The 211256-nt window shown below is 46.2% G+C and overlaps 2 protein-coding genes across 8 annotated transcripts; both read right to left on the bottom strand.

Annotated features, from left to right (window-relative positions):
- Positions 1 to 6321: 6321 nt before the first annotated feature.
- On the bottom strand, positions 6322 to 129189 carry LOC133353548 (kelch-like protein 9). 7 transcript variants are annotated; one of them, XM_061569888.1, is made up of 14 exons: positions 129013 to 129189; positions 113901 to 114020; positions 102533 to 102627; positions 96373 to 96593; positions 31289 to 31463; positions 27913 to 28045; positions 26440 to 26636; positions 24836 to 25330; positions 23509 to 23634; positions 21526 to 21840; positions 20676 to 20832; positions 19737 to 19850; positions 18009 to 18286; positions 6322 to 13071 (listed from the first exon to the last, which is right to left on the bottom strand). In XM_061569888.1, the coding sequence occupies exons 5-14, from the start codon at positions 31421 to 31423 to the stop codon at positions 12697 to 12699; spliced, it is 2325 nt and encodes a 774-aa protein (XP_061425872.1). In that variant the 5' UTR covers positions 31424 to 31463; positions 96373 to 96593; positions 102533 to 102627; positions 113901 to 114020; positions 129013 to 129189; the 3' UTR covers positions 6322 to 12696. The 7 variants fall into 7 exon arrangements, with proteins under 7 accessions (XP_061425872.1, XP_061425907.1, XP_061425881.1 ...); XM_061569923.1 differs by lacking the exon at positions 102533 to 102627; XM_061569897.1 differs by lacking the exon at positions 113901 to 114020.
- A 7362-nt stretch (positions 129190 to 136551) lies between these two features.
- On the bottom strand, positions 136552 to 200597 carry LOC133353541 (radixin-like). Its single transcript, XM_061569861.1, has 13 exons — positions 200411 to 200597; positions 178397 to 178480; positions 172444 to 172539; positions 164791 to 165065; positions 160838 to 160921; positions 153508 to 153654; positions 150846 to 150942; positions 148808 to 148971; positions 145617 to 145747; positions 144733 to 144893; positions 142355 to 142447; positions 140627 to 141055; positions 136552 to 139677 (listed from the first exon to the last, which is right to left on the bottom strand). The coding sequence occupies exons 1-13, from the start codon at positions 200420 to 200422 to the stop codon at positions 139513 to 139515; spliced, it is 1938 nt and encodes a 645-aa protein (XP_061425845.1). The 5' UTR covers positions 200423 to 200597; the 3' UTR covers positions 136552 to 139512.
- Between the last annotated feature and the right edge of the window lie 10659 nt (positions 200598 to 211256).

Below are 211256 nucleotides of genomic sequence, written 5' to 3'. Positions count from 1 at the left end.
TTTTTTTATATTTAATTACCAATTGCTTAATGGTGGCAGGCAATCATCTGACCCATAGGTGGCAGCCATCTCAAGCCAGAGGACGAGAGGATTTATAGTGAAAAACTTTGTTTTTACGGGTTCATTTTTTCGTCCTTCCCTCGCACCTCCGATTATCACGGCTGGCTACGTGCGGTGCGAAAGAAGTTCAACATACATATATACAATCCACATGACTTGAGCAGCCATATCCAACGGTATGTGAAGCAGTCCTGCCCCCCTCCTTTGTTAACCCTCACTGACCATCGTGGTGAAGTATGGTCGAAATAACTAACGCAAACTGACGTTCAGGCCGCTATGAATTTGACAGCGGGCTGCAACTGACTTCTGTTCTATGTTAGCCTTGGGTGCCAACAGATAATGCAAGAACACATGATACCCTTTGGCAAAGTTGTTCATAACCTCATTTTCTTTACTTCATCCTGTTGGAAATCCAAGAGGGAACACTCAAATCGTGATTCATTTACAGCTCGTGCCCTCAATCAGCTGCTGGAAAAGGCTTCACAGTGTTACGTTGCTCACAGGGTGGGGGGTTGTTTGACCATACTTCACCACGCTGGTCCGTGCAGATGGGTGAAGATGGCTGCTCAGGATTCGTTTTTGCCACTATGAATGTTCGCCTGTGGCTGGGGGTACTCTAAGGTCCAAGGCTCAATTCCTGAGGTGGTCGCGCTTTTGCCAGTGCAGCTCTCGGACTATGGAGCAACGCTTTGTGCCTTTGCTAACAAGACAATCGGGGTCGTGAGAGCCGTTTCAATCTGTCTTGTATACGCTCGTTGTGACCGTTTACCCTGCAGGTTCTATTTATTGCCTGGCTTTCCTCACAAAGCGCATTGGTATCTGCGGATGAAATGCGCCTTCCAAATGTGAATACATTTTATTATTGCACTTCAAATTAAACCTTTGAAACTCGAACGCAGGCCGCTCTGTTGATTGTGTGGCGCGCAGACCACTGCGACAGCTCCCACCCGAGGTGCTCCAGTCGTCCCGCGTAAATTAAAATTACTCATTCCAGGAGGACACTAATTAAAATGTTTGGAGGTTTTGTCTTTTTTTAGAGGACGTCTTACCAAAGGCGCATTCTGCATCCTAATTGAAATACTCCGCGACACTCCAGCAATGAATAATGAAACAGGAGCGCTCACATAATCGCAGTCACAGCCAGGGCGAATGAATGACACACACGGAGATAAATGGCCGCGATAATTAATAGCAGCGTAATTGATGGTCCTCTGCAGGACAAAGATCAATTGTCCAAAACATCGCCTCACCATTTGTCTTCCATCGTCACCGTAACGCACACCCAGCCGAGTGCAGGACCTGCAATCACTGAAAGTGTCGAGGATGCATTTCTAAAAGATAATCAAGGCAACGTGCAGGCACCCACAATGGAAGTTTAACGATGATCTTTTTTTAAAAAAAATGTTAGCGGCCAATCTACATACATTGTCTACTTAGCACAAAATAAATGAATAATTTCCTAAAGCCTGTGATCCCTCGGCTCAGAGGCCAATACACTCAACCCGACACACATCCCAGGGGCCCTCCGTTGCCACGATCCAATTATAAGCTGTCAGGCCCCCAATCTTCAACCCTTGATAACGCAATCAATATCTTGATCAATATTGTAAAGTAACAAAAAAGGTTGCTTAAAATAGCAATTTTTTTTTCTCTCCCGCCCCTGACTTTATTAAAGAGATTTATTATGGATTTGGGAATTGGTGGTTATGTGTGGAAATACTGGAGATGCGAGGTGCGGAGAAAATTGCTTAAGGAACATTAAAATGGTTCTGGCCAGAGCCGCTTGCCTCTGCCAATATCATTCTCGTCATCGTCGTCACCGCCTTGACTATTATATTAATCATCACCATCATTCCCACCGTCATTGCTCCCATCAGTCATGTGCACGCTCTAATACTAAAGGTCAGCATATTGACTCTCCTCCTTTTGCATTCTCTACATTAGCCTCGCGTACGGTAACGTGATACCCGTGTGAGTGTACGCTTGGCGTACAGAACCGAAGCTCTCAAGCCATGCGTGTTGCCTCTTGGTCGCGGGCTTGCCCTCAATGGAAGCTGTCGATAATTCGGGACAATGGGGAGGAGGAGTGGTCAAGAGAAGCAACGCCACATGAGGGCCATATGGAGCTCGCGAACATCTGCTGTTAAAAAATGTCACATCATCATAATCAGCCATGGTCAATCGACTGCTTGGATGAAGGCCACCCTAATCTTCTGAAACCTTTCATCGTCCTGTGATTAGTGAACGTGCCCATAACCAGATATTTTATTTGGGCGGCGTAACTTTAGCGGTTTCCAATTTCTTCATGTGGTCAACAACAGTGATGTATGTGATACGAGTTTGAAATGAGTGGGGATTATCAAATAGCCATAGGAACACATCGGTACTATGACAGATTTGCTCCAGTTGAACACGTGGGCTTTCGCGACCAATATTATTCATAATAGGTTTTTGGGTTAGATCGCGTAAACATAAGTCTGTCGTTAAACCCGCCCGCCACCCGACACAGCCAATTAGTAAATTCTCCAACACACAACCGGTGTGCTGGAACTAGTAACGAGTTGGCACGTTGTGTGTGCGTGACAAACCTTACAATGTGGCTGTCGAGTGGTGGTGACGGGTCGAACGACACATGCACGCGATCTCACCCACAAACACCTCGATTGTGGAGATTCTCTTATTGGCCCACGGGGCTGTATGTCGTGAATCCACGTGGCACCTGCACACAGATGAATTCATTTCATCGCTCCATCTCGTCTCTCTGGTGACGCGCGCTGCTGGCAATTGAAGTCGTCAACAAAGGACACGAACGTGAAATGCGACTTGCCCAAACCCTTCACGTTGCTCACGAAGAGAGCCATCAACGCACAAGACAACAATCACAGCGGCAGCAGCAAGCCGCAGCTGGCGTATTGAACTAAAGCAGCAGTCGGGAACCTATGGCTCGCGAGCCATATATGGCTACTTCCAGTGACGGCATATGGCTCCCAGACAATTTTGAGTTGAAAAAAAAATTGGTTTGGAACTGATTTTAAAATACTTGTGATATTGCTGAATAATACTGTGTCATTTTAAAGTAAACAGAAATTAGTTTTGAAGATAAATTTCACGGATCACGCCTGCATGAAGCTCAACCTCACCACGTATGAACCTGACTACAAGGCCATCAGCAAAACCATGCAGCACCAGAAGTCGCATTGAAAGTAAGACCTATTTAATTTATTATACGTTAAAAATACTATAAGGCTCTCAATGCAATATATTTAGAAATATTTGGCTTTTATGGCTCTCCCAGTCAAAAAGGTTCCCGACCCCTGAACGAAAGAGTTCATTCCACCACCCCAACCAGTACAACTATTATTTGCGAACCTAATTAGAACGGCGATTGTTTCAGCCGTTAAAACAACACGACACACTGGCGCTGCGTCAATCATCGCGGCCCTCGGCTCAACAAATTCGAAGTTCTTTTAATTGGTACTAAATTAATATGATTACATGCAGCGGAATACATTTTGCCACGGTTATTAATGGTTATATTTGTTCTCGATTTGAAGCTTTCGTGACTGCAATGATTCATATTCTTCGGTTTTTTCGGTAAAGTCACGTAGGTAAAAAATTAAATTAATAAAAGTAAAATCAAATAAAAATAAAATAAAAATCACGACGTTTCGGAGGCAACACAAGCTTCCGTCTTCAGATGGAACCGTCACAGCGCGCTTGCTGTATCAATTTTAATTGTTTTACCTACGTTATATTTGTTGTTCCTATACAAGCCTCTCTAGGTCTACAACGCCCGAGTTAAGGGTAAATATGCTCAATTAATGAGTGGTGCTGCTCCAATGAGCCGCTGTTACCACCCCGTCGCAATTGGAACTCTGCCCACCCGTGCTAAATGAATTGCCCCGTAATCATCGAGTCCGCGCCTCTGTCGAGAGCCACGGCAATCTTGAAGAGGGCGGCTATTGTTATTGTTGTTATTATTATTTATCGACTTCCTTACCTGCGTGTGGGAGACGCTCCGCGGTGCAGTAACAGCAGCAGAGCAAGGCGAATGTCAAGAGTGGAGCTTTTTAAAGGATCCTGTGGATTATTGGGGTTTTTTTTACCCCGGGCTAATTTTGCTAATGTCTAACGCTGCGCCTAAAATAATTACTTCATTTGGCATTAGCACCATTCATTCGCACCTTTGTGATAGCCAGAAGGGGGGGGGGGGGGGGAGGAGCGATGTTGCTCAGGTGTTGAACAATTACTGCACGCAACTTAAATGTATAATAATTTACGGTTAAATTTCGATTTAAAGCTTTCGTGGCTGCCGGGATTCATCTTCTTGGTTCATTCGGTAAAGTCACGTAGAAGGGAAATAATAAAATAATAAAAATAAAACATAATAAAATACAATTCTCACGACGTTTCGGCCACAAGAGGACGGCTGTTTGCGTTATGGCCGAAACGTCGTGAGAATTGTATTTTATAATGTTTTATTTTATTTATTTTATTATTTCCCTTCTACGTGACTTTACCGAAAGAACCAAGAAGAGTTTACGGTTACTCTTTCAAAAATTGTATCGTGATGCCGGTCGCCCCACGAGGCTCAGCATTTTAGAGAATAACGTCGCATCTTTAATATCCGCTACGAAGCGGCGGTAGGCACGGATGTACGGCGAAGACGCCTGCCAGTCTTCACCCAGGGCCAAGCTAGGAACCGTTTGGTTCTCGAATCCCCGCGAACCTCAGCAAGCAAAGGGGGCGAACGCGGAGACAGCACGGACACCTCGACCCAAGGCCGTAATCATAATATATATTCAAATATGCTAAAAATTCCCCCCCCCCCCCCCCCCACAATATATCGCTATAAAATAGATTTCTGTTGATATGATTGTGGTTATGGTTGTACTTTATTAATCCCTAATCTCTGCCATTACATACAACGAAACAAGAAAAGGTAAAAATAAAAAAACAGAGCAATGTAATACACTATTATACATTATTGTAAAAATAAATAAAAAGTCCATCCCATGTGTTCGTGAATTTTTTTCATATTTTAGGCAGGAAATGAGTTTACAAATTTAGATTTTTTTTTCTGGGGGGGGGGGGGGGGGGGGAGACCCCCAGACCCCCTGGAACATTTGGTCCCCCCCAATGTTGACTCCATGGCTCCGGCCTTGCCTCAACCCAACAACAACCTCTGCTGCGACCTCAACCCGCGGCCTCACCGGAGCGGACCGGTGGGCGCGGTGGGAGCGCGAGGAAATCGGACGGCGAAGTTGTTGATGCTCAAAGGACGCAAAGAATGTCCCCGCAGCCAATGAGCTGCCACGAAGGGCAGAGCAACCGGAGGTAGACGAGAGAAGTCCATCAATACTGCCGTTGGGACTGGTGGGAGGCAGTCGCTGCCAATTGCAAAAAAACAATCCGTTTATTCAACCCGGAGAAACCTCGCGGAGCCTTTAAGACCCCGTTTTGGGAGAGTACGTCTCGTCGAAATTCTCTCACTGAATGTGTTTAAAGTAAAATGTGTGGACAGACATCTCTGCAGATCCTTGAGGTCGGGGACTGACTTCGTGTACTGCGTCCGACAGACACCACTCTCTCTCTCTCCGTCCTGTATATTGGCGTCTCTCATGCACACGATGGCTCCATCCGTGTGTGATCCACCAAATTCACCCACACATCAGCAGCAGGGTGAGTGGCTAACCATATCCTAAAATGCCTCGTGTCTCGGAAAATATCACAAGTGTAACGAAGCAACGTTTCCTCTACTAATATCGATGTCACGATACGCACACTGAATCATGTAAGGATCGATGTTTTTTTGTAATTCATCAACACTGCAATGTGTTTATATAAACCCTGCATCCACTAGAGGTGCAATCATCTATGCTTGAATCGCATTTACATTTCATTGAATCGTGAAGGCAAATTGTTGCATCAAGAATACACCGAAATTTCACATACATACTCAGCATGACAATTCCCCAATATTAAAGCCCACAGTTATAGAAAATGGGTTCGAGTACTGTGCTTACGAATCCAGAGACCCGAGTTCGATTCCCAGCCATGGTTAACATCAGTGGCGAGCGATGTCTGAACCGGCTCTTTACCAACCCGCACAGTTCGGTGAAGTATGGTCAAACACCAACCATAGCGGACACAAGCGTGGGGGAGGTCTTCATCCAGCAGTGGGATTGACAATGGCTGTAAAATCATGGGAAGTTTATTCAAGCAAAATAGAAAAAAGACAATAACACATTGGTATATTTCATTAATTCTTATCGTCATTTTTTTTATTATAATTCAACTCAAGCAACACTTCCAGAGCATTACAGGGTTCCAGAGGACAGACGCGAAGGATGATTGGGCCGACTCTACGCGTGCCCAGTCTCTAACGTGACGACTACGATTGCACTGTCTGGAGCCACAATGGTATAAGCGCAACCTGTTCACCTGCATTCACTTCTACCCCGGGAGATATAGAATCAATAACCAACCCACAAGCCTGTGCAACATATACCCATCCCATGAACTGATCGCACAGCAAACACACACACATTGCCCCGAATCAACATACAACATACACAGTGCTGTCATTGATCAAGCTACACAGTGCATGTCAACACGACCCAATATGGTCGCTCGACTGTTATTATATCCCCCAACTGCAATCGATAAAGCTTAGAACGAATCTATGTACAGACGCCGGGCAATGACACAACTTTTTACCAGAGCAAAGCAGAGATCCACAACTCGCAAATGTTCACGAGAAATGGTGCAGGCAGCCGCGATGTGCTGCAGGGTTACGTCATTTACAAGGGCTACGTTGTTACGATAAGGCATCTGTGAAATTCCCCCTTGAGAGACCTACTCACAACCTGCACTAAACACAGTAGACCACGCAGCAACTTTGATACAATCTCTTTTCTGCTCTCCTTAGTTTTAATTCAAAATTCCCAGTCTCGCAAACTTTCCATAAAAAGATATATCTTAAACAGATTTGGCAACAATCCCCTCTTGCGCAACCCAGCTCTATATACACGGCCTTAAGCACACTACCCTATATATTATACGTTTATGCAAAACTGCAAGTATTTCCTTTTAATCCATACACAGTATAACTTAGCACTTGACTGGTGGCAACAATTGTACAATGCATGTCACGAGCACACTATACATAGGTTTGCACACAATGCAGTCTGGTACTTAAATATATTAGAGCCACGCCGACACTTTGCATGTCAATTATTGGTGGATGTTAAAAATACACTTCTACCATTATAACTTTGCCTTTGAGCCATGACATAAGCTCTCTTTCGGTTTTTTTTTTAACCAGTGTTTCCAAAAGTCTAGAAATAAACGACAAAACAGATCGGGTGCAACAAACGCCGCATGAAAATGTGGCCACGGCACAATCCGAGCATGAACGATGCGGGCATCCCCCCCCCACCAAGCCCTGAACTTTTCAGCTGTAGGTTTAAGTAACGGGGTTAAACAGAAGGCACCCACTGTGCCAGCTCCTCGCGACCACCTTATTAAGAGCCACACACTCCAGTCGACAAGCCCGGAGCTCTCCGGGGGGAGCGGGTGAATAATGCAGTCTCGGATGTGACTGAAAGGCAAAGTTAAGAGTCTGATGTGCGCACATCTGCCAGCAAGATCCCCCATGCCTTCACGAGCTTTTGAAAACTCATGTTGAGACGTGGCTCTCCATATGTGTCCACACGCGGTTGTTTCACCGCCACCTGCAAGCATGTGGAAGCAAGTTACAAGTGGTAATCCTCCACCACGATACAACGAATTGAACGTACATGTGCCGGTGTAGCTGGATGGAGACAAAATGCCGCTTTGAGATTCTCTGCCCAACATTTGATTTGCGCGATGGGTGAATTTTACTGTTGGCAATCACTGTTGGTAAAAACGTCCCAACTGCGAAATGCACGTACTTCTTCGCACTTAATATACATTTGGTGGCAACTCACGGTTGCAACCAAAAATCCTGACGATGCCTCGTTTATAGTATCAGCAGCGAATGGGGCAGGGACAAGTAACCATCTTGGTATCTATATCGCAGAAGCCACATTGGCACCGCATCATGCACCATTACGATATGACCTCGAAACCATCTGCGGAAGAGTAACGGTCATCACGGTGGCCGATCTGCCCATCGCACTGCCGCATTGTCTCGTCTTATCCGGCTCCCGTTTCAAACGTCCTCATTAAGCATTCGCAAAAAAAAACACACGCAGGCATCCGTCGTCTGTAAATAAACGATGTTAGGACATGCAGAAACGCTGCGTCGCAAAGATGCGCGCGATGCAACTCTCTTCGCGTCAATCTCTCGGACACGTCGCGTTTTGTACAACCCGCCACTTATTTCTGAAGATCATTTTGGCAATAAAAATTGAAGAGAGCGTCAGCAAAAGGCCAACGAAAATAAGAAACCGAAATAAAAATGGCACTGGCACTTTTTAGCAGCGTTCAGAGAATCTTTTTTTTTACGGCAAACCATGCAAGGGAGGTCCTCCCCGCCCCCGTCCTCGCACGAGAGCGGATTTGACGATCGTTTGTCTTCCTCCTGCGGAAGTCTTGTCGAACGCAGAAGACACGGCTTTGTACTTGCATCCCGCGAAGCTTTAAATGTACACCTAGCCTTCGTCGAGCTTCCCGGGTCCTGTGATGTTTGTTACATGAGTTCTCACGAAAGAATGCGTTCCGTTTCTAGTTTTTCTTTTGCTCATCACCATTTCGGAGTGCACGCTTGTTCTTATTTTCAGACGAGGGAGGAGGAGGAAAAAGAGACTAAATTGATGGAGGGGTTGTGGGGAAGGGGGCCGCTCTCATCCATGCCGCCCACAGTGTCTGACCTTCAAGTAAACCGCGAGGCGTTTAAAAATAACGCCCCGTGCTTTCGTACTTCACGCTGCCGTGCGCACACGCCCGTGAGGGTTTATCGCTTGGGGAAGGGGCAACGCAAAATCCACGATTCCCCTCCATCCGGCGGCAGTGAGCGCTTTAAAAAAAAACTAAGAATAAAGAGTTCTTGTGAAAGTCAAAGCAGTCCTTCAAACTCCGTACAGCTGCGGTCCTTTTTTTTGCGGTGCCATGTGAACGCGCGTTCAAGTTAAACTACCGTATAGGGTTTTTGTTGTTGTACTATTATTAATTGTTTAGAAACTTTCAACAAATTGTTTCCACCTGCTCTTGTAACCGGTAAACGAAAAACTTTTTTTTTTCATATAAAAACATTTTCCGGGCAAAAGCGGTTAAACTCTGCCAAGCGCAAAACAACAGCAGCAAAATAAAGCGATAACGTAGAAAGAAGGCATGTAAGGTCAAAGGAGAGACACTTCCCTTTTTGCGTAACAATTACAGCATCTCTTTTACGACAAGGGGAACGGAATTGTACCGGGGTCTTTGTTCTCATCGCAGGCTAACATCGATTCTCCTTGAAAAATGCCAAACTAAAGTTTACACCAACAAAGCGTGGACATCCCATTACACACACGCAGCCTGTACACTCTTCAAAGGGGACGTGGTAAAATAAGACATTACGAAACCATGAGGGACAACACTTAAAAATAAAAACGTGCGCTATTTTTAACACGTGACCACCGCCTTCAAACGTGTCAATGCTCTATTCCGAGACAAGTCCTTTTTAAGGGCCTGCGGTAAAGAAAGCAGAAAATTGAAATAACAAAAATGGGCATCCGCACACAAGTTGAGTTCGTGCACAATGTGGAACGAGGACAGACACCGTCGTTGACGAGATAACACAAATACGTGCCCCGTCACAACAGAAAACCACGGCACGAATTCGTTACACACACGGTGCAGCACTGGAACCAGTGTTGGGCTCTGCAGGCATCTTGGAGCATTTAGTTACGTACTTCAAACTTTGAAACAAATTAAATTCGTGATAAAAGTTCAGCCACTGGGCACTTCTCACGTAATTTCTTGCTCACACCACTGCAGGCGGAAGGGCCTCCAAGAGGGCTGTGGCTCTGGAGGGCATTTGGGCCGGCCGACTCTTTGGCACTCACTCACCAGACATCCTGGGAGAGGTGCGAGTAGCCACGCTGGATCCCACCGCACTCGAGTTGCTCAGTGGGTGGCCAAGGCCGTGTCCAAGGTTCCCCCCTCGCGTAGCTTTATTTAACTCAATCACGCACTCTTGTTCGGCCAATCCTTTAATTAACACACCGAAGCAACCAAAAAGGAATATGTCTCAAGAGATAATGTTCTGTCTTTAAAATATGTTACATTTCCAATGGTTGCAGCCTGTCAATTGGCCAAAGAGCAATGCAGTGAGAAGTATGAATTGTATTTATCGTGATTATATTATCAGAGAGTCTATTGAGATCATTTTTATCGCAAGGTAGACCAGGATAACAGCGACTATCATCATCACCAACCACGATGGATGCCTGCCCAAGATGTTCCAATCTCTCTGCCCTGCGTCTGCCTGTCACAGTCCATCTATTACCTGCAAGGGAGCTGATATCAATTGGCTCCATCCCGTCCATTGAGGCCCTCTCGTGCACGTTCACCCCATTGGTCGCCATTCCATCATTGGTCTCAACCACCGGGACGTGGTCCCCTCCAGCGATCCCGTAAACCTGTTATGATTGTGATATTTCAGACGCAATCGACTCTCGCGTCCGCGCCTCGCTGCTGTAATAGACTCCTGAGAGGGCTGCCTCTATGGCAAGCGGTGTGGTAATCACGAAGCTAACCAATTCCATCTCGCCCGAGCGATGGACAATAGATGGACCACAACAACACTCCAACCGGCAAACAACCATCCCAGGGAAGAGGTGACACCTCTTGGCCCTGGGCTCCTCACACACGGAACAGGTGATAGCAACATCGGCAAGATAACAACATTGAATTGCAACTCACATACTGTCCCCGCTGCTCTACGTGAAACGTGTACGTTGCTTTTAGACACCGTGAACACAAACAATAGCCACGCGCTGCAACTCGGATGACCGTCTTTCACGCTTTTTGTGGCGGTAAGGGCTCGGAACTTGATGCATCGAGACTTCCTGGCGAATGGATGACCCCAAGCACTTCTGCGATGATTTTATCCCCAAAATTGTGATTACAGTATTTTAAGAGTGGCCAGGAATTTAACTGCAATGCAACGGTCAGTGCAGCCTCGAGCACTCAATGCACACCACCCCCCCCCCCTCCTCCACCGTGCCCCCGTACAATTATTTTGGAAATGCAGAATTTATCAGTCACTGGTAGTTGATCGCAAAGTTTTCTGCAGTGCAGCTGTTGGTGAAGGTCACCAATTCTACGAGCACCATGCGACCTGCTGCAAATTAGCAGCTCGTATCAAAAGGAGATGAAAAATATGAAAAAAAATTGTTAAAAAAATACCAACAGCAAATCTGTACGTCAAAATCTTTAAGTCACATGGCTTTGACAGAGCTTTAAACATGAACCGAGATTTAAGTATTATTTTATTATCCATTTGTCCAAGTAAACCATCTTATGTACTAACCATCATAGCATTTTTAACACTGCAATTTGCCAACAATGAACCGATGAAGGCAGTGGTCGAGCAAAATTAACTTTTCCAAAAGAGATGATAAAGGGTCCCCCCCGCCCTAAGTGGAGAGTTGGATTTAGTTTTGCAATGAATTGTCGCATTAATTCTCGAAAGGCCAAAAGGCATTCCATGCGTGCACAGCTTCACTCGGGCTTCAGCCGTAGCAGTGACCCTACATGTCCAGCAGTGCTCACAAGGTGGAAGCCAACTGCTTCCTCAGAGACCACCACACTCATCTGGCGGCTTTCCATGTCCCTCCAGCAATGCGCCGAGGTATGCGTCTTGCACATGCAGGGGGACACCGATATTATAAATGAATGAAAGATAGGTGCCAGCATGGAAAGCTGAAATGTTAATGGTGGTGTCGCCCCCGCGGGATGGAAATCGAGAACAACCAAAGCATTTTACATGACCATTGGTTGGGGCTAAAATTGGACATTTTATTTTTATAGGGCACCAGCGCAGAACCAATTCCTCTCCGTAAGTGCGCGACGACCAAGTGCATCACACGCTCGGTGAAGCGTTCACGGGGCCATGGGATCAATTTCTCTTTGTCCTGCTTTTGAAAAAAAAAAATAACCTGGAATCTGAAATGCATTGGGGCGACCCACCCCATTGTCAGGTAATATAAAAGTAAGTGCAGTTTCACGCCGACAGCGAGAGGTGTGGTGTGAGAAGAGACGGGGGGAGGGGGGCGGGGGACGGCACCGCTTGCCAGTGTCCGCAAATTCAATCAGGACGCTCGTCACGCGAGACGGCGAGTGCAGCGGGGGGGGGGGGGTCGGGGGGAGGCGTTTGCGTGACCCCCACGCGATTCAGCGAACGCTAAAAGGGCGGCCGGCTTCCTCCGTAGCGTCGACGGCCGCTCGAGAGACGGGGTGTGGTCACTAAGGATGCTGCTTTGACTCGGGCGCAGCCATCGGACAGGGGGGGGGGGCGGGGGGAGGGGGACACCCTCGCCGAGATGGCAGCGCAACGCCTCGGATGCCCAAAACCTCTCGGGGGAAGAGGCCCTGCCGGTGCCGAGCCGGCGCCGCGCGCTCAGCTCGCCGCATCGTCCCGTCGATGAGCGGGCGCCCCCCGCGTTAGGGCGTGTTGAGCGGGTCTCCCATCCCGGCGCCCGTTCCCCCAGCTCCCGCGCTGCTGTTACCGCCGCTGATGCTACCGCCGCCGATGCTACCGCCGCTGCCGCCACTGCCGCTGCCGCCACCACCACCTCCGCCACCGCCACCACTGCCACCACCACCGCCACCACCGCCTCCGCGGTCGTCGTCGTCCGGGTGCTGAGCGTCGTCGTCCGGAGGGGGGTGCACGGTGAGGGTGCACGCGCGGATGCCGCCCAGAGACTCGGGGAGGTCGAACACCTTCTGCCACTCATCTCGCTCGGGGTCGTAGCGCTGCACCATCTCCACCATGCAGCGGCTATTCCAAGAGTAGCCGCCCACCACGTAGATGCGGCCCTGGCGATGGCATCGGAGTAAACGAACACCAAAATGTTACAAAAACGGCTCTCAAATAACACCAAATAGAAGGTGCTTTTACACGACTCGTTTTTTTTTTTTACAAGAACGTTTAAAATAAATTTACTGACCTCCTTGCAACGTTTGGCTAAATTATTTTTCCCTATTCATTACCTATTCATGAATTTAATAGGTTCTTTCTCTCACGATACATACATCAAATTAACTGGCAATATTGCTTTAAAATATATGCTGGCCATATTACATTTGAATGTTACCTTCAGGGTAACATGAATAATTTTTACGTCAAAAACAATTACAAACTGAACGGGACAAACGAAACCAATACGAATATATTCTTGGAATAAATCCCTTTCTGCCGAATCGTGACAATTTATCGAATCACGTGGTTAGGCAAATAATCATTACCGGCCTCATATTTACTTTGTCATTGCCGACTTCCGTGACACCCCTCGCTTCTTAGGGTGCAAAAATCAGGAAAACGGACGCGGTGCGGAGGGTCGCTCAACGTCCGTGCTGCGGCCAAGCACCGACGGCTCTGAGAAGAGCGGTGGCGGCTTGGGCCTCAGGCCTGCCAGGTGGCCCTCTCAGGCCTGGCAGGTGACCCCCTCAAACCTGGCAGGTGACCCCCTCAGACCTGGCAGGTGACCCCCTCAGACCTGGCAGGTGACCCCCTCAGACCTGGCAGGTGACCCCCTCAGACCTGGCAGGTGACCCCCTCAGACCTGGCAGGTGACCCCCTCAGACCTGGCAGGTGACCCCCTCAGACCTGGCAGGTGACCCCCTCAGACCTGGCAGGTGCCCCCCTCAGACCTGGCAGGTGCCCCCCTCAGACCTGGCAGGTGACCCCCTCAAACCTGGCAGGTGACCCCCTCAGACCTGGCAGGTGACCCCCTCAGACCTGGCAGGTGACCCCCTCAGACCTGGCAGGTGACCCCCTCAGACCTGGCAGGTGACCCCCTCAAACCTGGCAGGTGACCCCCTCAGACCTGGCAGGTGACCCCCTCAGACCTGGCAGGTGACCCCCTCAGACCTGGCAGGTGCCCCCCTCAGACCTGGCAGGTGCCCCCCTCAGACCTGGCAGGTGACCCCCTCAGACCTGCCAGGTGACCCCCTCAAACCTGGCAGGTGACCCCCTCAAACCTGCCAGGTGACCCCCTCAGGCCTGCCAGGTGGCCCCCTCAAACCTGGCAGGTGACCCCCTCAGACCTGGCAGGTGGCCCCCTCAGACCTGGCAGGTGACCCCCTCAAACCTGCCAGGTGACCCCCTCAGACCTGGCAGGTGACCCCCTCAGACCTGGCAGGTGACCCCCTCAGACCTGGCCGGTGGCCCCCTCAGACCTGGCAGGTGACCCCCTCAGACCTGGCAGGTGACCCCCTCAGACCTGGCAGGTGCCCCCCTCAGACCTGGCAGGTGACCCCCTCAGACCTGCCAGGTGACCCCCTCAGACCTGGCAGGTGACCCCCTCAGACCTGGCAGGTGACCCCCTCAAACCTGCCAGGTGACCCCCTCAGGCCTGCCAGGTGGCCCCCTCAAACCTGGCAGGTGACCCCCTCAGACCTGGCAGGTGGCCCCCTCAGACCTGGCAGGTGACCCCCTCAAACCTGCCAGGTGACCCCCTCAGACCTGGCAGGTGACCCCCTCAGACCTGGCAGGTGACCCCCTCAGACCTGGCAGGTGACCCCCTCAGACCTGGCAGGTGACCCCCTCAGACCTGGCCGGTGGCCCCCTCAGGCCTGGCAGGTGCCGACGGCCGCCAAAGGGTAAATTGCCTCGTGGCCCAGTATTTATAACCGACTCGGCTGCAACCGGCATTGAGGGTGCACAAATGTGAAAGTGGTTATTTGCGCCCAAGGTTATATAATATGATAATAGGGTTTTCACCCTTTTTTCTGCCAACAAAACAGGTGTTAAAATGTTAAAACACCAAACTGACACCTTTTACAAGGAATCATGTCTGCATTAACCACAATGCTTGTGGTCAGAATGCAAACAAAAAACACTCTGATAATTATATACTCTGTTACTGGAGCATAATTTGGCAACTGATGAACAGAAATCTGTAAATCAGGAGTAGAATTTACGACACGAACTTGTAAACAGAAAGGAATGATATATGATCGGGCTGTTAAGTCAGCATAGCCTACAGCAAGCCTGATAGAAGATAAACAATAGAGAAGATATAATGTAGTCTTTTTTGTAAACAGAAACCCAACAAAATATGCAGAAGATTAACTTCCTATTTATAGATGCGAAACCCTACACTTCAACTTGTTTTTGACAATTTTATTAAACAATTACTTGGCTTCCAGGCACCAATGGTGAAATTATTCTCGCAAGAAATGTCTCCCCGGTCCCACGAAAGACAATTTCGTATTATTATTCATAATATTTCACCTTCTCAGCTTTAAAAAGCAAGTGATACTTAAATTTGATGGACGAAAATAAGCCAAATGCAAATGTAACTAATTAAAATGAAAATAAAATTCACCTCCTAGATCTAAATTATAACTTTTTATCTTGCACCACAAATATGCATAATTCATCACTTTATTTCAAGCGTGTGTTGTTCTCTGCGGCAACACATCATCCAATGTTTCTCGAGTCGCAATGTCAGCTAATTCAGTGCGACGAGTGACGATTTTTAACGTTCAAATAAAAAAATAAATCTTCGTTGGGTGGGGAAAGCGGGATTTGAAAAACACACCGATGCAGTTAGAAGTCAACATTAAACCTCGGTGGCCGGAGGGCCATCGCGAATGAGAGCCCCGCCAGAGCGCTGAACCAGCTCCGTTGAGTGTGTGCTCTCAAGGACAAGTGCGGGCTTTAATCTGTCCCCTCCGTGTGATTGTACTCGGCTCAGAAGGGGGCGGGTGGGCCGGCCGGCCGGGGGGGGGGGGGGATCAACAGACAGGACCAAATTGTGCACTGGAAATGGACGCAGTAGAGCAGGGAAGGGGGCAATCTCCCGACTGAGCAAATAGAGGTGCGCTGGCAGGGCAATGGTGTTAGAAGTCAAGGTGCTGACGATGCTGTGGGCTGGACAAGCCTCGCCTGACGCGAAGATAATTGTCCTATCCAGAAAGATTGTATTACAAGGCAGCTGCCGGGGGGAGTTTGGGATGTTGCTCCCGCTACTCTCGTAGGATCGTCGATAAGTCACTGTAAAGTTTCTTGCACGTGACATTCTTTTCAGGGAGCCAAATGGCAACGTCGAGGTTTGCTCGCAACGAGAGGATTTCTGTCGGGAGTTCGTGTAGCTTTGCTACTCCCTTGTTGAAGGAGCGCAGACTACAGTGGTTTACTTCCTATACGTTCCATAGTTTGGATATGCATGGTCAAAGACGCACTGCGGCTTGCCTTTAATTTTCCATCAATCAATGACGGAGAGGTCCGCATCAGTCCGTTGATGTTCTTGTGCGGTTGATGGTTACACCTATAGTGTCTTCGAGGAATTTCAATGTTCGAGTCTTGTGCTACCTTAAACACAACTAATACCGCCATCGAGGCTAAATCGACGTCGTTAATTCAAATCCCATACATGGTCAGTTTTATGAACCGAGCAAGTAAAACATGAAAGTTTTACGAACTGTGTAAGTAAAACATGGAAGTCATAACTTTAGATACAAGCACATTTTCACGTGCTAAAATGACTCCACGGCTAAGAGCGCTGGCTTGTAATTAACGTGACATGCATTTTAACAGAAAGATAAATTGTAATCTAAATGTAGGTAAAACGTAGCGTTCGTGACCCTGCGGGGCGATGCTAACGTAACAATAATAGAGAGCTCCGTGGACGCTTGCAACGACAACCCAAAAAAAAAACACGAAAGTTTTAGTCCACACGCGTGTGTGCGTATCAAGCGCGGACCATAATTCGAACGAGCTCACCGCTTTCACGTATTTACGTGAAATATACACAAAGTGCAAACAACAAACAAATAAGACCAATGCTATTCTCAGACTTGAATCTTTACGAACACTCCAAGTCGCAGCTTGTCCCACAGCTCAAGCAAGCAATGGGGCTCACATTTGTCTGTTGTCGGTCCAGAGTGTTTGCAAGCATCCCCCCTTAACCAGATATATTTTATTTAAGAGAAAAACCGCAAGCAGGGGAAGATAGAGCGTACAGGGGGACGCCATGTGGGGGAACGGTTGCACTTTTGATGAAAATAAAAAAGAACAGGCTTTAGCCTTTCTGGCAATATAACAGGAGTTGTGTTAAAGACGTTTAAACACCAAAGACTGAGCGCTATTGCAACGCTTCAAGTCTGCATTAAGCACACATACTTGGGGCAAAAACATACAAACATGCTATGGTGATATATGCATTGTCTTTTAAACCGATTGACCTACACCAGAGTCAAGACCATGAAAAAGGCTGTCTCTGGTGTAAGCCAATCAGTTTTAAAGGTTGCGCGTTATTTTGCGCACGGTTGCAATTTGCTCTGCTCGGTTGGCGTTAGCCGCCGAGGTCGTGACGGGTTTTATTTTTCATTCCCGTTGCTCCATGCTCCCTGTAACCATTCCCGTTCCACTGTAATGTGCACTGATGCCTACTTTACTGAGGGCGATATTGGCATGTAAAGTAAGGATTGACTGATTGATTAATTTCACAACAGGGTGAACCGATGAAAAAGCTAGCAACGGGTCAGCAATAGCAGAGCACACCCTTCCTAGACAGACCGTCAGCGAGCCGTGACAGAGACACACAAGATGTCGGGGGCACGGACGACTCGTGCATCCGGTATTGGCACGTAAAAATAAACGATTGGTTGATCAAGCGCGAAGGATGCGCGTAAACACGCACACGCGTTCGACTCCTGCCGCACACTGTACGTAGCAAAACCGCGCCAATCGGGAGGCGCGAAACGTCGCACCCCGCTACGGGTTTCCCCGCCCCCCGCCGAGTCACCTGGAAGACGGCCACTCCCACGTCGCTCTGTCCGCGCAGCATGGGGGCGGCCGACGTCCAGTTGTCGGCCGCTGGCGAGTAGAACTCGCAAGAGAGCACGTCGGCGTAGTCGCTGGCGCCGCGGAAGTGGTTGCCCCCGATGACGTAGAGGCGGTCGCGCACGGTGCACATGCAGTGCAGGCCGCGCACCGTCGACATGGGCGCGCGCTGCGTCCAGCGGTCCGACTCCGGGTCGTAGCACAGCAGCTCCTTCTGGAAGGTGTCGTGCGTGATGCCGCCTGCGGGACACGGGGCGGCGCGTGCGGATGCGGGGGGGGGGGGGGGAAGTTGAGTACGCGGGTGGTGGGCGCGTGAACAAAGGGAGGACGCAAACACACGGACGTCCGGTCCAGCCGCACGGGACCCTATGGGCAACATAGCTATCCCCCCCCCATTGTTCCAATTATATTTTAGGAACTTTTTTTTTTTACACAACGATACAGCAAAACAAGGAACCGAGGTACACATCTTCCAAGTGACCAATGCAAATGCGCCTAGTCGTAGAGATCCCCGGCTATGATCTCAGGAGTAGGCAAGAGTGAGAGCAAGAGGGAAAGGAATAGGACGAAAGCAGAAATAAGGGAAACTAAATAAATAAACAGAAACGGATGAAAGAGATTACATTAGTGGGGGAGGGTCACATCAGGAACGAATCAAACGAAGGGTCCCACCGATGACCCTCTCATTTCTACTCTCCTTTTGCTTGGTGGGAATTTGACCGGCAGCATTTCTACACGTTCACGTCGAGGCTGGTGAGGGAGCCATTGGGACGGCTGCAGAAGTCGCCTCGTGAATGTCCCAAACACAGCTGCTGGTGAATGATCAAAGGAGGGCAGAGTGCGTACTCCATGGGCCACAGTTTCGCGATTGGTAACTGCACCTCGGCTAAGGTGTCATTAAATGTAGTGAGGACATCACAACGGCTCTGTTGGGCAAAGCACATCAGGAGAGTCTTAAAGTATTGAATGAGTTGCATTGACATTGGCGGGAGAGGTTTTAGGGAGCGCTACTCATTCTGGCACGCGAAGAGATGGTGGAGAGTTCAAGGAGCTGCGTTACGAGCCCGGAGACCCCAGTTTGAGTCCCGGTCACGGCTAACATCGGTGGGGCGAGTGATGTCTCAACCAGTCCCTGGTCCCCCCGCCGCTTTTAGAAACTCGCACCGACCAGAGTGGTGAAGCATGGTCAAGTAACTCCCACAACTCACAACGCACTGGCGCTCCTTCACCCACAGGTTACATTTATTGAGGCTTGTGTGGCATGCAAGGTGGAGGTGTGGCCAGTACCACACTAAGTCCACCTTCAATTGCCAGATTCAAGCCCTAAAAATCAAGTTCCCTTCCAAGGAGACCCCTCCCAGCCACAAGTCCCCAAGTGAGCCCCCTTCCTAGGGGTCCCTTCTGCCCCCAAGCCCCCACAAGCGATTCCCCATTCTCGGGGTCCTCGCCTGGTAAAGCCCCCAAAGTGAACTCCCTTCATAGGGATCTCTCCCTTGTGGCTGGCCCCTCGGTTTCCTCCACCCACAAGGTACTCCCCGAGGAGCCAGCCCACTCGACAGGCCTGTGGTGTGTTCACGCTCTGGCTTTGGGCTATCGCCAGTGGGCAGTAGAAAATATCCTCTCTCTCCGTCTCCCATCTCTCCCGGTGCGACCGGCGGTGGCTGGCCCCCGCACGCGTGGCGTCGCTTACCGGAGATGTACATGAGGTTGCCGTAGACGGTGCCGGCGTGGCCGTAGTGGGGCTCGGCCATGCGTGCCACGTACGTCCACTCGTTGCTGCTCGGGTCGTAGCACTCCACCGTCGCTGCATGCCAAAACGCGCACGCGGACGAGCGTGATGCGCGTGCACACGGAGGAGGGGGGGAAGCCGCAAACTCGGCGGCAGATGCGTGCTCGGGATGCGCGTTGCAACGAGACGCTGCGCGAGTCTACGCTGCGTTGCATTGCAACGACGCGAGATGCGGTCGCAATTAGGCGTCCCGTAAATTTATACTGCTATTTAAGACCGGGAGCAAGAGCAGAGCCTCACCATTCTGGCGAATTGCCCGATGATGCTGGATGCAATTAACTATTTGTCTTTTGTCAACGTGACACTTTTTTGCTGATTGGCCGTGTCGGGTGGTGGAGGGTTACGACACATTTATAAATAACGCGATCTAACCCAAAAACGTTGATTATGAATAACCCAAAAACGTTGATTATGCAAGTTGTATGTTGCTGCTAAACAAACAATTCTGAACTATCTCATGTTCCTGACCATGTTTTGGAGCTCCACATTTATAAAGATCCTTTATGTAGTTGGGCTCTGTGCACCGTCGAGGCCAGTGCTGTTAGCGAGCACCGATGAAGGCCGGCACACGAGTGGTGGTGTGCTCAGCATCATGCGTGACCGTGTTTGTTTCCCGAGTGCGGACATTTACATTCCGCACCAGAAACTCAGAATCAGATTATTTATTCATACTCGAGGAATCCGATGAGCTATAAAGCTCTTTTTCATCCAAGACCACACCACGGCCTCGTATGCAGTGTCGCCCTTCAAAGTGCTCGCCTAGAGCACTTGCCCCAACAGTCTATCCAAGGGCTATACGGGGGAATCACTGTCTTTGTGTGCCGGCACGCGGCTCCGTACCCAGTTCACCGGCGGCGTTGCGGCCGCCCACGGCGTACAGGCGGCCGTTGAGCGCGCTCAGGTGGAAGAAGGTACGCTTCTCGTTGAGCGGTGCCACCTGCGCCCAGCGGTTGTAGCGTGGGTCGTACCGGAAGACCGTGTCCACCGCCGTCTTGCCCTGGCCACCCAAGCGCGCAGCGGGCGAAACGTAAAGACATTCACGACAGCTGCTACCAATGACTGCAACCAGCAAAATAAAATCACGGTGCATTATTGCTAGGTATGCGCGAGATGAATTATGGCTCCAATGAAGGCATCTAAAAACTGTGTTATCCACGGTGCTTTTGTCGATTGTTGCTACCAATACCGACGTCCCATTCCGTAACAACAAAGCCATCAAGGTAAACTCGGAATATTTAGATGGCGTTACAGGCTCAAGAGCAGACCAACTCGACCGCTGTACAGACATTGGCACTGCTGATCAGCTTGAGTCAATGCCGTAGAAGAAAACAATTATCTTGGCATTCAGAGGAATCGCCAAAGGCTCGGAGATAATCAGAAGCCAAAACAAATCACTGTAATGAGACGCTAATGGACATGTTACACTGAGCAAGATGCACGACACAACTTTGTAAGCACAAGCTGTTATTTTTTTTGCAACTGGGCAGCATGAGTGAGCCTTCTCTTTGCCCACGGGGGGAGGGAGAGAACAACAACAAAAAAGGTTAAAAAGTAGAAAATCAAAGACAAAATAGATTAAGGGAAAAGAGTAGAAAGTAGACGCGCAACAGCAAAGGAGCTTGTTGATAAAAGGCCCCCTTTGTCCTTTGCAGCCGTCACACTGCTAGCAGGCAGGCGGGCAGGCACTCACCTTCGTGTCGTAGTTACTCTGCCCGCCGACGACAAAGAGGAAGTTGCCGACCACGGCGATGCCGTGCTGGTACCGCGGCGCCTCCATGGGCGCCAGGCAGCGCCAGAGCCGCGTGCGCTCGTCGTACAAACGCAGCTCCTTGGACACGAGCAGCTGCTGGCGCAGCACGCCGCCCAGCGCCAGCAGGTGCGTCGCGTCCGAGCGGATGCGCGTTCGCTCCGACTGCAGCACCGGCTGCATGGGGGGCAGCATCTGGTAGTTGCTGGCCTCCAGGAGCAAGTTGACGCAGGCGGCGTCTGAGCGCATGAACTCCACCTGCGCGCGGAGCAGTTGGGTTCGGTGGGGGGGGGCGGGGGGAAGGTCGAAAGGTCAGCACGGCCAAAAATGTATTCCCGCCATGGCCACACCATCGACTGTTGAAGAGTTGACACCCGTCCTCCCAAAGTCTGATCTTGCAGAATCACATCATCTGGCTTCAGGGCTTCCCTTTGGCCACCAGGCCTCTGGATGCAACTCTCAAGCCTGTCTTGGAAAGCTGCCCTCCTCCACCCTGCGCATGTAATCCACCATGGCAACAACCTCCTCTCCCAGGTTACACTGACAATATTTCCATTGCTTGTTTCTTACTCTACCCTGCAATAACATCCCTACCATTCTCGGCGTGTACCTATATTGAAGACTCTGGTTCAGTGTCCAGATGTCCGAGCTGTCCACGAACAAAGACGACCGTGGCCGAGAATGTGTTAATGATGAGGATGAATGGGATTAGCCAAAGTTGTCAGTGTAAATTCACCAGTTGTCATCGGTGTGCTTTGTAATAGCTTTTACAGAAGCAGGTGCCTCAAGAGAGCTTTGCACAACGATCAAGCATACCCCCCCAGGCTGTATAGCCACATTTTTGGTGATATGGAATAAAAATTAATGAAACACGCTCCACTTTCCAGTATAATTAAGCTTGGTGTATACATGCATTACAATATTCCAAGTTAGTTAATTGCTCTCAACAGACATTGACACCCGGGGGAGAAACATGGAAGGTTTTTTCTTAAAAAAAACCATCGCGGCCACTTTAGCAAAGACTGATCCGTCAAAACTTCAGTGCTGACTCTGCAACAAGAAAAATGCTGTGTGGCAAAAGAATAAAAAAAATGACATTTCCTCAGCTCAGCATGTACTTTTTTAATCATTTCAAGGTGGCTTTTTTATTTTAATCTCTGCAATTTCACTGCAATAACCAGCACACGGGCAACGAGAAATGCATTAATTAACGAGGACGTGTCACTGATCAGGTTGCTCCGAGCCCCGCGCGTCAGCACCGCTTACATCTGGCGGTTGCATCCGAGCCAGGCACCGCTGATTAAACCAAGTTGCCAAGTATAGTGGGAGCCGATGGTCTCAGTTAAGTCAAAAATTACTTTACAAAAGCCATTAAATCACATTTTTTTCCTCTTCATCTTCACGGAATTAAGCTTATTCCAGTTCCAAGAAGGAAAATTGTCGCGCTGATTGCTAGGCGGCACGTGCTCTTTGCAGGGCCTACGTAAAAGATGTCCGCTCGTGGGGAGTGAAGAAGCCGGTGTCCAGGGGCAAGCTACGAAGTCGCAATGCTGCAGCGTCTTCCAGGGACAGCCACTTTCTGCTCAAACGTCATGTGCTGGGCTTCGTGAAATGTCACTAAAAATAAACATGTTCGCCTCGGCCACAACTTGGGACACCGCGAGCGAGCATTTAAATACTGGACATCCGTGAAAAAGAGCTTCACAGCGTATCGGATTCCTCCAGTCTAAATAATACAGATTCTGATAAAAGATTATAAAAGGGATATGAAAAGGGGCAATAAAAGCAGACGGATACATAAACAGACAGGATATAGCGCGTACGTTACGCCTGACATTGCAAATGTGGTCAAGAGTCGGCTCTCCGCCAACAGATCTGTGACGGTAAAAGGGGCACGGCAGGGGAGCGACGCGTCGTGGCACTGACCGTTTGGACTTCGTGCAGCAGCTCCTGCGGGGACATGAGCGGGAAGCGGATGCGGGACATGAGACGGGAGGCTTGTCGCATGCGGCTTCCATGCGGCTCTCCATCCCCCTTGCAGCGCGACATCGTCTGCACGAAACCAAACCAGACGAGCAGGGGCACGCGGATAGCCGCACGCGGACACCACACACACAGACGCACGAACGGATTAGCGGCATGCAAGGGGACGAACGAGCAAAAGGGGAAATGCACTCGTATGTATCAAGAAAAATGTGTTGAACGTCAACCGTGCTAATCAGAGGTGCCAGGTGAAGGACAACAAATAAAACACAAAAAGCAGTTCTAAAGAAATTAGTTTTCAATCTAGATGATTGAAAAATTCGTAACTTCAGTGGCTTCCTGACATCGGAAGGAAGATCGCTCCAGACGGCGGCAGTAGTGCACCTGAAAGCGCGCGATAATTTTGCAGCATTACAAAATTGGCCCACTGTTATGTGCCTCCACTATCAGCATTCCGACAATTACAGGGAACACATTGACCCACAAAGCTAACGAACCAAGTGCGACCGGTTTGGTGACACTATTGCACTCACTTCCGCTGATGGACAGTCAGCCGAGTGAGCTCTCAAGTTTATATGATTTATATGGCAATGTGTGGATATGTACACGCTGAAATGGTGCGTCATTCCTCACGTGCAAACGTGAGCAATTGAAAGTACCAACTTTATGCACGTCAAGAGTTAAAAAAATGTTTTACCAGCAAGCTTATATAAACTTGAATTGTGTTCATCCCCATTGCTAGGGATCAACACACATGAGTCTCTCTATAGGATGACAATTGATTTCCTACAAAGGTCCTGCAATGAATTCCTCATTTGATTGATCACAGATTTTACCGACCAATTTCTGTGCATGCAATACCCATTATAGGTGCCATCCTGTTTTACAGTGGATATTAAAGATCCTCAGATGTCACTCGGAATGAGCAGTTCAACTGTGTGCCGGTGCCAGGATGCAAATTCACCAAATTCGGAAATGACACCGTGAATAACTCTATTGGGATTAAGCACAGCAGCAATCATCTATCTATCCCTAACTGGCGGACTAAATTCCCCGGGTAATTCCTGTAAATGAGACTTAACGTGGGAATGAAGAATTGAGTCCACCCCCAACCAAGATTTGATTGAGTCAAGTGCTCTCACACAGGGGATGAGTGAGAGTCAAACAAAACCAACATTAGGCAAGCGAGTAAATTTACACAGCGTTAACAAAAGCAACAAATTACCAATTCAAAACATAAATCAACGAAAAAGTAATACAAATAACCCACGGATGATGAGTCTACATCAGTCTTCTGCCTGGGTAGGGTGTCGCTGCTCGATGCCCTGTGCCGGGCCAGGCTGCCCGTGCCACTGCCCACCCCGAACGCGCCGCTGCCGCTGCAGCCGCCGCTGCTGCCGCCGCCGCTGCTGCCGCCGCCGCTGCTGCCGTTGCCGCCACTGCCACCTGCGCCACCTCCGGCACCGCCGGCAGCGCCGGTGCCGCTGCTTCCCGCTGGCACCACCGTCGCGTCGCCAGTGTCGGCCGCTTCGCTGTGCCGCAGCCAGCGGCAGGTGGCGCGGAAGAGCTGCAGCTCGGTGCAGCGCTTGAGCGAGTCGCTGGCGAGGGCGCGCTCCAGCCGCTCGGCCGGCAGCCGCAGGAAGCCGGCGGTCTGCGACAGCGCGCCGAAGTTGCGCAGGATGAAGCCGTCGACGAAGCGGTCGACGGCCGCCAGGTGGTACGTGTTGGCGATGCGGCCCACCTCCACGCAGTTCTCCAGCGTCGTCTGGGCGAGCGCCGCGTGGAACGTGGATAAAGGGGAAAAAGGTGGAACGTGGATAAAGGGGAAAAGGGGGGCGCGGGTAAAGGTGTGGCCCTGCAATCGCTTGCGTTCATCTCTTGTTTTCCTACCGAGTCTTCATTTTTTCATTATTTTGCTGCTATGTATTTCCAGGTGATAAGCCACTTCGTTGAGCTATCATTTGCGGCCAGGTTACTTAAAAAAACCTAATAGCTAATTGGGCTTTACCTGGTAAGATAAACATATTTAGTTTTATTTGTATCTTATTTTTTTTACTTTCCTATAACCTTGCACTCCTATTGTTTGTTGTTGTAACGTTCGGACCCGTCCCTACTGGTCATCTGTGAAAAAGAGCTTTATAGCCCATCAGATTCCTCCAGGGTAAATAAATATTCTGATTCTGATTCATTACAGGACACTTTGACCACAACTCTTCCACGCTGGCTAGATATCTAGGAAGAGGTGCAAGTATTCACCAAGCAACATTCGACCTACGGATGAATGGTCGTGTATCCTTCACCCACTGACCCCAGATAATAGAGGGTTGGTAACATGCAATTTCTGGCTTGACGGTCAGCTAGCGTGCAATTGCACGTGTGTCCCCAAGGGGAGCTGTACTGTAGTAGTTAGTGCCCTGCACCACAATGCCGGCAATCCGAGTTCAATTCCCGCTCACGAGCAATAACAGTGGCGAAAATATGAACCGGTCCCTGGGCATCCCCTAGATTGACGAAGCCTTAAATCAGTGCCTGGTACGCTGTGTAAGGCAGCCAGGCGTGGTTCTACATCTACACCACCCTCTCATGAGAAGTGCCGGTCTTTCTAGGGATCTTTGTATTTGTGTCCGCCAGACAACTCGGTCAGTTAACCCATAACACCTGGGCCTGTTCCATGACCTCCTGGAAGCAAGCCATCTACACGTCACGCGGCCTCAAGGCACACTTTGCCCGGCACAAGCACCGTGGTGACGTCACCGCCACTTAGTAGCAAATGACCGGGTTCCCGTGATGGTGGTTCATGCCCCTTGACGAGATCGGCGAGGTATTGAGATGGTTGTTGTTGTTGTTGTCGTTTCCGTGTGCGGCTTTGCTCACCTCCGAGATGAGGAACTCCGTGCAGAAGTCGAGCACGGGCAGCACCTGCAGGAAACTTGCTGCCTCGAGCGTCTCGTGCAGGCTTTCCATGCTCAGCGACAGCTTGGCCGTGTACACAAAGTCGATGATCTGACGAAGCCCCATGCCGCTCACCCCGTGCAGCTTAATCTGAGTCAGGTCCTGCTCTTTCATGCCGCCTGCGTGGGGGGGGGGGGGGGGCGACGCGATGGCCGACGGGGGTTGTGTCGGAGGGGGGCGAAGGAACGTGACACGGTGGTGGTGGAGGGCAAAAGGGAGGGCAAGGCAATACGGTTTTACAGAGGTGGTAAGCGAGGTATGGTCAAAGATGAACGTGGGTAATTAAACAAGGGACGATGGCAAGGCGAGAGGTGTCACCCTCGGGGTGACAGTTTTGACGGTGGTTCAAAGGCAGAGGAAAGGGGAAGTGCTTAATTAATTATACGGGATGCATTGGGACAACGTTTCTTCTCCGGTATGAATGGAAACGGCCTTTCACTCAAGAGTGCATAATGCATGCGGAGGTCATTTCTATACTGCAAGCTGCTATTGCTGTTTCATACGAATTTATTTCAGTCATACGTTTTGATTAGTGGAAGGGTTGGTATGTTACTCAGAGGCTATTAAGTAACTATCCACATGCCAATTAAAAAACTGGCCATTGATCTTCTTTCATCAGGCCCCAGTGTTAAGTGCAATCTCCAACCCTCATTAACCATCACTGGCCCCTCCTCTATGCATGTGCTCGGGGAAGCGGGGCCATTACCTAAAACTTGTTGTAAAAACGTGAATTTTTTAAGGCGGCGTTATTTTTGCTAATTCTGTCCTATGTTGTTGCAAGACCGTTACATAAGGGTGTAACATGATATGAAACATTTGCACTCTATAACTTTTTCATAACCAAAACATTATTTGAGCATTAATTAATAACTTGATGAAGCAAACCAAGATCTTATTCGATGTCGTTAGAATCGCAACCAACTTTTATTTTCAAAAGCGGACTGATAAGGCAATAGCTGTAAATTGCGAGACTCCGTAATTTTTTTTTTTAAAACAACACAGCACCCTCAGCTTTAATCCCACACACACTGGGTGGTGGCCTCGATTCACTTACCGTAGTAAAAATTAATCACGCAAAAAAGAATGTCACGAGGATCCACGACTGTGTGTTTGCAATCTAGCGCTACGACAGTCGGCTTCCGTGGACAACGATTGCAACGTATTGCATTTCGTGATCCTCAACCATACAAATAAACACTCCACCACGGAATAAGCTAAATACAACTCCTTAAAAAAGAGTCTCCAAATGCGCAAATCATTTTTTTTACCCAACTTTTCGGCGTGGTTAGTTTCACACGTTACGCAACAACAAAAAACCACACCGTAAAAAAATCCAACGCAATTGTGTTTTTGCGTGTCCTGCTGCGCGGATCGGAAGATGAAAGGTTGTTTTACCGGTGAACATGGCTTTGAAGTAATCGCTGGACGAGGCCATCATGGCACGGTGCACGGGGAAACTTTCCTCCCCGTCGCCCGGCAGAAGGGACACGTCACACAGCAGACCGTCCTGCCTCAAACGCTCAAACCCCTATTGCAGAACAAAGGAGAGTAACAGTCGGTAAATATTAACAATTTATGCTCCGAAATGCACTTGACTGCCGTGTGAAAGCACACACGCCTCAAACAAAACACAGACGTCAACACGCGACAAGTCACAATGCTCCAAGCTCAGGTTTGCCTTACTTTATTTTTACACTGGGGGGGGGGGGGGGGGAAACTATTCACAAGAATTTTAAGAAGTGTGCAGGTCGAATGTTAATTATTCTCACGGTGCCTCTGGGCCCCTTAATTAATGTTAAACATTAGCAAACGATAAGTTGGACAGAGAATTCACCCAAAGCACAAAGAAACATCGTCAAATGGGAACACTTTGCCAGCTGTGATATTGTTGGACATTGCACCACCGATTAGCACGGTTGGCAATGTACGGCGGAAAAAGTTCAACGTATGTACGTACGTACGTAGCGAGCAGTCACAAAGGCAGCTCCACAAATTGTAGAGCTGCATGAATAGCTGATTTATGCACAGAGGTCGTCTATGAATAGTCAAGTGCAAAGCCATTGCCAGAAATATGCGCATCTGTATTGAGATCACCGAAACAATGCTGCTCGTGCCGTGAATTGCGCTGTTGGGTTTGCGGCACACTGCACGTAAATGCGCTGTGCTACATTGCTTTTCACTGCAATGCTTCGGGTTAAACACTGCCACTTTAAGTGCAATTTACATTGCGTTGAGGATAATTGCACCAATTAACATGTGTATTAACCTCCAGTTGCAACATTTAAGCAGAAAATGTGCCACTACTTCAGTTAAGCTGTATTTAAAAGTCGACTGCAGCCAACGACTCTTTTTCCAAGTGGCCAAAGCAATGTGGGAGCCAAGTGTTCTGCCCTCTATCACCAAGGTTCAACAGCCCAAGAAGTTATCTTGACATTGTGATAATGCAACACGAAGAATCTTGCTGACCCTGCCACAGATTGTCTTAGCTCTAACGCGTGTCTCTATTAACAATGCAGCAGCGTCAGACCGACGGCACAATTGCAGAGCGGGCAAATTTTCGGTGGTTGCACCGAAGCTATGGAATGGACTCCCATCCAGTGTAAGCAAAACAAGAAATGTTTCAAGGAAAGTGTGCAACCTATCATTTTCAGCGAGTGTTGAGTTTCGTCTCTAGAAATGCTCGCCAAATAATATCGCAGCTTTCCTGACTGCAGGGATTCATCTTCTTGGTTCTTTCGGTAAAGTCACGTAGAAGGGAAGTAATAAAATAATAAAAATAAAACATAATAAAATAAATCTCACGAGACGTTGTCTCCCCGACAGACCTGGTCTTCACCTGAGGACGGCTGCTTGCGTTGTGGTCGAAACGTCGTGAGAATTATTCTATTATGTTTTATTTGTATTATTTTATTACTTCCCTTCTACGTGACTTTACCGAAAGAACCAAGAAGAGAAATATCACAGCTTTTGGAGTGCACGGTGTATTCCTCCTGGTCACGGACATTCGGTCACATCCGTCACCATAAGTAAAGAATCAACTTCAACTATGATGTCATTTAATGCATTCATCATTAAAAAGAACAGGCATATTCCAACTATACAAGCATCAGATTCAGGATCAAATCCACGACCTCCTGCATAGCCGGCGAGTGAGATAGCGTCTCACCAACATGGCTCCCATAAGCAACATTGAACCGTGTATTTGAAACTGCTACCTAATTACTACTCTTCAATGCTCGTCGATACCATTATGGATACCCTGCAAAATAGAATGTGCAATGTGTAAATGGAAGAGTCAAGTGTATTTTTTTTACAAGGCGAGACTTCTAAAGACCAGGATCATTACATTTGTTGTTGCAAATCGCTGGACTGGGGGACATCACGTGGACTTGCGATGAAGGGTCAAGTATCACCGACCTCCTCCTCCTCCTCCGCTGCACCCTAAGCCTCATTTTTCAAGCTGCACTGCGTATTTCGTCCCTTTTAAACAAAGTTAAAATCCGTTAAACCGGGAAGCCTGCTGGCTAACCTAACCCCCCCCCCCCCCCCCCCCGTGTGATACCGTGTGACAAACAGACTGAATGCAGGTTGCGACATGCAACATCCTCCAGTGCGTGTACGCAGAGCGATCACTGATTACGTGATATTACCGATTAACTTAGCTCCGTGCAACGTCCGCGTGGCAATCAGCCGGCCGAATGCACGTTGCGGCATGCACAAGCACAGGTGTGGCTACGCCAGTTAAGCAGCGTTTCAACGACTCTTTAGTGCGCGTGTCCCCAAATTGACGTGGAATAGTCACAAGGGTTTACAGGAACGGCAGCACTACTCCAATGTTGTGATTGATCCAAAGGGAGGTGGAGGGGTTTCTCCATTCCACAAAAAAATCTCTACAGCTCTAGCAGAACGATTACAAGGCAAAATCTATGCTTAGGTTAACAATTCAAGGGTACTGCAATTGACAATTGTTGTATTTTGAACGTAATATCTATTTTTCTGATACACGCTTCATTTATCTATAGCGCCTTTTAATTAGATGTGATCCACAACAATATGGCATTGCATGGCAGGCTTTCTCCCTTTTAATTTTGGATATTGTGTAATCTATGACAGGGTGATTACTCTGTGTTTTGGATATTGTTAATTACACGCCTGATAATCCGATGGGAAGGAGTAAGGCATGGATGTTGCATGTTTGGACACGGTTAAGGCACATGTATTTTTTTTTTGTTGGCTGTACTGTGTTACTGTGTTTTACTTTGTCAACCATGCTGACTCTGTTTAGTGTTGTTGCTGAGACACGCGAGAATAAAATGTAAATGTCAAATTGTGGGGTGGGTTGTCAGTTAATTTAAGGTGTCAAGAGCAATCGGTAACACTGCAGAATTATTTGTTTAAATCTAGAATTCATCCACCCGTGACTAAAGCAAATTTAAACCTAGTCACAAATGACTGGACACAAAACACCATCGAATTTAGTTTTTTTACGCAGCAAGGTTTTTAATTTTTATTTTGGGAGGGAGGGGGGGCATTCATACTTTAGGGTGAGCGTAGTTTAATCAGGGTCATTTACTTAACTTCATTTCAAAATTAAATATCACGAGTAAAATATAAATTAACGGCCAAAGCAAAAGGTGTAAGCATTGTCATTATTGTCGGCATCAAGCTGCGTTTGCATCACAGCCCTGCGGACCACCTGGAGGAGCATCACGAACCCCGACGGTGGTCCGGGGACCGCACTCCGAGAACCACCACCGCTCTCCGGCTTTACCTCCAGCACGGCAGTGCAGTGGACGGTGCTGGTGAAGAGCTTGGTGCCGCTGGGAGGGCACGACGGTATGGGACCCCCGGGGGGCTTGCCGGTCTGGCCTCGGCTCACGACGCCAGGCTCGCTAGCCAGCGACATGGTGAGAAGTGACTCGCCCTCCCCAGAATCTATCAGTGACCTGAGACACACGGGGGCGGGAGGGGAGAAGACACGAGAGCGTCGCAGTTAGGAAATCTGTTCGACAACACCATGCGTTTAAAAACCATCATCATCAACGGTCGACATGATATATCCACTGCCTGATGGCTTCCTCCTCATGTCGTCGACATCACTAACCGCCCTGCAAATCCACAATCCATGTCGCCCCTGCACATGACCTGATCTCATCGCTCCATCTCCACGATGGTCATCATCCAAAACCACTAACGTTTCTTAAAAGTCAATGTGACGTTTCGATTTTCTGATCTGCGGTCATCTCTCTCCGTGTGAGCATGCAAGTCTATTTGCGTACTTTTCAGCTCTGTCCCATTACCTCTGTCAGCATCCCGTGTTTTCGATCCCTGCCCTTAGCAGTGTAACAGTCAACGATCTAAAACTTTCCTCTTCAGGCACATTGGCTTGTTGCTTTTCATGATCAAACTAAATTATTCAGTAGCAATCCAACCTCCATTGCCTCACCCCTTCATTTCATCATTTTGATCCGCATCCAGCCTTTAAAAAATAAAATGTGTTTTCCAACTGTGTCTGTCCAACAATTATTTTTTTAAATCGATGCTTTGAAAGCCACGAGGCAAAATCAATTTCTGCCATTATCAAAGGAATGACAATGAGGGGGTAACGGTGCGACGGTAGTTTCTAACACGGCACTGACTATTAAGCAACATTCACGAGTTGAAAAATTATCATCATCATCATCGTTCACAACCAGAAAATAATTCACAACTAAACAGCGCACCGCGTAGGGCTCAGTTCGATCGGGAACAACTGGTGCAACAACTGCAACAGGTCGAAAACAACGCACACAATTCAAAGAAACGATGGGACCAATGCTCCTTGCAACCCAAGCACAATCAACCGAACCACCAGCAAGGCCAACGGAGAAAAACAGACCACCACCTTAACCAGTTCCTCCCCTCATCCCACCAAAGTGGTACAAACCGATGGGGTTCATCACATGGGGGGGGGGGGGGGGGGTGAATGTTACGCAACGTGAATATTTTTTCTATTGTTATTTGCCGACTGCAATTTACTTTACTAGAAAATGAAAAACAAGGAACGAGAGCAAACTAGAACTGTTGCCATGCCACAAAAAGAACCGGGATTAAACTAATTTCTAACAACTCTACGAAATAAATAAGTATTTAACAACTTGTGTGTAAAGGCAAAGAAGTGTGAAATGACAAACACTGCTTAGTAACCGCAGGTTAAACAACATAAAATGCTTATTACATGTTCAGAAATACATAGAAAAATGTTATGTCTGCTGATGTATATTACAATAGCCTTGAACAATTAAATTAGAATGAACAAATCAATGTCGTACATGGAAAATCCCGAGCAGCCAGTTACCCCCAGCTAGTTTGCAAGGGAGATCCCGTGGTGCATGTGCACAGAACAAGAACATCATCATCATCAGCGATCTGCACGGAGGACCGGGTTAACATCAGAACACGGAGGTACTGGAAAAAATAACACGTAAATAACAACACAAATAACAATATCAACAATAATGCATTAATACTATTAATTAACATTATTAATACAAAGCGTCATTTGAATGCACCTTGCTGCATTGGTCATTATTATTTGCGTTGGCTGGCGATGCCTCTTTAAAAATCGCTCCAATTGCACGCATATTTGTGGACGTATAATTTTGTTGCCTTGCGATTCGAATCGCCACGATGACGCATGCATCTGCAGTGGCGGCGGCGAGGGCAGCAGCAGCGACGACGACAGGATGTCCTTCACATCTCTCTGCTAAGCCAGCTCGCAATCACGAAGGAACAAGGAATAAATAAATAAAACCTGGCAAACAAAAAACGGTCTGACTCATAGCACGAGTGACTGCCTCACTGCCCACCACTCCACGCTCCCTCCACCTCTGGCCACCGTATCATCTCTCCCAATGACCGACGTTAATAATTATTTAGATTACCGATAGTATTTGGCTGTAATAAATTTCCACGTGATAAGCAATTTTGTTGTGCTATCATTTGTGGCCAGGTCGTTTCTGGAAAAGCTAATGGCTCAGTGGGCCTTATCTGGTAAGAAAACTAAAGTTTTGTTACATTTTTATATTTTTTTTGAGTTGTTTACCGGTCCTATACTGTGCACCACAATCGCGTTTTTGGATTGTTGTTTTATTGTTCTGACCTGCAGCTCATGGGATTCCTCCAGTATAAAGAAATATTCTGATACCTTAAATAAGAAATAAAAAGACATGGCAGGGGTTCAAGGAACAGCAGCACAATGAGGCGTGCGTTCGTGAGTATGGGGGGTCTTTGCGTACCGCCAGACATCCCATTCACACCGTCTCACGCTGGCATGCAGCAGAGAGGACGCCGTGAAAGCTCAGAACATGATGGTCCCGAGCTCACAGACGGGCGAGGGGACAAGAGAGAGGACTCTGTGTGATCCTGGCAGTGGCGGTAGCAGCGTCTGCAAGATCATGTAGTTCAAGGAACGGGTCGATGAGCACTGGGGGCCATCCAAGCATCGGTCCCTGCAGGGACATGGAGGCCTTGCTAACAGGGGTGACGGGGCAGGCTTTGCTTCAATTATATCTTTGGAAATCGTTGCTGTGTTGTCAATTGCCGAACCGTACGCGACGTGCAAGTCAATTTGCGTACTTGAACTGCGTGGTAATTTAATTAACAAAGTTGCCAATATGGAATCAGAAAATGTACGAATATCTTATAATTACATTCTGAATGCTTTCGTTTGATTGTAACTTTGTTTGTTTATCTCAAAATATTTAAGTCACAGCTCAAAGGGGTTTCGTCCGCACCTTGAAAAATTTTGGACATTACCAGGTAGACGGCTGCGAATAAAAAATTGTTAACCAAAGTATTGGATTCAAGTCAACGTTCAGTGTGCAGCCGCACCCATGCATAGGGATTTTAGAATAGTGTTTAATTAATAAATCAACTCCACCAACGCTTACAGATACTGAACACTTTTAAAGGCTGAATTTTACCGATTTTGCTACAAGGTTTGGAAATGTGCGGGCATGCCACCAACTAGCATTCTTATAAGGTACACTGTAATGAATATCCCTTGCAGTCTGCTGCTGTTCAATAACCTGCACAAACCCATCTCCTCCACTGTGGTCAGCTTAAAAGTGTTGATTTTTCCACGTGTTAAAGCAACTAAAACTCAACAACTTTCTTTTACTAGGTAAATCCCACTCGGCATTCAACTTTTTTTCAAAGGTGACATTAGCCACACACGGCAGCTCATCGAGGTGACCTATATCACATACGTGTGGGAATTGATAGTCGCGGCCAAATAATCTAAAAGCATGTCTGTAAATGTGGAGGGGACCAAAACCAGAGGGCCTGAAGAAAAATTCATGGAGAGTGAGAACGCGCGAACTCCAAATATCCAACAGGCATCGTCAGGGTCCGGGATCGAACCCACGACCTCCTGTTATCCCGGGTGAGGGAGATAGCATCACGCCACTGTGGCGCCCTACAAATATACACAAACTAGCTGTACTACCCGGCTTCGCCCGGGACTTGTATCTACCACGGCCGGCCGCCTTTGTCTCCCCAGTGGCGATGTTAATACGCTACAGTAGTTAAGTTACTCGTTTGAGGCAGAGTCGACCTAGGGGAGGTTCAAATAATCGTCACCGGTGGTGGCCGTGAGCGGGAATCGAACTGGGTTTGCCGGGTTGGTAGCGCAGCGTAGCGTTAAGCACTACACCCACCGCTCCTCACACACCACACACGCACAGACACACATACAGACACACGCAGACACACACAGACAGACACAGACAGACACACACACACACAGACACAGACAGCACGCTAAGCACTACACTACCGTTCCCCCTACACAACACACGCGCGCGCGTCCATAGGTACACATACACGCGCTTGCTGCAGACACACACGACTTTCAGGGTGCATACGGCAGTAAACGACTGAAATAATAAAGCGGCAATGCTGTGTAAGGAACGCCTTAGACCCGCATTATACATTTGTGTAATGCGAGCGTAAACACACAAACACACACAAACACATACACAATACACACACACATACATGCAGACACACAGACAGACACATAACACACATACATACACACACATACAAACACAGAAACACATACACACACATACATAGACACACACATACATACACACAAACACATCCACAGACGTACATACACACATACATACAGGCACGCAGACATACACATAAACACATACAAAAAAACCCACATACATACACACACACAGACATACACACAAACACACACACACATACATACACACATGCATACAGACACACAGACATACACATAAACACATACACATGACCCGGCTTCGCCCGGGACTTGGATCCACCACGGCAGCAAAACCGACATACATACACACACAGACATACACACAAACACATACACACACATACATACACACATACACACATGCATACAGACACACAGACATACACATAAACACATACACATGACCCGGCTTCGCCCGGGACTTGGATCTACCACGCCCAGCCGCCTTTGTCTCCCAAGTGCCGATGTTAATACGCCACACCAGTTACTCGTTTGAGGCTGAGTGGACCTAGGGGAGGTTCAAATAATCGTCACCGGTGGTGGCCGTGAGCGGGAATGGAACTGGGTTCGCCGGGTTGGTAGCGCAGCGTAGCGTTAAGCACTACACCCACCGCTCCTCACACACCACACACGCACAGACACACATACAGACACACGCAGACACACACAGACAGACACAGACAGACACACACACACACAGACACACAGACAGCACGCTAAGCACTACACTACCGCTCCCCACACACCACACACGCACACACACAGACACACACACAGACACACGCAGACACACACAGACAGACACAGACAGACACACACACACACAGACACAGACAGCACGCTAAGCACTACACTACCGTTCCCCCTACACAACACACGCGCGCGCGTCCATAGGCACACATACACGCGCTTGCTGCAGACACACACGACTTTCAGGGTGCGTAAGGCAGTAAACGACTGAAATAATAAAGCGGCAATGCTGTGCGAGGAACGCCTTAGACCAGCAACACATTTGTGTAATGCGAGCGTAAACACACAAACACATACAAACACATACACACACATACATACACACACATACACACAAACACATACACACAGACACACATACACACAAACACACACATACATGCACACAAACACAAACACAATACACACACACATACATGCAGACACAGACAGACACATAACACACATACATACACACACATACACACACATACATAGACACACACATACATAGACACACACATACATACACACAAACACATGCACACACGTACATACACACATACATAGAGACACGCAGACATACACATAAAGACATAAAAAAACCCACATACATACACACACACATACACACAAACACATACATACACATACATACACACATACATAGAGACACACAGACATACACATAAACACAAACACACATACACATGACCCGGCTTCGCCCGGGACTTGGATCCACGATGCCCCGCCGCCTTTGTCTCCCCAGTGACGATGTTCACACACGACAGCAGTTACGCTTTTGAGGCTGAGTGGACCTAGGGGAGGGCCAGGTCCGTTTCAAATAATCGTCAGCGGTGGTGGGCGTGAGTTGGAATCGAACTGGGGTCGCTCAAGCAGCTTAATGACTATTTGTACAAAGAACATATAAAGAATCGATTATAATAACCAGGCAAGAGTCCACATTATAGACTGCCAGTACACGCACTCAGCTTCATAAGCAGGCTAGAGTGTACATGATAGAGTGGCAGTACGCTCACCGAGCTTAATAAGCAGGCTACAGTGTACATGATAGACTGGCAGTACGCTCACCCAGCTTAATGAGTATTTGTACAGTGAACATTAAAGTAATCGATTGTTGGCGCGTTGGGTTTAAAAGTAATATTAATAGCACACATTGTGGTGGGGGTGTAGTGAATAGTAGGAAAAACTTTGATGAATTTACCTCAGAGTGGCGTGGTGGGTGTCGAGGCCTAGTAGCGTGCAAAGCCTGCGGCCTCGCCTAAAATTGTCGGCTTGGAAGAGGCAGGGTACGGGTGGCGTTCCTTCCCCCCCCCTAGCGCTCCAACAATACTGTGTAATGGCTATTATTTAATTAAATACGGAGCTTATGAAAGTGGCGAAGGCGTGGCTAGCCGTTGGCAGGGGCAACCGCCGTCCAATGAAACTGCAGCCCTTGGCGAAGGCGTGGCTAGCCGTTGCCAGGTCCAATGAAAGCGGCGAAGGCGTGGCTAGCCGTTGCCAGGGGCAACCGCCGTCCAATGAAAGTGCGTATGGGCCAAAGTCCACACACACACACACAGACAGACAGACATGAACGATTTTATATATATAGATTCAAATAGCGATGGTTACCCACCCTTGCAAAAACATGATATATGGCTGCTATTAATATTTGCGACTCATTTATTTCAAACATATCCAACAACGCACACTCCAAAAATAATTTATGGATTTTTTTTTTTACGCACAGTATCATCACTCAGCAGTCTGACAAACTTGGGCGGAACCGTTTCGAGAATGGCTATTCACACTTTCATTCCTGAAAAAGAATGTAATTATGCCCCAATCTACAAGACACTGAATATGGAAGGTGCAGTGGAAAAGCCCGAGAGTAAACGCTTCAATTAATTCTAGATTTGAAGTTTTCGTGACTGCAAGGGTCCATACTCTTTGGTTTTTTCAGTAAAGTCACGTAGGTTATTTTTTTTAATCACGACGTTTCGGAGGCAACACAAGCTTCCATCTTCAGGTGGCACCGTCACAGCAAAATTACTGTATCAAGTGGGGCAGCTTCAATTCATACACAAATGAATTAATTTCGCTCTACAATCCCTACAAAAATGCATGAATTTCCCTCTATCTATACTCTCTCTGTTATAAACAAATATCTATATTTTTCCTTGCCTGGGTCTCTCTGCGATTGGAAGTCACTCATTTTCCACTGCTATTGTCAGCCACCAGAATGGAACAATTGTATGAATAAACCACCATTTTTGTTTTTCAGACGAGTTCACAAGTTACGAAGTGAAGCCTCAGGACTTTCCATCGTGAGTCGTAAGTCTGGATCCAGCAGGGATTTCTCACTTGTGTAGCGTCTGTATAGCATGGTTACAAACAAATGCAGCATGTGTTTTCTTTGCTGCGTGCAGTGCATTATGTTTAACATTATTAAATTTAGCACCACATTTAGTATGTGTGCCATTCTCACAGCACGGAGGCGACCATGCCGGTACTGTTACACTGACATGTACAGTCTAAACGTAGGGGACCATGTGGTTTTACCCAATTGAGTAATTCGAGGGTAATTTGTCAAATTTGGACGGAGACAGACATTGGCCTATTCTTTTTTAAAATAACAGCACGAGCTTTTTAACGTCCATTTTGCCGCTGCCGCTCCAGCCACGTCACCGTCACCGCTGAAAGCTCATTGTGCGTCACCCCTTGCCTTGCCATGACGGCTCACAGCCTTTGTTGCTCACCAAGGATTTTAACATCGTCCACTCTGATGTTTGTGTACCAATAAGAACATTATTCAAACACGTTACTCCTTAGCAAAAGGCAATTATACTCAACCTTTTTCGTTTGACACTTAATAAAGCATGATAAACAACATGTATTTTTTTGCAATATTACAGACAGGTAGCAAAAACAATTTACTTTGGAAGAAAATCCCATAGAATTCAGGCGTAACTAAACGATAACATTACTGTAAGTCTGAAATGGGATTTTTACAGCTGCAAAGAAATAGGGGATTATGGAAATCGAATCTGCCTTGGATGCAATACGTTGGAAACAGACGTCAATGCAGGCTTTGTGTTCAAATGCGGCAAAACTAAGTGGAAATACCACCCTTGGCTTATCTCCTTCCTGTAATATTCTACTTTTCACCACTGGAACCCGGGGAGACCCTATTTACTGGCCGTCAAGGCAATGCAAAATCAAACACCCACACTCTCACGCGAGCTCCAGCAATCTGAGTTAACCACTTCCTACGACGCCCCTCTCAACCGCTTTTCCATACCCCAAGATGTGACTGCACCATCCCCCCCAACACTAGCACTGTCAACAATGAATAACAAGATATACTTTGTCGAGGGGCTCTCTAGAGCTCCCTCCGGTGGAAGGCCGTTCTGCGAGCAGTGGTGTGAGCAAGCAGTTGCAAGGCCCGCACCTTTATCTTAACCTCAACAGATAATCATACGACCTGCGTAATATTTCAGGCGAAGACATGTATATCGCGTGGCAACAAAAAGGGCCGTTGTCCGCTATATATTTGTTTTCTGTAACAAGGTGGCATTGATGGTGGCAGTCGGGGTTTTTCCAAAATCACATTTGCATGCTTGAATTCCATGCAATTTGCATATCAACGTTTCCAATATGGAGGCAGAAATTGATACAAATTTTACATTCATTGCTTGAGTCCAGAGGGTTAGAGTACAACGACAAAGGTTTTGATCATTACTGAGAAACCAATAATAAACGAAGCACTGCGTTTACAAATCAACATCGAGTATGCAGGTGCTCAAATGCATACGAATAAAAACAACCAATTACTTTTTTAATAAAGCAAAAATGCCAGACACATGGAAGAGAAATACACAGCCCAACCCTGCCGAAACCAATGTCTGAAAAACCACAAGAAACACAGGAGTAAAACAACCCCAAAATTGCTTAATTGTGGTAATTAATTTGTACACCAGCTGTGCCGAGCGAGTTTTGAGTTATGGGGTAATGCTCTATCACTCTGTCGGGTGCCTGGATGGCTTTGCCATTTGCAAGTGTGGAATGGCTGAGGGCTAAGGACGATGGGCTGCTGGTTGTTTATTCCTTTGATCACCATTCAGCTCTTCTCATTTTCATCATCTTCGCAGCATCGGCTTTTGGCTGGCCATCGAACAAAGATGGTCCACTGCATCGCGCGCTTTCAAATGCGCTTCTGCGGCCATCTGGAATGCCCTTCCTTCCGATATTAGGACGTCACTAGAGCTAGTCACTTTAAAATAATCTAGATTGAAAACTCATTTCTTTAGAACTGCTTTTTGTGTTTAGTTTGTTGTCCTTCCCACACACCTCCGATAAGCACGCCTGGCTACGTACGGTGCGAAATAAGTTTAACATACATACAATCGAGGCCTTAATTTTTGTGTGGTGGAAATCAGAGAAAGTGTGAATTTAACCGGCAAGGCCTGAGAAGCTGCACGCCATGCTTGCTATTCACACGGAACTGGTCTGCTGCCCTATTCATATTTTGTTTAAAGATAGCAATTTTATTTATTAATAATTTCAAGCAATTATTTCTCTAATATGAAAATACATTCAGGTCTTGAATGAACGTAATTAAATGCATATCTTTGCAACACAGACATGGGGAACACGAGGGAAACAAAGACCGCATGGAAAATGTGAGTTAAACATATAAATGGACAGCTGAAATTCATAAACCAACCATCCGTCAAATAAAATAACCAGTGAACACTCTTTTTAATGAAGCCACCATTAGGCTACCGCTTTTAGTACACATCTTCATTTAGAACTTTTGCCCATTTTTGCAAATGCACGATTATCACTGGAATGCCACTTTGGATGAACGATGGGGTTTTATTGAGTAAAGTGCCGTACTTCATTTGAGCCACAAATAAGACGGCGCGGCCACTCGGCACAGCACGGCTCCCGCTACTCTTCGGACCTTCAATCCGTTTGCGGCTCTTTGGCAGTCGGGGCCTTTTGGTTGGAGCCAAAGCATCCCAAGCGTGGTCCTGGTGTGCACCGTGGCAACTTACACCGGTTGTGATGGTATTCCTCTTTCTTTGTAATCTGAAATTATCATTTGCTTTTGCTCTGCAGTCACCTGCGTAGTCACTTTGAGATGTTTCGTGTTCATGTTTTTGTTTGTTGCGGTTGCACCCGATTCAAGAGCCGCATGGCTCACAGGGCTATACCTAATAAATGAACTGAAACTGAACTGAAACCTGCGAAAAACCTGGCGTGCATAGTTGTCGTCACCCGTCCAAGCACTATACAGGCTACAAAATCCTGCTTAGCTTCCGAGATCTGAAAGATTACGAGAATTCTGGGCAATTTGGTCATTGGCCATCGGATGGTATTAAAATTAACCACTTGTGTTCCATGTATAATGCGGAAATCAAAGTTATTGATAATAAACAAAGTAGTGAATATACGAACCGTAAACATTTACTGCAATGCTTACCATCGATTATTATCACGGTGGGTGCAATAGCCGTAACCATACGACGAGCCGTCTGCTTCAGAGTGGAAAATCCCCTAAGTGGCTCGTGACGTTGCCGGTGTCAGGGGGTTACCAATTTGCCAAATTCGAAAATTATACCACCATATTACTTACTCAGTTGGGATTGTACACACAGCAGCAAACCACCGCCCTCCTACTGACAGACTAATGCACCAGGTAACTCTGGTAAAATAAACTTGAAAACTTGCATCAAGTATTTGCATAAGACACCGACATAAACTGCGAATATTGCAGAGTATTATCCAACTATTAAAATGAATACTCTTTGGTTCTTTCGGGAAAGTCACGTAGGTGAACATAAAAAAAAAGTTTAAATACAAATGAAAATAACTAAATTAAATCACGACGTTTCGGGCGCAACACAAGCGTCCGTCAGCGAGAAAACAATCGCTGGAATACGGCATACTGTTGCGCCCGAAACGTCGTGATTTCATTTAGTTATTTTCATTTTTATCTAAAAACTTTCATTATTCTTTTTTTCACCTACGTGACTTTACCGAAAGAACCAAAGAGTATGAATCCTTGCAGTCATTAAAACGTCAAATCTAGTATTAAAATGAATCTGTAGAATATAATATATGGTCATTAAACAAACAACCATGCAATGTTAAACCATTAGCTCTCTTCTGATGGGAGAATTGGAAGGTGTAACAAAGTAGCCGGCACTGAAAAAAAAAATTTAACAGAAGCATAAAACATTTTCCTCACATTTGTATTCAAACAGGTGTCCACATTTATCTTCTTAATTTTCACATACGGCAAGTTCCAGAGCTGGAGTGGCTTGAGGCAGACAGACGGTCAAGTCACGGCTGCTGATAGTGCCCACCATGCAGCATTCCGCGTCGTGAGACGCGAGTGTGAATCCAGGAAGTAACAACGTACTTCAAGTGTGTGCAAAGTGCCGCGTCCCTGCTTTCAATAAAGCCTTCTAAAGACACCCCCCCCCCCCCGCCGGCGATGTCACACAATCCCTTATGGCGAGTGAGCCTGAACCACTCAAAAAGGGTCATCTTGGCACACCAAGCTAGTAACAAACCAGTGCACTGCCCCTGCAGAAATTAGGCCAATTTCACCTTCGAGGCTCTTTAAGGACGCATATTTTTGCTCGAGAGCAGTGGTTCTCAGCCACGTGTCTGCAAAATTGCTGTAGACACTGCGATTCTGAGCCGCTTGCGCGTTTGCGAGATTCAGAGGTGAACGAGACACCTGACCTGCAACTTACAGACATCTGGGATCGGCAAAGGGTGAAGAAGATAGCGCTATCGTGCACACGCGGGAGGTTGAGGACCCACTTGGGTAGTCCCACGTGGACTTTATAAAATGGACGTAGCTCTGACGAGGAGCTCATCGAGGTATGTATGGGTAGAGGTTGAATTATTTAAATCTCAAATATCCTACTTTGTACGATTAGAATTATCATGACTACCCTTGGGGTTGAAGCCGCCCCCCCCCCCAATAGGAAAGACCACAACCGTGATCAAATGTTTGCCCTGGGACTGTGCCTCGACAGACGGGCTGCCAGTCACACGGCTGGTTGAAGTGTCTTTCTGATGGGGAGGATTCCATTTTAAACGTAAGAATCCCCCCAAACGTACAAATAAATGATGCAAAATAAATTAAGAGTCTCTCCCCAAGCCTCCCACTTTCTTTGCTGGCATTCCGTGTTTTCTCGCTTCATGGCATTTTTTTGTTCCTCTTCCTTTATTTTTGTTTGTAAAAAATTGGTCTTGCTTTGCATTTTTTAACGGTTCCTTATTCCTGTAACAAACGATACGCATGCCAATACTACTGGCCATTTGTATCGCGAGATATGTAAGTCATGATTGCGTCACTAATCTGTACCGTGCAACAACTGTACCCTCGCAGGATGATCATGAAACAGGGACGATCAGTTCATTGGGCCCTTCCTGCTGACATAAATAAAAGGCCACCCCCTATACCTAATGTTCATGCATATACAAAAATGCATTACCTGGGTTTTCCCCAAGTACTGGATACCAGAATGGTGTTCCGATGTCTACATTTGCAGTGTGTCGGCGGCTACCGTATGAATAATCTATACATCTAGAATATGTTTTCTCTTTATGTTGGAGGAATCCAATGCGCGATGAAGCTCTAATCTAGCGATAAGTAGAAGCCCTTCCCTGCACTGGTCTCTGGGACATCTTGAGTCTGTTAAGAGAACGGTGGAGGAACGGCGCAAAAGGGGTGCGGGAAATCCAGCGACGTCCAGATGCGCAGAAGCCAGGAGGTGAAAGCGATGGGGAGTCTCCCCACACAGTGCGGCGGGGTGGGCTGCCCATTTCATCTGTGTGCGGACGACAGCACCTGTGGCGCCAGAGGATTTGCTATCGTTGAGGACGATGAAGATGGATACACGAGCGGCCACACTGTTGTGAAAAAATAAAATGTATCGAGTGTAATGTGATTTAATGATCACGCCTTTGCTTGCTCTCTCCCCCCCCCCTCTCTCTCTCTCTCTTACAACTTGCACTTAGCGCTCTGGCGATGAAAATGCATATGGACAGCTGCTACGAACGGCCAAAAGCATTCCGACAGAGCATCTTTGTAGTGCACATTTCAACGATTTCTATTCGTGTCAGATGACCGAAAATTTACACTAGCCCTTTCGATGGAGGCCTCGCTTCAACACGCGGAATAGAGATGAAGAAATTAGGTGGCGGTTTTTTTGCGACGTGTATTCATTTTCGATCACTCCACCGGAGCGAAAAAATTTACATCTTAGGGTTTTTTTATTCAATGTTCCTTGAAAACCTGCACCCGGCTCCTTCCGAATGTGCTCAAGTTGTTAATATTCAACTCTGAAGCAGTTTCAGGCATGACGCTGTGTGTTTAGACTGAGATCCGGTGGTACAGGAGACTCGTACAACCTCCCAAATGCAGCTTGCCTAAACTGGTTTAAATAACACTTCAGTTCATCACTCATAAACATTGATAACTCAAGAATTCAAAATTAACTATCATTGTTGTGTCACAACATATTAAGGCACGTAAATATTTGTACAACACAGAGTTACAGTAGCAGGTAGCAATCTTCTGTATGAGGAATTCATTGTTTGGGGGTCCCCTCTAAGCAGGAACTCTTAAATAGGTATACCTAATCACGTGACCACCTCAACAGGTGAATACAAAGATGCAAACATATGCATGCGAAACATAATCATTCAACTTGTACATTAGCACCCTTACACACACCACACAACACACACTATCCATCGGTTGTACAAAGCGTTGCTGCCTTAGGTTGGGTAAAAATAAAGCGTGCTCAAATCTGCCGTGGTCACGAAAGCACCCGTTGGATGAAAGCATTCAATATTTACGAGCCAGAAGGACCAGCCAGTGCTGAGAATGGGGCAAGCCCCTCCTTACAGAGATGGTCTTCTGCTGACCGGCAAAACACAGCAGCAGGAGCTGGGGTAGGGGGAAGCTCACAGCAGCATTGCCTTTGTATAAAAAAAATCCACAGCGCACTCAAAAGGAAAAACACAAAACAAAAGGGCACCTTGAAAAATTCTAATTTAAAGGAAAAAAACCACGGCACAAAAAAATCATTACAAACGTGGTCAACAACTTGGTTCATATGTATGAATAGCAATGATCTGCATGGAGGGCATTTTTTTTCTTATACCAAGTCAGTTTACCCTTGTGCACATGTATGTACACAAAGACAAAGATCCCCTGTATAGCCTTATAAGACTATTGTGGCAAGTGCCATGAGCAAGCACCTATGAAAGCCCCACGCAAAACGAGGCGGTCGGTGGCAAGCACCCTCGTGGCGACGCTTACATATCGCACCAACTTCTCATTTGAGGTCGAGTCGACCTGGGGGAGGCTCATTATGGCCACATGGATTGAATCAATTCATAGTTGAAAAACCTACTCTAATCATACATTGTGCCGGTCATAAGACAACAATATTTCATACCTCCCCCACTAGGCCCCAAAACTGAAAAAGCAGAAACGACTGCAGGTAGACTTTTCTATTACAGAGGTTCAGCGGAAGTGATGGTCTACTTAAGAGACGAAAAATAACCGAGGTGGCTACAATGAAATATTATCTTATCATACACTTATATAGCGCCTTAACCAAGGCGCTGTACAGTGAACTAACTACGGTACAAGACGGTTGGCAAGATGAAGTGAGACGAGTGGATGGGACATGCGTGGAAAGTGAGGCGGTGGTGATGATGCGTGGAGTAAACGAAGATGTGAATCACGTGGGTGGGTTGATGATGGGTGAGACCACGGGGAGTTGGGGACAGGGAAGGCGTTAGTACGAATGGGGAGGACAACGAGGGGCGAAGGATGGGTGGGCAAGAATAGCGGAAAGTAGTGAGAGGGGGGTGATTGTTTGACGTGCAAGGGCAGTTGATACCAGTGAAGAGGGGCGAGGAGAGAGATTCAGTGAAACCGAGACTGTGCGCACGGAGGAACAGCAAGAGACAGCAAAGATTTAGAACGCAGAGTGGGCAGGAACATCAAGTGAGATGAGAGAAATGGGTTAATGTTTCAGTGTTGTTCAGCAGGCTTTATGTCGGAATCCAAGGGGTACCATCAATAGCCAGTCCGAGCGATTTGCAGTCACCCATTGACAAGTCCCAAAGGCGACCGACTAGAAAAGTTCGGCCACAGCATGTTATGCAAGTTAACCCTCACAGGGTAAGTACTGATCACGGAAAAAATTATTTGAAAAGCCAGGGTCCAAGTGGATCTCGTTGGATATTTGGAGGGATCCGAAAATGTGAAGCTGACAATGGTTTAAAGGTCCCACAGGAACGGCTCTAGGTATTTATTAGAGCGAAAGGGATATCGCGTGTGCATTATAACCATAGTTACAGCCGTTCACATCCACTTCACTGCTTCTCAAAAGTGTCAGTAAATAAAAACACCACCACCTCACCGCAATAATCTATTCGGTGGCAAAATATTATTTCCACACCGTCATTAATTTATGTTCGCTTTTCAATTACCGTACTCATTTTGCTGATTTTAATTTTTAGGAGTCGTGGTTGTAGGTGGGTGGAGAGGGGTGTGATTAGCACTGTTGGCTATGTACGATGCGAAAGAAGTTCAACATACATCCATGAAAAGAACTGCAAACACTGTGGTGGGCACGTCTGAATCTTCGTCAACTTATCGGTGGAAGAAATGGGGATGTGATGCTGAATAACCAAATTCTGAAGACAATCACAATGGTGCAAAATCCCCAAAGTTCCATTTGTGCGACGCATGTCATAAATGCCAAACGCATCGAAAATCCTGCCAGACCCCAACCTCATTCTGCACTGAGATAATGGCCTTAAAATTTGGCCACAGACGCTGTGCGTGCGATCATTTGCAATGCACCATCCGGCAAAATAAATATAATAATCAGCTACTGTAAAAGGGACAATTCCACTGAAAATATTGGAATACAGCCCCACCACAGCCTTACCGTGGGGAGCATTTCCCATGCCACGCAAATAAATTCTCATCAAATATTTTACGCGCTGGCTTGTCAAGCGGAGGAGCACAACTCCATGCCAAAATAAGAAAATCCAGTTAAATTTCCCCTACCAACCAGCCACCCACATTTGTATTTAAATAAGATAACGAAATTGTAATTAATTTATTTACAACTTGTTGCTGAAAGTGAGAATGTGTTGGCCCTGAGCACTAGAGATAGGAACTCTTGCTCCGTAGCTTCAGCTAAATATTGCATCGTTACCCCCCCGGGTTAAACTGTCGCACCAACACATTCAGGTGCAATGAAATTAATTGACAATGCGCGAGATTTTAATTACTCTCTATATAAACACCGATGACCAAAAGTGAACGTTCTTAAACACCACATTCAGTCTACATGATATTACCATCACAGTATCTTATTCTTGGAGGAAGGCATATGTCCACAATTAAAAGTCACATTATTGCCATTTCCAAAGACCCTCTGCAGCCCAAACTCAAACCCAAGCATGACAACAGCATAAGGCACATTGCTATGGTTGTCTCATTAGAGCATGTGACCTGTGCTTTTACAACTCATTTTCCAAACTTCACGTGCAAAGTCTTAGTCCCCCCCCCTTCCTGCCTTGAGACCGAGGGGGTCAAGTCGTTGAGAAGCCTCAAAGCACAAAATTAAATTCATCCGAGCATCACATCAAGCAGTGCGCGCCGCAACTCGTCAGCAAAACTATTGGTGGCAAAACTTCTGTGTCATCACGTTTTAGTTTTAATGAGCTCGGTTTTTCGTGACACGTTCAGCCCCGACATTGCTAATGAATTCGTGATCGGCTACGACTTAAGAATGCGCAAAATTGGTCTTGCGTTCAAAGTTCAATTCAATATGGAGTTACAATTCACTACCCAATGTGACATTCTTGCACAGACAAAATGCTAAAATACAAATGTTTTACAGCACATACAACAACAACAACTATTTTAACACTGAACTCTTCACAGCTGAGGTTATCCTGACCCCCTATTTGAAAATGTGTTCAACTTGCCCATTAGCCAAACAGGATGCAAGGAAACTTCAATACAGCGGCTGCATCCGGACTGATGTATAGAAATGTTTCATTATTTATTAATCTATAAACATCGCATATCCCAGACGTACACATGTGTGCGTGCGGGGCTTTCCATATTTTTTTTGGGAAACAACACTTACTCGGTTGAAAAGCAACTGCATTTAAGGTACGGCTCTGGGTTCAGAATCTAGAGAGCTCTAAATAAATATGTTTTATGCCTTGCTCAAGAAGACTGTTGGGAGAATGACTGAGCACAATGCCAATGTCATTGCATGCAATGTTCAATGAAGTGAAGGGGGTCAAGATGGGGGGGGGGGGGTGGGCAGGGCAGTGAGAGGTGGAGACAAAGGAAAGCAATACTAATATAAGAACTCCTTCATATTTGATAGAGGCAGGGGCCACACTCAATCATGTACATAGTGGATGCATAATGAAATTACAAATTCAGGGCGGTATCAAAGCAACATTGCATTTTTATTACATCTCTTGCGCACCATGCACCTATAATCACCCACTACGCTACGAATCATGACACTGTGTTCCTGGAAATTAGGTAAAACGAGCCTGTGTTATATTTTCACGGCAACTTATTGATAACCGAGATGTATTTTTTCACGTTTTGTATCCAGTATGATTTTAATGTGCAATACAGAGCATTGGTCTTTAGCAGGTAAAATCTTCGCCTTCATAGAATCAAATTTATACGCATAAAACCGCCATGAGACACATTGGCCTCTGGCTTGATGCGATTACCTCCGAGACCTGCGGAGCCAAATGCTGAAAAAGAAGGCCCATTCACAGAGCGCTGCGACGACGCTGCAGGACAGCCACCCTAACACATCATGGCCAACAGTCCGCAAAGGCTATGTTTAATTTTAAATTGTAATCCCGCAAGCTTAAAATGTTCCTCAAATTTAATTAAGGTGTTTCAGACATGATGAATAGTGCCCAGTTGACTGCCTGGAAACATTTTGAGATGCAAAAGAACGTTGTTATTTTCCTCTCAATCACACCCCCCCCCGCTCCCCATCACATATCTCAGAATCTATGGAGCTTTGCACACATATAGGTTTATTAGGATATTATTATAACGACAGCCGGGACAACTTAACCCCCTGGCTAGGCGATCATGGATTTAGATATTTTTGTTTCTAAATGACAGTGAATTGCAGTGAACTGTTTTACGATATTATGTATTGTTGATAATACGAGTACGCAAGAACACAATAGGAAACTAAACGAATATCCCCCGAATTTCGTTGCAACCAGACAAACACACTGAACACATTGGCCTCGGGCGTTTCCTACCGTATACTTACAGCCGTTTTGTCCGGATTGATAGATGCCCTACAGCTGTAATGTGTGCCTACTGTTGCTGCGAGGTCTCCTTCGTACCTTCTTGAATTATATATTTCGTCTAGTCCGTAATATTTTTCGACCGTCCGTGTTGTACCGTCTGTCTTATCAAAACGTCTTTCGTGCACCGTCACGCATTTTGTACCGTCTACTTCTTGTCTTTTGTACTTGGTATTTTTTTTTTGATTGCGTTCATCCCTGCAGGACTTTGTCCCATTTGATCTCTTCCCCCGTCACACGCTGCGAGGCTCCCAATGCCACGTTGGTGCGTACACTAAAATAGCATTAGCATATTTCCATATACATTACATTTGCAGAGATGGACAGGAGAGGGATGTTGGCAAAGGGATTTGATGGATGCATCATTTGGGTCAAGAATCGTTTTCCATTGATGCATTGTTCCAGCCCTAATTATATTATACATGTGTATTAGGAAATACATAGTCGAAAATGCTCCAAACTGCACACCGATATATCAATCGCTATAAACTGGAATATTGAAACCCCGGAAAACAAAGTGGTTCCTGTTACATGGGAAGTAATCAAAAATGTTTGGGTTCGATATAGCTTCGTATTTCATTGACCATTTTTATTTCAAAACCTTGCTATATGGACAGCTTACATGCACGCTGCATGCACTGCATGTGAACGCAGTGATACAGTGAAGTGTCAATGCATTCAAATGCAAACAATTACTAATGTGTAGTATATTAGCCACTGGGGTGGGATGTCAAGGGTATGGGTGGACACACATAGGATTAATAAATCCATTCATAAACCTGGTGACCTGGTGAGGTGGGAAGACCCAGCTCATGTCTGTTTACGTTTGCATTGCTGCATCGGCCGTGCGTGTAATTTACACCTTCATTAACCTCTGCACCCTTGAGGTCCAACACTGCACGTCAAACTCGTGACCCCCATACACTGCAGTGGTTCTTAAGCTGGGGTGCACACACGCTCTGGGGGTGCGAGATATGGCCAGATTCTTTGAGAAGGTAAATTAAGCCCGGGCATGTAAGTACAACTACTTTGTTTCATCCAACCTCTGTATTTATTAACATTGTACTTGTATTAACGATTGAGAAACCAAGGGGTGCAAGGCTGCAGTAAAGGCTAAGAACTGCTGCCATAGTGGGAGGATCCTTCTTTCACTCAACGAGGCCGAATCCAAAAAATACCAAAGCCTGCCAATATTAGTAACATTGCTTAGCCGTGACTGGGATTTAAAAATACTGCACCATCGAAATTGATTTTAAGTAATGGCTTAAGAAGGCGTTAATGCTCCGGCTCCAAAAAATTAGCAGAATTGCCCGTGACTTGATAGCGCAGTTTAGCGAGCCAGAGTATGCACGCGATACGGTGGGACGAAGAAAAATACTTCCGTGACATTCAAATAAGTACCTTGGTTCAGCGCCGTTTAGTGACAACTCAATCTATCATCGCACGTTCGTGAGATCCAGGTGGGATGGGATTAAGGTGGGCCAGCTGTGCGTTTCAAAAAATTATGAATTCAAATGCATTAATTTCTGACTTGTAGTGTTCATGTTGAATGTCAAAAATGGTGAAAACTACACCCAATAATGCACTTGCAGGCACATCATTGATATTTGTTGCAAATATAGTTTCATTAAATACCTCAAGGCTCACATTTTGTATTGATGTGCTGATATCAAACAAAACTAAAATGTTGAAAATAGGATACGTGTATTGCAAAATAATCCTCAAAATGAACCGTTGACAATATATATGTCATCTACCCATATTGCAACCCACCCGCATAACTCGAAGAGCAATAGTAAAATAAACAACTATATTTGGTCTTCAATGTCTTCAATTAACGATACTTGGCATGAACAAATAAACAAAATATCTGAACTGTACGGTACTGCCAATGATGAGTAATTACAAAGTCTGAACCACACTGCTAGCCCGGACTTGCTTCGTTTTGCCAGCCAAATTAAGGGTGAGACCCAACAACAGCAAGCTTTTCTCTACGGATAATTACCGAAATTATGGAATTAGCTCAGTGGATGAAACTCATAAATGAGCTTCAACAAGGTTACGAGACGACACACTTGCATAAATTATACGTGACGATAATAACAATGACATCCGATTTAATCGACCTGCGGAAGGCCCTGCTCTACACGTTCAGGCGAAGAACATGAACTACCAAGTAATAGAAAATAACGTTAAAAAACTAGCCAGAAAGTGTCATGGGAAATAACCCCAAATGCCATGCAAGCCCCTATCAGATCACATGCAGCTTGTTCAAGACACCTCCCATAAATAACCCTTAAACAAATGTGGCATTTTAATTTTAACAGCAGTAAATCGACACAGCACGAGTATAAAGTACCAGGTTCATCTTTCACTGGAGACCACCACTGCGGTATATCTTTGCCAACCCTTCCATCCAATGCTGTTGAGTAGAGTTGATAAGCAGAACCCACCCAGACCATAAATTGCCAGGGCTTCAAATAAAAAAAAGTAGTAGAGGAACAGCGCAGAGCTTGTCGAACAAGCCACCATTTTCTCAAGCTGATGAGAGAGTGACGATAAATAGAAACCCATGAAGATACGGTGAAGCGGGTTCTCGCTGGCAGCGAGGACATCCATTTGAAGGAAGTGAAAGCGGGCGAGAGGGGATGGGCGCTCGGTGCATTTGTCACCGCGCAGACACCGAGCGAGCGAGGCGGCAAGTCGTGAGCTCTTGAGATTTCATCGCCTCCTCACCCGAACCCGGCGGTCCTTCTCTGCACCCTACCCACCGTAAACCACCCTGCCTCAACTCTCCTCTTGCTCAAACACCTCCCCCTCCATGCCCTGAAGGCAAAGCAGGAAGCACATCTCTCTCTCTCTCCTTGCCCTTGGCGTGAGTTACAGCACTGCTGCCGCCAAACATGAACATGAGCAATTTCATATCTTGGCAGCTGCAGTTGTACATTTGTGCGTTATCTTGAAAATCCACGGGATATGTTATTAAAATTAAAATGCGTAGTTTGTTTTCGTTTAAAGGAGTTTAGCTATGGATAGACTGGTCTCCTTCACGGAATTAGGATTTTTTTGCCACCTGCTCAGAACCATAAATTCAAATGTGCACTGCCCCAACAGTGTTGTGAGTATAGGGCACACTTTAACTTAAGCATTGTGTAAACGTCAGAGTTCTATATTTTATCTTGATTGGTGACTTGACATAGCATGCAGGCCTGTTGTTGAAGCTATCCAGAGTGATGCCACGCTGGGCAGTAGAAATTTTCGAACTTTTCCTCCACGATAGACAATTTTCGAGTGCACATTGGAGACAAGTGCAGCTCTTGGAGAAGACAAACAAAAGGTTCAGTACCATCTCCAAGCTTCTTCAATGTCTACATCAACGATCTTCCAGTGACTGTCACGCAAATTCATCTATGCCGATGTAGAGAGAGATGTGGAGATGATGGCGCAGGTACCTCAGTAGATGGCGACGACGACCAAGCGCAATCAAAACAGTCTCCAGTGTTTTTCATTTGCACAACGCGAAAGCAAAGCAGGAACTCAACATCTACCCTCAAAGGTCAGCGTATCAAGCGTGACCCGAATCTGGTTCACCTAGGCGTGACCTTGCACAGATCGCTGACGGACACCTGAAGAAAACAGCAGAAAGAGTCAGCACTCGGAACAATCTACTCCGGAAACTGGCTGGTACAATTTGGGGTGCCCAGACTCCAGACAACAGCTGTGTTATTGAACAGCGGAGTACTGTGCTCCATAATAAATAACGACATCTAACCCAAAAACCTTTATTATGAATAGTACTGGTCGCGAAAGCCTACGTGTTAAACTGCTGTGCTCCAGTCTGGTCCAGATCGTCCCACTCCAATACATCTATGAGTACCATAACTGGGACGCTGCGCCCAACTCCACTACCATGGCTGCCAGTACTCTGCAACATCCCACCGCCACATCTCCGTCGACAGGAAGCAACAGGCCAAGCTGTTGGCAAAGGTTCATGCCAATGACAGGTTACCACTCCATGCAGATATCTTGTTACACCCAACAGCATGCCAGTCTTCGAGACGTCCAGTCTGGTTGGATCCGCCGTCAGACAACACGAAATCTAATTCGGCATGGAGCGCAGAATGGTCGACAACTGATGTTGTGAACCGCTTCCTTGCAACAGAGCCGTCTCTGTACTCCTGGCTTCGACCTTTCACGCCGAAAATGGACAACGCTGAACCGTTTCCGGACGGGACAAGGTCGCTGCAAGGTCAACCTCGTCCGATGGGGTCAGGCTACTGACCCAACCTGCAGCTGTGAGCACCGCGGACGATGTCACGTTGTGAACGACGCTTCAGCGTGCTGAAGATGATGCTGTTCGTTGGCTTGGCACACAGTGCAAACGCTTATAATAATAACTACGCAGTAAACGAGTTGTATTAGTAAACAGCTGTTTGTTTCTACGCGTGCATTAAATATTAACAAAATGTGTTTATTTCATTTATTTTACAGTTGAAATGTGTGGGTTTAACATGAGTGATAAACTGAACTCTTCAAATGCTGCTTGGACACATGGTACTGCTTGTCATGAGCAAACATAAGTCAACTCGTGCAGACTAATTGGAAATTTGTACAGCATCAAGATAATGTTGTACAAAAAACTACATAGAAAATACTAAGATGCCAAATTATAAGAACAGTTACGAAAGAACAGAAGATGACATATTCTTCCATAACGACTTATTTTACATGGTAATGCTAAATATTTCAGCCATGTGTCAAAAAAATAGTTATTTACATAACAGGTACAATCAGTGTCTCACAATAATTAACAGTTACAAATGTGTTCCATCCGTTTAATTCATTTCAATAAAGCGGTGACATGATTTAACTTAAATAAATATTTTCTAATGTGTTAAAAATAAGCAATAGGAAGTTACTATTGCATTTGTGAACTGTTAAGTCATGCACTGGGTCAATTCACAACTCCACGCAAAACTTAGATGAATACGTAATTAATGCCACCTTTAATAATATTCTTGGTTCTTTCGGTAAAATCACAAAGATAAAAAATAATAAAAAAGTTAAAATATTAATAAATTGAAAATAATAAAAGCAAACAACCCACAATAAAAATAAGAAAATAAAATGAAAAATTATAATAAATTTAAAATGTTTTGCTTTATTATTTTCTATTATTTAGAATTTAATTTTACTATTTTTATTGTGGGGTTTTTGCTTTGATTATTTTCCAAAAATGTTTTATTATATTTTTTTTGTACGTGACTTTACCGAAAGAACCAAGAAAATGAATTCCTGCAGTCACAAAAGTTTTAAGTCAAAATCCACCTTTTATAACTCATCGTTTCAGAGGGCACCATCTCAATGCATTTTGTCCAATAACGCCGCACACGGCTTCGCTCGCCACTCGTTTCTGGCTCATTCTCAAAATAAGAGACATTGGGCGCCAGCATTAATAACGGACATGAGACCACAAAACTGCCATCACCCAATAACATTTTCAGCAGGGATGAAGGCAAATGGGAATGTTTTGCCCTTGCAACTTGCCATCACAGACAGGAATTCAGACCGACGATGAGAGCCTGCTGGCTTCGGTAACCCATTCGCGCGTTGCACAAGCAAGCGGCCACGCGACCGGCGAATGTTGTCATGTAAATAAAGATGCCCTCTCGCAAAAACAATCAATATTTGCGGTGGGGCCAACACGGTCGCATTACAGGCACGGCCGTCTGGAGGGACGACGAGACACCCGACTGGAAACCCACAAGGCGCTCCGCATAAATTATGCAAGCCGCTTTAGAATCCCAAATGAATAATTTACGGCACAAGCCGGGAACATGGTCAGAGGCACGCAAAACGATAACATTTAGCGCGTCGTTTTTCCCCCCCCGCCACACGCTCTACGAGAATGAAAGGCATTGAATAGGGGTAAAAATTAATATTTGTTTCCAAGTGGGGAGGGGAAGAGATGATGACAGCACAGCAGCTTGGGCATTGGAAAGACAAAAGGAAATGCTGTCTGAGGTGGAATCAACACATCTCCCATATTCAAAGCCATGTCTTTAGTGTGGCATTCACTGATCAAAGGAACGTTATTTTTTTTACAGCCTTTGTTACTATAATTTTGAAAAATTATTAGCTTTTTTTACATTCCATTTACCTTTTCAATCGCATGGAAAAACGCGCGTTTTAAATTTTGCTCCGCAATTTTCTTTCTCTAAATTAGTAAACAAGCGTGTACGCTCTCGCGCTTTTGCTTTGAAATATCGGGGGGGGGGGGGGGGGGGAAGCGAGGAGGGGCTTTTTGAATCTCTCCAACGTGACGGCTCACGCAGCCGACGCGTGCAACATTTGGCACCCAAGACAGTGGCGGGCTATTGGCAGACCCATGCGTGAAATCTCAAGGACTTGAAAACCATTTTCCCGAAGAGGCCAGGATGAGGGTGGTATTGTGGTATATGGCATGGCGCGGTGCGGTGTGGGGAAGTGGGGCCGGCAGCAAGCCTAAGCTGGCCATGATCACATTCGAAAGGAGCGTCAATCACTCGCCGGGCCAGGCTGTAGCCCGTCACACAAGCCCAGTCCATCCAGCATGCCAATGAGCCGGGCAATAGCCGGAACAAACAGCTGCGCTTGCAGTTTAACAATAAAACAAACGCCTTCTTGAATTGATCGCCGCTTAAACAATTAATGTAAGACAAGACAATGTCGACTGCTAAAATAAATCGGTCTTTTCACCGTTTGGTGCTTTTCGGTTTAAGAAAAAAAAATGTTTTTATTTATTTGTACACTTTGGAGAATATTGATGCGAGGTTCTGCAGAATTCAGCTGATGAGGAAGTGTTCGTGCGAAATGTTTCCACACACCACCTTGTTGCGAGTTGGCACATATGCTGACCACTACGCACTTATGGAAAGATCTAGAAGCGAAGTCAGACGTCTGTAAACAAGCGATTGGTAAGACTATCCATTGGATTTGGAGCAGTGTCCATAAAAGTATCATACACCTAATAGCATGCTTTTTCTGACGCTCCATTATGTGATTATAGCGTATTATCGGGAGCAATATCAGATGTGTATGCAAAAAAAACCCATCATAATATTAATCCCAGACCAGGCAATGAATATATAATTTAAAGTCTTTTGAAGAATATTCTTTTCATCCACAGTAAATATAAAAATACAGATACGATATGTAAGTCTTGAGCTTGAATCAATGATTCAGTGCAGACTTCTTGAGTATGCTGTAGAAAAAAAGTGAAATTACTTGAACACTCACTCCCTAATTTCTTCCAGAACAAGAACCATTAATACAAACTTGTCATGTCCACTGGAAGCTGGTCTTCATTTATAAAATTTGCAAGCCACGTACTGAAAGCGAAAAATGCTTGTGCGTATGCATAAAAAACGGGATCGACCTAACATATTTTTAGCAAAGTCCTCACTATGTGCGAAATAATTCAAGAGATATAGCTCCGTGCCAAATTTTTTTTATCATAGACTATAAGAATCGATTCAGACTAATCAATACGTGCGGTTATATTTAACAGTCACAACCTATTAAGTGAATACAAAACAAGATGACGCAAGGATAATTTTTCAAATCAAATCCCATTGTGATTCACAGTCTGGATGCTAAATTACAGCACAATTTGTCCACATCTATTTAACGGAAATTTTACCGTGCATACAGGGTGGACCAACAGTCAGGACCCAGTTATTTCATTTATTTCACCACAGGTATTAAAACGTTTGAATTGATTATTATTCAGGTTAATATTTAATCTTTTATAATTTTCACATCTGATTTTTCTTCTACCTGTGGGGGTCACCTCAAATCTGTTGTTTACTAAACTCGACCAAGATCCCTGAATGACTTGAGACAAAATATCATCTACGTTCAAATATTATACTTATCTTTTAAAAAAAAGTCCTACATTTCTTTCCAAACAAAATTAACGCGTGCATTCATGTTAATGGAAGTCAGATTTAACATGTTCAAATAAATAGAAAATACCCCGTTAAAATAAATAAAATAACCAAATGTAGACGCACACAGTCCGGCACATTCTTATTTACAAGGTGTCCCCTCCAAAGCCCTTGAGGATATTGGCAAAAAAATGTATGTGCAGTTTAACTGAAGACATCACACATATGCAGTCTGCAGCTGCATAAAAATAACCTCAAACGTATTTCCTGCTCAAAGTGTCGGCCTGTCCTTGTCCACGCAGGGACAAAGCCACAGAGGACCTTTTTTAGTGAAGGACTTTACAATTCCCTGTGATTTCAGTCTCTCCTGGCAGCCCTACGATAGTCTCTTCACACCGCAATCTAACAGCAGTTTACAACAGCCATTACATTTTGAGATGTATGGACAACAACATCATGCAATCTGACTTCACTGCAGCACCCGGTTCAGGGGTCGTGAGTTCAACTCCCAGTCTGGGTTGAAGAGTACCACTTTGTGCTTGGCAACTCCCTCTCCTCCCCACCGCGGCCTTACCAAATCTCCCCATCGCCAAACTCCAGATCATCTCAAATGCTGTAAACGGGGCCATGTCAAGACGATGCTCAGATCCCTCCGCCGGCTCCCACTCCAATCCCGGATCAATTTTAAGGTTGTGCTCTCACCATCTTCAAAATCTTTACACAAACTCACCCCTGCCTACCTCTCACCTTACTCTGCTACCCTTCGTGGACTCTCAGCTCCAGTAACTTTCTGTTGAAGCCCCCACATAACGTTCGATCTGTGGGAGGTTGCTCATGCTCTGCTCTGATGACCGCAGAGTCTGGAGCCCAATTTCCACAGCTATCAGAACTGTCAACCTCCTCTCCATTTTGAAGTCCGGCCTCATGACCTTAACTTGTTTTACTCTACCTATAACTGCCTCCGTATAAAATGATTAGACCCACTGTTTCTGTACAGAATCTTGAGTTGTGGTCCCACCAAATGCTTACACATTGTGTTGTACTGTAGAATTTATTCCACAATCTCAGGACTGCCAACAGCGATGAGTGTAACAATGCTCATTTAAGTAAGAGGTGAACACTAACAACAGGGCAAGAAATGCGTTGCATTTTTAAGAATATAATTTCCCTAACCGTAACAATCGGAGCCAGCGCGTCTGTATTTAGCGGAAAGGCACATCAATTGATCTCAGAGAAAATGGGCACATGGGACTCGGTGATATTTGTCTCCAATGTATTACTGTGCATGTGCATTCCCATTAGCTCATTTGGTCACACATGCCACCAGAAATAGCACGTACCCTCACATACCCTCCTTAGTAAAATATCAACCTATTGTTATGCTTCTGAGATAAACCAACGAGCTATTTTACAAACGCTGCAGATACGTGCTTTATAAGATCTATCGAGGGGGGCTGCGTGTGTGTGTGTGCGCGCGTGCGTATGTATTTTTAAATTCGGCATCATAGCTGAATGGAATATTTATGTTTGGAGAGGCCAAAGCAACATTTGGACTGGGCACATGACCCGGGTCTAAAATGCTCCAAAGCACGCGCCATGCGTATCCGTTTGTACTCTGGAGCAGCTGCCAACGCAACACCGGGGAAAACAACGAACATACGATGATAACGAGGAGCGACGTCTTTCCAATCTGTCTGGGATAGCTCCATCACGGGAGAGCGACACAGGTCTTGAAAGGCGCACGAGACTTATAGTTTGCTTGCTCTGCTGCATAGCAATTGCACGATATATCACAGAAGCTCTCCGTGAAAGTTATAAATGTTCAAGGGGATAATAAACGGCATTTTCTGACACAGCCATTCATGAATTGCGATCAGAAAGGCAGAAACAGGCCAACCCACAAACATCTCACCAATCTATTCGGCACACACGAGTGCCACAAAGAACACGCGCAAAATGTAAATATCTATGCAAAGCACCACCGATGTTTCGTGAAAGTATCATATCATTAAATATATATCGTGAGCTATTTCATAAAAAAAGCAACCCAGATAATTCATAGTGACGACAGCACACGCAACCAGATGAAACGAGAAATGGATTAAACACAACAAAAATAAGAAACAGGATCGGCTGTACATTTTTTTCCTTCAGGTGGTGACACAACGGGAGTTGAAACCTAACAAGGGAGAGTTTTGGGCGGTGATGAGTGTGAGATTGCTGTTGGCAGCAGATGCGCCTCATCAGATGTGCTCAATGTTAAGGCATCGCAACATACAAAACAACAGATGCATGGGAGACTGGGAGTGTGGGGGCGATGAGGGGAGGGCCACGCGATGGCAGCCAGCCACAAAAACCAATGCCCTGACCGTAAGCAAGACGAATCCACGAGTAGTTAACCATTTTTATTTGATATCTTACCATCATCTTCATTATTTTTCGAGACTCATTATCCCCCCACCGTGCATGCAACTAAGCAAAGCAGGCGCTTCGTGTATGTTTTCAACCCCCCCCCCGTAATTTATTTGGCAGAGGCAAGCGCTCGCCTAAGTTTGACGAGGGAACAAAGCAAGGTGGCAATCATGTTGAGCGGACGCGAGCGGACGCAAGGGCACGTGTTCGCGCAATGGGAACTGCTACGCACGCACACGTACTGGAGAAACACACGCACACCCAGCCAGTTGTGTATAAGCTGAACTCATTCAAAAGCCACACGCACGCGCGCACACACACACACAGTAAAGTGCTACTTTATGCACACAGCTGTGCTACACAAACATCCTTTACACAGGGATATAGACTGTTGGAGCAAGTGCTGTTAGCGAACGCCTATAAAGACCGGCATTGCATGCCAAGGGATGATGTTGCCAGCAGCAGACCTGGCCACCTTGGTCTCCCAAGTGTCGATGTTTAAGAACCACACCAGGTACTGCTCTCGTTTAAGGTTGAGTCAAACGAAGAGACCACTTCTCCAGACATTGATCCCTGATAGTGACCACGAACGGGAATCGAACGCAGGTCGCCCCGGTTCGTAGCGCAGCGCACTCAGCCCTGCATTACCGCTTCCCACTATTTTACAGAGACAAAGGTCCCCCCCTGTATAGCCAAACAGACTGTTGGGGACAAGTGCTGCGAGCGAGCACTCACCAACACACACACAAACGCGCACACAAGTTCTCGCGCAATCCCTCACTACGAACACCGGCGCTGGTACCGTGCCAGCAGTACCTGCTAGAGACGTACATGTAGTCTTGTGCGCCGAACTCGCGAGTGCCGCCGATACAGCAGGTCAGGCACGGTACGATTTTCTTCATATTTACCCGCCGACGGAACCGGACACCGCCACCCGGCAGCCCCCTCCCCGTGCCGGCCACATCAAGAGTTGCACCGTCTGCCCTTCGGAGGTGGGTGGGTGGGGGGGTGGGGGGGGGCCCGATTTCGCGAGACGCTTCACGACACGACGACCGCGCCGGGAACGCCGCTGCCGGCGCTGGCTAATCCCTCTCGGCACTCCGCGTGTCGGGAGTGAGCGAGCGAACGAGCGAGAGCCCTTGGCGCAGCGAGCGAGCGAGAGCCCTCGGCGCAGCGAGCGGTTTTAACCGACCGTAGGTTTTTTCATTCTGTTGCCACCGAGACTGCCGCAACCGCGCTCTACCCCTTCCCTGGTTCCCCTCCCGTAGAAGTAGCCCAACCCCCTCGTCTCTCTCCCCCCCCACTCCACGATACGCGGCCATGCCGCCTTCAACAGAACCCAACGACGCGGGGTTTTTTTTCAGGGAGGTTCTTTTTTTTTTAAAGGCATTGCCGGCGTCTTGCTAATGAGATTCCGCCTCACGGCTGTACTGCTCCACCGCCAAGCCGTCGGCACGGAGGGGTAAGGCTTATCTCCTTGGTGTAATAGCCATCAATATTTCGTAATCTCTCACCGACACACAGGGGCGGAGACAACTGGAACAAGAGACGCGTTCCAGTCGACATCTTTCTCCAAAGCGTTAATAAATGCGCTTCGTAATAACGCGGTCGTACGTCTATAATTGCTTTACAACTGCGATAAGACAATTGAAAAGATTAGAAAAATAGAAGTGGCGACGCTTTGGTGGGTAAGGAAAGTGGAGCGGGAGATGGGGCACATTTGAAGAAGTAGAAAAAATGGCTGATTATGGGTAAATAAGAAGTAAAAAAAAACTATCTTCCAGACTAAAATAAAATCACAAATACCATCAAATAATCAAAAGCAACAGAAAAAATATAGAGGTGCTTTTAAGGGCAAATTATAACTGGCAGTTTTCATTGTGCCCAAACGTGGCTGATAAAAAAAAATAATAAAACCAGGAAAAATGAATTCATTGCATTAATATTGCAAGTCACAGGGGCTGGTGAAAAATATGACTATAGAGAATGTGGATTAGTTGTGCCGGTGCCCAGAAGCATGTCCTGTGGGAATTACACTTGCACTCTCTCAACACGATACATCATATTTTACGGCCTTGTGGTATGACCCGCTATAACTCACTCACGTACACAAATAGCATCAGCAGCACCCGCCGCGGCACGGGGCGGAGGCACATGCAGATGCAGCGAAAGCAGTCGGTCACAGAGGTGGACAAGAGCATCGGTGCGAACGCTGGGGGACACGGGCAAGGACAGTGGGGAAAAAAACAGAGCGTTGGGCGGGGGGGGTTTGCAGAAGGAGAGGCTCAGGTGGCGTGGGCGGCAGCGAGCAATGAGACGAACTCGCCAACCCGGCCAATATCTAACAAGCGAGCTTGCCCGCAGGTTGCCTGTCTAGCACCTCATTACACCCGCACACACATTCGTCTCCCGCTTCCCTACCCTAGCAGCGCACGATGCGTGCGTGCGAACGAGTGAGCCGGTGACCCACTTGCGCGCTGGCTCGACGTCCAGAAACGTGACCGCTCGCTGCGAGCGTCCGAGTCGCCAACAACCCCGCGCGCGGTCTGCCCGCCAGCGCAAGCGATGGCTCCTGCCACCTGGCCGCAAGTACCGGGCCTGGCCACCTGCCCCAGACCCAAGCACCCGCAAGCGCCGGCCCGGCCGCGCGCATGCGCCGGAGTGAACTCCACTGCCATCGCTCCACAAGCGCGCGCGCCTGTATGCACGTCCACAGTTGTGACTTCCATTTAAAACATCCAAGATTCATATCGAACATGCATCACCATCACCACCATTGCCAGCAATAATCAATGCACTGCTGGATGAAGGCCTCCCCAAGCCGACGCCACCTCTGACTGGGTCTTGTGATGTAACAATCCGCCTAAGCGCCTGCAAATGAGACGATTTCATCGTTTCATCTGTGCGGCGGATGCACCTCCGCACAGGTTCCCTCCTTCGGCTGCCACTCTGTCGCTATCATCGCCCGCGGGGCGTCATCCCTTCCAGCGACGCGTCGTACACCGGCCCCGCTTTTAAAGATCAACATTACATCATGAATCGATCTATGTTCTCGAATCCACGTGTTGCTCTTTTTGCCCCTGCGTAATCCCAAACGTGCACCGATATGAATTGGAAAAACTCAAGATTGTGACGCAATTTTGAAGAAATATGAAACAATATAATGTAACACATGCTTAAATACGCCGTTATTTTTAACACTTGCCATCCTCCCAATCACTCCATATCGCCGTCATGTGATGCATCGCCTACCCTGAAGCACAACTGAACTAAGCACACACACACACTTGCCTTCCTCATAGGGCCCGGTGCTTTTGGTCTTCCAGCTCCATCTGTTATTTATTTATTTGATCGCCAATAGAAAAGTTATTCTCAATTAATGTGTCCTCAAAGAGCACAGACAGGCGGAAACACTCGTCCACGATTTATTGGCGCAGTTAGTTTCTTAATGGCACGAGCAATTGTGTTTCTCATGCGGGGAAAATGAAAACAGGAAGCAACGGCACCGCAACCGACTACCGTTGCGCTGCTAAGAATTCGCTGGAAAATGCGTCAGGTGAAAAAAGCAGAAAATGTCAGGTGCACATCTGGAAAATGTGTGAACGGTCTGGCGATTTAAGAAATATATTTTATGTTAACATTAGTGTATTAATAATGTATCCGACTGATAAAAGTGCCCGAAGGAAATAAGGTTGTTTTCATGGTGACCCACTTATTAATGAGCTTGTAAACGCTGAAATAAAATATCGTGTACAGTTTCAAAGATGAATAACGCCCACAGTGCATGCCTCAGTAATTACTAAACAGGAAATATCGCTTTGTAGGGCACGCTGTTTTAATGAACCAATATTCCTTCATCTATAAGCAGTATAGGGCTAAATAATAGCGGTTTCTACAGCACTCACAAACACAAAATGTAATAAGTTTTGTGTGATAATGGGCTTGCTAAGAATATACCCATGTAACTGGGTATATATAAAACACAGGTAAAGAGGTTGCTCTGAAGAAACAGTAGTTACACTTAATCATACTGGTTTAAAGCAATCAATTTAAATTTAGCACACAAAGGTTATTTTGTTTATTAGAACTCGCTGTAACACGCTACGGTTTAATGAACCAAACTAAGGCACCGTAATGGGACATATCGACAAGGTTATTGTGCAATGTTAAAGACGAGGTAGACCACATTAAAACCATCAATACACCCTCGATTTGGGTTCGACTCTTTCAAAGGTGAACAAATGCAGCCGGCAAAGTGGACAAACCCGAAAACCAAATAACATGACGACACACCGCGCCGCTGAAGTAAAATATACTTCCTAACCCCCATTCAACCGGCAGAGTTTGGTATGGCACAACAAAAACAGTCGCATGTGCCATTACAAAGCGGCGGTCTCTCAGGGACAGGGCCCTCTGACAGGCAATTAGTCTTGACCGTATTGACCGCCATCGATCGGCCAAAAAAAAAAAACCCGGGACAAAACCCCGGCAGAGTGTTAAGCAGGGAAGCGGGTGCGCGTGGGGCAGCGGGGTTCTCGTTTGTTACCGCCTGAGGACATCATCACAGATGCCGTGCGGGAGGACGGGGCTAAAGAGGGAGGTCGCGCACCCCCCCCCCTTCACCGCCATGCCCCCCCCTCGCCCATCACCTCCACCACCGTGGCCACCCAGGCTCCCATGCAGCGGATTTCGGAGGATGCGGGGGGTATGTAGCCAATAGCACGCAAGTGGCTGTCGTCTCTGAAGACAAGTCTGAAGTGCTGGGTTTGGAGTAAAATTGAAAGTGATTTCCAGCTCAAATGAGCATTCTGGTGATGCTCATCTCCTTTTAACAGCCCTCGGGCATGAGAGGACATTCCACAATCCTATGCCAGGGGCGAGTCTCTCCATAGGACGACCACTTCTGACTTACCCACAAAATAGCACCCATTTTATTGACCCCAGAGGGATGATGGGCCGAGTCATAACATCAAACAGGATTTGAGCCCGCAAACCTTCCGTCTGCGACCCGCTTGCTCCACCGCCGAGCCATCGGGCCAGCTAAACAGCAAATAATTGCAGTGGTAAACAATGCCATATGAATGCACAAAACACACGTGGCTGACTGCGGCCACGCACTTGGAAGGCAAGTTCCTTATGTGGGCGCACGATGTCCGCCGTCTGAATTGGCACGCGTGCGACCGGCTTGCTACTTGCGGCAGAATGAGCAATGCACATCCCCGGCTTCCAACTTGGGCGATGCCCAGAGGTCGCAATTGGGTACCCGATACCCGTACCCTACCCGATACCCGGCTACCCGTACCCGGACGGGTACGGGTACGGGTAGCCGTTTGCGACCCTGGTGCGGCCGGGTACGGGTAAGGAATCAAAACCCGTTTGCGACCTCTGGCGATGCCCCCCCTTGCGTAACATTATACAGGGTGCAGCAGAGCGCAGCAGGGTGCAGCAGGGTGCAGCAGGGTGCAGCAGGGGCCGTTGCTTTGGAAAATGGCACTCAGCCCTGGGAGGACGACTGCGAGTCTCACTTGTCTCTCTAACACATCCGTAACGTGCGAAGATTGCACTAAATTATGAGCAAGGTCAGGATGACTGGCGTTCGAGGCAAAGAGAGACCTCGCAACCTCCAGCCAGGACTCCGCAGATTTACATTTACCCTTGACATTGAAGTGGTCGTTGACAAACGTCGGCGCGGTATCCCTTACACAAATTATCTACGTATCCGTTTGCATTCATCAGGCTTAAGTAAATGTTAAACTGATAAGAACAAATAATGCGGATTGGAGGACAGGCCTTGCATATATATCATAATATATTACAAATTGTACATATTTGCATCATTTTCTAATTTTCCACTGAAATAATGTTATTACAATTTTAACTAGAACAGATACTTTAGAATTGATTAATATTAATCTGGGCACTTAGATATACATTAAGTACTTATAGATGCGATGTGTAATTGATTATACATCACATCGGCATTAGCATGAGCCCCACAGCTGCTGTGGATGATCAGTTTTAAGCTACCACAGCCTCTAATTGTTATTGGAGACATTCACAATGATGGACAAATATAGCTCACTCATCAGCATAATTTGTAATTAAAGCAGCCAATGTGCAATTATTATAATAAACAAATAGCCCTACGTTGTGCCGACACATACACCCAACAACATGGCTCACGTGAATCTGTATGTGTGTAATGTCCATGCACTATTTAAAATATAAATATATTGGCGGCGATTACAGCGAGAGTACAGTCTGCAATTTTCTCTCTGCGGTCTAATCACAACTCCCTAAGCAGCGTGATCACAGACGATTCTCCCCGACAATCGCAAACACGAACGCCGCCCCGAAGGGCCACAACCCCTTTCAAAAGAGCAAAACAAAACAAGAAAGGCGCCTCACGGCGGAGGCGCTCGCAGTAGGGTTAACAAAACACTGGCTTCTAAAAGTGTCTTCGAGGTAAGGGGCATGCATCAACGGTTTTAAGGACGGAAACACATTGGGGGGGGGGGGGGGGGGCAGTGGCGTAAAAACACGTAAACTCAATTTCCCGGCTCCTGCTTCCCCGGTGTGGCAAGGAAACGCAGGGAATTCTTTTTAAGTCACTCCTCATAAATTTCAATCAAAATCATGAGAGAAACAGAGCGGCGCAGGAATGGCCAGACGCAATATTACGGGGGCCCGCTAACGCGTAGCAATTTCATGCATTTGCATTTAAATTATTCAGGAGCCCTCCCAAGATCGCACCTTTTTTAGCGATGAAACCACGATACCAGAAGCCAGGGAAATGGATTAAAAAAATAAATCGGCAAGTGCTTGTTTCCAACGTTGAGCAACTACACTCGCACGCTTGTCTTATTTTCTTTGCTGTCCTCGTGAAAGATATGATAGCGAGACAGTAAAGCAAGCACGACCTTTAGAATTTATATTGCTGACATAGTGGCATGATTTTACCCTCAAGTAAATTACCAAGCAGCGATGTGGCACAGTGGCTCACGACACTGAGAAAAGTTCACGCCAGTGGCGCAGCTTCCATTCCGGTGTCCTGTTGTGGGCTTCCCTCCAGGTCTACTCAGCCAGAAATGAATAGACACCACTGCAAAAAAACACTGGTGGAAATGGAAACTAAAATAGCTGGAGGTGAGGCCACGCCAACAAACAAGTGTTCCCTGGCAGCGTGTGGCCCAAAGATACTTTGAACTGCACGGGCCACAATGTTAAAATCTTCAGGACAATTGACATTCATTTATCGTTTGTATTTGCAGAGGGCAGAAGGGCAATGCCAGTGCTTGTACTTTGCCAACAGGAAGCATGGCATGCTGGGCACTTTCCTTTACGTGCTGCAGACAGCTTATTTATAAAGTGGAGCCACTAGGAAGTATGAACACTCCCTAAGGACTCAGCCTAGTGGGTGGAGCTGAGTTCGTCTGGCTACAGCAAGGGTTTGGAATATTAGTGATGTCTTTATAATTTGGTTGGACACACAATTATTACTTTATTTTATACTATTAAAGTAGAAGAGCCTATCAACTAAATAACCCTCAATGTGCCTGATCTCATCGGACCTCAAAAGCCAAGCAGCAGGGTGGAGCTCGGAGAGTGTTTGGATAGGTGACCACCATGTACACCGGGTTGTTATAGGCTACAGGGCCATGTTTGTGGACAACGTACGGCTGTGGTGCAAGATCTAATTCTGTACAGTACTGTAAGTCCCTACGCTTCCCACGTCTATGCTACACGCCCTCACCAAGACGCACAGACCAGCAAGGTGAATTATGGTCCAATAACCCCCATGATCCACAGTGTGGGGAGGCCTTCATCCTGCAATAAATTGATAAATGGCTGAACGTGTACATATAAACTAACAGATAATCTCAAAATAGACACAATTTATACTTTGCTTGAAAGTGTGTTGATGTCAATCAATTGAGCTAAACCTCGTTGTAAATTGTGAAGAGAATAAAGGCAGTCAATTTCCTGTGCAGCCCTTTATTAATCCACTGCTGGATGACAGCCTTAAAGACCGTGCAGTTTGTAGAGGTTATTTTCACCCATACTTCACCACCCTCGTCAATGCGGCTTGGTCAAGGCGGCAGGGAAACATTAAGTTTGTGGATTCAAAGTGCAGCACAACACTGAATATTTCCGCACACAGTAGAGACATTACTGACTCAAGAGTGAAATCAATGGAATTGAAAATACAGCCATGCTTATTGCATGATTAGAAACCCTCGATTTGTAAAAACACCCTAAAGCAGTTGTGCGGATCTTACGAAGGTTTCAGAACAATCGATCATCTATTACATTTATGCTATTCCAGTTTATACGGCAATGGACACGATGTGCTTTTGCCCACCTTCATTTCAAGGCGCCTACATATGAGCCATTATAAATAGGCGGTTACAAATTTAGCGGGAGAGCCTATCTGCTGGATACGTCAATGAGACGAACACTCTCTTCAAAAGCTCCTCATCCCAAGGGCAGGCAAGCACGATGCCAACAGGCCCGAATGTACATAAAACAGACGAAAACCCATAAGCGCCGTAGATTTAAACAACACATTTAGTGAGGGGGAGGCAGAACATAACCGCATGTCTTTAATCCCATTAATATGTGAACGCACTGTATTATTATTATATTTTTCACAAAGTTCTCAGTTTCCGTGCGAAGGGAGGGAAACAAAACGCGAGCATCCATTTTACGCCAATTCCTAGAATTCCTCGCCCGATTTAAACCACAGCATGTTAATACTCTGACAAGTATTAATGCTGTCAGCAAAGTACGGCCCACATTGTATCGTTTTACCTGAGCAGGTGGCCTCCACACCTGTGAGAGCCAGTGCTCGTGTTTTAAATGTTGCTTAAAATATTTGTTTTTGTACCAACGGCGAATGCCATCTGGAACTAAACTATCAAAATAAAAAAACAACACTTGCACAATAGCCACGTAGCCATGTGCAACAAAATTAAGGCGGAGAGCTGCAACTGCTATGCTCTCTTGAACTCATAAACCATAAAATACTCAAACGACTGTAATTTCGTGCAGCACATTATCAGTGCCAGGCTTAAAACTTTATTTTTTTTAACACTTGCGCTATGAACTTTCCCAGTCCCCCACTGCTCCTTCTCTCTTCCGTGCAACAATGCATCATCGGTTATTTAATTTATACCTTTCCGATTAGCCCAAAAATGTAATCTTGTGGCGGGCTTGTAAAAGCCAGCACTGCACTCTCTCCCTCGAATATATATCAAGTCACAAACTACCGGAAAACACTTGAGGTTCCAGACAAATATAGTGCACTGGAATATAACACTTGTAAACATTGGGTTGACCAGACACTTGGTTAGCATGGACACTGGCCTCACCAAAGACAAAGATCTCCCGCATAGCCTTAACAGGCTGTCAGGGCAAGTGCTGTTAGCAAGTACCTATGAAGGCTAGCACACGAGGGGGTGGGTGGCCAGCACCACACACCTTTGTGTCCCCAGTGGCGATGTTTACACACCGCACCAGGTACTCATTTGAGGCAGAGTCTACCGATGGGGAAGCCCAGGACCGGTTCAGATAATCGTAACTGGTGTCGGCCATGAGCGGAAATCAAACTCGGGTCTCCAGCTTCATTGCGCAGCACGCTAATCCGCTACACTACCACTCCCCACACTGGCCTCACCACACACACGACGATGCCCAGGAAAGCGCGAGAACAAAGCCAGGCGTCAGCGAACGGCCACAGTTCTAATGACAACGTGTAAGTGCTAATGGGGCCCACTGTATCCATTTTTTTCTTCCCCTTTCTCTTGATTATACAGGCGGCTTGGCGCACACGTTTGCCGGTGCCTGCGGACGAGCGCGTAAATCGCGAACGCCGCGGCACGGCCACGCAGGCGCCAGCCACGACGCTCGCTCTTATGCGACGGCAACAGCCTGCTGCGCTCGCATTGAGAAAGAAAGAAAAAGCATTCAGTCTCCGAACACAGGTATAAAAGGGACCCTCGGATCTGAGGGGACAGGTGTGCTAAATCATACGAGTGAAGTCACAAGGCAAAAACCTGACATTCAAAAGAGGTTTTTTTTTTAACACCAGGCAAGGCTGCAAGGGGCATTAGTCTCCTCTCTGCCAGACTTGGAAATAATTACTCACCGGACAATTCTTTGCCTCTGGGCACTCCCGTCTTCTACATCAAGCGAATCAACAAACGTGGCAAGCGCGAGGATTCATTCCGCCGCCACTACCATCACACTGCCTGCCACAACACTGCACAGCGAACCATTTGTAAACGTTACAGAGCCTGGAAAATCAGGCTCAAACGGCACTTTTTCAGGCACGTTTTGGCACAGTAATACAATATTTAGCAATACTAAAACACAGGATACACCTTTTAATCATTTGTTTAAATAAATTAAAAAAGAGTTAGTTTGGACGTCTGGCCAGCATAGAAGAGTCGGACAAATACCCTCCACAACAGGGGCTGTTCCACCACGAGCAGTGGCATGGCAAAGCAATTGCAGGGCTGAACCTTTACCTTTTAACACAATGCATGCTCCATTTGCGTACAGATATAAGTTTGCATACGTTTTCTTTGATAAGTAACGTAGTTAAAAAAATGTAGCCTATGGTGCCAACCAAGCATGATCATATCACCATCGTAAAAGCACGGTTATGAAATTGCAGCTTTACTTTTGCCGAAACTCTGCTCCTCAATTATTCACTTAATTTTTATACCTTCGATTTTTCGAGGAACTATGTAGCGACCGTTCAATAACCCAAATCAAACAATGATTACAATCTCCCTGGAGATCGCTGCATCTTAACTCGAGGCACCACCACCGTTTACGATTGCCCCATGTCATCGCCGCATTTGCATGGCTTAAACGGAGCTGCACGCGCCCAGGCTACCATTCATCATTAGAGTAAGAAAAAAATATATGGGGCGGGAAGAAGCCATTTAATTAGTCGCCCAGTTTCTTCAGGGCTAGTGGCCTTGGCAAAATTTATCGTGGAGCAGGAAATAGGAGGGGAGCCATTAAATTACCCACGTGGGTTTATCCAGCCTGGCTTCGTGTGTGCCGCCACCCTGGCTGCTGGCAAATGAGGCAGTAGAAATTGTCTTTGCGTTCTTGTCCAGGCCACAAATATCACGCCCGCCCCGTAACTTATTTACATCGTGGCACAATGTGATTTACGAAATTGCTGGGCCGAAACACCAAGGTGCCTTGTGTCTAATGAACAAAAGAAGCCTTTTCGCGCTTCCGATGCAATTCTCAATTATACTCTAACGTGGGGACAAGATTGGTGGCCTGAACGTGCAGTGGTTGCAAGCTCTCTCCACTCATTCTGTGGTTAGAAAAATTTGTCTTGGTTTCACAAAGTTGTGCTACGACAACAACACAAGTTCCATCAGCGATCGCGATGCTGAGACTGCTGCCAAATGTATTTCACTGTCAAAAGGAATAAAGGTCGCACTACATTCTTCACAAGCATAGGAAAAATCGTGTGCCGGCAGTCAATTTTTTCTCGATTAAATGTTGCCTGCAGTGTCAAAGTTCTCCACTAGAGGGAGGAACGGGGCTTCCTTAATACTGGGCTGTTTGTCTTCATGCAGTGGTCTTAATTGCAAGGCCCGCGGGTCACTAGTGGCCCCTAGTGACCTTTCGTGCGGCAAACGACAATACATACGTGAAAACACCCCCCCCCCCCACCCCCCCATCATAGTGCTGTCAACCCCAACGGTTTCAAATGTCTTTGAAACCGTCGGTCATGTCTTATCAGTGAAAGTGCCCCCCCCCCTCTTAAAATGAGTGACGACCACTGCCTTAATGGGTCAAAAGGAACGTCAATTAACAAATGCAATAAAACAAAGAAGCAAACCTCACTTTGTATTTTCTTCCAATGGTTTCAAACAGCGGGAGCCAACGGCGCGTCTTCTAACACCGCCTGCTAAACTGATGATAGGGCATGACACAGATTAAGGAACTTCCTTCAAGATGTAGCTCTCATTTAAGTGAGTCACAACCCAAGCGGTGATTACGTGGGTTCGTCTGTGGGCGGTTCAATGGTCTGTAACCCTAATCCAGAGATTGGCATTCAGAAAAAGAAGCTCTTCAGCAGCAAGGAATTGGCCAGCCCCCTGTTAATGTGTCTGCTTGCACTCCAGTCGACGCCAATTTGTATCAGGACAGAAAGTGCCGGAGCAATTTTCGCAATTTGTGTATTCGTTTAATATTTGTTTTATTTACGTTATCAAACAGCAATTTAAATAAGCCTATTTTATAACATCCTCTGTATTTTTTCCGCAGCTTAGACACAAAAGCAATTTGTTTTTGCTGCAGGCAGACAATAGAATATGTATGCTCCATTGATCTTAAGCCACCCAGTGCTCCACCGAGATAAACTACAATGAGATGGAACGCAGCCTCTGCCTCACCTGCTATTGCCTCTTTCACATGAATCACTTCGGTCTTTAGAAGACCATCTTAGGGCAGCACAGCTTATCTTTTAAAATGCGCTCTCATTGGTAGGATAGCACAATGTCCCCATTAAGGCTAATATTCAAACAATAGCTCTCGAGTGTACAGATCAAGATCGTGGAATTCTCCTAAGCACTTTTTACGACCTCCGAGCGGCTATATTCGACAGATTTCATTATGCCACGCCACATCGGACACACAGCAATCTCGCGTTTGAATGACTTCCAAAAGCCACGGATCAAAATTGAGCGGTCTCAACGGGCCCCGGTGCAAGTGGCCCAACGTCAGGCAGCGTCTCGCGAGCGCAGACTCTCAAACGTGTACCACTCGCTGCCTAACGTCAACGTATCGGCCACGGCTTGAAAAGGTACAATTGCCAATGAAATTTCAGTCAATCAAAATTTCTGATGTTAGCACGATTACACCCAGGACACAAATACACTCACAACAGGACCTACTTAATGATGGTGAATACACAAACATTTTAAGAGATCCCACCAACAGCCTCGTTACAAAAACGAACAGTATCATCACCGATTCAGCTTCATTAATTGAACAGAACAAACGGTTTTCCTTAAAACCCTCTGCTGCTAGACCACCCAGATTATATGGCTTACCAAAAATCCATAAACAAGGTACACCCCTTCGCCCCATCATCTCCACCACTGGCTCACCCACCTACAAACTGGTCCAATATCTGTCTGAGACCTTACAGCCATTCACTGGTAAGACCACCTCTTTTGCACCTAACTCACCTGGTATCGTCAATTAAGGACCTCTCACTGTCCGCAGGTGATTTGCTCGTTAGTTTCGATGTAGTTTCTTTGTTCACTAAAATTCCTGTATCCGACACCATTGCAATCATTGAAGATTTGGTCCAACAAGGATTGAATGCTGATGTACCGGGCCCTGGTGAGACACTGCCTCAGCAATACATACTTCACCTAGAATGGAACATTCTACAAACTGAAGGCACCCCAATGGGTTCTCCCTTATCTCCGGTTGTAGCCAATGTTTTAATGGAAAAATATGAGACTGACGCCATCCAGGCATCCACTCTACGCTCGTGGTTGTGGAAGAGGTACGTGGATGACACGTTCGTCATCTGGCCACATAGCCGACCGGCTCCGAACCAATTCCTCAACCACATCAATTCCATATACCCAGCCATCAAATTCACCATGGAGGTAGAAAAAGATGGCAAGCTACCATTCTTGGATGTCCTAATCAAAAAGAGACCAGGTGGCTCAATGAGCCATTCTACAGGAAAGCAACCCATACTGATGCCTACCTAAAACCTGACTCCCACCACCATCCATCCCAGAAGAATTCCCTCATCAAAAATCTACACCATAGAGCTCTATCCCATCTGTGAAGGATGTGATCCCTGACATGCAATACCCCGGCGTCTACAAACTAAGCTGTGTCTGTGGCAGCAGTTACATTGGGGAAACTAAGCAACATGTCTCGGACCGTATTCGTGAGCATAAGGCAGATTTGAAACACGGTACGACTAATACTTCTGCCGTGGATGATCATTAATTTAATGCGGCTGGCTCACACAAAATTGATTTCTTTAAGACCAAGGTACTTTGCAAACCCACTAGCTATCAACACAGATTCGTTCATGAAGCCATCCATACAGATGGACACAATTTCAACTGAGAAGATGGGTACAAACTCAGCAATCACTGTAAGGATGGTATCAACCAGTCCAAGTCATAACTGGCTGTTATGTTATCCATTTTAGACCTGGAAGCCCACCACCAGGACCATCACTGCACACGACTACCATCACCACTAGCAGTAGTCCTTTATTGGTGGAAGCCCACCACATGTACAATAATTACCCACTACTACCATCACCTCAAGCAGCAACCTCCACCGTCACCAGTGTGAGTGTGTAAAGCGAGGTGCAATGATTACCTGGCAGCCCTTTAATTGGTGGAAACCCACCACCGGCGCCGTCGCTGCCCACCACTTACATTAACATGAGCTGCCCCGCCAATGCTGCTGACACTTGGGCTAGGCCCATCTTAAACCTTTATAAACAGTTTGCCTTTAGAGGCGAACCCCCTTTTCCTAATGACGACTGCTTGTGTTGCGATCGAAACGTCGTGGTCTTTTTTTTTATTATAAGTTTTCTATCTACGTGACTTTACCGAAAGAACCAAAGAATAGGGTATTTGCAAAGGCTTCCTTTCCATAAAATGCATAACATTAAATAAAAGCAATAAAAAATCAGCTGTCAATCCACTGCTGGCTGAAGGCTGTAAACCTAGTGAGAGTGACATCATATAACATGACGTTACCAGCAGGTACTTCATATATTTAACTCTCCTTTTGCCCCCTATGTGTGAACACTTTTAATGGATTGTTACGCAAAGCATTATTATCAGACATGATCAATCCACTGCAGGATTTAGGCCTCCACAAGGTGTCACCATCTCTCACGGTTCTGCAAACTTAACAATCCACTTGGCATTCTCACACGAGACCGATAACATCACTTCATCTGTATGCATGTATGTTGAACTTCTTTCACACCGTACGTAGTCAACCACAACAAAGTCAACCACAACAAAGCAGAGGTGTTCCATTCCTTGGCTGCCACTCCTTAACAGTTTACCATAAAGTTCACCCAATTTACTCATGGGCAACAATGTAAAATAGTAGATGCAATCAATGTTCTGTGGTTAACCTGCGATCTTCCAGAGGTGGTTTGGCTAAAGCCGTGTTTGAGAATGTGCAATCGGCCTGGTAGGAGCCTATAACATTCAGAGGCTGTCAAGCGCCAAATGAGCACTTCCAGACCGGGCCCCTCTCCATTGCTGTATTGAGTTAATCCACTCAGAAGGTGGTTTTAGAATGAGGGCAAGGATCACTTATAGCAGCCACGCAGAAATGATTAATATCTCTCTTGATATATATTTCAGTCGTCCCGCACATGCTGCTTGGCATCGCATTAAGTTTAGCTCCACTTACGAAAAACTAAGAACAGATTTGACCCTTTCTGGCAATAAAAAAGGTGTTAAGATGTTCAAACACCAAACAGAAACCTCAAGTCTGCATTAACCGCACGTACTTGTGGTGAACATGCAAACTAACACGCTCTGATAATACAGGTAGTCCGAGTTACGATGGTGCGACTTACGATATTTCGATCTTACGATGGCGATAGCGATATGACAAAATTGTAAAATATTTGACATTTCGCGCGACAGGCAAACGCAGCAGCGTACGAGGTACGATACTGTACCTTGTCATCGCCATCCTCCTCTTCCGACAACTAAGTTAATGTAGCCATCAACAACCTAACGTCGTTCAAGTGTGCAGACGGACAGAATCTTGGTGAGTACAGCACAATATGATACGTTACGATACGTTCAATGCATGTATGATACGTGGCTTTAGCGATTTCATTTTAAGGTTACCACGATATGATACGTTCAATGCATGTTAAAAGTTTTTATAGCAGATAGGATTGTTTCCTGAAAAAACTTTCTATTAAATTGCAGTCCATATAGGTAGGATAAGAATATATCTTGTTTTTACTGTGCAATACAGTATTGTAATTAATAAATACATACAGTATATAGTTTATACCGTACGGTACTGTAAATTGCTCTGTTTTGCTAAATTATCACCATTCTTTAAGACTCCTGGGCAGGCTAGGCCATCTTCGACTTACGATATTTTCGACTTACGATGGGGTCGTCGTAACGCATCTCCATCGTAAGTAGAGGACTACCTTTTTTCGATTTAAAGCTTTCGTGACTGCAGGGATTCATCTTCTTGTTTCTTTCGGTAAAGTCACGTAGAAGGGAAGTAATAAAATAATAAAAATAAAACATAATAAAACAATTCTCACGACGTTTCGGCTACAACGCAAGCAGCCGTCTTCAGGTGAAGAATGAGACACTACCAAACTAGGAGCTTATATATAAGCTGCATTGGGGGTTGAAGAGCGCCTTAACAAAAAGAATGTGCATGTGAAGAGGAATTTAGCATATTCATGGAAAATGCGTAGGCGTTGGGCGGGGGGGTGTCAAAGTCATATTATGCCCATGCATTATGCAGGATCAGCAGCAACCAAGGGGGGTGCAGGGATTAGCAGTAACAAAGGAAAGGAATGTTAATGATATGTAGCTGCAGTTACTCAACAACCACGTAGAAAACTAAAGTATAAACTACATAAAAAACTAAAGTATAAACTGCATCGCACCATCAGTATACTTACTATACTCTATAATAAGCTGAGTTGCTAACAGCAAGTAATACATTACAATTCTACCTCGTAAAAATTCTATAATATGCTTCCATCTAAACCTTATTCTCTTATATCACACGAGCATATACCGTACTATATACTGCCATAGATAAACCCAACATTAAATTATATACTGTATTGCTGTAAACCAACCTATATCTTATACATTTAATATAACACTATGTATTATTCTACACACCCTAATGTGTATCGAAATGGTTTATTACGTCCTTCCAATGATTGCTGAGCCAGAATCCATCTTCTCGGTTAAAATTGTCTCTGTGTTTGTATATGTGGATCGCCTCATGAACGAATCTCTCATGATAGCCAGATGGCTTGCAGAGAACCTCTGTCTTGGAGAAGTCGATATCATGTGAGCCCACTGAGTTGTAACAGTGATCTGCCACGGCTGAGGTGTTTGTCCTACCGTGTTTCAGGTCAGCTTTATGTTCACGGATGCGGTCCGAGACATGTCGTTTGGTTTCCCCAATGTAACTGCTACCACAGAGGCAACTTAGTTTGTAGACGCCAGGGTACTGTATGTCTGGAACCACATCTTTTACAGACGGTACCAGATCACGGATTTTATGTACTGTGTTGAATCGGACCTGGATCTTGTGTTTAATCAGGATTTTGGAGATCTTTTTTGTGACCCCAGCAATGTAGGGTAAGGTGATGGTCTTGAAAGGCTCCTCAACAGGATCCTTCTTGATGGTTGGAGTGATGGCTTTGCGGATTGTATAGTCGGAGTAACCATTTGCCTTAAGAGCTTGGCGTACGTGTTTGAGTTCACTGGAAATGTGTTCATGGTCGGAGATGCATTGGGCTCTATGATATAGAGTCTTGATGAGGGAATTCTTCTGGGATGGATGGTGGTGGGAATCCGGTTTTAGATAAGCATCCGTGTGGGTGGCTTTCCTGTAGACAGAGTGGCTCATTGAACCATCAGGTCTCCTTTTGATTAGGACATCCAAAAAGGGTAGCTTGCCATCATTTTCGACTTCCATGGTGAATCTGATGGCTGGGTGTATGGAATTGATGTGGTCGAGAAATTGGTCTAGAGCAGGCCGGCCATGTGGCCAGATGACAAAAGTGTCGTCTACGTACCTCTTCCATAAGGTCGGGCGTAGAGTGGCAGTCTGGATAGCGTCCGTCTCAAATTTCTCCATGAAGATGTTGGCTACAACCGGAGATAGGGGGGAGCCCATTGGGGTGCCCTCAATTTGCTTGTAGAAGGTTCCATTCCAGGTGAAGTATGTATTGGTTAAGCAGTGTTTCACCAGGGGGGGTACCCCAGCATTCAGTCCTTGATGAACCAAGTCTTCAATGATTGCGATGGTGTCAGGCACAGGTACGGTATATGCTCGTGTGATATAAGAGAATAAGGTTTAGATGGAAGCATATTATAGAATTTTTACGAGGTAGAATTGTAATGTATTACTTGCTGTTAGCAACTCAGCTTATTATAGAGTATAGTAAGTATACTGATGGTGCGATGCAGTTTATACTTTAGTTTTTTATGTAGTTTATACTTTAGTTTTCTACGTGGTTGTTGAGTAACTGCAGCTACATATCATTAACATTCCTTTCCTTTGTTACTGCTAATCCCTGCACCCCCCTTGGTTGCTGCTGATCCTGCATAATGCATGGGCATAATATGACTTTGACACCCCCCCGCCCAACGCCTACGCATTTTCCATGAATATGCTAAATTCCTCTTCACATGCACATTCTTTTTGTTAAGGCGCTCTTCAACCCCCAATGCAGCTTATATATAAGCTCCTAGTTTGGTAGTGTCTCATTCTTCACCTGAAGACGGCTGCTTGCGTTGTAGCCGAAACGTCGTGAGAATTGTTTTATTATGTTTTATTTTTATTATTTTATTACTTCCCTTCTACGTGACTTTACCGAAAGAAACAAGAAGATGAATCCCTGCAGTCACGAAAGCTTTAAATCGAAATTTAACCGCCTCTACGGGGAGGGTTTCCACATAACTTTGAGATCCTTCAACAAGCTCCGGGATAAGAAGGCTCAGCTAATCGAGTCTCTCACCTTTCTGAAGAGATGCCGCGACTCTAAGGTAATACCAAACGCATTTACACTAACATCTGCTGCTGTAACTTCTTCTAATGCGAAACGAATTCTGTCTAGAACTAGCTTAGCTCTTATCTCAGAGAAAATCAGACTTACGCGCACCGAACTAGATCAGTTAGACAAGACACTCTACAAATCACACTTATCTTTGAGTGTAACAATGTCCACATCGGATTGGGAACATGTGGAAAAAATGACTGCCTCTTCAGCTGCCGCTATGTCGACTAAATGTAAGGACAACTTGATTTCCAAATTCAATCGCCTCTCAAACAAGAAACCGGACCCACACATTGAAAAGCTAGATATTAACAAAGTCGTAATTAATCGCAGTAACAGTCCTATTTCTGAAGGTTTGAAATCCGTTTTAGCTAAAGGACTAAACTTTGCAGTCACACCTAGACACATACCAGTTAATGATATAATTGCTCGAGTAGATGTAGCTCTCAAGGGCTTGAGTCACATCGCTGCAGACGTAGCAAGATCTGAAATCTCTGTAACCCTCAAAAACGCTAAGATGCCAGCTAGCAACATCAGCAAAGAGGAGCGTTTTGAATTAGCTCAATTAAAAAAGAGGGATGACATTGTCATCCTCTCAGCCGACAAAGGCAATGCCACTGTCATCATGGACAAAATAGAATACAACAACAAAATTCAAGAACTATTAAACGATGGCAGCTATACAAAAATAAAAAGAGACCCCACCAACAGCCTCGTCTCCAAAACCAACAACATCATTTCTGCTTCAACCGCATTAATTGATCAGACCAAACAGTTCTCGTTGAAACCTTCTGCAGCCAGACCACCAAGATTGTACGGCTTGCCAAAGATACATAAAGAAGATACACCTCTTCGTCCCATTGTCTCTACTATCAACTCCCCCACTTACAAACTGGCTCGTTTTTTGTCCGAAATCCTACGGCCTTTCACTGGAAAAACCACCTCTGCAGTACTAAACTCTACTGACCTGGTATCGACAATCAAGGGGATTGCCCTGTCCCCAGACGACCTGCTTGTCAGTTTTGATGTGGTTTCCTTGTTCACCAAGGTACCTGTGCCTGACACCATCGCAATCATTGAAGACTTGGTTCATCAAGGACTGAATGCTGGGGTACCCCCCCTGGTGAAACACTGCTTAACCAATACATACTTCACCTGGAATGGAACCTTCTACAAGCAAATTGAGGGCACCCCAATGGGCTCCCCCCTATCTCCGGTTGTAGCCAACATCTTCATGGAGAAATTTGAGACGGACGCTATCCAGACTGCCACTCTACGCCCGACCTTATGGAAGAGGTACGTAGACGACACTTTTGTCATCTGGCCACATGGCCGGCCTGCTCTAGACCAATTTCTCGACCACATCAATTCCATACACCCAGCCATCAGATTCACCATGGAAGTCGAAAATGATGGCAAGCTACCCTTTTTGGATGTCCTAATCAAAAGGAGACCTGATGGTTCAATGAGCCACTCTGTCTACAGGAAAGCCACCCACACGGATGCTTATCTAAAACCGGATTCCCACCACCATCCATCCCAGAAGAATTCCCTCATCAAGACTCTATATCATAGAGCCCAATGCATCTCCGACCATGAACACATTTCCAGTGAACTCAAACACGTACGCCAAGCTCTTAAGGCAAATGGTTACTCCGACTATACAATCCGCAAAGCCATCACTCCAACCATCAAGAAGGATCCTGTTGAGGAGCCTTTCAAGACCATCACCTTACCCTACATTGCTGGGGTCACAAAAAAGATCTCCAAAATCCTGATTAAACACAAGATCCAGGTCCGATTCAACACAGTACATAAAATCCGTGATCTGGTACCGTCTGTAAAAGATGTGGTTCCAGACATACAGTACCCTGGCGTCTACAAACTAAGTTGCCTCTGTGGTAGCAGTTACATTGGGGAAACCAAACGACATGTCTCGGACCGCATCCGTGAACATAAAGCTGACCTGAAACACGGTAGGACAAACACCTCAGCCGTGGCAGATCACTGTTACAACTCAGTGGGCTCACATGATATCGACTTCTCCAAGACAGAGGTTCTCTGCAAGCCATCTGGCTATCATGAGAGATTCGTTCATGAGGCGATCCACATATACAAACACAGAGACAATTTTAACCGAGAAGATGGATTCTGGCTCAGCAATCATTGGAAGGACGTAATAAACCATTTCGATACACATTAGGGTGTGTAGAATAATACATAGTGTTATATTAAATGTATAAGATATAGGTTGGTTTACAGCAATACAGTATATAATTTAATGTTGGGTTTATCTATGGCAGTATATAGTACGGTATATGCTCGTGTGATATAAGAGAATAAGGTTTAGATGGAAGCATATTATAGAATTTTTACGAGGTAGAATTGTAATGTATTACTTGCTGTTAGCAACTCAGCTTATTATAGAGTATAGTAAGTATACTGATGGTGCGATGCAGTTTATACTTTAGTTTTTTATGTAGTTTATACTTTAGTTTTCTACGTGGTTGTTGAGTAACTGCAGCTACATATCATTAACATTCCTTTCCTTTGTTACTGCTAATCCCTGCACCCCCCTTGGTTGCTGCTGATCCTGCATAATGCATGGGCATAATATGACTTTGACACCCCCCCGCCCAACGCCTACGCATTTTCCATGAATATGCTAAATTCCTCTTCACATGCACATTCTTTTTGTTAAGGCGCTCTTCAACCCCCAATGCAGCTTATATATAAGCTCCTAGTTTGGTAGTGTCTCATTCTTCACCTGAAGACGGCTGCTTGCGTTGTAGCCGAAACGTCGTGAGAATTGTTTTATTATGTTTTATTTTTATTATTTTATTACTTCCCTTCTACGTGACTTTACCGAAAGAAACAAGAAGAAGAGGACTACCTGTATAAGCATTGTCTTTGAAACTGATTGGCCTACACCAAAGACGGCCTCACCAGTGTCAAGACCAGAGGACGCCAAAAGGCGAACAAGCACAAAGAGCACCTACAAAATTGGACCTTTTTTCCAGCATCAAAATTAGCTCCACTTGTTGGATGCTTCTTCAGTTAAAATCCTGAAGCGCCAAGCAGTTGGAGCAAAATGTCGGACATCGTGGAGAACAACACACGGCACAACATGAACACACAACAGAGAGCGGTACAGGGTACGGAACAACGGAGTAAACACATGCAATAATAAGTATGAATTTTAATATTCATGAACATGCCTTGGTCAAAAAAGTGCGGCACACGCATGTTCTCGGGGATATTTTCTGACTTGTCTCTTGGGCATTTTCACTTAATTAAGGAATACAAAATTAGGCATGGGACACCCAATGTGCTTGGCAATCTGCAGTGATTGGAAGCACGGCTGATACACTGGTGAAATGTATTTATTTTTAAATAATGTCAAGCAAACGGCAAAAATTAAGAAACCAATTGCTGCTTGCCGACTTTGGTAGGTAAAAATGGTTCAAAACATTTCAAAATTACAAGACTAAGGGCGTTTGCAGGAGGACATTACGAACAAATGTATAAGCAAATTGAGCAGATCAAACGGCAAAATAGGAATTCAGAATACATACACACTGATGCAGATTCGTTATAATGTTAAATTATCATCATAGATTACAGCCGACTTTAAAGTGAAATGTATAGAGTGAGTAAGCCAAATCATAAATGCCAAAACACATGCAATTCACATTACGTGGTCGCAATGCAAATTGCAGATTTACACTGAATAAGATAACTGCGGTATTAAATATATAAGAATGCAAGCGCAACAGGCTGTTAAAAAACAGAGATGTATCAAACAGGAAAAAAGTGGACAAGACCAAAGGGGTCATCCATTTAGCTTGATTTCCTTTCCCCGCACCCCAGATTAGCAGGGCTGGCTATGTACGGTGAAAAAGAAGTTCAACGTACACACACACACATCCAAGAAAGCGATGGGATTGAAATGTTGAAGTAGACGATGGAAATTAAGACTGGGGAAGGGGACATGTGGAAAGATACATTGATCTGGAGACGCTGTGTACGTCCACCAACCCGGCAAGAGGCTGGTGCGCGGATGATGACGATGACGAGTATGAATTGTAATTAAACAAGCGGACCATTCGCTGTACGATTTGCAATTCTGTGCTCTGCTGGCAGTTGCTGTGATGCCACGGCAGGGCCTCGAGACTTGTTTTACGAGCGGAAGGCACGATAAAAATAATGGCAATGGTGATCTAGCCGCATGTCGGCTCAATGCGAAAGCCAAGCTGGGTTCAACACATCCAACATGACGAACAATATTTCCTTACGCGCACACCTATGCACATTGGCACAAATGCTTTAAAGTTGGTGGGAATGTTGGCAGCATTGTAGTTTAAATTACTTAACATACAATACTGGGCGCAGAGAGCTCTGAAGCTTCCCTGCAATGTTGTTCTCAGTGTAGTGCTAAGCAACACCATGAAGACCACATTAACCATTTCGTTTACAATTCTCTGGGCGCCAAAAACAAATGAAGTCGGGATATTGGTCACCATGCACGTGTGTTTTTTCATACACCAGATCTACAGCCGCGACACAAAGCACACTGCACCTAGGGGGGAAAATGTATTTTTTTTAAACCACAACTACACAATTTTCTATTAATATGCAATTAAATGACAATTTGGATTTGCAGCCAAATCAATTAAAATAAATGGCACAGCTGCTGTAAAGGGTTAAGGTTAACACACCATGAGGAAACGTAAAAGTAGTAATGTGTATGGTGTTTAATATTTGTTTTCCTTCCTTGTTGAAATATAAAGCTATCCCCCTCCCCCCCATATTAATGGGACAAGAGAGTTGTTAGCAAGGTCAATGTGCGAGGCACATGCGCACACAACGGGACGGTGAGCGAGCAGCAGCCAGAGCAGCCCACGTTTTTATCCTCGGGCGCTGCAGAACACTGCACCATCTGTTCTCTTTAGATAGGCCACGCAATGCTGGGTGCTGCTGCGCAAAATACCTTGGCACAAGAGCAATGCATCTGGGCAGCTGGCTGGGTCGCGACACTCCGTACCAGCGCGGACGAGGTGAATTTGAAAGAAGCAACTGAGTCGTGCATTTTTTTCTTTTGAAACCAGCGCTAAAAACAGTGTGAAAACAGTTCTATCACACTGGGAACATTTTCTCAGGGACAGCAAACTAATTTAAACACGGGTGGAAAAAGTTAAAGTGCGGCCCACACGACACACCACGTGACAAAGTAAAAAAAAAATGGTAATTATACGGATGTGACAGCCCTCAGATGATTAATAATGAGAATTTAGTAAAGACATTATGAGTAGCCACAGGGAGTATATGTTCGGTATAATTCCATCGGCTAGGCACACACAAAGAAACCTCAATTAGTATTGCAGATTGTAGGGGCAAGTGCTCTTGTGGCGAGTTTCTGAGTCCGGCACACACGCACACGCGTACAGGCTGGTATATCATGGAACACAATGTGCCACAATGTTCAAAGCTCTATATAGGCAAGGCTTTCTGGACGGGGGAAGAGGAGAGGAAAGAAAAGAAGCCATCCACTGCACATAAAAGTATGACAGGAGGCTCAAACAGAGTTATAAATGTGCCCGACTTATCCTTATGCTGACAGCGAACATTAATAAACAATGCTGTGCTGTAAAATGCATGTTAGTGAAATATCTTTGCTTAACAACTTTACACGAAAGTTTATTTTTGGGTTTGAGTTATAGGTTTGTCCTGTAACTCGTTAAGTTCACTTTACACCACCCCCATGAGACCCGTTATTGCAATGATCTTTCTTTTACACCAAAGACACACCTACAACAACAATAACCGCCGTTCACAACTAAGTGGCGGTGACGGAACCATGGCGCGTCACACTAGGTGCACTTTGGGGCCACGTGAAGTGTGGAAGGCCCACTGGCAGGTCACAGAACAGTCCCTTGTGCTATGGGTTGACCGACTTGAGATGAATGGTAGATGCACCAACACACACAAAATAAAAGACAAATATTTCCCCGTATAGCCTTAGCAGACTTTTTGGGACAAGTGCTGCGAGTGAGCACGTCCAAAGGCCAGCACAGCACACGAGGGGGTGGGTGATCAGCACCACACCCGGCCTTTGTCTCCCGAGTGGCGATGTTTACACACCGCACCAGCTACTCATTTGTGGCAAGGGGGGGCCCAGAACCAGTTCAGAAAATCGTCACTGATGTTGGCCGCGAGCGGGAATCGAACTCGGGTTGCCGGGTTTGTCACGCAGTGCGCAAACCACTTCACGACCGCTCCCCTCCACACAAAGACGACAAGTACACACACACACATTTACAAAAGCTTGAAACAAGCTGTGAACTTTGCATTTTTACCATTTATGGGTTATCCTTAAACACAGCTTCTTAAAGCAAAAAAAAAGGAAACTGTTGTTAATATTTAGGGATTCGTCAATATCGGCGGTGTATGGCTAACGAGCCAAACATGTGATGGTGTTACAGTTTAATAGAGAGCGATGAAAAACATCACCAGTGCACTTAGTTGGAGAAACATTGGCCCAAGGGAAGTGTGCATCATTCGTTATTTAATTATACACAGAGTACCCATTCACCAAAGACCAAATGTGCCCTAATTATAACTTAGAAAAAATACACAGGGATAAGTTTTGGCCTAATTAAAAATTCCCTGCTACCACTCTGCTACGCTACCACTCTAAATGTCCCTCCCCCCCCCCTCAAAGCAGGGAAACGTCAACAATTCAAGTAACCTCTGGCTGAACAAAAGAAAGCCTTGACCAATGTCATTGTAATACGTGCTGCGTCATAAAATAACATTCATTGCAAGCTAATGATTCCAGAAATAATGATCGAGGCATCATCGGCATAATTCCATTATTGAGGTATTTATTTCTCTGGATTCCTTGAAATCAGCCAACAGGCAGACTAATTTTGTTCCAAGCAGCGGTGGTGCATCTTTAATGATGTCCCGTTATTCGGGAGTATTTAGTGTTTTCATACGCTGAAGACCATTGGTTACACATTCAAGTGCGACATCTTGAACACACTCTTCTTCATCTGAAACGCAGATTATTATTGGTTCCTGGGAATTGCCAATCATTATCCTACTTTTTTTGCTGCTTTCACGCTTCCAATTTCTTGCAACGACATCTGCAATTGTTTGTTGAGTTCGACTACTGTCCTCATTCTTTCCCGAGCAAATTTTTCTCCAGCTCCAAGTTCCATATTTTGTAAGGCATCTCCATCTTTTTTTTTATATATATAATCTTTCCTCTTCCTCACAACAAGTGTTTTGTGGTTTCAGAAAAAATGTCAGGTTTGTTCTTTTGAACTTCTTCCATCACTTGCGAGACACTGTAACTACAATAGTTATACAATCTGTTACGATGATAGTTATTGCATTGAAATCGTGACATTCCATTAAATGATTTTGCTTCTAGGCATTTGAATCTGTTGCTTGAGAGTTACAAAATTTCCAACGCCTAACCTCGATATTTGATATTCACGAATTTTTTTTGCCTGCAATTAGCATTGCTCTCCCTATGGCTATGTCGTAATTCAACTTGCGACACAAAAGACCAAGATCCCCCAGATAGCCTGAACAGACTTTTGAAGCAAGTGCTGTTAGCGAGCACCTATGAAGGCCGGCACGGTACACGAGGGGGTGGGTGGCCAACACCACGCCCAGCCGCCTTTGTCTCCCTAGTGGCGATGTTTACACACCGCACCAGGTACTCATTTGAGCCTAAGTCGACCTAGGGGAGGCCCATGACCGTTTCAGATAATTGTCACTGGTGTTGTCCGTGAGCGGGGAATCAAACTTGGGTCACCGGGTTTGTAGCGCAGCACGCTAACCGCTAACACTATCGCTCCCTAAACTTGCGACACACACAAGGTCATGTTCACTTGCTGCGAGTAGAGAGACATCTCTTGACGATGTGGGGTTTGCCTGTTAGAATCACGTCAACCGTGTTTCTAATGTCCCCATTTGGACTACTCCACATTAATTTTCTCGTGCATATGTCTATGCAAAAAAAGGTAGATAAAAAATTACCTCAAGATTTACGGACATATTAGCCTCTCATCGCAAGCACATAAATTGTTCACGAAGTTCATTGGAAAGAGATAAATGTTAAATGTCAAGGCCAGAGAACCATATAAGCAGAGGCTGGACTTATGAAGGCTTCATCTACCATAAAATACATCCATAAGATGAGATTCAGGAAAAGGCAAATTAATTTAAGATACCATCATGCCCATCCTTTGTAGACCACGATAGAAATGTATGCAATTATCCACGCTCTCCAAAAATCCAAGGTCTAAATAAAAAAAATAACAACAATTTTTAAAAATAGAACAGATATACTGACATTGCACCACGTAGAAAATTAGCAGACACAATTTAAAAGTGTTTATCACAGTGCCATTCGAAGATGCTTTCCGAAAATTAGATTGCAGAAACAAAGGCGCAAATAGAAATGGAGTTAACGTTAACTACCACAGATTCGCGAAAGACATGTTCAAAAGTAAAGTCAAGAGACAAACACGGAGGAAATTGCAAGTAGAACTTGAGAAAAACAGCTGCCAAGTGGGGCTCAATAACAATACGACCAAAACCAAAGTAGCATCCGACAATTTGCCTCCACAACGGAAGAATATTCGTGCAATGACTCAAGCGGAAAATTCCGCAGGCGGTCACTGAAGGTGGAGTGGCACCAACGTGATGAAATAAAGAGAAAAACACGAGAATGAGTGCTTTTAGAAAACTGAAATTCGCAATGAAATGCAACATATCAGTATACCTGAATAAGAATGATTTAATCAGCACATACTATCGGCTGCGATATAAGGATCAGACATCTGGAAAAGTAAAACAGATACAAAAGTTGAAGAGAGCAAGGCGGAAAGAAAAGGTGCACGATCGAAATGAGACCGAGAAACAGAATGAGGAACAAATGAATTCGATGATATACGCATATTGACCGTTAAGAAAAGTAAGCAAAATAGTTCCAAATTAACATATGCATTTGCTTCTCAACACGAGTTTGCTGAAAAAACTAATCAACTGGAATACTTGCCCACGTGACGACCTCGTTCAATTGGCTTTGTCGTGAGGTGGGGGGGGGGGTTACAGCAAAACAAAAAGACTACGATACCGACAAGATCGAACCCAAAACAAATATATTTTGAATAATATTGGTCGCGAAAGCCCACGGATAAAACTAAAAGTGGGCTTGTGCGGGGGGCACGTCGCAACAAGGGATAATGTCCGACTATTCAGACTGACGACCGAGTGGCAACCAAAGCAGAAAAAGTACCAGCAAGGGCGTTCACCGTGGAGGTGAAGCGATGGAATCAGCTCGAGTGCAGGTGGCGAACGGATGGACGGATGGATGGATAGGATGGTTGCGACGTAAGAAAGTATGAGGTGGTGACAGCTTCGGGAGGCATTCATCCAGCAGTGGATAGATTGTGGCTGGTTATGATGACAGTGATGAATGCTCCCAGCAGCAGCTCTGCTTCAGAACAGAAAATGTCTGAAGGCCCCCTGGACAAACAATGTTCTCACATACACAGGGTGGCCCAAACATCAGGACACAGAGGATTATTTCATGTATTTTAACACCGGCGTGACGTATATCATTATTTATTTATTTCCCCATTATCAAGATCTCTATTTCTTCTTCTGCCTGTGAGGGTCACCTCAATTCCGTCGTTTACAAAACTCGACCCAAAATCCTGACTGGAGACTAAACATAATAATTTGACAAACATCCAAATGATACATCTGTAATCATAAAAAAGTCCTCATTTCATTTTAAAAGAAAATTAATGCTTGCATTATTATTCATGGAAGTCAATTTGAACAGTTAAATAACCCTGAAGGTAAAACGAAAGCACGAGTGAATATTATTCAGAAACTTGCAGGAACAACCTGCTGGAAGCGACGCCAGCACGTTGAAGACATCGACGCAGGCCCCTCTCGTTCACTCTACTGCGGAGCACCGTGCATTAGTGTGGGGTACGAGCCCTCGCACGAACCTCGTCGACGCCGAAATAAACAACGCGCTTCGTATCATCGGCGGTTCCCTAAAGCCTACTCTGCTCCCGTGGCTTCCTGTGCTGGCGAACATCACTCCGGCCAACGTGCGACGGACACGGGAGTACAACAACAAGATAATGAAGAACTTCACTCTGTCGCTCCGTCAACATCTAAAAGGGACCCCCACACTGCCCAAGGCTAAAATCCAGGAAACCGTTCTGGATACGCGCCTCAGCTCTCGCAGCAGAACTTGAAGACCCCGCCACTCGGTGCTCTGAATCGTGGGCGGCTATGGACGTGGCAAACAAAAACGAATTCACGATGCGACGGTGGAATTACCGGGATTCTCTTTTCCACGATGACTATGGACCACGCTGAACCGCGCTCGAACACGACACGGCAGATGCGCGTACACGTTCCATAAATGGAAGATCAAAGAATCGCCCGACTGCTACTGTGGAGAAGACCGAACACCATCCAAGCATGTCGCCGATGAATGCTCCATCCATGCACATCCTGGCGGTATCGCTGAAATCCACACTGCGTCAACCACATCATTGGACTCGATGAGGAACCTTTGCATTCAATTAGAACGATCATCAAGAAAAAATAAAAACTGTTGCTTTTCACAATGCCATACGAAAGAAGAAGAATTTGATTTGTTGAAATTAATATAATAACCCTTTGTGTCCTGACTACTGGGTCACCCTGTCGATATCTTGCTCACTTCAGAGCAGCAGAAGAGAAGAGAGTTAGCTAATGATGACAGTGGAAACGGTTTCTTTCTCAGCCAGTGCTGCTATACCACACTGCCAACATAGGTTTTTGAAGTTTGAGATGAAACACCTAAGCCTTTTTTTCTCTTCCTTCGCTGCAAAAAACTCTCCCCGTTATTCCACGACCTGTCAAGGCTTTATCCATCTTCATTATTAAACTGGACTCTTCTCTGCATCTTTCAAAAAAATAAGTGGATATTTTCAAGACAATAAACCAGGTATTAACCCTGTTAAGCATAGAGTAAACTACAACAGCCTCATTGATCAATGCTAAATTGTGGGAAGGCAAGATTGGTCGTCCTTTTCTAACACACATGGACAATTCCCTTATTGATTGAAGGGCCCTAATAGCGGTGAGACACAAAGTGACGCAAGTGTGCCTAGAGACACGCGTGTGCCTAGTCTACACGACTTATGAGAATCATGTTGCCATGATTAGCCGCTGCTACATACACTGTATGCAGAAAGTTATTTATCGCACCACAAGAGTTTTACGACAGCACACCATCAGTGAGACCGGCGAGGCCGAGAGCGCTCATCCTCGACGCTGCCTGCACGCATTGCGAACAGGACGAGGCTACGGCAGGCGAGAGGGGAACACCAATTGAACGAACAATCGGTGAAGATGGATGCCGAGGGCGGCTTGACACGTGGGGATTGACGGAGCAATGGGAACTCAAAACACAGATCTCTTCCAACTCGCTCTCAATCGCAGTCCTTTCTCAATCGTGTGCTCCTTAAGGAACACCTACACCGCACCTCTCTTCTATGTCTCTCTTGCTATCGCCTCCTATCCTTTCCCCTCCTTTAGTATTGGCATGCCGCAAATTCTTGTTTCGAGAGAGACGGAGAGAGACATTTCTCTATTACTACCAACAGCAATGACAGTAATGATAACATAACGGTAACAATTCACGGCGGGCAAACGTGATGTCAGTTAGCGCGGACTTGATGAATTGGGGATCAGCAGAGGTTTTTCAGTCTAGGCGCTACCTTTCGAAGTTCGTGCGAGCCGTTGATTAACGGTGCACGCCGATAATAGCCGGCAGTTCGTGCACAGCTAGCAAGCTGTCTGAGAGCACTCTCACTTGGTTTTCTGCCAGGTGTATTGGTCTGTTGCTCGGGACGTGGAAGCAACCAAATACACAAGCATCCGATGAGAAACTTAAAATTTCCAATTCACCTTTTAAATTAATTACCCAACGCCACCAACCCCGACGAAAGCGCGCAGGACGACCGCTTATCGAATCGGAGCGACCGCCGCGGCCGCATGCTTTTTTACGTGCCCAGCCGATTCCACACGGGAGGCAAAATGTGTTAACAAGCACTCACTTAATAGCGTACAGACCGAGGGCTACATTTCCGCTATTTTTTAGCGAGGTACCAGGCGCGGGATTAACACGGTAATCTTTGCCCCCGCCCGCCCGCCCCCTGCGACTATAACGAGCGCGTATGGATACCTCTCATAATTTTCCTGCCATAAGCACGGCTTTAAGTGACGAGCAGGCGCACGGGGTGGCTACGCACGTCATAACCGAAACCCGATACGCGGCGAGAGACGCCTCGCCAACGTTGACATACCCCCTCCCAACCCCTCCAGCGCCCGCCTGGCTGTAACCTTGCCGGGCAGCAAATACCGGCAGGGCCACCAACCATTGGAAAGTGCCCGGCAACTGCCGCTGCCCCACAACACCACCGGGGGAATGCAGTGCTCCCCTCGGCACCTGACGGAGTTGTTGTGGTTGTGTGCGTGTGCCTCCGACATTGCTCAGGATAACAATCATCGTCATCGTGATTGTGATCGTCTGCGACGCAACACCGCGGCAGCGTCCTATTAATGTTTTGTGTAATTATTTTTGATTGCGTATGTAATAATAGTGAAAGGGAAAAAAATATTTAAGTAATGCTCGTTTATTCTTAGTCCTTAATAGTACTGCACAGCCCCCAATGTACAAATTACAACAACAACAACTTGCATTGTGCTCATAACGTATAAAACGTCTCAAAGAGCTGCACCAAATTGTATTGTTCTATCCATCCCTCCACTGCCCTACTGTTTAAATCCAAGCACTGTACTATACATATTAACCTGATCTGAAATACACTGCATTTAATCTTGATTTGAAGCTTTCGTGACTGCAGGAATCCATACTCTTTGGTTCTTTCGGTAAAGTCACGTAGGTATAAAATAAAATAAATCACGACGTTTCGGGCGCAACACAAGCGTCCATCATCAGATCATCAGATGATGATCAGTCGATGATCATTAGATCATCAGATGATGATCAGTCGATGATCAGATGATCATCAGATGATCATCAGATGATGATCATCAGATGATGATCATCAGATGATGATCATCAGATGATGATCATTAGATGATCATTAGATGATCATTAGATGATCATTAGATGATCATTAGATGATCATTAGATGATCATTAGATGATCAGATGATGATCATTAGATGATCAGATGATGATCATTAGATGATCATTAGATGATCAGATGATGATCATTAGATCATCAGATGATGATCATTAGATCATCAGATGATGATCATTAGATCATCAGATGATGATCATTAGATCATCAGATGATGATCATTAGATCATCAGATGATGATCATTAGATCATCAGATGATGATCATTAGATCATCAGATGATGATCATTAGATCATCAGATGATGATCATTAGATCATCAGATGATGATCATTAGATCATCAGATGATGATCATTAGATCATCAGATGATGATGATCGTGTACCGAAAGAATCAAGAGTATACACTGCATTTTCCAAAGATGAACCAAACTTCACACAGCTGTCGACTGTAATGCACAGGCTGGTTGAATCAATGCTGGTCTCGCTCAGTGGCGCATTGCCACATAAATTAATATATAGTCATTGACCAAAGGGTGCCTGTAAAGGCATTTGTTGGAATTTGCTTGGATACTACGGAGCGCCGAGCAATTTACTAATGTAGAATGTCAGAAGCAGATTATTCTCAGAACATAATTACTGAACACATATGATACTGTGTGTCAAACGAATAAGCCTGATTCAGTTTGTTCAAAATGACAGTTTCGGATGTGGCCAATGTAGTGGCTGCCAGTTTCTATTTAAATTGGCAAAAACTGAACCAGTTGTACGGGACCACATTTGACCACGAGTGCTAAAACAACTTTGCTCTGGTCAGTCATTCCAGCAGCGAGGAGCAACTATGCCAAACCCCCATGCATCATTATCATCATCTCATGTGCTCTGCTCCGCGTGAATTACAACGGCATACAATACATCGGTCAATTATACAGCCATTTAGTGCCCAAGGGGAGGACAATTCTGAGAAAGTTCGAAAGAAGATCAAGGTAATAACGTTATGTAAAACTGCATCTAAATAATGCACTTAACATCTAATTTTGGTAACTGTAAGCGTAAGCATCGTCTCACAGAAGGAAAGCTGCAAAATCCAATTTCACCTGTATCCATCACGTAAAAAGAAGTGTCGTTTTCAGCATATTTAGTCAGTGCTAGGTTTTAAAAGCCAACAAATCTCACTGCATTCCCATAGCGACGCTCCTTTACATATTCCCAGCCTATCTGGAGATGAATATCACTATTGTTTCACTGGGAAATTGAAAACGTGCGAAAGAGCGTTATCATGTGATAAATGCTCTGCGGTTTATTTCCCCACCAATCCCCCCCCCCAATGTCATCTGCCAACGTCGCAAGCCACCCTTAGAAGCGGGGTGTACCTTGAGGGAGAATTATAAAACATATAAAAAACACACACAAGTGAGTTGCTGCCACAACAGCGTAATGGCGAGCGCACCAGACTTACAATCCAGCGGTCGCCGGTTCAACCTCCCGGCATGGCAGCCGAAACAACGGCGCACGTTCCTTAAATCCCCCCCAAACTCTGTCCACCCGGCAGTATATAACTGGGTCAGTCAATCGGCAAGACCGCGTGTGGTGGGGTAAAGTGTGGGACACATCTGGCCAGCGTGGAATCGCAGGCCAAAATACCCTATCGTGAGGCTCCCCAGAGCTCCCACTAGTGGAGGCCCTTTTGGCAGCAGTGGCATGAGCAAGAAATTGCAGGGCCTGAGCCTTTTAAAATAACAACACACAGAAGCGTAATCCCTACATACAGAAGACCACACACTACACTTACTCCCTCATGCACACAGTAGGCATTAGGGTGACCACTATAAGGCTAGTCACCTGTTACAGATTATCTCCATTAGAGTCCTTTTATTTTTTGTACAGATTTGTTTTCATCTTTACTAACCCAAGCCCACCATCCCACTGTTGAAGGGTGTGCCAACCTCATGAAGGGCACCAATTTAAACCGCAACGGTGATAAGCCACTTCATTGGGCTATCATTTGTGGCCAGATCGCTTCTGAAAGAGCTGTACAAGCTCAGTGGGCCTTACCTGGTAAAATAAAAAAAATAGTTCAGTGAAATACAATTGTTTAGTTTACATGCCTGCCAACAATGCCAAGTTGGCAGGTATAATCTCAATTTTTATTGGGAAAATTTACTAAATAAATGCATACAAAGTTAAAATGAAAAAAACGGTTTAATTTTTAAACGAGTGAAAATGCTGTGCATCAAAGCTTCCTAATTAGGCAGCTTGGTTCTAGTTTTCATGTATAACCCTTGAGAGATTTTTTCTGTGCAGTTTCTTTTCATAATCAGACTGAAGATGTCACATCTCATTTGCATCAGACGCAAGCTTGTTACGCATGAGGTAGACGGTACGTAAGCGGAATTCAGACGTGACCTGTTTTTCTATGTGCATTAAATACAAAGGAGATGTTTTGTTGTTCTTATTGTTGTTGTTATCTTTCTGCCAGTGGTAATGCAGTGCTTGAGTTAATGTGCTTTTTTAGGCAATGCAGAAAAAATGTACAGCTGAATAAAAATAAATACTTAATTTAAATGACCACTGTAAACAAGACAGACAACATAATTACATGTTGAACCAAAGGAATACCAAATTAAGCTTACGGGACATCTTCTTGGTTCTTTCGGTAAAGTCACGTAGAAGGGAAGTAATAAAATAATAAAAATAAAACATAATAAAATAATAAAATAGTGAGAATTATTTTATTATGTTTTATTTTTATTATTTTATTACTTCCCTTCTACGTGACTTTACCGAAAGAACCAAGAAGATGAATCCCTGCAGTCACGAAAGCTTTAAATCGAAACTTACGGGACATATCAATCCGAATAAAATATTAGTTGTGGGGATTTAGTTGCCTTCAATGATGAATAGAAAAACATAGCTTCCGATTTTGGCAAAAGATCACCAACATTGTGGACGTGCGAGCAGGCAGCAGTGTGATCTCGAAAGCCTGCCGGAAGCATTCCACCTTGCCAGGGAGGCCAGCCACAAGCCCCAAACAGTGGCATTTGCCAGCCGCCACCGCCTGATTTATCTCGCAAGTCGAATCATGGGCAAGCTGCAATGAGGCTTAAGAGAATTGAAGCTTATGGTGAGCACGGAGACGAAATATAAATTATTGCTTTTTATCATAGTCGAGATGGTTCAAAGCAATTTTGTCCCCTTTTATTTATAGCATTATGAATTTATTTGCTTACTTGTCGGTGGAGGTGGCGGGAGTGGAGGTTGCTGGGGGCGGGGGGGGGGGCCTGTCCTCCTCCCCCATATCTGCCGCCTTTTTACCAGCGGTTGCCGGAGTTGAATACGAATCGCCTTCAGTCCGCCGGGACCGCCGGGGAGGTCTCGCAATTGAGCCTTTTGCCGAAGGCATCGTCACGGAAAGGGTTTTCGAAGGCAGCCCCCCTCACTATTCTCTGCGTGAACGCGACTCATCCGTCGGAGCCGCGCCCCAATTTTTTTTCTTTCATGCTTCTGCACGCGCGAGCAAGCGTGCGACGGGGAAATGGGAATGAGCACCATCTGCGCATTTTTCCCCAATGAGGGAGAGTATGGCCCCAGCACTGCTAGCCGAGACGAAAACAACATCGTCCAATTTGCCCCCAATGAAACGGTGGCTCCGAGGCACGTTTAATTAACGTCGGACAGAACGCATGTGACACGGCTGCCCCAGGACTAACGCGGGTTTAACCGTTTCTCGTACGGCACCGTTTTTATTTCCTCTACCGCCATCTGTGCTTACATTTTCCCGAGCAACAGAAGGGAAAATGAATACGATTGGACTTAAATGCCTGCTGCATGTGTCTATTATCAAGTGCTCGCAAGCGAATAAGCGTGTCTAATGATGGATGCAGGTTCAAGAACAGTTTGCTGTGGCATATAAAGAAATAAAAAATGAAAACCGGTTGCAGCTGCCAATGTACACCATTACAACTATATTTCCGCATGCATTCAGAGAAGGGGAGATACCGAGGTTAACGAGCAAAACTACATCTCAGCGACGGCTCCATTTGATTTGTCTGACCATCATTTTTTCCCATTCCTGCACACCCCACGTACCACGGGCTCCGAATCGCCAACCCGCGGCGTCCCTCCGTTCGGAGCACGCTTCCGAAACATTACCTCGCAACCCCGCGGTTCAATCTACCGACCCGGCGCGGGGTAAAATCCACCGAGCTCGTCAACGCCGCGGCGAGGTGCAACGACGGCAGCGCCAGCTCACCCGAGTGGAAGAGACGTAGGCGCTGGCGCTCTTGATAGCTCGCCGCACGAGAGCCGGGGGGAAGAGAGGGGGGCAGCGTGGCCCGTGGCGCTGCTTCAAGGTTGGAGGTTAAGCTTCATGGCGAGCGGCTGGCCCCCCAGCTGCAGATCGCGCTGCTGTGCATTGCCGTAATAAAGATGCCCGGGCGTGAGAGCGGGGAGCGGGTTACGCATCAAGTGATCCTGTGCAAAGGTAGATGGGGACAAAAAAACAACACAAGGGAACAGAGGCTCCTGCATGGGTCTTGGAAATGTCATCCAAAACTTAAACAATACCGATATTAGTGTTTGCCTAGTAATGCACGTATATATTCTCACTCCCAATTGAATTCTTGATAAAAGTGCATGGTATTAAGGAGAAAAAAAACATTCTAAATGCACACAAATTAGCATGTATATGCATGTATATGTTTGAACATAAAATTAGTGATTTAAAATACATTTTATGAGTATGATTTTATATTCCAATATGATGGGGTGCCAGTGGCGCAGTCGTACGTCCACTGCCCTATGAACCCGGTAGCCTGAGTTCAGTTTCTGGCTACATCTTGCATTACTGGCAATTGCTACTTTGATGAGCCAAGAATGTCTGTTTGTGTGTAACGCGCGTGACGTCACTACACATGGCACACCTCCCCCTCCCCCCCGTCATTAATATTCATGAGCGGGTGGATTTTTACACTCACGTAGAAGGTCGAGCGGTAATTTCTTTCTCGCAAATTCGCTTTAAGTTTGACGTTTCTTTATTGAAAGTGAATCTAATAAACAATTCTACGCAGCAACAAAGTGGATTTAGTGTCTTTATTTATTTCTTCAGCACTTGAGCCAAAAGGTAAGTCTAATTTATGCTTCTACGTTATGGTAAAATAGACATTTCTCTGTGATTTTCCAGATATTGTATCGAATTCCAAATTATTTCAACCCCAGCGACCGAGAATAAAGTATCAGAGCAGTGAATTTGAACAAATTGAAGGTCAGTTATATACAGTGCTACAGTGAACTGCAGTGAAGTGTTTTAGTACTTCGTTTTGTGCTGGATTCACTGCCATTAATACAGTGCTACAGTCAAATGCAGTGAAGTGTTTGATGACATACTTTCGTGCAAGATTCACTGCCATTAATTTTTTTACACAAGATACAATTTTCGTTAATATTACAGCTTCCGTGCTCGGATGGGCAAAAGGCTAGTTTACAATAGAACCCAGTATGGCCACAGCCAGGCCTTCACCAATCCCCACTGACCAGCGAGGTGAAGTATGGTCAAACAACCCACACTTGGACAGAATTTTATCCGGGCATTGATTTTACTATGGGCAGTAAATGTATCAGTCACGGCATGTGGATGGGGTTGTTTGACCATACTTCACCATGCTGGTCAGGGCCGATTGGTATGTGTGTTGTTTGACCACAAGTTTAATTGTTGCTTCCCACTAAAAACCACATTCACCATTCCCCGATATACGTACTGAAAATGAACTTTCTGCGCACTGTGTGATTTGTATTTATCAGCCCAAGTGTGAACTAATGTAATTTTAATTGCAATAACAACGCAACAATAAACGGAGAGCAACAGCAACGATACTCGCGTAAGACGCGCACTGCCAACGTCGGCGTGATTAAACGCTTAAACTGCGTGGAATTAAAACAAAAATCTTCCTTATGAATCACGGAATGTAAGAGACATTAACAGGGCAAATGAACACGTTTTGTCTAGACTCCCCAGGGGTGCAGCATGGGAACGAAAAATCAACAACAAACAAAAGGTCAACAACAACACGTGCTTGGGGTGCCCCTCGGTCATGCAAAACAGGCACCAAATCAAAGGGTGCTTCATCCTCTGAAGGGGGATGGGCTCAGCCGATTGTTGTGCTTGCTTGGAACAGCACAACCCCCCCTCCTTCGCCACAGGAAGCATTCCGTGGTGTGCAAAGGTCAAGGACCAATTAGCCCCACACAAAATTAAAAACATAGGATACAATATCACGCCCGTGCAATCAATCTGTAACAATTTATAGCACGCATTACGTCCTATGGAGTATTTAATTCGGACCGATGACTGCGCAATGAGATGTCAAACAGCGCGCGCGAGCGTGTGAACATTGCACGTAACGACATCGTCGGGAACGCGGGGAAGGGAGGACTGAAGTGGGACGTCACGAGGCATCCCGCACGATGACGAGGCATGCACAGCGCAGTATTCCCTGATATTCACGAACCTGCGAGCCGCAATTTTGGCTCCCCGCGAACAGCATGCGGAACTATACACCACCACTGCATGGAGAACGTAAAGTGATGAGAGATAAAGTGATGCGAGACATTGATATGAGATGAAGTGATATGTAATTTTCATGTATTTGATAGTTTTCCTAGGCCAATATCATAATCCGCGAAATTTGCTATTCACAAGCATTCATAATATAGGTTTTTGGGTTAGATCGCGTTATTTATAAATGTGTCATAACCCTCCACCACCCGACACGGCCAAACAGTAAAAAATGTGTCACATTTTTCAAAGGACAAAATTATTCACTTCTTTAGCCCACCGGTGTGCTGAAGAGAGAATCAACAGCATTTTGAAATGTGAGTAGCACGACATTTCGCTGATAATTACAATCAGCTTCATCGGGCAAGAATGGTGAAGCTCTCCTGTTGCTTCCGGTCTTAAATAGAGCAGCATCAGGGCGACTTCATTCTTGCCCGATGAAGCTGATTGTAATAATCAGCGAAACGTCGTACTACTCAAATTTCAAAATGCTGTCGATTCTCTCTTCAGTACACCGGTGGGCTAAAGAAGCGAATTATTTTGTCCTTTGAAAAACGTGACACATTTTTTACTGTTTGGCCATGTCGGGTGGTGGAGGGTTACGACACATTTATAAATAACGCGATCTGACCCAAAAACCTATATTATGAATAATATTGGTCACGAAAGCCTCCGTGTTAAATCCACAAGCATGTCCAGAACGTATTCCTCACCGCGAATAACGTGGGAATGTGTCAACGGCAAGGCGGATCCTCGTGGTGCTGCTTTCCTCTCCATGTTTCTTGCAACCCTTTGATCAATGTGGCCGGATTTCTGCAGGGTGAGGCCCTGATAGCTACACACACACATTTACACTGCAGTTGTTCCCTATTGGATCGTCTTCACAAGAGTAACCGTGTCCCCCCCCCCCCCCCCCCCCCCCCCGAACGGTTTAGGCAGATGGACAGAGCTAATATCTCAACAGTTTCCATCTGCGTTGGAAACATTTTAAAAAATGTATCCCACAGGGTACATTAAAGTAAAAACGGGAGTTGGACAGCGAATGAATTGAACACAGCTTAGCTGTATTGCACTGATTACTTTAAATTGAATCGATGGTTGAAATTACTTGTCGCAATTTGCAATCCGTCTGCGAAACTGCTGTGATAAATTATGTATTGATGACAAGAATCAGGATGATGATGATGACAGCAATTAAGTACTGTAACGGTGAAGTTTTAATCTTTGTACGAATCTCAGTCTGCACAACTACTTGACCGTTCTGATCAATATCTCATCTGAAAAGCTCTCGGACGGATGTTTTGAGCAATATCCTGGCAAGTTCTGACACTTCTGAATTGCTTTTGATTAAAAAAAACTAATTTGGAAAACATGTCAAAAATCAGTACGTCCCAACAGTGTTATTCTTCATCTTAAAGTTAGTAAATAGAGACACTCTTGAGCACTGAGAAAAGTAAACGGGCTTCGGCAGCACACTTGGTGGCTGGACGGGACGACGATCGGCGTTCGAGACCAAGGACGGTGGCAGCAAAGCGAGGACTTGTGCCCAAGAGGACATCCGCTGCGGAGATGGAGCGATGAAAGCAGCTCGAGCGCAGGTGCTAGGTCCAGTTGCACCACAGGACCGTAATAAGAGATGCCGACAATTTGAAGGGGCCTTCATCTAGCAGTGGATTGATCGTTGCCGAGTATAGTGACGGCGACGACGATGACATTGAATTCTCTGTCAGACAAACATTCATCTTGCTGGACGGTGGCGTTCGTGTTCACAAGCACCCTCAACTTGGCCACAGCTTGGCTTCACTCACTTATGCATTTGGAATACATTTATCAGATGTCTGTGAACCTTCACAAAATGAATGCATAAATTTAGCCCCACAAATGTATGTATGTGTGTATAACTTCTTTCGCACCGTACGTAGCCAACAGAGCGACTCGGAGGTGCGGTGGAAGCACAAACTAAACACAAAAAGCAGCTCTAAAGAAATCCGTTTTCAATCTAGATTTCAAGGCGCACAGCTCCGGTGGTTTCACTTCGCAGTAGACCGCTGAAAGCTCCCCATGTACACAAGAATCAAAGAACAATAGTAATACACGAGACAAAAAAATACAGAAACAAAAAATACCACACGAGGTTGTAGGACGGTCAATGAACGACAGGCCGATTTGACCGAATCGATGCAATTCACGACGGGGTAAGTGATGCGGGGATTATAATTATTTATACACGAGATGCCGACACCGTGCACGCACAACAGGTTTCAACCTTCACGAGTCCACTTGCGGAGTTATAGACGAGCTTAGCCCATACTTTCAAGAGCACTGCGACCTCACATTTGTCAGCCAAAGCCGCGAGTGGATCGCGAGCAAACTACCGCGCACCGCCCAATAATTTGCCGTCTCTGTCCGTTTCTCCTTCTCACGCTCAATCACGCTCTCTCTCTCTCTCGCTTCTTAAAGTCACCTTCACTCACTAGTTTCCACCCCTCACTCAAAACTCACTTGTTCTCTAGCTCACCCCACGACCCCCCTTAATCTCCCCCTCAACCACCACCGTTATACTCTTCCCTCTTCATAGTCTCATTATATGGCTCTCGCTCACTCATTTGCCATTCATTCAATCCATTCATCATCATCATAATCTACCGTCCTCAATTTCGCTTTCACCGAAATCACGCGCCACAGATTGCTTCCTCTCATCTATTTCATCCACCTCATCGCCGCCATTACATTCATATGTTGCAGCGTTGTCAATTCCTTTTGTAAAGCGCCTGATTAAGGCGCCATATACATTCCCTTAAGATAAGAAGATAAGATCACGTTAATTCGCTGGGCACCGGGCACCGCTGGTCACGTGTGCACCAGGATCCCAACGAGCCCTTTGTGCCACTGAAGCATTGACGAGAGACAGTTCGAGAAGCACAGCTCATCTCTGCGAATCAGAAATGCCGCCAACTAAAGATCGATGCAGCTGGGTGAGCTATGGCTGGGGGACTTGACCCTATGTGTAGGTCGCAAATACAAAATCCCAATCGGTTCGTCCCGCGGACCAACCCACTGACAGGAGTCGTCGTGCTCAGGATAACCTTGCCCCTGCCACACAGATGGTGACCTTTCTTGGGGGTACGAATGAGCACCATCCCACAATTGAAAGATATTGACCCTCACTTTGCTGTTGGTTTTAACCGAATGTAAACACTGTCATACAACAACATCAAGCTATTGGCATTAAAGGCTTTGGGTCAATGCATCAAGTTTTTTCCCCTAATTGGGAAATTTCTTTCACGAGGATCGACACAGTCCAAAACTCGCTCACTCATTGCGCTGCATCATAAAACGGTATCCATGCAATTACATTAAGACGGAATCCTTTTGTCTCCCGCCTTGCCAAAGTGCCGAGTGTCAGTTGTTGGCAACGCTTCCAACTGCGAAAAAATCCTCAGGGCATACCCTGCAAGACGTCGCTGAACGATGTACCAATGAGACCGACGGGAGGAAATGACGCCAATTATTTGACGTTACAACTCAATGTCGTTGACATTTTAGTGAAAAGGCCGCACACTTTGAAATCGGAGGCCAATTTATCGAATGCGCGAAAAAAACTTTCATTCAAATGAACACGCGCACCAAACGTCAAACTCCGGCAATATCAACAGTGTTCACTGGCCGGCAATGCGCGCGTTTAGTTTTTGTCGTTACAGCATGCATGTGCATGCAGAGCATGTGCGTGCGTGCGCACGAGTAGAGGAAGGAGGGCACGGATCGATAGGAGCGTACGTCAGCGGCCGTGCTCGCGTGCACGCCGGCCCTGCCGAGGACCGCGTGCTGTGCGTTTTTGCTCTAATTGCTTCGTACTCACGGCGCTCAGAGGAACTCCAGTGCGCCAGTATTTCCGCCCCGGGTTAAGAAGAAAATCCCGCTGAGCGTCCTGAGCAGCTGCGTTCATTCGTGGCGCTGAAAGAGAAAGGAAGAAAGGAGGGGGGGGGGCGGTGAAGGTTACACAGGCAGCGAGAGATAAGGAGATGGGTTTTCAAAGAGCCGTTCCTGCGCGAACGGAGCTGCTCGCTCACAAAACGAACTTCTGCGGTCGTCAAAAAAAAATACTCAACTCCCCCCCCTCCCCCCCCTTGTGTTGTTGCTGACCTCACTTCGACAAGGTTCGGAGTCTGCAAGTGCGGTCGATCTGTCCCACTGCTGGAGCCCTACGAACACAGCGCCCAACAACACGACGTGTGGCAAGAAATCACGGCCAAGTGCTTTTTCCCCGGGCTGAAAGGCTGCGGGGCAGAAAGAGTGGGTTTATATATATATATATAAGCTCAGGTAGCCAGCATGTGCACTGGTGACTTCACACGGCTAAATATAAGAGGCGGTCGACGCGGGTGCCACTTCTCGCTGCCCCGGATTCCCACGGCACACGGATGGCGCTAAACGGTCTGTGCGCTCGCACGCAGCGCAGGCAACCTGACGATGCTGCTAAACGGCTCGAAACAAATCCCTTGCTCGGTGGACATGGCTGCAAATGCATTCCGGCGGGTTGGTGTGCGTTCACGAACGGCCGTACTCGCGCACGGGCACAAGTCAGTGGTAGATGTGCCACGGTGGCGAGATGTTAACTACCTCGCCTGGTATGCAGGAGGTCTGGAGTTCAAACTCGACCCTGACACCTAGTTTGCATGTTCTCCCCGTGGTTACGTGGATTTTTTCTCCAGGTCCTTTAGGTGTTTTCCATCGACATTTAGAGCCATGCGTTTAAGAGTATTTGGCTGCTATGAATTTCAACATAAGCCACTTCGTTCAGCTATCATTTGTGGCCAGGTCGCTTCTGATAAGAAGCAAATAGCTCAGTGGGCTTTACCTGGTAAGATAAACAATTGTTAAGTTTTATTTGCATATTTTTAAGTGATTTGTTTACCTTTCCTGTACTTTGCACTCCTGTGTGTTTTGAATTGTTTGTTGTTGTAAGGTTCTGATCCCGTGACCCTATCGGACATCTGTGAAAGAGCTTTATAGCTCATCAGATTCCTCCAGTATAAATAAATATTCAAATTCTGTGCAGGAAGATGCACACAAGACATGCGAATCACTCAGAACATTGCCACCCATGTAACTAAGGAAAATCCATAATTATGATGTCTAGCATCCCCAAAATCGGGGGGGGGGGGGGGGGGGTTCTTATGCCTTTGAAAAATATAACTTGGAAAAATGTGGGTTCTAAACTTGGCACGCATACTTCTAGTTTTGTATATATCCAAACAAAACCACATAATCTACGCCTTAATTAATGTTTTCATTGTTTCCCAATTGATAACAATCGTGCAATCAGCGTCTGGTAACGAGATAAAGAATTCGATTCTAAATCTCGCCCGGCAGCGCAGCGCAAGCCGTGGTTAGAATGGGTCCCGCAGAAGTGAGGTTTCACGGCACTATCCATAGAGAAAACATAATTCAACTGGCCTCTTTCAACTCTCCGTAGCGCAACTCACACGCTCGTCTCTACACCCCGGAGCAGGGCCGTGGTCACGGAAATGACGGCCGTCATCACAGCCGGCCGTCGTTTCCCCGCGGCAGCCACTGCCATCTGGAACGTGGCCATCATCATCATCCTACTGGTGCTGCTCAACATTCATAGCTGCAATGGATTTCGGTCGCCGAACGAATACATTACGAGGTCGCAAGCATTACACACAAAGTGCATGCCACAAACGAACCACAATACCTTGCTGATATCGTCAAGGAGTATAAACCAGCAAGCGGCTTTTGGCTAGCCATCGAACAAAGGTGGTCACCGCATTGTACGCTTTCAGATGCGCTTCTGCGGCCGTCTGGAACGCTCTTCCTTCCGATATTAGAAAGCCACTGGAGCTATGCACGTTAAAATCTCGACTGAAAACTTGTTACTTTAGAACTGCTGTTTGTGTTTAGTTTGTTATCCTTCACCCACACCTCAGATTAGCATGGTTGGCTAAGTTCAAAATAGAGACATAAAAAGCAGCAGCATTCAATCCACTGTGACTTCTAAGAAACACTTAAAGGGCTCACCTCCTGCCTGAGATTGGGTTCCTCGCTTTAGAGGTACGGTCGATTATGTCCGTGAAACATTGTGCGTGCTACAAATTACATTCTTCATGTTTTTACCCTCTACATAGCAAGAGGGTGCACCATCCAACCGGCTCCGCGAAGAGAATGTTAGTCACATGACAGTCACGTCGATATTTTGTTAGTTTTGCTCAGAACTGGACTGTGGCCATATCCAATGCGAAACGAGATGTCACGCAATGATTTCTGTACAGCCACTGGTCACCAGGTTGAGGACCATCGACTTGCTACACTTGAGATTATGGCTTTTAATCATGGGGTAGCTGCCCAGGCACAAATCTAAGGATGCCAATAAATTGACTTTTTTGTAAAAAAAAAAATCAATTCATGTATACTGCATTATGAATGAGGCTGTAGTAATTTTTTTCAGAAATTGGGAAGCATTAAAATTATAAAATCGTTCAAGTTGCTTGGTGCGGCGAAAAAGTTAATTAGTTGGTACGAGATGCATTGCTTATTATAAAAGTGAGGAATATGAATTACACAGATATATTTGAAATGAGCAAATACCTGCCATTTGCAAGGTTTCTCAGCCTTTAATTACATGTTATCGCATAAATAGCAATTAAAAACTCTGAGAAAAAGGTATTGACGCATAGTTGCAGTATATTCTCGAAAAAATCCTCAAAATGAAATCATCTTACAACATTTCAAATTTACCTTAGTGAGCACATTTAACGCTATATCCTAATTATTGATCTGCGAAGGTGTTAAACATTAACATCTAAATTAAACACTTTGTTTTCGTTTTAATGCAAATCCTTGCCAACACATGCCATTACAATTGGATGATGTTGGGAAATGTCTTACCAACTAAAACATCGGTGCTTTTTTTTTATAAAAAAATCTTCAAGTTCGAAACAAAGTCGGAGATTGAATTCGAATGACTGCACTGGGAGGAGAGACCTCCCCGTGTTAAAATAGGGGTAGGAAATATGTCATCGTTATTCATTACAAGACACTTACAAATGTATTCAATATGAACATTCCAATTTATTAGCAAATGGATAGCAGCAAGTACACCGATATTATACACTGGTCTTCGAAGTAAACATACTTTTAATTGAGTGGAAAAGCAAGCATTCGTTGCACAGACGACGCATTGGAATACAGTACCTCTATATGCCATACAATTAATTAATTATCCCCAGGAGTTTCAATTCTAAGCATTTATGTTAACCTTCACTTGCGCTTTTTAATAGCAGCGCCTTCCTAGTAAGATGATTACATCGTCCTCCTTCACAGGTAGCGTAGCGCCACGCAATTTGCATAAAACCCATTACAGCCGACATCTGAATTTCAGCGGGGATCACTCCTAGATAAGAGGCAATAAACACAATGCGCGGGAGGCCAGATGGTGTGATTGCCGTGGACGCAATCTCCGCGTCTGTACACAGGCACAACATGAGTTGTGCACACTTGTGCACGATCAACAAAGCCGTGCAGAGACATCCATCAACATTACAGGGGAGAACGCCGGGGACGCACGAGTCATCACCATTAGCAAGGCCCATCTTTACGGTCGACGTGTACGATGCTGCCGCCACCGCTGCCACCGCTGCCACCTCAAGGGCTCGCTCTCTCTCTCTCAGGGCCAGGCAGCATTGCTGGTGCAGCACTCGGACTCGCCGGTTGTCGTTAAAACGAGCATTGCTTTGGACGGCACACGTTTAACCCTTCGCCATTCCGACGACGTACGTGTACGTACTCGTACTTCGGTTTTTTTCTTCCGATTCCATTCAGATGACGTGTGACGACGCATGTCATCGGAAGAGAATCAGAAGAAAAAAAATTACTTTATGGGTACCGAGGCTCCCACAAGGCCATACAGGAGGGCGCGTGGCACAGTTTGGCTCCAGATATCGTAGAGTGTGGTCGTTTCGCTACAGTTATCTGCGGGGCGGACAAGGTTTTTAATAATAACAGCGCTATGCCTCTAAATAAAATCTACGCCGAGCCACTTGCTTGTTCCGAGATTCAGTGGTGAACGGGACACTTGCAGGCATCTCAGAATGGGAGAGGAGTTAACCTGTGGTCATCCTGTTGAAAGAATGCACCCCCCCCCCAGCCGGCCATGGGAACGAGGAATTGCCACCGCGAGCTTGGTCGGGGGCCACCAATTGAGATAGGGTGCCACACTTGCACGCATTTGAGCATGGGAGACCATTTGACCTTATGGATAAAAGTCTGCCTAAGAATGTTTCTGCAACGTGAATATTTCATAGCGAGAACCGAGGGTGACTTTGCGTGCAGGGAAAGCATGCCCGGTTCAGCGGGGTTTATTTGCGTTCAGTCCCGACTTCAATCAATTTGCCACTCACGCCCCGCCTCCTTTGGCAAAGGTCTATTTGTGAAAAGCAACTCGTAGACGAGGATGCGAAGAGTCGCGTGACCATCAGAGCCAGGCGGCTGGGATCTGACCCTGCTTATGAATAGGGATGACCTCCCCCCCAACCCCGCCTGATTGGACTTGACCTATCCAATTCAGAAGCACAGCGCTGTGCCCGTCTGTAGCCCATGATGCATGGTGGTATTAAGGTGATTGATAACATGTCTCGCGTGTCATAAAAAATGCTGAATGTATTTACAAACGAAAAACCTGAATAATGGCCCGACTCTAGGCAACAAAGCAACATTGATCAGCACTGCCATCATGTTAGATTGCACAAATATTGTTGATTTTCTCGTGAAAAAAAACAAACTATATTTTCAAAGTGGGAACATAGCAAGGTCACTTTCCTGTCATTTCGCTCTAACACTGATTAATACTGGGCAGGAAATGAAATGGAAAAAAAATGCTTTAAGAATGCAACAGCTTCCATGGAATAGGCAGACGCGGTGCAGGGCTGGGAGCAGCACTTCTACAGACCAGGTGCATTCTGGTGACAACCCTCCAAAAGCTCCGTCACTGACGACGCGTGACCATTGTTACCTTACGCCACTGATCTATCGAATGTAGGTTGTGGCGTCATTAAATTTGATAAGAATCAGGTATTAGACGACCAACAACAACACCACCACGCATATTCCGAGCGGTGGGCCCCTGAGACAGTAGGAGACATTACAGCAATGCGGCATCACGGAAATATGGCCTATTTTAAGCTCGACTTAAGCAGAGTCATAGCCCCCTAGCAAGCCAAATGCTTGCCTCACTGTATTCCCAATAGCCGAGGCACGGCAGGACCAAGCCGTTTTGCCGCGGACGGTACGCCAGGCACGCTCGCAAAACACAGGCAACGGACAAAACAATCGCGGCGCAGCGCATGGAGACGCGATGCCGCGAGCCCCAAGCCCAGGTGGAGACCATCGAGCGGTAGGCAGGTGGGGGGCAAATATCGCACGCTTGTGCCACCACCTCTTTCTGCGAGACGAGGAGCGCTGGAATTAAAAAAAAGACAAGCGGCCGGCGTTTGATAAGGCGGCGGAGGATGCATCTCAAGGCACCAGCGGGTGCATATCAAGGAACCAGGGCAGCAGTGTGCGGCACTATCCTGGCCAGCGCCGTGGCCGCTCAATTTCCACCCTCACCGGGACAATTCCACCGTGATCAGAAGACGACTCTGGTCCAGCTCAGAGAGTGGGACTCACAAGTCCACGATATGTACCTGCTCCGACATATCAACTCTGGGCATACAAGACTCAAGTGTCGTGTATTGTTGCCACTTCATGTTCAGGCATCTTTCAGAGAGCCCTTGTTTAATTTTTAGGAGCAATTTCAATGTTTTCGTTAATGAAATAATCACCTTTAGAAACCCAATGGAATACTATTTCATGGCATTTACGACAAATATATATACTGTTTCTTCTTGAGAATATTGTTAAATATGGACATCAGTTACAATGCCATTTTATAGAGTGTGCCTTTAACACGCAATATCTCTAAAGAGCATTGTTACGTGACCCAAATCTGCCAAACAAGCTCCTGTCGCACGTCACGTGATAGCAGTGCTTAGCCGTTATCACTGCACATTTCGGAAGAATATCCCTTGCATTGAATACCGAAATAAAGATGCAAGTGTACTTGTAAAAGCAGCAAAGATAATAAATAAGCCTTCAAAAGGAAACGTAAACACAACCCACCCCATCCCCCCCATCCCCTAATAACCCCTATGATACGGAAAGCAATGTTATGGTTTATGTCTGGTAAGCTGCTTTGGAGATTAAAGTTGGAAAATGTCAGACTGACACTTATGGACCGTGCACCAACATGCCCTGGCTGCCACTCCCCCTTGGTAACAACCACTGCTTCCACCAACACGAGCACCCCCCTCCCATGTTGCCTACGCACTTCACCAGCCTCCCCCCCCCCCCACAGCGACTCGGCAAACCACTCCCTCCACTCCCCCCCCCCCCGTTATATTTAGCTTCTCATTATTGAACGGGCCACTTCAGGTGACAACCCACTGATACACAGCCGCTGAAGGATTCTGCAGAGGATATCTCCGCGCGCGCGTGAACTACCTAACGTGCCCCTCTGCATTTCCCCCTCCCCCTAACCACCACAACCGAGACGCGAGGATGACGCCAAAAATACCCAGCAAGTGCCGTAAGACGAGAAGTTGACATAATACGTGCCCTGCGATGGGGTCACCTGGAAATGAAGGGGTACAACACCAACACTGCGCTGGGAATGAATGCCATGCTCTCCCCGCAGCGGGCAATGCCAGAAAAGGCACTGGGGGGGCCATGGCAGTGTGTCTTTATTCTCAATGGACAACCCTCACCACTGTTCAAAAAGCGCAGAGCAATTGGTCAATGACACCGTGTACTTGAGTGTGGTGCTGGCCGTACCACCCTCTTGCGTGCCGTGCCAGCCTTTATAGGTGCTCGCCAACACTACTTTCCAACAGTGTGTAATGGCTATACAGGGAAGCTGTCTTTGTGTGCGAGCGCGTATGTAGGGTGGTAGCGCGTATGTAGGATGGTAGCGTAGTGGTTAACGTAGTGCACTACGAACTCAGAAACCTGGGTTCAATCCTCAGCCATCGCTAACATCAGTGGCAAATGCTATACGAAACGGTCCTGGAACAGCTCCAGGTCAACTCGAACTTCAAAACATACCCGGTGCAGTGTTTAACCAGGACTTGGGAGACAAAGGTGGTCAGGTGTGGTGCTGGCACACCACACACTAGCACCAGGCAAGCCTTAATATGTGCTCACTAACAGAATTTTCCCCAACAGCCTAGTAGAACACACGCAGGGAAGGGGGGGGGGGGGAGGTCTTTAACTTCTATAAGTATGTTATGGTTTTGGTTCTTGAAGCAAGTTTCGATTTTTGACACCCAAGGGTGATTTAACTTTTGACCAAGTAGATAAATTAAATTGATTAGCAACGTTAAATATTAATGATCGTAATGTGAACTCGATAACTGAAATTGCCTTACCACAATGTTAATGGAATAACTAATCAGCTGAAAGACTTGCAGTCTATTATACGGCTTTACGCAAGGATACTTCTTCACTGGGGGGGTTGGGAGATGGATGCTACCACGGTGGAATGGTTAGCACACCGAATTTGCAAACCAGAGGTCGTTGGGTCTATTCAATCTCGTGGCCCGACAGTTGAAGCAATAGCGCAAATTTCTTAAATACCTCACACCTCTGTCCGTCCAGTATAAATTGGACTACACCACTCTTAGTTGATAAGCAAGTCAAGGTGGCAAAATGTTAACTGCCTTGCCTGGTATGCGGGTCGTGGATTCGAACCCAACCCTGAGGCCTGTATATTTGGAGTTTGCATGTTCTCCCCGTGGTGGCGTGGCTTTTTCTCCGGGTCCTCCAGTTTTTCCCTCCGTAATTATAATCAACACCAACACGCCTTTAGAGTATTTGGCTGCTATAAATGTGCACGTGATAAGCCACTTCGTTCAGCTATCATTTGTGTCCAGGTCCCTTATGAAAAGAGCTCTATAGCTCAGTGGACCTTACATGGTCAAATAAAATTGGTTTAGTTTTAGACGACTCTTACATCTTCCAAGACGTCTGGCCAGTGTGGAGGAGTAGGCCAAATACCCTTGAGAGGCTCTCTTGAACTCCCTCGACTGGAGGCCACTTTTTCTAGCTGTGGCATGAGCACAAAATTTGGTCGTGCAAATGTTTTTTTCACAATGAAAACAATGGCTCTCCCAACTCACACAAAGGCAATGGGTTTTAAAAGTTCAGAAATAGGACTGCTACGTGTGCTACATTTCTCAACAATCTTAGCACCTCCAGCATTGATCAAAATGAACTCATAAAATATAATCCTAAGCAATTTAGGCTTGAAATTCAATGTCGCTTAGCTATCAAAGGGAATTACGTTACGCAATTTATATGTTCAACACTATCCACCACCCGGGCCCATATCCACACGAGTCAAATTTCTACATTGGATGTGCAGATATGAGGCAGGGAATATGCAGATAACGACTATTAATAAAACTTTACTGCCTCGGTTATGACCTCATCACCAAGAAGGCGGATTCATAAAACTGTTGCCATAGCAGTGGTGCACGCATGAATCGCTTCTGTGATTGTGCCTCATGACTAAAAATTTCAAGCAGGTCACTTGCAAAAGTGACTCTTATAGAGGCTCATTTTTTTTAAACATTAACATTTTAAATAATAATAATTATATCCCTCTTCACAATATTAATTCAGCCTTATTTATGTTTGAGGCAAGACTATGCAGGTATTCCATACCATATTTTTACGATAATAGTAAATTTCCAACGTAAAAAAATCTTAACCTCGTATAGCTATGCAAGCTGTGATGCTAAATATCGAGCTTGTTCTCAGCCTAGACATTTAGAAATGTATTTCTGAAATGCAGAGTGCTGCCAAACCCGCTTGGATAGAACGTTAGAAATTCTAGCTCCATATGGCTTCACACGAGCCAGGATAGAGAGTTAGGTTGGCGCTTGCAAGCATGAGAGCTCACGAGTTCAATTCATGGCCAGAGTCAACGCGAACCATAATCCCCTTGGGGTCAATAACACGAGCACAAACAGCTGGGCACCACTTGGTGGGAACTGGTCGTGGTAATGAATGAAAGTGGTCATGATAAGGTGGCAGACTTATCCCACAAATATGGAATTTCAACCAATGGCTCCAGTAACACCAACAGAGACCACCATTTTTGAACGATTCAACATGGGACATGTTTTGTTTGAAGACTATAAAAAAAATATATCAAACTGCACAGCGTTACAACAAAAAATGCAACTTGTGCAACATCTCAGAACTACATGCTCATGTCTGCAAACAAAAGGATTAGCAGCAAGCAAATGGATACCTTCAACTGGTATTAAATTGGCATACTATGGGGTGTCTGCACAAACAGGGTTCACAGAGGGGGTATTGGTATTCCTTCACGTAATCTCTCAATCTGTCTGAGACTGCTGCTGCTGCTGCTTCTGTGACCGAATCATCCCAGAGGCAAAAAAAACATCTCAAAGCTTAAACTGTAGCTTATCGATTGGCAGGCATTGCCAACGGTGGGGAAAAACATGAACTTGCATTGTATGTGCGTTTTCAAGCTCCGGTACATACATACTTACGTCTCCCAAAAGTCAATGTTATTCGTGTATTTGTTTTTAAAAGGGGAGAAGATCAGACGGACTTGCATAATTTAAGCTAGGCTCCCCTGGATGAAATGACGATAATTTAAAATGTAGGATTACTCAACGGGGGCTTTGCTGCGGTAGTTCTACAACGTGCCGGTCTGACAGAACGATATGCGTATTGGGAATGGCGCTCACAAACCCGGAGCAATTTTAATTTAGAAGCCAATTATAAAACCTCACGATGAGGAGTGTGGACTTGGGCGGACGCTATTTCACTTGAGATTGCTTTCCAAAACATGGAGCACAGCATGGATTTGCATTCGGTGTAAGTAGCAAATAATTAAAATAAATAGAAAAGATCATTTCAATGGGATTTTTTTAAGATACATTCATTTGTATTTTTTTTTCTGGCTTGTACAAAGAGGGCATGTGTGATGATACTAATAATAAACCTATTTAAGTATGAATCATTGTAAAAAAAAGTATTAAAGCCAGACACAAACACAGCTTTGCAGACCAAATGATTGACAAGCCAGACGGTGTTTAAACTAAATTTTATTTTTATTTTAATGATCACAAAAATACAAATCCTTGAAAACTGCTGAGCTGCTGCTGCTGCCACATGACGTGCCATTATCGAGCTCCGTGGCGTTTTCTGGGAAGCTCAGAAACATCTTTAAACTCAGCCAAGTCCCCAGGGGATTTCGACACAGGAACACAATGCAAGCCACACAGCCCCATCAGTGATTCCTCCATTCTCTCCACGGAACTTATTCTTCTCCCGTGCAGATAATAGAATGGATGTCAAAATCACCTCCGCTTTTTTGCACCTCATTTAATGGCTTGAATGAGAATAATTATGGGGGGGGGGGGGGTGGGCTATCACACTGACATAATGATAGAAAGAAAATATTCATGTGCATGAAAAATTAGTCTAGAGAATGGGACTGATAGAATGGAAACTTCTTTTTTATGCAGATTACATTGTAACTTGCATCAATGCTGTGCCTCACATACATATATAGCAAGATCAAAGAGAACAGCGATGCATTGGTTATCACACTGTACTGTGCATCTCACAAACAGAGGTTTGCTTAGCGGGTTTTAGCGAACACCATTGATCAGTGATATCCGAATCGATCTTGACCTCACACGTTCCCCTTCACCAACCCACACCGATTTGTATGTTGAAGAATGGTCAAACAATCCCCCCCCCCCTAGGCTGTAAATTATTACGTAGGCATGTTGAACTTCTTTCGCACCGTCGAAGATACGGGAGAATGACAACTGAACACAAAAATCAGTTCTAAAGAAATCAGTTTTCAATCTAGAAATAAATTTTCACTCGTAAGCAAGTTTCCTAATTCTCTTTAACGCCTCTGCCCGCCCACCCATAGAGTACAAATGGGTACAGCATGCGTTTGTTTCGTTGGTTAATTTCACAAATTCACATTTACGGACACTGCATTTGAGCTTGCAACGGCTGGCTTCAAAGCCCCCTTCGCTACCTTGTGAGAGAAACACACTCGAAAGAGAAATACACTATGCATAGCCGAGAGGGTAAAGACGCAGCGCCATGCTTACCTCCTTCTTTCGTGGTGACCTATTTAGACTTTACTCCTTGGCATATCAAAACTGCAAGCGGCGCAGTTCATTTGTCAGAGGGAGCAACTCTCTTCATGCACACGTGTCCGAACGCAGAACCTTCAAATAAAACATGACAACAGTATTATTCAACATATGTATTATTAATCTTGCATGGGTGTTTTGTTTAGCTTACCATGCATGTACAAGAGGAAAAGGAAACTCGCATCAGCTTAGATTCGAACTCTACTCCCGTATATACACGAGACAGACTGGATATTATTGTTGAGCTCTGGTACTCCAAATGAGACTCGGATACATTAGTATTCTTCGTATAGATTTTGACAACACAAATATTGTATATTTTAACCACACAGAGCACACACTATTACAAGTTAGTTGCCTAGTAAACAAAAAATAACAAGTGCAATGTTACATTGGTCAATTAATAAAGACATTCATTGCAATCAGACCCTAATTAAAATGTATGAGTACATACTAATGTTTGTTTTACATTTTTTACATTCACATGGAAATCATGTCCGCACCACAAAAGTAATCAAACTTTTGTTAAAAGCCTAAAATCTTATATTTAAATCTGTGAGTATGTTAATTTGCAAAAAAACAACAAATGCCTTTAGCATACTGCATTAGCATACAGCAATTACTTTGCAACTAACTTCATTGTGAAACTTACAGGTTAAAAATGTTGATCGTTTGCAGTAATTCTACTTTATTAATTCCGGTCTTGGATTGAAGAACAGAATCCATGAGGCCAAGTGACGATGAGGCTGAACATCACGTGGCCAAGGTGCAGGAGGCCAGTGTCAAAGTCAGTCCAATCAACACCAGATTGGGGTACCACGGAGGCGAGATGTTAACTACCTCGCCTGGTATACAGGAGGTCGTGGGTTTGATACCGACCCCTGACGCCTGTATATTTAGAGTTTGCATTTTCTCCACGTGGTCGAGTAGATTTTTTTTCTCTGGGTCCTCCGGTTTTACCTTCCACATTTAGAATCAACAACAAGCGTTTAGAGTATTTGGCTCCTATAAAAGTCCACGTGATAAGCCACTTCGTTGAGCTATCAGTTGTGGCCAGGTCGCTTCTGAAAGAGAGCTGTGTATCTCAGTAGGCCTTAGCTGGTAGAATAAAATTGAATTTCGTTTTAGACTACTCCCACATCTTCCAAGACATCTGGCCAGTGTGGAGGAGTAGGCCAAATACCCTTGAGGGAGGCTCTCATGAACTCCCTCGACTGGAGGCCCTTCTGCTATAGCTGTGGCACGAACGGGCAATAGGTCATGCAAATTACTTTCTCACAATAGTTTAGATCATAGATCGTCGAGACTGAGGGCCAGTATGAAGGCCAGTGCCTCGAAGCCAATCCCTGGGACCGAGGCCACATCCATGAGGCATTAAGACCAAGAGCTGTGAGACTATCCCAGCTCCGGGCTGCAGCCTGGTCGAGTACTCGAGACTGATTATAACCATACGAGCATCGCGGACAAATCATCAACTATCACTTTTTTGGAAGTGTTCATTTCACAAACAATATATTTCTAAGCAAACATCCAATAGTATCATATTGTATTCATTTAAGTTAAACACTGCAGAGTGAAAACTCAATACCTCTGTAATAGGACATATTTTGGACAATGGCTTATCTTCACACAAGAGAATGACCATTCATGTGAAGGGCCATGGCCCAAAACTCAGCCTATTATCTATTTTTTTCCAATTTTAAAAGCAATTGCATTGAGAAACGTGACGCATTTTTTGTTATGTATGCTTGTACATCACTGGCAATGCAGTAACATGATTTTATGTAATTTAATAACTGTAGCGACAAAGCACTTTTCTTCATTTGTAACTTAATTATCATTGGTTTTCTACTGTGTACGGTAGTGCGCCGATAAACACAACGTACCAGCATGTGGTACATAATGTGTGAACATTATATGCCGTAATATGGTAAAAAAGGGTGTATATTACGCAAATTTTGTAAAACGCAGTTTTCCTTAGATACAAAGAAGCGAGACACCACAGACAAGCAGGGAAGGGCAGCCAGAATTTCCACCAACAATGTCCCAAGCTCTGTGGTCCTCTATTAGGATGTTTGGCACATATGACAGTGGAAATATAGAAGATATACATCTTACTTAACACCACTCAATATTTCAGTTATACTACCGGAAAAGTTTAGTTTTAATACATTTCAAACACTTAAAGAAAATATTTTTGACCCAGAAAACATCCAAGTTGCAACTTTTAGATCCTAAATCCGTGTGTGACCAAAATTATGTATTTGTTAAATGTAATTGGACATGGTTCAATTCTGAGACACAAAATTTTATTTGGAAAATCACCACCTTTGTTTAAAATAGAAATAATCCTAAAATTCCATTTTAAACCGAGGTACAAATGCAACCAACTTTCATTCATGAACAATTTTTGTAAGTTTGAATATCTGTCCGATACAACAGCCTAATGGGATAATCTTTGACAAAGGATCATTTCAAATGCCTCATTATAAATATTATGGCATGTTCTAAGAAACACTCATTCAAATAGAATAACATAGTGCAAATTAAAAACATTATTTTCCATGGATTGTAAAATAATTTACAAGCTGTGTTGTTATCTGGTCCCTAGCCTCAAAGACTTACACATTTCCACGACAACCAGTTTAGATTTAGACTTAAAACTTCCGTGACTGCAGGAATTCATATTCTTAGTTCTTTTGGTAAAGTCACGTAGATAGAAAAAATAAGATAAAATTTAAATATTAAAATAAAAAATTGAAAATAATAAAAGCAAAAAAACCCACGACGTTTCGATCGCAACACAAGCCGGTCTTCATCTCTCCGCCTGATGAAAACCGCTTGTGTTGCGATCGAAACGTCGTGGTTTGTTTTCTTTAAATATTTTTACAAAAAAAAAATTTTATTTTATTCTTTTGTTTAAAATTGTATCTTATTATTTTGTATTTGTTTTCTATTTACATGACTTTACCGAAAGAAACAAGAATATGAACCAGTTTAAATTTTTATTCTAAATTCATTTGTTCTGGGCAAGGAGCCCAGGAATAAAACCCACCATCAGTCTTTCTTTTCTACATTTAAAACTGGGCCAAACATTATTGAACTAGATTTCATCGTCCAGCTGCTAATGTGATGATCAGTCACACAAGCATACGGGCCCTCATAAGTATTGTACAACGTTGCTATCACTATACATAAAAAGGTAAGAGTGACAAAGTTGCAGCCCTAAAATGTCTCACTCACACCACTGCTGAATCAAGGGCGTACACTAAAGGGAGCTCTAGAGAGCCCATGTAGAGGGTATTTGGCCTACGCTACCATGCCGGCTAAACGTCTTCGATGATGCGCAAGCACCACCACATTTTACTCCACCGCACACGACTTGCCAATCGACTAACTGCGGTGTCAGTAAACAGAGACGGGGGGGGGGGTGATAGAAGAAACTTGCACCGTTGTTTTAATTGCGGTGCCACGGAAAGTTGGATCAAACCGATGACCCCTGGATTGCAAGTCCACTCTGCCAAGCATTACATCGTGGCATAATAAGTCCACGTAACAAAACGAATCAATGGGCTAAATATGTACCCTAATATTCTTCTCCGTCTGGCAGGACTGCTACAGATGGCCCCCCTGCACCCCCACTCCACATCCTGTGCGTGTGGGTCCGTGGCCTCTACGTGCGGAGCGATATCAGTCACTTGGCGGCCCATCGAGTGCAGCTGTCACGAGGCCTCATCGCCACGGAAGCCTCAGCCCCCAAGGGCTTATCGGGGCAGCCTCGCGTGAAGGCACACTTCCTCTTAAGTCTTAAATACTGCACGTACACTCTCGTCACTCGGCCACACGGCACTCTGCAAGTCTTAGTTTGAACCGTGTTCAGTTTACAAAAATAAAAACAACCTTGTTACGTCTTCTTGGTTCTTTCGGTAAAGTCACGTAGAATGGAAATAATAATATAATAAAAACAAAACATAACAAAATAATAATATAATAATATAATAAAATATTTTATCATTGTTATTTTTATTTTTATTATTTTATTACTTCCCTTCTACGTGACTTTACCGAAACAACCAAGAAGATGAATCCCTGCAGTCACGAAAGCTTTAAATCGAAACCTTGTTACAACCGAGCTATACTCGGTCAGAAGACCTCAAAATTCACATTACAAAATATAAAGAAAATAGGAGGCAGGATGGGTCGTTCCTACCAACTGTGACCCGTTTAGATGCTTGTACCCTGGGTGATTGTGTTTAATTTGTTTTTGTGTGGCCACTGCGTGTTGCATGGAACGCACTGTGGCAAGAGAAGTTGTGCAAACATTTGTAAAAACGCGTATGGTGTGTGTACGTCTATAACTGTAGGCAAACCTGACGCTCCAGTGTCACAACCATCCCCTTAACTTCCCTCTTTGGAGAAACAATGGTTGACTTGACCTGATGATCTTTTACTTTTAACGATTCACTAAATAATTAACACGGCATTTGATTTCTGAGAATGCTATAACCTCGGTTGTTGTTGTGGTACAATAAGACGCCATAACACAAAACACACATGGTTTTCATTTTATGCATTTCAATTAATGTAAAACCTGAATCCGACAACAGCCTGTATGTAAACCATGTTCTCCAAAAGTATCGGTGCAAACGGCACACACACCGTGCTTCCAATGGTTTACCGTCACCGGCCGTCTAACGCAAACAGCTGCGCGCACAAGCGGTTAAGTGCTCCTTGGCCAGGTTTAAAATTATGGAGGCAGGCTCCAAGCCCACGGACCAGGCTTTTAATAAAACCCCCGAAATATGCCCCCATTAATCACGCTGCATCACAACCTCCCCCCCCCCCCCCCACTTGGTTGCACTATATTTACATGCATGTGGCCATGAGGTGAACCCTGTTACAAACGTGCAGGCCGCCAAAAAATGTGTGAACTTCCCGCAATTGCTTCATCGGCATTCCGCGATCAATGAGGGTTCCTCGTTTGGTTATTTTAAACAGGCAAAATAAATTAATGGGGCACCCTCTCGTCAAGCTTTTCTAAATTTAGTTGATATACAATACTGGCCTAATGACCTTAAATAATAATACAAATACAACCTTCCCAAATAAACGACGTTTGTTGAGCTATATACAAGATACAGTTACACGAGCGTAGATTAAATGGACTCCAAAGTTAATGGACCTTCACCAATCACCAAGGTCAATATCATTACAAGCAACAGAGGCTTGTTTTTATAATTATACAAACCACGTTTGGCTTCATCATCAGCAGAGTACATTTAGCCAACATCTCGCCCAGTTGCCTTTGTCTCTCCAGCACCAGTGTTTGACACACAGCACAGGTAACTTATTTTAAGCGGGAGTTAACCTAATCGTTGCCCAGGTCAGATTTAGATTCCGAATTAAACTTGTGTGTGGATGACCAAGTCTCAAACCTGTGCCACTGGCATCCCAGTCTGACTCACACTCCCCATTGTGTGCGTATACTGTCCTACACGTACAACACACATTGCTCAAATGGGTGGGCAGTTTGACATGCTTTTGTTTTGTCCACACCAACAGTACAGTACATACACATCGGTCAAAGACACCAAGACAAAGATGCCCTGTATAGACATAGAGGGCAAGTGCTGTTTACGAGCACCTCCGAATTGCACAGCGGAAGAAGTTCAACATACATACACGAGGGCCATCGTGGCACACGGGGTGGTGGTGTGACCAGCACTACGCCCGGCTGCCTTTGTCATTCCCGGCGAGGACACACACACGCAAGCATAATTCAATTTCACTGGCATTTAAGAGTAATTACTGTGGTTATTGCTGTTATTATATGTGTAGAGGCATAAAGACTTGTGGGCGACTCCGTGGCAGAAGCTGAGAGGCTACCATCACAGCGGGCTGCTGACCCATCATAAATTCCACATAGCAAGGCCCTCCTCCTCCTCGTGTCCTCAACTGCTAAGACTCCAGGGACTGAAACGTGGCCCAATTCTCAATGGTGCGTATCCACTATTGCAATAATGAACAGACACGCAGAGTTCTATCGGAACATTTGTAATAGTCATGGAGCATGCGCCACTTGGATAGGGTTTTTTAAACAGCAATCAGCCATGACCATTTTGGTGGTTAAATGAGAAATGTTAAATAAACGCGTATTATTCAAGTAAACCTAAACACAATTTCAGGAAAGTAAACGCTGTGGTGGCGAAGCAAGTTTCTGAAAAAAAAACTGTGAGGTTATGAGGATCGTTGGGGTGTGTTTATGTAGCGCTATCTTTCAGGGTTACAGGGGAGAAAGTAGAAGAGACAGAATATATATTGCCCATACATAAATTGAAGAGATGGTGTCAGGGTTCCCTTATCCAGAAGGACAAAATGTAAAATGGCACGACCACATTTCTAAAAAGCAGTAGAGTCTTCAATGGCATTAAAAAAAATGTAGATACTTTAACTACACTAAAATGTGCATTTTTTTAAACGCAAGTTTTTTTATGCAGTTCTTTAAATAGTATTTGTTACCGGCTTTCATTTTTATGTTCGCCAAAAAAACACAATCTGCCATTAAATTTTTGCTGTTTTCCAACAAAAACGCCTTGGTGGCATTTTCTCATACAGGTCACAAAGCAAGCAAAGGTTGTGCCGAGCCCACATTCTGTTCAATTTAGCACTCAGATCAAATTATAGCGGGGCCTATCCATTCATACAAGCAAGCAATTACCCTACCAATTACCCGACTGGTCGGATAACGTGAAAATGGTTGGGGGAAAAAAAGGCACATTTCTATTCTCCCAGGTGGCGCTGGACGGGAGGTGACATCAACAACATCACAAGCCGTGTCATGCTGGGCGTGGCTTGTCAGGGGTTTCCCACCTCCAGGAAACAGCATGTCAGGGTGGCCACCATTTTTAAAAATGTGCGAATAACTGACCACAAAAGGACGTCAATTAAAATGATCAGTCGATCGATACATTTAATTGACGAGTTGTCCAAAGACCAAACACGCGCACGCCTCTACATCCCTTGTGGTTGCAATCACCATGCATAGTAACCAACGGTTTTGTGAATTGACACTTGGCATCAATTATTAACAGTGCTATCCAATCAGTCAACACCAGCCAACCAAGTGAGCTTGATCACATACAGCCTGACAGTTTCCAACTGAAGACATTTGTTTCTGCCACCACTTGGTCGGGGCGAGCCAGCATTGCTGCTCATGATAAACAGATGGGAGCGCACAGGCATCTGTGGCTCTTGCCACATATACCAAAATAATACAGAAATAGCTCAAAGCACGCTGGCAGTTTTTGTGTGTGTGTGCCTTCAAGCCACTCCATCTGGCTAGTATTAATGTGTGTTGCTATTGTTGGCCGCGATTCAAAATTCTGTTCGGCCAAGATGCCAACCAATCTGTTGCATCGCTCCCAAAGTGGTGAGAGAGACGACCACAAAGATAAAATAACAGGACTAGCTAACTCTGTATACACACACACCCACGTGTACATCGCAGCTGGTAAAATAGGTTTGCAATTCTTTTCAAAAGCCAATTTTAACATGTTTTTGTTATAAGTCATGATTCTTGGATTCAAGTGAGCAATCGTTTATATATTACATATCTTCTAATTTAATAACGGCCACTTGGCAGCCACTGAGAACCTTGGCCACCAAAACGCAGCAAAGTCACCACCATGCACGCCCAGCGTGACACAGTGACGACGAGGACATCTATTCGCATCCACTTGGATTACAACAATAATCTCCACCCACTGAAATAACATCAACTATGTCCACCTATCACAATGACATCACCAATTTCCAATCACCTTAATCACATAATCAAACCGCACACACAACAGCTCCTCAGCACATCTGAGTACAGAGCCATTTAAACTAATTTTGAAATCTATGAAGTTTATTATTTATTCTGGTCCATTACTGACAGAAACAAGCCTATGACCAAATCACCCAGAATGCTATTACTATTTTACCAGGTAAGGCCCACCGAGCTATATAGCTCTTTTTCAGAAGTGACCTGGCCAAAAATTATTGCTGAAGTGGCTTCTCTTGTGGAAATGTATAGCAGCCAAATACTCTCAAGGCGTGTTTCTAAATGTGGAGGGGAAAACCGGAGGACCCGGAGAAAAATCCACACGACCACGGGGAGAACATGCAAACTCCAAGTATGCAGGCGTGAGTCGGGATCGAACCCACAGCCTCCTGTATATCAGGTGAGGTAGTTAACATCGCCACCACAGCACTCAAAGTAATCACATTTCAGATGTGTGTGTTGTAGGCTGGGTCATGTCGTCCACCTGCCCAGCCACCGCATGCCTAAACAGATTTTGTTTGGCCGGATAGAGGTGGCTAAACAGGTACGGCATGGGCTAGAGAAGAGATGGAGTGACGTGGTACAGGAGGATGTGGAGCTGAGTGGATTTGCCGATGACTGGTACAAGCGGTGTCAAGATCAGCTTCTGTGGAAGGCTCGTGAAGGACGATGTTACTGGGCAGTTGGAGGCGGTCGCCCTCCAGCAACAACGGAGGGCAGAGGAGCGACGCTCACAACAATGAGCGGAGTGCCGGGTGGTTAAAGCACAGCAAGTTGGGACACAATAGGGGGAACAGGTGGTGCATCAGCCAGTCATCTCAGTCAGGCAACTCATGGCACCTGGGTCTGTCCATGACCTCCTGCCAGCGGGCGTTCGACACTTCACGCGGCCTTAACGTGAACATAGCCTGGCACAAGCGCAGTTGTGACGTCTCCGCCACTTAGTGGCGAATGGCGGTTGTTGTTGTTGTTTGGCCTGCATTGTTGGCAACCGAGGGCATAAGAAGCAACATTGATTATTGTACTGTACTATGCTCCAATGTGTAGTCGACTCGCCTTCACCATCCCACACCGACCAGGGTGAGCAAGTACAGTAAAATAACCCCGATGACATGAACGGCATGGAGAGACTCTCATCCAGCAGCGGATTTACAAAAGCGCTGCAGATATACATGTACTCGGAGCAAAGTGACATCTTCATCAGGAATAATCTTAAGGGATAACAGCACAAAAATAACATCTGGTGTCTCTCCAACAGATCTGCTTAATGTCAAGGCTAATCTTAAATACAAATCATGCATTGGTGTGCGCTTTGGTGGTTACAATTAAGAATATACTATTTCGAATAAGTACTCGAACTGATTATATTCTAACACTTGGCGTACATTATCAAAAGCTCAGACAGAAAAGTGTGTGCAGGTTGGAAACAAATCAACAGTTTGTAAAAAAAAAACACACCATTTGACCACATTCTGATAAACGTATATAAAAAAATAAAACAAATTATTGGCTTTAAATAAGAAGGCCTCTGCGCCAATACTGGGAAAACCATCTTTTCCAGATGTCGGCTGGGCTCGCAGCTACAAACTCATTTCGAAATCGTTCGTCAAATTCTACCAACCGTGCCCACCCTCACCGACTCAGAGCCCTGCGCTTACTCGAGCCAGCACTGTGGGTGCCATTTACAATTCTTGCAAGACATTTTTACCTTTTTGTACAAAGGGTGACGAACACTCCTGGTCACTTATACCATCTCAAGTTGTGCAACCGGCCCTCCGTTGGCAACGCCATGTCCATGCGCTGTACAACACGTGGGTGTGTTTAGAGTTACAGGCGGCAATCACCCACAGAATGCTGGCTTACACGTCGTTTGTTTTCGTTCCATTTGTGACCGGATTTTTAAACGAAGCGGCGCCGAAAAAAATGTATGGTGGTGGGAAGCGTCAAGTTAATAAGTCGCCAACCTTAATTAAGGAGGAACTATTCTCTTTACAGATCATCCAACCGTTAAAAGGCAAGCGGCATCCTGATATATAATCAGTGTCCTACAACTACGAACATTCCAATAACAGAACATCTTGATGAAGCGGACTTAGTGTGCGCGTTTCAGCAAAGCGCTGTCCCTAACACGTCCACCACTCGGGCTGCTGCGCTATCATTTGTCACACAATACGATACGACACCACATTTAAAAGTCACGATCATCAAGATATACATTTCCAATAACTTTTTTTTAAACATGTACGTACATGGTTTGTACTGTTATGTACATCTAATATGCATAAGATCACTTAAAATGTCTTCTTTACATAAGCCTGCCATAACTTGTCTAATTATAATTACTCAACTAAAATCAATTCGAGCACTCATAACACATACTAACACTGAATAGTGCGTGCAAGAATCAATTATTTTGTATTCTTATATATATTTCATGCCATCGGTTCATATAAACCCTGCTGCCTCTACATCTTACATGCACCCCACTCGCCCAACACTAAAACACACCTTTTCAATTTGTGACTCAAGCAACGAACCCAAATCATGAACATTCAATGACTCATGGGAGGAGTTGAAATGTTACATTCTTAGCGAAAATCAATACTCATGCATCTGCTTCATTAATCCTTAACTCGGCATTGTCTCGGTCAAGTTATCAGCCTACAATGCGTACACAAAAATACCTCCCCGAATTGCCTTTAACAAGCGTTTCTGGTTAGATCGCGGACATATATAATAGTGTCATTACACAAATATATAAATGTGTCATTACACATTTAGATATTTACGCGATCTACCCCCCCCCCAAAAAACCCCTGTATTATGGATGATATTGATCGCGTAATCCTACGTGTTAAACTTTAACAAGCTGTCGGAGCAAGTGTTGTTAGTGAGCAGCTATTAAGGCTGTGTGATCAGCATCACACCCCCGGCATTTCCCCAGGACTTTACCGATGTTTACACACCGCTCCAGTCACACCCATACGAGGCCAAGTCGACCGAGAGCAGGTTCAAGAGCAGTTCACACAATCTCGCAGCTGATGCTGGCCATGTGCTCAAACCGAACTCGTGGCTTGCCCGGTTCGGAGCGCTAACCGCTTCAACACAAAGACAAAGATCCCCCGTATAGCCCTGGCAGACTGTTGGGCAAGTGCTGTTCGTAGCGAGCACCTTTAAAGGCCGGCACGGCACACGAGAGGGCTTGGGTGGCCAAAACCACCCCCGGCCGCCTTTGTCTCTCCAGTAGCGATGTTTTACACACCGCACCAGGTACTCATTTGAGGCTGAGTCGACATAGGGGAGGCCCAGGATCGGTTCAGATAATCGTCACCGGTGATGGCCGTGAGCGGGAATCGAACTCGGGTCGCCCGGTTCGTAGCGCAGCGCGAACGGCTCCACGACTCCCGTTCCCCACTCACTACAACACACACTACAACACGTGCTCACACCGTATGAAGGAGGGTAACAAATAATAAAGTGTGACGCTTGGCAAGAGGTTACTAGCTCAGCCTCTCATGGTCACAGGACATTTTGTTCAGAGGGTAGCGTGTGAATACTATAACCAGTCCGAACCAAGTCAAGCACGTGAGTGATGGTGATTCATCGGTATGTCGCAACCTCGGATTTAATATTAGTGACACACCCTGCCCACACAAATAACCTGTTATTGTATTAAATGACGTATCACTTTGAAGTTGTTCTATAAAGAGGCTGGCCCCAGCATAGGAGTGTGGAATATCCTCCACTGCCTTGGGACTGCCAATGGAGATGCGCTCTGATCCACACTCGCTTTAACATGAGAGGTGGGGAGGTATAACCCCGTTGACACTTAATTTACGAGTGCGTGCTAAGCTAATATTAGAAATGGTCTGGAGTACGTGACGTATAGCACTTCCGCAACCAAACAACTTTAAAAATAAACCAGATAAAAATGTATACTGCCTTGCTTATGTAAAAGTGTGAGAATTAAATGCTTCGCTTGAACAACACCGATGGCAAAGGAAGCTAAGCTGTGAATAGTCCTCAAAACATAAGTAGACTTGTATTTATCTCCCCTATAAAGGTTTTCAGTAAATAAAAAACAAGCAGACAACAGCAAACTTAAATCTATGATCCGAAGGTGGCCGTGTACAAGTCGGCTGTTGGTACCGAAAGCTGCAAGTCTCCAAACACTGCCCTTAGAAAGTTGATTTTAATATACTCTATACGGGAGTGGGGTGGGGAAAACTAAAGCCAACTAGTGCAAGTTAAATTGCTCTTCGATAAAGATCATAAATGTTCAAGTGGACTAGTTTCAGAGAGCCAATGAAGAGAATTGGAAAGACGCGAGAGAAAACATGCTGTGCAAGTTAATTTTCTCAAAGCATCAGCAACATATATGACCCTTTAAACATACTGCCGCACTTGAATTCATAATGGAAAGCCCTAAGTGAATCAATTAAGAGAACTATAACGATGATAGACCTAAGTAGTCACCGCATATCTACCTTTCTATAAACAAACCAAATATGTAACGGAAGTTAATGTACGTGGTGAAAATTGCATTGCTGATGTGAAAAGTTGAATTAACAATGTCGACTTAATGGCGGTGATTATGAATATATGAAAAAAAAATTAGAGGGCAACTACTAAAGATGAACTGGGATCGGAGTTATTAAATAGAGGCAAACAAGTGCAAGATTGAGAGATTTTGGAAAGCCGAATCTTCGTGTACTATCTTGAGATACAGTACTGTACGTTATGCACTGGCACAGTATACATTCCTATGTTATTTAAATTGGATTGTAAACGTTAGCTTCATGAATAGAGCACACTGATGTGTCTTAACAAGAAAATCGTCTATCATTGCATTCTGACTTATGGCCCTGAAACATGGCCATTGACAAAGAAAAGGGAACAAAAGCTGAAAAAGGGCACAAAGAATTGTGCAGCAGATGCGTGGAGTTGGAGAAGCACGGAATTAATGCAAACGCAAATCAGACACCACGACTGCTAACAATATGGGCCTGAGCACGATTCATCGCGAGAAGAGACGATGGCTGATTGATGAACAAGACTAGAGACAGAAAGGCAAAGGTAAGGTGAAAACGTGCTCAAGACGATAACCACAGTGGAAATGGGAGTGATAAGATCAGTTCATGTGCAGGAGCGAGATGGATTGTGGAAGATCGGTGCAGTGAGACATGGCAATGACATAGGGAGGAAGCCTTCGTCCAGCAGGGAAATACGATGGTTGATGAAGATTACAATTGATAAATAGTGATACTCACTATTCGCATGTATGTTCATGTGTCTAATCCCTGGCTGCCGTTGTAAAGTATTACCAAGTACTGGCCGGATACCAGCAACTGAGCTAAGCGGTGTTGGTCATGTCCAGGCCAAGCAATTTAGCAAAAGTAATTGATGATAGAAAATTGTCAGCCTGTCTTCCCCATGAAGATGAATCGGCACATCACTGAAAACATAACGTACCTCTTAATTTCAAATTGTTAGTACTTAATTTCTCGATGAAGGCAATACATTTGGTGAATCACAAGGGCTAGATATAAATAAACTATAGTATATAACCCATGAAACCTCAGTGGCCAAGTAGCGTTCGCTTTGTTAAAATCCGTACCATTTTTCGTCAAAAGGGTATGGAGTTGATTCTCATGTCTTATGCAACATTCTAAAGGGAAGCAGACTAATTCATTGCACACGAGTAAAGAAACGTTTCTACACATGCAAATGTACAACTCAATTCCACAAATGAGCAACGAATCTTACAAGTTTCTGAACATGAAATTCCCTATGAGAGCATCATTCGCTTTCCTATTGAGTGCAATGTTCTATTTTGATTTAGCCCTTTTGTGTAGCGGTAGTCTGGCTGTGAAGGTGATTCAGTGACTTACCCCAGGACATGAACTAATGGGAGTCATGAGCTTACAGAATCCGTTCATAGACAGACTACGTACTTCACTTATCATGCACGACTCGACAAATTGGTCTCAAAGTAATGTTTTACACTGCAATCCTTGAAAGTCCCGTGATGATACAATCCATCTTACTCCTGCACATTTACTGATCTCATTGATCCATCTCTGCGACAGCCTCCTTCTGAGGTGCATCCTCTTCTTCAGTTGCCATCCCATCATTACTCTTATCTGTCAGCCACCACCATTTACAGTGATGTGTTCTGCCATACCCACTTTACTTAAAGAAGATGTCTGATCTGTGTGTGTTCACTGAAGCAAGTGTTCATTATCTTAGGACGATTCCAAGTATGCATCTCTACATAACTAACATGACCTTCTTTAATTTTATCAAAGTAAAATATAAAATGCAATTATTGGGGCGTGGTGATTACTGCATAGCCACATTTCTCCCAAAATTACATTAAAGTTTAAAATGAAAAGTCAATTTGGGTGCTATTCTTCAGCCATGTTTCTACCAATCCACTGCTCCATGCCTGGCGTGGTTGGTTGGTGTTGTTCGACTAAAGTACTTCACGCCGGTCAGTGGACTGGCTCATATGTCGTCACTCGCCATTGACGGCGTTGTTGTCCTCGTGGTTCAGAGCGCAATGCGCAACCCACTGCGCCACCGCTCCAATGTGGCTAAGACGACCACATTGTTTGTCCTATTGATAGACCGATTAATGCCGTGTGAATGTGGAATTTCCACCATGACGCTTTGGGTATCCAACAGAGTTGAGGACTGCTCATTTGAGCAGTAAAACATTCCGAATGACTTGACTTTGAGTCCTTAAATTTGACTGAATAACTCCTAATGAAAGCATATACAGTATTGAAATAGAAGTGACATCACTATTAAGAAAACTCACGAACTGTACACAAGTCGTACAAACATATATAACCCTTACTCTGGAGCCAATCACAACCAACAGGACTCATGAGGGCGTTAAACCGGTGGACCCGTGGTTCAGCTCGCCTGTCACTGCATACAGCATCGAAAAAAAAAGTAACAAGGGCTCTTAAACGGCACCAGTTTTCTGTGAAACCCGCAATTAACCGTACCCGATACGAGCTTAATTCGCTCGTATTAATTACTTCGCATAGCAGCCGACAGAACACAAAGATTATCACAAAGGCGCGACCACCAGGGCGATTGGCAACACCACCCCTCGTGGGGGGTGCTCGGCGGCCGGACCAGGACGCACATTGCCCGGCGGGGGAATCTATCCGAGGCCCGTCACAACCTGCGCCCCGTGCAAGGCCGCACGCCACAAAAGTTCCGCTTTACCTCGCAGCGAGTTGCACTCAACGTGGCGCGATGGCGCATACGTTCCACCAACGTCCCGAGGCTTACGCGGGGTGGAAAGGAGACGGGAGGGGAGGACGGTAATGACGAGGCGGGGGGGGGTACGCGGGAGAGCGTCGCTGTTGTAGCCGGCGAAGACGGCTTTAGGGGCTTCCTCTACCTCCTCCCTCTCCCCCCTCGTGGTGTACAGGGGGGGGGGGGGCACGTGACCGACACGGGCCCTCCCCATTGGCCCACGCGGTTTGTCATTGACGACTTCTTCATTCTATCAGCCGAGGGTGTTAATTGGTGGGTTAATTGGTTCGGGTTTTTTGTTTTTCCAGTCCTTCATTCGGTCATTCATTAATCTGTTCAGCCCTTCGGTCATTCAGTTATTCCGTCATTTGGTATCTCGTTTATTCACCTTAAGTAATTTAAACATTCGTGGAACTTTCATGTGATGATTGAAAGTTGTTATGAATTGTGTTCCATTAATGTATGTATTAATTAAAAGTTATTGATATGTGCAATCAATTTGTCAAGGTATTAATAAATACCGGTTTTTGGGTTAGATTGCGTAAATATAAATGTGTCATTAATACTCTTGGGTTTTTTCGGTAAAGTCACTTAGGTAAAAAATAATAGAAATAAAATAATAATAAATGAAAATAAATCAATTAAATCAATTAAATTAATTGATTTATTTTCATTTTATATTATTTTATTTCTATTATTTTTTACCTAATAATAATAAATGAAAATAAATCAATTAAATCAATTAAATTAATTGATTTATTTTCATTTTATATTATTTTATTTCTATTATTTTTTACCTACGTGACTTTACCGAAAAAATCTAAGCGTATGGATCCTTGGAATCACGAAAGCTTCAAATCTATATTAAAAAAAATGTGTCATTAAACCCGCCACCACCCTACACAACCAATTAGCAAGGTTTGTTACATAAACTAAACGTGACAATTCGTTACTAGTTCAGCACACCGCTGTGTTGAAGAGTAAACCCTCAACATTTACAATTCAATCTTGATTTGAAGCTTTCGTGACTACAGGAATCCATACTCTTTGGTTCTTTCGGTAAAGTCACGTCGGTAGAAAATAATAGATCACGACGTTTCGATCGCAACACAAGCGACCATCATCAGGTGGGACAATCACAGCAGGGAAACTGCTGACGGTTGCTTGTGTTGCGATCGAAACGTCGTGATCTATTATTTTCTACCTACGTGACTTTACCGAAAGAACCAAAGAGTATTTACAATTAAATTACGGTGTTTCGCCAGTAATTACAACCAGCATCATCAGGCGGCAGCCATATTTGGTCACGAAAACCAACGTTTCAATCAAGTCATTATTTGGTATTTTGATAATTTATTGATTTCTTTGTTCACGTTTAAATTTAGCAATTCATTCAATGGTTCTTTCACTGGTATCATGCATTTCGTGGCAGTTATAAAGGAGTGTTTTAATTGATGCAATCAGTCGCTGATGGATTTAGTCAGTAAATTATTTATTCACGTAATTAGTAACATTTGTTATATATTGTGTGGCGTTTTTCGTTTTTCAGCCTTTTTCAGTCGTTACTTAAGTTATTTAATAATAACATGCATTTAGTCACATATTAATTCATGGATTTACATGCTGTCGGTTTTAACACCGTAACTATTAAGTCGTTCAGTCATTAATTAACCAAGTAGTTCAAATGTTCCACGATTCATAAGAATCATGCACTTTGTGATAATTACGAGGGACGTTTAATTCATTCGCGTATTAAGTATCATAATTGTGGACGTTTATTAAAGGATGTTACATTATGCTAGCATTGATTGTATCTTTTCTTAATCCAGCCATTCATTATTTGGCAGTGCAATCAATTATACTTCTTGTAAAAACTAAAATCCGTGAGAAGGATATTTAATTTAATCATCCAAATAATTTCTAATGAAAAATTTATTTAAATGCGTTCATTCGTAATTGTGAATATTTTTTTTGTAAGTACAGGATTTCCATAACCATTAACATCGCCGTTATTATCTTTTCTACGATCAAATGCCCATAGAATGAATCATCGTTACGACATCATTCATTTTGTAGCAACTGAAAAGGTGACCAAATGCCGTAATCAGCACCGTCATGTATCACACTTTTACACATCCAATCAGTCATGATTATCATTGCACACTGCCACATACCTACACCATTAACCATTCAGTGACATTTACTTATAAGGCACTCATTCAGCAATCGCAGTCATCGTCTCCCTCATTGTCGCCAAGCCATGCATGCAAAGTTTGCTCGAGCGCCTGCCGCTGCATACTCTTTGAAAGAGGACACATTCGTCTAAATGACACCGTGGACACTCGCAAAAATAACTCCTGGGAGGAAATGATGTGGAGCCTTTAACATTTTGCAACCAAGGTTGAAATCGTTTCTGCATCACCTTGCTCCATCCATCTGTAACGGAGGACACAATAACTCTCTTCATGATGGTCCAATATGCACCCAACTATCGTATGAAGTTGTGTCGCTATTAGGGACTTACCCCATTGAAAACCGGTCATATTGATCAAACGGTTGCCCCAAATTTGTGGACATGAACCAGAGCAAAGAGGGCTGTGTTCAAATATCATAATCTTCATTTAGACTGGATGAATCCGATGAAATGTGAAGCTTTTTTCAAACGGGTTTGCCCCTGACTGCTTGCGTAATGCGAATGAAATGCTTCCAATGACAAATGCGTTTGGAACGCATCACCCAATCGTTGCGCATGTAAGATTTGTTTCAGAAGTTGTTACCTCCGTTTGGCCATGTTTGTGTGTAAAATTGCAGTGTCATTTCTGAATGGTTCAAGTGGCTTGAACAAAATACATTCGTGAAAGATTAAGCACATTTATAAGACATCGTTAATTGCACGAATGACAAGTAAATAATAGAATTACCCAAAAACTGGATGAATGAAAAAATAATGAAACGATCTATCATGTGTTTCTAATTGTATGTATACATAAATGAATGAAAAAATGCATTGATTTAACACCGTTTCATTAGCTGCCACTACAGTAACTGCACAGTGCTAATCAATTGAACTATCCAATGTATTGCTTAATGTTAGAAAGTATAACGGAATTAATAGACGGATTTTCAATTTGCCCAACTCTCAAACACAGATCCATGGTTGAAATTGAGAGCTAATTGCATTTAAGACGTAGTTATCCGTTCTTGCTACAATGTGTGCATACTTTTGAATGTGTGTGTACATGTGTGGGTGTTACTGCATGTCATGAATAATTAAAGTGCCATCCTTCAAAGACTTGTCTCTAACCTTTCATTACGCTCACAGAATGTACCCACAGAATTGTTTTTCAACCACTCGTCACGTACTGTACAGCATTGGTCTGGTAGCGTAATGGATAGTGCTATGCCCGCTATAAACTCAGCTACCTCAGTTCAATTCTTTCACCAATCCACTCTGGCCAGCATTGTGAAGTATAGACTAATCCTTATGACCAACAGTTTAACACGTAGACTTTCGCGACCAATATTATTCATAATAAACGTTTTTGGGTTAGATCGCGTTATTTATAAATGTGTCGTAACCCTCCACCACCCGACACGGCAAATCAGCAAAAAAGTGTCACGTTGACAAAAGACAAATAGTTCACTGCTTTAGCCCACCGGTGTGTTCAAGAGTGGATCCACAACATTTACAGTTTTTTTTAGTACGACGTTTCGCTGGTAATTACATCCAGCATCATCAGGCATCGGAATTGTAAATTGTAAATGTTGTGGATTCACTCTTCAACACACCGGTGGGGTAAAGTAGTGAACTATTTGTCTTTTGTCAATGTGATACTTTTTTGCTGATTGGCCGTGTCGAGTGGTGGAGGGTTACGACACATTTATAAATAACGCGATCTAACCCAAAAAGAGTTCTTATGACCAACAGTTAGTCGATCGGCAGGCCGCGTGTGGTGGGGTAAAGCGTGGGTAATCCTCACCTCTACCAAGATAGGCGCCGCAGTGGCGAGATGTTAATTACCTCACCTGGTATACAGGAGGTCGTGGGTTCAATCCCAACCCTGACCCTGATGCCTGTATATTTGGAGTTTGCATGTTCGCCCCATGGTCGCGTGGATTTTTCTCTGGGTTCCCCGGTTTTTCCCTCCACATTTTGAAGCATGTTTTATAGTATCGGGCTGCTATACATTTCTACATGATAAGCCACTTCGTTCAGCTATCATCTGTGGCCAGGTCACTTCTGAAAAAGAGCGATATAGCTAAATAAACAGTTTAATTTAATATATCCAGCCTGCTCTCTAGATGGGCTCAATAGATCTCGCTCAAGGCAAGGCCCTTCTACCAAAAGTGGTGGCATGAGCAAGCAATTGTAAAGCTGCACATTTACCTTTAACCTAAAAAAACTTCAAAGACTACAAAACAACCGAGCACGCGTCATTGGCCACACTCATCCCCGTCTCGACTCACTCGCCTGTCTCCGTGCCCTCAACTGGCTACCCATCTCCAGTAGGATCATATACAAGATCGCCTGCCTCTGCCACAATGTCTTCACATCTGCCTGCCCGCCGTACCTCTCTTCGTTATTAACAACTTGCAGTGCAGCACACGGCAGATGCCTGCGCAGCGCGACTCACGACCTCCTCTTGATACCAAGATCCAGGATGGTCATGTCTATGCGCCGCTTCTCGGTGGCAGCCCCAACAGTCTGGAACGATATCCCTCTGCACATTCGCAGCATCACCTCAATCGCCTCCTTCAAGAGAGACTTAAAAACTCACCTCTATAACCACGTGCTTTCGAGCGACTCTGAGCTTGGCTCCGCGCCTCTGAGTTGCGGCCGTTACGTCCGCAAATTTACGCCAGTTTTAAATTGCATTATTATTATAAATATATTTTGCATACATTCACGTGCCGAAGTATTAATTAATATTAATTAATTTACTTAGCTACATAATGCATGCCTTCATTGGTGTGTTAAACCGTTGTATTGTAATTCTAAATGTGGTCAAGTTCATTGCTGTAATTTATTCACAGAATCGCAGTTGCTTCAGGTTAAAGTCCCCGAACTCTATTGACAAGACCCGATAACCATCTTCACAGGATTGCCATAACGGTGCGAAAGAAGTTCAACATGCATACATCATGTATGCAAGTCAGTTATCGTATATTTTCTGCTAATCCAGTTTATGGGAGGTGCGCGCACACAAATCATCATTTGCTCCACCTACTACTGTACGGGGGAAATCAATATTTGATGGGGGGGGGGGGTGAGTTGCAAAAAATAATCTAATAGCCTCTTTCTCTTTATGGTGAATATCTCTTAAAAGAAGAGCAATGGCCAATATCTCTGGATCCGTGGTGTACTCCAGCTGATAGTGTTTAAGGTTATTGCCTTGCGCCTTCCACACACGCACCCAAACAGAGAATTACGGGACAGCTTCGGCCTTAAAATTCAACAATAGAGCGGTCCAGTTTCGGGAGAAGAATGTTGAAGGGGCCGTCCATAAATGACGTCACGCACCTGGGGGGGGGGTCAGATATTTGTGACAATGTGTGACGAGGGGGGGGGGGGTAAACATCAGAGGGCAGCGCCACATTAAATACGCACTACAATGACAATAGTTTAAAGCGATTTGAAGCATGTTTTATTTGGGGGGGGGGCAGAGCTTTGTGACGTCATATTTTAGGGGGGGTCTGACTTTTTGTGACGCCGTGTGACGAGGGGGGGGGGGTGTCAAAAATCGTCCAAAATCGCGTGACGTCATTTATGGACGGCCCCGAAGGGGCAAGCGAACTTGAACGCACGAAGCTTAAAGCCAACGCATAAACATATGGTGCGGTGCACTCATTTTCCTGCTGTGGGTCAGGATTAGATTAAATCCTCATGTGCATTTGTAAACTTGCCAAAAATTACACGCGTCCGGTGGTAGCATTCGGCACGAACCACCGCATTCACAGCACGCACGCACACCCCCGAGATGTAATGTCACAGGCCTGCTTGTGCAACCCAGTCGCATTACACACTGATAAAGGTAATTCAGAAACGACCAGGGCTGTCCAAAGGTTAGAGGATGCACAGGGAAGAGAGCCCCCCCCCCCCGCCCTTATTCATTAAAGGCAAAAAACACCAGGCTCATTGTGATGTCCTGTTTTGTACGAGGTAGAAATGTCGCACTTTTCCCATCCCATCTTTTGGCAGGCATGTAAATTACCGTTGTTGCTAGCAGGCAAATGACCTGCCAATCAACAGTGTGTAATGCACTAAATAATTAGTAGATTGGTATATATGCTAAGGGGCCGTCCATAAATGACCTCACGAACCTAGGGGGGGGGGGTCAGACATTTGTGACGATGTGTGACGAGGGGGGGGGGGGTAAGAAATGTGACGTCACATCAAAATGCGCAACTTTTAATAGATATAGACAACACGTTCTACTTAATTAAATATACTTTTTAATAAATGTTTTCTCCTACAACATCAGAGTGCAGCGCTACATTAAATACGCACTACAATGACAATAGTTTAAAGCGATTTGAAGCATGTTTTTTTTTGGGGGGGGGGAGGGGGGCAGAGTTTTGTGACGTCATATTTGAGAGGGGTCTGACTTTTTGTGACGCCGTGTGACGAGGGGGGGGGGGGGTCAAAAATCGTCCAAAATCGCGTGACGTCATTTATGGACGGCCCCTAACACGGAAAACCGGGGAGATAAAATTGAGGTATTTGCAAAATGTGCCATTTCAAGACAATACCGTTAACTGTTATGGTTTAATTATACCTCGATTCAAAAACACGTTTGCGCACATATACACACATAATTTTAGATATATAGACACGTCTGCTCCGAGGTAGCCGCACTCGAAGAGAAGACTCAAATACCTGTCTTAATAACACTGGTCAACAAAAACAATAAAAAAATTTGTGGCCTGGACTTTTGCAGCTGTTTTAGACTAATTTCAGGGTGCTGATTTCAAATCTGATCTCAGATTTGCTCTATCACATCATTTTTATGCTACCCGAAATTAACTCTGTCACTTATGATTGCAAGTTGTTGCGAGTCAGTGACTGCTTTAGTGTTAAAATATGGTGATGTATTTTTAGGATATTGTGTTTATATAATTTTATGTAGATATCCACATTTATTTAATATTTTTCTTCTGTAGTTTTTATTGAAAATGCAATATTTGATATCTCAAAAACCTGATGTGATAGACAAAAACTGATGCCAGATTTTGAATTAGCACCCCAAAATGACCTTAAAACCGTTGGAATACCTTATGCCAGAAAAAGTGTGTTGACCAGTGTAATCAGCCCTGCTCGAGCCTGCACGTATTTGCTACACAGTGTATTACTTCTCACCTAATCATATCTACAAACGCTTACCTCCTGCAACGTTCTCTTCCAGAGGTCTGCATTGTGTTTTAGCCCGTCTGGCCGCGAAATCACAGCAGTAGCAAAATAACAAACTCCCCCTCTTTGCAACGACAAAGCATTAGTGCCACTCGTAATTATATGCATGCCAAGCCATCATTTATTGATGAAATACGACGGTACATGTCATAGACGATTGAATGCACGTAAAAAGTAGTAAAAACCAAATCAAAGCATTAAACATTTACACTGTTTTTGGCAGCCTTTTGACAAGGTTTGGGAATAAATGATACATGCGCTGTTTGGCATTGGTCAATAGGGTGTGCTGATCACATTACACTTGCTAGGGGCAAGAATGTCACTGCTATCTCTTAAGGAGACATGGCGATACTACAAACACCCCCGTGTGCAAGTAGGCACGTCATCATTGTAACATTCTTGTAGTTGACAGTCATGAAATATGGATTGTGTCTGTCAGACTCGTAGAGGGGTGCTAAGACCGTTGGGACCTCGGATGATCTCATTGTTCAACTCATTGCCAACATCATCATCATCAATGTTACTTTAACAGTATCATATATTTGCATAAAAACCATCGTATAATTAAAATAAAATGGTCTTAATCATCAAGTTATTTGTAAAATATTAAATTTTACAATAAAAAACAGAAATATATCGTTGATTAAACCCATTAGCTCCCACAAATGTTAGCAAATATTTAAAATATTTTTAATGTGTTTTTTAAAGTAATTCATCAAATATTAGAAGCAGATTATCTGGGCAATAGCACACAAAGGGTATGTTGGTGGAGTGATGGCTCAGTGGTTAGCGCACCACTGCACTATGAACCCAGCGACCCGAGTTCGATTCCTGGCCACAACTAATACGTGGTGAATGATACGTGAATAGGTTTTGGGTTGCCCCAATCTGCGCTGTCCAGGATGGTGAAGTATGGTAAAACAACTGCCTTATCCGACATGGCCTGAGAAGCCCTTTATTATTAAAGTCTTGGAGTTAGGGTACATAAATGTGTGTGTAACACGAGAAAGTCAAAACATATTCACTTAAGTTATACCATAACATACAAACGTGAGTATTAACATAAGCTTATCATTAGGTAATTGCAACTTTATTTTAGGGGTTTGATTTTAAACATCTTTTTGACTGCTCCTCACATATATAGGCAAGCACAGACACAGTTATAATGTACATGCATGCTGTGTATGTACACATTTACCCAATGCTATATATTGTACTGAGTCTGGATATAATAATTATCTTACGTTTAGTGGAAGATTTATATTAATGGCTAGACCCGAATAGGAAATGAAACCATTTGAAAGCCCTTAATTCTACTAAACCAACAGAAACATATATAAAAGCTATATTTAAAAAAAACACATTTCTTAATGTGAACTATTATACACCGTAAAACCCAAACGAACATATAAATATTACAACCAAATAGGACAAATTGCATACAATGTTCATAATTTTTGGTTACTTGAAAGGCCATTGGTGGTGTGTGTATGCAGGCACAGCGATATCGCATGCATGCATGCAATGCAATTGATGCATCGGACAATTTTCAACCTTGCTTCTTCTTAGCCGAACGGTATTTGCACAGGCACAACACAACGTGGTGCACGCGCAAACATATGCCCCTGCTAGCCCACTCTCATAAATTCACTGCTCAGATTACATGGACGGGAGCAAAGCGTAAACACTCGCACTGTTTCGCATTGTGCAGCAGCGCGATTGCTCGTGCAAGCGCGCGTGGGAACCTGCGTGATGCAATTTAGCGCGAGTGGCGATTCTAATGGGGGGGGGCCTCACATGCCTCCTCTCTAAAATGAACATCAGTACCCCCCGCCCAACTTAAACTGCCCCCCCCCCAATTCAGAAAAATCTCCTCTTGGTGTATTTATATTATTATTACGCTTGTTTAACCCAGAAAAGCCTCTCCGAGTCTCATGACTATAGTTCAAGAGGGTACTGCCACATTGTTCGCAGTAGGGTGAGCAATGATTGCTATGGATAGTCACTAATTGAGTAATTTGAAGGTTAAAATAAACAAGTGACCAATGTTTGACAACGACGCCGGTACACGATGGCCTAGTCTTGCGAATTACAAGTCCACTGTGAAGCAGACGACAGGTAGTACGGTTTATACACTTGCAGTAATATCCAGGGCAGCCCGCTGAATTCGAACCGTGAATCTCTGCAGCAGGAGAAAACATGCTACCACGAAGGATGGGAAGGCACTATAGTGAAATCTAAAAAGGTCATCAAGGGGTCACAGTGTGGCTGAGGGCTACCAAATGTCTCCATCACTTCCTTCCCCCTTCAAGATCTTTCTGCAGGCACACAGCTGACAACATCACCAATGTCTGCTGTTAAAGACTTCCCCCACCTAACCCTTTCCTGTTCCGAGATGTCCCTACCCGAATCTCAGAACGCGCAAGCGGTTCACTGTTCATTTTATTGAGAGGGGTAGCGCCGTTGTTTTTAAAACACATTGTTACTCACCGCAGAGAACCGTAGCGACACGACCGCACTCTACGAAAGCTTGCGCCAAACAGTGCTACACACCCTCCCCGCATGGCCTTGTGGGAGCCTCGGTACCGATAAAGTTACGTTATTAGATTTTTTCTTCCTGTTCCGTTCACGTACATCATTGCAAACGTTATTGGAACAGAGCCGGAAGAAAAACTGATGACGTACAGGTACATTATCGAAACGGGAAAAGGTTCAGGAAGTTTCACACCGAGTACATAGGTGCCTCCTCTACCCCCACGACTACCCCAGATTGCATTACAATACAATTTGCATGTACACAATATATAAATGCGTCCGCGTCGCAAGCACTGTATTAGCTGCTTAGCCCTGTTCGTGCCCCCTGTTTTGTTTCACCCGGTGTGAACGTAAGAGACCAGGACAAGTGTCATTTTAGCGGACGTGCATGCGAGTATCTGAATCAACCGGCGTGTGTAATGAATTTGAGTGCTCACACCGTCACGGTGCATTGGCGATGCGCGCGTGTTCCCACGTTGGTGCTCGTGTGGGCTGTGCAATCGTTTTGTGTTCGTGAAATCCCGTCACATGGCCTCGAACTCGTCGATGCGCTGCTTCGTGTTGCCCTGGCGGATCTGCCGGAGGGTCTTGTACTTATCGCGGCCCGCCTTCACGTTCTCGCTGTGGAGGATGTCCATCTGATTCTTTTTCGTCTCGTCCCGTGCCTTGGCCAACTCGTCATTGAGTGCCTGAGGTCAGCCACGCACGCACGCACGCACAAACAGAATAACAAAAAAATTTAATCACACAGGTCAAGGGCGCCACACCCGCAGGCACGCTCGCAGACAGGCAAGCACTAAATAATTTATGAGATCTGTGTGCCAGAGTACGTTGAAGTAAAAAAAAGTGGTTGCCCTTGTGGGGAAGGCCTGTCAATTTTGCGATAATTTATTCGGCTTCTATTCAACCTAATGTAGCCGTCACCGATATTTACGCAACATCGTTTTCTGTTACCGGCGTGACTGCTGAAGAGGCGTGTAAATATCACTTCAAAAGTAAATATACACTCCGCCGTCCTTAAGGCAACATGCCAATACATATTCAGCACATTTACAGCACGTATAGATGTGCATATACCAAGTGGAGCTGGTAATTGAAATACCATGCTTCAGTCATTTAAAAAATCTGCACACCTGCCCCCATCTCTTCTGCTATCATTCTCCATCAAAGCGGAACGCTGTCATTAGCCCAACTTTGTCTGGCCATTTCCAATCTCTCCAACAGGGCACCTCTGTTCAGCTTAAACTAACCATTTTCAACATTTATTTTTATTTTACCAGGTAAGGTCCGTTGAGCTATACAGCTCTTTTTAGGAAGCGACCTGGCTACAACTGATGGCTCAACGAAGTGGCTTGTCACGTGGGACATTGATAGCAGCAGCCAAATACTCTAAACACACTTTGATTCTCAATGTGAAGAGGAAAAATGGAGGACCCGGAGAAAAGTCCACTTGATCACGAGGAGAGAGACACGCAAACTCCAAATATACAAATGGGGATCAAACCCACAACTTCCTGTACACCAGGCGAGAGAGTTAACATTTCGCCACCACGACGCCCAACTTGCAAACACCACTTGTTCCCTTAACGGCTCGTCGAAGGCTACACAGGGGGGTGGAATCTTTGTCTTTGTACGGACCTGCAGCTGCAACTTGACGCGCTCGTTCTTCATCATCTCGGTGACGCGCCTCTCCTCGTTGCGGTCGTTGTTGAAGCCGTAGCCGTACGAGGGCAGCTCGGCACTGCCCTCGTCCCCGTCCTCCTGGTAGTCCCCGTAGAGGTCGGAGGGTGACGGTGGGTTGGGCAGGCCAGGCATCTGATTCTGGTGCTGCTGCTGGTGCTGCTGCACGTAGCCTCCGTTTCGGCCGTGGGCGTTTTCGTACATCATGTCATGGTCTGAGAAGCCGAACTGTTTCTCGTGCGGAGCGGGCGAGTGGACGTTGGGCTGGCCCACGAGGATGAGGGTCTGGGCGGGAGCCGAGTTGTTGTGCGGCACCACCTTGGGGGCCCTCGTCACTTCGTCAAGCTCCTTCCTGGTTTTCAGGAGGTTGTCCTGAGCAAGCTCGGCCTACGAATGGTCAAAGCGAAACGAAAGTTACAAAAACGCACGGCGTTATTTTACCAGCAGTTTCATCGCGAGGGTGTTATCGGTGTCGTGAGACAACCATTAGGTTGGATACCTCGCAGATCAGTGCAACCCTTTGTATGGCAGAAGGAAGTGGATAGTACAGAGCTACTACTGAGATCCCTTCAATTGACCTCTGGTTCGTGCAATAGGGGACAGCACTTTCCCATTCGCCCTGGGTAATGTTCATAGCATGACAGCCAAACTGATGTTTTTAATTCTGAGAGCTGGAATGTATCGGAATGTAATGTGATCTATTTGTAAGTTAAGTACTCTAATCACAGAGCCACACCTCCATAACTTTAAAAACAAGGCTGATATTGTTTTGAAGTCATCGGTGACTGGGATGAGACAATCCACAGACTTGAGGAGCCTGACAAATTTAAGGTTGACTGAAGTTGAATCTATGATTTCAATCATTGTCAGCTTAGTGTCTGTGACCTCTCACCCAGCCACCTCCACAAAGCAGAACTCATTCAAATCAAAGACCTTGGCCAAGTTGGTTCAACCAGAATAAAACAAGGATTAAATGTGCTTCGGATGAGAACATTCTTTCATTTTAACGTGAATATTTCAAAATTGTAATGGTGCAACTTCCAAATGTGCTTAATCTAAGGCCTACTCAGCTGTAACGTAACAATTGTTTTTAGCTAACAGACGGCGTTCAGGCACACACGAGAATTGCACAATTTGCTACAATTCAAAAGCACTACCAATCATTTATATAGCCCGCATTCCCAATATATCATTTAATAGACCCTCCCCCCACCCCCATCTGGCGTGTTCCCCATTCATTGGCATCTAGAGGTCACGTGTAATCAGGGGGTCCAAGTGTTGGCATTCACCAACAGTTAGCCGATTTAAATAGCCGATTTAAATTCGGTGGTCATCATCGTTGAATAGCTAAACACAATTTCTGCATTCATACATCATCCATCGCACAAGCTTAAGGGGGCTGTCTTATGTCCAAAGCCCTGTGGGCCAATAAACACGGAACTGAGTTTGGAATGCAATGCGGTGACTCGAGGGGTCAAATAACAGCAAATCAAACGATCATTTACGGACGCAATTGAATTCCTGTCGCTCCTGCAATAACAAACAAAAATAATGGTACACTCCAAATCCAATACACTGCTTTGCCGCACATACGCTGGTTTATACGATTCGGATTATACCACTGTTTTTCAGCATGGTGGGTGGACTTGGCTGTTGGCTCGGTGTGTGTTTGTGTGTGCCGTGTACCTGCTGTTGCCACTCCTTGGCCTCCATCTCCTTGTTCTGCTTGGCCTGTTCAAGCAAGGAGATCTGCTGCGTGTACTGAGCCAACTCGATTGCCTGCAAACGAAAGGGAAAATGTCCATCGGTCCATCAAGGCTGCAGAGGGGGCAAGAGGCTGTTTGAAAGCACGCAACACTCGCGCACGCACTCATTACGTACCGTGAGGCCGTTCGCATTACAACCAGTGCCCACTCTCAAACCCGCACACCCGCTTCACAGACGAACACACACAGACAACGCTCAATCTTCCGCTGACGGATTATTATCAAAGTTGTAGATTAGCCGTGGTTGCTTAAAAAGGAATCTCTCTCCTTGTGCCACATCCTTTCTCAATGACGCCAGCGATAGCGGCCTTCCACTTAGCTCCGTTCATGAAATTTACTCAAGAACTACTTCGCATTCGATACTCCCAGTTGCATCGAATTGTTTAAATTACTTGGGTCCTTAATTTGCTTGCACCTCAACATTTCCCAGTCTAAACATTGTATTTAATCTACAAGCAGAATCGAAATATATAATGTGGTGTTCCATATTGTGAGCTTTTATCTTGTTTTGTTATCTCTGTTTTAACTGCTTACAGCAATTACAAAATGTAATTGGCTTATTTACCAAATAACTGATTCCCAATCTAAATTAATCTCTGATGGCAGCGAGGGATAACTTTAAAATAATAAATTAAACAACACGACCTGCAGACACACACACAGCAACACACGCCCACGCTTCTACAATAAAAACTATCACGTTAAAAAAGCGATGTCCTGCTCAAATGAGCGTTGAGACGTGCTCATACCCCGTTTACAGCGCTCGAATTCCACATTCCTATGACAAGGGTCAAGTATGTCCATACAACAACCATTGCTGAATTTTCAACAAAGCGGTACCTATTTTCTTGACCCAGGAGAGATGATGGGTTGAGTCAACCCCAACCAGGAATTGAACTTGGAAACCTTCCAATTGCAAGCCGCTCACCGAGATGGCCGTTATTTATTCATACCACGAAACGGATTAATCGAATCAAGAAATATTAATTTTTTGGTTCAGGAATCCTTAAGTAATTGAAGTGCACAGAGGCGTGTCTGCAGATTTGTGACCTCTTTATGGAGGGCACTTAGGAGGGCGAAGACACGAGGTCAATACTCTGAGAGGTCGTGGGCCCTTCGGCCCTCCGCAGTGACAAACCACAGAGTGATACGCTTTTCGCGATAATGTCTTGCCTATGCAATGGATCTTAGAACCTGAAATGGTATTATTTTGTGTGCTGAATTTCACGGGCGAATTAGCATTCTATCTGCAACAAATAAGTAGCGGTTTGGGACCGAGGCACAAAACACGATGCAAGCGCTCATCACCAGCCAGGCTCCATGAAAATTAACGGAGCCGCCCCGAGTAAAGATTTTGCAATCGGTCAAATCCACAGTCGCTCGAAATCAATCAAACAAATCTCTCAATGCAATCAGGCGACGAACCAGGCAGTCGACAAAAATCGATGAATAAGTTAATTAATTCCACGGAAGCGCGTCGTTTCTGACGCCGCGCGTGATGTTCTCTAGCAAGCGTGCGGTGGTGGGGTAAGCGGCGCAGTGTTGCTAAACAGCACGAGCACAGCCACTGCGTGGGTGTCGTGGGATAAAAAAAAAGGTGATATTTCCGAGTCTTTTTTTTTCTACTTTCAACAAAGTGACAGAAATCCTGACGATTTGTGCGTAGCACAAAAAGAGCAGACTCGGTACCGAGTCAGTAGCCAGTAGTTGAGTGAAGTCAATTTAATTTTCGTTCTGTAAAATTTCTCTTATCTGTAATGGAGTGGGAGGAGGCAAACTCCCCATACTCCTATCGGTAATGGAACTAAAAACCACCGTCAACTCAGAATGTATATTGGATGTCACTTTTTTAGACCTTGAATGTTTGACTTTCTTGGCCCAATACACAGATAAGATGTTACACTTTTAGATTTTAATTCTTAAAGTTGTATTAACTTTCATTGTGAAATATGATCCGTTTAAATATGTAAATAGCTTTTGAAATTAAACCTTTTTTTAATCTACACATTTTATAGTTTGATCATTTAAGCAAAAGCGACATCGCGTGACGGTAACTTTGGCGGGAAAAGCGCGCACATGAAATCATGGGAGTGATGTCACTTCCGGTCAAGTCACGAAACATTTCGTGATCAATCCAAAACTACTATTTTAGTTTTTTTTTCAAACAATGACATTTTTCCGATTCATCAGAATATCGGGAACACATCCCTCTTGGAAACAATTCACGTCAGACACCCCCCCCCCACTCCCAAACTCCCTCTGGGCCCCTGACTAGTCGACCTCTTGAACGCGTCTCACCAGCTGCTCCTGAGACATCCTCTGGTTGTGAGTCTCGTGCTCCAGCCTGGCCCTGGCCTCCTCGGCCGCCCTCTTCTGGTCCTCCAGCTTCTTTGCCTCCTGCAGGGCCTTGCGTCGCTCCTCCTCCAGGCGGGCGGCACGCTGCATCTGTTCGTCCAGCTCTACGTGGGCAAAGACGGGTGGCACGGTTCACGGAGGGCCCCCTGCACTGGGAAGTTTGGTGTGGCCAGATCTTTTGTTCGTGGAACACGCACCTCGGATTAGCACGGTGGGCTACGTACGGTGCGAAATAAGTTCCACGTGCAGTGGCAGCAGCCTTAATTTGCGATGGCGACGTGAGCCGTTAGTGTGCCGGTAGGGGGTGATGTTTGCTGCCGCGTGTGTGTGCGTTAGTCCCCCATCGAGTGATTTGGGGTGCGACTTTGGGATGGGGCAACGTTGGAACCCTGACGCCCGCCACACGATTGCCTACTCCTGCCAATGGCGTTGGTGGATCTTTAAAGTCCGCCGTGAAGCAGACGGTGTCGGCATCGCCACCTCGGGAGACAAAGGCGGCTGGGCGCGGTGCTGGCCACCCGCCCCCACATGTGTCGTGCCGGCCTTCGTAGGCGATCGCTAACAGCGCTTGCCCCAACAGTCTGCTAAGAACTACACGGGGGATCTTTGTCTTTGCGCGTGCGGCGTAAGTAAGGAGCGCGTGTGCATGTGCTGGTGATCTCAGTCAGCCTCGTGACCTCCCACCGGCGGGCGTTCGACATTTCACGTGGCCTCAAAGTGCACGCAAGTTACTCACGTGTATAACTGGCGTCACCGCCACTTAGTGGTGAATGGCGGTTGTTGTTGTGCACACAACAACAACCCCGCGTCGAGCGCTCCCCCGTCACCTTTCTGGGCGATGCGTGTCTGCTCCTCCACGTGCTGCAGGCGAACCATGAGCTCCCGCTTCTCCCTCTCCGACTGCTGCCGCTCCACCTCGGCATTCTCGCGCTTCTTCTTCTCGTTCTCCAGGAAAGCCCTGCGGCGCCAGGATGCGGGTCGACACATTTACACCGCTCGTAAAATAATAATAATCATCATCCGTGCGAAGCCGTCAGGTGTGGCAAAAGCGGCCAAGTGGTCAGAGCGCGGAGCCTGAACTGGGTTTGAATCCAGGTTTCCACTGCCCCGTTATTGATTCAGGTTTTTGAGTGTAGTGAAATAATGGTCACCATTAACAGCACGAAACACACACCGAACTTCTAACCCTGGGAAGTAAGAATAACGGCTCGACTGTCATGTGACAATCGCTGATCTCTCTCTATGCACACTCTGCGAGCATTCATACCAAGTGAAAAAATAAATCACACCCGTTTTTTTCCCTTTGCAGTCGTTGGTGTGACTCGTCTGAGGACCTTCAACTCTCCACACCTGAGAGCCCAGTTTAAATCTGGAGCTGCTGGAAGCTCCCCACACACCCAAAGATTATCAGCCGTGCCACAATCACCCTCCATAATCTCACTTTTAAAATTATCAAACCGCATCGCCGTCGTACTACACCGGTCAATGCTTGAGGCTAGAGAGATGAGCCTTGCGGGAAAGTGGCACGGCGGAGAAAGACTGGTGATTGAGCAGTGAGAATATCGTCTTGGGTCAGGTTTCCATGCAGCTTTGAATGTGAACGTATTGACCGCACGACTGTGCTATGAACCCGCATTTGATTAGGTTGGGCTGCTCCTGAGCTCTGAGCCACATGGCGACCTCAGACCATGAACCCGGTCTCCTCGTTTTCGAACAGCTCTTGACTTCCTTAAAAGCGGCACCCAATTTAATCATCCTAGATGAATGGTGGCCTGATCTGACCCTCGGCTGGCATGTGAACTCGCACTCGCCGCCTTCTGATCGTAAGTCTGGAACTCTCGCACTGAACCAGCAGGCAAAGAGTTGTAATCGAATTAGAGTCTGTTAAAAAATATGCCTGACCATCTGTCTCGTCTCAACACGTAGCAGTTTATAATTCAATTGCACTTTCATTTACCCGGCTGGGAGGCTATTAAGGCCCATTGTCCCTCAAAAAGGGAAGCCTCAGTATTGAACGCGGTTATTAATGTGTTGCTGTTTCGCGAGCAATTGTTTTTAATGATGGGATATGGACTTAGAAGCAAAAAACGACCTCGTGTTACATTTGATGTTACACGACACAACCTCTGTGGAGGTTTTGGCCGTTGTGCTGCTCTGCAGCTGTCTACCGATGCCTCTCCAGGTCGGTACCGCGCATGCGCACCGCTCGCCGCTTCGCGCCACGTGCTCCTTCGGAAGGCGAAATGAGCCGCTCACTTCATCCCTCGATTACATCGGATTGATGGCCGCTGTTGATGCTACCGATCGGCTCGACACTCCCACGTTGTTGTTGTTGTTTGGTTGTTGTTGTCGTTGTTTGTGTAAAAACAACGGCGTGCTGGAAGCTTCTTCGAGAAACTCTCGGCACTGTGCTGCGAAACGTCGGACATCGTGCCGAACAACACGTGGCAACGTTCGGAAGGCACGACGGAGAGAGACGTTACGAGATGTAGGCTAATGTTTTTGCCACAAATATGTGTGGTTAATGCAGAATTGATGCCTTGAAAAAAGGTATTTATTCGGCGTTTTATTGCCAGAAAGGGTAAAGCCTATTCTTATATTTTTTCGTAATTTTGAAACTGGCAAAAATTAACCCATAGATGCACCTTTCCAAATCTGCCAAGTACACTAGCTGACATGATGCCTCACCACCCCAATTAAAAGTTACACTTAACCTTCAATGTAAAAAAACAGATCGTTAATAATTACAATAACAACGTATTTAAATAGGCCAAGGTTAAAAAAACAGACAGCAGGTTAGGGCTAAAAGTAAAGTTGATGTATTGTTTGCTAGAGACATTAGTTCTGCAGACAGGGGGCATACTGATCACATGGACGTGGTCACAACCTCTGGGTGTCATTCCAAAGTTCACGTCCTGTTGTGCGCTCATGCTCCTAACGAGCGCTGGGCTTTGCCCGCTTTCCATTGGCTTCGAAGTCACACTCTTGCAACGAGCGCCTGAAAAACTGGAGTCTTAAAAGTGTGATGACGCCGGAATTTTTGGATTCGGCAACCCAGAAAGCATCCGAGTAAAAAAAAAAGTTCTAACCCCTTGGTTCAAAAAACAAACAAAGTAAAGTTCCGATTTAAAGCTTTCATGACTGCAGGGATTCATCTTCTTGGTTCTTTCGGTAAAGTCACGTAGAATGGAAATAATAAAATAATAAAAATGAAACATAATAAGAAACGTCGTGAGAATTATTTTATTATGTTTCATTTTTATTATTTTATTATTTCCATTCTACGTGACTTTACCGAAAGAACCAAGAAGAAAAAAAGTAAAGTTCAATATATTTGTCCCCAAACATTTAAGGGCCTTAATTCCTCTACAATCTTACAGTTTAGTTCCTCCTCCAATAATCGTGGGCCCTACATTGTCTTCATTTTACAAAATTATTCCCAACTCTCAACTTAAAAATCAGGAGAATTAAAAGGGAGTCTAGAAACGGTTTAAACCGGAAAAGCTCAAGACGGTGACATTGTTTTGCCAAGGTTTTTGTGACCTAGGTATAACGTCAGATTGTGAATCATCATTATGATGATCATCAAATACCGCGAGTCCACGATTCCTTTCAATTATAAAAAAAGAGCCCTTGCTGGACTCTGTGCTATGAAAATTACCGAAGCAAGCACGTGACTAACAGACCGACTCGCTGACAAATGAAGTTTCTTATCATGAAGCCTGAAGTGCAGCCGGTCCTATGCAGGGGGTGAACCTTCGCCAATGGAACCTTTTCCCTTCTTTCGTCAACCCTGCATCCTCCCCCCCCCTCCTCCATCATCCACCACATTCTCTGGATCATGATGCACTCATAATCCGGTAGGCGTGCGGGCACGCGCGTGTGTCCGTGCGCGCGGGCCACCAGATTTGGACAACTTTATTGACACCGGCGGTACCCCCGACCCCTTCCAGAGTGGCCTCACAAAACTCCGTGGCAACACGGCGGACCGAGTTTCGATTGCGCAGGGCGCACGCACCTCTCCTGCAGCTTCACGTGCTTCTCCTCTTTGGCCTGCGCCCTCATCTGCTGCACCTCGATGGAGTCGGGCTGCCGCCGCCGCATGTACAGCTCGTGGTTGCCCATGCACAGCGCCAGGATGCGCTTGTTGGTCTGCAGACGCGGCGAGTAGAACACAAAGTCCTGCGCGGAGTGGGGGGGGGGGCACGGTCAGTACACCACGAGCATCACCGACGCTGTGCGCACGGGCTGACGCGACCATCTTCAACATGCGTCCGTCCTCGGTTTGGGTCTCAATGTGCTCGCAACTGTTCCGTCAAATAGGGGTCAGTTGTGACGAGCATAATTCCCTCATGCCAATATTTAAAACATTTATTTAAAAAACTATAAACTATTAAAATTTTTACCAGGCTGCTATGAATTTATACGTGATAGGCCCAGTTCATTGGGCTATCATTTGTGGCCCAGTCGCTTCTGAAAAAAATTCTATATCCCTCAGTGGGCCTTATCTGGTAAAATAAAAAATGTTTTAGTAGTTTATACCCGACCTTCATGGTCCGTTCTCACAGCATCTAACCATCCAGCTTTGTGTCTTCCCTTTGCTCGACCCCCTCCCCGAGTGTCACTCCAACGGATGTCTCAATAATCTGCCCTCCTCCTTCCTGCACTTGCCTCGTTCCTCTCAATCTCCACTTGCTGATAATATCTACAACGCTGCGTCGCCAAATGCTTCAGTGAAATTATATTTCCAAACCCGTGGCGACTTTTATCCCTTTAATTTGGTGCCATTTGCACGAGCTTTTAATGGGCTATTTTAAAATTGGAGCAATTGCTAAATTAAAATTAAAAAAAGTCTCCCTGCTCTAATGAGCCGAAAGCAGCACTCTCAAAGTGACATTGTAGAAATTACTAATTACAACAATGGGCAGAAAAATAATAATGGTAATTGTGCCACATATTTATCCATAAAAGCCTCAATCAGTCTCAAACATTTCAGTAGGATCCTGAAACGAGGCCTTTGCTCAATGCCAGGATTGAGAGTTTGGTGCCATGTGGGAGGAAAACTGGGAAAGCAGAGAAAACCCACCAAAGCTCCACACAGATAGATTCCAGAATCCAGATTTCCCAAGTAACCGCTCATCCACCTACAAACCAGACACTTGTGCTGCTTAGCTTCTGAGACCAGAAGAGAATAGGTAGATTCAGGGTGAATGGTTTAGTATTGATTAGAATGAAAATGGTCTTGAAAGTGATTTTCTTCATCAAATGAGCATCAAGGTGGTGGTATAAATTTCGATTTAAAGCTTTCGTGACTGCAGGGATTCATCTTATTGGTTCTTTCGGTAAAGACTTTACCGAAAGAACCAAGAAGAAGGTGGTGGTACTCATTGCCTGTCTACAGCCCTAAACACGGCGGTGGAAATTCCACATTCCCAAAGTGTGGATGGAGTCTCTCTATAGAATACCCACTGTTGACTTTCCAAAACAAGTGGTACAGGTACTCATTGTATCGACCCCAGAGGAATTATGGGCCGAGTCAACCCCCAACTAGGATCTGAACTCGCAACCTTACGATCGTAAGTTGCTTCTCGCTCTATTGCCGAGTCACCTTGCTGGCTCTTCCCACTTCAGTAAATATATGGCTTTACATATATAAAGACAACAATCCCCCAGTACAGCCTTAGCAGACTGTTGGGGCAAGTGCTGTTAACAAGCACTTATGAAGGCCGGCACGGCACACGAGGGGGTGGGTGGCCAACACCACGCCCGGCCGCCTTTAGTGGCGATGTTTACACACCATACCAGGTACTCATTTTAGGCTGAGTCAACCTAGGGGAGGCCCAGGACTGGTTCAGGTAAGCGATAATTGTCACCAATGTTGGCCATGAGCAGTAATCGAACTCAGGTCGCCGGGTTCATAGAGCAGTGCTCTAACCACTTCACCACCGCTCCCCACAAATATATATATATACACACAGAATTGACTTAGTCATTAAATCTGTCAAGTCAACAAGCCGTGTAAGTGGCAGATCAGGAGGCTTGAGAGGGAAACTCACCGGGGCCTTCTTGTCGATGGGTCTGATGCAGAACTTCTTATCCGTGAAGGAGATGTTGCGGATCTCACTCCACGGAAAGCCGATCTTGGGAGTCAGCCTGTGTGCAAGATCAGATAAAGCTGAAGCTTACCAGTAACAAGGAGCAATCACCCTCTGCGGTCGGAAGACCTTGCTCAAATAACAACGTGTCACTCCGCGACATACACCGCTTGCTGGAAATGTGGACGTTATTAGAAATGTGAACTTCATAAGGGAGGCAACAAATAAAACGTTTAGAATTTGAGCACAAATAACAGTAAGTTTCTTGAAACAACGATATGAAAAAAAAGTCACGTGGGGCCCGGCACACAACGTGCGTCTTGAGTTTGAAGAAAATTAGTTCCAAGGAAGCCGCACAGCTGGCGCAAGATGGGCAGAGCTGGAGAGACCCCAGTGTCTTGAAACAAAGCCGGAAGGGAACTGAAGCAGACGCACACAAATATATCCACTAATTTTTTACCAGGTAAGGCCCACTGAGCTATGCAGTTCGTTTTCAGAAGCGACCTGGCCACAAATGAGAGCTCAACGAAGTGGCTTATCACGTGGAAATCTATAGCAGCTAAATACTCTGAATGCGTGATGTCGATTCTAAAAGTGGAGGGGAAAACTGGAGGACCCGAAGAAAAAAATCCACGTGACTAGAGAGAGAACACGCACACCCCAAATATACAGGTGTCAGGGTTAGGATCGATCCTACCAGGCGAGGTAGTGAACATCTCACCACTGTGGCACCCCTATATATAGTCCAGGGTTGTCCATAAAAAAGGTATCGTCCAATATTGAACAAACTACAATTCGACCGAGTTTGAACTGAGCAACTTCAAACTTCGGCAACATTTCCCTTATGCACGCGAAACGTTTGTGTGAACCGCAAACAACGTCAGCGATCTTCAACAGCGTGCAGCAGAAGCACTGGAAGAAACCGCAAGGCGTTGGGGAATCAGCCGCAGTCCCGGTTGCTGACGAACGCGAGGGACCCTCTTCCGGTCTCGACGCGCGTAGCCAACGCGCCGGCGGACACGCCGGAGGGTTGGAGGAATGAACCTCGCGCGATAAATCCTTCGCGCTGCCCAGTGGCACTGGCACGGCACGGTTGGTGTAGGGCCCTGGTACAAGGAATTAAATGCCCCCCCCCACCAAACCGGGGCCCACTCCCACCTCCTCCATCCCCGCCCTACTATTTGTATCCCTCCCACCTGGGGGCAGTGGGCTCCGGTGCAGTTACACCGCCTTCACACCGCTGGCCAAGTGCGTGCGCACTGCACTTCCATCGTCCTAGCTCAAACTACTGTCTGGTTGCAAATTATTTAATGATTCGGTGTGCCAATAAACATAGAACATGTTGAATACAAAATATATGCCTCTTCATGTTGCGCAGCACTATATCCCGCCAGGTCATGCTGAATACCCAGCAGCCCATGATGAATACTGCACGCGCGCACCGCTGATTGTCATTTTCACGCACCCCTAATTAGCGCTCTCCATCCGCTCGTGAATTTTTTACGACAATCAACCTGCACACACCGACACGCGTACCGGCTCACTGCAAAGCCCGGACAGGATGCCTCGTGAATGTACGGAACGGAGCCGCGGAGGCAGTCGCGTGTGGAGAGATCACACCGAGGGCATTATCTCTGAGTGCACTCCAGAGGGTCGTTTCGACCAATGCTTCAACGCTCTGGTGTCGTGCGGGTTGTGGCGAAGGGGGCGGTGATGGGTCTGGTGAGCGGGGCGTGCCAGAACCCATTTCATGGGGTCACTCTCGGTCACCGTGTTAGCCATGGCTGGGGACCGAACTTGAGGCAGCTGACAGCGCGGTGCACTAACCACTTGGACGTCATTGCCCCTCATATCACTGGCAGCTGATTGCTGCTGTGGATAGCACTGGCATGGCAGTAGGCTGGAGCGGGCACACGATTGGTAGCCACAGTCGTAGCTGCGGGTATACTGGGCGTGGTGTGCCGGGTGTAGAAGTAGCTTTATGGGTCCGGAGACCCGGGACAGACCCAGCTGAAGAAGTGAAGCCAGGCCCCACGGACGTGGCATTCCCTTCCTCCTCAGTACACGAGGGAACCCGAGTCTGTTTCAATTTTTAAACCGCATCATAAATCCAAAATACCGGGGTTTTTACTCGGGTTCGATCACGTAAGTATAAATGTGTCGTTGTCTTAAATCTCGCCTGTTTTTACAACAGGCTTTTTCCGTAACCTTAAGTTTCGTGTCAAGCGCTTTGAAGGCCTTTGCGCGAATTACGCTGTATAAAACCGACTTTATAATTATTTTCACACGTTAAATTTCGATTTAAAGCTTTCGTGACTGCAGGGATTCATCTTCTTGGCTCTTTCGGTAAAGACGCTGTCTCCCCGACAGACCTGGTCTTCACCTGAGGACGGCTGCTTGCGTTGTGGCCGAAACTTCGTGAGAATTATTGTATTATGTTTTATTATTTTATTACTTCCCTTCTACATGACTTTACCGAAAGAACCAAGAAGAGATATTTTTCACACGATTATTAATTAATCGGCCCGACACGCGGGAGTTCCCCGTACGGCCGCGGTGGATCGCCAAACGGGCCGAACGAAACTGTCCCCCTTAGCAAGCAGGGGGAGCGCGGGGGTCGTACTTGTCGTTCTTCTCGTAGATGTTGAGGCCGAGCGCGTCGACGCCCAGCTGAAGGTCGGTGCCCTTCTTGTTCTTGATGTCAAAGTAGTTGACCCCGTACATCTCCAGGTCCTGAGCAATCTTCATGTACTCCATGATGGCGTCCTCTCTGCAAGACACCGAGGGCACGACCCAGTGAATCGCTGCGCCATCGCGGACTGGGCAACACTGGGGAGGCACCGGAGGCACGGCGCTTGCTACGCTCTCGCGTGCCGTGCCAGCCTCATATCGGGCGCTTGGACAGCGTGGCCCGAAAGTCAGGACACGTCGGGTTATTGTACAGGAGTTCTTATATTTATTGTAAGAAATCAAACAGGGTTTTTCATTTATTTTAACAAATGTTTAAACTGACTTCCATTAACATTTCCGCAAATAGAAATTATCTTTTGCAATTAAGTTAAGATTTTTAAAAACTAATTTAACTCGTTCGTCTTGAGTCATTTTCTTTCCATTTTCAAATGTGATTTTAAAAGGAAAAAGAAAAACAGATATTGATTATATTAGAATTTTAAAAAAACTTAAATTAACAATTTAAATGTTTTAGTGCCAGTGTTAACTAACGTTAATTAAACGTATGTGTCCTGACCTTTGGTCTAAAGATATACAAGGAATATTTGTTTGTGTGATTATGTCCTCTGTCTCACTCCTCAAATACAAACGCGAGTGAAAAACATAACAATAAGAGACAAACATCAGGTCGTCATCATCATCAACTATGATGGTGTTGCTCTGTGGCTTTACCCAATTGGGCAATTTGCGTGCGTCATTTTTGAACTTGATAAAGTCAGAAAGTGATGCTGGGACCAACACATGGCTTCATCTTCTTTTTTCAAATAACGTCACGGGATGGCCCCCATTGTGTCCACTGTGAAGCAGACAGCGCGTGGTGTTTGCCGGTTAATACCCCCGCAGCATTAACCAGGGCCGCCTCTGAGCTTCAACCACGAACCTCTGCAACAAACCGGTCGTGTGATCGCTCGCTTAGCGAGTAGATTGCACGGGGGGAGGAAACCGGGATCAAGTGGAGCGAGACTCGTGCAGCGGGCGAAGAGACGGCGCTCACGATGTTATTGGCGCTGCAATCTCTGCGGCGCTAGTTATAATTATCCGAACAGGTTAAGGCCCACTGAGTTAGGTAGCTCTCTCTCAGAAGCGACCTCGCCACACATGAAAGCTCGATGAAGCGGCTCATCGCGTGGATATTTTATAGCAGCCAAATACTATAAACATCATCGTTAGGCCCAGCAAAGTGGGGAGTCTCAAACACAAAACGATCCCTGTGTGAGCCACCAACCACCCCCCACCACCAATTCCAAAGCACCGAATTGGAAGCATGCGCTACGATGCCAGGATGGTGGGGTAAGGCAGTGGGCGTGGGGGGGGGGTTAAAATAAGAAAATGTATTCCGTGCATTCTTCACGCAAGCACTCTCCTCTCTCCCCGCGCGAGGGGTGGTAATACTCTCATTTGAAAACCAAATAAAATACACTACAAGGGACCGTCGGCATCACTGGTGGCTTCCCGCATAATGGGGCATTTGCATGTCTGCTGGGAGAATCAGAAAGGCCGTTTAATAAAGTATCTTATTGCAAAGGGGAAGGTTTAAACAGCTCAAACCCACGGCTCTCATCTCTGCGCAACGGTAATGGATTTAATTTAATTCCCGTGCAGTTATATTTGTACTTATCCATCCCCGTTGTATTAACGTGCAAATTCTTCTTTAATGCGTATCGGTTAGAGCTTTGAAGTATTTGCCAATCGATCTAACGTAATGCATTTGCTAAACGGCAAATAATGGCGATTGGATGGAAAAAATATGTATTTTAATTTGTTGAGCGGGTGATGCGGTTCTGGAAAAGCATGCCCACAGCACAAGCGAAACGAAACCAGGCTAAGATTAAAGCTTCAGCCGTTAATTGGGACAACGACGCTCCCAGCAAAAACAAAGTGTCCCTTCACTTTGTAACGCCTCAAATTGAAAATTACAACACCTAGCCACAAACTTTAGGTCGCGTTCGTGAGGATCTACGCATTTCAGTTTCGGTTGATGCAGAGCAGGCGATATCATAATTCACATTTCACAGCCCTCAATCAAGCTACTGCTGGACGAATGTCTTCCCCAGACTGTGTCAGTCAAAGGGGGGTTGTTTGACCATACTTCACCGGGCTGGTCATTGATAGTTCGTGAAATAGCGGGCCGTGAATTTGTTTGAGATACGCACCGATGCCAGCCATGGCTGGCAATCTAACTCAGGTAGCCGTATTTCATAAGGCACAGTGCAATAATAAGCACTTATGCCAAGGCTCCCCAATTGTTATCAAAACAGGGAGGAGCAATGCAAAAGTGCAGGCAGCAGCAGCAGTATTTCTTGGCTCCAGTTCAACCCGTCCTTGGCATCAAGTGTTAACAATCCGAATAATAATAACCACATTAAATATATTCACGTGGATTGTAGCAATGCGTTTTGGGTTGGCACGCGGTTTACACGAACAAAAACAAGACAAAGTCCACCCACAAGTAGTCATCTTTAACAAACCGTGGGGGTAAATAAATAAATAAATACCGCTAAAACGAACACCTCTTACGGCCACGGGTGGTTGTTGTACACACCAACGCACCCGGCCACCGTTGTCGCCTCCCCAGTGCTTACGTGCAAATGCAGCGCCAGGCGAACATGTAAGGCCGATTCAACGTAGCGATGGTCTGGCTTTGCTGGTGAAGCAATGAACGCTGAAGACGGTCCAGGGTTTGCTCGTGTTGCTGCTGAAGCTATGTTCTCGGGGACAGCCGTGTGTGTGGCTGATGAGATGCGTTAAAAAATAATTTTAAAATATGGTACGTGCAGGGATCATATATGGGAAGGTGGCATTTAAGTAAAATAATGGGAAGGATGCACATTGTCCGATCGTTTATTTTGTTAGAGAATTGTCCAGAATTACTCTTAACATCACTCCTCACTGGTGACAGCTGTGGCTGGGAATTAAACTTGGAGTTGATGATTCGTAGCGCATCGGGCCAACCACTGCCCCCACCTGCTCCCCACAAATATATACAGCACACACATATATGGCCAGACACACACAAACTTTAACACCTAGTGGATGAACGCACACCGGCGTAATAAATTATCAATTGAAGACCGCCTCCGCAAAAAAACAGACAAGTCATGTAATGGAACATCAACCCAAAACACAAATGGACACCACAACGCGTTAACCATTTCACTCCAGTGCCCCCTTGACTAATGTTCTGTGCACGGTCGTAATGAAAAGTTCACTCCCTTTAGAAATACCACGGAGGGGTTGTGTTTCTATTTTATTCAAGGCCAAAGGCTTGTGCTCAGCTTCCCACCAAACCACACGATCTATCGTATGTGCGTGTGTGATTGTACATCTGAGGGCGTGCGAGTGCATTCTGCACGTATGCGGTATCATCACACACGCACACGATCTCTCGTGTGCGTGTGTGATGATATTGTGATTGTACATCTGAGGGCGTGCAAGTGCATTCTGTACGTACGTGTGCACCTTCAGATGCGCTTCAGATGAGATGCACAACCTTCCTTTGTTGTCACAAACAAATGATCATTGGGTGTCGTTGTGGACAATGCTCGTCACCAGATAAATGACACAAAGTGCGATTTACTTCGCATGGATATGTTATTCATAATCAACGTTATTGGGTTTTTGGGTTAGATCGCGTTATTTATAAATGTGTCGTAACACTCTACCACCCGACACGGCCAATCAGTAAAAAAGTGTCACGTTGACAAAAGACAAATAGTTCACTGCTTTAGCCCACCGGTGTGTTGAAGCGTGAAACCACAACATTAAAATTTTTGAGTACGACGTTTCGCTGGTAATTGCATCCAGCATCATCGGGCAATTCGCCAGTGAACTATTTGTCTTTTGTCAACGTGACACTTTTTTACTGATTGGTCGTGTCGGGTGGTGGAGGGTTACGACACATTTATAAATAATGGATATGTTATATTGGTTTATTTGCCAATGTGTTATTATCATACGATGGGCGTTGTGTCGTAAGATGAAGAAATCCATTCGGAATCTCGCAGAGCGATTGGCGGCGGAGTGGCTCGGTCACCCCGATGGCGACCGCTGTGCGTGCAATAGCCATAAAGATCCTGCGACCACTCAGCACACCGTCTGCCTCACGGCGGACTCGAAAGATCCACCGACGCCACGGGCTGGAGTAGGCGGGCGTCAGGGTTCCAACGTTGCCCCATCCGAAAGTCGCACCGCAAATCACTCGGCGGTCAGACTAACTTGCACACACGCGGCAGCAAACATCGCCCCCTACCGGCACACTAACGGCTCACGTCGCTCTCGCAAATTAAAGCTGCTGCCACTGCACGTGGAACTTCTTTCGCGCCGTACGTAGCCCACCGTGCTAATGGGAAGTGCCGTATCCTCATCTCTGTACCTCATCACCAACTTGAAACCCGTGCATCAGATGACGGCCGTGGAAGGCGTTTTTCGCGGGACTTCGCCTCAAAAAAGATTCCTTGGAGCGACATCTTCATCCCTCACACATACTCTTAGTTTTTTTTTTCGGTAAAGTCACGTAAAAAAAAAATAATAGAAATAATAGAGATAAAAATAATATATCTATTATTTTTATTATTTTATTTTTATTTTTTACCTACGTGACTTTACCGAAAAAAAACCTAAGAGTATGAATCCTTGCAGTCACGAAAGCTTCAAATCTAGAATCCCTCACACAGTTGGTGTTGCAGCTTCCCCATAAGAGATAGCTTTTTTTGTGCATAACATTGAAACCAAATGAGTTATTTTTATCCTCCAAGGTATTAAAGTGCAAAAGCAAATGCATTGATGGTTTTTATTGTGCAAGCCGTTGGTGTGACTGGTCCGGGAGCTTGCACTGGAGAGCCCAGTTAGAATTAGGAGCTGCTGAAAGCTGCCCACACACACACCCGGGATTCAATTCTCAGCCGTGCCGGCTCAACGCTCTGACCCCATCGCCACCACCACAGTCACCTCCATAATCTCACTTTTAAATTATCAAACCGTATCGCCGTCGTACTACAGCGGTCAACGCCTGAGGCTAGAGATATGAGCCTTGCGGGAAAGTGGCACGGCGGAGCAGGACTGGTGATTGAGCAGTGAGAAAATTGTCTTGGGTCAGGTTTCCATGCAGATTTGAATGTGAACGTATTGACGGAGCGACTGTGCTATGAACCCACATTTGATTAGGTAATCACAAGTAGTACTAGTCGCATATCTGCATTTCCCCTAAATATGTTAAGATTCGTAGTTGTATGGTGAATATGCAGCAGTGTGGTGTGCAGTAGGGTGGGTAGAATAATACATAGTGTAATATTACATAAATATGCTAAAATTCCTCTTGATATGCAAATTATTTTGTCAAGAAGCTCTTCCTCCTCCCTCCCAGCTTAAATAGACGCTCCAAGCCCAGGACGTGTCATTCAGACGCTCTCTTATCGACAGACCTGTTCTTCACCTGAGGACGGCTGCTTGCGTTGTGGCCGAAACGTCGTGAGAATTATTTGATTGTTTTATTTTTTATTATTTTATTATTTCCATTCTACGTGACTTTACCGAAAGAACCAAGAAGATGAATCCCTGCAATCACGAAAGCTTTACATCGAAATTTAGGTCGGGCTACTTCACTATTATTTGAGCAAATTCCCCATGGTGTATAAAAAATAAAATAAAAAATAGAATTTGTGCACTCACGCAATCCCTCGCACGCTTGATCAAGCGGCGTCATTGGAAGGCGCGCATCCCGTTTCTGCGTTGACCCCGTGACCTCACAACTGGTTTGGCGGTTGACCCAGGGTGAAGCGCATGGCTCCCGCACTTTGAAGGAGCCGAGCGAGCCGCCTCACCAAGGCCGCTCCCCGCGTCCGGGATTGGCACGGCAGCCTCCGCCGTGAAAACGCAGGGCCGGCTCTCTGAGCCCAGGCCACGAACGAAGCCAGCACATTTCCTGGGACGGACGATGACTACAATCTCCTTGCTCTAGTCTCAGATGTCGTCTTGCTCGTTTAAATAAAAGGCTTGGAAGGACCCCCCCCCACCTCCAACCCCTCCCCCCCCCCATCTTGTTGTCATCCATATTTATATTTCCAGCCACATTGCACAGTATGCACGTTCATTCATCTGCGCATGTTTGACAGAACAAATATAATCAATTGGGATTAAACATAACAGCAATCATCGGCCCCTTACTGGCCCGCTTGCAAGCCAGGTGTGGCGTCACCTTGTGCCTTAGGGACAGCTGCCACTGGGGGTGACCCTAGGCTAAACCACATAGCAACCATCGCCCCCGACTGGCAGACTAAGGAACGAGCGCTTGTAGGGCCAAGTGCCACGTCACCTTGCGCCACACCGGGACATCTGCCACTGGGGGTGCCCTTTCAAATGTGTTGAGATGTGATGCAAGTCGCCTATCGCGTGTCCGTGTAAAGCGCTCCGAGGCGCTCCATCAAGAACACGAATTATGAAAACATTATTAACGGATAAACGCGTTCTGTGTCAGTACGTTTGGATCGTGCACGTCACCCCTCGTAGCGGCCGCTTCTGGTCACGTTCCAATAACTCCTTCCGAGTTTAGAGCCCATTGTCACAATTCGCCAATGGATGGGTGGATGAATGTAATGTGGTTATGAGAGTCGCTTGACCATACTTCACCACGCTGGGTAGCGTGGATTGTCTGAGGGCAGGTGTCGAGGATCAGTTTAGATGTCACTCACCGCTAGATCTTAGCTTGTGGCCGGGAACAGAACTCAGGGTCACCGGGGTTCATGGTGCATTGAAGTGTCGTCAAACAACCGTCATGGTCTACATGGCATGGCCCTACATGGTATGGACGAGGCCTTCATCCAGCAGTAGATTGACAAAGAACTGTAATAACAATGTGGTAAATAAGCACCGAGTTGGCGTTTTGTTAACGTGACACATTTTTTACTGATTGGCCGTGTCGGGTGGTGGAGGGTTGCTACACATTTATAATAATGCGATCTCACCCAAAAACATTTAATTATGAAGCACTGATTAAGACCAGCTTAGAAAATGGATATATCGTGTGGCCATCACCATGCCCGGCTACCTTCGTCTCCCAGTGCTAGCGTTTATACAGCGCGCCAAGTACTCATTGGAGAGGGCCTCAGATGTTCGCCACTGGTGTTGACGGTGAGTGGGAATTGAACTTGGGTCTGGGGCGCAAACCAACGATGCCGCAGCTTTCCATCACGGTCCCCGACGCGCACGCAGCGGAACGATTCTCTTACCGCAACATCCCATTGTGCTCCGAATGCCACGCTTGTATCCTCTCCTCCCACTGGGCATTTGATAGCTTGTGCTGCTCCAACACACTGCACATTCAAAGAGTTGGGGGAAGGAGAAAGAAAAAGGTTTAGTTATTAAAACCTCCCCGCGCACACGCACACACGTGCGCACACACACATACGCAATACACACTCACGCGCACACGCGCACACACACACACGCACACACACACACACGCAAACGAGCACATTGCATTGCACGCTTTTAGACATTGGAACCCGCGTGCCAGTGAGTGGGATCAACATTGTAGGATGTTAGCGCTAACAAGGTAACGTTCCAAGACGGTGCCACGCTGCCGTTTTGGAGTAATGCGGAGGGGCCGATTCACGCTGCAACAATCGCAAGCGGCTTTTTGCGCTGCGCACAGCGCTTATTCAACGTTCGGGACGTATCGTTTCATGCTGCCCATATATTGTTGGAACGGTGAGCCACCGTCCCGCGCTTCTACGCGACCTTCAATCCGGGTGTGACAATGCCGCTCGACTGTCATGGCTACTTACCATGGTCACCACCTGGAGGCGTTGTGCGAGGTGACGCAAAAAAGGGTGCACCCCTGACCTTTCAAAACGGAGGCGCAAACGGAAAATGCCGCACTAAAAAATGAAATGGCTCCGCTCGCTCAATAGAGGAATGTTTGTCACACGCAAAGAAGAGACCAAGTGCCCCCCCCCCGCCTCCCCCCACGTAGCCCACCCAATGAGTGTTGTCAGTGAGCACCCCTACGAAGGTTGGCACAGCACATCGCAAGGGTGCGAGTGTGGCCAGCGCTCATGCCCGGTTACCTTCATCTCCTCAGTTTGGGGGGTGGTTTCTTTTCTCCCACACCAAACCAGGTACTCATTTTTTAAGGTCGAGTCAACCTAAAGGTGGCCCGGGACTGGTTGAGACGTTCACCGCAGATGTTAGCCCGGTGGGCGGGCATGAAATTCGGATTGGTGCGTTTTTAGCGGCCGGTGTAGCGGTTAGCCAAAACACATGCACGTCCCGCCGTAAATGATTATATACGTTCTCCGTAAACGAAACGTACGCAAGCGGGTCAGCGGTAATGCGACAGAGCATCTCACGTGAACAGGAAGAGACGTGACATAAATCGGTTCAATTCTCCTGAAAGAAAACCCTCCACGCAAATCTAACACCTGCGGCATTTGGACAAGCGACGTGGGATTTCGGCAGGAATCTGGATGGCACGACAGGAGGTCAAATGCGCTAACCCGTCTGCCGCTTATTTGCGTGACACTTTCCAGATGTCCGATTTGAAAGTAAAATTTGGCTTCTCGTGGCAAAGATATTTCCTGCTTGCTCAATCCCTGGCATGGAAAATTGGTGGCTCACGCAACTGCTAGCGGAAGGTGCCTCCCACTTGGAGGCAGGTCTAGACGGCCCGTCTAGAGGGTATTTTGGCCTACTCTTTCACGCTGGTCAGAAGCCATGGAATGGGTGGGAGTACCCACATTTTATCCGGCCACACGCGACCAGTCGACCGACTAACTGCGGGCAGACCCGTGTAAACATACCCGTGTAAACACCGTTGGGTGGACAGAGGTAATTTAAGAAACTCGCATCGTTGTTTTAAACTGCCGTGCCGGGAGCTAGAATCTAACCGGCAACCTCTGGATGGCAAGTCCAGTGATCTGACCACGAGGCCGCCGTGGGGCAGCGTCGGTGACGGAGCAGCATTGCAATCGCCATTGCGCTCGATTGCTAAGCCCCTGTAGTGTAGCGACAGAAGATTATATTAATTAGGTTTTTTTTGTAATACGTATATACATTTTTCTATGCCAAACATAATTTCGCATTTTAATCATTGTAATGCATACGCGTTAGCTTTTCAGAGCCTCGCCAAACCAAACGGACGTCTTAATTGGGGCACATCATTCAATTAAATACAATAACACAACCGTGCAAAGCAGCAATTGTCAATCTTTCCAAGGTTACATTACAGCATGACATCAATTCTGCATGAAGAACATATCGTGTAAGCCAGCCAAATTGCTGTACGCATACTGAATGTGGGGGTCTGCATGGCAGGTGTTGCGATTCAATTCCACAATGGGATGCACGCACAAGTAACACAATCCTCACTCACAGCGAAGACACGAGCACGTGCAATTATACACGCCAACTATGCCGTTGAAGTTGCGGGCACTCCTTTTAATAGCCGCGACAGCTAAAACAATTCCGTGATACACTCGGCGGTTAAAAAAAAATTATTGGGTGGCTTATGTGAAAGCCAAATTTAAAATAAAAGAAACGATCATTTTAAAAACAAAATCTGAAGTTTAATACTTCACCTACACGCACCACTTATAAGTGGTACGTATAGGTGAAGTATTAAACGATAATTATCGTTTCACTTACAGAGCCCCACTGCATTCGTCTTGTAAATCGGTCAGCGCGGTGCCGTGTTAGCAGCGTGGGCTTGCTACTACTGCAAGCCTCGGCGTTCATCGCTGCGAGGTTTAAAGGGAACAGGGGAACGCGCCCAGAAACGGGCCCAGAGTCCCGGCACCCGCGCTCCAAGCCAGAGTTCACATTTTATGCAACAGCGTTTTAAGAGCGGCGCCAACGGCTGAGCGTTGCACTCGATTTGCTCGTTTTACGACAGGAGCACAAAAAAGCACAAACGGGCTACCGCATGGCGCGACCGCGTTCAAGTGACTGCCGCCGGCGCCGCCTCGCCCCACAAATTCACGGCGGCCGCGTGGCCCGGTTTTGCCTGCGAGAGCGGCAAGCGGTCGTATGACGGAACCTTTCATTAAAAAATCCCAGCCACCCCACCGACCCGCCCCCGCCCACCCACCCACCCACTCTGGGTTGTAACCGCGAAGGCGACAGAGAGCGTAATTACTTTGCACATAAACCGGATTATGTCTCGGAAATGCGTGCCTTCCTGTGGACGACAACGCCAGTCTAATTGAACGGCATAGTCCCTTGGCAATTATTACGCCATCAACATAGTCTGTCGTGTCAGCACATTGAAATAGAAGCGCGATCATGTAGATAGCCTGCGCATGACATTGCCGTTGTCATCCTACGACCCACAGTGCGCTCCACAAGTTTGGCACGTGAATGGCAAACGGGCAGCCCTAATAATTACTGCTCGTGCTGTTGCTGGCAGAAGGGACACAGCTACATTACAGGGATCTCTAGGGAGAGCCCCTATAGAGAGAATTTGGCCTACTCTTCCACATTGGCCAGACATCTTGGAAGATGTGAGAGCACCCACAATTCACCCCACGCAAGCTGTAGACTGACCACCATGTAAAATGTTAAATTGACAGCGTTCGTAGCCTACCTTCAACGGGTCTCACTCGTCACCCTTGTTGCTGTTGTTGCTGTTGTTGTTACTCTACCATTAGCATCGTGTGCTTATATTTGACACCCTTTGTTCCAATGACCTTAATCTTACACGGGCTTTCACAACCAATACTATGCTTCATAGTTTATTTTGGGCTAGATGGTGTAGGTATGTCATTTTTTTTATTTAACTATAACCCTCTACCGTCCGACAGAGCCAATAAAATCAAGTTGTCACGTGGGCAAATATTCCGCGTTGTCCTTCCCCGCACCTCCGTTTAGCACGGTTGGCGAGGTAATAGGCAGATGTAGAACAAAGGCAAAAATCCCCGTGTCATCAACATAGGCTGTGCTGCTCTTTACACACCGTGCCAGATACTCGTGTAAGGCTGAAATCGACCTAGGGGAGGCCCAGAACCGGCTCAGGTATCCGTCACCGGTGTTGGCTGCGAGTGGGAATCGAACCCGGGTCGCCGGCTTTGTAGCGCAGCGTGCCGAACCGCTACACCACCGCTTCCCCAACTACCGCACACACACACAATCCACTGACACGCTCACAAACACACACAAACAGACTGACAACAAAACGCTCTCTCACCGTGAGGGCAGCAGCTTCTCATTGGCCAGGTACCCTGGCGGGTTCTTCTCCTTGCTGTAGTCGCCGTACTTGGCCTGCACGGCGTAGGAGGCGAGCAGCACGCCGGTCTCGGGCGGGCAGTAGATCTCCTCCGAGAGGATGCCCTCCTTGATTTGCAGGTAGAAGAGTCGCTGCGTGGCCTCCTGGATCAGCTCCTCGGACACGTCCTCCGGGAAGTACTTGGCGCGAAAGCGGAACTGCACCGGGTTCTCCTTGCGGATGTCGTGCGAGGAGACCTTGGAGGGGAGGTTGGGGCGGGGGGGGGTGAGAAATGAGCCGGCTTCGTCAGGCCAGGTGGGCACCCTCTCATCACCTTTCTTTTTCCACCGCGCAACCGAGCCGTGCCCGGGACCCGTGCTGTGCCGGCCCGGCGCAGATCGGGATGTTGGCTCTAGATTGTTTTTTCCTACTGCAGAAGGCGCCATCGGATGTACTCGGTCATCCACGCCGGGATGGTGGCGATGGCACGTTCTGCAGTGTGAGAAACAATCTAGAGCCGCCGACATTAAAAAGGCATTCCTATTCCACGCCTGGCCCCGCTTGGCCCCTCCGAGCCACATTCACACGCGTCCTGTGAGGCCAGAGTTTCGCGCTTTGGTTCGGTTCCCGGCTCGGCAAAATACTGCGAGGTTCCTGTCTTGACAAGGCTCGAATGTGCCCGTGGAGACGGGGGGGGGGGGGAGAACTAATCCGGTGGCCAGGAGTGGAAGTGCATGTGGCCAGTTCCAGGATTATTCAGACAATGTAAAGTTGTTTGGTAATTATCAATCATTCGTATAATCGTGAAAGTGGCTTATTAACTTTGGCATCGTTGTTAGGACTGTAAAGTAGAGTTTCACGGTGCAATAGTAGGCCCTTGGAACAGCCGCCACCTGTTAGTACACCAAGTAGGCTCTAGATTCCTCCGTGTGGATTTCTACGACATATCAATGTGCAGGTATCTGTACACATGGGTTATTTCTGGGTGTTCTAGTTTTATTATAAAGAACAATGCACATTATTGTTCATTATAAATGCTACTTGAAAATAGACTTTGTAGAGTCATCAGCTCCTCTACTGGCTGAAAAAGAGGGAAACATTTAAATGATTTATCCGTACGTTCTCTCCGCATATTAGTGTTGTTGAGAGTGGCCTGAACTCAAGAAAAATATGAGCACAGTTGGGCTGAGTGCCTGTCCCTATATGGGAGATACGAGCGTTTAGGGTATTCGGCTCCTATAAATGTCCTCGTGATAAGCCACTTCCTTGAGCTATCATTTGTGACAGCCAGGTCGTTTCTGAAAAAGAGCCATATAGCTCAGCGGGCACTTACCTGGCAAAATAAAAAAATTTTAGTTGCGTTTCAAAACGCTCGTAAAATATCAGAGCGTCGGATGCACTGGGACGTGCCGACGCTGGGACGGTGACGATGGCGCATTCCTTTTCACGACGTACGTGAAGAGACAAAACACAAAACGGGCGGCCTTTGGACCACATCCACCAACCCTTGCAGCATACCTCGGGGCAACATACCTCGGGGTACCACACCCTCCAACTGGTGACGACCCCGTAAGAGGATTTTGCAACCCACACCGACGCAACGACAAAAAATGTGCCGATGCCGAAGCGAAAAATACGACTTTTTATTTTCTAACTACAACAACCGACTTGTAATGTTTATTTTTGTAAACGTTATTGAATAACACACAGAACTGCCCTTTGCTTCATCCGCTGGCGGAGTAGGGTCTTCCCCACACCACACAGGGTGGGGGTGGGGTGGGGTTGTGGGTGATATTTAACCATACTTCACCATGCTGGTCAGTGGCATTGATTGGGAAAGGTGTGGCACATTGACATGGGTGTATAGAAGTGCAGAACATTTTGTAAATATTATGTGTTTACTCTCCAACACACCAGTGTGCCGTACTAGTAACAAATTGGCCTGTTTTGTTTGTGTGACAACCCTTACCAATTGGCCGTGTCGGGTGGTTGTGGGTTTAAAGACACATTTATATTGATGCGATCTAACCCCCCAAAAAACCTCTACTGTGGCCTCTACTGCCCACCGATTACCCTCCATGTCAAATGGATCCCTCGGGGTCGAGCCATTCACGCAGGATCAATGTGCTTGGCTACTCATGCCTCTATAGGCAAGTTCCTTTGTACAGCGCAGAAACCCAGGAACAATATCCTGATGTAGGCCGCACTGCTGCTATTGTGTGGAGCAACCACAGCTAAAACGTGTGCTGAGACAGCAGAAGCCCGAGGCTGTTTTCAACATCTGTCATAGTCAGAAGATCGTTAAGCATCTTTGCACGGCAATAAACTTGGGTTAGAAAACATTCTAAACATGCAGTTCTGCGACATATTTTAGCGGAATGCAGTTAGGTCACAAGCACCAGATTTCAAATAAATACCTTAAGGCCAAGTATTAGCTCCTCCTACGGCAGGACAGTGTGTACAGTGCTGCAATCCGTATTTAGATGTTACATCTGCCTTAGTTGATTGTCATATTTTGTTTTCTTCAAACGTTTGCGTATGGTAAAAGATAAAGGTGCAGCCCTAAAATACCTTGCTAATGCCACTGCTGGCAGAAGGGCCTTCACTAGGCAGAGCACCGACCCGACAGCACCTCGAGAAGGTGTTTTTGGGCTATTGTGCCACACTTTAACCCCACCACCCATGACTTTGGCGTACTGCTGGGTGCGCAGATGGTGTGAGATGCAGGGGGTGGTTCTCAATGCAACAGGCTCAAATGTTTAAACTGCCATGGCAGGAGATAAAATCAAACTGGTCACCACCTCTGGATTGCAAGTCCGGTGCACTGACCCATTGGAGCACGACGATGTTGAAGCTAGATATTTCTGGTTTGGTAATAAATATATATTCCAGTGACTTGTAGAATTATCACAGCAGTAGCAGCATGCGTGGTTTGTATTTTGTCTAAGTTACCTTGGTTTTGCCAAGGCTCAGAGCCGGCCTTTGATAGATTAACAGGTGACATCAAAGAGACGCTTCACTTCCACAACGGGGCCTTGCAGTATTTTTTTCACAACTGTCCATAATAATCTCTTTTTGAAAGAGAGTAGTTTTAGAAAATGAAACATTGCTACTCGAGACAAGCCTCGGATTTTCCTGCTGAGCCGGCAAACTAACGCGATGCACTTTGGTGATCTCTGACAAATGGGAATGTGCATTCGTGTTAAAGATTACTTCTCTGGCTTCAACATCGAATTATTTTTTTCCCCGTTTTCTAAAATGCACTTAGTGAACGTCCATGGGGAAGAGTTCCCATTTGTTACATATTTTTTTTAAAGGACTGAGTCGAGTAAGACCTGTGAGCTTACACGAGTCTGTTCGCCGAATTGTTTCCCCAATGGGGACATTTCATAAATAAAATAGCCCAAGACAATGTGAAGGGTAAGTGCAGATGGCAAGCACATATTTCATGGAAGAGCACGCAGTTTGCTGCGAGTATCGCACGAGGCAATACTGTTGTTTCAGAATGAGACAGCTGTCACCGCCATTTTAAAATAATCTCACACCCAAGACCTTTTCTTTTGACATTTAAGAGGTGAAAAAAATAACCAAAACGACTACGTGGGATTTATGTGAAATGGAGCTCACTAGGATGGAATAACAATATTTCCCCTCATGAAACTGACAAAAAATATTTTTAAAATTAACACAAAGTTAAATACATTTCCAGTCTAAATATTTTAGCATCTTTGAGTGCTGGTAGCTGTGTGTTCAGGAATTATTTACACTCCTAGAAAAGTTTATCAGGTTAATATGTGCCTCAAAGTCTTTATCTATTTTATGTTTGTGAACTTTAAATACCAAAAGTGTATCAGACATGAGTACAAATTGCAATTTACAACACTGACTTTTTCCCCCTCACACGGGACTTTTCATTTTATGTTGTTGATAAAGTTATAGAATATTAAATGTTATCCTCAGAAACAATAATGAACTACTGCCTAGCAGTGTTATTATAAGGCCTCATCAATTTCAAAGGCGATGGATGCTGCTGGAATGTCATGGTTAGCAAGCCGGACTTGCAATCCAGGTCACCGGTTCAATATCTGGGCACAGCAATTGAAATAATGGCGCCAGTTTCTAAAATACCCCCACCTCTCTCCACTCAGCAGTAATAACTCGCCCACCACCACCTCTTGACTATCGACAGGTCTCATGTGGCAGAGTAGGAAAAGATTTAGCTCGAGAAAGTGTTCTCTCCTGTTTGCTATGTATGCTGAACTTCTTTCGTACCGTCCGTAGCCAACCGTTCTAATTGGAGGTGCGGGAGGGAAGGACAACAGACTAAACACAAAAATCAGTTCTAAAGAAGTGAGTTTTCAATCCAGATTATTTAAAAGTGCATAGCTTCAGTGGCTTCCTAATATGTGAAGGAAGAGCGTTCCAGACGGCCGCAGAAGTGCATCTGAAAGCGTGCGATGTGGTGACCGTCTTTCTTCGACGGCCAGCCACAAATGCCGCTGCTGCGAGGGTGACCAAAGTTTGCGTGATGGTTTATGCTCCGAGGTGAGATCGTGGTTAATTTGTGGCGAACACTTTGTGTGCAACGAGTGCGAGGGCCTCTTCCGCCAGCAGTGGCGTGAACAAGCAATTACAGGGGTGCCCCTTAATCTTCACCTTTTCACCAACATCAAAGCAAGATGCCCTGAAACTTTTGGCGTTACCCTCAGGAGTTCACAGGGAGGGCATTAAGCGAGGAAGAGCAGCCGGCTAGATACCACGCAGCCCGTGATGCCAGATCACCCCCTGCAGAGCTATTCAGTGTCACTCTCCTGCTGCACAGAGCTCGGATTGTGTCCAACGAGCGTTCAACAGACTGTGTCGTGGTGACACGCGATATTCTCCGGCGAAGCAGCTAACCGTGCGGAGTGAGGGGTCCGGGCTCACTCCCCGACAGGCCCCAACTGCCCCCTGAGAAATGCGAACGACCCAGGGAGGCGCCCCCCGGATGACGGCCTCCCGCTCCGAACACCACGCGGCCGTTTTGCGCGCACCGTAACACACCTGGGTCTTTTAAAGAGGCACAGCGGAGAGTACAGCAACGGCACGGTGCTGTCAGGCTAATTGGCGCTCCCTAATAGCCAATCGGAGGATTCGTGTAGCCGTTGCTTACGGAATGCAGCGAGGGCTTTTAAAAATAAGTATGCCTCCTAAATGAGTATCATCTCCTTAATGTGGTTCTTAATGGCCATCTTAAAAAAATGAGGAGTTTCGATTGCTTTGTTGTTGTTGCTATAATGGGAGAACAGCGCTCCACAACGAGAGAACTAAACAGATTCGTTAATGGAGTTTTTTTTTTCTTCCAGGCGACTGCCTCTTCTTTTTATTATACGTGTCTCTGGACTTCTTTACGAATTACAATGCCAATCAAGCATGTCATGAGAATAATTCCCGAGTGGATTTCAAAGCCAGCAGAGCATCGCGTGACATCCAATATTTTCAATCTTCAGAAAATATTAAAAAAATAATTTATCACACTGTTCGGCTCGTCCACATTTTATTTTGCGTCTATATATTTGGGGGATTTTTTTTTCTCTTCTCCTCAACACTATTCCTGGTGCTCTATCAGCGTTGAGTCACCGACACGAAAAAAAATCCAATTTTGAAAAATATCCTACCCCCACGTGTCCGTGATTGACTGCACAACAAATATTTGACAGAGCATCTTCGTCGCCTGCGTATCTTTAACACACACTTTCTAAAACACTCTGCCTGACAATCAAACCCTATGTAATGTTACATTACCACAGCTGTGATGGAGCCAAATTGTGCCCAACCAAATTGAATAACAATGGGTCATTTGTTTGTTTGTGTGTGTGCAGTCATTGGTGGTGACTGAGCTGAGAGTGATGGGATGTTTCTTCCAGGATCCCTGTGTTGTTGTCACTGGCTGGTGGACTGTGACCACGTAACAAGCTTAAATAAGTATATTTGGCAGTTCGGGGATGCCATCATTTATTATTGATACCACGCTTCCCGTACAGTACACAGAGGCGCCAGAACAAAGGCATGTTTGAGATAATTACTGGATAAGAAAATTAATGCAGACCAAAAAAAAAAATCTAATTTCATCGTGAACAGTGGCATGGCTTTGAACTGCATTTGTTCCATGAGTGCATGGTTTAACGCCACTGCAGCTGAAGAAATCGTACTCCGAGCCTCACAATGCCCATATTATTTACACGTCAATAGAGCTATACATTTTGGAAACTCTTTGTCTCTCAAGTTCACCTGGGAGGGAAATGCACGGTCACTCGGACCCACTTGTATGCGCCGAAACGACCATCATATTTCAGCTTCTTCCCAAGCAAAACATATTTGTGCAATCTCCGTAGCAACAGCTGCTAGCCGGTAGTATCTTGAAGGCAAATGAGGGCATACCAGTTTAACCGCTCAATACAAACTCACGTTTCACTAAAATAAACACACTCAGGTAGCGACAGAGTGGCTAATGGGTCATAGGACGTTGCCAACACTGCTGGCGTCGGGGTTTGAATTCAGGTTTCATCCGTCCGTGACTAAACTGGACACACAAGGGTAGCGCGCTGATGGTCTCGCCAGTGTCCAACACATCCAATTTTCGTTTTTCTACTTTAATTCGGCACGTTTCAGCTCCGAGACGTCGAAATTATGGTTTGATTGCCATGCGACAAAGATGGGTTTTTTTGCAGGGAATATAAGGAAGCAACGCTGTGGTGATAAGAAAGAAGTTTTGTTTCATCATATTCTGGGGCCGTACTCTGGCACAACTAGAGTTCCAAATAGAATTGTTGTTCAGCGCATGGCAGGAAGCTGACGGCACAGGCGGAATTTTAATGAGGACAACGCAGCCGGCATAATTTACAAACATTTAAAAATAAATTACTTTTACGATACCGGCTATTCCTCTTGCTGCGAAAGCCTTCACGGGCGAATGCTGATGTCGCCAACGAAGTGAGGGAATGAGAACTCGAAAGCGACGATGCTGGCCAACACTCGGGCTGGGCCATTGCAGAAGTCATCTCTAGAAATTCTCACCCTTGTACGAACCCAAAAGACCGGCCAAACATTACGGTTGACTTGTGCGCTCACAAGCACCATTTTCACTTGGGAAATCTTCGCTGGACACAGCCGAGATGAGAATTGAGAAAAACAACAACATTACAAGCAGCAGCTGTGAGCACACACGACACTGCTTAATGAAGTGTGGGTGAGTTTATTTGTCTGTGTGCCATGCAGGCTGTGGTCGTAGAGCAGGGACCATTATACGGTGATGTTGATTACATAGATTAATCGACTAACGGTTGTAATGGATTACGTTTTTGTTTAATTGTGGTCCATTACTTGGAAGCCGTCCCACACAATGCACCTTGCTGCCTCAACAAAGGTAGGAGGCGAGCGATGCCGTGCGTCATGCAATTCACGACGACGCCGGCGACGTCCTCAGGCTTCTGTGAAGCGGCACGCGACATGAGAACAGGGGTGCAACTCTTTCCCAACTAATTTGCGAGCGATCCGATCGATAAAATCGGCCGGCTACTCGATCACTTCATTATTTAAATTAGATAACGCGGCCCTGCTGCGTGGGCTTCTGGGAGATGTCACGTGTGCCAGTACCTTCTTGTCCATCTTGAGCCATCCGATGGAGCCCTTGAGGTCCGTGTACTGGAGGCCGAAGAACCAGATCTCGCGGAGTCCGATGGTGCGCACGACCTTGCGGAATACAAAGACAAAAATCCCCCGTTTAGCCTTGACAGACTGTTGGGGCAAATGCTGTTAGCGAGTAGCACCTGTGAAGGCCGGCACGGCGCACGAGGGGGGGGGGTGGGTGACCAGCACCACGCCCGGCCGCCTTTGTCTCTCATTTGAGGCCGAGTCTTCCTCAGGGAGGCCCAGAACCGGTTCAGATAATCGTCACTGGTATTGACCGTGAGCGGGAATCGAACCCGGGTCGCCAGGTTCGTAGCGCAGCATAGCGCTAACCACTACACTACCGCTCCACACTGCGGACCACACACGTGCACACACACACACATGCACACACACACACATGCACACACACACGTGCACACACACACACATGCACACACACACACATGCACACACACACACGTGCACACACACGTGCACACACACACGCATGCACACACACACACATGCACACACACACACGTGCACACACACGTGCACACACACATGCACACAAACGCACACACACACACGTGCGCACAAAGAGGAGACCCCGTCAGCACCTCAACTCTGAGATGACACCCAGCGCTCCTGCACAGTGGCGGCACGAGGGGCGAAGCAAAACCAGGCGGCTCAAGGGGGCCTCCGGATAAATTACCTTTTGAATCGGAATGCACCAAAACATTTCGCTCTAATTCAGATCTGAACATGAGAAAATGAACACGGAGAAGATAAATCGACCCTCTCAGTTCTATTTGATGTGCAGCCCTCTTCCCTCTGATCTCACGGAATCTCGCTCACCTTGCACCAACATCCCCCGTCTCATTCCTACCCCCCTCTTCGCTCGTCGCTTTACACCGCCGTCGGTTGTCCACATTCGTGTCGCCACATCCCTACCTCTCATCTCCATCCTGTCCGTCATCTCACGGAGGGGTTTGTAAATTGAAGGCAGGGCCCACGAGACGTAATATTGGCCGAGGTTGCCCCCGAATTGGGCCAAAAACACCACCACTCATCGTCTTGGTTCTTTCGGTAAAGTCACGTAGAATGGAAATAATAAAATAAAAAAAATAAAACATAATACAATAATTTATTTGTATTTTTATTATTTTATTATTTCCATTCTACGTGACTTTACTGAAAGAACCAAGAAGACGAATCCCTGCAGTCACGAAAGCTTGAAATCGAAATTTTATTATGTTTTATTTTTATTATTTTATTATTTCCCTTCTACGTGACTTTACCGAAAGAACCAAGAAGACGAATCCCTGCAGTCACGAAAGCTTTACATCGAAACACCACCACTGCTCCCACAGATCAGGGTGTTGCCACCCGTCCTGCTTTTTCCAGGATCGCCTTCATCCAGCAGTGGAGTGATCACGGCCGACGGTGATGGATGATACGACACTCGATGCAAAGTGTTTACATGTTTGAACTCTCCCGGTTCTTCCGACGATATGTCCCTGGCTTTTTTTTCTTTGTAGCTCGTCGATTAAAAATCCTACCCACACGTGTTTCCCAATGGCGGATCGGGCTCGTAAAACCTTAGCAGGATGTAAACCTCCACAGAGGGCTGCAACTCTAGCATCCATTGGGGATGGAGGTGTGCTTGTCATTTCAGCTCCGAATTTTATGGGGCAGGTGTTTTTTTTTTATATAGTTGTGTACAAATTTTTTTTTAAGTAGTTTTCGAAAAAACAAATCTTAAGCGTTGCAAACTTCAATATTTCAGAGACACGGAACTCACTCGGTTCTTTTTTTTTTGGTGCGTGGTGTTGAAAGTTGATACTAATGCAATTGAACGTGCGGCCGATAAATACAAGGGCATTCTTGCTAAATGAACGTGAAAAAAAACTATAAATAGGCCACGTTAATATCGTTTGAGAGAAATTGAATAGAACTTAGGGTACACAATCAATTTGCTATTGCAATCTGCTCATTTTCGCGATAAAGGATTTTGGGTTAGATCGCGCAAGTATAAATGTGTCCTTAACCCTCCACCACTCGACACAGCCAATTAGTAAGATGTGTCACGTTAATAAAACCTGCCAATTAGTTACTACGTCAGCACACCGGCGGTGTGTTGGAGAGTAAACCCACAACATTAACAATTTGGGTACGACGCTGGTAATTACAACCAGCATTGCAAATGTTGTGCTGGGTTTACTCTCCAGCACACCGGCGGTGTACTGAAGCAGTAACTAATTGCCACGTTTTGTTTACGTGACAAACCTTACTAATTGGCTGCGGTTGGGTGGTAGTAGGTTAACGACACAGCGTTCATATTTACGCGATCTAACACGAAAAACCCATTGTGATGAATAACATCGGTCACGAAAGTGTTAAACTGCTCATTTTATCTACTCCGCTTTACGGCAAAACCTCAGTCAGCCCTTTAAACAATGCACAACTTCGTGAACATTTTAATCTCGGGGCACTGCCCTCCTGCAGGATTTGCTGTAATCCGGCGGCGGCGGCGGCGTTATCTCGTTCCAGGGAGAGAGAACGCGATGTCATTTTTTAAAGCAAATGTTTACTCATGGACTTGTCAGCCCGTCAGAGGCTTGGCACCAATGCGACTCACCAAGTAGTTGATTAAACGCAAAACTTTTCTCGTTTCTTTGCCAATGTCAAGAGTCACGGGACGGGGAAACTTTAAGCGATTTATAGACGAGCGGACGGATAAAGTAGATTTTCAAATATTCGTAAATTTATGCGCTTACTTATCCGACACGTTTATGCAAGCGGCAGCGTTGTTATGTATCGTGCTTCTGATAGATTAAATCGCTCACAAAATGATGCAAATTTATTCTTGTAGGCAAAGATTCCCTGTATAGCCACAACAAACTTTTGGGGCAAGTGCTGTTAGCAAGCACCTATTATTAAGACCACAACGGAGCACGAGGGGGTTGGTTGCCAGCACCATGCCCGACCACGATTGTCTGCTGAGTGGCAATGTTTACTCACTGCACCAGGTGCTCATTTGAGGTCGAGTCGACGACGGGGAGGCCCAGAACCGGTTCAGATAATCGTCACTTGCGTTGGCCATGAGCGGGAATCGAACTCGGTTTGCCGGGTTCGTAGCGCAGCATGCGAGTCACGGCACCACCACTCCCCAAGCACGTACACACGTACACACGTACACACAACCCTGGGCTCGTGTCAAGTAGCGTGGCTGCTAGAAGTCAGGATATTTATTTATCCTGGAAGAGGAATCCGATGGGTTATGAAGCTCTTTTTCACAAATGTCTATAGTCAGGTCACGTCAGCAAGTTACAAGTGAAGCCTCGAATGGGCTTTATTTTTTCAAAGATGCCACACTTTAATCTTGCACTGTGGTCCTCTCTAGCGACTGGCTGCAGCAGTGACACACACAGAGACAACTGTGACCGCTACGTGTGTACATTGAACTTCTTTCGCACCGTACGTAGCCAAGCGTGCCAATCGGAGGTGCGCGGGAAGGACGATGATGATGATAATTTAAAAGTGCAGAGCTCCAGTGGTTTCCTAACATCGGAAGGAAGAGAGTTCCAGACGGCAGCAGAAGCGCACCTGGAAGCTCCGTGCGCCGCGGTGAGGTGCGGTGACCATGAGATGGCAACTGGGAGGCACACGACTGGGAGTGGACGTGAGGGGAGGGTGAGTGGGCAGCAGTGGGGGGGTGGGGGGGGGGGTTAGGAGGTTGGCTATTCTTGACGCCAGCCACAGCAGGCGATGGCAGGCCTCAGCGGCTCCAAGGGGCTTTGTTTGAGAATAAGCACGCCCTAGGTGTGCCTGCAGCCAAACCGGTATAATCTCATAAGTCGTGACTTGTGAGCAAGCGTTCGTGTGTGCGTGCGTCTTTGTGTTCTTCTTTATTTATTTGCGAGCGTCGCTATTTGTTTCATTCTTCGGCGAACGCCATGACCGCTTCACGCGGTGCAACTTCTGAGTTTCCCAACACCATTCTTCTTCTTCTGCCGCCGCCATCGATGCCGAGGGAAGGCGAAAGGCGGAAGCAAAATGGGGGGGCCCAATCCTCTGGGTCGTTTGGGGTCAGGGTGGGGACGTAATCCAGAGTCGCAGAGTTAAGTGCAAAACGATTTGCCCCTCCTGTCGGGTTATCGCCCTCGGATTGAACAAAATTCAGGCGACGACGCAGAGACGCGCATCCTGGCTGGCAATTGCGTGGGACAATCGAGTCAACCACTTCCTCACGAGCTCTTTCATTCGTCTAATTAGTGCGGAGGAGGGTGGACTTTCCACCCGAATTATGCGCTGCCCATTGCCTAATAAATGTTGCGGGCAGGTGGCATCCCTACCATCTAGTAACCCACGTTCACAGTCGCCTCAATGCGTATCATCAACTAATAATAATAATAATTTACAGGCGTTTGTCAACCCGCTGCCGAATGAGCGCTTCGTTGTCCTCGTATCACTAATATCACTCGCCAGGCCGTGTCGGTCAGGGGAGTTGTTTGACCATACTTCACCACGCTGGTCAGTGCGGATTGTGAATTGGGGTGAGGCGGAGGCTGTGCAGGTGGGTGGGTGGTAGGTCCTGGTGATGGACGGTGGTGGTCACCCATTCAAGACCTATTCCAGGCTCCAAACCTGCTTAGCTTCTGAAGTCATATGACATCGGTTGCATGCCAGGCGATTTGGTCAAAATATGCGAATGCAATACGTTTTAATTAAATATGATATTTTCCCGTCACTCGATAATTTTGCGGAAAAAGCCTAAATCTGCCAACAACATGGACGTCTTTCTTGCCTCTCGCCAACAACGAACAACGTCCGTTCTGAACGTCATTCATTAATTTCTAATAAAACCCCCCGCTCGCCCGGATGGACCCCGGGGGATCCTCATCGTTCCGTTCCGCGAGCTTGCCGCGGACGGGATGGGTTGTGTGCGCTGCAAAGGGCGAGCAGCGGAATGCAAGGGAAGTGGCGGCAAGGGCAGGAGGAGGTAAATAGTGCGGCGGCTGCCATCAGCAGCAGCATCAGCAGCAGCAGCAGCTGCAGCTGCTGCTGCTGCTGCAGGGTTAATGTGGGTGATGCCCTTTAGGTGGGTGGAGAGGAGATGGGGAAGTGGGGAGTTGCGGTGGGGGGGGGGCAGGTGGAGTGCATTGTGAGGGTAGTAGCGGCTTCGGGGTTAATGTGGACGCCACCAGAACAACAACCGCCGCCATTTGAGAGTGAATGGCGCCACGGTGGCGAGATGTTAACTACCTCGCCTGGTGTACGGGTGGTCGTGGTTTCGATCCCGACCCCGACGCCTGTTGAGTGTATTGGTTTGGAGTTTGCGTGTCTCTCTCTCTCCACGTGGTCGCGTGAATTTTTCTCCGGACAATCCGGGGTTTTCCCTCCACATTTTGAATCAACATGCGTTTCGAGTATTTGGCTGCTAAATATTTCCGCGCGATAAGCCACTTCGTTGAGCTATCATTTGTGATAGCCAGGTTACTTCTGAAAAACAGCTATATAGCTTAATGGGCCTTACCTGGTAAAACATTTTTTTTTATAGAGTGGCCTTAGTGATGTCACCACGGCACGGGTGCCAGGCTACGTGCACGTGGATGCTAAAGCGCCGATGCGCATGCAGGGACGCGAGCGCGGCCGTCCTGTTACGGCGGCCCAGGTTTGGGAGGCATGGGCAGCGAGCGGGCCACTGCTATTATTCTTCATGAACTTGATGGTAAAAAAGGCGAATGATTAATGCAACAATTTCTACCGCACACGCACGCACGCAGACACAACGAACCAGATGCACAGAGCCCACACTTGAGCCTTAGGAGACGATGCGGACAAGCATTCCTTGCCGTGCAGACTGCGCCACCGCTCACCTCCCGCCCTTCCCAATTCCAGACCGCACGTCCACAAACAGACACCCGCGAGTTACCTGGTCGAAGAGCTGCCGGCCGTAAATGGTGTGCAGGATGGAGAATTCCATCTCCGCATCCAGGGTGGTCACCCGAACATTGATCTGCAAACACAGACACAGAGAGCACAGAGCACAGAAGAACCTCGTCAGCCCATGAATTCCAATAATCGTGGTCTCGTGTTTTGCCGCTGGACAAAATGTTTCTACACAATACCCTGTGTGCCCTAGCTGCATACGGATAATAACCACACGCCGCTTTGCATGTGGTTGTCCACGCATTTGGTACATCACGTGTACGCGTTACGAGCAAGAAAGGGGGCCATCAAAATATTGAATAATTATTTTTCCGGGAAGCCATGCCAAGTCTCAAGATTCTCTTTCAGGATGATTCCGCATTGGGATGTTGCTATTCTTGTTACAGCAGGGAGCTGAGGAACACAGAGAACATCCACCACACATTGAGGTAGTAACACCCAGCACTGCCATCTTCATTGCTCCAACACCTACAACACCTGGCAAGCCTTCATCGCCACCTATATCCAGGGCTTGGCTGGGCTCGAACCTGCTTAGCTTTTGAGATCCGTCGGGAATTGGGCACCTCGAGGGTGATTTGGTCAGAGGCAATAAACAATTAGGCCAGACATTCTGCTTGTGAGACTTTGACTTTTATCACCCAGAAAAAAATCTTGCGAATGCACAATGCGTACGTTTACACTAAATAATAACCCCACGCATTCAAAATGACAAACGTGGTTTTGGCACAAAAGCCTTCAAGCCTATGACCTGAAGTCAACCTTTATTTTAAACTAACGACCCTCACGGAAACGGGTTATTGGGTATCGGCTATCAACACATTGTTGTGCATAACAATACAGTTGTCTTTCTAGTTGGTGTATCAATGTTTGGTAGCTCAAAAAAAAGCCGGCTAGCAAAGGGAATTAAGTTCATGTTGGCATCGGGGAAAGAAAAAAAAAAAAAAATGCAGGCATCAAAGTTTCAGCCGATGGGTTTTCGCAGGCGCGTGCGGTCATGCCAAACACTGACAAACAGCACAACGCAATCTTAACATTGTTGCACAAAGGCCACACACACAAACACGCACACGGTGCAACGTGTACGTCCCATCACACTTACGAGCTTCTCCTTACCGTCGAGGGCCTTTTGAAAACGTGCAAGAATACGATAACGCAGGCAAACGCTGACATGTTGTGTTTGTAAGAACATCCTCATTAGCGGATATCGAACAATTGCTGTATGTAAGAATAACACGGTGTTTATCGAATGATCAGTTGACGCACGGGCATCTGTTTGCACCGAAGGCTAATGTGTTTTGTTTACCTATTAGGAGCAACTTGACGACACTCTACAGTATAGAGTGACATTGGATGAACAGAAGCCGCTCAATTATGTGCAGGAACAAGGGTCACCTGTTGTACGACACAATACGCATCAGCGGACCGAGCGCCGTCTTAAGTGTCCGGAGCGAGCTCGGGTGTTGCGGGGTAAGATGTCGGAGCCATTAAAGCGAGACTCGAAACAACACTGCACATTTTTAATGCGGCGACGGTCCACGTTTGTTCAAACAAATTCGCTTCGACCTCATATTCATAACACGAGATGTGCGGGCAACAAGGTTGAAAGCATTCACGCATTAGATCTGTCTGCAACACGCGGCTGCACGATCACTCTCGCAGAGACGACTCGGTGTAAATGATATTCGAGCACACATTTGTATCGCTATTCGAGCGTTACGCCGCGGAAAACGAGCCATCCGTTACCTCGGAAGGGATTTTATGGAACCCTATCGTCACCACCATCATCAGCCATGGTCAATCCACTGCTGGATGAAGGGATTCCCCCAAAACCGCCACCCTCTTCCACAATCCTACAATGTAGTAATCCACCGTGGCACCTGCGCACGAGCTGATTTTCATCACTCCATCTCCACGGCGGTTGTTCTCTCGCAGGCATGGCCTACCAATATACAGTACGCCGATCCCTAAAATCCTCAACATTTACCGCCGCCGAAGATAAATTCCCGCCGTGACATCCCCGTAGCCTCATTTGACCTCTCTGATCTAGGGCGGCTGAATTAAGTGCAAATTTCACAACCTAGGGGAGAGCTCTGCACCGCACGGCCCTCTCTCAATCTCTCCTCTCTCGCTCGTTGCGAGCGACTGGGCCGAGGCCATCAGGCGTTTTCCGCGCGAGACGTCCCTTTAAGATCCGCCGGAGAGAAATACATCGCTATAAATCTTCACCCCCCCCCCCACTAGCCCCCCCCCGCCCACCGCTGTGACTGGGCAGGCTCAAGGAAGCAATGCCCCTCCATGTAAGGGTACCGATTCAGCCCCCCCTTTGAGATCCCATGGGGCAGACAAGCGAAAAATTAGCACCGCTCCCTCTGCTTGGCAAAAAAAAGGGCCATCTTGTGTGCGCAAGTGTGTGTTTGATGATCTGGGCTTGGTCACTGACCATCGCGCACAAAACCGTCTCGAGATTGCATGGGGGGGGGGGGGGGGGGTCACTTGACTTGGGTCAGGTTCAGCTCAGGGGGTGACGGAGGACAACCAAGAGTGAAAATGGAAATTACTGACCCCTGCTAGTTGGGTGCACGCAGGAGGGTTGGGTAATGGAGCATGTTGATTAAATGTTGTGAGGAGTCCCGTAATCTCTCAATAGAGAGAGAGAGACGCTTGCGACTCTGGGGGCCGCTTTGGGTAAAAAGTGAAGATTTTTCATTTTGTCACTGCCTGTTATGGGCGCTTTGCTAAGGGCTTTAAAATATAGAAATAATAAATATAACGGCAAATAAATCACGCTCCTTTTCTGGGACTGAGAACCAGGCACCGAGAAGTACTGGCTCAGTATTCAGACGTGAGTCATACACACATACACACACACAAGTATGTGTGTATGTGTGTGTAGTGTGGTGTATAGTGCGGCCTTCATTGGAGCTTGCTGAAAGCACTTACTCCAACAGTCTGTTCAGGCTGTACGGGGGATCTTCGTCTTTTTTTACAGTGTGTAATAAAATCACACGTACTGCCATTTTGTCACAACTGCTGGATGAGGGTCACCCTGCACCTTTGCATAATTCCACCATACTTCACCACGCTCGGGGTGGGGGGTGAGGCGCTGTGACAAGACAAGTTGAGATACCACTCATTGTTAGCCATGGCCGGTCATCAAACTCTAGTTTCAGGTCGACGGGGGCTCATAGCGGCATAATTAAGTGGTGTAAAATTCACGTTTAAGTGACCTTGCACTAAGCGTTCATGCGACAACTCATTTGGATTTGGGAAGGACGGACCTCCGAAGGGCACCAAAACTGGTTAAGCAATGGACATCGATGAATAACAGCCACGTAGGCGTTTAAAACTGATGGCGCGGCAGTTGGGGAAAAAAAGAGATGGGGGGGGGGGGGGCGAGTTTCTTAAATTCTTTCACAGTTCTGTCCACCCGGCTGAATAAACGAGTTCACAGTTCTAGATTTGAAGCTTTCGTGACTGCAAGGATTCATATTCTTAGGTTTTTTCGGTAAAGTCACGTAGGTAAAACATTAAAATTAATAAAAGTAAAATAAAATAAAAATCACGACGTTTCGGAGGCAACACAAGTCTCCGTCATCAGGTGGGACCGTCACAGCCAGATTTGCTGCATCAAGTGAGGCAATGATTCAAGATATAATCCCTTAAAAGTTAAAAGTAAGTTGAGGGGGGAGAAGAGGGGGGGGGGGCTCATCAGAATGTGGTAGCCAATGAGTTCACAGTTATCGGATTGCCAATTCGCGTGTCGCGGGGGTCTGGCGGACCTCTCTCCTGGCCAACACCTCCGAAGCACGCAGCTCCCTCCTTCACCCCCCGCTCTCTCCTACAGTCCCTCCTCCGACGTGCACCCTTACCCAGTGCCGGATTATCCCAGTAGCACAAGCAGCTACACATGTAGCCACGGGCCCCGCACGTTCAAGGACCCCGCGCGAAATGCTTTCAAGCTATCAATTCCGGTTCAGTGATTCTGCACTTGCTCTATTGCTATAGTACTATACCGCCTTAAACTTTTAGGAACGACTGGGTGTTAAAGGTTAGCGATTTGTCGTATAATCTGGCTGTATAGCAAATGGAAAAATAAAATTACTTTACTATGCAAGTGACTCAGAGACACTAAGAGTAGGAGGCACTCTGTTTATTAAACGCCCTTAACAGTTCACACTGGGTGACTAAAGTTCCCAGTCAGCACGGCTGGCAGACTGCCTGACTGGCGACGCCGAGACGGTGAAGACTCCAGCAGCAGCAGCACGACGGGGACCCCCCCACCCCCCCACCCCCCACCCCCCCACCCCCCCACCCCCCCACCCCCCCACCCCCCACCCCCCCCACCCCACACGACAGCCCCGAGCTCCCCTCCCGGGGCCCCTCTTCTACTGCCAGCGTAGCCTGCTGGCTCCGCCCCTGGCCCCGCCCCCCTTCTGGAACCTTCTAGCGGGTTCTCGATGTGCCCCTTCCGTGAGCTTTCCCCTCGATCGCTCTCGGGTCGATCACGTGACCTGCTGTCAGTCAGGGCTGCTGTGAGCTGCAGATCCCCTTCCCTGCCAGCAGCCAGCGCTATGCTGTTAAGTGACCGATTCTCTGTCACTACACAAGTAAAACATTTGTGTTTTAATATTTGTGCTTTTTTTATTTAGGGCCCATTTATAACGTATGCCACAGTCGCCTTCTCTTATTTCACCCCCTTCATCCCACGCCACACGATTTCCAGCCGCCAATCACATGTCGTCACATCTCGGACCATGTCTCCTCATCTCCTGTCACCAATAATCACATATCCTCACACCGCGGGATACCGATGTTGTTGTGGGGACCGGTTTGAAGAAATCGTCAGAGGGGTAAAGTGTTTGTCTGAAATCAATAGGTCACATTTAATTATGAGGACTAGAACCTCAAGTAATGTATGCATATGCTTTTGGAATGAGTTTTTGGATTTTAAAGTATTTGGGATTTTAAGGAAAATGCTGGATATTAAAAAATATATATTTTACCTTAAGGTAAAAATTTAATGCATTGTTTGACCCGCAAAGGTGACATCAAATGATGCCACGTGACACAATTTTCGGCGGGAAAACAGTGGAAGTTGGCACCATTTCATTTACATCACTTCCCTTCAAAATAATCAGTAATTGTTGCATACTTGTCAACCCCTTATCAGTGCCTACCTTATTACACCAATTCAGACCTTATTGGTCACCCCGCGCCGTTATACATCTCAACGTTCATCCTACAAAGTCCCATCACAAGGGAGAAACACAAAGACAAAAACTAATGTTTTTTGCCCCTATTGAAACAGCTCTCAGCTGCATGGACATGAAAACTAAATTTCCCTGCATCAGAATACGGAATAACCCATATGGGTTGACAGTAATGTTGGGGGGGAGGGGAGGTTGACAGTCAAAAATGTTATGTCTGTTCCTGATATTCGGATGGTTTTGTTAATCCGAAAAATTTCCGGAATCACATCCCCCAACACGATTGCGTCACTCGTGCTTGAAATTGAATATTCCACAACTCCGTGGGAGACTACAAATCCACTTGGAGGGCGTATGTCACACCGTGCGTGGGACGACGGGCAAACATGTGATCCTTGAAGTCACCAAATAGGAGTCTGCTCTTAATATTTGACTACGTAAATTGGACAGTCGCAAGAAAAATACTGAAATATGACATAAAAATATCGTGTTTGGAGTAAAATATAAAAGTAATTGGCGGCATGGATGGAAATCCGCGATAAACGTTTCCTTTGTTGTTAAAGACTTATATTTGAAGCCGCTGAGAGCTGGGAAATTTTTCAACGGTTTTCTTCATTCATATGGCGTTTGAAAAAAACCCAACATCCTTCAATTGTATGTTTAATGTTGTTATCCATTCCATGGAATCGTGTGGCATAGCTCAGTGGGGAAGTCCGCTCATCCCACCAGAGTACACGTGCTGCATGGGGCAGTCAGCAGTGGTGGTTTGCACCTCGACACGTTCACAGTCTGGTCATCTCCGTGGCTTTCCATCTATGGATAAAATACCCTCGCACCTTCTTCCGTGTGTGGCTGCTGCTGCTGTGTTGTTGTCGGGACACGTTTGAGAGCGGTCCCCGCTGTCACTGGGGCAGCAGAGAGAACCCAGGGTCTCTGTCCCTGCGTCGGGTGTTCAGTGAGGTTCGTCGCTTGAGACTCCACTATTGTCTCACACCTCGCACAACTGGGTGGCCGAGTGGGAGGAGGGGGTGGATCTTTTTTGGGCCGACAGCCGAGTCGAGGCGCGTCTCAACAGTGTAGCGATCCGTCATTCCAGCCCACGTTGTGCAATCGCTGACGCCGTGGGCTGGACGCAGCCGAGGCGCTGGCCAAAGAAAAGAATGAGGGGGGCGAGTGCAGCCGCGTTGACGTCGTCTGTCGGGTTGCTGGCAGTGGCACGATGTTGCTGAACGTGGGATGTCGACCGCTGGCTCGGCACCACTAAGCAAGAGAGGAGCACCCACCTAATCCTCGTTGGAGCAAGGATATCATGCTGCCCCTTTGTCATCATCATGAGCAGCAGCAGCAGCAGCCATGACCTATTCACTGCTGGATTAAGGCCCCTTTTTGGAGTTTGTATGTTCTCTTCACAGTCGCTCAACACAGCGTAAGCATTTCCCCCAAGGGACAAAGTTGGAAAACGTTCTATCAACGTGACTTTATCGAAAGACCCAAAGAATTTGGCTTCTGAGCTCGGCTTGATGTACTTCAATGAAATGCGATGTGCAGCGGAAGTTATGTCCACTTATAGACACATATAGGGGGGCGATGAGTGGATTAGTCCACTTGAGATTGTAATCGACTACTTCTTATTTGTGGTAAATACTCGGCCCCCCTTTTAAAAATGGGGGGCAGCCCCGACATCCTGCCCCTAGAAGGTCGGAGCCCCAAAGCAAAATCTACGTGGCTATTGATTCCCATCTTGTTACCAAGCTCTGCCCACCACACCTCCCGTCCAGCGGCACACGAGTGTGCCTGAGGTGAGACTCCGCCCCGCTCCCCACAACCCATTTTCGTGTTGTCCAATTAGTCGAATACTCGAACCGGCAATTAATAGGGCAATCCATTGCTTGATGAAATCGGATATCCGGGCTCCATGTGCATCGTGGGTCTCTGCTCTGCACAGGTGGCAGGGCGTGCGATGCGTGTGCCCGTGTGTGCGGCCCGGTGCATTCTTCATTTCGGGTGCTGCCTTGTGTGTGTGTGGGCGTAAGCATGTTTGTGGGGAGCGGTGGCGTAGCGGTTAGCACACTGCGCTACGAACCTGGCGACTCAAATTCAAATCCCGCTCATGGCCAACATCAGTAACGATGATCTGAACCGGTCCTGGGCCTCCCCTAGATCGACTCGGCCTCAAATAAGTACCTGGTGCGGTGTGTAAACATCGCCAATAGGGAGACAAAAATGGGCAGGCGTGGTGCTGGCCAGCCACCCCTCTCGTGTGCGGCGCCGGCCTTCGTGTTTCTCGCTGACAGCACTTGCCCCAGCAGTCTGTTACAGGCTATGCGGGGGCTCTTTGTCTTTGTAGACATGTTTGTACTGCCATTCGTTTGAACGGGATTTGAATAAAGCTGCTGATATCTGCGATCTCACCGGCGGTGTTTGCCATGCGGCATGCGCTCGTGCCGTTTCGGGTCGGTGTTCAAATGAATGGCAAACGCCGCAGAACGTGGAACGCGTTCTCACCAACAGCCCGGGTGCGTCTTCGTTCCAATTATCAGCCGTGATCAATCAACTGCTGGATGAAGGCCTTCCATCCCCAAGCTATTGCAAATCCACCCCAGCGTCTGCACGCGGATTAATTTATTTCATCGCTCGACCTCGAGCGCGTCCCTGCCCTCGACTGTCACTCCATCGTGAATCTCGACCTTCCTAGCGACGTGGCGTCCTGCCCAATGGATTTTCTTGAGCAGTCAGTGCGATGTCATTACCCAGCGTTTGTTCCACCAATACGCGTGTTCCTCTCTCTGTAATAAAGTAAGGATGCAATCGCTTGCAAACGCCACTTTATGATGGAAGGGGCCTGCCTCTCCACTAGAGGGAGCTCGTCTACGGGGACATCTGTAGGGGGAAAGAAGAGCTTTCTACCTCTTCGGATTCCACCAGTATCAATAGAGATGGTGATTCTCAGCTCGAGAGCAACCTCAAGAGAGGTCCCGACGTTTCGGAAAAAATGGGAGTCCCCACACTCTGCCCCACCGTGCAACATTGATACTGCTGGCTGGACTGAGCCCGTGGGTGTGTGCAACCCGCGCCGTTGCTTCAACGATCCAGCGACCTCTGGATTGCAAGTCTAGCGTGCTGACCGCTAACACCAACGTGGCAGCCTCTGTTCGTCTCTGAATGTGATTCTAAGCATTGATCGATCTTTGTCTGCGTTTTATTATTAAGATGAGTCTTGGGACTCACCCAATTGTCTTGGGACTCATTGAGTCCCAAGACTCTTTTGCAGGAGGGTCCTGCCAAGTTTTCACAGGGGGGAGGGGGGGGGGGCAATCTTGTTGCTACTGCGTGATCCCAATATGGGGAGCGGTGGTGCAGCGGTTAGCGCGCTGCACTACAAACCTGGCAACCAGAGTTCGATTCCCACTCACAGCCAACACCAGTGACAAATACATGCACCGGTCCTGGGCCTCCCCTAGGTCGACTACTCAGCCTCAAATGAGTGCCTGGTGCGGTGTGTAAACATCACCACTGGGAAGACAAAGGCGGTCGGGCGTGGTGCTGGCCACCCACTCCCTCGTGTGCCGTGCCGGCCTAAATAGGTGCTCGCAACTAACAGCACTTGCCCCAACAGTCTACTAAGACTATCCCAATTGAGCGATTCGCAAGATATTTTTGTCAGCATTGGGATATTACATTGTAAGCTTGACAATGAAATACCAGTTACCTTTTTATATTGTTCTGGGCTACTTTGGGTGCGGTTTTAATCGTCTTGGCGGTCTCCACGAGATGTCTCCATTTCTGACGGAATGTACCGCGGCATGTCGACATCCCATTCCTTCCTGTTGCCTCGCGAGCTCAGGCGGAAGAGGATCTTAACGCGGCCCTGCCTGCCACATTCCTGATGCGAGATATGCGAGGCCAGCGAGATGAATGATTGACAGCCTCTCGGGGGGGAAGTGCGAGTTTGGGGGTGGGGGGTGGCTAAATTCTGCACTCGGAAGTCACAACGAGATGCTCGCACTCGCTCTCCAGTCCAACAAGCACGTGCGCAATTCTTCCCTGGCAATGTCCGTGTGGCAGCCGGGGTCAGCAGCCCCTCTCGGACTGTCCGGGAGTCTCCACCAGGATTGGTGTCAGTCTCCTTACCGGGTGACCATCGAAAGCAATTCCGGGGAGATTTTAATGATTGGATATTTTAAGATTTTTTTTTAATAATCATATTCTGAAATAGCTTCAGTGAGAGTTGGCAGTGCCTCCTGGCAGCCCGTATCTATCGGACCCTTGGAAGTTTACAGCTGCCCCCGCTTGCACTCACACAGTTTGCGCAGAGTGTGCGGAGGGGAGCCTCCATCTAGCAGCGGATTGCCAAAGCGCCGTGAATTCTTCACCGCGCCGGTCACTGCCGCGTGCTCACGGTGGGGAATTGTAGACCTCCGATTAGCACGGTTGGCTACGTACGGTGCGAAAGAAGTTCAAAGTGCACACGTAGACGTTGGAGCGTAGCAAGATATATAACACAATTGATTTTGCTGAAATTGACCTGCCCACCCCCCCACCCCCCACAACAGCTATTTTACGCATGGCTTTCATCAAGCACTATCCAGACTCAAACCGCCTTAGCTTCCGACACCCGATGGGACCGGGTGCATTGTTACAGTGCACAGACGTGTCGAGAGGTATGCAGCCAGCAGCACCCTGGATTGTTGCATTGAAGTGCCGCTCAAGTGATTGCGACGGCTTGAGAAGCCATTCGTCCGGCAGATGATGATGATGTTGGTGATGCTATGATGACAAGTGTGGTGAGAGTACGTGACTCTGAGACCAAGTCGACGCTTTATCGCTCTTTTATCCATCGAACCAGCCAACAACCTCCGATGGACGGTGTTTTTTTCCTACTTCCCCCCCCCCCTTCCTCTGATGAAGCCAAAGGCAAAACTGAACTGCACCCAAACCAGATGAGCAGGTTACCAAAGATGGGCAGGGCAGCGTGCGTGTAAGATTTCTCGAACACAATCACGCGCCGTGTGTGTCACCAAGATCACCTTTTGCGATTCGCGCATAGTACGGAGATGCACTTACTACGATTATTATTTGGCGATGCATTGGCAGCGGTGCACAAGCACAATTAATAACAACAAACTCACGTTCGGCAATAACACTGTGGCCTTAACAGGAAACATTTGTATTTACAATAGGCGCAGTTTAGGGTACATCATGTGCTCTGAAGAAAGGACAATAACCCTAAATGTCACCTATTATATATATTATTTCCCTTTGAAGGTCACTGTGTTATTGACGAATGCTTGTTGAGGTTGTGTGAACGAGATCAACAGATGGTGCGAGATCGCCGTCGTAAACTGGTGGCTAAAAAACGATCTACGATCGCTTTCAATCGCGTGAAGTCGCGAAACAAGCCGCTGTTCGCTGCAGGTGATGGCAACACCGACGCCATTCGATCTTTTCCTTGCGATGATGCCGCACGAAGTGTTCGCGTTTAAAGACGTTCCCCACTAAAACCAGACAGTTTGCCAAAGGCTAGAAAGGCACTCGAATATCGCGCCATCAATTCACTCGGCGCTTGAAAATGCACCATTCTTATGTAACATGACGACGTTTATTTATTCGCCATGCCCCGCACCACCGATTAGCACGATTGGCTACGCAATGTGTGAAAGACGTTGGACGTCCATGCAATTTGTATGCGCAACACCGGCAACTAACAGGAATGAGTTCAGATTATCACGGAAAATATTGTTCCGATACAGTATTCAGTAGTAGCTGCAGGAGGTCCCATAATATAATTCGCCTTGCTGTAGAGTTAAGCTCAAACACTCTAGGCTGTATATTAAATGTGAGCCTTGAGCTTCCATTACATTGCAGCTGATTTACACCCCACAACGCAACTGGATTTACTGCCTGACCATGGAGTGGCTTTAACTCCACAGTGCAACACAATTTATACATTATTTTTTTCATTTTTATGAACAAACTCAAACACCCTCTTTTCTCCACTGGCACAAGCGAGCCGTGCCGGCGCAGGTCCCACACGAGTAGTGGTGGTTCCCCACTGGTATTTACTGCCACGTCGATCCACAGATCCCAGGCAGTGAAAGTTGCCATCTCAGCATGGGGGGCAACACTTTACTTCATCACTGTATTCGACAGCGTGGTTCAGATGTCTGGTGACCCGCATTTAACTCTTTGAAGCTGAATATATATTATTTTAAAGTAAGGTTTTTTTTTAAACAGAAAACTATTAACTATTTTTTTACAAAGGTAGGGCCCACTGAGTTATATAGCTATATTCCAGAAGCGACCTGGCAACAAATGATAGCTCAACGAAGTTGCTGATCACGTGGAAATCTATAGCAGCCAAATACTATAAAATCGCGTTAATGCTGATTAAAAAATGTAGAGGGAAAAACCAGAGGACCCCGAGAAAAATCCACGCGACCACGAGGAGAGAGACACGCAAACTCCAAATAGACAGCAGCAGGCGTCAGAGTCGGGATCGAACCCATTACCCCATGTATACCGGGCGATGTAGTTAACATCTCAGAAATGAATATACAGAAGGCAAAAAACGGTAGGGATTAATTAATTGGAGGTCACAAGACAGGCGGGGACCACGATGTACTTTGCCTGCGTCATGCTGGTGGCCCAGGCCACGCTTGCTAATGAGACTCGCCCAGCGCTCCTGAGTTCTCTCACCCGATTTAACAACGTCGACGATTCGGTTGCTCTATATTATTATGTGAATGTTAAAGACGCTCCGTTGTTTTGTTTCATCTCTTATTTTCCGAGAAGCTATATATAACTTCTTTAATCTTTTCTTCATTGTTTTATAGTCTTGAATTTGTTGTTGTTTCCCCCCCCACACACATCATATTCGCACGGTGCGAAAGACGTTGAATACCCATCCATACATAGGACTGTGTGTCATGTAATAAACCGTGGTTTTAGTTCTCATGGAGATCAACAACAGTCTCACAACACAGTCTCACCCTCCCCACCCCTTGAAGAGACAAACCTCCTTTTATCTGTGGATCAAACATTCAGTGGCTTATTCTCTGTATAACACGTGAGTTCACAACTAATGTGTCCCATCTAAATAATTAAAGGGATTTTGGAAGCCGCCTGCATTTGGCTGAGCAATTTTCAAAGTTAGCCACCTGCTCCATATTTTATGGAACTTTTTGCTTTATGCTCTGCCGTGTAAAATATTCATAAAGTCTGTAACCAAGCCTAACAATAACGCCATAACTGTAAAATATAGTTGTACAGCAGCCATTTGCTCCTGTTGACAAGAGTGATTAAAACAATGCTTTGTAAAAATGAAGAACGAACAATAATTTCGCACACGCTTTTATCTCCACCGTAAAATATGTTTTATTCAAATAATTGCTCTTTTGCAATTATAAGTTTGTGGAATATATATTTCAACTTGCCATGGCTAGCATAGAGTAATAATTACGATATTCGAATAAAAAGAGTCAACCATTTATTCACACGGTGATCGAATTAAGATGCCAAACTCCATTGTTTCTGGAAAACAAAGCGTGTATGCACATTAGAAAAGTCGCTATGAACTTCAAAGCAGTTTAAGTATTTTGACGAACGCAAAAACAACTTTACAAAGAAAGTTTGTTTTGTCCGAGACACAGATCGTACCGTTGCAATCAAACGTACGCTTCTTAAATCATCAAACGTACGCTTCTTTGCCAACTTGGTGATTCCGCGTGTAAACTCCAAAACACGGCGATATTATTAAAGCATCTGTATCTCTATAATTGTACATGAATATCGCAGTTGAAACAATGGTACAAGTTTCTTAAAATCCCCCCCCTCACCTCTGTCCTTTCAGCAGGATACGAAGGGGCACACAAGTCAAATCGTCTGGTCCAATGTGGTTGGGTAAACACTGGGTACTCACATTTATTTACTGTTTTTATATTCCCAGGTAAGGCCCACTGAGCTATGTGGCTCTTTTTCAGAAGCGACCTGGCCACACATTCTAGCTCACCTTAGGCGCTTATCATGGGGAAACACATTGCAGCCAAATACTCAAAACGCTTGTTTTTAAATATGGAGGGGAAAACCGGAGGACCCAGGGGAAAATCCACGAGAGAACGGGGACCACATGTAAACTTCAAATACACAGCAGGCGTCAGGGTCGGGATCCAACCCACGATCTCCTGTATACAAGGCGAGGTAGTTAACATCTCGCCACCGTGGCGCCCAGCATGGAAGAGTAGAGCGGTGTTCTTCATCGCAAGGCCCGTGGGCCACTGGCAGCCCCTGGTGGCCTTTAGTGCAGCCGCTGGCGCGCGGCCTCCTGACAATCCGCAACGAGTGAAAGCGGCCCTTGCAGGCGGTGTGGGGGATGATGTCTGATCGGTGAAAGTGCTCCCCTCTGAAGAACACTGCTCTAGAGCTCCCTTCAGTGGAGGCCCTTCTATGAGCGGTGGAATGTTCAAACAATTTCAGGACTGCATCTTTACCTTCTTACTATATATCCCTGTAAGCTGGAACTGTGGAGGTTCAGCACCTTACTGTCAATACGAAGTGCTGTAGACTCGAGCTCCGAGGGTGACCAGGAGGTGGAAGCACAGCAATGGATTGTTCAACGGGCCCATGCAGAGCTTTGAATGTTACATCTCCTCAAGCCAAATGCTTATCAAATGGAATTTTCCAAACTTCCCAGTGCAGGATTCTTGAAACTCAGTCAGGCTCTCCTGGGCTACATAAAACACTTTAGATGCAGGGTTAGTGGATCACAGAGGTGTTTTCTTATGTGTAAGACTCCCAGGATGTTGGACTAGCTGCAGGGCACAATGTATCAGCAGAGACGATAAATGACCAGACCTGTCTGTACAGATTTCTGAGTGTGAATTTGCACAGGGCACTCCCATTTCTCTCCCACATGCAAAACAGATCGCAAAAGAATTGACCGATGCAGCTCCTTCCTGTTAAAGACCGTACATAATTGACTTGGCTTTCCGGAATAAAATTAATATTAATACAATGTTACCCTACAGGTGTTATTTTTCGTGGCGACGCGTTTTCGGGTTGTACAACGCAGAGCAAACCGTCGGACACCTTGCCGACCAAAGCGTGTTGCAAGCGCTTAAACGCATCCGAGAGCTAATTAAATTGTGGCGTTTACTCTCCGATTCAGCACGGTTGGCTGTGTACGGTGCGAGAGAAGTTCAACGTACACACACGCACGCACGCACCTGCCGCAGAAAACCTGGTATTTCCACCACTGTCCCGGATACCAAACAACCTGAGTTGGGCACCGCCCCAATTCTCGATCGAGCGACGGGGGACACTTAAGACTTCTATTGACTGTCATTGTTCCTTTTACATTGGTGTTTGAATAACTCCTCCGACCCTTCACCACTGAATTACGTCAACAACAGCACCACGCCCAAGCTGATGGTTGTGAACGGCGCAGAGGGCGCGCCTGGGGAACGAGCGCACGGAGCCAGGGAGAGCGAAATCGTCGGCGGCGCCGCCGCTGGGAACGTGGGACTCGTTCAACGCTAAAAGTTGGACGTCGGTTCCAACCTGGAATCCGTCGCTGGCTCCACCGAGTTATTCTGCGGTCCTAATTGATGTGACTTGTAAGGATGACGATTTGTATTTATTCACGATAAAGGGCTTTTTTATGGGTTAGATCGCGTAAATATTAACGCTGTGTCGTTAGCCCACCACCACCAGACCACAGGCAATTAGTAAGGTTTGTCACGTGAATAAAACGTGGCAATTCTCTATAACTTCGGCACATCGGTGTGATGGCGAGTAAACCCACAACATTTACCATTAAGCACGACGTTTCGCTGGTGATTACAACCAGATTCATCGGGCGATTTGCCATAATTTATATTATTATTCGCGAAAGCCTACGTGTTAAATTTGTAATTATATCTTGATTTGAAGCTTTCGTGACTGCAGTAATCCATACTCTTTGTTTCTTTCGGTAAAGTCACGTAGGTGGAAAAAATAATAGATCACGACGTCATCAGGCGGATGACGATTGCTTTCGTTGCGATCGAAACGTCGTGATCTATTATTTTTTCTACCTACGTGACTTTAGCGAAAGAACCAAAGAGTTTGTATTTATATGTTATAGCCCTTTGTCAATCCACTGTTGGATGAAGGTCTCTCCATCCTGTAGTTCACGGGGTTTGACTGACCATACTTCACCATGCTGGTCAGTGCGGGTTGGTGAAGGTGAGGAGGGGGCAAGGAGCAGTGCCGGATTCTCCTAGTAGCACAAGTAGCAACATGTGTAGCTACTACATATGTAGCTACAACATATGTAGTAGCTACATATGTAGTAGCTACACATGTAGTAGCTACGATCAAGGGCCCAGCGCTAAAAGCTTTCAAGCTATCAATTCCGGTTCAGTGATTCTGCACTTGCTCTATTACTATTGTACTATACCGCCTTCAAGTTTATGAACGACTGGGTGTTTAAGGTTAGCGATTTGTCGTATTATCCGGCTGTATAGCAAATGAAAAAAATACAATTACTTTACTATGCAAGTAAAAAAAATGTGTGTTTTAATATTTACGTGTTTTTATTTATTTATTTAGTGCCTCTTCATAACATATACTACAGGCCCCGCGCTAGCTTAATCCGGCACTGGCAAGGACCGATTCAGGTGTCATTCGTTAAAGGCGGTAGCCTCGGCCATGAATCAAACTCATGCACCGGATGTATGTAGCGCTGGGCATGCCCACAGGCCTTGTCATTATGAATTAAACATTTCCACCATTGCATCAGGACTTTCGGCCAAGATGATAACTCCATTTTTGTTTGAGCAGGGAGGCAACGTTAATATTTGACTCACAGCGGCAAGTTAACCACAAAGGTACGGGCACTAGAATTTTTGGCAAATGTACGTGCTGTAAATATTACAGACGGGTGCGGTTGAAAAAAGCTGACATCGGCGCTACGGAACAAGCCGGGAAGAAACAACAAGAACAGTTTAGCCCCCAAAACGTCAAGGAGGTGGAGCTGGAGTTTATTTTAATCCTCGGCCTGGAGCAGTTACTCAAGGGGCTCTTTCTCAACACTGCTCCCACGAGTGGCCAGACCCTCCAGGGCTGTTTACCACACCTGGCGCAGGAATGTGATCGCCGCTCTTGCGTGGAAGACCTTGCCATTTAGAACACGGCCAACCACACACTCGCTCACACACTCACACCGCTCACTCACTCGAGTGGCTCCACTCCTTTAGCATTACAGTCGGACTCCGATAAAAAAATACTCACGGTAAATTCGTCTTTCTCAATATGTTATATCAATTATACTCAAAAAAAGGTACAGCCCTGCAATGACTTGCTCATAGCACTGCCGTTGGAAGAGTTCTAGAGAGCTGCTTCGTCAAGGATATTTTTGACCTCCTCTGCAACGCTGGATAGACGTCTTCAATGGGGTGGACGTACCCACACTTCCCCCCACCAAACACAACCTGCCAATCGACGTCCCTCGGTGTGCCCACGTGTCCCTCGGTGTGCCCACGTGTGCCTCGGTGTGCCCACGTGTCCCTCGGTGTGCCCACGTGTCCCTCGGTGTGCCCACGAGATCGGCAGGATTCAAGAAACGGGCTCATTGTATCCACTGCCGTGCCATCCGTTTCATGTTGTATGGTGCGTGACTATTATTCATCGATGTCCTTTATTAAACGACGCTAGTGTCCTTTGAAATCCTTCTTTCTTAAATCCGAATGAGTGTCGCGTGATCGCTGAGAACAAGGTCGCTTAAACGTTAATTTTAAACCACTTAAATAATGCCGCTTTGAACCCGGCGACCTGAGAATTGAGTTTGATAATTATCGACCGTGGCTAACAATGAGTGGTATTTCAACTGGTCTTGCCACACACGCCTCTCCCCTTCACCAACCCACACTGACCGGCATGGTGAATTATGGTTAAAAAAAAAGTTTACCTTAATTGACAGTGCCTTCATCCAGCGGGGATTACCCGAAGCACTCTACGTCATCTTCATTATACATTTTTCATGCAGTTATTGCAATGTGAGCATTATTATAGCATTATTTTCGTATTATTGTTGTTGTGCAGTTTTTGTTTGCATTTACTGGATTTTAGTTGCCAGGGGTATTCCTGGCTGGGCGTTTTGGCTCCTAAAATAAGCTGCCACAAAACAAACGTCGGACCAATGTAAAACCTGACACAATTAAGAACAGGTAAAAACAAATGACTACGTGAGACATCTTGCATTTAAATATCAAATACCCTTTAATATGTCCCGATCCATGAAGAGAAGTCACACGTTTGTACTTCTGCTTGGCACGTACGTGACACAGTGATTGCAATCACAAATAAAGCAAAGTTAAGTATCAAACGATGAACGGAATTGAGAGGGCATTTGAGAAGATTTTGCCAGACGGTATTTGGCGATGTTGGTTAGCAACACACAAGACTTGCAATCCAGAGATCGTTGGCATGGGAGTTGAAATAAGGGTGCGAGCTTCTTAAATCCCACCTTGCCTCTGCCCACCTACCACTATAAACGGGTCCACCACAGGTAGTCAATTGGCAAGCCACCTGTGGTGGGATAAAATGTGAGAAAGCCCACCTCTTCAAAGCCATCTGGCCAGCATGGGAGAGAAGGCCCCATAACCACGGGAGGGCCTATCCAGAGCCCCGCTAGCACTCCCTCTAGTGGAGGCCCTGACTCCGGCCGTGGCGTGAGCGAGACATTTCAGGGCTGCAAATTCACCCGTATTTTAGCTCGTAAATATTTTCGTGATCCAAAGCAAATATTTTTGTGCTCCCATTCTTGAGCTCATACATTTGTTGAGATGCACCCCAAATGTCACGTGCTTTTTAACGAGTGGCTAGTTTAGGATATTTACAACACGGTGGTAGTGATTCACTAGTGTCAAGTGAATATTAATAAAAACCCTGATAATACAGTGCTGGATGATGGTATCTCCATGCTGTTGGTCACGGGGTTGTTTAACGACACTTCACCGTTCCAGCCCAAGAACAGTTCTGACATCCCTATCCACAGTATGATGTCAGGCATGGCCCGGAATAGAACTCAGGCCGCCAGGTTCAGAGCACGGCATGCAAACGACTGCGTAACCTCGTGCTGCGTCCAAAGTTTTATACTTTAATTCAGTGCCTTCACCCCTGAGCGTACACAATTATCATTAGAGTTGTGCACCAAGTGAAATGAATGCATAAAGATTTAATGAATGCATAAATTAACACGAACAGATGAAAGCATTATGTGTCTATCCAGACGCAGCGGTAGTCTGTAAATGTATGAATTACTGTAATTACCATTATTATTATTGTTTTCCAGCTGCGCAGTGCTGTGGTTGTATTCTCAACTCACTCATCAAGGTACAATTTTAAACTACAGTAACATACGGACTGGACCCTGCCATAGGAACGTGACATTGCCACCCATTGCTCAACACCCAGCTAGGCTAATTTGTGTACGGAGTTTAAATTAAGTTTCCATGGCTTTTAAACTATTATTGGATTCATATTCTTAGTATTGGATTCGTTCGTTGTCCATCGCAAAGGACACGAAGGGTACGATTTTCAGATGCCTGGCACGAGAGGACCTCTTTATCCCCTACAAGTCTTTAACAAGTGCCTGGCCACGGAAACCTTCTAACCCCACGCTTACTTTGAACTTCCACAAGGACTTCTCAAAGTGCACTGTCAGCATTTCCAGCGAGTGGAAACGAGGTTGCCCCTTGACATCATTCACATCAGGGAGCAAGTTCACATTACATTTGTCGCTTTTACCCAAAAAGCATATTTAAAATAAAAATAAAAGAAATACCCCTGTACATTTCCAAGGTGAGTAATATATGTTTAATGATTAGCGCTGTCAAAATAACCAGACCTAAAAAATCCTCTCAATATTTTCGAGAGTCTCAATGGACGTAAATAGGAGACGGTGGGTGCTTAATAAGTCACGTCACGAAGCAGTCATCGAAGAGCCGCTCATCCAGGCTGACGACCCCTGGATGAGCCGAATCAGAACGGGTTGACTCGGTCTCAGCTTCACCGAGGCACGGCCAAACGATCCTCATCCAGCAGTGGATTGACAAAGGGCTGTACATTATGATTGCTATCGTTTATGATAATTCAGCTGGAGTCTCGTGTATGGATTTTCAAGATTTTCAAGAGCTGCCCACTTCATGTGCCACAGTTGAAATCTTCACGTTTGTTAAGTCAACACGTGGGTGTCCTGCATTCGAATAGAAATGACCGATAAACAAGTGGAGGCACGTGGGCAGACGATTTTAGCCAAATGAGTAGATTATTGAGCACCTGCTTGACAGCTGTACATTTCATTATTCAATTAAAAGTGTTTGAAAATCACTACGAAAGCACACACGGCCATCTGGAGACTTGTACCAATTATGAGACGCACCGCTGCGGGACGAGACATATTCCATGGCATTTTTTGACAACTGCTGAATCCGCTGGATTTCCACTGCATTTGCAACAACAACAAAAGGGCCCCACCCCTCGTGTTATTTTTTTCCTCCTCGGCGCATAGTTTCAGCGAAATACTTTTTTTTTCCTCGTACGCTGGAAACGTATCTCTCGTCGTTAATGTAAACGGGCGCTTCGGTCGAGTGAATGAAACTTCACGACGCTCAAAATAAAATAATCAAAAGTGCCTTTCTTGATCTCGCGGTATTTTCTTTTAAAGGTAAATTGCCAGACGGGATGCAACACGGATCGACTTTACACTTGTTTTTTTTTACCAAAAGGGATTGACGCGCGATACGGCCTAGGGGTTGGGTTGTTCTGGCCCTCGTTAAAAGCCCGACAACCGGTTATGTTGCAACTTTATTAAGGAGAGACACGTACGAAACATAGGTTTTGGCAGAATAGCAGCAGCAGCAGCGGCATCAACCTTGCCCCAAGGGGAGCGCGTGTTTGCGAGCGTTCAGAAGGCGACCCGAAAAACCTGCAAGTTTAGTGGAAATTGGTGTCCGTAGCTGGCACGGACGGACCTTACATTACCAAGTCAACACCGGCGCTGAGCAGATGCAGGCGGCCGTGCAGGTTTTGTGGCCGTACATGGCCTTGGAACACAGCGCCAGCATAACTGCCGCTTGCTAAAACAGCTTTCCCCATTGTAGAGCAAAAGCAACAACAATATTTCAACTTTATTTTTGTGTGTGGGTGTGTAGGGAGCAGCAGAGCAGTGGTTAGCGCAACAAACCAGATACCGTAGCCCCATGAATTGGCAGCACGGATGACAATAGTGGCAATTAGCTGCACTAGACGTTGATCAACTGAGGCTTACAGAGTGCCCTTGTGCACTGTGTGCGTGTTAACATAAACACTGGGGGACGAAACCCGCTTGGCCTTAATAGGTGCTCGCTAACAGCATTTGCCCCAATTGTTCTGCATGGTTATCAGGGAGATCTGCGTGTTTTATGTGTGTGTTCGTGGAACAAATGATACGGGAGTGTACATGACAGTGCGCTGTGCAAATATGAGATGCTTTGTCAAACACGTAATTAAGGAAACCAGTTTTTTTTTTGCAGAACGTACCCAACAATGTACGCGCGCTGTTACTATAAAGCAGGACAGCTCAATGTGATCGTTGGTGCATGAGTGGAATACTTGTTTAAAAAAAAAAGTGCGCGCTTTAAAAACATTGATGGCACGAATATGAATGTTTGGAAAAGGTAAAATGTTATTGTCGAACAATTATAGTTTTTTGTAAAAATGCGGCCACTTTAAAAAGCTGTCAGCGCAAGGGCGCCGAAAGCGATAAACATGAACAGAGCTGCCTTGTGGCGAGCAACTCTGTGCGGAAAAACAAGTCCTTCTGAATCTAGAGTTGAAGTTTTCGTGACTGCAGGGATTTATACTCTTTGGTTCTTTCGGTAAAGTCACGTAGGTAAAAAAAAATAAACTTCAGTTAAAATAACTTCAGCAATTGTTTCTTGCTGTGGTTGTCCCACCTGATGACGGACGGACGCTTGTGTTGCGCCCGAAACGTCTTGATTTAATTTATTTTATTTTATACCTACGTGACTTTACCGAAAACAGAAGAGTAAGTCTTCTGAATATTTGTCCACACACGCGCTTACTTCTTTACACAAGTTTTGAACGCTTTTTTTGAGAATGGAATTTTAAAAGTGTGGTTTGGACTGCCACTTTGCTTTCTCGTCAAAGTAAATTTCACAGCGATGTTCTCAGCTTCCATTCCAGGAATACATAGGGGGGTGCCTACATCGTCTAACCAGTTTAGTGGCTTTCTGACCAGCCATTGCACAATTATTTAAACCAACATTCACTGTTGGATGAGCGCCTCCCCATTGCTAAGTAAGCAATTAAAAAAAACGCGTTTCTAATAATCCGGACTCCATGTAGAGAATCAGAATCTTTATTATCCTGGAGAAATCCGATGAGCTATGAAGCTCTTTTTCAACATACATTCAGCAGAGGAGGGTCAAGAAGTTATAACAATGCAAAAAGCGATAGGAATGCAAAGTATAAATCAAAGCACGAAAAATAAATTATATGAAGTATATAAATTCATATACAATGTAGCAAGCACAGGTAATATATTAAACGTGATAAAATTGAGAAAAAATTCCCACCAGCTGGATCTATATAATAAACAAACGCACACACACTTTTTGAAGGTTGAGATGTTTATGGACAAACACACTGCGAGAAACAAAGTGCTACCTGAAAGTGCGAACACTCGTCGGATCACTCACAGCAAATACACGTAGCATTGAGCTGGTGAAAGACCGACGTCTCCAACTTACCGGCTTAGGCATTTTTGATTCTGGTCACGGCCGCTTTTCCCGATGCTTTCTTGCCAACTGGCCCGGCCAGACAAAAGCCGCACTCCCGCACGCGTGCCGACGCGACCTCGACGAAGAACGTAGCCTGCACGACGATGCGCTCCGCTGCACCTCCAAACGCTCGACCTTCCAAGCACTCTGACTGCACCTGTGGGACGGAGCGCCGTGGTTAAAGGGACATGCGGCCACACCCTCCCCCCCCTCCACGATCTCCTGCCCCCCCCACCATCCCACGCATCTCCACCCCACCTCCGTCCCACCTGTCCTCACTGTCCGATCGTGCGGCCCCCCCCTCCACACCAGGCGATGTTGAGCCACGATCCCCGACCCCCCCCCCTCCTCCTCCTCCCACGTGTCCCCGCCCAGCTGCGCACCAACACCTGGTGGCGTGGAGCGTCACCGAGGTGATTGCATCACCGGGGCTGCGCTGTGAAGATCCCCGCCCTGTAGGCCGACTCAGTTCGCCTGTCCCCCCTCCCACCACCACCTCTCCCCCCCATGTCCCCTTGGAGACGAGGGTTGTTTTCGCTGCTTGATTTTAATGGGAGCGAGCACATGCGTAGCCATGGGTGTTTCTCCGTGTTGGCCGTTGCGGCGGGGGTTGGGGGATGACAGAGGTCTTTGGGTTGCAGTTGTGTTTGTTTGTATGAATCCGCAAAGGTGTAACGGTGGCCAGGAGCCCACGTGCTTGATGCTTTACGACTCTCGTCCGCCCACAGGTGACCCGAGACCTCGACGGTCATAGCCACGTGGAAGTGACCACAGCGACTGCGCGCCGCGGTGACCAGATTTGTGTCGTTCTCTTTACAAAGGGGGCGCCCATAAATGACGTCACGCGATTGTGGACGATTTTTGACCCCCTCCCCCCCTTCGTCACACGGCGTCACAAAAAGTCAGACCTCCCATTAAATATGACGTCACAAAGCTCTGCCCCCCCCCCCAAAAAAAAATAAAACATGCTTCAAATCGCTTTAAACTATTGTCATTGTAGTGCGTATTTAATGTGGCGCTGCACTCTGATGTTGTAGGAGAAAACATTTATTAAAACGTTTAATTAAGTCGAACGTGTTGTCTATATTTAATTAAAGTTGCGAATTGTGATGTGACGTCACATTTCTCAACCCCCCCCCCCCCTCGTCACACATCGTCACAAATGTCTGACCCCCCCCCCCCAGGTGCGTGACGTCATTAATGGACGGCCCCTAATTACAAAAAAAATACCGTGTGATATTAATTTCACGTCATGATATACTGTACGGTAAATATGTCCTACGTGTGCTTTGTGTGTGTGTGTTAAACTGAAGAGTTCACTGCCCACTCACCCGCTCAGCTCTGTTCCCTGAGCAAATACAGCATTCGGTTTCACGTGCATCCCACGTGGCGCTAAGCCGGCTGGCTCGCTCGCTCGCACACACAGTGAGTCACTCGGAATGAAAATCACACGCGGGGGATACTCGGAGGTCAAAGCCATTCGCTTAACTCGCGTACGGACTGATCGAGAATGGAGGGCGCCTTCAGGCGTGGTTATTTGGACGCGCGATATTGATGCGTCTGCCGGCACGGCGCGATTGGTTAGCGCACCGAACTCGGCGAACCAACAGGACATCGGTTCGATTCCATCTACCGGCGCCAGAACTAAAACGTCGAAACGGCGGGGCAAAGTTTCACTTATGGTCCTCCCAGCAGCGGCACAGGAGCGCAAACACCACAGACAGCCACTTGGTGTTTCATGTGGAGTGGGATAAAGTGTGGGTATTCCCACCTCTTCGCATCACATCTGTGGACAAATACCCTCTAAACGCCCGTCCGACGCCACCGTGGTGCCTGCGAGCCAGGAATCCAGCCAGCAAAACTTTTTTTCTCGCAGTATGAAGGGGAATGCGCAGCCCTGCAATTGCTGCTCATGCCGCTGTGGGAGGAAAGGACCCTCCAAATGAATTACATTCTTAATAAGTTATAATAATGTATATTTATTATGACAATGTACTTGTTTAGCCAGCAAAGCCACACTTGCATCGTATGCCCCTTTTTTCAGAAGGGCCTTTCTTGCCTTGGGTTTTACCGTCGTATTCTGTCAGCCCAACGAACGAGTTGTTTGTGAGCAGACACCGGAGCACCCGGAGAAAACAGGGGACAACGCGCCAAGCCCCGTCCAGATGGACAACAGATGGCGACGAGTCCACTTACTGCACCGCCCTCTGCTGTTGTGTGCGACCCATTTGTAGTTCCGGGTGGACAGAGAATGTTGGGGGGGGGGGGAATTGAAAAACTCGCACCGTTGTTTCAACCGACACACCCGGAAATTGGGCTGAACCAAAGTCCTCTGGATTGCCGATCGAGCATGCTCACCATTACACTACGGCATTCCGATATATAATAATAATTTGCTGGTCTTTGTAAATCGACTATTGGACAAAGGTCTCCACGCACCACGGAGGTCGTGGGTGTTGTTTCGACATACTTCACCACGCTGGTTAATGTGTGAGCGGGAAGGCGGGGTTGTGCGGGGTACAGGAATGATTCAGATAACTCTCATCACTCACACGAGCCGTGACCGCCAATGAAACCCAAGCCGTGGGAGTTTGTGGCACAGTGCGACAACCGCTGCGCCACCACTCCACCCTACAGGCGTACGATTCGAAATTAAAAATTTCTCACAATTCAATGGATGTACCGAGAGCCCAAGATTCCACTTTTAAACGATGAGTCCATGCATTGTTGCACTCCACCCTCCTCCCACCCTCCAATGAATCTACTGCGCTCGGGGTGCCCGCCACCGAGCTGTGCTGAGTCAGGAGAGGCGTTCTCTTCGATACAAGAAAGCTGCGTCCATCCATTCCCGTCCTCTCCATCGAAGTTCGGATTTGCGAAACGCTTCGTAAGATCGGCAAAACGTGACAGAGGCCGCGTGTGCGGGAATGCGCCACCGGGCTGGATTGCGACCAGGCCTTGCCATTCCTAGAAATCCCCATGCGTCCGCTGACATCCTACAACGCCCACGGTGGGTTTTTTTTCCTCCCCCGATAAACTTTTGTGTTCGCTTTGAGACATTAAAGGGCCTTCGATGTGCTGCTCTGAGTGGGACATGCCAGAGGCGAAACTTTTCCATGCAGAGTGATGTATGACGGCGTAATCCTTCATGCACAAGCACAAAGGGGCTTTATTCATGAGCTTCGAACTGACTGAGGGCTCACCAGACATGTGTGACATTCTAACAAGAAAGAGGACGGGACCACATCACTCGCATAAAAAAAAATGGAAACCTTTGCTAGCGTAGAGAGAGCGTTGACAGAGATGTGAGTTTGTAGGACTCAACAGCACTTCAGATAAGAGTTTCCCGGCTCTCATCAAGGCTTTTAAAAGACAAGCTAACAAGTTAAAGTTAATTCAACTGTACGTTCCAACACCGAGCCATAGAGACGGTGGCTTCGCTGCTGCACGTGCCTGCTGACTGTAACCCAATCGCGCAAGGCGTGGGCTTCCTCCCACGTTGTAGAATAAACACTCGTCATTAATTGGCTGAAAACATCTTAAAATATAAACCAAATGCAGGACAACGCCTGAAAAAATATGCCTACGACTCAGCGTGGAATTCTTAGACACATAAAAAAATATATCGGGGCAGAGCACTTGACAACAAAAGCAGGTAAATTGAGCAGAGATCGGAGCGGGGTACGAGAGAGAGTGTGTAGGATGTCTTTTAGAGCTTGCAGCCAGCGGGGGAACAGGAACACAGCGCTCACTATTCCCCCCCCCCCCCCCCCAAAAAAAATTCTAATGAACATTCAGGGGCCCATCCGGGGGCATGGGTAATGAGAACGACTTCGCCATTGTTGATTCTGGGCGCAGCCGGGTCTCCGATGCTGTCGCCAACAGCCTGGCCAGGCAGAGCCCAACTCCCGCACGCGTGCCGACTTGACCTTGACGAACACGGGGGCGAAATGCCGAGTCCCTCGATACAGGATGGGCGTGGGTTCGATCCCGACGCTGACGCCGGTATTTTTGGAGTTTTCGTGTCTCTCTCCCCGTGATCGCGTGGGCTTTTTTCTGGGTCCTCCGGTTTTTCCCACCACATTTAGAAACACGCGTTTAGAGTATTTGGCTGCTATACATTTCCGCGTGATAAGCCACTTCTAGATTTGAAGCTTTCGTGACTGCAAGGATTCATACTCTTAGTTTTTCCGGTAAAGTCACGTAGTAATAAAAATAAATAATAATAATTAATAGAAAAATGTATAGAAATAAAATAATAAATCACGACGTTTCGGAGGCAACACAAGCTTCCGTCTTCAGGTAGAACCGTCACAGCACAATTGCTGTATCAAGTGATTTTTTTCTATTATTTATTATTATTTATTTATTATTATTTATTTTTTACCTACGTGACTTTACCGACAAAAACCTAAGAGTATAAGCCACTTCGTTGACTTATCATTTGTGGCCAGGTCGCATCGGAAAACGAGCTACGTAGCTCAGTGGGCCTTATCTGGTTAAATAAGAACAAGAAGAATAGTTTCGTTATTGTAACCATGTGGGTGTGAGGCACGCGCCCCTTCCCTTCCGCTGAACTGCGGTGTTAAAGGAACGCGGTCCACACCGTCACACACTACCCCCGTCAAAACATACCCATCGATTAGAATCTCTATTTTTTGGAAGAAAAATTCAACTTCTTGGTTCTTTCGGTAAAGTCACGTAAAATGGAAATAATAAAATAATAAAATTAAAACATAACAAAATAATTCTCACGACGTTTCGGCCACAACGCAAGCAGCCGTCCTCAGGTGGAGAACAGAGTCTGTCTCATCGACAGACCTGTTCCCCACCTGAGGACGGCTGCTTGCGTTGTGGCCGAAACGTCGTGAGAATTTTTATGTTATTATGTTTTATTTTTATTATTTTATTATTTCCATTCTACGTGACTTTACCGAAAGAAACAAGAAGATGAATCCCTGCAGTCACGAAAGCTTTAAATCGAAAAAAATTCAAGTTAATTATCGGCACGTGCTCGCAGCTTTGATAGACATCCTCAACCCTTCCACCTGCCTCCCGACGCAAACTTGACCGATCATCTTCTCATCTCTGCTCCTTGACCGACCCTAAGGAACGAGATTGACTCAAAGTCTCACATACACACACACACACAAACCAAGACAAAGATCCTCCGTGCAGCCTTAACACTGTGGGCAGGAAGCGCTCCTTCGCGAGCACCTACGAAGACACGGCACGCGAGGGCGTGGGGTGGACAGCACCTTCCCGGCTTGTGCGAGGGACGTCTCTGTCCTTGGAAAATTCAACACAGGAAGTTGTTGATCACAATGCGCATTCAACTTCGACGTAGCCAGAGGGAGACAAACACGAATTGCATGCAAAGCAAAGTCAGCTTACAAGACAAACGGCAAAAAGTTATCTGGAAGTATTAAAAGCACGTGGGAGGAGAGGGGAGATCTGGAAAGGGGAACGAATGGCAAACGATCTGTACACGTCGAGGAATATACAAAACTGTCAACGCATGAAGAATGAGGAAAGGAATCACAACACATTGTCACAAAAGGAATGGCGATGTGATGACAAGCGATATGAGCTTGAACGCAGCAAAAAAAGGAAGTTGAAGGCTCAGTAAATCACGAAAGTATGAGTACGGAGCGAGTGAGACGGACTGAGCCGTAGCTTGACACGTTTTATCTTCATGCAGCAGTGGATAGAGCATCATGGGGCATCACAGTGGCCGTTCAGAGCAGAGGGCTGGGGCAGGATACGTCGCGAGAAGGCCTGATGGTGGAGAAGATCGGCTGCTGCAAGCGGTTGCGCTTTCGCTACGTTGTCCCCACCTGAAGAAGGACGCTTGTGTTGCGCCCGAAACCTCGGGATTTAATTTAGCTGTTTTAATGTATTTTATTCGATTTTTTACCTACGTGACTTTACAAAAAAAAAACAAAGAGTATTGTGTGTATGTAGAACTTCTTTCGCGCCGTACGTAGCCAACTGTGCGAGGGAAAGACTAGAAACGAAACACAAGAAGCAGTTCTAAAGAAATTAATTTTCAAGCTCGATTTCAAAAAGGCATAGCTTCCTAACATCGTACGGAAGAGCATTCCAGACGGCCGCAGAAGTGCATCTGAGAGCGTGCGATGCACTGAGCGTCTTTGTTCCGATGGCCAGCCAGAATGTGAGTACATCATGGGATCTCCTTTGCCAGTACCAAAATATGATAGTAGATTTCCCCCCTATTATCATATTGTAACACATGTATTATCAGAGTCTGTTTTTTCTTTGCATTCTGACCGCAAGCATTGTGGCTAATGCAGACATGATTCCTTGTTAAAGGTTTCAGTTTGGTGTTTTAACATCTTAAACACATGTTTTGTAGCCAGAAAAAAGTGGAAAAACCTATTATCAGAATGTGAATAGAATGCGAATTCGGACTCAACTCACTCCGCACAGAGAATCTGACCAAAACCTGCTCAACGAATTCGGCGAAATCGCTTTTAAGGAAATATCCGGTCAGTGCCAGAATTATCCAAAAGCGTGCAAACAAAGCCCTCGATGTCTTCCCGGGTTCACTCGCCGTTCGTACGAACACGGCCGGTGACGTGAATGACAATGATGGAATGTGAACGCAACCGCGCAAAATGTGACGGCCTCCCCCATGGCTCAGCACAGAGTTGATCGATGTACGAGGAGTCAACTGGGACAGCTTCTGCGTTTCGGGGTCATCTGATGTGAGCCGTGACCTTGTGAATTCTGTCTTGGGAGGCGCAGCCGAATCTGCCGTCGCAGGCAGGGGCCTGGAACGAGATAACGGCAGAGCAGATGAAACGGGGCATTGAGGTGGTTTGGACGGGGCACAAGACAATTTAAAAAAAAAACCCATTCTTGAAAATAATCTCAAGAGATTTATACTTGACACTCCGTGACTTTTGCTTCAATGCATCAACCATCGCCCGAAGGGAAGAAGTTCCTTTGGCTCTTTTGCAGTGGCACCATGAACCAATTGCTCGCCTCTGAAGCAAAAGTAGCATATTGAATGGGAGAGAAATCGATAGCGTTCCACCGAAATACCCGGTGCCATTGGGAAGGTCCTTGGCGCCGGCGGCAGAGGGGTTAAACGTGAAATGTCAGCGATGAATTTTCTATCCCTCGACCACCACATAGCAAAAAACATCGCGCCAATTTTTAAAACATTTTTTACACACCACAACAACAAAAAATTCCACCTCCAACTGCCCTTCGCGCGTGTCTCTGCTTCTTCCGTTTCCGTGCGATTGCCTCTAAAATTGGAAACGCTTTTCGTGCACTGGCAGAAGTAGGCCCGTTATTGAGACGTCACTTGGTTCGCAGAGGATACGGAGACTGGAAACATGTCACACGGCCACGGCGTTGTTTAAAAAATATTATGCCCGTGGTGACATAAAGAGGTGATAATTAAAGCAAATGTTACTGCAGGCCAACACCTATAAACGAGGTCTCACGTAAGCAAAGATGCGTTACTTTCGTGACTCAAGCAGTGCCGCCCCATCGGATATTATAGTGTGTCATAAAAAGGGGCCTTCCTCTTTTAAACTGTTATACTTAGAAGTTGGAGCTAGGCTGTTAAAACTATACAAACGCACATGTTGCAGTATGAAGATTGTATCGCATGTCATCCGCCTATAGCTCTCACTCCTCACTGTGTCAACCAAGGGAGAATACCGTGCTCCAAAAGATGTCTAGGGCAGACGTGTGACATGGAGCGATGCCCTCTACTCGCATGCAGGTGCTAGGCAGATTGCTACTTCACATTGAGAGTTGGAAAAGGCCTATATGGGAGACTTCATCCAGCAGTGGGTTGATCATGGCTCAACATGATGATGACCACTCATGGTTGGTCGGTGGATTTGTTTTAATGGGCAGTGCGAAAGGCACGAGGTAGCTAACATCAAACTGGCCTTGCTCTTATTTTGAGAAAACATGAAGTGCCACCGGTTTGACCTCTCTCACGGAGGCCCTCTCGTCTTGCCGACCATCATCATTGCGATCCTGCCAAAGGCAATGATCAAACACAGGCATCTCCGCATTAACTCGGCTACCTCAAGGCGTAGATGAGAGCTAGCAACGTGCCTTCGGTTTTGATCGGTCACGACAGATACAAGGGCAATGTCACCAATGTGTGAATCCCTGCCTTGTGCTGTGTGGCCCAAGTCTTTTAATCTGGGTCCACCTTGCCGGCAGCAACGAAAGGTGCAGTATAAGCAAATCAAGAAAACGCACCAAGTGAACGAAAACGAAGCAATAGTTTTTTTTTATCTAGATTTGAAGTAGTTTTTCTTTTTATGTTACCAGGTAAGGTACACTGAGCTATATAAATATTTTCAGAAGCGACCTAACCGCTTACGATAGCTCAACGAAGTGGCTTATCATGTGGAAATGTTTAGCAGCCAAATACTCTAAACGCGTGACGTTGATTCTGAATGTGGAGGGGTAAACCGGAGGAGGACCTGGAGAAAAGTTCACGCCACCACGGAGAGAGAGACACGCAAACTCCAAATACACAGCAGGCGTCAGGGTCGGGATCGAACCCACGATCTCCTGTATACCAAGCGAGGTAGTTGACATCTCGCCATGAACCAAATAGGGGTTAAAATATCAGCTCAAATTCATGTATGAATACACATCAGGACTAAAGTAACGTTAAAAAGTAAACTTCTCTCTGTAAATTATATCTTTTCTGAATCTCTCTTCTCGAATCGCTTGACATCTCGGTTTTTTGTGGATATCTTTCTCACCTCACTGCATCTTTCTATCTCTCTCTCGTCTATATCTCTTCTGTCATCTGACAAAGATTTTATACATTTCATCACCACTCGGCAAATAGCCTGGTACCAGCGTCATCAAATGCAATATGAAATAAATCCTGGCTAAGCTGCGTGCACGTGCGTGTACACCATTGTTATGTAATGTAGCATCATGGTAACTACGGCAGAGCTTGTAATTCATCGCTACAATAAATGGAATGTTAAAACGATCAGAATAAATGGATGTTTCAAGTACTAGGAGTGTAAACATGTCTCAGTAAATCTGCAGATATCTGGAGATCTCTGGCAAGGTGCCTGATGTTGGCATAATTAACTCAGTGTTGAGCTCATTTACATATTATGGCTCCTATCCCAAACACAGACACAGAACGAAGCGTTCAACATCTCTTCAAAATCATATGCAAATATTATTGTCGAGAAAAATATCAACTTCTTTCAGGCATTTCTCAAATCGTGTGGAGTTTCCTCTGCCAAGTCCCGATTTCCCAACCATCTCCTTTCCTGAGTCGTCACCTCTACGTCCACTCCACATTCCGTCATATCCAGGTTCACTGCTTTGTACCCACCTCTCCCCACGCCTGCCTCACTTTGGGGCCCTGGTGCTTCCACGTCAATCGCCTTCCTTCCAATGCGGTGTTCCTCTCTACTAATGACATGGCCAAGCCATCTGAATCGATTTTCAGCATTATATGATCTGGGTACCGCTGTGTGTGTACTGCACATACATAGAACCCCCGCTGGTTTAAACATTCCCAAGTTACACCTCAGCTGGTAGGACGTAAGACTTTACTAGATGGGGCTTCCGGTAAAACTGCAAGTGTAACTCTCAAGCAAGGTTCATCAACAGTGGGAGTTTTTAGGAGACCAACCAGTCTCTTGCCATGGGAATGTGGAATATCCACCACTGATGCGTGACCTGTACATTTAAAGATCTGACAGTGATACTTTATTATTATTTATCCTTCCTCCACCCCCCCCCCCTAAAGGGAAATCTCTATCATGCTTCCAATAATTACATTGATAAACACGACTCCTGGGCCGTAGCCATACACCACGTAGGTTATGGGCGTACGGTATGTACTGTATACACAAATGCACATCGGCTTGGAATGTTAAATAGTTGTGCGTGTTGTGTGCGTCACAAGGCATATTGAGCACATTCCACTTGGTAATGAGCGCGCAGTCGACTCTGGGGGTGTCTCTGCCAGGAGCGGTGGCGGAGCGGTTAGCGGGAGACAAAGGCGGCCGGGCGTGGTGCTGGCCTCCCACGCCCTCGTGTGCCGTGCCGGCCTTCATAGGTGCCACTGTCTAACAGCACTTACTCTTTGGTTCTTTCGGTAAAGTCACGTAAAATTAAACAAATCACGACGTTTCGCTTGTGTTGCAATCGAAACGTCGTGATTTGTTTTATTTGTTATTTGATTTTACTTCTAGCTACGTGACTTTACCGAAAGAACCAAAGAGTATGGATTCCTGCAGTCACGAAAGCTTCAAATCAAGATCTAACAGCACTTGCACAGGCGGGGGGGGGGTCTTTGAACGACGTGGGTGTAGCCGCGTGGCGCAGAGGTTAGCGCCGAGATCGGCGCTGAGCCGATCTCGATCCACCTGCTCACGGCCAAGGTCAAGGGGGGGCGAACATCTCCTCGGCCCCCCCACCTGGGTTCCCCCTGGGTTAACTCAGCCGTAAATGAGCACACGTGGTGCATGTGACGCGTTGAAACATCATCAACGCTGGGGGGGGGGGGGGGAGCTGGTGGGGGGTGACACGAGTCAGCCGCACATCCACCACCGCCTGGTCGTCATTGACCTTCATCTGGTGCCACTCGCTAACACCCCCCCCCCCCCGACATTTGCATTGCGATAGTGGGGAGGTGGGGAGGAGGGGGGCGCGTCTTTGTGCGCACTGAGGAATGGGGACACACGTGTTTGGGTGTGTCACAGACTGCGTGTCGGTGTGCGATGTGGGGAGCGGTCTCCCCTTGCCCTCGGGGGTGGCTTCGGTACGCCGTCGA

This window comes from Lethenteron reissneri, chromosome 6 (genome assembly GCF_015708825.2).
Source record: "Lethenteron reissneri isolate LAM-NWPU_2019-01 chromosome 6, ASM1570882v1, whole genome shotgun sequence".
In the NCBI taxonomy this organism is placed as follows: Eukaryota; Metazoa; Chordata; class Hyperoartia; order Petromyzontiformes; family Petromyzontidae; genus Lethenteron; species Lethenteron reissneri.
The sequence above is the reverse complement of the archived record's forward strand: the minus strand, read 5'-3'. Positions and strand labels throughout refer to the sequence as shown.

Bases quoted from the DNA above. Each gene is read 5' to 3' on its own strand.
- LOC133353541 (XM_061569861.1), bottom strand. The intron at 165,066-172,443 runs GTACTGGCACAC...CTCCCCTCCAAG, and splicing joins GGCTCAAGATGGACAAGAAG to GTCTCCTCGCACGACATCCG. The intron at 142,448-144,732 runs GTGAGACGCGTT...TTTCGTTTGCAG, and splicing joins GGATGTCTCAGGAGCAGCTG to GCAATCGAGTTGGCTCAGTA.
- LOC133353548 (XM_061569873.1), bottom strand. From the start codon at position 60,989: ATGAAGAAAATCGTACCGTGCCTGACCTGCTGTATCGGCGGCACTCGC. The intron at 25,331-26,439 runs GTGAGCAAAGCC...GCGCTCGCCCAG, and splicing joins CGGAGTTCCTCATCTCGGAG to ACGACGCTGGAGAACTGCGT. The intron at 18,287-19,736 runs GTAAGCGACGCC...CGTGTCCCGCAG, and splicing joins CAACCTCATGTACATCTCCG to GCGGCATCACGCACGACACC.